The 285,771-nt window shown below is 48.1% G+C and overlaps 15 protein-coding genes and 1 pseudogene across 22 annotated transcripts; 1 reads left to right on the top strand and 15 right to left on the bottom strand.

Annotated features, from left to right (window-relative positions):
* Positions 1-14,651: 14,651 nt before the first annotated feature.
* LOC149443130 (uncharacterized) lies at positions 14,652-16,503 on the bottom strand. The gene has a single exon (XM_089655888.1). The coding sequence runs from the start codon at positions 16,080-16,082 to the stop codon at positions 14,934-14,936; it is 1,149 nt and encodes a 382-aa protein (XP_089512014.1). The 5' UTR covers positions 16,083-16,503; the 3' UTR covers positions 14,652-14,933.
* Positions 16,504-16,588: 85 nt separating this feature from the next.
* LOC149443129 (oocyte zinc finger protein XlCOF29-like) lies at positions 16,589-18,336 on the bottom strand. The gene is made up of 3 exons (XM_089655906.1): positions 18,265-18,336; positions 17,633-17,747; positions 16,589-16,992 (listed from the first exon to the last, which is right to left on the bottom strand). Exons 2-3 carry the CDS (start codon positions 17,726-17,728, stop codon positions 16,729-16,731), a joined length of 360 nt encoding a protein of 119 aa, XP_089512032.1. The 5' UTR covers positions 17,729-17,747; positions 18,265-18,336; the 3' UTR covers positions 16,589-16,728.
* An 8,797-nt stretch (positions 18,337-27,133) lies between these two features.
* LOC149443128 (uncharacterized) lies at positions 27,134-29,206 on the bottom strand. Its single transcript, XM_089655890.1, has one exon. It carries the CDS (start codon positions 28,813-28,815, stop codon positions 27,598-27,600), a length of 1,218 nt encoding a protein of 405 aa, XP_089512016.1. The 5' UTR covers positions 28,816-29,206; the 3' UTR covers positions 27,134-27,597.
* A 44,733-nt stretch (positions 29,207-73,939) lies between these two features.
* LOC149443119 (uncharacterized) lies at positions 73,940-244,257 on the bottom strand. The gene is made up of 6 exons (XM_089655820.1): positions 243,285-244,257; positions 242,848-242,982; positions 242,638-242,761; positions 77,946-78,043; positions 77,729-77,864; positions 73,940-76,906 (listed from the first exon to the last, which is right to left on the bottom strand). Exons 1-6 carry the CDS (start codon positions 243,366-243,368, stop codon positions 74,679-74,681), a joined length of 2,805 nt encoding a protein of 934 aa, XP_089511946.1. The 5' UTR covers positions 243,369-244,257; the 3' UTR covers positions 73,940-74,678.
* LOC149443127 (uncharacterized) lies at positions 78,562-83,915 on the bottom strand. The gene is made up of 3 exons (XM_089655905.1): positions 83,690-83,915; positions 78,860-79,027; positions 78,562-78,773 (listed from the first exon to the last, which is right to left on the bottom strand). The coding sequence occupies exons 1-3, from the start codon at positions 83,735-83,737 to the stop codon at positions 78,582-78,584; spliced, it is 408 nt and encodes a 135-aa protein (XP_089512031.1). The 5' UTR covers positions 83,738-83,915; the 3' UTR covers positions 78,562-78,581.
* On the bottom strand, positions 99,253-141,147 carry LOC149443124 (uncharacterized). Its single transcript, XM_089655910.1, has 8 exons — positions 140,095-141,147; positions 139,189-139,304; positions 138,783-138,917; positions 138,582-138,651; positions 138,101-138,465; positions 137,873-138,011; positions 136,809-137,386; positions 99,253-101,102 (listed from the first exon to the last, which is right to left on the bottom strand). The coding sequence occupies exons 2-8, from the start codon at positions 139,270-139,272 to the stop codon at positions 99,990-99,992; spliced, it is 2,484 nt and encodes an 827-aa protein (XP_089512036.1). The 5' UTR covers positions 139,273-139,304; positions 140,095-141,147; the 3' UTR covers positions 99,253-99,989.
* On the bottom strand, positions 101,386-103,132 carry LOC149443126 (uncharacterized). The gene is made up of 3 exons (XM_089655900.1): positions 102,791-103,132; positions 102,403-102,711; positions 101,386-102,321 (listed from the first exon to the last, which is right to left on the bottom strand). Exons 2-3 carry the CDS (start codon positions 102,637-102,639, stop codon positions 102,034-102,036), a joined length of 525 nt encoding a protein of 174 aa, XP_089512026.1. The 5' UTR covers positions 102,640-102,711; positions 102,791-103,132; the 3' UTR covers positions 101,386-102,033.
* LOC149443125 (oocyte zinc finger protein XlCOF29-like) lies at positions 103,119-130,813 on the bottom strand. The gene is made up of 3 exons (XM_089655798.1): positions 130,582-130,813; positions 103,997-104,111; positions 103,119-103,382 (listed from the first exon to the last, which is right to left on the bottom strand). Exons 1-3 carry the CDS (start codon positions 130,596-130,598, stop codon positions 103,119-103,121), a joined length of 396 nt encoding a protein of 131 aa, XP_089511924.1. The 5' UTR covers positions 130,599-130,813.
* LOC149443122 (uncharacterized) lies at positions 145,714-170,968 on the bottom strand. Its single transcript, XM_089655911.1, has 6 exons — positions 170,798-170,968; positions 170,482-170,681; positions 170,196-170,402; positions 169,931-170,072; positions 168,610-169,732; positions 145,714-150,411 (listed from the first exon to the last, which is right to left on the bottom strand). Exons 1-6 carry the CDS (start codon positions 170,880-170,882, stop codon positions 149,643-149,645), a joined length of 2,526 nt encoding a protein of 841 aa, XP_089512037.1. The 5' UTR covers positions 170,883-170,968; the 3' UTR covers positions 145,714-149,642.
* Positions 150,686-155,065, bottom strand: LOC149443123 (uncharacterized). 2 transcript variants are annotated; one of them, XM_089655891.1, is made up of 7 exons: positions 153,373-155,065; positions 152,311-152,434; positions 151,941-152,108; positions 151,731-151,854; positions 151,415-151,614; positions 151,099-151,326; positions 150,686-151,003 (listed from the first exon to the last, which is right to left on the bottom strand). In XM_089655891.1, the coding sequence occupies exons 2-7, from the start codon at positions 152,392-152,394 to the stop codon at positions 150,851-150,853; spliced, it is 957 nt and encodes a 318-aa protein (XP_089512017.1). In that variant the 5' UTR covers positions 152,395-152,434; positions 153,373-155,065; the 3' UTR covers positions 150,686-150,850. The 2 variants fall into 2 exon arrangements, with proteins under 2 accessions (XP_089512017.1, XP_089512018.1); XM_089655892.1 differs by having other exon boundaries at positions 150,875-151,003; positions 151,095-151,326.
* LOC149443121 (oocyte zinc finger protein XlCOF29-like) lies at positions 170,912-172,074 on the bottom strand. The gene is made up of 2 exons (XM_089655907.1): positions 171,678-172,074; positions 170,912-171,175 (listed from the first exon to the last, which is right to left on the bottom strand). The coding sequence occupies exons 1-2, from the start codon at positions 171,771-171,773 to the stop codon at positions 170,912-170,914; spliced, it is 360 nt and encodes a 119-aa protein (XP_089512033.1). The 5' UTR covers positions 171,774-172,074.
* LOC149443120 (uncharacterized) lies at positions 206,493-219,924 on the bottom strand (annotated as a pseudogene). The gene is made up of 13 exons (XR_016306692.1): positions 219,845-219,924; positions 217,899-218,014; positions 217,392-217,769; positions 217,076-217,275; positions 216,790-216,996; positions 216,520-216,666; positions 215,253-216,359; positions 209,609-209,759; positions 209,395-209,492; positions 209,106-209,306; positions 208,820-209,026; positions 208,555-208,693; positions 206,493-208,363 (listed from the first exon to the last, which is right to left on the bottom strand). The product of XR_016306692.1 is annotated as an uncharacterized LOC149443120 (transcript).
* On the bottom strand, positions 238,648-245,261 carry LOC149443118 (uncharacterized). Its single transcript, XM_089655895.1, has 4 exons — positions 245,196-245,261; positions 242,179-242,369; positions 241,892-242,030; positions 238,648-241,700 (listed from the first exon to the last, which is right to left on the bottom strand). Exons 3-4 carry the CDS (start codon positions 241,953-241,955, stop codon positions 240,958-240,960), a joined length of 807 nt encoding a protein of 268 aa, XP_089512021.1. The 5' UTR covers positions 241,956-242,030; positions 242,179-242,369; positions 245,196-245,261; the 3' UTR covers positions 238,648-240,957.
* Positions 245,262-248,077: 2,816 nt separating this feature from the next.
* On the bottom strand, positions 248,078-251,891 carry LOC149443117 (uncharacterized). Its single transcript, XM_089655894.1, has one exon. The coding sequence runs from the start codon at positions 251,769-251,771 to the stop codon at positions 250,956-250,958; it is 816 nt and encodes a 271-aa protein (XP_089512020.1). The 5' UTR covers positions 251,772-251,891; the 3' UTR covers positions 248,078-250,955.
* A 12-nt stretch (positions 251,892-251,903) lies between these two features.
* On the bottom strand, positions 251,904-254,582 carry LOC149443116 (uncharacterized). The gene is made up of 6 exons (XM_089655893.1): positions 254,404-254,582; positions 253,319-253,434; positions 252,984-253,118; positions 252,661-252,897; positions 252,375-252,581; positions 251,904-252,251 (listed from the first exon to the last, which is right to left on the bottom strand). The coding sequence occupies exons 2-6, from the start codon at positions 253,400-253,402 to the stop codon at positions 252,099-252,101; spliced, it is 816 nt and encodes a 271-aa protein (XP_089512019.1). The 5' UTR covers positions 253,403-253,434; positions 254,404-254,582; the 3' UTR covers positions 251,904-252,098.
* Positions 254,504-276,389, top strand: LOC149443115 (uncharacterized). 6 transcript variants are annotated; one of them, XM_089655834.1, is made up of 7 exons: positions 254,504-254,603; positions 272,871-273,052; positions 273,169-273,368; positions 273,448-273,858; positions 273,939-274,145; positions 274,239-274,380; positions 274,607-276,389. In XM_089655834.1, the coding sequence occupies exons 2-7, from the start codon at positions 272,887-272,889 to the stop codon at positions 275,851-275,853; spliced, it is 2,373 nt and encodes a 790-aa protein (XP_089511960.1). In that variant the 5' UTR covers positions 254,504-254,603; positions 272,871-272,886; the 3' UTR covers positions 275,854-276,389. The 6 variants fall into 6 exon arrangements, with proteins under 6 accessions (XP_089511960.1, XP_089511962.1, XP_089511963.1 ...); XM_089655836.1 differs by lacking the exon at positions 254,504-254,603 and adding an exon at positions 264,361-265,342; XM_089655837.1 differs by lacking the exon at positions 254,504-254,603 and adding an exon at positions 270,589-271,282 and having other exon boundaries at positions 273,169-273,266.
* Positions 276,390-285,771: the final 9,382 nt, after the last annotated feature.

The following is a 285,771-nucleotide window of genomic DNA, read 5'->3' as shown; positions in this document are numbered from 1 at the left end:
TGCTTGGATACGAAGGTAGGAAGTTACACAGCCATTATCAGTTATACCTTCATTCGCCTTCATGTGGGGACAGAACAGTCAAAAACTGCCTTAAAGTCCATACCCCGCTACAGATTCCCTCAGAGTCCAGTACCACACTCAGGAATCTCCCTAGCAACAGGCCCACTTGCAGCATATCTGCCCGGCTACAGTGCATGTTCCACAAGCCTATGCGGAAGCACTGCGCATACGCAGTATCTATACTCTCACCTGGAAGTCCTCCACAACTCGCCAAGCCATTCTTTACATCCTATATTAACCTTTCCTTGCATAATAGAAGTACTGTTTATGCACGTTCCTTACACTGCCGTGGCCGCCGCAAAACCCCGCAATTCATTCTAAATATCTTAGAAATTTTGTCAAGGTGCCCTATCGGAGCTGTACGGCGATTTTCAGCGTCCAATTCAAAAGTTCATTTTCTTAAAGAGACAGCGCACCTTAAGTCAAAATGGCCGAAAAGGACTTTGCACAGTTCCCCAGTGATGAAATAAAGCAAATGCAACCTGATACTGATCATTATGAAGGGCAGGGAACAGAATCCACACTTCCAGCAGAACAAGTCGTGCGACCAAGACGCTCAAACCAACGGTAAAGGTCATCGAAAATTATCACACCACGAAAAATGAGCTACGTGATAACCTGGAGGAACAATGGGAATGAGTTTCCTCCCTCATGTCCGGACTTAAATCCTCCTCAGGTGATGCCACAAGCTTACAAGTTGCCATCGGGCGGCTGGACACAGCTCAAGAAAGATACAAGAGACTGTCCACAAGGTATATAACCTTTCTAAAAGACTCTAATATCGATGAAGCCCTATCAGAACTGAGCAAGGCAGAATCAATAGCCAGACAAAGAGACGTCATGGTGCTGGATGTTAAAGGTAAAGCGGAACTCCGTATCTCGCATTTGCAAGAAACTAGATCACACAGATCAAATTCATCTAAACATTCCTCTCGGTCATACAAATCATCGTGCTCAAGAAGCTCAGCCTTGAGCGACAGATTACTAGAGGCCCGCATAAACGCAGAGCAATCCAAAGCGAGACGCTCCTTCACAGAAAAAGAAGCTCTTGCAAGGGCAGAAGCAGAGGCCAAGAGGGCAGAGGCAGAGGCCAAGAGGGCAGAAGCAGAGGCAGAGGCCAAGAGGGCAGAAGCGGAAGCAGAGGCAGAGGCCAAGAGGGCAGAGGCAGAAGCAGAGGCCAAGAAGGCAGAAGCGGAAGCAGAGGCTCGAATAAAGATTTTCGAATCAGAGATGCAGGAGGAAATTGCGTTAGCTAAAGTAAGACTACTTGAGCAAGCATTGAGCCAAGGTCTTGATCCAGTCTGCTCGCTACCACAGGAGATAGATGATCCAGTTGATCGCACCAGTGACTATGTACTGAATCAGGTATCTGCGCCACCCCCAGTTTGCAGTACCGTCCAAGCCAACAACACTGAAACCTCCAAGTCAGCTCTGCCTGCGGTACCAGTGCCACCCACAGCACCCGAGCAACCTAATAACCGTTACCCGGATGTGCCCTCTCAAGGACAGTTGTTACAGCAAGATCGCTATCAGGCGTTTTCTGGCCTACCTCCACAGCTCAAGCAGCAGTCATCACAATCCACAGAGGCTAAACTAAAGCTTAACCCTGCAGCTACATCATTCTACCCAGAAGCATCTCGCCCTTTCACGCCAGGCAGCTCATACGCCCCAGGGGCATCACAAGTCGTCATGGCCACAAGCAGTGAGAAATCAGATATGTCTGAGTTTGCCAGGTTTATGGTGAGCAGAGAGCTAATCAACACCAGTCTCTCAAAATTTGATGACCGTGCAGAGAGCTACAGAGCTTGGAAGGCAACCTTCAAGGCCGCCATCGCTAACCTCAACCTAACCGCAGAGCAGGAGTTTGACCTCTTGATCAAATGGCTGGGCCCAGGCTCCACAAATCGTGTCAAGAGCCTCAGAACTGTCTACGTGGGACAAGCAGAAGCAGGTCTCGCTGCCGCCTGGCAGAGACTCGAACGTACCTTCGGCAGTGCAGAAGCAATAGAGAAGGCCCTTTTCAAGAGACTGCAGAATGTTCCAAGGATCAATCTCAAGGATGTCCAGAAGCTTCAGGATTTAAGTGATCTGCTCATGGAACTGGAGCTTGCCAAGGGTGACCCTCGTCTGTCCGGGCTGTGCTACCTGGATACAGCTCACGGAGTGAACCCAATTGTCATGAAGCTACCATACAGTCTGCAAGAAAAGTGGGCGGCATCAGTCTCAAGGTACAAAAGAGAGCATGACATCACCTTTCCCCCATTTATTCACTTCTGTAGGTTTATTGATGAACAGTCCCAGATGAGGAATGACACCAGCCTCGACTTCCTGGAGTTCAACACTACAGCTTCAGCAACAACATCATCAAGGTATGAAAGCATCATGCATAAACACAGAGACTTCAAGAGCAGCGTGAATGTTAAAAAGACTAACCTACCATATCCTGCAGTACCCACGGGTAAACAGTACACTACCTCATCAGGAGATAAGACCTTCAATCGTGAATGTCCCATTCATAAAAAACCACACTCTCTGAACAAATGTAGAGGGTTTAGATCCAAAACCATACAGGAGCGCAAGAAAATCCTCACCGAACTCGGGGTATGTTTCAGATACTGCGCTTCATTGGAGCACATGGCTAAGGACTGTAAATCTGTCATCGAATGTGAGGAGTGTCATAGTGAAAGACATGCCTCAGCTATGCACCCAATCCCACTCTCCAGAGATTCACCCACTGCCGTCACCACCAGTCCTGCTCCAAGTCATGGCGGGGAGCCCCAAAATTATGCTAACGCAGCGACTGCTGTTTCCTGCTCATGCTTGGATGTATGTGGGGAGGGCCAGTGTGAGAAATGTTGTGCCCGAATATGCTTAATCAAGGTCTACCCAGAGGGACTACCAGAAAAGGCAGTAAAAATGTACGCTATCATCGATGACCAAAGCAACCGGTCCCTAGCAGGTCCTAAATTCTTTGAAGCCTTTGGAATAAAGGGACCATCCGAACCCTATACCTTAAACACCTGCTCGGGCTGCATAGAGACTAGCGGCAGAAGAGCACAAGGATTCATCGCTTCTCCTGTCAGTGGGGATACGGAAATACCCTTACCGACGCTGATCGAATGTGATCAAATACCCAACCATAGGGATGAGATTCCTACCCCAGAAGCTGCATTTCACCAACCTCACCTAAGGCACCTAGTCAACGTTATCCCACCTATGGACATCAACGCCGAGATTCTATTCCTGCTCGGCAGAGACAATCTAAGGGTACACAAGGTGCGTCAACAGTGTAATGGTCCTGACTATGCACCATACGCCCAGAAACTGGACTTGGGATGGGTAATCATAGGAAATGTATGCTTAAATCAACCAAAAATTGACTCCTTCAAAACGTACGTGCGTGCAGATGGACGCACAACTTGCATTAAGCCATGTCCTCATCACTATGAGGTGAAAGAGAAGTCTCTAGGCCTCGTACAACTACCTGACGTCATTACTCCCCTCTTTGCAGACAACTTGGGGAGATCAGTCTTTCATACAACCAAGGACGACGATAAAGTAGCCTTGTCAGTAGAGGACAGAGAATTTGTCGAGATAATGGACAGTGAGTTCTTTAAAGATGAAACCAATCACTGGGTTTCTCCATTACCCTTCCGAGCTAACAGGGTAAGACTCCCGAACAACCGGGAACAAGCTCTGTCTAGATTTAACTCTCTTCAGCGTACCATGAATAGCAAGCCTGAAATGAGAGAACACATCGTCGCCTTTATGGATAAAATATTCCGTAACAACCATGCAGAACCAGCTCCATCCTTAAGGAAGAACGATGAGTGCTGGTACTTGCCTTCATTCGGAGTATATCATGCCACTAGACCTATGTCTGTAGGTTCCTTTACTAACTCTACTTGGCTTACAGGTCAGGAGTTTCTGCTAAGACAGGCGGACGAATGTGTACAGGAAGTTTTCAGCATCCAGGATCCGGATAATGATCCAGAAATCCGCGCTGAAGTCAGTGTATTGGTCACTGGAACAAAGCAAAGCTCCAGCCTCGGTTGCCAGCGCTTTGAACGTTTCTCCAGTTGGATGAGACTCATCAGGACTATCGCAAGGTTAGTGCACATTGCGAAATGTTATCACAATACTCACGAAGATAAGGATTGTCACGGTTGGCACGTCTGCCATAAACCCTTCTCTGTGGAGAACATCTCTCATAGTGAGTCCCTCATAATACGTCACGTCCAACAAGGGGAATTCAATGTAGAATGGAAGTGCTTGTACAACAAACAGCAGATTCCAATAAAAAGCCCTCTTGCCAACTTAAATCCAGTTATTGACAGTTTTGGCTTGCTCAGAGTTGGTGGTCGTTTGAATCAAGCCCACCTAAGAGTTGCAGAACAAAATCCTCTCATCATTCCCAGCAAACACCATATCACCGTCTTGCTGATCCGACACTACCACAAAAAGACTGAACACCAGGGCAGGCAAATCACTGAGGGCAAGTTACGGTCTGCTGGCCTTTGGATTATAGGTATGAAAAGACGTGTGGCCCAAGTATTGCATGACTGTGTTCACTGTTGCAAAGCTAGAGGAAAACAACTACACCAACAAATGGCTGATTTGCCTGCGGACAGACTATGTACAGAGCCGCCTTTCACCTACGTTGGCCTAGATGTCTTCGAGCCATGGATGGTGTCCGCACGCAGGACCTGTGGCGGTCACGCAAACAGTAAGCGTTGGGCTGTACTATTTACTTGCATGAGTGTGCGAGCCGTTCACTTAGAGGTCATAGAATCCATGGACACATCCAGCCTTATTGATGCCTTAAGACGGTTCTTCGCAATCAGAGGACCAGTGAAACAGTTGAGGTCTGACCGTGGAAGCAACTTCATTGGAGCCTGTAGAGAACTGAACATAGACACCAAATCCATTCAAGATCACTTGGCGGAAAAGGGTTGCACCTGGATTTTCAATCCTCCTCATAGTTCCCACATGGGGGGCTCCTGGGAGAGAATGATCGGGATCTCACGCAACATCTTGAATTCTATGTTGATGGATGTAAACTCTTCAAGACTCACACATGAGACTCTAGTCACCCTTCTCTCTGAAGTTTCAGCTATCATCAATTCTAGACCCCTCATGCCAGTATCTATGGATCCTGAAACACCAGCCGTACTGACTCCAGCTATCCTACTTACCCAAAAAACTGAAATTACGCTAATGCCTAGTGGAGAATTTACTCATGCGAATATCTACCAAAACCACTGGAAACGTGTACAATACCTAGCTGATTACTTCTGGAACAGGTGGCGAAAGGAGTATCTCAATATTCTTCAAGGAAGAAGAAAGTGGCAACACCACAAACCAAACCTAAAAGAAGGTGACCTCGTGTTAATGAAGGAGCAACATACCGCACGGATTGACTGGCCTATGGGACTAATTACAAAGGTTCTTCCTAGCAAGGATGGCAAGGTCCGTAAAGTGGAGTTGAAGATCTTCAGAAAGGGTGAGCTTAAAATGTTCGCAAGGCCAATTAACGAACTCATTTTGATACTACCCATTGAGAACATTCCTGCTGGATGAACTCTCCTGAACTTGAACTTTGTGGTTCTTCTCTATCCCAACTCGGAATCTACTATATTGTTATGTTTATTGCATTCTAACATGTTCTTTGTTACAGGTTGTTTTATATTTTATGGACATTCGTCATAGTGAAATCCCTTATGGAATTTCAGACGGGGAGTGTGCTGTTCCCCTCATATTTGTTATTTAACTGTGCATTGTATTACCAATTCTTATTTCACCATGTTTGTTTCTATGTCTTGATCTGTTGCTGCCATCTGCTGGCCAGAATTTGCATGCTGCATGCCTTTGTTATAGCTAGTAAGTGTTTTCTCTGCTGGGTGTGGTTTTAGGCAAGCCTTGTTCCTGGTCACTTCCTGCAGCCATTTTTTATGTGCTGTATAGCTGTGTGACAGGACATTCAATACCCTGGGCTTGTGAAGGCATCAGTTTTTGACCAGCAGTTAGCCTCAGGAAAGATATCACAGGACAGCATCAATACCTCTACTACCTTACAGTATTGTATCACTGTTTGTCGCTGTATTTTGGACCAAATAAACCCACGCTGATTTCATTCTCGTGTATACGTTTGGATCCATCTAACCTGAACATCTGCCGGTCCGGTCTGCTCCACTGCTTGGATACGAAGGTAGGAAGTTACACAGCCATTATCAGTTATACCTTCATTCGCCTTCATGTGGGGACAGAACACATTTTGAATGTTTTCTTGTCCTACTTGCCCTTAAATATCCTTTGTGAGGAAGGTGAAGGCATGGGGCATCCAACCTGAAACATCTGCCTTCCACACCTACACCTCCTCCCTCCACACAGCCAAACAAGCCTACTTCCTGACCCTCATCAAGGCCCTCTTCTCCACCTTCAACTCTCTACTCTCGCCACCCCCACCTCCACCCAGCACCTCACTCACTGCCCTTGAGATTGCCAATCACTTCATAAACAAGATTGACACAATTCGCAAGGACATCGCCGCAACTCACACGCCCTCTCAACCCGTCCCCTCTCACACAGCTACCCCCTCATCCCCCCTCTCCCTCGACATAACTCGCAGGGACTTCGTCTCTGCTCAAACTCCCTCCAACCCTGTTCCCCCTCACTCAGCTACCCCCTCATCACCCCTCTCCCACGGCCCCACCACTGCTCTGACCCCCACTTTCACCCCATTCCTCATACTGAAGCCCCCCCAACACTCCGCACCTTTGACCTTACTACCATCGAGGAAGTCTCCAAGATCCTCTCTGATGCCCACCTCACCACCTGCCCCCTTGACCCTATCCCCTCACAACTCCTACGACCTCCCTCCCCCTCCATCCTACGCTCCCTCACCCACATCTTTAATCTCTCCCTCTCCTCCGGCACTTTCCCCTCCCCTCTGAAACATGCACACATCACCCCCATACTTAAAAAGCCCTCCCTGGACCCCAATGACTCGAACAACCTCAGACCCATCTCCCTGCTCCCATTTACATCTAAACTCCTCGAGCGTCTAGTCTACACCCGCCTAAACTCTCACCTCAATGACAACAACCTCCTCGATCCCCTACAGTCCGGCTTCCGTCCCCTACACTCCACCGAAACTGCCTTACTCAAACTCTCCAACGACCTGCTAACCGCCAAAGCTAATGGCCACTATTCAGTGCTCCTACTCCTTGACCTCTCTGCGGCCTTCGACACAGTCGACCACCCCCTCCTCCTCAAAAAACTACACTCCCTCGATCTCAGAGATTCTGTTCTCTCCTGGCTCTCCTACCTGTCACAACGCTCTTTCAGCGTTACCTATAATGCTACCACCTCCCCCTCACTCCCCCTCTCTGTTGGGGTCCCTCAAGGCTCTGTCCTCGGGCCCCTTCTCTTCTCCATCTACACCTCCTCCCTTGGCCAACTCATACACTCTCACGACTTCAACTACCACCTCTATGCCGACGACACACAAATCTATCTCTCAACCCCCCACCTCACCCCCTCGGTCTCTGCCCGAATCACACACCTACTGAGCGACATATCAGACTGGATGTCGCTCCACTTCCTTAAACTGAACCTCTCCAAAACCGAGTTTCTTGTCTTCCCCCCAGCCCGGACACCACCCCCTATTGACTTCTCCATCACATCCAACAACGCCACCATCAAACCGGCCCGCAGGCCAGAGTACTTGGTGTCATTCTGGACTCCAACCTATCCTTCCAGCCCCAAGTCCAATCTTTAACAAACTCGTGCAGACTCCACCTCCGCAACATCGCCAAAATCCGCACGTTCCTAACCCCAGAAACCACTAAACAGCTCATCCACTCCCTCATCATATCACGACTCGACTACTGCAACTCCCTCCTTACTGGCCTGCCTCGCCGCTGGCTATCCCCGCTTCAGTCGGTCCTGAATACGGCTGCCAGACTCATTCACCTTTCCAACCGCTCCATCTCCGCCACCCCCCTCTGCCAATCCCTCCACTGGCTTCCGATTGCGCAACGGATCAAATTCAAAATCCTAACACTGACGTACAAAGCTGTCCACCATACTGCCCCAAACTACATCACTGACCTAATATCCAAGTACCGCCCAGCACGCACACTCCGCTCCTCACAAGACCTCCTTCTCTCTAGTTCCCTGGTCTCCTCCTCCCATGCCCGCCTCCAGGACTTCTCCAGGGTGTCACCCATCCTCTGGAACTCCCTGCCCCAACCCATCAGATTATCACCTACTCTCCTCTCCTTTAGGCGCACCGTGAAAACCCATCTCTTTAGGGAAGCCAACCCAATCCCCTGCTAACTTGCCGACCTCCTCCACTCTTCCTACCACTCCATCCCCCACAGCTATCTCCTCCTGTGCCACCATCCCCTCCCTCCTAGATTGTAAGCTCGAAAGAGCAGGGTCCTCGATCCCCTCATGTTTTGCATTGTATTGGTATTGTTCTGTCACATGTTCTGTCCCCCTTTCTAATGTACAGCGCTGAGCGAACCATTGGCGCTTTATAAATACTGTATAACAATATTAATAATAATAATAATAATAATAATAATATGGTGCCATTTGGGATATACAATCCTCCATAAATTAGCAGCAATATTCCAAAGTTTATAAATTTCCGAGGGCCCGGCGTCCTCTAGTGGGCCCTGTGCTCACTGCACCATAGAGCTGGATTGGCATTTGCCATTGAACCCCTGAATTGTCAGGTTCACCACTGGCGCCCTGTGCTTTTCACAGATGAGAGCAGGTTCCCCCTGAGCATATGTGACAGACGTGAAAGGGTCTGGAGAAGCCGTGGAGAACGTTCTGCTGCCTGTAACATGGTTCAGCATGACCGTTTTGGTGGTGGGTCAGTGATAGTCTGGGGGGGCCTATCCATGGAGGGACATACAGACCTCTACAGGCTAGACAATGGCACCCTGACTGGCATTAGGTATGGGGATGAAATCCTTAGACCCATTGTCAGACCCTACATTGGTGCAGTGGGTCCTGGGTTCTTCCTGGTGCAGGGGGTCCTGGGTTCCTCCTGGTGCGGGGGGTCCTGGGATCCTCCTGGTGCAGGGGGTCCTGGGATCCTCCTGGAGCAGGGGGTTCTGGGTTTCTCCTGGTGCAGGGGGTCCTGGGTTCTTCCTGGTGGAGTGGGTCCTGGGTTTCTCCTGGTGCAATGGGTCCTGGGTTCCTCCTGGTGCAGTGGGTCCTGGGTTCCTCCTGGTGCAGTGGGTCCTGGGTTTCAACTGGTGCAGTGGGTCATGGGTTCCTCCTGATGCAGCGGATCCTGGGTTCCTCCTGGTGCAGCGGGTCCTGGGTTTCTCCCGATGCAGCGGGTCCTGGGTTCCTCCTGGTGCAGTGGGTCATGGGTTTCTCCCAGTGTGGTTAGTCCTGGGTTCCTCCCGGTGCACTGGGTCCTGGGTTCCTTCTGGTGCAGCGGGTCCTGGGTTCCGTCTGGTGCGGGGGGTCCTGGGTTCCTCCTGGTGCGGGGGGTCCTGGGTTCCTCCTGGTGCGGGGGGTCCTGGGTTCCTCCTGGTGCGGGGGGTCCTGGGTTCCTCCTGGTGCGGGGGGTCCTGGGTTCCTCCTGGTGCGGGGGGTCCTGGGTTCCTTCTGGTGCAGCGGGTCCTGGGTTCCTTCTGGTGCAGGGGTCCTGGGTTCCTCCTGGTGCATTGGGTCCTTGATTCCTCCTGGTGCGGGGGGTCCTGGGTTCCTCCTGGTGCAGTGGGTCCTGGGTTCCTCCTGGTGCAGTGGGTCCTGGGTTCTTCCTGGTGCAGACAATGCCCAGCCTCGTGGGGAGAGTATGCAGGCAGTTCCTGGAGGATGAAGGAATTAATACCATTGCATGGCCCCCACGCTCGCCTGACATAAATCCAATAGAACACCTCTGGGATGTCATGTGTAGGTCCATCCGACACCACCAGGTTGTACCTCAGACTGTCCAGGAGCTCAGTGATGCCCTGGTCCAGATCTGAGAGGAAATCCCCCAGGACACCATCTGTGGTCTCATTAGGACTCTCCCCCGACATTGTCAGGCATGCATACAAGCACGTGGGGGCCACACAGACTACTGAGGACCATTCTGAGTTGCTGCAATGACATTTCACCGACATGGACTCTCCTGCTGCATCATTTCTTCACTTGATTTTTGGGGTGTCTTTGATTTCAGTCCTCTGCAGGTCGATCATTTACATTTCCATCAAACGATGGGGCGTCCTTACATTCCTCACCCATCCCCCGTCAATGTCAGTATAGAGATCCAGCAGGAGATTCCTCCCCATTGAGATCTGATGGGTTCTCAGAGTCTTCCTCTCATTTTTCTGAGCCGTGTCCATACATCAGAGGCTTCAAAATAAGAAGTTGGTTTTCATATCTGACAAGCATCAACATAAAGTATACAATTACTAAAATAATCGTTCCATATAATAGTTCAAAGAACACGTCTGAAAAAAAAAGGGAGATTTACATCCTATAACTCAACGCGTTTCGCATACATTATCTTCACATCCTCAGGTGTAGATGCCTTCCACATATTGTCTGTAAACTACAAAATGGCGAAAATAAATTCTTTTTATATACGTGTAGCACTACCCCCTTAGGATTCGCCAAGTCCTGGGTCCCCCTATGGATCTGCACAACCAGGCAACCCACATTTTCCTCCACACTTGCATTCAGGAGACAGTCCTTGAGCTTGTTCTTGTGATTCCACTAAGGGGTATTTAACTAGGATGGGGTTGAGTAGTGTGAGATGCCCAGGGAACTGCAAATATCTCCTTAGCAACCATGTACAGGTCCATAGACAAACGCTCTTCTGGAAGAGCTCTCCAGCCCTTCTGGTGCACCACCCCAGATGAATTCTCCTGTCCACCCAGCTGCCTGAGGGAATCCCTGAGCAATGGGTCCACTGTAAATCAACAGTCCCAGCTGGGGGCTAGTCAGTTTTCCCACCCTCCCCTTATCTGGCCAAGGGGGTGTAGGATTACTTACTCAGTCCTCTCTCGTGAGCTTGGTGGCTGCCTTCAGGCCTTACGTTGGGCTGTCTCCTTCCCTGCTTCCCTATTGGTCACCCAAGTAAGGGACCGCTACACTGACCACTGATATAAGAGGGTCCCTCTCCCATTGTCACTAATGTAAAGGACCACTACACTGACCACTGATATAGGGGGAACCTTCTCCCATTGGTCACCAAAGTAAGGGACCGCTATGCTGACCACTGATATAAGAGAGTCCTTCTCCCATCGGTCACCAATGTAAGGGACCACTACACTGACCACTGATATAAGGGGGGGCCTTCTCCCATTGGTCATCAATACAAGGGACCACTACACTGACCACTGGTATAAGGGGACCCTTCTCCCATTGGTCACCAATGTAATGGACCGCTACACTGACCACTGATATAAGGGGGTCCTTCTGCCATCGGTCACCAATGTAAGGGCCCGCTACACTTACCACTGATATAAGGGGGTCCTTCTCCCATCTGTCACCAATGTAAGGGACCGCTACACTGACCACTAATATAAGGGGGTCCTTCTCCCATCGGTCACCAATGTAAGGACCTCTACACTGACCACTGATATAAGGGGGTCCTTCTCCCATCGGTCACCAATGTAAGGGACCGCCACACTGACCACTGATATAAGGGGGTCCTTCTCCCATTGATCACCAATGTAAGGGGCCACTACACTAACCACTGATATGAGGGTCTTTCTCCCATCGGTCACCAATGTAAGGGACCGCTACACTAACCACTGATATAAGAGGGTCCTTCTCCATTGGAACCATTACACTGACCACTAGGCATGAGCTCTGGGTTTTAGAGAGTAGGAATAAGCTAATCATATGACCCAAACTTTGGCAGTGCCACCCTCCACTGCTTCCTTAGCAATCAGAGATAGTGACCACTGCACTCTGTACACTGGGCTGTATATGACTTATTTCTGGCCACTGCTCTGTGTATGCTGCTGTTTATGATGTTCTTCTGATTACTGGCATTCTGTATGGTGGGCTGTATATGATATACTCCTGACCACTGCACTCTATACACAGGGCTGTATATGATATATGCCTGACCACTACACTCTATACACAGGGCTGTATATGATATACGCCTGACCCCTGCACTCTATACACAGGGCTGTATATGATATACTCCTGACCCCTGCACTCTGTATTCTGGGCTGTATATGATATACTCCTGACCACTGCACTCTGTACCCTAGGCTGTATATGATATACTCCTGACCACTGCACTCTGTACATGATATACTCCTGACCACTACAATCTGTACCCTGGGCTGTATATGATATACTCCTGACCACTGCACTCTGTATGCTGGGCTGCATATAATATACTCCTGACCCCTGCAACCAGGTCAGCATTCCTGGTTAACTGTAAACAGATGACCTGTAAATCTCACCTACCACCCATCTTTGGATATCCGTTTGCCGTCATCGCACCCACACTCACTATTTATTGTTCATTCAATAAAGTTTTTATTAGAATTTTACTTTGGACAAGATTGCAGTCATAGAATCAGGAGATAGTGAAGGCAGAAATCCGATTGGTCGGGAAGATCCCATGTCTGGAATGTGGAGGCGGAGTCAATATTGATTGGCGTACAATACACAACGTGTTCCATTGTTATAACAAAGTATTGTAGAAAAGATCCCAACAGACAATGGGGAGTGAAGGGGGGTGGGGACATTGGTTTGACATGGCTTGAGTGCTCTGGATTGTCATGTCATACACCTGGTGAGAGACCACCCGTACAAAGGCTGCTGAGGGCAAACTGGTAGCCTAGGGGAGCACCATAACCATGTCAAACCAAAGGAGAGAAGCCATGACCCTTCCCCATGATTTGAGGAAGGGGCAAGTCCCTGAAACATGTTCTCATGATGACTAGCTTCTCTCCTTTGGTTTGACATGGTTTGAGTGCTCCCCTAGGCTTCCAGTTTGCCCTCACCAGCCCTTGTACGGGAGTCTCTCACCAGGTGTATGACATGACAATCCAGAGCACTCAAGCCATGTCAAACCAATGAAGAGAAGCCAGTCATCATGAGAGTGTTTCAGGGACTTGCCCCTTCCTCAGATCATAAGGAAGGGTCAAGGCTTCTCTCCTTCGGTTTGACATGGTTATGGTGCTCCCCTAGGCTTCCAGTATGCCTTCACCAGCCCTTGTTCGGGAGGTCTTTCACCAGGTGAATGACATGACAATCCAGAGCACTCAAGCCATCTCAAACCAATGGAGAGAAGTCAGTCATCATAACGTGTTTTAGGGACTTGCCCCTTCTTCAGACCATGATGGCTTGAGTGCTCTGGATTGTCATGTCATACACCTGGTGAAAGACCTCTTGAACAAGGGCTGCTGAAGACAAATTGGAAGCCTAGGGAAGCACCATAACCATGTCAAACCAAAGGAGAGAAGCCTTGACCCTTCCTCAGATCCCTGAAACATTCTCATGATGACCGGCTTCCCTCCATTGGTTTGACATGGCTTGAGTGCTCTGGATTGTCATGTCATTCACCTGGTGAGAGACCACCCAAACAAGGGCTGGTGAGGGCAAACTAGAAGCCTAGGGGAGCACTCAAGACATGTCAAACCAAAGGAGAGAAGCCGGTCATCCTGATAGCATGTTTCAGGGACTTGCCCCTTCCTCAGATCATGATGGCTTGAGTGCTCTGGATTGTCATGTCATACACCTGATGAGAAAGCATGACATGTAGGAGCACCCAGACTGACACATCACCAAGCCAGCAGGGAGGAGGAACGCATTCCCAGAAGCTGGAGGACACATGATCCTGGACCCAACATTAGGTTGCTCAGCCTAGGAGCCTCAGGACAGTGGGAAGGGTGTGTGGATGGCAGCCGCTGGAATCACTAAGAGGGTGTGTCCTCCGGAAGTCACATGTCCCAGATCCGGTGGTCTCTGGTGAGAGATCGCCCAAACAAGGGGTGCTGAGGGCAAACTGGAAGCCTAGGGGAGCACCATAACCATGTCACACCAAAAGAGAGAAGCCTTGACCCTTCCTCATGATCTGAGAAAAGGGCAAGTCCCTGAAACATGTACTCATGATGACCGGCTTGGCATAACATGGTTTGAGTGCTCCCCTAGGCTTCCAGTTTGCCCTCACCAGCCCTTGTTTGGGAGGTCTCTCACCAGAGACCACCGGATCTGGGACATGTGAATGACATGACAATCCAAAGCACTCAAGCCATGTCATACCAATGGAGAAAAGACGGTTATCATGAGAACATGTTTCAGGGACTGGCCCCTTCCTCAGATCATGAGGAAGGGTCAAGGCTTCTCTTCTTTGGTGTGACATGGTTATGGTGCTCCCCTAAGCTTCCAGTTTGCCCTCAGCAGCCCTTGTTCAGGCGATCTCTCACCAGAGAGCACCGGATCTGGGACATGTGACTTCCAGAGGACACACCCTCTTAGTGATTCCAGCGGCTGCCATCCACACACCCTTCCCACTGTCCTGAGGCTCCTGAGCTGAGCAACCTACTGTTGGGTCCAAGAGCACATGTCCTCCTCCAGCTTCCTGGAATGTGTTCCTCCTCCCCGCTGGCTTGGTGACGTGTCAGTCTGGGCACTCCTACATGTCATGCTTTCTAACCCAACATTAAAGTGAATTTCAGCTCTTCCTGGGATTGTGACTCTATTGACTTTCACAGGGTTGGGAGCGCTCCTTTGTTTGTCGGGTTTTTTTTCCCCCACGAGAACTGGGATGTCCAGCAACATTCATATAGAAGACATTTCCCGCACTCAAGACACTAATACACCTTGAGGATTGTGTGGGGCCCCTGCTGAGCAGGAAGACAGGACTTCAGTGAGGTACATTTCCCTCACTCAGGACAGGAACGTGGCTTCTCCCCTGTGTGAGATCTCTGATGTCTGTAAAGATAGGACTTCCTTGAAAAACATTTCCCACACGCAGGACAGGAATATGGCCTCTCGAACGTGTGAGATCTCTGATGTTCAAAAAGATTGGGCTTAGTTGAAAAACAATTTCCACACTCAGGACAGGAATACGGCTTCTCTTCTGTGTGAGATATCTGATGTCTGCAAAGACTGGACTTCACTGAAAAACATTTCCTGCACTCAGGACAGGAATACGGCTTTTGTCCTGTGTGAGATCTCTGATGTCTGCAAAGACTGGACTTCACTGAAAAACATTTCCCGCACTCAGAACAGGAATACGGCTTCTCCCCTGTGTGACATCTCTGATGTCTGTAAAGATGGGGCTTCTGTGAAAAACATTTCCCGCACTCAGGACATGAATATGATTTTTCCCTCGTGTGAAACGTCTGATGTTTGATAACATCTGATTTATGTCCAAAACGTTTCCCGCACTCAGCACAGGAATATGGCTTTTCCCCTGTGTGAGACCTCTGATGTGTGGCAAGTTGTGATTTAAGTGAAAAATATTTCCCACACTCAGCACAGGAATATGGCTTCTCACCTGTGTGAGTCCTCTGATGAGTATAAAAATTGGACTTCCCTGAGAAACATTTCCCGCACTCAGCACAGGAATATGGTTTCTCACCTGTGTGAGTCCTCTGATGAGAATAAAAATCGGACTTATCTGAAAAACATTTCCCGCACTCAGGACAGGAATGTGGCTTCTCCCCCGTGTGCAATCTCTGATGTTTGTAAAGATTGGACTTCACTGAAAAACATTTCCCGCACTCAGGACAGGAATGTGGCTTCTCACCTGTGTGGGTTCTTTTATGCACTTTAAGATGAGATTTAAAATGGAAACATTTCCCGCACTCAGTACAGGAATGCCTCTTCTCTGTTGGAGGGCCGGCCCAGTCCTGCACAGTCTGAGGGTCCTCAGGATACGAGGAATCCGATGGTCCATCTACACTGGGTGGTCCTGGATGGACATTGGAGGGAGCCGGGTTTTCTCCTGGACTATACTGTGTGATGTCCTCATCTTCTACTTTCCAGTCTGGAGACAAAGTGAGACAATCCTCGGAGGTTTTCCTCATCTCCCGGCCATAGACTAAAATACAAAGACAAAGAGGATTACTACACAGGAGCCCCACCAGAGGTCAGAGAGTGAGGATGGGGGGAGGGGGACCAAGAGGGAGACTGGACTGGTCCTGAACACCACCATCATTGGGATATTGGCTCCTCCCCCATCCTGATGCTGAAGACCACCTATATTGGGTTATTGACTCCTCCCCCATCCTGACCCTGAAGACCACCATCATTGGTGTATTGGCTCCTCCCCCATCCTGAAAACCACCATCATTGGGTATTGGCTCCTCCCTCATTGTCACTTTCTGGTTGGAGAATGGGATCACATTATTATCACCATGTAACAGTCTGTTCTCCAATCACATCATCTAATATAAAATGTCCAGCTGGTAGGAAATGGGGGGAACAGAGAAGACATATTATGTGTATTATGTGTATATATAGCAGTGGGGGGAGGGGGGGAGAGCAGAAGTCAGGAGTATGTAATGTACAACATGGAGTATACAGTGCTCTCTCCTTTCCAATAAAGTCTCCTCTTACCCGGTGATGTGAGGGGCGGCTGATTGTCCATCATGACGTCCTTGTAGAGGTCCTTGTGTCCTTCTAAATACTCCCACTCCTCCATGGAGAAATAGACAGTGACACCCTGACACCTTATAGGAACCTGACACACACAATGATACAGTCACCATCCAGACACATCCCTTGTCTGTTACTGGAGAATGTCCCAGAATTCCCGGCACCGCTCACCTCTCCTGTCAGCAGATGAACCATCATGGTGGTCAGTTCCAGGATTTTCTGCTCTTTGTTCCTCTCAGGTATGGGAGAACGAGGGGGAGGCACCATGGTGGGGCTCTGGGTCCTGCTCCATCCTCCTGAGATTGGCTCCCCACTAGACTTCTTCACTACAACATAATCCTACAGATCAGGAGAAAGACAAACCGATATCAATCATCTGACATCATCTACATGTCTACAAGAAGAACATGGTCTATTGGCCAGATTAGACCAGAGTGATGTCATGTGACCTCCCAGAATCCTCCTCCCCTCTCCAGTCAGGTCTGTGTTTTATTAATAAAGATGAGTGATGTCATGTGACCTCCCAGAATCCCCCTCACCTCTCCGGTCTGTGTGATGTCATGTGACCTCCCACAATCCTCACCTCTCTGGTCAGGTCTGTGTGATGTCATGCGACCTCCCAGAATCCTCCTCACCTCTCTGGTCAGGTCTGTGTATTATTAATAGAGATGAGAGTGATGTCATGTGACCTCTCAGAATCCTCCTCACCTCTCCGGTCAGGTCTGTGTATTATTAATAGAGATGAGAGTGATGTCATGTGACCTCCCAGAATCCTCCTCACCTCTCCCGTCAGGTCTGTGTTTTATTAATAGAGATGAGAGTGATGTCATGTGACCTCCCAGAATCCTCCTCACCTCTCCGGTCAGGTCTGTGTGATGTCCTGTGACCTCCCAAAATCCTCCTCACCTCTCCGGTCAGTTCTGTGTTTTATTAATAGAGATGAGAGTGATGTCATGTGACCTCCCAAAATCCTCCTCACCTCTCTGGTCAGCAGGTAGATGATCTCCAAGGTGAGGTTTAGTATCCTTTCAGTCATGTGACTCCGGTCTTCCTCCATCCTCATTGGTGTGGTCATGTGATCTATGCGGGTTTCTCTGTAGATGGATAGCAGATGTACTTAGTGTACACTCACACAATCATGGCAACTAACCAGGGCGTGGCCCTAGTCTTGGAGTAAAGAGAGAATACTTTGAACAATACTGACTGACCATGATAACCTTTCACAACCCGCACTACCTCTGGCCACCACTAGAGGGAGACTCCATCCCAATCTAGCTGGCTGACCACACACACAGGCAGATACAAATCTTACATACAATCTGGTGCACTCTAACTGACAAGGGAAGAAGAGGATGGACATGACAAATGACGATGGCGATAGAGGACATACGTGACAATGGAGGAAGAGGACAAACATGACAATGGAGGAAGAGGCCAAACGTGACAATGGAGGAAGAGGACAGACGTGATGGTTGAGGAAGAGGACAGGCGTGACGATGGAGGAAGAGGACGGGCGTGACGGTGGAGGAAGAGGACGGGCGTGACGGTGGAGGAAGAGGATGGACATGACAGCGCGTTACTGGGTATAAATAGAAAATAAAATCTTATTACCTCCTCTACTGCCACTTCCAGCAATGTCTCCTCTATTTTGTGCCTCATGAAACTTCCTGTCTTTGACCAACATCACTTCCTGTCTGTAGCAGACATTACTTCCTGTCTGTGGCCTAAATCACTTCCTGTCTGTGACCATCACTTCCTGTCTGTAGCTGACATCACTTCCTCTCTTCCATAGAGACTTATTTTGATCTTTGTGAAGCTCAGAAGAAATGACCCCCCCCCCAAGAAATGTCTCGTAGTGTGAACACGGCATTGGGTTACGCTTTTGGCATTTTGAATTTTTTCTTGTCCTATTTGCCCTTAAATATCCTTTGTGGGGAAGGTGAAGGCATGGGGCATCCAACCTGATCCATATGGTGCCGTTTGGGATATACAATCCTCCATAAATTAGCAGCAATTTTTCAACGTCTCAAGAGCATGGAGGAGATTCCAAGAGATAGGCAGTTACTCTAGGAGAGCTGGACAGGGCCGTAGAAGGTCCTTAACCCATCAGCAGGACCGATATCTGCTCCTTTGTGCAAGGAGGAACTGGATGAGCCCTGCCAGAGCCCTACAAAATGACCTCCAGCAGGCCACTGGTGTGAATGTCTCTGACCAATCAGAAACAGACTTCATGAGGGTGGCCTGAGGGCCTGACGTCCTCTAGTGGGCCCCGTGCTCACTGCCCGGCACCATAGAGATGGATTGGCATTTGCCATTGGCCCCCAGAATTTGCAGGTCCACCACTGGCACCCTGTGCTTTTCACAGATGAGAGCAGGTTCCCCCTGAGCACATGTGACAGATGTGAAAGGGTCTGGAGAAGTCGTGGAGAGCGTTCTGCTGCCTGTAACATGGTACAGCATGACCGTTCTGGTGGTGGGTCAGTGATGGTCTGGGGAGGCATATCCATGGAGGGACGCACAGACCTCTACAGGCTAGACAATGGCACCCTGACTGGCATTAGGTATTGGGATGAAATCCTTGGACCCATTGTCAGACTCTACGCTGGTGCAGGGGGTCTTGGGTTCCTACTGGTGCAGTGGGTCCTGGGTTCCTCCTGGTGCAGTGGGACCTGGGTTCCTCCTGGTGCAGACAATACCTGGCCTCATGCGGGGAGAGTATGCAGACAGTTCCTGGAGGATGAAGGAATTGATACCATTGAATGGCCCCCACACTCGCCTGACCTAAATCCAATAGAACACCTCTGGGATGTCATGTTTCAGTCCATCCGACGTTGCCAGGTTGCACCTCAGACTGTCCAGGAGCTCAGTGATGCCCTGGTCCAGATCTGGAAGGACATCCCCCAGGACACCATTCTTGGTCTCATTAGGAGCCTCCCCCGACGTCAGGCATGCATACAAGCACGTGGGGGCCACACAGACTACTGAGGACCATTGTTAGGGATCCGGGTATGACCAGAAATGTGTGGACTGACACAGGGAAACGCAGGCTTCAGGTATAGTGTAAATAAGACAATTTATTAAGACTAAACAACACAAACGCAGTGCAAGGTAAACATAACACAGTGCAAACAACCCAAACTCCAACAGATAACCATATATACAAATCAACGTAGTCGGGCAGGCCGGGTCGGTAGCAAACGATACCAGGAGAGAGCGGAAGAGTGGTCAGGAATAGCCGAGGTCAGGACAGGCGGAGTTCACTCAGAGTCAGGATCAAGCAGGAAGCAGACAGGATGCAGGTACAGGGGCTCATGGGAAACATTACACCAAGGCCCTGATCACAGGCCTGGCCATTCCTTAAATACACCTGCTGCAATCAGCCTCAGGTGATGGCTCATTGCAGGAGTCAGCCTCTGGTTGCTGAGAGCACCCGCTGGCCAGCCCTGATACTGTATCCCACAAGGCAGGTGAGTCCCACCACCACTGGCAAGTCCATTCCTGACAGTCCCCCCCCCCCTCAAGGAGCGGCCTCAGGACGCTCCAAACAGTCCGTAATGGCCCAAATGTTCCGGCAACTGGCTGGACATCCCACTGCTGGAATCAAGCGATTGGCTGGGTCTCCTGCTGATAGGCCTATCTTTTTGCAGGAGACTACAGGAAGGCAGATTGCTGGACACAGGATTTCCAGAAGCAGGCTGGGCATCAGGAGCTGGTACGTCAGGCTGGGCAGCAGGCAGAGGCACGTCAGGCTAAACAGCAGGCAGAGGCACGTCAGGCTGGGCAGCAGGCAGAGGCACGTCAGGCTGGGCAGCAGGCAGAGGCACGTCAGGCGGGACAGCAGGCAGAGGCATGTTAGGCTGGGCAGCAGGCAGAGGCACATCAGGCTGGGTAGCAGGCAGAGGCACGTCAGGCTGGGCAGCAGGCACCGGGCCATCAGGCGGAGCAGCAGGCAAGGCAGAGGGCACTGGGCCATCAGGCGGAGCAGCGGGCACCGTGCCATCAGGCGGAGCAGCAGGCAAGGCAGCGGGCCATCAGGCGGAGCAGCGGGTACCGGGCCATCAGGCGGAGCAGAGGGCATCGGGCCATCAGGCGGTGCAGCGGGCACCGGGCCATAAGGCGGAGCAGCGGGCACCGGGCCATCAGGTGGAGCAGCAGGCAAGGCAGCGGGCACCGGGCCATCAGGCGGAGCAGCGGGCACCGGGCCATCAGGCGGAGCAGCGGGAGAGGCAGTGGGCACCGGGCCATCAGGCGGAGCAGCGGTTATCAGGCGGAGCAGTGGGCACCGGGCCATCAGGCGGAGCAGCGGGTACCAGGCCATCAGGCGGAGCAGTGGGCAGCGGGCCATCAGGTGGAGCAGCAGGCAAGGCAGCGGGCACCGGGCCATCAGGCGGAGCACCGGGCCAGCAGGCAAGGCAGCGGACACCGGGCCATCAGGCGGAGCAGCGGGTACCGGGCCATCAGGCGGAACAGCGGGCACCGGGCCATCAGGCGGAGCAGCGGGTACCGAGCCATCAGGTGGAGCAGCGGGTACCGGGCCATCAGGCGGAGCAGCGGGCACCAGGCCATCAGGTGGAGCAGCAGGCAAGGCAGCGGGCACCGGGCCATCAGGCGGAGCAGTGGGTAGCGGGCCATCAGGCGGAGCAGCGGGCACCGGGCCATCAGGCGGAGCAGCAGGCAAGGCAGCGCGCACCGGGCCATCAGGCGGAGCAGCGGGTCCCGGGCCATCAGGCGGTGCAGCGGGTACCGGGCCATCAGGCGGAGCAGTGGGCACCGGGCCATCAGGCGGAGCAGCAGGCAAGGCAGCGGGTACCGGGCCATCAGGCGGAGCAGCGGGCACCGAGTCATCGAGCAGAACCGCGGGCACTGGGTCACCAAGCTCGACAGCGGGCACCGAGTCATCTGGCATGAAAGCGGGCACCGAGTCATCTGGCATGAAAGCGGGCACCGAGTCATCTGGCACGATAGCGGGGACAGAGCCATCTGGCACGACAATGGGCACCGAGCCATCTAGCAGAACCGCGGACACTGGGTCACCAAGGTCGACAGCGGGCACCGAGTCATCTAGCAGAACCGCGGGCACTGTGTCACCAAGCTCGACAGCGGGCACCGAGTCATCTGGCACGACAGCGGGCACCGAGTCATCTGGCACAACAGTGGGTACCGAGTCATCTGGCACGACAGCGGGTACCGAGTCATCTGGCACGACAGCGGGCCCCGAGCGATTTAGCAGAACCACGGGCACCGGGTCACCAAGCTCGACAGCGGGCACCAAGTCATCTGGCAGGGCAGCGGGCACCAAGTCATCTGGCACGACAGCGGGTACCGAATCGTCTGGCACGACAGCGGGTACCGAGTCATCTGGCACGACAGCGGGCCCCGAGCCATTTAGCAGAACCACGGGCACCGGGTCACCAAGCTCGACAGCGGGCACCAAGTCATCTGGCAGGGCAGCGGGCACCAAGTCATCTGGCATGACAGCGGGTACCGAATCGTCTGGCACGACAGCGGGCACCGAGTCATCTGGCAGAACCACGGGCACTGGGTCACCAAGCTCGACAGCGGGCACCAAGTCATCTGGCTGGATCGGGACATCAGGATGGATCGGGTCATCAGGCCGGATCGGGTACACTGAGTCATCAGGCATCCGGGCATCAGGCTGAACAGCGGGCACCAGGCTGGATAACAGAAGGCAGGTTCTCAGACAGCAGGCTTACCGATTTGGATACTGGTAAGATGGTACTGGTTGGAAAGAATTTTCACTTCTTCTTGGGTTTAGTTACTGGAGCACTGTAAGTAAACGCAGGTCTGTAAACGGATGGAGCAGCTGAAGACAGGGTAGAGCCGGAGGATGGAACAAAGGAGGGAGCAGTTGCTACAGAGGGCTTCCTTACAGGGTAAAAGGCAGGATAGGTGCAGCGAGTGGGAGCAGGGGACTGACATGTGGTAGCTAGCAGGGTATACTGGGCTGTCATTGGAGGTGCTGTCGGGAGTGCAGGAAGAGAGCTTTGAGCAGAGGAATGATGAGAAGCAGGACTGGTTTGTTGCAAGCTGACTGAGGCTGGGTGTAACAAGTCTGCCCAGGACTGTAGTATGGGTTGAAAACAACTCCGCTTACACATAGCCTGTCTGACCAAAGACTGCACTGCGTCTATACACTCCACTAGCACATGAGATGGACAAGCTGCATAATGCTCATGGAAGCAATCTGGATCCTCCTCCAACAACCATACCAGCGATTCCACTTGATCTGCACTGAATGGGGAAAAAAGTCATCCCTGCTTGCAGGGGTACTAGCTGAAGCCAACTCCACACACAAGCCTGAATTAATGGTTGCACCTCAGAGAACTCTGTGCCCTGATCTACCAGGGAATGCGCGACCCCTATGCATTCTAGCAGCTGATCCTTGGTATACTCCTGCAGAGTCTCATAGGCATATTCTTTGTCATCAAAGACTAGCAGACACAAGTATATAACCTCCTCCGGATGCATCCTTCACAACAATAAGCCAAGATGGCTTCCCTGTGCAGCCACTTCTGGTCAGGAATGGCCTTGGTGTTCTGTTAGGGATCCGGGTATGACCAGAAATGTGTGGACTGACACAGGGAAACGCAGGCTTCAGGCATAGTGTAAATAAGACAATTTATTAAGACTAAACAACACAAACGCAGTGCAAGGTAAACATAACACAGTGCAAACAACCCAAACTCCAACAGATAACCATATATACAAATCAACGTAGTCGGGCAGGCCGGGTCGGTAGCAAACGGGCAAACAGGGTACCAGGAGAGAGCGGAAGAGGGGTCAGGATTAGCCGAGGTCAGGACAGGCAGAGTTCATTCAGAGTCAGGATCAAGCAGAATCAGGAAGCAGACAGGATGCAGGTACAGGGGCTCATGGGAAACATTACACCAAGGCCCTGATCACAGGCCTGGCCATTCCTTAAATACACCTGCTGCAATCAGCCTCAGGTGATGGCTCATTGCAGGAGTCAGCCTCTGGTTGCTGAGAGCACCTGCTGGCCAGCCCTGGTACTGCAGCCCACAAGGCAGGTGAGTCCCACCACCACTGGCAAGTCCATTCCTGACAACCATTCTGAGCTGCTGCAATGACATTTCAGCACAATGGACTCGCCTGCTGCATCATTTCTTCACTTTGATTTTCTGTATGTCTTTGAATTCAGTCCTCTGTAGGTCGATCATTTTCATTTCCATCAAACAATGTGGCGTCCTTACATTCCTCACCCATCCCCCATCCATATCAGTATAGAGATCCAGCAGGAGATTCCTCCCCATTGGGATCTGATGGGTATTCAGAGTCTTCCTCTCATTTTTCTAAACCGTGTCCATACATCAGAGGCTTCAACATACCAAGTTAGTTCTCATATTTGACAAGCATCAACATAAAGTATACAATTCTTAAAATAATCGTTCATAATATTTTAAAGAACATGTCTGATAAAAAATGGAGATATACATCCTATAACTCAACGCGTTTCGTATATATTATGTTCACATCCTCAGGTGTAGATGCCTTCCACATATTGTCTGTAAACTACAAAATGGCGAAAATAAATTATTTTTATATACGTGTAGCACTACCCCCTTAGGATTCGCCAAGTCCTGGGTCCCCCTATGGATCTGCACAACCAGGCAACTCACATTTTCCTCCACACTTGCACTCCAGAGACAGTCCTCGAGCTTGTTCTTGTGATTCCACTAAGGGGTATTGAACTAGGATGGGGTTGAGTAGTGTATGGGATGCCCAGGGAACTACAAATATCTCCTTAGCAACCAAACTGTCTCTTCTTGAAGAACTCTCCAGCCCTTCTGGTGCACCACCCCAGACCCCAGATGAATTCTCCTGTCCACCCAGCTGCCTGAGGGAATCCCTGGAATGGTGACAGGTCTGAGGGCTATAAACCCTGAAATTGTGAAAGGTCTGAGGGATAAACCCTTCGATGAAAGATCTGAGGAATAAAACTCTGGAATGATGAAATGTCTAAAGGATATAAACCCTGGAATGGTGAAAGGGACCCACTGTAAATCAACAGTCCCAGATGGGGGCTAGCCAGTTTTCCCACCCTCCCCTTATCTGGCCCAGGGGGTGAAGGATCACTTACTCAGTCCTCTCCCGTGATCTTGATGGCTGCCTTAAGGTCTGACGCTGGGCTGGCTCCTTCCCTGCTTCCCATGCTGTCCTCTCTCAGGTGATGGTTGAGGCTGAAAGATCCTCCTTCCCAGTACCTGCCTGCAGGTAGGCCCTTCCCTGGGCCCCCTCCCAGCCTCCAGTATCCACTCCATCCCCCACCCGACAATACTCCCCTGCTGTTCAGGTTCTCTCATATTCAAGGACTATCCTGGCCCCATGCCAAGCCACTTACTTGGTGATTGGCCAAGATCCCATAAGTATGCAGATCAGACTCCTCACCCCCACCCACTGCCTTTTGGAAACGTCTCAAGTTTCTAGAGCAGGAACTGACCTGCAGAGCCCTCAGCCCTGGCATAAAGAGAACCTGCTTGACTCATCCCATGCTGACTCACACCAGGCTGCCATCCAGCCTTTAGCTGCAAACCTGTCTAGCTCCCCTAGCTAACTAGAGGGGCACTACATGCGCTGTTATATAATACTCCCAATGTAAGAGACCACTACACTGACCACTGATATAGGGGGTCCTTCTCCCATCGGTCACCAATGTAAGGGATCACTACACTGACCACTGATATAAGGGAGTCCTTCTCCCATCGGTCACCAATGTCAGGGACCACCACACTGACCACTGATATAGGGGGTCCTTCTCCCATCGGTCACCAATGTAAAGGACCGCTACACTGACCACTGATATAAGGGGGTCCTTCTCCCATCGGTCACCAATGTAAGGGACCGCTACACTGACCACTGATATAAGGGGGTCCTTCTCCCATCGGTCACCAATGTAAGGGACTGCTACACTGACCACTGATATAAGGGGGTCCTTCTCCCATCGGTCACCAATGTAAGGGACCGCTACACTGACCACTAGGGATGAGCTCTGCGTTTTAGAGAGTAGGAATAAGCTAATCGTGTGACCCAAACTTTGGCAGTGCCACCCTCCACTGCAATCAGAGATAGTGACCACTGCACTCTGTACACTGGGCTGTATATGACTTGTTTCTGGCCACTGCTCTGTGTATGAGGCGGTTTATGATGTTCTTCTAATTACTGGCATTCTGTACGATGGGCTGAATATGATATACTTCTGACCACTGAACTCTATACATAGGGCTTTGAATGATATACTGCTGACCCCTGCACTATATACACAGGGCTGTATATGATATACCCCTGACCTCCGCACTATATACACAGGGCTGTATATGATATACTCCTTACCCCTGCACTCTATACACAGGGCTGTATATGATATACTCCTGACCCCTGCACCTGGTCTGTATATGATACTCCTGCCCCCTGCACTCTATACACAGGTCTGTATTTGATATACTCCTGACCCCAGCACTGCATACACAGGGCTGTATATGATATACTCCTGACCCCTGAACTCTATACACAAGGCTGTATATGATATACTCCTGACCACTGCACTCTGTACCCTGGGCTGTATATGATATACTCCTGACCCCTGCACTCTGTACCCTGGGCTGTATATGATATACTCCTGACCCCTGCACCTGGGCTGTATACGATATACTCCTGACCCCTGCACCTGGGCCAGCATTCCTGGTTAACTGTACACAGATGACTTGTACAGCGTTACCTACCAGCCATCTTTGGATACCCGTTTGCCGTCATCGCACAGACACTCACTATTTATTGTTCATTCATTACATATTTTATTAGAATTTTACTTTGTACAAAGATTACAGTCATAGAATCGGGACAGTAAAGGCAGAAATCCGATTGGTCGGGAAGATCCCTTGTCTGGAATGTGGAGGCGGAGTCAATATTGATTGGCGTACAATACACAACGTGTTCCATTGTTATAACAAAGTGTGGTAGGAAAGATCCCGACATAGACAATGGGGGGAGGGGACATTGGTATGACATGGCTTAAGTGCTCTGGATTGTCATACACCTGGTGAGAGACCACCAGAACAAGGGCTGGTGAGGGCAAACTGAAAGCCTAGGGGAGCACCATAACCATGTCATACCAATGGTGAGAAGCCTTGACCCTTCCTCATGATCTAAGGAAGGGGCAAGTCCCTGAAACATGTTCTCATGATGACCGGCTTCTCTCTTTTGGTATGACATGGCTTGAGTGCTCCCCTAGGCTTCCAGTTTGCCCTCACCAGCCATTGCTTGGATGGTCTCTCACCAGGTGAATGACATGACAATCCAGAGCACTCAAGCCATGTCAAACCAATGGAGAAAAGCCGGTCATCATGAGAACATGTTTCAGGGACTGGCCCCTTCCTCAGATCATGAGGAAGGGTCAAGGCTTCTCTGCTTTGGTATGACATGGTTATGGTGCTCCCCTAGGCTTCCAGTTTGCCCTCAGAAGCCCTTGTTCAGGCGATCTCTCACCAGAGACCACCGGATCTGGGACATGTGACGTCCGGAGGACACGTCATCTTAGTGACTCCAGCGGCTGCCATCCACACACCCTTCCCACTGTCCTGAGGCTCCTGGGTCCTCCTCCAGCTTCTGCGAATGTGTTCCTCCTCCCCGCTGGCTTGGTGACGTGTCAGTCTGGGCGCTCCTACATGTCATGCTTTCTAACACAACATTAACACAATCCAGCTCTTCCTGGGATTGTGACTCTATTGACTTCCACGGGGTTGGGAGCGCTCCTTTGTTTGTTGGGTTTCTTTCCCCCCACGAGAGCTGGGATGTCCAGCAAAATTCATATAGAAGACATTTCCCGCACTCAAGACACTAATACACCTTGAGGATTGTGTGGGACCCCTGCTGAGCAGGAAGGCAGGACTTCAGTGAGGAACATTTCCCTCACTCAGGACAGGAACGTGGCTTCTCCCCCGTGTGAGATCTCTGATGTCTGTAAAGACTGAACCTCCTTGAAAAACATTTCCCACATGCAGGACAGGAATATGATCTCTCTTCTGTGTGACATCTCTGATGTTCAGAAAGACTGGGCTTAGTCGAAAAACATTTCCAGCACTCAGGACAGGAATACGGCTTCTCCCCTGTGTGAGATCTCTGATGTGCAGAAAGACTGGACTTATCTGCAAAACATTTCCCGCACTCAGGACAGGAATAAGGCTTCTCCCCTGTGTGAGATCTCTGATGTCTGTAAAGATGGGGCTTCTGTGAAAAACATTTCCCACACTCAGGACAGAAATACGGCTTTTGTTCTGTGTGAGATCTCTGATGTCTGCAAAGACTGGACTTCACTGAAAAACATTTCCCGCACTCAGAACAGGAATACGGCTTCTCCCCTGTGTGACATCTCTGATGTCTGTAAAGAAGGGACTTCTGTGAAAAACATTTCCCGCACTCAGGACATGAATATGATTTTTCCCCCGTGTGAATCATCTGATGTCTGATAACATCTGATTTATGACAAAAACGTTTCCCGCACTCAGCACAGGAATATGGCTTTTCCCCTGTGTGAGACCTCTGATGTTTGGCAAGTCGTGATTTATGTGAAAAATATTTCCCACATTCAGCACAGGAATACAGCTTCTTACCTGTGTGAGTCCTCTGATGAGTATAAAGATCGGAATTCCATGAAAAACATTTCCCGCACTCAGCACAGGAATATGGTCTCTCACCTGTGTGAGTCCTCTGATGAGTATAAAGATTGGACTTCCGTGAAAAACATTTCCCGCACTCAGCACAGGAATATGGTCTCTCCCCTGTGTGAGATCTCTGATGTGCAGAAAGACTGGACTTATCTGCAAAACATTTCCCGCACTCAGGACAGGAATAAGGCTTCTCCCCTGTGTGAGATCTCTGATGTCTGCAAAGACTGGACTTATCTGCAAAACATTTCCCACACTCAGGACAGAAATACGGCTTTTGTTCTGTGTGAGATCTCTGATGTCTGCAAAGACTGGACTTCACTGAAAAACATTTCCCGCACTCAGAACAGGAATACGGCTTCTCCCCTGTGTGACATCTCTGATGTCCGTAAAGATGGGACTTCTGTGAAAAACATTTCCTGCACTCAGGACATGAATATGATTTTTCCCCCGTGTGAATCATCTGATGTTTGATAACATCTGATTTATGACAAAAACGTTTCCCGCACTCAGCACAGGAATATGGCTTTTCCCCTGTGTGAGACCTCTGATGTTTGGCAAGTTGTGATTTATGTGAAAAATATTTCCCACATTCAGCACAGGAATACAGCTTCTTACCTGTGTGAGTCCTCTGATGAGTATAAAGATTGGACTTCCATGAAAAACATTTCCCGCACTCAGCACAGGAATATGGTCTCTCACCTGTGTGAGTCCTCTGATGAGAATAAAAATCGGACTTATCTGAAAAAAATTTCCCGCACTCAGTACAGGAATACAGCTTCTCCCCTGTGTGCAATCTCTGATGTTTGTAAAGATTGGATTTCAATGAAAAACATTTCCCGCACTCGGGACAGGAATGTGGCTTCTCACCTGTGTGAGTTCTGTTATGCACAATAAGACGGGATTTAAAACGGAAACATTTCCCGCACTCAGGACAGGAATGTGGCTTCTTACTCATTTGAGATCTTTTATGCAGAATAAGACCGGATTTATAGGAATACGACTTCTCCCCCACGTGAGACCTTTTATGCCTAATGAGATGGGATGTAAAACGGAAACAATTCCCGCACTCAGGACAGGAATACAGTTTCTCTCCTGTGTGAGATTTTTTATGCACAATAAGACGGGATTTAAAACGGAAACATTTCCCGCACTCAGGACAGGAATGTGGCTTCTTACTCATGTGAGATCTTTTATGCAGAATAAGACCGGATTTATAACGGAAACCCTTCCCGCACTCAGTACAGGAGAACCTCTTCTCTGTTGGAAGGACGGCCCGGTTCCGCACAGTCTGAGGTTCCTCAGGATATGAGGAATCCGATGGTTCATCTACACTGGGTGGTGCCGGATGGACATTGGAGGGAGCCGGGTTTTCTCCTGGACTATACTGTGTGATGTCCTCATCTTCTACTTTCCAGTTTGGAGACAAAGTGAGACAATCCTCGGAGGTTTTCCTCATCTCCCGGCCAAATACAAAGACAAAGAGGATTACTACACAGGGGCCCCACCAGAGATCAGAGAGTGAGGATGGGGGGAGGGGGACCAAAAGGGAGACTGGACTGGTCCTGAAGACCACCATCATTGGGATATTGGCTCCTCCCCCATCCTGAAGACCACCTTCATTGGGGTGTTGGCTCCTCCCCCATCCTGAACACCACCATCATTGGTGTATTGGCTCCTCCTCCATCCTGACCCATAAGACCACCATCATTGGCTCCTCCCCCATCCTGAAGACCACCATCATTGGGTATTGGCTCCTCCCCATCCTGAAGACCACCATCATTGGGGTATTGGCTCCTCCCCCATTATAACTTTCTGGTTGGAAGATGTGATCACATTATTATCACCATGTAACAGTCTGTGCTCCAATCACATCATCCAATATAAAATGTCCAGCTGGTAGGAAATGGGGGGAACAGAGGAGAAGACATATTATGTGTATATATAGCAGTGGGGGAGAGCAGAAGTCAGGAGTATGTAATGTACAACATGGAGTGTATAGTGCAGGGGTCAGGAGTATGTAATGTACAACATGGAGTATATAGTGCAGGGGTCAGGAGTATGTAATGTACAACATGGAGTATATAGTGCAGGGGTCAGGGGTATGTAATGTACAACATGGAGTATATAGTGCAGGGGTCAGGAGTATGTAATGTACAACATGGAGTATATAGTGCAAGGATCAGGAGTATGTAATGTACAACATAGAGTATATAGTGCAGGGGTCAGGAGTATGTAATTTACAACAGAGTATATAGTGCTCTCTCCTTTCCAATAAAGTCTCCTCTTACCCGGTGATGTGAGGGGCGGCTGATTGTCCATCATGACGTCCTTGTAGAGGTCCTTCTGTCCCTTAGAAAGAATCATCCCTCCATACTCATCATCCTCTTCTTTAACAACAATATTATAATCTTCGACGTTTTCACTCTAAATATATAATAAAATGTACATTATAACAAGAAAGCTTGAGGAACAATCACTGATAGTTGTGATTTGTACATCATCTACCTGATGATGGTGAGGGATGGTGTGACCTTCCTGTGTGGAATCCCAGGAATACAGAGGACAAGGACATCTCTCTGGTGGGTTCCCATGACTGGATCCATCTACTTGATGATGGTGAGGGATGGTGGGATCTTACTGTGTGGAATCCCAGGAATACAGAGGACGAGGACATCTCTCTGGTGGGTTCCCATGACTGGATCCATCTACCTGATGATGGTGAGGGATGGTGTGACCTTCCTGTGTGGAATCCCAGGAATACAGAGGACGGGGACATCTCTCTGGTGGGTTCCTGGTATTAGGTGGCTCCATCACATCCTTGTGTCCTTCTGAAAACTCCACCATCACTCCATACTCCTCATCCTCCTCTTTATACTCTTCTTTTCCAACAAAGTTATACTCTTTGAAGTTTCCAATCTGAATAGATAATAAAAAAATCATTGTAACAAGTATGCTGTGTATAAATCAGAACAACCAATACTCGTTCCTCATCTACCGGATGATGGTGAGGGATGGTGTGACCTTCCTGTGTGGAATCCCGGGAATACAGAGGACGGGGACATCTCTCTGGTGGGTTCCCATGACTGGATCCATCTACCTGATGATGGTGAGGGATGGTGTGACCTTCCTGTGTGGAATCCCAGGAATACAGAGGACGGGGACATCTCTCTGGTGGGTTCCCATGACTGGATCCATCTGTAGGAAACACATACACTGACTGAATCCATTGTTTCTATGTGTTTATCAGATGATGGGGGATCTAGGTGGATCCTCCGTACTGTTCTCTCCTTTCCAATAAAGTCTCCTCTTACCCGGTGATGTGAGGGGCGGCTGATTGTCCATCATGACGTCCTTGTAGAGGTCCTTGTGTCCTTCTAAATACTCCCACTCCTCCATGGAGAAATAGACAGTGACACCCTGACACCTTATAGGAACCTGACACACACAATGATACAGTCACCATTCAGACACATCCCTTGTCTGTTACTGGAGAATGTCCCAGAATTCCCCTCACCTCTCCTGTCAGCAGATGGACCATCATGGTGGTCAGTTCCAGGATCTTCTGCTCTTTGTTCCTCTCAGGTATGGGAGAACGAGGGGGAGGCACCATGGTGGGGCTCTGGGTCCTGCTCCATCCTCCTGAGATTGGCTCCCCACTAGACTTCTTCACTACAACATAATCCTACAGATCAGGAGAAAGAGAAACCAATATCAATCATCTGACATCATCTACATGTCTACAAGAAGAACATGGTCTATTGGCCAGACTAGACCAGAGTGATGTCATGTGACCTCCCAGAATCCTCCTCACCTCTCTGGTCAGGTCTGTGTGATGTCATGTGACCTCCCAGAATCCTCCTCACCTCTCCGGTCAGGTCTGTGTTTTATTAATAGAGATGAGTGATGTCATGTGACCAGGGGCAGATTGACAATTCTTGGGGCCCCCGGGCAATAGGGGATCATGGGGCCCCTGTGTCCTTGCCCAAACTCAAAAAAGCCTATGAAAAAGGTACCAGGGTCTCTCTTGGGGCCCCCTACTGACCCCCGGCCCTCGGGCAGTGCCCGAGTTTCCAAATATTCAGTCCGCCCCTGCATGTGACCTCCCAGAATCCTCCTCACCTCTCCAGTCAGATCTGTGTTTTATTAATAAAGATGAGAGTGATGTCATGTGACCTCCCAGAATCCTCCTCACCTCTCCGGTCAGCAGGTAGATGATCTTCAGGGTGAGGTTTAGTATCCTCTCAGTCATGTGACTCTGGTCCTCCTCCATCCTCATTCGTGTGGTTATGTGATCTATGCAGGTTTCTTTGTAGATGGATAGCAGATGTACTTAGTGTACACTCACACAATCATGGCAACTAACTGGGGCGTGGCCCTAGTCTTGGGGTAAAGAGGGAATGAGGGGGACTTACTTAGAACAATAATGACTGGCCAGGATACCCTTTCACAGTCCGCACTACCTCTGGCCACCACTAGAGGAAGATTCCATTCCAATCTAGCTGGCTGACCACACACAGGCAGATAGGAATCTTTCATACAATCTGGTGCACTCTAAGGGTTGGGGAGCAGTCTAGCAATTGGCACACCCTTGTAGGATTCTTCCAGTTATTATGGGGGAACAGACTGAACCTTGTGAAGCGGGATGTGACTTATCGATCCAGGCGGGAGGGTGGCCTAGGTATGGTCAACCCAGTTGTTTTCTTCTCTCTGATGTTTATTAAACATAATCTTGGTAGCATTTTAAAAGAGAGACCGCCTGCATGGGTAGGCCTTTTCCAAGTCTGGTTTAAGCCTTTTCTGAACTGCTGGGAGAGAGGCGGGCCAGTGAGAAGCTTGAGAGTCAGGCATGGTAAGCTCCCGGCTTATGTCGCTCCGTGCTTGAAGATACTGAGGCGGTGGTGTGTGACTGCGGAAGAGGTCAGATCGCTCCCTGGGAGACTCCTGAGGGAGAGGGTCGTGGCCTCTGCGTTTCATGCACATTGGCCTTGAAGGATTGCCCAGGCCACGTTTGATAAATATGGAAAGGATTCCCTTGAAGTTTAGGGACCAGGCCTGGCTTGCGTTCCACGGCAGGCTCTATGTGAGGGGAAACTTGAAGTACCGTTCTCTGGATAACTGTGGTTGTCCGAGGACGGAGTGTGGGGGCGAGGTGGAATCTATGGACCACTTCTTGCTTCAGTGTCCCTTCAACATAGAGGTGTGGAGGGCTCTAGACATCCCCTTCCTGCACTGCATGTCTTATGCAGAGTGGTTATATGGGGCATTGGAAAGTCATAATGGTTTTGATTTGAACACTCTTTTTCTAGTTTGTCTAGTGACCCGTTACTACACATGGAATACACGGTGTCAGGTTTCCATTCGGCAGAAGGTCCTTCCTGTTCAGGTGGTGGTGTGTGACATCCTTGGTGAGGTTGGGAAAATTCGGGGTCTAGAGAAAGACAGGTTGCTGCGAAAGGCCTGGATAGAGGCGTGGAGGAACATCAGGCCTGTAGCTGCAATCTGTTGATCTCTTGGTGAGGTTGCTTTCCTGTTTTTCCTCTTCATTCATTCCCCTAGATTTTGGTAAGAAGTCTTTTTGAAGAAAGGCTATGTCAGGGCCTGGACTTGAACCTGGGACTTCTACTGTGTCAGACAGTAACTCTACTCACTGAGCTACCTGGGATGCTGCACAACACTTTGCCTCATCTATTGGATAATCCTGCCTTGTGCCTTGTTTGCTCTTGAACCTTGAACTCCTTGCTCCTCCCATGAACTTCCTATATAAGCCATGTCCTTGGACTTCCTCCTTGCCAGATTATTGTGCCTTTCCAGCCAATATCCTGCTACTGTTCCTGCTGCTGTCTACACCTCCGCTACTGACCTTTGGCTTGTTCCTGACCACGATTGATCTGCTACCATTTGTGACCGACCCTTGGCTTGTGACCGACTCTGCTTTCGTCTGATCCCTAACCTGTTGATCCGCTATTGGTTCCCAGTCTGCTCATTCCCTGGTGGGGTGATCCTGAGATCTGCGACCTGATATTAACACGCAGCCCAATCCATCTCCACCATTAGGAGCTCTGGTGAATACCGGTTAATACTTAGACCCCGCACCTCAGGTAATCCTGCGTCATTCCCAGGGGGATCCGCTGGTGTACCTATCCTGCTGGTTCCAGGTAAGCCTTTTACTGCTATAGCAACTGGTCTCTGAACCTGACCTTACACCGTGACAGAATAATCTGGCCCACACATGGAGGCCGCTATAGCAAATGCCATGGCTCCTGTCAGGCAGCAAATTTCAGAGCTACAAGAGTTTGGTGTTACCTACCAAAAGAAATTTGCTGAACTGCAAAGTGTAGTAGAGGGGCAACAGAAAGAGATCCATGCTCTGCAGACACGATTGCTGGACATGTGCTCCCGCGATGTTGCTAATACACGCATGCCTCTGCCACTCAAGTTCAATGGAGACCGCCGCCACTACAGGGGTTTCCTTAACCAATGCCGCATTTATTTCCAGATGCAACCTGCTGCATTTAATACTGAGAGGCAGAAGGTATTGTTTGTTATAAACCTCCTGACTGAGGAAGCCCTAGCTTGGGCCTCTCCCTATATAGAGCAAAACAATGCAATGTTAAACAGTTTTGCGACTTTTGTGACTGCAATGAACCAGGTCTTTGATGATCCCAACCGCTGCGCTACCGCTGAAGCCAAGCTGCATAGTTTGAGGCAGGGTAGACGCCCTGTTGCGGAGTATACAACTGAATTTCGACGCTGGATCTCAGACACCACCTGGAACCCAGCAGCGCAAAAGAGTCAGTTCCGGCAGGGGCTCTCTGAACAGGTGAAGGATGAGCTCGCCAGAGGAGAGACTCCTAACGATCTTGAGGAGTTCATCCAATTATGCATTCGGATTGACCAAAGACTGACAGAAAGGAGAGATTGGGAAGTAATGGTGGCATGCGTTTTTCTGCTAATCAGTTCAGTCAGAAGGATTTAAACATTTCTTCAGATTATAACACACCTGAACCTATGCAAGTAGATACTGTTAAAAGATTAATTTCTACTCAAGAGAAGGAGAGAAGACGTTTGGAGAATTTATGTTTATACTGTGGGGACTCTGGGCATTACGCAGTCAATTGTCCTAATAAAGCCAAAAGAACAATTGCTGCGACTGATGTTATCCTGCCTGAACGCATAAATTCAATTACCCAGTCTATCTCCCCATTGATCGATGAAGAAAATAAAGTTGGCCCTAAACAGTCTCATTTTGTTGTCCCTATCAAACTTTTTACTGAGGGCCATGAAATTCCTTGTTCTGCTATGCTGGACTCTGGGGCTGGGGGAAACTTTATGGACATAGAGTTTGCCCACAATAATAATATTCTCAGGAGAAACAAATCTGCCCCTATTGATATGGAGACAGTTGATGGTTCACCTTTATCATCAGGACCAGTTACTCATGAAACAGTTCCTCTAGCACTCCAATTTCAGGCTGACCATTTTGAGACCATCAGCTTTCAGCTGATTACATCACCTAAATTTCCTGTCATCCTGGGCATCCCTTGGTTTACTACCCATAATCCCTTCATCAACTGGGGAGCACGGACCATAAATTTTACATCCCCCCCATTGTGAGGAACATTGTAGGAAACCATGTGCTACAAGTTGTCTACCAATCAGGAAATCACAGGCTGATATGGTAACTACACAGTCATATGACAATCTGCCTCCACAATACCATGAGTTTCGAGACGTCTGTGATAAGAAAAATGTGGATCAACTACCTCCTCATCGTCCATATGATTGTCCCATTGAACTGCTTCCAGGAGCAGAAATACCATTCAGCCGCATTTTCAATTTATCAGAACCTGAGTTAAAGGTGCTAAGGGAGTGGCTTGATGAGAATTTGGAGAAGGGCTTTATCAGACCCTCAACATCTCCTGCAGGAGCAGCCCTGTTCTTTGTTGAGAAAAAGGACTCCACCTTGCGTCCATGCATTGATTTTAGGGGCTTGAATAAAATCACTGTTAAAAACCGTTACCCACTCCCTTTAATCGCAGAGATGTTGGAAAGACTCCGCTCTGCCAAAGTCTTCACAAAACTTGACTTACGGGGGGCATATAACCTGGTACGCATGCGTCAAGGCGACGAATGGAAGACTGCCTTTAGAACCAGATATGGACACTTTGGCCCTGATTCACTAAGATGTGAGTCTATCAGCAGAGTCTGACCATTCAGGCAGACTCCGGTCAATCAATCAGTCGTCTGACCAGCGTCTAGCAAGCTCATTAACGAGCGTCTACTGACTACTTTGCCATTAGTGAATGAGGTATCCCGTCTGGCACATCTTTAGGTGCAATACCGGATATATTCGCTAGATGGCGCATAAGCGCGGGCTTTATTAACATTGGCGTTTTCCTGATAGAAAATTCTAATACAGCTGTACTATTACTAGAGATGAGCGAAGAAATGAAAAATTCGATTCGACTGATTCGGCGAATTCGTGGACAATATTCGATTCGAGTCGAATAAATTCGCTGTGAATTTAACTTAAAAAAGGGTGTTTCTAGGCTTCAGAGAGACTTAATATTAGTGCAGAACACTGTACCTTTAATTTAAATGCCCTTGGAGTCTGCTGGGGAAGAGAAATAATACTGTCAGTCAGTATGACATGCAGATGAGTGCCGTCGATCTTAGAATCACCGCACACTTCACTCATTTGGGCAGTCACGGGGCCAAAACCAGAGTGTGGAGCCACAGTGTGGCGGTGGAGGCAGCAGCAATGGGAGGCCATACAGCACCCTATGACAAAAATGGAAACCACCAGCAGTGTGAGGAGACCTGAAAGTGGCACATGGCAGAGTGTGGCGATAGAGACAGCAGCAATGGGAGGCCGTACAGGGACCCATGACACACTCTGGACCTGGCAGCAGCATGAGGAGGCGGTACAGGGGCCCATGACAGATTACGGGCCTGGCAGCAGCATGAGGAGTCGGTACAGGGGCCCATGGCAGATTACGGGCCTGGCAGCAGCAATGGGAGGCCGTACAGGGACCCATGACACACTCTGGACCTGGCAGCAGCATGGGGAGGCGGTACAGGGGCCCATGACAGATTACGGGCCTGGCAGCAGCATGAGGAGTCGGTACGGGGGCCCATGACACACTCTGGACCTGGCAGCAGCATGAGGAGGCGGTACAGGGGCGCATGACAGATTACGAGCCTGGCAGCAGCAACTTGGACAGGAGGACGTTCAGCTTCTGCACCGTCGGGTGCGTGCTCGCAAACTGTTGTCTCTTGGAAACGGATTCCAAGAAAGACTGCTGACGGAATCCGTGAAGAGGAGTAGCAGGAGAAGGAGCATCTGAACGAGCGGAATATGCCAACAAGCGACAACAGTGGCCCATGACAGATTACGGGCCTGGCAGCAGCATGAGGAGTCGGTACGGGGGCCCATGGCAGATTACGGGCCTGGCAGCAGCTATGGGAGGCCCGTAATCTGCCAGCACCCTATGACAAAAAATGGAACCCACCAGCAGTGTGAGGAGACCTGAAAGTGGCACATGGCAGAGTGTGGCGATGGAGACAGCAGCAATGGGAGGCCGTACAGGGACCCATGAGAGACTCTGGACCTGGCAGCAGCATGAGGAGGCGGTATAGGGGCCCATGGCAGATTAGGGGCCTGGCAGCAGCTATGGGAGGCCCGTAATCTGCCAGCACCCTATGACAAAAAATGGAACACACCAGCAGTGTGAGGAGACCTGAAAGTGGCACATGGCAGAGTGTGGCGATGGAGGCAGCAGCAATGGGAGGCCGTACAGGGACCCATGAGAGACTCTGGACTTGGCAGCAGCATGAGGAGGCGGTATAGGGGCCCATGGCAGATTAGGGGCCTGGCAGCAGCTATGGGAGGCCCGTAATCTGCCAGCACCCTATGACAAAAAATGGAACACACCAGCAGTGTGAGGAGACCTGAAAGTGGCACATGTTTGGGGCATGATTCATGGCGGATTTAGTCAGTTGTGTCAGGAACTGGTGGTTTGAAATCCAGACTAATCCACGCCTGATTCATTTTCACAAACGTCAGTCTCTCCACACTTTGGGTGGACAGTCGTGTCCTCCGCGGAGTTGCAATACCTCCTGCCGCACTAAACACGCGCTCCGATGCCACGCTACTGGCCGGGCATGACAGCCTTTCAAGGGCAAATTCAGCTAGTTGGGGCCAAAGGTCAAGTTTCGTTGCCCAGTAGTCAAGGGGATTGTCTACCTCGGTTGGCAGGGTGCTGTCCAAGTAGGCCCAAGCCTGTTGTTTGAGCTCCTGCTCCAGGTCCACCTGATGCTGCTGCTGCTGCTGCGGCTGGTTAGTAGTTTCCTCACTGCGCTGGTGAAGAAAGCTACTCATCATCGACTGCAGACTGAGGCAGCCGCTGCTGGTGGAGCTGCCACTGCTCCTACCACCCCACCCCTCCCCTGCTGCCATGCCAGCGGAACGCGAGCGCACAGGGCCCACAGTGTCTGAGGATGGACGTTGGCGCACAAAGGCAGAGACCAACTGACTACATAGGTGGTTTTTATAGTACGTAATTTTGGCCTCCCTCTCAGCAGGTGTGAAAAAGGCCACCATTTTGGACCGGTAGCGAGGGTCCAACAAGGTGGACAGCCAAAAGTCATCCCTCTGTCTGATGGTTATTATTCGGCTGTCGCTACGCAAGCAACCGAGCATGCTATGGGCCATTTGTGCCAAGGAATGCGAGGGACTCCCTGCCTCCATCTCCACAGCATACTGCCACGGTGCGTCTGGGTCCTCTGTCTCCTCCTCCTCCTCCTCCTCTACCAGATGCTCCTGCTCCTCCACTCCTGTCCGCTGAGTGGAAAAACCACCCATTTCACTCAATAATTCCTGAGCACAAATGTCCTCCTCTACCTCCTCCTCTTCTTCCTGTCCTGCCCCCACAGGGGTCATGTGGCGTTGAGATCTGTGCGCCACGTCTACCGCACCCTGACCAGCCATTGTTAACAGCATTTGTTCCAGGACGTGCAACAGAGGAATGACGTCGTTCATCCCATAGTCCTGCCGACTCACGAATAGCGTGGCCTCCTCAAAGGGCCTGAGCAAGCGGCAGGTGTCACGCATGAGCTGCCAATGGCTGACATCTAAGTTACACAGGGGAGTACCTTTATCCGCTTGTAACATCAGGAAATCGGTGATGGCCTTTCGCTGCTCGTAAAGGCGGTCTAACATGTGTAGGGTTGAATTCCACCTTGTTGCAACGTCGCAGATCAGGCGATGCTGTGGAATTCCGTTCTGCCGCTGCAGCTCAATGAGGGTGTTCTTTGCGGTGTAGGAATGGCTGAAATGCATGCACAGTTTACGTGACATTTTAAGGATGTCTTGCAGTGGGATGGTGGATTTTAGGAACCGCTTGACAACCAGATTGAACACGTGAGCCATGCATGGCGCATGGCACAACCTTCCTTGACGCAGAGCAGACACCATGTTCTTTCCGTTGTCAGTCAACATGGTTCCGATTTTTAGTTTGCGCGGAGACAGCCATCTGTCGATTTCTCTGTTCATTACACTCAGCAGTTCCTCCCCTGTGTGACTACGTTCGCCAAGGCATACCAGGTGCAGCACAGCGTGACACCGTTGCGCCCTGCACATGTGATATGCCGGTCGGGTAATGGGACTTGGCACGGGGGTGGCGGCTGAGGACACGGCGGAAAAAGAGGTGGTAGAGGCGGACATGCTTGCTGGACCAAGGACGTGCAAACGTGGAGGCAAAAGCGTCGTGACCTGTCCAAGTTGCTGGTGCGGCTGTGCCGGCACCACGTTCACCCAGTGGGCCGTAAATGACATGTACTGTCCCTGACCGTAGTTACAGCTCCACACGTCGGCGCTGCCGTGCACTTTGGCAGAGACCGACATGCTCAAAGACTGGCCCACCATCTCTTCTACATGTGAATGCAGGGCTGGCACTGCCTTTTGGGCAAAGAAATGACGGCTTGGCACTCTCCACCGCGGCGCGGCACAAGCCATCATTTCTCGGAAAGGTGCTGAGTCCACCAGTTGGAAAGGGAGGGACTGCAGCACCAGCAACTTGGACAGGAGGACGTTCAGCTTTTGCACCGTCGGGTGCGTGCTCGCAAACTGTTGTCTCTTGGATACGGATTCCAAGAAAGACTGTTGACGGAATCCGAGAAGAGGAGTAGCAGGAGAAGGAGCATCTGAACGAGCGGAAGATGCCAATGAGCGACAACTCCCCTCAGCAGAGGTGTTGGAGCCTTGACTGGCTGATAGAGGGCGATTGACGACGTCGGGTGACGGAGCAAGTAACGGAGCGGGTGATGGAGCGGGGGCTGGGGCAGGCAGAACCGCCGTATGTTTATCACGGTTTTCCCAGGCCACCGAATGGTGACGCTGCATATGCTGACGCAACGCTGTAGTCCCAACATGGGCCCCCTGGCCACGCTTGCATTTCTGGCCACATAGTCGACATACGGCTACGTTTACTTCCTCGGGCGGCTTGAGGAAAAATTGCCACACCACCGAGTAGGAAACTTTGCCCCCGCTACTCTTCACTGGCTGACTGCTACTTCCTCCGTGCGCACCGGCACCACTACTGGCCGTGGTGGTAGGCTGCAGTGGAGCTGGTGCTCTACTCCGTGGACGTTTGGCTCCACTGACACTGATGCGACCCTGCTGCTGTCTCCTGGGCAACCCACCGACTGTTTTGCTCGCTGCCAAGCTGCCACCCTCTTCTCCTGATGATGCGGAAGAAATTGCCTGATGACGACGAGGCTGCCAAGTGCGATCAACCTCCTCATCATCAAGTAGGGTCTCCGCCTCACTACTAGCCCCCTCGGCTGCGTCTGGGTCAGGAGACAGACCTGTCTCTAGACCGGCTACCGAGCCACTCTCCTCGCCAGTACTTGTTCGCTTGGCTGCTGAAAAGGCCGATGTCTCCCCCCGTTCCTGACCGCCCTCTGTTAGCTCTTCCTCACTGTACAGTGGGGCTGAGCCCACAGCATGCGATACTTCGCTTGGTGAGGGAACAGCAAAGGACAGGGGCAGGTAGAGGACACGTGATTTCAGTGGGCTTGGTCCCGGGCCATGCCAACTAACGGTTGTGTCTGACGTACCCACCGACCGTTGGCTGTAGGTGTCAGAGGTGACCTGGGAAGAGGAAGACGACCGAGCCAACCAATCAATGACGGCAGGGTTGTCGGTGGAGACACGACCGCTGGATGACACCGGGAGCACTGGCCTCTGGCTGCGAATACTGCTGCCTCGACCCCTTCCTCTGCTGCCACGTCTGCTCGCTCCTAAAACATTGCCTCCTCTGCCACTCCTCTGCATGTTGTCTGACATACTATTTAATTCAACGATTAGGTGTCCCTGAGTAACAATTCTCTGGCACTCAGTAACAATTCTGTCTGTCCCTGAGTATGAATTCTGTGGCCCTGAGTAACAATTGTGTGTCTGTGCAAGTAACAATTCTGTGTCTGTGCAAGTAACAATTTTGTGTCTGTGAGAGTAACAATTCTCTGGCACTCAGTAACAATTCTGTCTGTCCCTGAGTAACAATTCTCTGGCACTCAGTAACAATTCTGTCTGTCCCTGAGTAACAATTCTGTCTGTCCCTGAGTATGAATTCTGTGGCCCTGAGTAAGAATTCTCTGGCACTCAGTAACAATTCTGTCTGTCCCTGAGTATGAATTCTGTGGCCCTGAGTAACAATTGTGTGTCTGTGCAAGTAACAATTCTGTGTCTGTGCAAGTAACAATTTTGTGTCTGTGAGAGTAACAATTCTCTGGCACTCAGTAACAATTCTGTCTGTCCCTGAGTAACAATTCTCTGGCACTCAGTAACAATTCTGTCTGTCCCTGAGTATGAATTCTGTGGCCCTGAGTAACAATTCTGTCTCTGTGCGAGTAACAATTCTGTGTCTGTGCAAGTAACAATTTTGTGTCTGTGAGAGTAACAATTCTCTGGCACTCAGTAACAATTCTGTCTGTCCCTGAGTAACAATTCTCTGGCACTCAGTAACAATTCTGTCTGTCCCTGAGTAACAATTCTCTGGCACTCAGTAACAATTCTGTCTGTCCCTGAGTAACAATTCTCTGGCACTCAGTAACAATTGTGTGTCTGTGCAAGTAACAATTCTGTGTCTGTGCAAGTAACAATTTTGTGTCTGTGAGAGTAACAATTCTCTGGCACTCAGTAACAATTCTGTCTGTCCCTGAGTAACAATTCTCTGGCACTCAGTAACAATTCTGTCTGTCCCTGAGTATGAATTCTGTGGCCCTGAGTAACAATTCTGTCTCTGTGCGAGTAACAATTCTGTGTCTGTGCAAGTAACAATTTTGTGTCTGTGAGAGTAACAATTCTCTGGCACTCAGTAACAATTCTGTCTGTCCCTGAGTAACAATTCTATGGCACTCAGTAACAATTCTGTCTTCCCTGAGTAACAATTCTCTGGCACTCAGTAACAATTCTGTCTGTCCCTGAGTATGAATTCTGTGGCCCTGAGTAACAATTCTGTCTCTGTGCGAGTAACAATTCTGTGTCTGTGCAAGTAACAATTTTGTGTCTGTGAGAGTAACAATTCTCTGGCACTCAGTAACAATTCTGTCTGTCCCTGAGTAACAATTCTCTGGCACTCAGTAACAATTCTGTCTGTCCCTGAGTAACAATTCTCTGGCACTCAGTAACAATTGTGTGTCTGTGCAAGTAACAATTCTGTGTCTGTGCAAGTAACAATTTTGTGTCTGTGAGAGTAACAATTCTCTGGCACTCAGTAACAATTCTGTCTGTCCCTGAGTAACAATTCTCTGGCACTCAGTAACAATTCTGTCTGTCCCTGAGTATGAATTCTGTGGCCCTGAGTAACAATTCTGTCTCTGTGCGAGTAACAATTCTGTGTCTGTGCAAGTAACAATTTTGTGTCTGTGAGAGTAACAATTCTCTGGCACTCAGTAACAATTCTGTCTGTCCCTGAGTAACAATTCTCTGGCACTCAGTAACAATTCTGTCTGTCCCTGAGTAACAATTCTCTGGCACTCAGTAACAATTCTGTCTGTCCCTGAGTAACAATTCTCTGGCACTCAGTAACAATTGTGTGTCTGTGCAAGTAACAATTCTGTGTCTGTGCAAGTAACAATTTTGTGTCTGTGAGAGTAACAATTCTCTGGCACTCAGTAACAATTCTGTCTGTCCCTGAGTAACAATTCTCTGGCACTCAGTAACAATTCTGTCTGTCCCTGAGTATGAATTCTGTGGCCCTGAGTAACAATTCTGTCTCTGTGCGAGTAACAATTCTGTGTCTGTGCAAGTAACAATTTTGTGTCTGTGAGAGTAACAATTCTCTGGCACTCAGTAACAATTCTGTCTGTCCCTGAGTAACAATTCTATGGCACTCAGTAACAATTCTGTCTTCCCTGAGTAACAATTCTCTGGCACTCAGTAACAATTCTGTCTGTCCCTGAGTATGAATTCTGTGGCCCTGAGTAACAATTCTGTCTCTGTGCGAGTAACAATTCTGTGTCTGTGCAAGTAACAATTTTGTGTCTGTGAGAGTAACAATTCTCTGGCACTCAGTAACAATTCTGTCTGTCCCTGAGTAACAATTCTCTGGCACTCAGTAACAATTCTGTCTGTCCCTGAGTATGAATTCTGTGGCCCTGAGTAACAATTGTGTGTCTGTGCAAGTAACAATTCTGTGTCTGTGCAAGTAACAATTTTGTGTCTGTGAGAGTAACAATTCTCTGGCACTCAGTAACAATTCTGTCTGTCCCTGAGTAACAATTCTCTGGCACTCAGTAACAATTCTGTCTGTCCCTGAGTAACAATTCTGTCTGTCCCTGAGTATGAATTCTGTGGCCCTGAGTAAGAATTCTCTGGCACTCAGTAACAATTCTGTCTGTCCCTGAGTATGAATTCTGTGGCCCTGAGTAACAATTGTGTGTCTGTGCAAGTAACAATTCTGTGTCTGTGCAAGTAACAATTTTGTGTCTGTGAGAGTAACAATTCTCTGGCACTCAGTAACAATTCTGTCTGTCCCTGAGTAACAATTCTCTGGCACTCAGTAACAATTCTGTCTGTCCCTGAGTAACAATTCTCTGGCACTCAGTAACAATTCTGTCTGTCCCTGAGTAACAATTCTGTCTGTCCCTGAGAATGAATTCTGTGGCCCTGAGTAAGAATTCTCTGGCACTCAGTAACAATTCTGTCTGTCCCTGAGTAACAATTCTCTGGCACTCAGTAACAATTCTGTCTGTCCCTGAGTAAAAATTCTGTGGCCCTAATAACGTTTCTGTGGCCCTAAGTAACAATTCTCTGGCACTGAGTAACAATTCTGTCTGTCCCTGAGTATGAATTCTGTGGCCCTAACTAGCGTTTCTTTGTCCCTAAATAACGATTCTGTGGCCCTCATTAACAAGTCTGTGTCCCTGAGTAATGGTTCTCTGTCCCTAAGTAACTTCTCTCTGTCCCCAATTCTCGTTTCTGTGGCCCTAACTCTGTCCCTGTCCCTAGTACAGAGCGGTCTGCCTCTGTTCAATGACTGCAGGCAAATGAAGATTTCCAAAATGGCCGCTATATATACCTCGACCATTACACAGTGCTGGCTGGCTGGCTGCTGATTGGCTGATGCGATCACATGTCGTTGAGGAATGCATTATGGGGCAGCGCGCCTTGTCTGCGCGCCTTCCCCGACATCCCCGCTCCGTCGCCGCACATGTCAGCCGCCATTTTCGGAAAAATTTCGATTCGCGCGTCCGAATTAGGCTGTTTTTCGGATTCGGCACGAATCGAAATTTTTCCGAAATTCGACTCGAATTCCACTTCGGATACTTCGATTCGCTCATCTCTAACTATTACATTCTGAAAATTCTCTTTTGCTATTTTTTTTTTTTTTTTGCTGTTTCTCCAAAATGATCAGGAAAGTATTGCATTTACTAATGAATGTCATACATTCTATATTCAAATGTTAAACATTTTCACACTTATATCTCAAATAATTTATATACTTCTAATTTCCCAATATAGTTATATATCTTCATTCTCTTTAATCACATAACTATTCTATGTTAAAGACAAGTGCAGCGCTATAAATGCATGTGATCAATAATGAACGCATGTAAAAACCAAAAAGTGCAAAGAATTGCAATAATGATGTAAACTGGTAAATCGTGCTAAAATAAGTTCATAGAATCATTCCTGAATAATGGAATGTCCTTCGTGTGAGAGTACCAACTCAGAGAGTGCCTATGAATGGCACGTGTGGTCTCTCCGTGACGGACAGTAGTGCATGAACTCGTGAAAGGTAAACCACCCTTGGGACTGGTCTACACTCACCAGAAAAAAAGTATTAATGTGCATGGGTTATACACATCGCACATCTGGGGGTGCAGCGGTATGCTGGCAGCTATGGGTTAGTCATCCAGCTCCATCCATCCATCCATCAGGGTGGGTGCCCAAATGGTCCTGGGGAGGAATTAGCTCAGCCACAGGAGCCAGAAAGGTGCTCAATAGTGTAGTACACTGTCACAGGGGTGGATGACCTTTCACGAGTTCATGCACTACTGTTCGTGGTTATATTTATCTTGTGTAATACCATTTTACTAGTCTATATCATTTGACCAGCGCTCGCTTTATCATTTTTAAACAATGTAACTATTCTACATTATAGCTCAAACTGTGTTTCCCACAGTGGTTTAGTGGTTAGAGCTCAGAACTTACAGCACTTGGGTCATGGGTTCTAATCCCAGTCTTAGCAACATCCCAAAAAAATGGAGATCAATTTTCTGGGTTGTGGCAGGAATATTGATCAATCAATTATGATTTTGCCTAGTGACTAGAAAGTGGATGAATGTTACTTGCGTACTGTTCTTCTGCCAATTAGGTCATGTGCAAGTTTCATGCCGTGTATATTTCATTGTAACTTTTTTCTCTTTTAAATCTGTCTCCTTATACAACTTGACCCCCTCCCCCACCCCATCATCACCTGTCCCATATGCAAATCTATGGATCACCGCCCCACTCTTTAACTATCTATTTACTGATCAAGTGAATGTGTCTCATTTTCTATCAGCTACAGCTCAGATCTCACATTATTATACAATTGCTGATTGTATCTCACCACTAGTCTGATTGAATTCACAATTCCTGGTCAGTCCTGTTCCCTGACCTCTAATAACCTTTAGGGCCAGTTCACACTACATGTGTTTCAGTTGCTTTTTTAGCATCACAAACGCACAGAAAGAAGGTTATATGGTTGTCAATGTCATAGTTCACATCAGCGCTGCATTGTTTCTGCACAGAACTGTACTGGAACACATTGAAACGTCCTTGAATGTACTAAAACGCACATGTCCCTAACTACATTGAATACAAAGAAAATAGAAAAAAATAAGTGGAAGGGATACAAAAATGCAATGTAAACATGTCCAAAACGCATCCAAAATGTACTGGAACATACTAAACATGCATGCCAAAAGGGCATGAAAAAACCCCATCAGGAACACATCTAGACTGTTTCTATAGTGTGAACCAGCCCTTAGGACTTGTTCACACCATTGGTGGTGCAGAAACGCATGCAAGAACACACATTTTCCAGCACAGCAAAGAAATGCAATGCCCTATGTAGATGTGCGCAGGTACCATGATGAAAACGTTGTTGCACCTACACACGTCTATTAAAAACAGCCCCATTCACAGCCACAAATACGCATGGCACCACACTATTGTGCGGTTAGGTGCGACACACTTGGAAAATAACATAAAAATAAGCCAACATGGCTAAAACATATCTTGAAAATATGGGGACTCTGATATCCGGCGACAGTCCGTTCACGAACGAGAAGCAATTCTGCACCCTAAAACCAACATAGAGGAAAGGAATGGTCAAATTGCTGTGCTGCTTCCAAACCACCTCTGGCATGCCAGGGTCATTATGCAGGTCCTCTATGCCAGTTCTTGCCTGCGGCCACAAAATATCCACTGGCCACAAGTGAAGGTGAGTGGAGGACGTGAAGGTGGATTTCTACCAGCTTCAACCGCAAGCAGTACCACTCCTGAAAAATGAGAGCAAATAATCATTGACACGTCATCATGACAGTCAATTCTCAGTGCAGGCTATCTAGAGTGTCTTTCCTTTTTAACCATTTCAAGAGTTCAAGGAAACATTCTTGGAGCATCTACTGTGTTTGGAAAGGCCAAAGGCCCCCCCCTCCCCCAGGCACACTAATGCTTATGCAGGCCATAGACGGGGAGAAAAACAGCCGATTTTTCTTTTAAAAAATGAAAAATCGGTTGTTCAAGCGGCCGACGTTACCAGCAATGGTAAAAAAAAAATCGGCCGATTTTCATCCCGTCTACAGCCGGCAAAAAGTGTCCCTGCAGAGAGCTCCGCTATTTCTTTGACAGTTCCTTGACATTTACAACGGTTGCAACATTGTATCTATTTGTTTCCGAATAAAAACATCTGTATCCGAAATGGATACAAATACATTGTTGCAACCGCTATAAATGTCAATGTATTTGTATCCATTTCGGATACAGATGTTTTTATTCGGAAACAAATAGATACAATGTTGCAACCGTTGTAAATGTCAAGGAACTGTCAAAGAAATAGCGGAGCTCTCTGCAGGGACACTTTTTGCCATACTGGAATTCCTTTCATTTTTCATCCTTCTTCTTCCTCTTCTTCTTCCTCTTCTTCTTCATCATCATCCTCTTCTTCCTCTTCATCATCTTCTTCTTCATCATCATCATCCTCTTCTTCTTTTTCTTCTTTTTGTCTTCCTCTTGCAGGTCACTGCTCATGTGCAGATTTTTTATCAGTAAAAAAATCGGCCGATTTGCCCATCATTGCCGCGAAAATCGGCCGATCGGCAAATTCGGCCGTTTTTTTCCAACTTTACCAAAAAAAAAAATCTGCCAAAATACCGAAAAACGGCCGAACAAATAGCCCACTAACGATCCGAAAATCGGCCGATTTTATTTTCGGCCGAAAAATCGGCCGATTTTCGACCCATCTATGGCCTGCATAAGATATGGTGTGGCCCTAGGGTCAATGTGTGTTTAGAATACTTCCAAAATTCACATACAAAAACACTACATCCAAATGCATGTTGCATTTCTATAGCATGTTAAACAGAAGAATAACGCACTTCCATAATGTTAACATGCGCAAGTAAAAATAGACAAAATCCACATCCTTTTATTCTGGCTTCACATACATGCATTGTGGTCTAACACCGCACTCCTGGGCAAATCACATGCAATTTGTGTGCGTTGCAATTAGAGACAAACATTTTGCACACCTCAAATTGCACCGCATCCGGGCCAAAAATGTGCAGGACCCTTTTTCAGGGTATGCACATGGGTGTGAATAGGCATGCCATCCAATTTGGCAAATCGCAATACGCTTTGTGTACCAATATTGGTGTGTTGGTAACTTCACCTAGAAAGCCGCAGCAGGTGGCATGAAGGGGTTGCGGTTGTGATGCGGTGCAGCGCTTGCACAGAAAACACTGCAAATTTCACATCGCATCTGTGTGACACCAGAATGTGCCAATATGTGGCTTGACAAAGCACAGTGGTCAGTGCAGATTATTTTCAATCCATGTTTTTTTACACTTTTCATTCACTGGTTTAACTCAGGTGATCATTAATCACAATTATCTCCGGAGATCACATGCAGCCCCTCAACCATCTACACATATCTCTGGAAATCTATACAGATCTCCTTGAAAAAATGTCTCCTCTCCTCTTCGGAAAACAATTGTCCTCCACCTCATAAACAGGGGGACAGAGAAGACTTCTCCTTGATAACTAAAATCAGATGAATTATCTGTGCTTAATAAACATACACCAATACTGCAAATGCATTGTACTGTCCAAGGCATTGCACACGAACGCATTGCACACTAGAAATGTCAAATGCGTTAGTGTGTACAGTGCATGAGTGTAAAATGCTTTAGTGCACACTGCAGTGTACAACGCATTGCACACTGTAATACACTGTACAATGTAATACCGTGTACACCCACACATTGTAGACTGTAATGCACTGTACTCTGTCATGCAGGATGGAGCAACGCATTGCACACTGTGATACCGTGTACACCCACACATTGTAGACTGTAATGCACTGTACACTGTCATGCAGGCTGGAGCTACGCATTGCACACTGTGATACGCTGTCCACTGTCATGCAGAATCCAGCAACGCATTGCACACTGTTATACCATGTACACCAACACATTGTAGAATGTAATGCATTATACGCAGTATACATGTCCAGATATTCAAAGATTAGCCATGAAGGCCTAGCTGGTTACCTATTTGGCGACCGCAGATAGCCGAATAACGCTACACTGCATCCAGGCAGCTCTGGGAGGGTGTCATATGACATCCTGGCAGAACGCGCTCTCCATGATTGCTGTGTCCTAAGGACACAGCTGATCACGTGATGTGGTAAAGACCAATCACAGCGGCTTTTTACCATGTGATCAGCCATGTCCAATGACACGCTGATCACCGGGAAATGCATTTGCCGGGTCTTGGCTTCACTTTCATCACGCTGTCAGAATGTGTGGAAAGTACTGCCGAGAACCAGCAGTTATCAAAGCAGGGGTCGGCCCCGATGATCAGTGCCCACCAGTGCCACCCAACAGTTCTGCCCACCTGTGGCCAGCAGTGCCGCCTCATCAACGCACATCAGTGTTGCTAAATTACCAGTTTACCAAATGTTATAATATAAACAGACTTTTATTCATTATGAGCTATTTTGTGGTTTATCGAGCAAAAAGTGAAACTCACAGCAGCAAGTTAATACCACCCAAAGAAAGCTCTATTTGTCTGAAAAAACTGATACAAATTTAAGATGGGTACAATGTGGCATGACCGCACAATTGTCATTCAAAGGGTAACAGTGCAGAAAGATGAAAATTGGCCAGGACAGGAAGGGGGTAGGAGTACCCAGTAGGCAAGTGGTTAATATAATTGACCCATCAATACCCAGGAGCTAATGTACAGATAAGTAGCATGTGCACCAAGTGAGATTCTGCTAGGCCCCACCCACAAAATTACAATTACCTGTCCCTCACATGTTATAAACATATTTGCAATGGCCACAGTTACTTTACATATAAGGATCATCTCCTCAGTTGAGAACTGTGCTCTCGCCATGTCCAAATGCCAATAAAGTTATCAAAATTTTCAACCAACACAAAACCTCCAACCACTTCTCATCCACTTACACTCCCCACAACCACTTCCGGGTGCGCGCGCACCAGATGACGGACTTCCAGGAGGATAGCTGCTCGTGCTCCATGGGGGACACCTGTTTGGCGTTTATTTGTGCACGATCGCGCATATCTATGCACGATCGCTCATTTCTATGCACGGCTATGATAGCTTTCGCGAATGTGTGTTTTAGTGATTTTTTTCTTTTTAAACCTTGGCTAATATATATTTGTTGCCAAAGGCCAAAAATCAACATACAGTGGGGACTATTTTATTACTGTAAATCAAATTGTAGAAAACCTGTAGCTGGCTGCACAGTGAATGTGACATATTCATTAGTACATAACAATATTGTGGTGCAAGCAGGTTTTTTATTTTTTTGTTTGGTTTTGAAAAAGCCAGTTTGCACCCACTTGCATATTCACGCTCTTACAAGCTACATTTGAGCAGATTATATAAGTATACAAAGTAACTATTAAGGTTGTTCATATATTGAACATAAAATAAAACACAAAAACATCGGTGAAACATTTATTGATCAAATATATCTTCATTTATTTGGTCAGCAGGAACAAGTAGGTACAGTCAATATCTTGGTGAGTCACAAAAATAGGATTGATGTGGCAAAAATAAAACACTCCTGCTCATAAGAGCTTACAATCTAAAGATACTTCTAATGAACCGTGTGTGCTCAGGTTATAGCAGGAAACAAAGGGGAAGATGAATCAAGTAACATTTTCGTGCACATAAGGTTTACTTACACAATCATTTTAGTATAAAGATCCATTCACAAAAAAAGTCTACACATCAAAATATAAAGAAAACAAGACATATGTGAAAAACCCCTCCCACCTCTACAAACCCCCTACACATACATTTGTCAGCAGGTTTGTAAGAAAAAATGCATTTGAGTCTAAATAAGCAAGCAAAATTAAAACAAGAGCAGATTTTAAACAAAACGATTGACATGTGTGAGGCTTTCAATGCAAAGAGAAAAAAACACAATCATTGTGCAATAACACACAAACACACTTTACAAGGCCAAAAATATGCAAACATTTCCAGCCCACTTCCAAACACAGCCTGAGTGGTGTCTGGGGCAATTCAGCACAAAATCTCTTCCTCCCCCAAACCACTGCAAGCAAGGACTTAGTCACAAACCACCCGGCCTAGTAACAGGCCAAATCACTCCCTACTGCACATCTTTATATAAGCTAGGTTGTATTTGGAGCACGCCAAACAAGGCCCCACACCCAATGAAGCCACACCCACCACTGACCTTAGTTTGGTCAGTGAAAGTGTTTTCACCTGATGAATCCGCTTCCTACCTGCATTAACCCTTGGTATACAGGCCCCACAAATCAGAAAGATATATACAGTGAAATGTACGTGTGCAGCATACAACAGAACATTGAGCAGGGATGTGAAAGGGAACCCCAATTGGAACCTTTATTGCTACTATGGTCACAATTCCCTCCAGATTCTCGCATGAGTTAAGACAGTCACATGACCACATCTTGTATGCAATACTGAAAATGACAAATCGATTTGACTAGTATGGTGAATTTCCCATCAATTGGTAAAACACTCCAGAAATCAAACATCACCAAACATTACACTCTGGGCAAAGCTGATTTACAAATCATGCAACTTACAGTAAAGTTGACCATTTCAATGCAATTTTCAAGACATCTGACACAGATCTCTATGCAAATTGCCACTAAAGTAGTACATGTACTACTATAGAAATCAGTGTTTGAAACGCACCCATGTGGTCACTCTAATAGCAGACAATAGGGTGCGACTTTGCAGATGATTTACAGCTTGCATGTTGTGCAAATCACATGCCAAGTCCCACTCAATGAGCACGCTATTGGAGCGTTCATATTGTTGTGGTTCAAACTTGGTAGGAGCCGCAAGTAATAATAGAGTAATGAATACACTACTTTTCATGCAATTTGCTGAGAGATCGATGTCGAATGTCTTGCAAATTGCACTTGAAATCACCATGTACCCCGACTTTGAAATCATGCAACTTCTATGCAAGTCACATGATGTGACTGTGGTGTCAATAACACCACTTAGAAATCTGCTTTAATGTGACCGGGTAGCCCCCAGTAACATTGTTTGCGATTGCCATGCAATTGGCATGACAGGCGACTTGCAAATCGTAGACCAAGTCGCACCCTATTGGCCACTGTAGGCTCTGTTCACATCCAATTGGATTGTGAACTCGTGCAACTTCACTGTAAGTTGGACAATTGCCGCATCGGATTAGATGTGACAGTGGTGTTGGCCCCCAGTAACATTGGGTGCAATTTGCCATGCAAAGAGCAAGCTGCTGGCCATGCCAATCACATGACAAGTCACATCCAGGGTGTGCAATTTCAGGTGCGATTTGTGCATTGACATCGTACCTGATATTGGATATAATGAATGTGAGTGTATTAACATACACCATTTGTTGCAGCGAGAGTTCAAAGGTATTTGAGAATTGTGGCCATTTATTAGCAATTTAACATCTAGACTCAAATAGAAATCGCAATGCTACACACAATTGAAAACACAACTAGTTAGTAATTCTCTAGAAAACACAGTAAAATTGGCAACTTAAAGAGTAATTTTCAATTGCATATAGTGTGAGCGAAGCAGGAAAATCAACAAAGGAAATAAATCTTTGAAGGCGTGCGGTACCTGCCTGCTGGGATAAGGGTCTGCTATGCATTTGGGGGAAAAATGCACGCCAGGATTTGTGACAAGTTTGATGTGTGGATTCACCAACCGAGTCTTTTCTCTCTCGCTCACTCTTCTGAATGTCTCTCTTTATCACTCCTCAGTATGTATCTCTCGCTCACTCTTCTTCGTCTCACTGGCTCGCTCTTCTTCGTCTCACTGGCTCGCTCTTCTCTCTCGCTCACTCTTCTGAATGTCTCTCTTTATCACTCTTCATATGTATCTCTCGCTCACTCTTCTTCGTCTCACTCTTCTCTCTCTCTGTCAGCTCTTTGCTTGCCAAATCCTTCACAAAAGTGGGTGGAGTGTAAACCATCATTATCAAATCTATTAGTGATTCAGGCCCTTATCTTATACCATTGTATGACATTCACATAAGGTGCAGCTTTGAAGGTGTTTCAACAGACAAGGCCTCATTCTAATTCACATTTTAGGGATCATTTAGACAGAATGCAAAGATGTTGCCAGAACATGTATGTGAAGACAGCCACACACGGAGATCATGCTACTACCTCGCCGGGGTTGGGATTCGAACCGACAACCCTAGAGTTGTAAGGCTGCAGTGCTAACCACTAACCCACGGAGCTACATTGCTAACCCAGCCTGTATTTCTGTTCTGTGAATCAATCCTAGGTCCCTGGGCATGGTCAGTTTAACTAGCCAGATATCTCCAATGTGACACAAATGTTGTGCTATGTTGCCAATTCACATGTATGATGGTTCTATGTATCCCAATACAAAGGATTGCAATACTAATACAGGCGTACCTCGGTTTACCAACGCCTCAGGGAACGTCATATTTGGGGTACAAATGCCAAACCATTTCAGTTAATTGGTCTGTTTACAAATGTTTGAATAATTTGGTATGGGCATGTGGCCTGGTATGGTTCAGGAGGGGGGGAGGCGCTCGCTCGCCCCCCCCCCCTTTCCTGACCTGCCGGGCTGCATGCTCGGATAAGTATGTGTTATGGATTTTGGGGGGTACCCCATGCTGTTTTTTATTTAATTTCAGCGTGGAGGTACCCCTTAACATCCATACGAGACCCGAAGGGCTTAGTATGGATGGGAGGGGGGACCCCACGCCAGTTATTTAAAGAACTGTTTCTAAATCCCTGCAATACTTTGACATCCAACTGTCAGTGGGGAAATCCGCCGACAGCTGAAACATGAGCGCTGCATTGGTTTTCACTACTAAAACGCCGCATGAGTTGATAACATAACTCATGCGGGATTGTAGGAGCGACAGCCATGAGTTAATGTTTCATCTGTCAGCGGGGTTCCCCACTGACAGCTGAATGTAAAATAATTCCCTTTATTGCATAAATAATAGAAAAAAAGCGTGGGTCCCCCCTCCCATCTGTACCAAGCCCTTCGGATCTAGTATGGATATTAAGGGGGAACTCCACGTCGAAATGTAAAAAAAAAAACAGCGTGGGTCCCCTCAATATCCATACCAGACCCTTATCCAAGCATGCAGCCCGGCAGGTCAGGGAAGGGGGGGGGGGGACGAGCGAGCACCCCCCCTCCTGAACCATACCAGGCCACATGCCCTCAACATGGGGGGGTGCTTTGGGGCAGGGGGGGCTCCCCCCCCAAAGCACCTTGTCCCCATGTTGATGAGGACAAGGGCCTCTTCCCCACAACCCTGGCCGGTGGTTGTGGGGGTCTGCGGGCGGGGGGCTTATCAGAATCTGGAAGCCCCCTTTAACAAGGGGGGCCCCCAGATCCCGCCCCCCCCCCCCCCCCTACGTGAATGATTCTGCGGTACACGGTCCGCAGACTCATTCACAAAAAAACTAAGTGTGGTGTAAAAAAAACACAGTACAGGGTCTTTGACAAGTCCTTTATTAAAACAATGTCCCCCGAAGTAGATCCAACGTCAATCGCGGCAGCGGCAGGGACCCGAAAAAAAAAATAAAAGTTCCGCTCCCGTCGGAGGCTTCCAGCCTAGTGAAGAAGAGGCTAGCTGACAGTTCTTATATAGGTATGGGGCGGGGCCAGCCGGGGACATCATCTGAGTGACCCGCCCCATGTCACATGCTTGCTGTTCCCGGCTGGCCCCGCCCCATACCTATATAAGAAATGTCAGACTGTCTCCTGCATTCAGCTAGTTAGCCTCAGTGGAGAGACAGGGTGACATTTCTCAAATAGGTAAGGGGCGGGGATGATGTGCCCGGCTGGCCCCGCCCCATACCTATATAAGAACTGTCAGCTAGCCTCTTCTTCACTAGGCTGGAAGCCTCGGACTGGAGCGGAACCTTTTTTTTTTTTTCTTTTTTCGGGTCCCTGCCGCCGCCGCCGTGATTGACGTTGGATCTACTTCGGGGGACATTGTTTTAATAAAGGACTTGTCAAAGACCCTGTACTGTGTTTTTTTTACACCACACTTAGTTTTTTTGTGAATGAGTCTGCGGACCGTGTACCACAGAATCATTCACGTAGGGGGGGGGGGTGGGATCTGGGGGCCCCCTTGTTAAAGGGGGCTTCCAGATTCTGATAAGCCCCCCGCCCGCAGACCCCCACAACCACCGGCCAGGGTTGTGGGGAAGAGGCCCTTGTCCTCATCAACATGGGGACAAGGTGCTTTGGGGGGGGGAGCCCCCCTGCCCCAAAGCACCCCCCCCATGTTGAGGGCATGTGGCCTGGTATGGTTCAGGAGGGGGGGGGCGCTCGCTCGTCCCCCCCCCCCCCCCCCCCTTTCCTGACCTGCCGGGCTGCATGCTCGGATAAAGGTCTGGTATGGATATTGAGGGGGACCCACGCTGTTTTTTTTTTTTTAAATTTCAGCATGGAGTTCCCCCTTGATATCCATACCAGACCCGAAGGGCTTGGTATGGATGAGAGGGGGGACCCACGCTGTTATTTTTATTTTATTTTTTTTTATTGCGGACCTTTATTTTTACATTCAGCTTTCAAAATAAATTTTATCTAGACCTTCAAAATAAGTAAAATCATAACAGAAATAATTATAAAGGATAAGAAACAAAAATATAATCACTAAAACGAAGGAAATCTAATTAGATTACATGAAGATATGCTTAATGCTGTTTATTAAACACAGTAGTCGCGACCGAGTGCCGGCTGTCAGAGGAATCCACAATCAGATTCACTATTAGTCAGTGGCTAAAAAGCAAACGCCCATGGCAGAGGACTAAAATGTGTTCTGCACATGCTCAGTTCTATCTGCCAAAGACACTGCACGGGCATCTAGATTTTTACTGTGTCGATTTCCTTGAGAAAAACGTTTTTTAACACATTCTTAATTTTTTTGGAAATAGCAGATATTGTTTAAAGTGAAGTCCTGATATTTGGCAAAGCAAATTTCTAAGTGAACATGTCTCTACAGTGATTTTTCATGGTGTTAGACGTGCTTCTTAGCAAGTCTGCTTTTGTGAGTCTGATTCCGGGCGTGTGTCTTTTTGTGAATTAAATTGGGCGTCTGCTTATGGGCTCTGCTCAATAGTGAATTAGGTTGCAGGGTCAAAAATGGACGGACGCCCATGAAAATTGGGCTTAAGCCCATAAATATGCGCCCACGCCCAATAGTGAATCAGGGCCTTTGAGTCCCTAGTTATGCCTTTTGGCCTATGTAATGCTCCCGCGACTTTTCAGCACTTCATAAATGATGTGTTTCGAGATTTGTTGGACCAGTTTGTTATTGCTTATCTGGACGATATCCTCATCTTTTCGGACAACCTGGTGGAGCATCGCAAGCATGTCTGCACTGTATTCAAAAGGTTAAGGATGAACCGACTCTACATCAAACTGGAGAAGTGTGAGTTTGAACGAGCCCAGATCCAGTTCTTGGGATATATCGTTTCTTCAGAAGGAGTGAGCATGGATCCTGAAAAGATCAAGGCAGTGGTGGATTGGACTGCCCCTGGAAACGTTAAGGAAATACAACGATTTATTGGATTTGCAAACTTTTACAGGAAATTCATAAGAAACTTCTCTAAGGTAATAGCACCAATTACACAGCTGACAAAGAAAGGAGTGCCCTTTGCATGGTCAACTGAGGCACAAACTGCTTTTAGTAAGCTAAAGACTCTCTTCACATCTGCACCAATATTGGTACATCCTGATCCTGAGCTACCTTTTATTGTGGAAGTGGATGCCTCAGACTCCGCCGTGGGAGCTATCATTTCTCAGCGACGAGGAGAAAAAATGCAGCTTCATCCCTGTGCTTATTTTTCTCGTTTGATGTCATCTGCTGAAAGGAATTATGACATTGGGAATAAGGAGTTGCTGGCAATTAGGGAAGCCTTTTCTGAATGGAGGCATCTGTTGGAAGAGGCTAAGCATCCTGTGACTGTCTTCACGGATCATAAAAATCTAGAATTCATCCGTTCTGCCAAGAGATTGTCTTCTAGACAAGCACGTTGGTCACTGTTCTTTTCCAGGTTCAATGTTATTATCTCATATCGACCTGGGTCAAGAAACGGAAAGGCTGATGCCTTATCACGAATGTCGTCTGGGCCTCTCCAGGAGGACACTTCTGAATGCACAATCCTGCCTCAAAAGAACTTTCTAGGGGCCACAAGTCCTAAGGCATTCTTGAATCTTCTTAAAGAGGGGTATGAGAATGACCCACTTCTCAATCATCCACCTACGGACATTAACCTGACTTATAAGAATGGCTTTTGGATTCAAGGACATCATCTTTATGTACCTGAATCTGTTCGGGTGGAAGCTCTCAAGTTGGTTCATGATTCCAAACTTGCTGGGCATTTTGGAGTCGCTAAGACCGAAGAACTATTATCACGTTCCTTTTGGTGGCCGGGGTACAAGAAAGATGTCAAACGCTATGTGACCTCATGCTTGACCTGTGCACGCAATAAGATTCCCCCGAGCCTCCCCTTTGGGGTTGCTTCAGCCACTCCCTGTTCCATCAAGACCATGAGGGTCTATTTCTATGGATTTTGTGGTGGATTTACCTCCCTCAAAAGGAATGACCACCATTTTGGTAGTGGTTGACCGTCTCACTAAAATGGCCCATTTTGTTCCAGTTAAGGGGGTGCCCACTGCTGAACAGACTGCTGAATTGATGGTTCGAGAAATTTTTAAACTGCATGGAATCCCTGATGATGTGGTGTCTGACAGAGGTGTGCAGTTTACTTCGAAATTCTGCAGAAGTTTTTGCTCTGCCTTTAGGTATTACAATTAATCTGTCCTCTGCTTTTCATCCCCAGTCTAATGGTCAGACTGAGAGAACTAATCAAACAATGGAACAGTATCTTCGATGCTTTGTCACTTATCTTCAGGATGACTGGGTGGACTGTCTTCCCACTGCAGAGTTTGCATACAACAATTCTAAACATAGTTCCACCTCTCAAAGTCCTTTTTACTTAAACGCCGGTTACCATCCAGTTTTTATTCCTGATCTCCCTATCACAACTCCAATCCCTGCTGTTACCGATAGACTAACTACATTGCAGGAGATTCAAGAGAAATTGATTGAGACTTTGAGGGAAGCTCAGGAGTATTACAAAAAGTCTGCAGACAGACACCGGAGAACACTTCCTACGTTTCATGTGGGTGAAAAAGTTTGGTTATCAACAAAGAATTTGAAGGTCAAATGCCATCTGCTAAGTTGGGTCAAAAGTTTGTGGGTCCTTTTCAGATTTCTGCCCAAATCAACCCAGTCACCTTTCGCTTACAGCTTCCGGATAGTATGAGGATTCACCCTGTTTTTCATATATCACTACTCAAACCGTTTCAGGAAAATCCTTTCCCTGGAAGAATTTTTTCACCTCCTCCACTTGTTGAGGTACAGGGTGAAGAAGAATTTGTGGTGGAGAAAATTCTTGATTCCAGGATCTTTAGGAATACAGTTGCAAGAAAAAGTATGTGAACCCCTTGGGATTACGTGGAGTTTTGCATGAATTGGGCATAAAATGTGCTCTGAACGTCATCTAAGTCACAACAATAGAAGAGCACAGTCTGCTGAACATAATACTACACAAACATTAGATGTTGCCATGGTTTAATTGCACATAACATGTAAACATTCACAGTGCAGGGAGGAAAAAGTATGTGAGGCCCTAGCTTAATGACTTCTCCCAGAGCTAATTGGAGCCAGGAGTGAGCCAACCTTGACTCCAATCAGTGTGATGATATTGGATGTGTTGCTGACACCTGTTTTGGGTTTACTGGTTTCAAGAAGCACTGTCTGATGTGAACCATGCCTCGCAGGAAAGAGCTCTCAGAAGACCTACCATCAAGAATTGTTGACTTGCATGAAGCTGGAAGGGGTTACAAAAGTATCTCCTTGAGCCTTGATGTTCATGTGTCCACGGTGAGACAGACTGTCTACAAATGGAGAAAGTTTAGCACTGTTGCTACTCTCCCTAGGCGCGGTCGTCCTGTAAAAATGACTGCAAGAGCACAGCGCAGAATGCTGCATGAGGTAAAGAAGAATCCCAGAGTGTCAGCTAAAGACCTACAGAAATCTCTGGCACATGCTAACATTTTTGTTGACACATCTACAATAAGGAAAACATGAAACAAGAATTGAGTACATGGGAGGACACCACGGAGGAAGCCATTGCTGTCCAAAAAGAAGATTGCACCACGTTTGAAGTTTGCAAAAGAGCACCTGGATGTTCCACAGCACTACTGGCAGAATATACTGTGGACAGATGAAACCAAGATTAAGTTGTTTGGGAAGAACACACAACACTATGTTTGTCTGCAGAGCCGACTTGAAAGCCGAAGGTATCTTTTAATAAGTCCCACCGTAGGCCCAGACTTCTCTGTACAGGTGGCATGTCCATCCCAAGATTTAAATCTTTGAACCCAGTGGCATGATCGCCAGGTTGAAAGGCTTTCATAACAGCGACACTATTCGAGGCAATCTTGTGTAGTCTGAGGTTAGCCTCGGAAAGCATACCTTGTGTCCTTTTGAGCAGGTCTATGGCTTCTTCATCTGTAGGTAAAGACTTAAGTCCATCGTCAACATAAAAGTTTCTCTCAACGAAGTGTCGAGCATCCACACCATACTCCTTTTCTCCATCACGGGCAGTCCTTCGTAAACCATATGTCGCGACAGCGGGTGAGGGACTATTTCCAAAAACATGTACCTTCATGAGGTATTCAATTATCTCATTGTCCATGTTGTTGTTACGGTGCCACAGAAACCTTAGGAGGTTCCTATGGTCTTCACGTACAATGAAGCAATGAAACATTTGCTCAATATCAGCAGTTATGGCAACTGGTTCTCTTCTAAATCTCATAAGTATACCTGCAAGGTTGTTGGTTAGATTCGGGCCAGTGAGAAGAACATCGTTCAGGGATACGCCTTGATGCTTGGCACTGGAGTCAAATACTACCCTGATTTGTTTTGGCTTACGTGGATGATACACTCCAAAGAAAGGCAGGTACCAGCACTCATCGTGTCTTTGAAGTGGTGGCGCTGGTTCAGCATGATCATTGTCAAAGATCCGTTTCATAAAAGCGATGAAATGTTCCTTTATTTCAGGCCTGTTCTTTAGTGTTCGTTGAAGTGAGTTGAATCTGGATAGAACCTGTTCACGATTGGTTGGGAGTGTGGCCCTTGCAGCACGAAGAGGTAATGGTGCGATCCAGCTGTTAGACTCATCCTGGAAGAATTCTTTGTCCATTATTTTGATGAACTCTCTATCTTCGACTGACAAGGCTATTTTGTTGTCATCACTTGTAGTACAAAACACTGTGGTACCTAGGTTGTCATCACAAAGAACAGAAGTAACATCAGGTACTTGGATGATGTCAAGAGGCTTCTCCTTTACTTCATAATGGTGAGGGCACTGTTTGAAGTGGGATGCACGTCCATTTCCCAACATGTAAGTTTTGAAGGAGTGGATCTCAGATAACGTTCTGTCCAGGCATACATCGCCCACTATTACCCAGCCTAGGTCAAGTCTTTGTGCATAAGGGGCATTGTTAGGTCCATCGCATTGGTCGCGTACTTTATGTACTCTGAGAATGTCTCTTCCTAGCAGGACCAAGATTTCAGCACTCTTGTCCATCGCAGGAATCTCATCAGCAAGGTGCCTTAAGTGAGGATGATGATATGCAGCTTCTGGAGTAGGAATCTCTCCTCTTTCGTCTGGTATCTGATCACACTCAACTAATGTTGGGAGGGGTATGCCTTCTCCATCCTTGATATGAGAGACCATGAATCCATCGACCCTTCTGCCAAAGGTCTCTACACGACCAGAACAGGTTCTGAGAGTATACGGTGTGGCGTGACCTTCTAAGCCAAAGATCTCAAAGACTTTAGGCTTAACCAGGGATCTGTTGCTCTGTTCATCTATTATGGCATACATCCTAGCAGCTTCCTCAGGATGATCCTTTGGGTATATCTTGACTAGGCATATCTTGGCACAGCATTTGTGATCCAGTCCCTCTCCACAGACTTCTGTGCATGAAGAAGAAACATTACTTTTGGCTAGAGCATGACTTTGTTGCTCCCCGCCATAATTTGAGACAGGGGTTGAGGTAGGTAGCTGCTGCGGGTTGTCTGGAAGTGGAGTAGGATGCATGGCTGTAACATGTCTGTCGCTACCGCATTCTGTGCACTTGATGACAACTTTACAGTCTTTAGCAAAGTGGTTATAAGAAGCACAGCACTTGTAGCATATTCCAAGTTTCTGGAGAATCTCCCTGCGCTCTTGTAAAGTCTTTGCCCTAAGCCCACGACATTTCTTAAGAGGGTGAGGCTTCTTGTGAATAGGACACTGACGATTAGGGTCTTTATCTCTGGCATCCACAATGCCTTGGTCAGTAGGCGAGGTTGTGGAGGGTGAGATGTCTGTCCTTTTAACAGATATTGCTCTAGTACAGTCTCTACGTTTTAGCTGCTGTGTTATCATACCTTGATGAGGATGAGGATGAAGCAGGCAAGTTTGGTTCACTGAAGCTGAAGCTGGGATCGTTTCTTGTCCAGGCTTGATCACTAATGAACCTGCAAAAGTATGAGAATGTAGGAAAGGATACATTATAATCTCTTTTGTACCTTGAGCCCTGTTGTGCCCATTTCTCTTGCAGGCCGTATGGCAGTTTAGACACCACTGGGTTGACACCATGAGCGGTGTCCAGGAAGCTTAGTCCAGATAGACGTGGGTCTGTCTTTGCCAACTCTAGCTCCATGAGGAGGTCACTTAGATCTTGGAGCCTGCGATAGTCTTTGTTTCCTATTTTTGGGAAGTTTTGCAGTCTCTTGAATAGAGCGCTCTCTATGGCTTCAGAGCTACCATAGGCTTGCTCAAGTCTTGCCCATGCAGCAACAAGACCTGCGTCTGGGTGGTCAACATGTACTGTTCTCAGTCTTTTAACACGATCTGCAGATTCTGGTCCCAGCCACTTTATGAGCAGATCAAGTTCTTCCTTAGTAGTAAGTAGAGATGAGCGAATCGAAGTAGGCGAAGTGGAATTCGCTTCGAATATTAGAAAAATCGAAATGCGCGAATCAAAATTTTTCCTAAAATGGCGGCGACATGTGCGGCGACGGAGCGGGGATGTCTGGGAAGGCGCGCAGACCCATAATGCATTCATTCATGACATGTGATCGCATTAGCCAATCAGCAGCCAGCCAGCCAGCACTGTGTAATGGTCGAGCTATAAATGGCGGCCATTTTAGAATTCTCCATTTGCCTCCAGTCATTCAACAGAGGCAGACCTGGCTGTATTCAGGGAGAGAGTTAGGGACACAGAAACGTTACTTAGGGACACAGAAACGTTACTTAGGGACATAGAAACGTTAGTTAGGGACACAGAAACGTTACTTAGGGCCACAGAAACGTTACTTAGGGCCACAGAAACGTTACTTAGGGACAGACACAGAATTGTTACTGAGGGACACAGAATTGTTACTGAGGGCCACAGAACTGTTACTTAGGGCCACAGAAACGTTACTTAGGGACAGACACAGAATTGTTACTGAGGGACACAGAATTGTTACTTAGGGCCACAGAATTGTTACTTAGGGCCACAGAATCGTTACTTAGGGCCACAGAATCGTTACTTAGGGCCACAGAATCGTTACTTAGGGCCACAGAACTGTTACTTAGGGACAGACACAGAATTGTTACTTAGGGACACAGATTTGTTACTGAGGGCCACAGAAACGTTACTTAGGGCCACAGAAACGTTACTTAGGGACACAGAAACGTTACTTAGGGACACAGAATTGTTACTCAGGGACAGACACAGAATTGTTACTTAGGGACACAGAATTGTTACTCAGGGACAGACACAGAATTGTTACTGAGGGACACAGAATTGTTACTGAGGGACACAGAATTGCTACTCAGGGACAGCCACAGAATTGTTACTGAGGGACACAGAATTGTTACTGAGGGACACAGAATTGTTACTGAGGGACACAGAATTGTTACTGAGGGACACAGAATTGTTACTGAGGGACACAGAATTGTTACTCAGCGACAGACACAGAATTGTTACTCAGGGACAGACCCAGAATTGTTACTGAGGGACCCAGAATTGTTACTGAGGGACACAGAATTGTTACTGAGGGACACAGAATTGTTACTCAGCGACAGACCCAGAATTGTTACTCAGGGACAGACCCAGAATTGTTACTCAGGGACAGACACAGAATTGTTACTGAGGGACACAGAATTGTTACTGAGGGACACAGAATTGTTACTGAGGGACACAGAATTGTTACTGAGGGACACAGAATTGTTACTCAGGGACAGACACAGAATTGTTACTCAGGGACAGACACAGAATTGTTACTCAGGGACAGACACAGAATTGTTACTCAGGGACAGACACAGAATTGTTACTGAGGGCCACAGAATTGTTACTGAGGGCCACAGAATTGTTACTGAGGGACAGACACAGAATTGTTACTGAGGGACACAGAATTGTTACTGAGGGACACAGAATTGTTACTGAGGGACACAGAATTGTTACTGAGGGACAGACACAGAATTGTTACTCAGGGACACAGAATTGTTACTGAGGGACACAGAATTGTTACTCAGCGACAGACACAGAATTGTTACTCAGCGACAGACACAGAATTGTTACTGAGGGACACAGAATTGTTACTGAGGGACACAGAATTGTTACTGAGGGACACAGAATTGTTACTGAGGGACACAGAATTGTTACTGAGGGACAGACACAGAATTGCTACTGAGGGACAGACACAGAATTGCTACTGAGGGACAGACACAGAATTGCTACTGAGGGACAGACACAGAATTGTTACTCCGGGACAGACACAGAATTGTTACTCCGGGACAGACACAGAATTGTTACTCCGGGACAGACACAGAATTGTTACTCCGGGACAGACACAGAATTGTTACTCCGGGACAGACACAGAATTGTTACTCCGGGACAGACACAGAATTCTTACTCCGGGACAGACACAGAATTGTTACTGAGGGACACAGAATTGTTACTGAGGGACACAGAATTGTTACTGAGGGACACAGAATTGTTACTGAGGGACACAGAATTGTTACTGAGGGACACAGAATTGTTACTGAGGGACACAGAATTGTTACTGAGGGACAGACACAGAATTGTTACTCAGGGACACAGAATTGTTACTGAGGGACACAGAATTGTTACTCAGCGACAGACACAGAATTGTTACTCAGCGACAGACACAGAATTGTTACTGAGGGACACAGAATTGTTACTGAGGGACACAGAATTGTTACTGAGGGACACAGAATTGTTACTGAGGGACACAGAATTGTTACTGAGGGACACAGAATTGTTACTGAGGGACACAGAATTGTTACTCCGGGACAGACACAGAATTGTTACTGAGGGACACAGAATTGTTACTCCGGGACAGACACAGAATTCTTACTCCGGGACAGACACAGAATTGTTACTCCGGGACAGACACAGAATTGTTACTGAGGGACACAGAATTGTTACTCAGGGACAGACACAGAATTGTTACTCAGGGACAGACACAGAATTGTTACTGAGGGACACAGAATTGTTACTGAGGGACACAGAATTGGTACTCAGGGACACAGAATTGGTACTCAGGGACACAGAATTGTTACTCAGGGACAGACACAGAATTGTTACTCAGGGACAGACACAGAATTGTTACTCAGGGACAGACACAGAATTGTTACTCAGGGACACAGAATCGTTTAATTAAAGAGTATGTCAGACAACATGCATAGGAGTGGCAGAGGAGGCAATGTTTTAGGAGCGAGCAGACGTGGCAGCAGAGGAAGGGGTCGAGGCAGCACTAGTCGCAGCCAGAGGCCAGTGCTCCCGGTGTCATCCAGCGGTCGTGTCTCCACCGACAACCCTGCCGTCATCGATTGGTTGGCTCGGTCATCTTCCTCTTCCCAGGTCACCTCTGACACCTACAGCCAACGGTCGGTGGGTACGTCAGACACAACCGTTAGTTGGCATGGCCCGGGAGCAAGCCCACTGAAATCACGTGTCCTCGACCTGCCCCTGTCCTTTGGTGTTCCCTCACCAAGCGAAGTATCGTATGCTGTGGGCTCAGCCCCACTGTACAGTGAGGAAGAGCTAACAGAGGGCGGTCAGGAACGGGGGGAGACATCCGCCTCTTCAGCAGCCAGGCGAAGAAGTAGTGGCGAGGAGAGTGGCTCGGTAGCCGGTCTAGAGACAGGTCTGTCTCCTGACCCACACGCAGCCGAGGGGGCTAGTAGTGAGGCGGAGACCCTAATTGATGATGATGAGGCTGATCGCACTTGGCAGCCTCGTCGTCATCAGGCTATTGCTTCCGCATCATCAGGAGAAGAGGGTGGCAGCTTGGCAGCGAGCAAAACAGTCGGTGGGTTGCCCAGGAGGCAGCAGGGTCGCAGCAGTGTCAGTGGAGGCAAACGGCCACGGAGTAGAGCACCAGCTCCACTGCTGGTGGGTTCCATTTTGTCATAGGGTGCTGGCAGATTACGGGCCTCCCATTGCTGCTGCCAGGCCCGTAATCTGCCATGGGCCCCTGTACCGCCTCCTCATGCTGCTGCCAGGTCCAGAGTGTCTCATGGGTCCCTGTACGGCCTCCCATTGCTGCTGTCTCCATCGCCACACTCTGCCATGTGCCACTTTCAGGTTTCCTCACACTGCTGGTGTGTTCCATTTTTTGTCATAGGGTGCTGGCAGATTATGGGCCTCCCATAGCTGCTGCCAGGCCCCTAATCTGCCATGGGCCCCTATACCGCCTCCTCCTGCTGCTGCCAGGTCCAGAGTCTCTCATGGGTCCCTGTACGGCCTCCCATTGCTGCTGTCTCCATCGCCACACTTTGCCATGTGCCACTTTCAGATCTCCTCACACTGCTGGTGTGTTCCATTTTTTGTCATAGGGTGCTGGCAGATTACGGGCCTCCCATAGCTGCTGCCAGGCCCCTAATCTGCCATGGGCCCCTGTACCGCCTCCTCATGCTGCTGCCAGGTCCACAGTGTCTCATGCCATGTGCCACTTTCAGGTCTCCTCACACTGCTGGTGTGTTCCATTTTTTGTCATAGGGTGCTGGCAGATTACGGGCCTCCCATAGCTGCTGCCAGGCCCCTAATCTGCCATGGGCCCCTATACCGCCTCCTCATGCTGCTGCCAGGTCCAGAGTGTCTCATGGGTCCCTGTACGGCCTCCCATTGCTGCTGTCTCCATCGCCACACTCTGCCATGTGCCACTTTCAGATCTCCTCACACTGCTGGTGTGTTCCATTTTTTGTCATAGGGTGCTGGCAGATTACGGGCCTCCCATAGCTGCTGCCAGGCCCCTAATCTGCCATGGGCCCCTGTACCGCCTCCTCATGCTGCTGCCAGGTCCAGAGTCTCTCATGGGTCCCTGTACGGCCTCCCATTGCTGCTGTCTCCATCGCCACACTCTGCCATGTGCCACTTTCAGGTCTCCTCACACACTGCTGGTGTGTTCCATTTTTTGTCATAGGGTGCTGGCAGATTACGGGCCTCCCATTGCTGCTGCCAGGCCCGTAATCTGCCATGGGCCCCCGTACCGACTCCTCATGCTGCTGCCAGGCCCGTAATCTGTCATGGGCCCCTGTTGTCGCTTGTTGGCATATTCCGCTCGTTCAGATGCTCCTTCTCCTGCTACTCCTCTTCACGGATTCCGTCAGCAGTCTTTCTTGGAATCCGTTTACAAGAGACAACAGTTTGCGAGCACGCACCCGACGGTGCAGAAGCTGAACGTCCTCCTGTCCAAGTTGCTGCTGCCAGGCTCGTAATCTGTCATGCGCCCCTGTACCACCTCCTCATGCTGCTGCCAGGTCCAGAGTGTGTCATGGGCCCCCGTACCGACTCCTCATGCTGCTGCCAGGCCCGTAATCTGTCATGGGCCCCTGTACCGCCTCCTCATGCTGCTGCCAGGTCCAGAGTGTGTCATGGGTCCCTGTACGGCCTCCCATTGCTGCTGCCAGGCCCGTAATCTGCCATGGGCCCCCGTACCAACTCCTCATGCTGCTGCCAGGCCCGTAATCTGTCATGGGCCCCTGTACCGCCTCCTCATGCTGCTGCCAGGTCCAGAGTGTGTCATGGTTCCCTGTACGGCCTCCCATTGCTGCTGTCTCCATCGCCACACTCTGCCATGTGCCACTTTCAGGTCTCCTCACACTGCTGGTGGTTTCCATTTTTGTCATAGGGTGCTGTATGGCCTCCCATTGCTGCTGCCTCCACCGCCACACTGTGGCTCCACACTCTGGTTTTGGCCCCGTGAGTGCCCAAATGAGTGAAGTGTGCGGTGATTCTAAGATCGACGGCACTCATCTGCATGTCATACTGACTGACAGTATTATTTCTCTTCCCCAGCAGACTCCAAGGGCATTTATATTAAAGGTACAGTGTTCTGCACTAATATAAAGGCTCTCTGAAGCCTAGAAACACCCTTTTATAAGTTAAATTCGCAGCGAATATATTCGACTCGAATCGAAATTTTTTCACGAATTCGCCGAATCAGTCGAATCGAATTTTTGAATAATTCGCTCATCTCTAGTAGTAAGGTTGAGATCAGCAATAGCAGCCTTGAAGGTTGATCTCCAGGCCCTGTAGCTCTCTGGACAGTCGTCAAACCTTGAGAGGCTGGTGTTAATGAGCTCACGGCGAATCATATATCTGGCAAAGTCATTCAAGTCTGACCTCTCACTCTTTGGTGCCAAAGTAACTTGTGCAACCCCTTGGGTGTGAAAGTTCTCTGGTGATGTAGGGTGAGGTTTACCAGGGTAAAATGATGTTGCATGAGCGTTTAACTGTGGTGTAGTCTCTAAGGCTTGTGCTGGCTGTGGCTTGAGCTGCGACTTGTCACTGGAAGTCACCTTGTTGTTGGCAGGAGTTGACGTGGTTTGCTGCATAGATGTACTTGTGTTGTAGATTTGAAGAGGCTTAGGCATATGGAGCTGAGAGGTCTCTGTATTGAGAGTCAGAACAGTGTTGTTAGGAGGTACAGGAGATGACTCTGTATCTTTGCAAATGTTATGCTTTAATACGTATTCGCTGGTGCGTTCAACTGAATCTTCCAGTTCTGCTGGGATAAGGCAGTCTGAATTAGTACTTTGTCCCATTGCTTGTTCGAGGACTTTCAGCCTTGCTAGGGAAGCTGCTTCCTCCCCTTCCATCTGCAGAATCTTTATTTGGGAATCTGCCTCTGCTTGTTGAGAAGCCATTTGTGCTTGGAGAGTTTTGCTTTTAGCTTCCATCTCTGCTTGCTGAGTTATCATCTCTGCTTGCTGAGCTTTGCTTTTAGCTTCCATCTCTGCTTGCTGAGTTATCATCTCTGCTTGCTGAGCTTTGCTTTTAGCTTCCATCTCTGCATGCTGAGCTATCATCTCTGCTTGTTGAGCTATCTTGCGTGCTTCTACCTCTGCTTCCTTTCTGGTAAAAGAGCTTTGCGCCTTTTTTGATTCAGCATCAGCACGGGCCTCTATTAGCTTATCGCTTAATGTCGAACTTCTGGAGCGAGAGGATCTAGAAGAAAGTGCAGTGCGCTTGGTTAAGGTGGATCTGTGAGATCTGGTCTCCTGCAGTTGAGTAATGCGGAGTTCTGCTTTAAACTTAGCATTTTGCACTGCAAGATCCCTTTGTTGGTTTAGTGCATCAGTCCTGGTCAGTTCTGCTGAAGAATCCTCTATATTAGAGTCCTGCAAGAAAGCTGAGTATTTTACAGACAGCCGCTGGTAGCGTTCATACGCAGCAGATAGGTGATTTATAGAGTCTCTTAATTCAGCTGGTTGATCATTAAAGTGTGACAAAACTGACATGCATTGTGAAGTTCGGTCCCAGAGTTCTGACAGATTACTGAAGAACTCATCTCTAGTGGCTTCATAGTTTTCCCTGAGTTTCTGTGTCGGTTTTATTGTACGTTTGGGTTTTACGCTCTGTTTGGGAATGTCTGCAGAATCTGCTCCCCGTACGTCTGCTGGTTCAGGGGAATGATGTATCTGCGTTGGTTCGGCCATAAAGGAGTGTTCAGAGCCTTGTCTAGACATTTTTTACTATTCTGCAAAAATTGGTACTGTCTCTTTATGAAGACGAACAGCAGCTTAGACAGGTGGGGTAACACAGTTCAATGCAGAGAAACAGTTTTCAACATTCACATGAAGTGCAGTAAGTTTGTGCGACCATGTGCTTTGCAAGATGGCGGATGGCACTGAGCTTGATTGCAGATTAGGCACACACATATACACAGCAGGCTGGAGGGATTCTATGCATCTTTTGACTATTCTGACTCAGATTGTTGTGATAGCAATTTATCCCTTGTGAGACCTCTCTGCCTAGCCTGTATAAGCAGATATAATCACTGTGGACAATCCTTATCAGATAGCTTGAACTCACCAATACTGTGTTCATCCAGAAGTTGCTTTATTCTGTACATGTGAAACAGGATACAGCAGAATGAATGGTTTCCAGTATTATGCGGTCAAAAGATGATACTTTCTGTAGCGTACTATGCAGAATACATGTGTCCCTGTTACATGTGGTCTGTTAGCTGCCTCCATGACACAGGAAGTACTGTACTCAAGAAGAAGGGAGGAGCTTCATATGCACAGGAATTGTGTCATAGATCTCAGGGAGGCAACATGAAAAACAAATAAGACCACCTGATGGCAGCATATAACTAACTATAGAAATATCCATAGGAAATGGTACAAAGAATAAACTATATGAATTCTCATGTACATTAACATAAATATTAGCTGTGTAACAGCATAAGCGGGCACCGGGCCATCAGGTGGAGCAGCAGGCAAGGCACCGGGCCATCAGGCGGAGCAGCGGGCACCGGGCCATCAGGCGGAGCAGCGGGTACTGAGCCATCAGGCGGAGCAGCGGGTACTGGGCCATCAGGCGGAGCAGCGGGCACCGGGCCATCAGGTGGAGCAGCAGGCAAGGCAGCGGGCACCGGGCCATCAGGCGGAGCAGCGGGTACCGGGCCATCAGGCGGAGCACCGGGCCATAAGGCGGAGCAGCAGGCACCAGGCCATCAGGCGGAGCAGCAGGCAAGGCAGCGGGTACCGGGCCATCAGGCGGAGTAGCGGGCACCGGGCCATTAGGCGGAGCAGTGGGCACCGAGTCATCTAGCAGAACCGCGGGCACCGGGTCACCAAGCTCGACAGCGGGCACCGAGTCATCTGGCACGACAGCGGGCACCGAGTCATCTGGCATGTCAGCGGGTACCGAGTCATCTGGCATGTCAGCGGGTACCGAGTCATCTGGCACGACAGCAGGCCCGAGCCATTTAGCAGAACCACGGGCACCGGGTCACCAAGCTCAACAGCGGGCACCAAGTCATCTGGCAGGGCAGCGGGCACCAAGTCATCTGGCACGACAGCGGGCACCGAATCGTCTGGCACGACAGCGGGCACCGAGTCATCTGGCAGAACCACGGGCACTGGGTCACCAAGCTCGAGAGCGGGCACTGAGTCATCTGGCTGGATCGGGTCATCAGGATGGATCGGGTCATCAGGCCGGATCGGGTACACAGGCATCCGGGCATCAGGCTGAACAGCGGGCACCAGGCTGGATAACAGAAGGCAGGTTCTCAGACAGCAGGCTGACCGATTTGGATACTGGTAGGATGGTACTGGTTGGAAAGAATTTTCACTTCTTCTTGGGTTTAGTTACTGGAGCATTGTAAGTAAACGCAGGTCTGTAAACGGATGGAGCAGCTGAAGACAGGATAGAGCCGGAGGATGGAACAAAGGAGGGAGCAGTTGCTACAGAGGGCTTCCTTACAGGGTAAAAGGCAGGATAGATGCAGCGAGTGGGAGCAGGGGACTGACGTGGTAGCTAGCAGGGTATACTGGGCTGTCATTGGGGGTGCTGTCGGGAGTGCAGGAAGAGAGCTTTGAGCAGAGGAATGATGAGAAGCAGGACTGGTTTGTTGCAAGCTGACTGAGGCTGGGTGTAACAAGTCTGCCCAGGACTGTAGTATGGGTTGAAAACAACTCCGCTTACACATAGCCTGTCTGACCAAAGACTGCACTGCGTCTATACACTCCACTAGCACATGAGATGGACAAGCTGCATAATGCTCATGGAAGCAATCTGGATCCTCCTCCAACAACCATACCAGCGATTCCACTTGATCTGCACTGAATGGGGGAAAAAAGTCATCCCTGCTTTCAGGGGTACTAGCTGAAGCCAACTCCACACACAAGCCTGAATTAATGGTTGCACCTCAGAGAACTCTGTGCCCTGATCTACCAGGGAATGCGCGACCCGTATGCATTCTAGCAGCTGATCCCTGGTATATTCCTGCAGAGTCTCATAGGCATATTCTTTGTCATCAAAGACTAGTAGACACAAGTATATAACCTCCTCCGGATGCATCCTTCACAACAATAAGCCAAGATGGCTTCCCTGTGCAGCCACTTCTGGTCAGGAATGGCCTTGGTGTTCTGTTAGGGATCCGGGTATGACCAGAAATGTGTGGACTGACACAGGGAAACGCAGGCTTCAGGCATAGTGTAAATAAGACAATTTATTAAGACTAAACAACACAAAACGCAGTGCAAGGTAAACATAACACAGTGCAAACAACCCAAACTCCAACAGATAACCATATATACAAATCAACGTAGTCGGGCAGGCCGGGTCGGTAGCAAACGGGCAAACAGGGTACCAGGAGAGAGCGGAAGAGGGGTCAGGAATAGCCGAGGTCAGGACAGGCAGAGTTCACTCAGAGTCAGGATCAAGCAGAATCAGGAAGCAGACAGGATGCAGGTACAGGGGCTCATGGGAAACATTACACCAAGGCCCTGATCACAGGCCTGGCCATTCCTTAAATACACCTGCTGCAATCAGCCTCAGGTGATGGCTCATTGCAGGAGTCAGCCTCTGGTTGCTGAGAGCACCCGCTGGCCAGCCCTGGTACTGCAGCCCACAAGGCAGGTGAGTCCCACCACCACTGGCAAGTCCATTCCTGACAACCATTCTGAGTTGCTGCAATGACTTTTCAGCACAATGGACTCGCCTGCTGCATCATTTCTTCACTTTGATTTTCGGTATGTCTTTGAATTCAGTCCTCTGTAGGTCGATCATTTTCATTTCCATCAAACAATGTGGCGTCCTTACATTCCTCACCCATCCCCCGTCCATATCAGTATAGAGATCCAGCAGGAGATTCCTCCCCATTGGGATCTGATGGGTATTCAGAGTCTTCCTCTCATTTTTCTAAACCGTGTCCATACATCAGAGGATTCAAAATACCAAGTTAGTTCTCATATCTGACAAGCATCAACATAAAGTATACAATTCTTAAAATAATCGTTCATAATATTTTAAAGAACACGTCTGATAAAAAATGGAGATATACATCCTATAACTCAACGCGTTTCGTATATATTATGTTCACATCCTCAGGTGTAGATGCCTTCCACATATTGTCTGTAAACTACAAAATGGCGAAAATAAATTATTTTTTATATACGTGTAGCACTACCCCCTTAGGATTCGCCAAGTCCTGGGTCCCCCTATGGATCTGCACAACCAGGCAACTCACATTTTCCTCCACACTTGCACTCCAGAGACGGTCCTCGAGCTTGTTCTTGTGATTCCACTAAGGGGTATTGAACTAGGATGGGGTTGAGTAGTGTATGGGATGCCCAGGGAACTACAAATATCTCCTTAGCAACCAAACTGTCTCTTCTTGAAGAACTCTCCAGCCCTTCTGGTGCACCACCCCAGACCCCAGATGAATTCTCCTGCTCCCTGCACTCAATACACAGGTCTGTATTTGATATACTCCTGACCCCTGCACTGCATACACAGGGCTGTATATGATATACTCCTGACCCCTGAACTCTATACACAAGGCTGTATATGATATACTCCTGACCACTGCACTCTGTTCCCTGGGCTGCATATGATATACTCCTGACCCCTGAACTCTATACACAGGGCTGTATATGATATACTCCTGACCACTGCACTCTGTACCCTGGGCTGTATATGATATATTCCAGACCCCTGCACTCTGTACCCTGGGCTGTATATGATATACTCCTGACCCCTGCACCTGGGCTGTATACGATATACTCCTGACCCCTGCACCTGGGCCAGCATTCCTGGTTAACTGTACACAGATGACCTGTACAGCGTTACCTACCAGCCATCTTTGGATACCCGTTTGCCGTCATCGCACAGACACTCACTATTTATTGTTCATTCATTACATATTTTATTAGAATTTTACTTTGTACAAAGATTACAGTCATAGAATCAGGGGACAGTAAAGGCAGAAATCCGATTGGTCGGGAAGATCCCTTGTCTGGAATGTGGAGGCGGAGTCAATATTGATTGGCGTACAATACACAACGTGTTCCATTGTTATAACAAAGTGTGGTAGGAAAGATCCCGACATAGACAATGGGGGGAGGGGACATTGGTATGACATGGCTTAAGTGCTCTGGATTGTCATACACCTGGTGAGAGACCACCAGAACAAGGGCTGGTGAGGGCAAACTGAAAGCCTAGGGGAGCACCATAACCATGTCATACCAATGGTGAGAAGCCTTGACCCTTCCTCATGATCTAAGGAAGGGGCAAGTCCCTGAAACATGTTATTATGATTGGCTTCTCTCTTTTGGTATGACATGGCTTGAGTGCTCCCCTAGGCTTCCAGTTTGCCCTCACCAGCCCTTGTTTGGGTGGTCTCTCACCAGGTGGATGACATGACAATCCAGAGCACTCAAGCCATGTCAAACCAATGGAGAAAAGCCGGTCATCATGAGAACATGTTTCAGGGACTGGCCCCTTCCTCAGATCATGAGCTGGGATACCCAGCAAAATTCATATAGAAGACATTTCCTGCACTCAAGACACTAATACACCTTGAGGATTGTGTGGGACCCCTGCTGAGCAGGAAGGCAGGACTTCAGTGAGGAACATTTCCCTCACTCAGGACAGGAACGTGGCTTCTCCCCCGTGTGAGATCTCTGATGTCTGTAAAGATTGAACCTCCTTGAAAAACATTTCCCACATGCAGGACAGGAATATGACCTCTCTTCTGTGTGACATCTCTGATGTTCAGAAAGACTGGGCTTAGTTGAAAAACATTTCCAGCACTCAGGACAGGAATACGGCTTCTCCCCTGTGTGAGATCTCTGATGTGCAGAAAGACTGGACTTATCTGCAAAACATTTCCTGCACTCAGGACAGGAATAAGGCTTCTCCCCTGTGTGAGATCTCTGATGTCTGTAAAGATGGGGCTTCTGTGAAAAACATTTCCCACACTCAGGACAGAAATACGGCTTTTGTTCTGTGTGAGATCTCTGATGTCTGCAAAGACTGGACTTCACTGAAAAACATTTCCCGCACTCAGAACAGGAATACGGCTTCTCCCCTGTGTGACATCTCTGATGTCTGTAAAGATGGGACTTCTGTGAAAAACATTTCCCGCACTCAGGACATGAATATGATTTTTCCCCCGTGTGAATCATCTGATGTTTGATAACATCTGATTTATGACAAAAACGTTTCCCGCACTCAGCACAGGAATATGGCTTTTCCCCTGTGTGAGACCTCTGATGTTTGGCAAGTCGTGATTTATGTGAAAAATATTTCCCACATTCAGCACAGGAATACAGCTTCTTACCTGTGTGAGTCCTCTGATGAGTATAAAGATCGGAATTCCATGAAAAACATTTCCCGCACTCAGCACAGGAATATGGTCTCTCACCTGTGTGAGTCCTCTGATGAGTATAAAGATTGGACTTCCGTGAAAAACATTTCCCGCACTCAGCACAGGAATATGGGCTCTCCCCTGTGTGAGATCTCTGATGTGCAGAAAGACTGGACTTATCTGCAAAACATTTCCCGCACTCAGGACAGGAATAAGGCTTCTCCCCTGTGTGAGATCTCTGATGTCTGCAAAGACTGGACTTATCTGCAAAACATTTCCCACACTCAGGACAGAAATACGGCTTTTGTTCTGTGTGAGATCTCTGATGTCTGCAAAGACTGGACTTCACTGAAAAACATTTCCCGCACTCAGAACAGGAATACGGCTTCTCCCCTGTGTGACATCTCTGATGTCCGTAAAGATGGGACTTCCGTGAAAAACATTTCCTGCACTCAGGACATGAATATGATTTTTCCCCCGTGTGAATCATCTGATGTTTGATAACATCTGATTTATGACAAAAACATTTCCCGCACTCAGCACAGGAATATGGCTTTTCCCCTGTGTGAGACCTCTGATGTTTGGCAAGTTGTGATTTATGTGAAAAATATTTCCCACATTCAGCACAGGAATACAGCTTCTTACCTGTGTGAGTCCTCTGATGAGTATAAAGATTGGACTTCCATGAAAAACATTTCCCGCACTCAGCACAGGAATATGGTCTCTCACCTGTGTGAGTCCTCTGATGAGAATAAAAATCGGACTTATCTGAAAAAAATTTCCCGCACTCAGTACAGGAATACAGCTTCTCCCCTGTGTGCAATCTCTGATGTTTGTAAAGATTGGATTTCAATGAAAAACATTTCCCGCACTCGGGACAGGAATGTGGCTTCTCACCTGTGTGAGTTCTGTTATGCACAATAAGACAGGATTTAAAACGGAAACATTTCCCGCACTCAGGACAGGAATGTGGCTTCTTACTCATTTGAGATCTTTTATGCAGAATAAGACCGGATTTATAGGAATACGACTTCTCCCCCACGTGAGACCTTTTATGCCTAATGAGATGGGATTTAAAACGGAAACAATTTCCGCACTCAGGACAGGAATACGGTTTCTCTCCTGTGTGAGATTTTTTATGCACAATAAGACGGGATTTAAAACGGAAACATTTCCCGCACTCAGGACAGGAATGTGGCTTCTTACTCATGTGAGATCTTTTATGCAGAATAAGACCGGATTTATAACGGAAACCCTTCCCGCACTCAGTACAGGAGAACCTCTTCTCTGTTGGAAGGACGGCCCGGTTCCGCACAGTCTGAGGTTCCTCAGGATATGAGGAATCCGATGGTTCATCTACACTGGGTGGTGCCGGATGGACATTGGATGGAGCCGGGTTTTCTCCTGGACTATACTGTGTGATGTCCTCATCTTCTACTTTCCAGTCTGGAGACAAAGTGAGACAATCCTTGGAGGTTTTCCTCATCTCCCGGCCATGGACTAAAAGACAAAGAGGATTACTACACAGGGGCCCCACCAGAGGTCAGAGAGTGAGGATGGGGGGAGGGGGACCAAAAGGGAGACTGGACTGGTCCTGAAGACCACCATCATTGGGATATTGGCTCCTCCCCCATCCTGAAGGCCACCTTCATTGGGGTGTTGGCTCCTCCCCCATCCTGAACACCACCATCATTGGTGTATTGGCTCCTCCTCCATCCTGACCCTGAAGACCACCATCATTGGCTCCTCCCCCATCCTGAAGACCACCATCATTGGGTATTGGCTCCTCCCCATCCTGAAGACCACCATCATTGGGGTATTGGCTCCTCCCCCATTATAACTTTCTGGTTGGAAGATGTGATCACATTATTATCACCATGTAACAGTCTGTGCTCCAATCACATCATCCAATATAAAATGTCCAGCTGGTAGGAAATGGGGGGGAACAGAGGAGAAGACATATTATGTGTATATATAGCAGTTGGGGGAGAGCAGAAGTCAGGAGTATGTAATGTACAACATGGAGTGTATAGTGCAGGGGTCAGGAGTATGTAATGTACAACATGCAGTATATAGTGCAGGGGTCAGGAGTATGTAATGTACAACATGGAGTATATAGTGCAGGGGTCAGGAGTATGTAATGTACAACATGGAGTATATAGTGCAAGGATCAGGAGTATGTAATGTACAACATGCAGTATATAGTGCAGGGGTCAGGAGTATGTAATGTACAACATAGAGTATATAGTGCAGGGGTCAGGAGTATGTAATTTACAACAGAGTATATAGTGCTCTCTCCTTTCCAATAAAGTCTCCTCTTACCCGGTGATGTGAGGGGCGGCTGATTGTCCATCATGACGTCCTTGTAGAGGTCCTTCTGTCCCTTAGAAAGAATCATCCCTCCATACTCATCATCCTCTTCTTTAACAACAATATTATAATCTTCAAGGTTTTCACTCTAAATATATAATAAAATGTACATTATAACAAGAAAGCTTGAGGAACAATCACTGATAGTTGTGATTTGTACATCATCTACCTGATGATGGTGAGGGATGGTGTGACCTTCCTGTGTGGAATCCCAGGAATACAGAGGACGAGGACATCTCTCTGGTGGGTTCCCATGACTGGATCCATCTACTTGATGATAGTGAGGGATGGTGGGATCTTCCTGTGTGGAATCCCGGGAATACAGAGGACAGGGACATCTCTCTGGTGGGTTCCTGGTATTAGGTGGCTCCATCACATCCTTGTGTCCTTCTGAAAACTCCACCATCACTCCATACTCCTCATCCTCCTCTTTATACTCTTCTTTTCCAACAAAGTTATACTCTTTGAAGTTTCCAATCTGAATAGATAATAAAAAAATCATTGTAACAAGTATGCTGTGTATAAATCAGAACAACCAATACTCGTTCCTCATCTACCGGATGATGGTGAGGGATGGTGTGACCTTCCTGTGTGGAATCCCGGGAATACAGAGGACGGGAACATCTCTCTGGTGGGTTCCCATGACTGGATCCATCTACCTGATGATGGTGAGGGATGGTGTGACCTTCCTGTGTGGAATCCCAGGAATACAGAGGACGGGGACATCTCTCTGGTGGGTTCCCATGACTGGATCCATCTGTAGGAAACACATACACTGACTGAATCCATTGTTTCTATGTGTTTATCAGATGATGGGGGATCTAGGTGGAGCCTCCGTACTGTTCTCTCCTTTCCAATAAAGTCTCCTCTTACCCGGTGATGTGAGGGGCGGCTGATTGTCCATCATGACGTCCTTGTAGAGGTCCTTGTGTCCTTCTAAATACTCCCACTCCTCCATGGAGAAATAGACAGTGACACCCTGACACCTTATAGGAACCTGACACACACAATGATACAGTCACCATTCAGACACATCCCTTGTCTGTTACTGGAGAATGTCCCAGAATTCCCGGCACCGCTCACCTCTCCTGTCAGCAGATGGACCATCAAGGTGGTCAGTTCCAGGATCTTCTGCTCTTTGTTCCTCTCAGGTATGGGAGAACGAGGGGGAGGCACCATGGTGGGGCTCTGGGTCCTGCTCCATCCTCCTGAGATTGGCTCCCCACTAGACTTCTTCACTACAACATAATCCTACAGATCAGGAGAAAGAGAAACCGATATCAATCATCTGACATCATCTACATGTCTACAAGAAGAACATGGTCTATTGGCCAGACTAGACCAGAGTGATGTCATGTGACCTCCCAGAATCCTCCTCACCTCTCCGGTCAGGTCTATGTGATGCCGTGTGACCTCCCAGAATCCACCTCACCTCTCTGGTCAGGTCTGTGTGATGTCATGTGACCCTCCAGAATCCTCCTCACCTCTCCGGTCAGGTCTGTGTTTTATTAATAGAGATGAGTGATGTCATGTGACCAGGGGCGGATTGACAAGTCTTGGGGCCCCCGGGCAATAGGGAATCATGGGGCCCCTGTGTCCTTGCCCAAACTCAAAAAAGCCTATGAAAAAGGTACCAGGGTCTCTCATGGGGCCCCCTACTGATCCCCAGCCCTCGGGCAGTGCCCGAGTTTCCAAATATTCAGTCCGCCCCTGCATGTGACCTCCCAGAATCCTCCTCACCTCTCCAGTCAGGTCTGTGTTTTATTAATAAAGATGAGAGTGATGTCATGTGACCTCCCAGAATCCTCCTCACCTCTCCGGTCAGCAGGTAGATGATCTTCAAGGTGAGGTTTAGTATCCTCTCAGTCATGTGACTCTGGTCCTCCTCCATCCTCATTCGTGTGGTTATGTGATCTATGCAGGTTTCTTTGTAGATGGATAGCAGATGTACTTAGTGTACACTCACACAATCATGGCAACTAACTGGGGCGTGGCCCTAGTCTTGGGGTAAAGAGGGAATGAGGGGGACTTACTTAGAACAATAATGACTGGCCAGGATACCCTTTCACAGTTCGCACTACCTCTGGCCACCACTAGAGGGAGATTCCATTCTAATCTAGCTGGCTGACCACACACAGGCAGATAGGAATCTTTCATACAATCTGGTGCACTCTAAGGGTTGGGGAGCAGTCTAGCAATTGGCACACCCTTGTAGGATTCTTCCAGCTATTATGGGGGAACAGACTGAACCTTGTGAAGCGGAATGTGACTTATCGATCCAGGCGGGAGGGTGGCCTAGGTAAGGTCAACCCAGTTGTTTTCTTCTCTCTGATGTTTATTAAACATAATCTTGGTAGCATGTTAAAAGAGAGACCGCCTGCATGGGTAGGCCTTTTCCAAGTCTGGTTTAAGCCTTTTCTGAACTGCTGGGAGAGAGGCGGGCCAGTGAGAAGCTTGAGAGTCAGGCATGGTAAGCTATGTCGCTCTGTGCTTGAAGATACTGAGGCGGTGGTGTGTGACTGCGGAAGAGGACAGATCGCTCCCTGGGAGACTCCTGAGGGAGAGGGTCGTGGCCTCTGCGTTTCATGCACCATTGGCCTTGAAGGATTGCCCAGGCCATATTTTGCGGGAGGGGCTATGTTTGATAAATATGGAAAGGATTCCCTAGAAGTTTAGGGACCAGGCCTGGCTTGCGTTCCACGGCAGGCTCTATGTGAGGGGAAACTTGAAGTACCGTTCTCTGGATAACCGTGGTTGTCCGAGGACGGAGTGTGGGGGCGAAGTGGAATCTATGGACCACTTCTTGCTTCAGTGTCCCTTCAACATAGAGGTGTATAAAGAGGTGTGGAGGGCTCTAGACATCCCCTTCCTGCACTGCATGTCTTATGCAGAGTGGGTATATGGGGCATTGGAAAGTCATACTGGTTTTGATTTGAACACTCTTTTTTTAGTTTGTCTAGTGACCCGTTACTACACATGGAATGCACAGTGTCAGGTTTCCATTTGGCAGAAGGTCCTTCCTGTTCAGGTGGTGGTGTGTGACATCCTTGGTGAGGTTGGGAAAATTCGGGGTCTAGAGAAAGACAGGTTGCTGCGAAAGGCCTGGATGGAGGCGTGGAGGAACATCAGGCCTGTAGCTGCAATCTGTTGATCTCTTGGTGAGGTTGCTTTCCTGTTTTTCCTCTTCATTCATTCCCCTAGATTTTGGTAAGAAGTCTTTTTGAAGAAAGGCTATGTGCACCTGAAGGTCTAGGTTCCTTAGCTTTGGTTGAGTAGACAAGTAGTGTTTTTTAAAGCCATAAAGGCTGTTGTTGTTTAGTGGAAGTTGCTTCCCCTACAAGGGGAGGATAAATTTAATGCTTGATAAGTAGGCCATAAGGGTCTTGGTGATGTTTTTTTACTTTTTTTCTGCTTCTTACCTGCCCAGTTAGTAAAGCCATAAAGGCTGTTATTATTCAGTGGAAAGTATATATCTGATTTAGGGAGATGTGTCCTGTTCTTGTTTTTGTTTATGTTTCCAGTTTATTGAATACTGTATGTATTTATTTTTTGTATTTTTGTATAAAATGAAAGCTGGTTGCAAGATTTTATTTCAATAAAATATTTCCAGCTATCCTACAAACGCGAACTCCAGGGATGATCAATCTTCCACTGTCCACACCCCCCCCCCCCCCACACCAGACACAACAAATGGTAGATTGCCAACAGTTTGTCTGCAGACTGCTGGGCCACCACACACACACAGATATCTGTCTGGCAGATCTGCTAGTTTACAATCTGCATGCAATCTGCCAGCACACAATTGCATACAGATTGGCAATGAACTTAGACCGAGCACATAGACACTACAAAACAATGATCTCTCCGGAGATCTAAGCCTGAGCTTAGTACACAGAAGTCAATTATTCATTTTAAATTTTAATATCCCAAAAGTGGGCGGAGCATAAAAAATGAAGTGCCCAATCTCAAATGGGCCAGGAACGGTTTAGACCGCTGGGTCGGGGATAGAAAGAGGATGTGACGGTGGAAGAAGACGGACGTGACGGTGGGAAAAGAAGAAGACGTACGTGAGGGTGGAAAAAGAAGAAGACGTACGTGAGGGTGGAAAAAGAAGAAGACGTACATGACGGTGGAAAAAGAAGAAGACGTACGTGACGGTGGAGGAAGAAGACGGACGTGACAGTGGAAAAAGAAGAAAGACACGACGGCGGAAAAAGAAGATGGACGTGATGGTGGAAAAAGAAGACGGACGTGACGGTGGAAAAAGAAGACGGGCGTGACAGTGGAAAAAGAAGACGGACATGAGGATGTAGGAAGAAGACAGACGTGACGGTGGAAAAAGAAGACGACGGACGTGACGTTGGAAGAAGAAGATGGACATGACGGTGGAAAAAGAAAAAGACGGACGCGACGGTGGAAAAAGAAGACGGACGCAACGGTGCATAAAGAAGACGGACGTGACGGTGGAAGAAAAAGACGGATGTGATGGTGGAAGAAGACGGATGTGACGGTGGAAGAAGACGGACGCGACGGTGGAAAAAGAAGACGGACGTGACGGTGGAAGAAGTAGAAGACGGACATGACGGTGGAGGAAGAAGACGGACGTGACGGTGGAAAAGGAAGAAAGACACGTCGGCGGAAAAAGAAGATGGACGTGATGGTGGAAAAAGAAGACGGACGTGACGGTGAAAAAAGAAGACAGGCGTGACGGTGGAAAAAGAAGACTGACATGAGGATGTAGGAAGAAGACAGACGTGACGGTGGAAAAAGAAGACGACGGACGTGACGGTGGAAGAAGAAGACGGACGTGACGGTGGAAAAAGAAAAAAACGGACGCGACGGTGGAAAAGGAAGATGGACGTGACGGTGGAAGAAGAAGACAAACGCGACGGTGGAAAAAGAAGACGGACGTGACGGTGCAAGAAAAAGACGGATGTGATGGTGGAACAAGGTGGATGTGACGGTGGAAGAAGACGGAAGCGACGGTGGAAAAAGAAGACGGACGTGACGGTAGAAACAGAATACGTACGTCACGGTGGAAACAGAAGACGGACGTGACGGTGGAAACAGAAGACGGACGTGACGGTGGAAGAAGAAGACGGACGTGACGGTGGAAGAAGAAGACGGACGTGACGGTGGAAGAAGAAGAAGACGGACGTGAAGGTGGAGGAAGTGGACAGACGTGACGGTGGAGCAGAAGACGGACGTGACGGTGGAAACAGAAGACGGACGTGACGGTGGAAGAAGAAGACGGACGTGACGGTGGAAGAAGAAGAAGACGGACGTGACGGTGGAAGAAGAAGAAGACGGACGTGACGGTGGAAGAAGAAGAAGACGGACGTGACGGTGGAAGAAGAAGAAGACGGACGTGACGGTGGAAGAAGAAGAAGACGGACGTGACGGTGGAAGAAGAAGAAGACGGACGTGACGGTGGAAGAAGAAGAAGACGGACGTGACGGTGGAAGAAGAAGAAGACGGACGTGACGGTGGAAGAAGAAGAAGACGGACGTGACGGTGGAAGAAGAAGAAGACGGACGTGACGGTGGAAGAACAAGAAGACGGACGTGACGGAAGAAGAGGACGTACGTGACGGTGGAGGAAGAGGATGGGAGTGAAGGTGGAAGAAATGGACAGACGTGACAGTGGAGGAAGAGGACGGACGTGAAGGTGGAGGAAGTGGACAGACGTGACGGTGGAGCAGAAGACGGACGTGACGGTGAAAGATGGACGTGACGGTGGAAGCAGAAGACGAACGTGACGGTGGAAGAAGACGGACGTGACGATGGAAAATGCAGACGGACGTGACGGTGGAAGAAGACGGACGTGGAGGAAGAGGATGGATGTAATGATAGAGTAAGAGGACGGACATGATGGGGGGTTACTGGGTGTAAATGGCAAATATGATCTTAGTACCTCCTCTGCTGCCTCATCCAGCAATGTCTCCTCTTCTTTGTGCCTCATGAAACTTCCTGTCTGTAGCCAACATCACTTCCTGTCTGTGGCCAACATTACTTCCTGTCTGTGGCCAACATCACTTCCTGTCTTCTATAGAGACTTCTTAGTTTGCCCTTTGTGAAGCTCAGAAGAAATGACACCCGAGAAGCATCTCGTAGTGTGCAGATGGCATTGGGTTACGCTTTTGGCATTTTGAATGTTTTCTTGTCCTATTTGCCCTTTAATATCCTTTGTGGGGAAGGTGAAGGCATGGGGCATCCAACCTGATCCATATGGTGCCGTTTTGGATATACAATCCTCCATAAATTAGCAGCAAATTTTCAACATCTCAAGAGCATGGAGGAGATTCCAAGAGACAGGCAGTTACTCTAGGAGAGCTGGAGAGGGCTGTAGAAGGTCCTTAACCCATCAGCAGGACCGGTATCTGCTCCTTTGTGCAAGGAGGAACTGGATGAGCCCTGCCAGAGCCCTACAAAATGACCTCCAGCAGGCCAATGGTGTGAATGTCTCTGACCAATCAGAAATAGACTTCATGAGGGTGGCCTGAGGGCCCGACGTCCTCTAGTGGGCCCCATGCTCACTGCCCGGCACCATAGAGATGGATTGGCATTTGCCATTGGCCCCCAGAATTGGCAGGTCCACCACTGGCACCCTGTGCTTTTCACAGATGAGAGCAGGTTCCCCCTGAGCACATGTGACAGATGTGAAAAGGGTCTGGAGAAGCCGTGGAGAGCGTTCTGCTGCCTGTAACATGGTACAGAATGACCGTTCTGGTGGTGGGTCAGTGATGGTCTGGGGAGGCATATCCATGGAGGGACGCACAGACCTCTACAGGCTAGACAATGGCACCCTGACTGGCATTAGGTATGGGGATGAAATCCTTGGACCCATTGTCAGACCCTACGCTGGTGCAGGGGGTCTTGGGTTCCTACTGGTGCAGTGGGTCCTGGGTTTCTCCTGGTGTGGTGGGTCCTAGGTTCCTCCTGGTGCAGTGGGACCTGGGTTCCTCCTGGTGCAGACAATACCCGGCCTCATGCGGGGAGAGTATGCAGGCAGTTCCTGGAGGATGAAGGAATTGATACCATTGAATGGCCCCCACGCTCGCCTGACCTAAATCCAATAGAACACCTCTGGGATGTCATGTTTCGGTCCATCCGACATTGCCAGGTTGCACCTCAGACTGTCCAGGAGCTCAGTGATGCCCTGGTCCAGATCTGGAAGGACATCCCCCAGGACACCAGCCTTGGTCTCATTAGGAGCCTCCCCCGATGTCAGGCATGCATACAAGCACGTGGGGGCAACACAGACTACTGAGGACCATTGTTAGGGATCCGGGTATGACCAGAAATGTGTGGACTGACACAGGGAAATGCAGGCTTCAGGTATAGTGTAAATAAGACAATTTATTAAGACTAAACAACACAAACGCAGTGCAAGGTAAACATAACACAGTGCAAACAACCCAAACTCCAACAGATAACCATATATACAAATCAACGTAGTCGGGCAGGCCGGGTCGGTAGCAAACGGGCAAACGTTACCAAGAGAGAGCGGAAGAGTGGTCAGGAATAGCCGAGGTCAGGACAGGCGGAGTTCACTCAGAGTCAGGATCAAGCAGGAAGCAGACAGGATGCAGCTACAGGGGCTCATGGGAAACATTACACCAAGGCCCTGATCACAGGCCTGGCCATTCCTTAAATACACCTGGTGCAATCAGCCTCAGGTGATGGCTCATTGCAGGAGTCAGCCTCTGGTTGCTGAGAGCACCCGCTGGCCAGCCCTGGTACTGTATCCCACAAGGCAGGTGAGTCCCACCACCACTGGCAAGTCCATTCCTGACATTCCCCCCCCCCCCCAAGGAGCGGCCTCAGGACGCTCCAAACAGTCCGTAATGGCCCAAATGTTCCGGCAACTGGCTGGACATCCCACTGCTGGAATCAAGCGATTGGCTGGGTCTCCTGCTGATAGGCCTATCTTTTTGCAGGAGACTGCAGGAAGGCAGATTGCTGGACACAGGATTTCCAGAAGCAGGCTGGGCATCAGGAGCTGGTACGTCAGGCTGGGCAGAAGGCAGAGGCACGTCAGGCTGGGCAGCAGTCAGAGGCACGTCAGGCTGGGCAGCAGGCAGAGGCACGTCAGGCGGGACAGCAGGCAGAGGCACGTCAGGCAAGGCAGCGGGCACCGGGCCATCAGGCGGAGAAGCGGGTACCAGGCCATCAGGCGGAGCAGTGGGCACCGGGCCATCAGGTGGAGCAGAAGGCAAGGCAGCGGGCACCGGGCCATAAGGCGGAGCAGCGGGCACCGGCCCATCAGGCAGAGCAGCGGGCACCGGGCCATCAGGCGGAGCAGCAGGCAAGGCAGCGGGCACCGGGCCATCAGGCGGAGCAGCGGGTACCGGGCCATCAGGCGGAGCAGCGGGTACCGGGCCATCAGTCGGAGCAGCGGGCACCGGGCCATCAGGTGGAGCAGCAGGCAAGGCAGCGGGCACCGGGCCATCAGGTGGAGCAGCGGGCACCGGGCCATCAGGCGGAGCAGCAGGCACCGGGCCATCAGGCGGAGCAGCAGGCAAGGCAGCGGGTACCGGGCCATCAGGCGGAGTAGCGGGCACCGGGCCATTAGGCGGAGCAGTGGGCACCGAGTCATCTAGCAGAACCGCGGGCACTGGGTCACCAAGCTCGACAGCGGGCACCGAGTCATCTGGCATGAAAGCGGGCACCGAGTCATCTGGCATGAAAGCGGGCACCGAGTCATCTGGCACGACAGCGGGGACAGAGCCATCTGGCACGACAGCGGGCACCGAGCCATCTAGCAGAACCGCGAACACTGGGTCACCAAGGTCGACAGCGGGCACCGAGTCATCTAGCAGAACCGCGGGCACCGGGTCACCAAGCTCGACAGCAGGCACCGAGTCATCTGGCACGACAGCGGGTACCGAGTCATCTGGCACGACAGCGGGTACCGAGTCATCTGGCATGACAGCAGGCCCCGAGCCATTTAGCAGAACCACGGGCACCGGGTCACCAAGCTCGACAGCGGGCACCAACTCATCTGGCAGGGCAGCGGGCACCAAGTCATCTGGCACGACAGCGGGCAACGAATCGTCTGGCACGACAGCGGGCACCGAGTCATCTGGCAGAACCACGGGCACTGGGTCACCAAGCTCGAGAGCGGGCACTGAGTCATCTGGCTGGATCGGGTCATCAGGATGGATCGGGTCATCAGGCCGGATCGGGTACACTGAGTCATCAGGCATCCGGGCATCAGGCTGAACAGCGGGCACCAGGCTGGATAACAGAAGGCAGGTTCTCAGACAGCAGGCTGACCGATTTGGATACTGGTAGGATGGTACTGGTTGGAAAGAATTTTCACTTCTTCTTGGGTTTAGTTACTGGAGCATTGTAAGTAAACGCAGGTCTGTAAACGGATGGAGCAGCTGAAGACAGGGTAGAGCCGGAGGATGGAACAAAGGAGGGAGCAGTTGCTACAGAGGGCTTCCTTACAGGGTAAAAGGCAGGATAGATGCAGCGAGTGGGAGCAGGGGACTGACATGTGGTAGCTAGCAGGGTATACTGGGCTGTCATTAGGGGTGCTGTCGGGAGTGCAGGAAGAGAGCTTTGAGCAGAGGAATGATGAGAAGCAGGACTGGTTTGTTGCAAGCTGACTGAGGCTGGGTGTAACAAGTCTGCCCAGGACTGTAGTATGGGTTGAAAACAACTCCGCTTACACATAGCCTGTCTGACCAAAGACTGCACTGCGTCTATACACTCCACTAGCACATGAGATGGACAAGCTGCATAATGCTCATGGAAGCAATCTGGATCCTCCTCCAACAACCATACCAGCGATTCCACTTGATCTGCACTGAATGGGGGAAAAAAGTCATCCCTGCTTTCAGGGGTAATAGCTGAAGCCAACTCCACACACAAGCCTGAATTAATGGTTGCACCTCAGAGAACTGTGTGTCCTGATCTACCAGGGAATGCGCGACCCGTATGCATTCTAGCAGCTGATCCCTGGTATATTCCTGCAGAGTCTCATAGGCATATTCTTTGTCATCAAAGACTAGTAGACACAAGTATATAACCTCCTCCGGATGCATCCTTCACAACAATAAGCCAAGATGGCTTCCCTGTGCAGCCACTTCTGGTCAGGAATGGCCTTGGTGTTCTGTTAGGGATCCGGGTATGACCAGAAATGTGTGGACTGACACAGGGAAATGCAGGCTTCAGGCATAGTGTAAATAAGACAATTTATTAAGACTAAACAACACAAAACGCAGTGCAAGGTAAACATAACACAGTGCAAACAACCCAAACTCCAACAGATAACCATATATACAAATCAACGTAGTCGGGCAGGCCGGGTCGGTAGCAAACGGGCAAACAGGGTACCAGGAGAGAGCGGAAGAGGGGTCACGAATAGCCAAGGTCAGGACAGGCAGAGTTCACTCAGAGTCAGGATCAAGCAGAATCAGGAAGCAGACAGGATGCAGGTACAGGGGCGCATGGGAAACATTACACCAAGGCCCTGATCACAGGCCTGGCCATTCCTTAAATACACCTGCTGGAATCAGCCTCAGGTGATGGCTCATTGCAGGAGTCAGCCTCTGGTTGCTGAGAGCACCCGCTGGCCAGCCCTGGTACTGCAGCCCACAAGGCAGGTGAGTCGCACCACCACTGGCAAGTCCATTCCTGACAACCATTCTGAGTTGCTGCAATGACATTTCAGCACAATGGACTCGCCTGCTGCATCATTTCTTCACTTTGATTTTCGGTATGTCTTTGAATTCAGTCCTCTGTAGGTCGATCATTTTCATTTCCATCAAACAATGTGGCGTCCTTATGTTCCTCACCCATCCTCCGTCCATATCAGTATAGAGATCCAGCAGGAGATTCCTCCCCATTGGGATCTGATGGGTATTCAGAGTCTTCCTCTCATTTTTCTAAACCGTGTCCATACATCAGAGGATTCAAAATACCAAGTTAGTTCTCATATCTGACAAGCATCAACATAAAGTATACAATTCTTAAAATAATCGTTCATAATATTTTAAAGAACACGTCTGATAAAAAATGGAGATATACACCCTATAACTCAACGCGTTTCGTATATATTATGTTCACATCCTCAGGTGTAGATGCCTTCCACATATTGTCTGTAAACTACAAAATGGCGAAAATAAATTATTTTTATATACGTGTAGCACTACCCCCCTAGGATTCGCCAAGTCCTGGGTCCCCCTATGGATCTGCACAACCAGGCAACTCACATTTTCCTCCACACTTGCACTCCAGAGACGGTCCTCGAGCTTGTTCTTGTGATTCCACTAAGGGGTATTGAACTAGGATGGGGTTGAGTAGTGTATGGGATGCCCAGGGAACTACAAATATCTCCTTAGCAACCAAACTGTCTCTTCTTGAAGAACTCTCCAGCCCTTCTGGTGCACCACCCCAGACCCTGAAAGGATCTAGATAACTTCCATTTTGTATTATGTACACCATTTTAAGTATTAAGTTAGCTTTTTGCAGATATATTAGAAGTTTAATTAAACTGTTTTAGTTGTTCAAGGATGTAGCAACAGAAGCTAACATGACCCTGACAATGTTTCTGTCTGGTTGTTTTTCAGAAAGTTAGCCAAAACAATTTGTACCAAGAAATGTATATTGCATGTTTCATGTAGTTAGCTCATGATGGAAAGTTACAAGTTACAGTTTTGAAACTCGCTCCCCCCTCCCTTATTATTATCTGTAGTCTATATAATCTTATTAATGCCTAATAAACTTTGAACATCTCTGAACATAAGCTGCCGTTATTCCCGTGTTCAAGGGGTGTTCCCAGAATTCTGCTGATAAACCAGGAATCTCTCCACAGACCGGGGGTCTCTGAGGGGAAAAGAAAATCATTCCTTTCAGCTGGGGGCTCAGCCCGGGATGACCACCCACCTCACTTGGTAAGTAAACCTTTTGTCTTTTTATGACTAAAAGCTCTTTCTTGCCCTGTGTTGAGGGAAGGTCTTGAATCATTCTGTATTGTCTATATAGACCTGTGATAACCTGTAGCTGCTTTTGGTAAGCAGACTTAACTCTTTGGTAGAGTTACAAAATAGTGCACTATACAAAAGGTGTTTTTGGTAAACACAGATTGTTCTTTGGTAGAACACACTGTTTTTTGGTAAAACAGTGAAGAGATAACTTTTGGGAAGTTATCAAAAGGTTAATAAGTCTGTGGAGCAGATTCTGGTTTATCTGTCTTTTGCTTTTTCTTTCTGTTGCGTAGAAGTATAAGATAATTTGTTGTGTGGAACAAAATAAGATTTTAAGGTAAAATTGTCTTATCCACTGTCTAAATATGGGTCAAGGAGGTAGTTACCCACCAGGTCCCCCAGAAAAGGGAGAAAATTGTAAGGATTATGTTGCTAGAGTTTGTGGAACGGACTATTATTTAATAAATCCCTGGGTGGATTGTATGGCAGGCTGGACAGAAGCTATGGGGAGTACAGACCCATTCCCAAGAAAGGGGGCAAATGATCCTTTTCATACAGACATGGTTAAGGGATTATGTTTGGGGGACAAACAAGCCTTTCCTTGGTATGAGGGGGACCCACAATGGGACCAAGTTTATATGAAGAAAGGGGGAGAAAACTGGTTGAAATGGTCACCGTATTGGGTTGATAATAGCAAGGGAAAGTTCAATTTGATTTTCTCTTTAAAACAAAAGAGGAAGTTGAAATTGGATACATTAAAAATATGCCAGGAAAAGCATCAATCTGAAAAGACATGCAGACCCAAGATTGGACTGAAAACAGTTCAGACACCAATCCCACCCCCTCCGTATAATATATATCCTTCATTAAGTGGTTTTAAAAATGCTGCTGATGATGATTTTTTGATCAGTTTGGGGATGACTACTCCCCAGCCTAATGCCCCTCCAGCCCCTGCCCCTGCTCCTGCCCCTCCAGTCCCTGCCCCTGTCCCTGCGCCACTTCCCGTCCCGAATCCACAACCAATACAGCCAGGCCCCTCCACTAGACCCAAACAGATTATTAGTATAAAATCACCAGACAAAGAGGGTAGCCAAGTTCAAGGCATCCTTACGGAAAATAATGACAACGAAGGAGAGTTGGAATACGAAGAACAGGGACAGGTAAATATAATAAAATTACAGAAAAAGGATGGTCAATGGAGAAGAAGTGACACCAGTCATAGAAAGGGCAGAGATGTGGAGGAATTTAGAATGCAGCTTAGATCCATGGATAAAAAACTAGAGGGAAAAAGAGAAGATGAGGGGGCCGTAGGAGGAAAGGAGTTGGCTATATTGACACTACCTTTTCTCACAGCAGGAGAACTAATTCTAAAAAAACCCATAGAATTAGAAGATATTAATAAGATTGTTAAACATTGTCCCAAGCCTACAGTATCTCCTGGAGGTACACTTGCTTATTTAAAAAAGGCATGTTTAGGAAGAAATTACACACAGGAAGATATGAGATTGATCATTGATGGTATTCTGGGAAATAATCCAGCTTGGGATTGGATAAATGTAAAAAGCATTAGTCACATAGAACCAAGTAATACACAGGCTACTGCCTATAAACTAAATACCACAGAAGGGAGAGAAACTATGTGGGAGGAGCTTGACACAGAATTAAAAAGGGTTTTCAGGAATAAGGCTTCCCTCCCTATTGCTACAGCATGTAAACAGAAGGTAGGAGAAACTGTATTAGAATTTTGGAAAAGGTTCAAGGATGTCTGGACACAAGAAGCAGGACTGGCTCTAACTGGAGAGTTAAGTCCATTGATGATTCAGACATTCATAACAGGTCTTATGCCAGAAGCAGGATTAGCCGTGAAGCAGCAGGTCTCTGACTGGGCAACTAAAACTGTTGTTGAGTTTCAGACCTCTCTTCACGAGAAGGAGGCAGTGGGATGTTTAGATATTGTAAGAAAAGAGAAGGTTAATAGTAGTAATTTCCAGGATGGCTCTTACAGGTTTGTACAAGATTTGAGGGCCATAATTTGGTGGTTCCATTAGCCCCAATAGTGCCTGATGTGCCATCACTCCTCACCTCCATTCCATCCGATGCAGAATATTTTACAGTGATTGATTTAACAAATGCATTTTTTTCGGTTCCTGTGGACCACCAGATGAGGGCGCTATTTGCATTTACGTTCCGTAACCGCCAGATGACCTGGTGTAGAATGCCCCAGGGCTATGTAGATTCGCCTGCAGTCTACTCACTTGCCCTCCAGACCACACTGAGGTCCTGGACCCCTCCCAATGTTTCGGTCCTCATTATATATGTGGATGACCTATTGATTTGTAGTCCAAGTCAGGCGGCAATCAGGAGGATAGTTGGTCTCTGTTAGAATGGTTGTCAGGGAATGGTCACAAAGCATCTAAAAAGAAATTGCAATGGTGCCAAAAACAGGTTGAATACCTTGGTTTTATTCTAAGTCATGGTGAGAGGAATGTCAGTCACAAAAGAGCTGCGGCTCTCGTGGGTCTGCCCCGCCCACAAACAAAAAAGGACATGCTAACTTTTCTTGGTATGATTGGTTACTGCCGCCAATGGATACCTGATTGTTCATTCTATGATCACACTCTGAGGTCTGCCACACTTTCAGAATCACCTGACATTCTCACATGGTCAAATGAAATGGTTGATGCCTTTGTGTACCTGAAGAATGCTATGGTAACGGCCCCTGGTCTTGGACTACCTGATTATAAGAAAATGTTTCATCTGTATGCTAGGGAAAATTGTACAACCATGGCGGGGGTCCTGGCTCAGGAACATGGAGGCAAGCTCCGCCCTGTAGCTTTTTTTTCCAAAGTAGTGCCAATTCAGGTTCAGGGCATGCCTGCTTGTCTGAGAGCTGTTGCATCGTGCGCGATTCTGGTGGAGATGGCTGTTTCTTTCACATTGGGACATGAAACTACCCTACACACCACACATCAAGTGTCCTTACTACTGAAAAACATACACACTCAACACATGTCAGCACAAAGGTTGAGCGGATATGAAGTGATTCTTCTATCTGATCCCAACTTGATTATTAAATATTCTTCAGCAAATTCAGGTCCTACTCCAATTTTGAATGCCCTACTGGGGCTAAAGGGGGAACAGGATAAAGTGGCACCAGAACACAATTGTATAACCCACATACAGCAAGACACTTCCCCTAGGTCCGACATGTCAGCTGTGGCTCTTGATGGGGCCCCAGATGTGTTTGTAGATGGCTCATGTTCTAGGCCAAATGATAGTACTTACCATGCAGGATACGGCATTGTGCAACTTCCTGACAAAATACTCAAGGCAAAGCCAATTCCATATCAGTCAGCCCAAGCAGCTGAACTGATTGCCCTTACAAGAGCATGTCAATTATTTGCAGGACAGGATGTCAACATTTACACAAACTCCAAGTACGCCCATTGTGCTGTACACGATTTTGGGGTCATTTGGGAGAGAAGAGGATTCATTGCTGCTGATGGCAAAACCATATCTCACTCTTCCTTGATATCTGATCTACTCAAAGCCATACAGTTACCAAAAACATTAGCCATTCTACATTGCAGGGCACATACAAATCGCAGAGATTATATTGCTAAAGGAAATGCATTAGCAGATAAGGTAGCAAAGGAAGCCGCATTACAACAGGTGGCCAGTGAGCAGATGCCTTTGCTCACTTCAGGAGTCACAACTACCCCACATGACCAGATGTATGCAGATTTACAAAAATTTGCTACAAAAATCGATTTAGCAGACTGGAATGGTTCTGGAGCACAACTAGATCCAGCTTCTGGTCTAGTGTGCTTAGAGGGGAAACCATGCATTCCCATGTCAAGTGCCCCATTGTTCATTGCACAGTACCATGGTCTAGGACATAGAGGATGGAAAAAGACATGTGAAACATTATTGCAGGATTTTTACATTACAGGCTTATCTAGGTTGGTGAAAGAATATGTTTCTAGGTGCATTACATGTATAAGGAACAATTCACAGAACCCAAAGAAATCACAACACCAGCATCTAGTGTACCCAACTACACCTTTCACCCATTTACAAATAGATTTTACCCACATGCCAAAAACAGGACAGAGGCAAGAGTTTTTGTTGGTAATGGTGGATATGTTTAGCAGATGGGTGGAAGCATTTGTCACTAATAAAGAAGATGCACAAACTGTAGTCAGAATTCTTACACAGGAGATAATACCCAGATGGGGATGTCCGCTGCAGATAAATTCTGATAACGGACCAGCTTTTGTGGCCAAGGTATGTCAAGATTTGGTAAAAGTACTTAAGATAGATTGGAAATTTCATATTCCCTATCATCCTCAAAGTTCGGGTATAGTAGAAAGGATGAACAGGACAATTAAGGATAAGTTGAGGAAGGCCACTGGAGGAACCTATACCCACTGGAAGAAGATGTTACCTGCAATTCTAGCAGAGGTAAGAATGACACCTAATAAGACTACAGGGTTATCTCCTTTTGAAATATTAATGGGAAGACCGTTCCCCACTCCTTGGGCTAGACAGCCACTTATGTTAGAAAGAGGGGACCTTGACCTGGTACAACAAGAATATGTGAGAAAATTGATTCAGACTTTAGATCAGATTGAAAGAAATGTTGCTCGCACCTCTGCTTTATCTTTTCAGGAACCAACACACCTTTTCCAAGTGGGAGATGTCGTAGTGGTCCGCCAACTCGCTAAAGACAAGAAGCAAGGCTACCCCTTTGGACCACCTACTACGGTGATAGCGGTTACCAGAACGGCTGTTCTGGTGGAGAATTCCCAGTCCTGGATCCATGCTAGTCGAGTGAAGAAGGTGAACCAAACACCTGAGAAATACGAGAAGGAAAATGGAGGTGAAGGACAAGTAGAAAATCCTCGAAGAGCGGGTGAAGTCGGTGAGAAAGACCCTGAAGATGACATTCCTTACTGCCCTCATGGTGCTTTGAAGCTCTGGGTCCTATTGGGCACACTGACTGTGCTCTTTTTCCTGCCAGTATGGATCCTAACTAACTGTATTTATCACCCTGAGGACTTGGGTCTAATAAAAGGTATCTGTGGTCAAGGACTAGTTTTAAATGAGACCCAGATAACCAAAAGTGAAAGAAAGTCAAAAAGAAGTTTTGAAGAGAACAATCCTTTTTCAGGAAAAATGTTGATGATGCAGTTTAAATCTGCTTATGCTCAAAAGTCAGGTTATGATAAATGTTGGATATGTAGTAAGTTACATCCTAGCACATATGAAATTCCTCTTCTGGCCGCTCCAGTCAAAATATTTTTGTTAATAAAAGGGAATGTAAGTATTGGTTTGACCAATATTACTTCTAATGCCACCATATCTTTTCCAACTCTGGGAGTCACTCAACTCCCCGATTGGTGTTTTAGACTGGGGAATACTTCCCACAAGGGAAAGGGAATGTGCTCTCAGTCTATATTAAACATATCTGATCCTGGAAGGAGGGATGGAACTTCTTCTGTGAAACTCTGGCAAGTAAATGGTAAAACCCTGAATGAAAGTTTAGAAGGGATACAAGATAATGTGGGGAAAACTATGTTTGGAAAACTTCTTTTTTATTTTACACTTGTTGTCACCCCTGAATTTCGCTCTGCAACACAAAAATTGCCGATCTCCTTGGGAAACAATACCTATATCTGTTGTGGTAAGATCTGTTAACCTTGGATACCGAGTAATGTCCAGGGCTGGTGCTATGTAGCCCAATTAGTGCCAATTATGGCAGCTATAGACCAAAAGGAACACCAGGTAAAAGCCAGTACATACCCAAAACACCAACTAACTCTGAGACAGAGAAGGGAAACCAAACAAGAAAAGGTAGATCTATTCTCTACAGGCGATAAGGTTTGGTCATGGTTCCCTACCTACACGGGATGGGGAATAACACTTATGAACAAAATAAATAATTACACAAACATTATTGATGACATACTGGAGAGGAACTCTAAGGACATGGGGTTGCTAAATACTGAGACCAGAGCTATTAGAAAACAGCTGGAGATGCAAGAATTAGCTATTGAAAGCATGAGTGCTGCTCTGACAGGTTTGTGTGAGATGACAGAGGATTATGAATGTTGTACTTGGATATATAATACCACAATGATTGTTCCAGATTATTATGAAATAATAAAGCAATACAGGGAACAGGTAGATTGTTTGATGGAAGAAGTTAGAGCTATAGGAAAAGATGGATGGACTCCTTTTGATTGGTTAGGATCAGGATTTGGTTCCGTCTTTTCATGGATGAAAGGTATCGCTGTATGCATAGTCATGATATTGTTTTTTGTTTTATCTTTATATCTATGTTTTAAATGCTCATTATATTGCATTGCTAGAGCTACCAAGCCGCAAAATACAAATGAAGGTTATCTGGCTATGTACAAAAAGATGAATGAAGTAAAGAATTGAGATCATGTTCATGATCTCAGAGGGGATTGAAAGGATCTAGATAACTTCCATTTTGTATTATGTACACCATTTTAAGTATTAAGTTAGCTTTTTGCAGATATATTAGAAGTTTAATTAAACTGTTTTAGTTGTTCAAGGATGTATCAACAGAAGCTAACATGACCCTGACAATGTTTCTGTCTGGTTGTTTTTCAGAAAGTTAGCCAAAACAATTTGTACCAAGAAATGTATATGTCATGTTTCATGTAGTTAGCTCATGATGGAAATTTACAAGTTACAGTTTTGAAACTCGCTCCCCCCTCCCTTATTATTATCTGTAGTCTATATAATCTTATTAATGCCTCATAAACTTTGAACATCTCTGAACATAAGCTGCCGTTATTCCCGTGTTCAAGGGGTGTTCCCAGAATTCTGCTGATAAACCAGGAATCTCTCCACAGACCGGGGGTCTCTGAGGGGAAAAGAAAATCATTCCTTTCAGACCCCAGATGAATTCTCCTGTCCACCCAGCTGCCTGAGGGAATCCCTGGAATGGTGACAGGTCTGAGGGCTATAAACCCTGAAATTGTGAAAGGTATGAGGGATAAACCCTTCGATGAAAGATCTGAGGGATAAAACCCTGGAATGATGAAATGTCTAAAGGATATAAACCCTGGAATGGGGAAAGGGACCCACTGTAAATCAACAGTCCCAGATGGGGGCTAGCCAGTTTTCCCACCCTCCCCTTATCTGGCCCAGGGGGTGAAGGATCACTTACTCAGTCCTCTCCCGTGATCTTGATGGCTGCCTTAAGGTCTGACGCTGGGCTGGCTCATTCCCTGCTTCCCAGGCTGTCCTCTCTCAGGTGATGGTTGAGGCTGAAAGATCCTCCTTCCCAGTACCTGCCTGCAGGTAGGCCCTTCCCTGGGCCCCCTCCCAGCCTCCGGTATCCACTCCATCCCCCACCCGACACTACTCCCCTGCTGTTCAGGTTCTCTCATATTCAAGGACTATCCTGGCCCCATGCCAAGCCACTTACTTGGGGATTGGCCAAGATCCCATAAGTATGCAGATCAGACTCCTCACCCCCACCCACTGCCTTTTGGAAACGTCTCAAGTTTCTAGAGCAGGAACTGACCTGCAGAGCCCTCAGCCCTGGCATAAAGAGAACCTGCTTGACTCATCCCATGCTGACTCACACCAGGCTGCCATCCAGCCTTTAGCTGAAAACCTGTCTAGCTCCCCCTAGTTAACTAAAGGGGCACTACATGCGCTGTTATATAATACCCCCCTACAATAAAGGGGAGGTCACTGAAATTTCAGCTGTTGTCGGTGGGTAATAAAATAATACAACCCAGCTTGATAATTGGTATAAAAACATCGGTGTAACGCCCCCAAATGAGAGCGGCCACAGGGTGTCTGGCCCTGTGCCAAAAATAAAAATAACTGTTTTCTTGCTATTTATCACCTTATAAAATACCTTAATTTAGATAGTAGGTTCAAAACTGCAAAAAAAAAATGTTCTGTGTGTCGGTGTAACGATGACAACATCTAAATGTTTCTCATAGGTGACACTTCAAAAGCCTTTAGAGGTAATAATACTGGCCCAGACTGCAGTGGTCAGGTGGATGCCATATAGGACCCAGGATGCAAAGTGCAGTGGTCAGGAGTATATCATATACAGCACAGAGTTCAGAGTGCACTACCCTGACCACTGATATAAGGGGGTCCTTCTCTCATCGGTCACCAATGTAAGGGACCACCACACTGACCACTGATATAAGGGGGTCCTTCTCCCATCGGTCACCAATGTCAGGGACCACCACACTGACCACTGATATAAGGGAGTTCTTCTCCCATCGGTCACCAATGTCAGGGACCACTACACTGACCAATGAAATAAGGGGTCCTTCTCCCATCGGTCACCAATGTAAGAGACCGCTACACTGATCACTGATATAGGGGGTCCTTCTCCCATCGGTCACCAATGTAAAGGACCGTTACACTGACCACTGATATAAGGGGGTCCTTCTCCCATCGGTCACCAATGTAATGGACCGCTACACTGACCACTGATATAAGGGGGTCCTTCTCCCATCGGTCACCAATGTAAGGGACCGCTACACTGACCACTGATATAAGGGGGTCCTTCTCCCATCGGTCACCAATGTAAGGGACCGCTACACTGACCACTGATATAAGGGGGTCCTTCTCCTATCGGTCACCAATGTAAGGGACCGCTACACTGACCACTGATATAAGGGGGTCCTTCTCCCATCGGTCACCAATGTAAGGGACCGCTACACTGACCACTAGGGATGAGCTCTGGGTTTTAGAGAGTAGGAATAAGCTAATCGTGTGACCCAAACTTTGGCAGTGCCACCCTCCACTGCTTCCTTAGCAATCAGAGATAGTGACCACTGCACTCTGTACACTGGGCTGTATATGACTTGTTTCTGGCCACTGCTCTGTGTATGAGGCGGTTTATGATGTTCTTCTGATTACTGGCATTCTGTACGATGGGCTGTATATGATATACTTCTGACCACTGAACTCTATACACAGGGCTGTATATGATATACTCCTGACCCCTGCACCTGGTCTGTATATGATACTCCTGCCCCCTGCACTCTATACACAGCTCTGTATTTGATATACTCCTGACCCCTGCACTGCATACACAGGGCTGTATATGATATACTCCTGACCCCTGAACTCTATACACAAGGCTGTATATGATATACTCCTGACCACTGCACTCTGTACCCATGGCTGTATATGATATACTCCTGACCCCTGCACTCTATACACAGGGCTGTATATGATATATTCCTGACCCCTGAACTCTATACACAAGGCTGTATATGATATACTCCTGACCACTGCACTCTGTATCCTGGGCTGTATATGATATACTCCTGACCCCTGCACTCTATACACAGGGCTGTATATGATATACTCCTGACCCCTGCACCTGGGCTGTATACGATATACTCCTGACCCCTGCACCTGGGCCAGCATTCCTGGTTAACTGTACACAGATGACCTGTACAGCGTTACCTACCAGCCATCTTTGGATACCCGTTTGCCGTCATCGCACAGACACTCACTATTTATTGTTCATTCATTATATATTTTATTAGAATTTTACTTTGTACAAAGATTACAGTCATAGAATCGGGACAGTAAAGGCAGAAATCCGATTGGTCGGGAAGATCCCTTGTCTGGAATGTGGAGGCGGAGTCATTATTGATTGGCGTACAATACACAACGTGTTCCATTGTTATAACAAAGTGTGGTAGGAAAGATCCCGACATAGACAATGGGGGGAGGGGACATTGGTATGACATGGCTTAAGTGCTCTGGATTGTCATACACCTGGTGAGAGACCACCAGAACAAGGGCTGGTGAGGGCAAACTGAAAGCCTAGGGGAGCACCATAACCATGTCATACCAATGGTGAGAAGCCTTGACCCTTCCTCATGATCTAAGGAAGGGGCAAGTCCCTGAAACATGTTATCATGATTGGCTTCTCTCTTTTGGTATGACATGGCTTGAGTGCTCCCCTAGGCTTCCAGTTTGCCCTCACCAGCCCTTGTTTGGGTGGTCTCTCACCAGGTGGATGACATGACAATCCAGAGCACTCAAGCCATGTCAAACCAATGGAGAAAAGCCGGTCATCATGAGAACATGTTTCAGGGACTGGCCCCTTCCTCAGATCATGAGCTGGGATACCCAGCAAAATTCATATAGAAGACATTTCCCGCACTCAAGACACTAATACACCTTGAGGATTGTGTGGGACCCCTGCTGAGCAGGAAGGCAGGACTTCAGTGAGGAACATTTCCCTCACTCAGGACAGGAACGTGGCTTCTCCCCCGTGTGAGATCTCTGATGTCTGTAAAGATTGAACCTCCTTGAAAAACATTTCCCACATGCAGGACAGGAATATGACCTCTCTTCTGTGTGACATCTCTGATGTTCAGAAAGACTGGGCTTAGTTGAAAAACATTTCCAGCACTCAGGACAGGAATACGGCTTCTCCCCTGTGTGAGATCTCTGATGTCTGCAAAGACTGGACTTATCTGCAAAACATTTCCCGCACTCAGCACAGGAATATGGCTTTTCCCCTGTGTGAGACCTCTGATGTTTGGCAAGTCGTGATTTATGTGAAAAACATTTCCCACATTCAGCACAGGAATACAGCTTCTTACCTGTGTGAGTCCTCTGATGAGTATAAAGATCGGACTTCCGTGAAAAACATTTCCCGCACTCAGCACAGGAATATGGTCTCTCACCTCTGTGAGTCCTCTGATGAGTATAAAGATCGTACTTCCGTGAAAAACATTTCCCGCACTCAGCACAGGAATATGGTCTCTCCCCTGTGTGAGATCTCTGATGTGCAGAAAGACTGGACTTATCTGCAAAACATTTCCCGCACTCAGGACAGGAATAAGGCTTCTCCCCTGTGTGAGATCTCTGATGTCTGTAAAGATGGGGCTTCTGTGAAAAACATTTCCCACACTCAGGACAGAAATACGGCTTTTGTTCTGTGTGAGATCTCTGATGTCTGCAAAGACTAAACTTCACTGAAAAACATTTCCCGCACTCAGCACAGGAATATGGTCTCTCACCTGTGTGAGTCCTCTGATGAGAATAAAAATCAAACTTATCTGAAAAACATTTCCCGCACTCAGGACAGGAATACAGCTTCTCCCCTATGTGCAATCTCTGATGTTTGGAAAGATTGGATTTCAATGAAAAACATTTCCCGCACTCGGGACAGGAATGTGGCTTCTCACCTGTGTGAGTTCTTTTATGCACAACAAGATGGGAATTAAAACGAAAACATTTCCCGCACTCAGGACAGGAAGGTGGCTTCTTACTCATGTGAGATCTTTCATGCACAATAAGACGGGATTTAAAACGGAAACATTTCCCGCACTCAGGACAGGAATGTGGCTTACTAATGTGAGTTCTTTTATGCAGAATAAGACCGGATTTATAACGGAAACCCCTCCCGCACTCAGTACAGGAGAAGCTCTTCCCTGTTGGAAGGCCGGCCCGGTCCCGCACAGTCTGAGGTTCCTCAGGATATGAGGAATCCGATGGTTCATCTACACTGGGTGGTGCCAGATGGACATTGGAGGGAGCCGGGTTTTCTCCTGGACCATACTGTGTGATGTCCTCATCTTCTACTTTCCAGTCTGGAGACAAAGTGAGACAATCCTCGGAGGTTTTCCTCATCTCCCGGCCATGGACTAAAATACAAAGACAAAGAGGATTACTACACAGGAGCCCCACCAGAGGTCAGAGAGTGAGGATGGGGGGAGGGGGACCAAGAGGGAGACTGGACTGGTCCTGAAGACCACCATCATTGGGATATTGTCTCCTCCCCCATCCTGAAGACCACCTTCATTGGGGTGTTGGCTCCTCCCCCATCCTGAACATCACCATCATTGGTGTATTGGCTCCTCCTCCATCCTGACCCTGAAGACCACCATCATTGGCTCCTCCCCCATCCTGAAGACCACCATCATTGGGTATTGGCTCCTCCCCATCCTGAAGACCACCATCATTGGGGTATTGGCTCCTCCCCCATTATAACTTTCTGGTTGGAAGATGTGATCACATTATTATCACCATGTAACAGTCTGTGCTCCAATCACATCATCCAATATAAAATGTCCAGCTGGTAGGAAATGGGGGGAACAGAGGAGAAAACATATTATGTGTATATATAGCAGTTGGGGGAGAGCAGAAGTCAGGAGTATGTAATGTACAACATGGAGTGTATAGTGCAGGGGTCAGGAGTATGTTATGTACAACATGGAGTATATAGTACAGGGGTCAGGAGTATGTAATGTACAACATGGAGTATATAGTGCAGGGGTCAGAAGTATGTAATGTACAACATAGAGTATATAGTGCAGGGGTCAGGAGTATGTAATGTACAACATGGAGTATATAGTGCAGGGGTCAGGAGTATGTAATTTACAACAGAGTATATAGTGCTCTCTCCTTTCCAATAAAGTCTCCTCTTACCCGGTGATGTGAGGGGCGGCTGATTGTCCATCATGACGTCCTTGTAGAGGTCCTTGTGTCCCTTAGAAAGAATCATCCCTCCATACTCATCATCCTCTTCTTTAACAACAATATTATAATCTCTGAGGTTTTCACTCTAAATATATAATAAAATGTACATTATAACAAGAAAGCTTGAGGAACAATCACTGATAGTTGTGATTTGTACATCATCTACCTGATGATGGTGAGGGATGGTGTGACCTTCCTGTGTGGAATCCCAGGAATACAGAGGAAGGGGACATCTCTCTGGTGGGTTCCCATGATTGGATCCATCTACCTGATGATGGTGAGGGATGGTGGGATCTTCCTGTGTGGAATCCCGGGAATACAGAGGACAGGGACATCTCTCTGGTGGGTTCCTGGTATTAGGTGGCTCCATCACATCCTTGTGTCTTTCTGAAAACTCCACCATCACTCCATACTCCTCATCCTCCTCTTTATACTCTTCTTTTCCAACAAAGTTATACTCTTTGAAGTTTCCAATCTGAATAGATAATAAAAAAATCATTGTAACAAGTATGCTGTGTTTAAATCAGAACAACCAATACTTGTTCCTCATCTACCGGATGATGGTGAGGGATGGTGTGACCTTCCTGTGTGGAATCCCAGGAATACAGAGGACGGGGACATCTCTCTGGTGGGTTCCCATGACTGGATCCATCTGTAGGAAACACACACACTGACTGAATCCATTGTTTCTATGTGTTTATCAGATGATGGGGGATCTAGGTGGATCCTCCGTACTGCTCTCTCCTTTCCAATAAAGTCTCCTCTTACCCGGTGATGTGAGGGGCGGCTGATTGTCCATCATGACGTCCTTGTAGAGGTCCTTGTGTCCTTCTAAATACTCCCACTCCTCCATGGAGAAATAGACAGTGACACCCTGACACCTTATAGGAACCTGATACACACAATGATATAGTCACCATCCAGACACATCCCTTGTCTGTTACTGGAGAATGTCCCAGAATTCCCGGCACCGCTCACCTCTCCTGTCAGCAGATGGACCATCATGGTGGTCAGTTCCAGGATCTTCTGCTCTTTGTTCCTCTCAGGTATGGGAGAACGAGGGGGAGGAATCATGGTGGGGCTCTGGGTCCTGCTCCATCCTCCTGAGATTGGCTCCCCACTAGACTTCTTCACTACAACATAATCCTACAGATCAGGAGAAAGAGAAACCGATATCAATCATCTGACATCATCTACATGTCTACAAGAAGAACATGGTCTATTGGCCAGACTAGACCAGAGTGATGTCATGTGACCTCCCAGAATCCTCCTCACCTCTCCGGTCAGGTCTGTGTGATGTCATGTGACCTCCCAGAATCCTCCTCACCTCTCCGGACAGGTCTATGTGATGCCGTGTGACCTCCCAGAATCCACCTCACCTCTCTGGTCAGGTCTGTGTGATGTCATGTGACCTCCCAGAATCCTCCTCACCTCTCCGGTCAGGTCTGTGTTTTATTAATAGAAGTGAGTGATGTCATGTGACCAGGGGCGGACTTACAACTCATGGGGCCCCCGGGCAATAGGGGATCATGGGGCCCCTGTGTCCTTGCCCAAACTCAAAAAAGCCTATGAAAAAGGTACCAGGGTCTCTCATGGGGCCCCCTACTGACCCCCGGCCCTCGAGCAGTGCCCGAGTTTCCAAATGGTCAGTCCGCCCCTGCATGTGACCTCCCAGAATCCTCCTCACCTCTCCAGTCAAGTCTGTGTTTCATTAATAAAGATGAGAGTGATGTCATGTGACCTCCCAGAATCCTCCTCACCTCTCCGGTCAGCAGGTAGATGATCTTCAGGGTGAGGTTTAGTATCCTCTCAGTCATGTGACTCTGGTCCTCCTCCATTCTCATTCGTGTGGTCATGTGATCTATGCAGGTTTCTCTGTAGATGGATAGCAGATGTACTTAGTGTACACTCACACAATCATGGCAACTAACTGGGGCGTGGCCCTAGTCTTGGGGTAAAGAGGGAATGAGGGGGACTTACTTAGAACAATAATGACCGTCCAGGATACCCTTTCACAGTCCGCACTACCTCTGGCCACCACTAGAGGGAGATTCCATTCCAATCTAGCTGGCTGACCACACACAGGCAGATAGGAATCTTTCATACAATCTGGTGCACTCTAAGGGTTGGGGAGCAGTCTAGCAATTGGCACACCCTTCTAGGATTCCTACAGCTATCCTACAAACGCGAACTCCAGGGTTGATCAATCGTCTACTGTCCACACCCCCCCCCCCCCACACCAGACACAACAAATGGACTGCTGGGCCACCACACACACACAGATATCTGTCTGGCAGATCTGCTAGCTTACAGTCTGCATGCAATCTGCCAGCACACAGTGCAATTGCATACAGATTGGCAATGAACTTAGACCGAGTACATAGACACTACAAAACAATGATCTCTCCGGAGATCTAAGCCCAAGCTTAGTACACAGAAGTCAATTATTCATTTTAAATTTTAATATCCCAAAAGTGGGCGGAGCATAAAAAATGAAGTGCCCAATCTTAAATGGGCCAGGAACGATTTAGACCGCTGGGTCGGGGATAGAAAGAGGATGTGACGGTGGAAGAAGAAGACGGACGTGACGGTTTAAAAAGAAGAAGAGGGACGTGACGGTGGAAGAAGAAGACGAACGTGACGATGGAAAAAGAAGACGGGCGTGACGGTGGAGAAAGAAGACGGGCGTGACGGTGGAAAAAGAAGACGGACATGAGGATGTAGGAAGAAGACAGACGTGACGGTGGAAAAAGAAGACGACGGACGAGACGGTGGAAGAAGACAACGGACGTGACGGTGGAAGAAGACGACGGACGTAACGGTGGAAAAAGAAAAAGACGGACGCGACGGAGGAAAAAGAAGACGGACGTGACGGTAGAAGAAGACGGACGCGATGGTGGAAAAAGAAGACGGACGTGAAGGTGGAAGAAAAAGACGGACGCAACGGTGGAAAAAGAAGACGGATGTGACGGTGGAAGAAGACGGACGCGACGGTGGAAAAAGAAGACGGACGTGATGGTGGAAGAAGACGGACGTGACGGTGGAAACAGAAGACGTACGTGACGGTGGAAGAAGAAGACGGACGTGACGGTGGAAGAAGACGACGGACGTGACGGTGGAAGAAGAAGAAGACAGACGTGACGGTGGAAGAAGAAGAAGACAGACGTGATGGTGGAAGAAGAAGAAGACAGACGTGATGGTGGAAGAAGAAGAAGAAAAGAGATGTGACGCTGGAAAAAGAAGACGGACATAATGATGGAAGAGGAAGACGGACGTGACAGTGAAAGAAGAAGACAGACGTGACAGTGGAAAAAGAGGAAGAAGGACGTGACAGAGGAAGAAGTAGAAGACAGACGTGACGGTGGAAGAAGTAGAAGACAGACGTGACGGTGGAAGAAGAAGAAGACAGACGTGACGGTGGAAGAAGAAGAAGACAGACGTGACGGTGGAAGAGGAAGACGAACGTGACGGTGGAAGAGGAAGACGGACGTGACGGTGGAAGACGAAGAAAACAGACGTGATGGTGGAAAAAGAAGAAGACGGACGTGACAGTGGAAAAAGAAGAAGACGGACGTGACGGTGGAAGAAGACAAACGTGACGGTGGAAGAAGAAGACAGACGTGACGGTAGAAGAAGAAGACGGATGTGACGGTGGAAGAAGCAGACGGTGGAAACAGAAGACGATGGATGTGACGGTGAAAACAGAAGACGACGTGACGGTGGAAAAAGAAGACGGGCGTGACGGTGGAAAAAGAAGACGGACATGAGGATGTAGAAGGAAGACAGACGTGACGGTGGAAAAAGAAGAATACGGACATGACGGTGGAAGAAGAAGACGGACGTGACGGTGGAAAAAGAAGAAGACGGACGTGACGGTGGAAAAAGAAGAAGACGGACGTGACGGTGGAAGAAGACAAACGTGACGGTGGAAGAAGAAGACAGATGTGACGGTGGAAGAAGAAGACGATGGATGTGACAGTGAAAACAGAAGACGGACATGACGGTGGAAAAAGAAGACGGGCGTGACGGTGGAAAAAGAAGAAGACGGACGTGATGGTGGAAGAAGAAGGACAAGACGGTGGAAAAAGACGACGGACGTGACGGTGGAACAAGAAGATGGACGCGACGGTGGAAGAAAAAGACGGATGTGATGGTGGAAGAAGACGGAAGTGACGGTGGAAGAAGACGGACGCAACGGTGGAAAAAGAAGACGGACGTGACGGTGGAAGAAGATGGACGTGACGGTGGAAACAGTAGACGGATGTGAGGGTGGAAGAAGAAGACGGACATGAGGATGTAGGAAAAAGAAGAAGACGGACATGACGGTGGAAAAAGAAGATGGACGTGACGGTGTAAGAAGAAGTTGGACGTAACGGTGGAAGAAGACAGACATGACGGTGGAAGAAGAAGACGGACGTGACGGTGGAAAAAGAAGAAGACGGACGTGACGGTGGTAAGAAGACAGACGTGACGGTGGAAGAAGAAGACGGACGTGACGGTGGAAGAAGAAGACGGACGTGACGGTGGAAGAAGAAGACAGACGTGACAGTGGAAAAAGAGGAAGAAGGACGTGACAGAGGAAGAAGTAGAAGACAGATGTGACGGTGGAAGAATTAGAAGACAGACGTGACGGTGGAAGAAGAAGAAGACAGACGTGACGGTGGAAGAGGAAGACGAACGTGACGGTGGAAGAGGAAGACGGACGTGACGGTGGAAGACGAAGAAAACAGACGTGATGGTGGAAAAAGAAGAAGACGGACGTGACAGTGGAAAAAGAAGAAGACGGACGTGACGGTGGAAGAAGACAAACGTGACGGTGGAAGAAGAAGACAGACGTGACGGTAGAAGAAGAAGACGGATGTGACGGTGGAAGAAGCAGACGGTGGAAACAGAAGACGATGGATGTGACGGTGAAAACAGAAGAAGACGGTGGAAGAAGACGGACGCAACGGTGGAAAAAGAAGACGGATGTGACGGTGGAAGAAGACGGACGCGACGGTGGAAAAAGAAGACGGACGTGATGGTGGAAGAAGACGGACGTGACGGTGGAAACAGAAGACGTACGTGACGGTGGAAGAAGAAGACGGACGTGACGGTGGAAGAAGACGACGGACGTGACGGTGGAAGAAGAAGAAGACAGACGTGACGGTGGAAGAAGAAGAAGACAGACGTGATGGTGGAAGAAGAAGAAGACAGACGTGATGGTGGAAGAAGAAGAAGAAAAGAGATGTGACGCTGGAAAAAGAAGACGGACATAATGATGGAAGAGGAAGACGGACGTGACAGTGAAAGAAGAAGACAGACGTGACAGTGGAAAAAGAGGAAGAAGGACGTGACAGAGGAAGAAGTAGAAGACAGACGTGACGGTGGAAGAAGTAGAAGACAGACGTGACGGTGGAAGAAGAAGAAGACAGACGTGACGGTGGAAGAGGAAGACGAACGTGACGGTGGAAGAGGAAGACGGACGTGACGGTGGAAGACGAAGAAAACAGACGTGATGGTGGAAAAAGAAGAAGACGGACGTGACAGTGGAAAAAGAAGAAGACGGACGTGACGGTGGAAGAAGACAAACGTGACGGTGGAAGAAGAAGACAGACGTGACGGTAGAAGAAGAAGACGGATGTGACGGTGGAAGAAGCAGACGGTGGAAACAGAAGACGATGGATGTGACGGTGAAAACAGAAGATGACGTGACGGTGGAAAAAGAAGACGGGCGTGACGGTGGAAAAAGAAGACGGACATGAGGATGTAGAAGGAAGACAGACGTGACGGTGGAAAAAGAAGAATACGGACATGACGGTGGAAGAAGAAGACGGACGTGACGGTGGAAAAAGAAGAAGACGGACGTGACGGTGGAAAAAGAAGAAGACGGACGTGACGGTGGAAGAAGACAAACGTGACGGTGGAAGAAGAAGACAGATGTGACGGTGGAAGAAGAAGACGATGGATGTGACAGTGAAAACAGAAGACGGACGTGACGGTGGAAAAAGAAGACGGGCGTGACGGTGGAAAAAGAAGAAGACGGACGTGATGGTGGAAGAAGAAGGACAAGACGGTGGAAAAAGACGACGGACGTGACGGTGGAACAAGAAGATGGACGCGACGGTGGAAGAAAAAGACGGATGTGATGGTGGAAGAAGACGGAAGTGACGGTGGAAGAAGACGGACGCAACGGTGGAAAAAGAAGACGGACGTGACGGTGGAAGAAGATGGACGTGACGGTGGAAACAGTAGACGGATGTGAGGGTGGAAGAAGAAGACGGACATGAGGATGTAGGAAAAAGAAGAAGACGGACATGACGGTGGAAAAAGAAGATGGACGTGACGGTGTAAGAAGAAGTTGGACGTAACGGTGGAAGAAGACAGACATGACGGTGGAAGAAGAAGACGGACGTGACGGTGGAAAAAGAAGAAGACGGACGTGACGGTGGTAAGAAGACAGACGTGACGGTGGAAGAAGAAGACGGACGTGACGGTGGAAGAAGAAGACGGACGTGACGGTGGAAGAAGAAGACGGACGTGACGGTGGAAGAAGAAGAAGACGGACGTGACGGTGGAAACAGAAGACGATGGATGTGACGGTGAAAACAGAAGACGGACGTGACTGTGGAAAAAAAAGACGGGCATGACGGTGCAAAAAGAAGACGGACATGAGGATGTAGGAAGAAGACAGACGTGACGGTGGAAATAGAAAAAGACGGACGTGACGGTGGAAAAAGAAGACGGACGTGACGGAGAAAAAAGAAAAAAACGGACGCGACGGTGGAAAAAGAAGACGGACGTGACAGTGGAAGAAGAAGATGGACACCACGGTGGAAAAAGAAGACGGACGTGACGGTGGAAGAAAAAGACGGATGTGATGGTGGAAGAAGACGGATGTGACGGTGGAAGAAGATGGACGCAACGGTGGAAGAAGATGGACGTGACGGTGGAAACAGAAGACGGACGTGACGGTGGAAGAAGAAGACGGACATGAGGATGTAGGAAGAAGACAGACGTGACGGTGGAAAAAGAAGAAGACGGACATGATGGTGGAAGAAGAAGACGGACTTGACGGTGGAAGAAGAAGTTGGACGTAACGGTGGAAGAAAACAGACATGACGGTGGAAGAAGAAGACGGACGTGACGGTGGAAAAAGAAGAAGACCGACGTGACGGTGTAAGAAGAAGTTGGACGTGACGGTGGAAGAAGACAGACATGACGGTGGAAGAAGAAGACGGACGTGACGATGGAAAAAGAAGAAGACGGACGTGACGGTGGTAAGAAGACAGACGTGACGGTGGAAGAAGAAGACGGACGTGACGGTGGAAGAAGAAGACGGACGTGACGGTGGAAGAAGAAGAAGACGGACGTGACGGTGGAAACAGAAGACGATGGACGTGACGGTGGAAACAGAAGACGGACGTGACGGTGGAAGAAGAAGACGGACATGAGGATGTAGGAAGAAGACAGACGTGACGGTGGAAAAAGAAGAAGACGGACGTGACGGTGGAAGAAGAAGACGGACGCGACGGAGAAAAAAGAAAAAAACGGACGCGACGGTGGAAAAAGAAGACGAACGTGACAGTGGAAGAAGAAGATGGACACCACGGTGGAAAAAGAAGACGGACGTGACGGTGGAAGAAAAAGACGGATGTGATGGTGGAAGAAGACGGATGTGACGGTGGAAGAAGACGGACGCAACGGTGGAAAAAGAAGACGGACTTGACGGTGGAAGAAGAAGATGGACGCGACGGTGGAAAAAGAAGACGGATGTGACGGTGGAAGAAAAAGACGGATGTGATGGTGGAAGAAGACGGATGTGACGGTGGAAGAAGACGGACGCAACGGTGGAAAAAGAAGACGGATGTGACGGTGGAAGAAGATGGACGTGACGGTGGAAACAGAAGACGGACGTGACGGTGGAAGAAGAAGACGGACATGAGGATGTAGGAAGAAGACAGACGTGACGGTGGAAAAAGAAGAAGACGGACATGATGATGGAAGAAGAAGACGGACTTGACGGTGGAAGAAGAAGACGGATGTGACGGTGGAAGAAGACAGACGTGACGGTGGAAGAAGAAGACGACGTGACCGTGGAAGAAGAAGACAGACGTGACCGGGGAAGAAGACAGACGTGACGGTGGAAGAAGAAGACGGACGTGACGGTGGAAAAAAAAGACGGGCATGACGGTGGAAAAAGAAGACGGACATGAGGATGTAGGAAGAAGACAGACGTGACCGTGGAAGAAGAAGACAGACGTGACCGGGGAAGAAGACAGACGTGACGGTGGAAGAAGAAGACGGACGTGACGGTAGAAGAAGAAGACAGACGTGATGGTGGAAGAAGAAGAAGACAAACGTGACGGTGGAAGAAGAGGAAGACAGATGTGAAGGTGGAAGAAGAAGACGACAGACGTGATGGTGGAAGAAGAAGAAAACAGACGTGACGGTGGAAAAAGAAGATGGACGTAATGATGGAAGAGGAAGACGTGACAGTGAAAGAAGAAGACAGACGTGACAGTGGAAAAAGAGGAAGATGGACGTGATAGTGGAAAAAGAAAAAGACGGACGTGACGGTGGAAGAAGAAAAAGACGGACGTGACAGTGGAAATAGAAGACGGATGTGACGGTGGAAAAAGAAGATGGACATGAGGATGTAGGAAGAAGACAGACGTGACGGTGGAAAAAGAAGTAGACGGATGTGACGGTGGAAGAAGAAGACGGACGTGACGGTGGAAAAAGAAAAAGACGGACTTGACGATGGAAAAAGAAGACGGACGTGACGGTGGAAGAAGAGGAAGACAGACGTGATGGTGGAAGAAGAAGACGGATGTGACGGTGGAAGAAGAAGACAAACGTGATGGTGGAAGAAGAAGAAGACAGACGTGACGGTGGAAAAAGAAGAAGACAGATGTGACGGTAGAAGAAGAAGAAGACAGACATGACGGTGGAAGAAGAAGACGGACGTGACGGTGGAAGAAGAAGACGGACGTGACGGTGGAAGAGGAAGATGGACGTGATGGTGGAAGATGAAGAAGACAGACGTGACGGTGGAAAAAGAAGATGGACGTAATGATGGAAGAGGAAGACGGATGTGACAGTGAAAGAAGAAGACAGACGTGACAGTGGAAAAAGAGGAAGATGGACGTGATAGTGGAAAAAGAAAAAGACGGACGTGACGGTGGAAGAAGAAAAAGACGGACGTGACAGTGGAAATAGAAGACGGACGTGACGGTGGAAAAAGAAGATGGACATGAGGATGTAGGAAGAAGACAGACGTGACGGTGGAAAAAGAAGTAGACGGATGTGACGGTGGAAGAAGAAGACGGACGTGACGGTGGAAAAAGAAAAAGACGGACTTGACGATGGAAAAAGAAGACGGACGTGACGGTGGAAGAAGAGGAAGACAGACGTGATGGTGGAAGAAGAAGACGGATGTGACGGTGGAAGAAGAAGACAAATGTGATGGTGGAAGAAGAAGAAGACAGACGTGACGGTGGAAGAAGAAGAAGACAGATGTGACGGTAGAAGAAGAAGAAGAAGAAGACAGACATGACGGTGGAAGAAGAAGACGGACGTGACGGTGGAAGAGGAAGATGGACGTGATGGTGGAAGATGAAGAAGACAGACGTGATGGTGGAAAAAGAAGAAGATGGACGTGACGGTGGAAGAAGCAGAAGATGGACGTGACGGTGGAAAAAAAAGACGGACGTGACGGTGGAAAAAGAAGAAGACGGACATGATGATGGAAGAAGAAGACGGACTTGACGGTGGAAGAAGAAGACGGATGTGACGGTGGAAGAAGACAGACGTGACGGTGGAAGAAGAAGACGACGTGATCGTGGAAGAAGAAGACAGACGTGACCGGGGAAGAAGACAGACGTGACGGTGGAAGAAGACAGACGTGACGGTGGAAAAAAAAGACGGGCATGACGGTGAAAAAAGAAGACGGACATGAGGATGTAGGAAGAAGACAGACGTGACCGTGGAAGAAGAAGACTGACGTGACCGGGGAAGAAGACAGACGTGACGGTGGAAGAAGAAGACGGACGTGACGGTGGAAGAAGAAGACAGACGTGATGGTGGAAGAAGAAGAAGACAAATGTGACGCTGGAAGAAGAGGAAGACAGATGTGAAGGTGGAAGAAGAAAACGACAGACGTGATGGTGGAAGAAGAAGAAAACAGACGTGACGGTGGAAAAAGAAGATGGACGTAATGATGGAAGAGGAAGACGGATGTGACAGTGAAAGAAGAAGACAGACGTGACAGTGGAAAAAGAGGAAGATGGACGTGATAGTGGAAAAAGAAAAAAACGGACGTGACGGTGGAAGAAGAAAAAGACGGACGTGACAGTGGAAATAGAAGACGGACGTGACGGTGGAAAAAGAAGATGGACATGAGGATGTAGGAAGAAGACAGACGTGACGGTGGAAAAAGAAGTAGACGGATGTGACGGTGGAAGAAGAAGACGGACGTGACGGTGGAAAAAGAAAAAGACGGACTTGACGATGGAAAAAGAAGACGGACGTGACGGTGGAAGAAGAGGAAGACGGATGTGACGGTGGAAGAAGAAGACGGATGTGACGGTGGAAGAAGAAGACAAACGTGATGGTGGAAGAAGAAGAAGACAGACGTGACGGCGGAAAAAGAAGAAGACAGATGTGACGGTAGAAGAAGAAGAAGAAGAAGACAGACATGATGGTGGAAGAAGAAGACGGACGTGACGGTGGAAGAGGAAGATGGACGTGATGGTGGAAGATGAAGAAGACAGACGTGATGGTGGAAAAAGAAGAAGATGGACGTGACGGTGGAAGAAGCAGAAGACGGACGTGACGGTGGAAAAAGAAGACGGACGTGACGGTGGAAAAAGAAGAAGATGGACATGACAGTGGAAGAAGAAGACTGACGTGATGGTGGAAGAAGAAGAAGACGGACATGACGGTGGAAGAAGAAGACGGACGTGATGGTGGAAGATGAAGAAGACAGACGTGATGGTGGAAAAAGAAGACGGACGTGACGGTGGAAGAGGAAGACGGACGTGACGGTGGAAGAGGAAGACGGACGTGACGGTGGAAGAAGAAGACGATGGACGTGACAGTGGAAAAAGAAGACGGACGTGACGGAGGAAAAAGAAGAAGATGGACGTGACAGTGGAAGAAGAAGACTGACGTGATGGTGGAAGAAGAAGAAGACGGACGTGACGGTGGAAGAAGAAGACGGACGTGACGGTGGAAACAGAAGAAGACGGACATGATGGTGGAAGAAGAAGACGGACTTGACGGTGGAAGAAGAAGACGGATGTGACGGTGGAAGAAGACAGACGTGACGGTGGAAGAAGATGACAGACGTGACCGTGGAAGAAGAAGACAGACGTGACCGGGGAAGAAGAAGACAGACGTGATGGTGGAAGAAGAAGAAGACAAACGTGACGGTGGAAGAAGAGGAAGACAGACGTGAAGGTGGAAGAAGAAGACGACAGACATGATGGTGGAAGAAAAAGAAAACAGACGTGACGGTGGAAAGAGAAGATGGACGTAATGATGGAAGAGGAAGACGGATGTGACAGTGAAAGAAGAAGACAAACGTGACAGTGGGAAAAGAGGAAGATGGACGTGATAGTGGAAAAAGAAAAAGACGGACGTGACGGTGGAAGAAGAAAAAGACGGACGTGACAGTGGAAATAGAAGACGGACGTGACGGTGGAAAAAGAAGATGGACATGGGGATGTAGGAAGAAGACAGACGTGACGGTGGAAAAAAAAGTAGACGGATGTGACGGTGGAAGAAGAAGACGGACGTGACGGTGGAAGAGGAAGACGGACGTGATGGTGGAAGATGAAGAAGACAGACGTGATGGTGGAAAAAGAAGAAGACGGACGTGACGGTGGAAGAAGAAGAAGACGGACGTGACGGTGGAAAAAGAAGACGGACGTGACGGAGGAAAAAGAAGAAGATGGACGTGACAGTGGAAGAAGAAGACTGATGTGATGGTGGAAGAAGAAGAAGACGGACGTGACGGTGGAAGAAGAAGACGGACGTGACGGTGGAAGAAGAAGAAGACGGACGTGACGGTGGAAACAGAAGACGATGGATGTGACGGTGAAAACAGAAGACGAACGTGACGGTGGAAAAAAAAGACGGGCGTGACGGTGGAAAAAGAAGACGGACATGAGGATGTAGGAAGAAGACAGACGTGACGGTGGAAAAAGAAGAAGACGGACGTGACGGTGGAAGGAGAAGACGGACATGACGGTGGAAAAAGAAAAAGACGGACGTGACGGTGGAAGAAGAAGAAGACAGACGTGACAGTGGAAGAAGACGGACGTGACGGTGGAAGAAGACGGACGTGACGGTGGAAGAAGAAGAGAGACGTGACGGTGGAAGACGACAGACGTGACGGTGGAAAAAGAAGACGGACATGAGGATGTAGGAAGAAGACAGACGTGACGGTGGAAAAAGAAGAAGACGGACGTGACGGTGGAAGGAGAAGACGGACATGACGGTGGAAAAAGAAAAAGACGGACGTGACGGTGGAAGAAGAAGAAGAGCGACGTGATGGTGGAAGAAGAAGAAGACAGACGTGACGGTGGAAGAAGCAGAAGACAAACGTGACGGTGGAAGAAGAAGAAGACAGACGTGACGGTGGAAGAAGAAGAAGACAGACGTGATGGTGGAAGAAGGAGAAAACAGACGTGACGGTGGAAAAAGAAGACAGACGTCATGATAGAAGAGGAAGACGGACATGACAGTGAAAGAAGAAGACAGACGTGACCGTGGACAGAGGAAGACGGACGTGATAGTGGAAAAAGAAAAAGACGGACGTGACGGTGGAAGAAGAAAAAGACGGACGTGACTGTGGAAAAAGAAGATGGACATGAGGATGTAGGAAGAAGACAGACGTGACGGTGGAAAAAGAAGTAGACGGATGTGACGGTGGAAGAAGAAGACGGACGTGACGGTGGAAAAAGAAAAAGACGGACTTGACGATGGAAAAAGAAGACGGACGTGACGGTGGAAGAAGAGGAAGACAGACGTGATGGTGGAAGAAGAAGACGGATGTGACGGTGGAAGAAGAAGACAAACGTGATGGTGGAAGAAGAAGAAGACAGACGTGACGGTGGAAAAAGAAGAAGACAGATGTGACGGTAGAAGAAGAAGAAGAAGAAGACAGACATGACGGTGGAAGAAGAAGACGGACGTGACGGTGGAAGAGGAAGATGGACGTGATGGTGGAAGATGAAGAAGACAGACGTGATGGTGGAAAAAGAAGAAGATGGACGTGACGGTGGAAAAAAAAGACGGACGTGACGGTGGAAAAAGAAGAAGACGGACATGACGGTGGAAAAAGAAGAAGAAGACAGACGTGACAGTGGAAAAAGAAGAAGACGGATGTGATGGTGGAAGAAGAAGACGGACGTGACGGTGGAAAAGGAAGAAGACGGACGTGACGGTGGAAGAAGAAGACAAACGTGACGGTGGAAGAAGAAGACAGACGTGACGGTGGAAGAAGAAGACGGACGTGACGGTGGAAGAAGAAGAAGACGGAAGTGACGGTGGAAGAAGAAGAAGACGGATGTGACGGTGGAAACAGAAGACGATGGATGTGACGATGAAAATAGAAGATGGACGTGACGGTGGAAAAAGAAGACGGGCGTGACGGTGGAAAAAGAAGACGGACATGAGGATGTAGGAAGAAGACAGACATGACGGTGGAAAAAGAATAAGACGGACATGACGGTGGAAGAAGAAGATGGACGTGACGGTGGAAAAAGAAAAAGACGGACTTGACGGTGGAAAAAGAAGACGGACGTGACGGTGTAAGAAGAAGTTGGACGTGACGGTGGAAGAAAACAGACGTGACGGTGGAAGAAGAAGACAGACGTGACCGGGGAAGAAGAAGACGGACGTGACGGTGGAAGAAGAAGACAGACGTGATGGTGGAAGAAGAAGACGACAAACGTGACGGTGGAAGAAGAGGAAGACAGACGTGAAGATGGAAGAAGAAGAAAACAGACGTGACGGTGGAAAAAGAAGAAGACGGACGTGATAGTGGAAAATGAAAAAGACAGACGTGACGGTGGAAGAAGAAGACGGACGTGCCGGTGGAAGAGGAAGAATGATGTGACGGTGGAAGATGAAGAAGACAGACGTGATGGTGGAAAAAGAAGAAGACGGACGTGACAGTGGAAGAAGAAGAAGACGGACGTGACGGTAGAAAAAGAAGACGGACGTGACGGTGGAAAAAGAAGAAGATGGACGTGACGGTGGAAAAAGAAGAAGACGGACGTGACGGTGGAAGAAGACAAATGTGACGGTGGAAGAAGAAGACAGACGTGACGGTGGAAGAAAAAGATGGACGGGACGGTGGAAAAAGAAGAAGACGGACGAGACGGTGGAAGAAGACAAACGTGACAGTGGTAAGAAGACAGACGTGACGGTGGAAGAAGAAGACGGACGTGACGGTGGAAGAAGAAGACGGACGTGACGGTGGAAGAAGAAGAAGACGGATGTGACGGTGGAAACAGAAGACGATGGATGTGACTGTGAAAACAGAAGATGGATGTGACGGTGAAAACAGAAGACGGACGTGACGGTGGAAAAAGAAGACGGGCGTGACGGTGGAAAAAGAAGACGGACATGAGGATGTAGGAAGAAGACAGACGTGACGGTGGAAAAAGAAGAAGACGGACGTGACGGTGGAAGAAGAAGACGGACGTGACGGAGAAAAAAGAAAAAGACGGACGCGACGGTGGAAAAAGAAGACGGACGTGACGGTGGAAGAAGAAAATGGACACCACGGTGGAAAAAGAAGACGGACGTGACGGTGGAAGAAAAAGACGGATGTGATGGTGGAAGAAGACGGACGCGACGGTGGAAAAAGAAGACGGACGCGACGGTGGAAGAAGAAGACAGGCGCGACGGTGGAAGAAGAAGATGGACGCGACGGTGGAAAAAGAAGACGGATGTGACGGTGGAAGAAAAAGACGGATGTGATGGTGGAAGAAGACAGATATGACGGTGGAAGAAGATGGACGTGACGGTGGAAACAGAAGACGGACGTGACGGTGGAAGAAGAAGACGGTCATGAGGATGTAGGAAGAAGACAGACGTGACGGTGGAAAAAGAAAAAGACGGACATGATGGTGGAAGAAGAAGACGGATGTGACGGTGGAAGAAGACAGACGTGACGGTGGAAGAAGAAGACAGACGTGACAGTGGAAAAAGAGGAAGACGGACGTGATAGTGGAAAAAGAAAAAGACGGACGTGACGGTGGAAGAAGAAAAAGACGGACGTGACGGTGGAAAAAGAAGACGGATGTGACGGTGGAAAAAGAAGAAGACAGACGTGACGGTGGAAAAAGAAGAAGACGGACGTGACGGTGGAAGAAGAAGACGGACGTGACGGTGGAAAAGGAAGAAGACAAACGTGACAGTGGTAAGAAGACAGACGTGACGGTGGAAGAAGAAGACGGACGTGACGGTGGAAGAAGAAGAAGACGGACGTGACGGTGGAAACAGAAGATGATGGATGTGACGGTGAAAACAGAAGATGGATGTGACGGTGATAACAGAAGACGGACGTGACGGTGGAAAAAGAAGACGGGCGTGACGGTGGAAAAAGAAGACGGACATGAGGATGTAGGAAGAAGACAGACGTGACGGTGGAAAAAGAAGAAGACGGACGTGACGGTGGAAGAAGAAGACGGTCATGAGGATGTAGGAAGAAGACAGACGTGACGGTGGAAAAAGAAAAAGACGGACATGATGGTGGAAGAAGAAGACGGATGTGACGGTGGAAGAAGACAGACGTGACGGTGGAAGAAGAAGACAGACGTGACAGTGGAAAAAGAGGAAGACGGACGTGATAGTGGAAAAAGAAAAAGACGGACGTGACGGTGGAAGAAGAAAAAGACGGACGTGACGGTGGAAAAAGAAGACGGATGTGACGGTGGAAAAAGAAGAAGACAGACGTGACGGTGGAAAAAGAAGAAGACGGACGTGACGGTGGAAGAAGAAGACGGACGTGACGGTGGAAAAGGAAGAAGACAAACGTGACAGTGGTAAGAAGACAGACGTGACGGTGGAAGAAGAAGACGGACGTGACGGTGGAAGAAGAAGAAGACGGACGTGACGGTGGAAACAGAAGATGATGGATGTGACGGTGAAAACAGAAGATGGATGTGACGGTGATAACAGAAGACGGACGTGACGGTGGAAAAAGAAGACGGGCGTGACGGTGGAAAAAGAAGACGGACATGAGGATGTAGGAAGAAGACAGACGTGACGGTGGAAAAAGAAGAAGACGGACGTGACGGTGGAAGAAGAAGACGGACGTGACGGTGGAAAAAGAAAAAGACGGACTTGACGATGGAATAAGAAGACGGACGTGACGGTGGAAGAAGAGGAAGACAGACGTGATGGTGGAAGAAGAAGACGGATGTGACGGTGGAAGAAGAAGACAAACGTGATGGTGGAAGAAGAAGAAGACAGACGTGACGGCGGAAAAAGAAGAAGACAGATGTGACGGTAGAAGAAGAAGAAGAAGAAGACAGACATGACGGTGGAAGAAGAAGACGGACGTGACGGTGGAAGAGGAAGATGGACGTGATGGTGGAAGATGTAGAAGACAGACGTGATGGTGGAAAAAGAAGAAGAAGATGGACGTGACGGTGGAAGAAGCAGAAGACGGACGTGACGGTGGAAAAAGAAGAAGATGGACATGACAGTGGAAGAAGAAAACTGACGTGATGGTGGAAGAAGAAGAAGACGGACATGACGGTGGAAGAAGAAGACGGACGTGATGGTGGAAGATGAAGAAGACAGACGTGATGGTGGAAAAAGAAGACGGACGTGACGGTGGAAGAGGAAGACGGACGTGACGGTGGAAGAAGAAGACGACGGACGTGACGGTGGAAAAAGAAGACGGACGTGACGGTGGAAAAAGAAGACGGACGTGACGGAGGAAAAAGAAGAAGATGGACGTGACAGTGGAAGAAGAAGACTGACGTGATGGTGGAAGAAGAAGAAGACGGACGTGACGGTGGAAGAAGAAGACGGACGTGACGGTGGAAACAGAAGAAGACGGACATGATGGTGGAAGAAGAAGACGGACTTGACGGTGGAAGAAGAAGACGAATGTGACGGTGGAAGAAGACAGACGTGACGGTGGAAGAAGATGACAGACGTGACCGTGGAAGAAGAAGACAGACGTGACCGGGGAAGAAGAAGACAGACGTGATGGTGGAAGAAGAAGAAGACAAACGTGACGGTGGAAGAAGAGGAAAACAGACGTGAAGGTGGAAGAAGAAGACGACAGACATGATGGTGGAAGAAAAAGAAAACAGACGTGACGGTGGAAAGAGAAGATGGACGTAATGATGGAAGAGGAAGACGGATGTGACAGTGAAAGAAGAAGACAAACGTGACAGTGGGAAAAGAGGAAGATGGACGTGATAGTGGAAAAAGAAAAAGACGGACGTGACGGTGGAAGAAGAAAAAGACGGACGTGACAGTGGAAATAGAAGACGGACGTGACGGTGGAAAAAGAAGATGGACATGGGGATGTAGGAAGAAGACAGACGTGACGGTGGAAAAAAAAGTAGACGGATGTGACGGTGGAAGAAGAAGACGGACGTGACGGTGGAAGAGGAAGACAGACGTGATGGTGGAAGATGAAGAAGACAGACGTGATGGTGGAAAAAGAAGAAGACGGACGTGACGGTGGAAGAAGAAGAAGACGGACGTGACGATGGAAAAAGAAGACGGACGTGACGGAGGAAAAAGAAGAAGATGGACGTGACAGTGGAAGAAGAAGACTGACGTGATGGTGGAAGAAGAAGAAGACGGACGTGACGGTGGAAGAAGAAGACGGACGTGACGGTGGAAGAAGAAGAAGATGGACGTGACGGTGGAAACAGAAGACGATGGATGTGACGGTGAAAACAGAAGACGAACGTGACGGTGGAAAAAAAAGACGGGCGTGACGGTGGAAAAAGAAGACGGACATGAGGATGTAGGAAGAAGACAGACGTGACGGTGGAAAAAGAAGAAGACGGACGTGACGGTGGAAGGAGAAGACAGACATGACGGTGGAAAAAGAAAAAGACAGACGTGACGGTGGAAGAAGAAGAAGACAGACGTGACAGTGGAAGAAGACGGACGTGACGGTGGAAGAAGAAGAGAGACATGACGGTGGAAGACGACAGACGTGACGGTGGAAAAAGAAGACGGACATGAGGATGTAGGAAGAAGACAGACGTGACGGTGGAAAAAGAAGAAGACGGACGTGACGGTGGAAGGAGAAGACGGACATGACGGTGGAAAAAGAAAAAGACGGACGTGACGGTGGAAGAAGAAGAAGAGAGACGTGATGGTGGAAGAAGAAGAAGACAGACGTGACGGTGGAAGAAGCAGAAGACAAACGTGACGGTGGAAGAAGAAGAAGACAGACGTGACGGTGGAAGAAGAAGAAGACAGACGTGATGGTGGAAGAAGGAGAAAACAGACGTGACGGTGGAAAAAGAAGACAGACGTCATGATGGAAGAGGAAGACGGACATGACAGTGAAAGAAGAAGACAGACGTGACCGTGGAAAAAGAGGAAGACGGACGTGATAGTGGAAAAAGAAAAAGACGGACGTGACGGTGGAAGAAGAAAAAGACGGACGTGACTGTGGAAAAAGAAGACGGATATGACGGTGGAAAAAGAAGAAGACAGACATGACGGTGGAAAAAGAAGAAGAAGACAGACGTGACAGTGGAAAAAGAAGAAGACGGACGTGACGGTGGAAGAAGAAGACGGACGTGACGGTGGAAAAGGAAGAAGACGGACGTGACGGTGGAAAAGGAAGAAGACGGACGTGACGGTGGAAGAAGAAGACAAACGTGACGGTGGAAGAAGAAGACAGACGTGACGGTGGAAGAAGAAGACGGACGTGACGGTGGAAGAAGAAGAAGACGGAAGTGACGGTGGAAGAAGAAGAAGACGGACGTGACGGTGGAAACAGAAGACGATGGATGTGACGATGAAAATAGAAGATGGACGTGACGGTGGAAAAAGAAGACGGGCGTGACGGTGGAAAAAGAAGACGGACATGAGGATGTAGGAAGAAGACAGACATGACGGTGGAAAAAGAATAAGACGGACGTGACGGTGGAAGAAGAAGATGGACGTGACGGTGGAAAAAGAAAAAGACGGACTTGACGGTGGAAAAAGAAGACGGACGTGACGGTGTAAGAAGAAGTTGGACGTGACGGTGGAAGAAAACAGACGTGACGGTGGAAGAAGAAGACAGACGTTACCGGGGAAGAAGAAGACGGACGTGACGGTGGAAGAAGAAGACAGACGTGATGGTGGAAGAAGAAGACGACAAACGTGACGGTGGAAGAAGAGGAAGACAGACGTGAAGATGGAAGAAGAAGAAAACAGACGTGACGGTGGAAAAAGAAGAAGACGGACGTGATAGTGGAAAATGAAAAAGACGGACGTGATGGTGGAAGAAGAAAAAGACGTACGTGATGGTGAAAAAAGAAGACGACAGACGTGACGGTGGAAGAAGAAGACGGACGTGCCGGTGGAAGAGGAAGAATGATGTGACGGTGGAAGATGAAGAAGACAGACGTGATGGTGGAAAAAGAAGAAGACGGACGTGACAGTGGAAGAAGAAGAAGACGGACGTGACGGTAGAAAAAGAAGACGGACGTGACGGTGGAAAAAGAAGAAGACGGACGTGACGGTGGAAGAAGACAAATGTGACGGTGGAAGAAGAAGACAGACGTGACGGTGGAAGAAGAAGACGGACGGGACGGTGGAAAAAGAAGAAGACGGACAAGACGGTGGAAGAAGACAAACGTGACAGTGGTAAGAAGACAGACGTGATGGTGGAAGAAGAAGACGGACGTGACGGTGGAAGAAGAAGACGGACGTGACGGTGGAAGAAGAAGACAGACGTGACGGTGGAAGAAGAAGAAGACGGACGTGACGGTGGAAACAGAAGACGATGGATGTGACGGTGAAAACAGAAGATGGATGTGACGGTGAAAACAGAAGACGGACGTGACGGTGGAAAAAGAAGACGGGCGTGACGGTGGAAAAAGAAGACGGACATGAGGATGTAGGAAGAAGACAGACGTGACGGTGGAAAAAGAAGAAGACGGACGTGACGGTGGAAGAAGAAGACGGACGTGACGGAGAAAAAAGAAAAAGACGGACGCGACGGTGGAAAAAGAAGACGGACGTGACGGTGGAAGAAGAAAATGGACACCACGGTGGAAAAAGAAGACGGACGTGACGGTGGAAGAAAAAGACGGATGTGATGGTGGAAGAAGACGGACGCGACGGTGGAAAAAGAAGACGGACGCGACGGTGGAAGAAGAAGACAGGCGCGACGGTGGAAGAAGAAGATGGACGCGACGGTGGAAAAAGAAGACGGATGTGACGGTGGAAGAAAAAGACGGATGTGATGGTGGAAGAAGACAGATATGACGGTGGAAGAAGATGGACGTGACGGTGGAAACAGAAGACGGACGTGACGGTGGAAGAAGAAGACGGTCATGAGGATGTAGGAAGAAGACAGACGTGACGGTGGAAAAAGAAAAAGACGGACATGATGGTGGAAGAAGAAGACGGACTTGACGGTGGAAGAAGAAGACGGATGTGACGGTGGAAGAAGACAGACGTGATGGTGGAAGAAGAAGACAGACGTGACAGTGGAAAAAGAGGAAGACGGACGTGATAGTGGAAAAAGAAAAAGACGGACGTGACGGTGGAAGAAGAAAAAGACGGACGTGACGGTGGAAAAAGAAGACGGATGTGACGGTGGAAAAAGAAGAAGACAGACATGACGGTGGAAAAAGAAGAAGAAGACAGACGTGACGGTGGAAAAAGAAGAAGACGGACGTGACGGTGGAAGAAGAAGACGGACGTGACGGTGGAAAAGGAAGAAGACAAACGTGACAGTGGTAAGAAGACAGACGTGACGGTGGAAGAAGAAGACGGACGTGACGGTGGAAGAAGAAGAAGACGGACGTGACGGTGGAAACAGAAGACGATGGATGTGACGGTGAAAACAGAAGATGGATGTGACGGTGAAAACAGAAGACGTACGTGACGGTGAAAACAGAAGACGTACGTGACGGTGGAAAAATAAGACGGGTATGACGGTGGAAAAAGAAGACGGACATGAGGATGTAGGAAGAAGACAGACGTGACGGTGGAAAAAGAAGAAGACGGACGTGACGGTGGAAGAAGAAGACGGACGTGACGGAGAAAAAAGAAAAAGACGGACGCGACGGTGGAAAAAGAAGACGGACGTGACGGTGGAAGAAGAAGATGGACACCACGGTGGAAAAAGAAGACGGACGTGACGGTGGAAGAAAAAGACGGATGTGATGGTGGAAGAAGACGGACGCGACGGTGGAAAAAGAAGACGGACGCGACGGTGGAAGAAGAAGACAGGCGCGACGGTGGAAGAAGAAGATGGACGCGACGGTGGAAAAAGAAGAAGACGGACGTGACGGTGGAAGAAGTAGACGGGCGTGACAGTGGAAAAAGAAGACGGACATGAGGATGTAGGAAGAAGACAGACGTGACGGTGGAAAAAGAAGAAGACGGATGTGACGGTGGAAGAAGAAGACGGATGTGACGGTGGAAGAAGACAGACGTGATGGTGGAAAATGAAGAAGACAGACATGACGGTGGAAGAAGAAGACGGACGTGATGGTGGAAAAAGAAGAAGACGGACGTGACGGTGGAAGAAGACAAACGTGACAGTGGTAGAAGAAGACAGACTTGACGGTGGAAGAAGAGGACGGACGTGACGGTGGAAGAAGAAGAAGACGGACGTGATGGTGGAAACAGAAGACGATGGATGTGACGATGAAAACAGAAGACGGACGTGACGGTGGAAAAAGAAGACGGGCGTGACGGTGGAAAAAGAAGACGGAAATGAGGATGTAGGAAGAAGACAGACGTGACGGTGGAAAAAGAAGAAGACGGACATGGCGGTGGAAGAAGAAGACGGACGTCACGGTGGAAGAAGAAGACGGATGTGACGGTGGAAAAAGAAGAGAGACGTGATGGTGGAAGAAGAAGAAGACAGACGTGACGGTGGTAGAAGAAGAAGACAAACGTGATGGTGGAAGAAGAAGACATGACGGTGGAAAAAGAAAAAGACGGATGCGACGGTGGAAAAAGAAGACGGACGCGACAGTGGAAGAAGAAGATGGACACGACGGTGGAAGAAAAAGAAGGATGTGATGGTGGAAGAAGACGGATGTGACTGTGGAAGAAGACGGACGCGACGGTGGAAAAAGAAAACGGACGTGACGGTGGAAAAAGAAGACGGACGTGACGGTGGAAGAAGATGGACGTGACGGTGGAAGAAGATGGACGTGACGGTGGAAACAGAAGACGGACGTCACGGTGGAAGAAGAAGACGGACGTGACGGTGGAAGAAGACAGACGTGACGGTGGAAGAAGACAGACGTGACGGTGGAAGAAGAAGACAGACGTGACCGGGGAAGAAGAAGACAGACGTGACGGTGGAAGAAGAAGACGGACGTGACGGTGGAAGAAGAAAACAGACGTGACCGGGGCAGAAGACAGACGTGATGGTGGAAGTAGAAGACGGACGTGACGGTGGAAGAAGACAGACGTGACGGTGGAAGAAGAAGATGACAAACGTGACGGTGGAAGAAGAGGAAGACAGACGTGACGGTGGAAGAAGAAGAAGACAGACGTGATGGTGGAAGAAGAAGAAAACAGACGTGACGGTGGAAAAAGAAGACGGACATAATGATGGAAGAGGAAGACGGACGTGACAGTGAAAGAAGAAGACAGACGTGACAGTGGAAAAAGAGGAAGACGGACGTGATAGTGGAAAAAGAAAAAGACGGACGTGACGGTGGAAGAAGGAAAAGACGGACGTGACGGTGGAAAAAGAAGAAGACAGACGTGACGGTGGAAGAAGAAGAAGAAGACAGACGTGACGGTGGAAGAAGAAGACAGACGTGACGGTGGAAAAAGAAGAAGACGGACGTGACGGTGGAAGAAGACAAACGTGACAGTGGTAGAAGAAGACAGACTTGACGGTGGAAGAAGAGGACGGACGTGACGGTGGAAGAAGAAGACGGACGTGATGGTGGAAACAGAAGACGATGGATGTGACGGTGAAAACAGAAGACGGACGTGACGGTGGAAAAAGAAGACGGGCGTGACGGTGGAAAAAGAAGACGGACATGAGGATGTAGGAAGAAGACAGACGTGACGGTGGAAAAAGAAGAAGACGGACGTGGCAGTGGAAGAAGAAGTTGGACGTCACGGTGGAAGAAGAAGACGGATGTGACAGTGGAAGAAGAAGAGAGACGTGATGGTGGAAGAAGAAGAAGACAGACGTGACGGTGGTAGAAGAAGAAGACAAACGTGATGGTGGAAGAAGAGGAAGACATGATGGTGGAAAAAGAAGACGGACGTGACAGTGGAAAAAGAGGAAGACGGACGTGATAGTGGAAAAAGAAAAAGACGGACGTGACGGTGGAAGAAGAAAAAGACGGACGTGACGGTGGAAGAAGAAAAAGACGGACGTGACGGTGGAAGAAGAAAAAGACGGACGTGACGGTGGAAAAAGAAGACGGACTTGATGGTGGAAAAAGAAGAAGACAGATGTGACGGTGGAAGAAGAAGAAGACAGACGTGACGGTGGAAGAAGAAGAAGACAGACGTGACGGTGGAAGAAGAAGACAGAAGTGACGGTGGAAGAAGAAGAAGACAGACGTGACGGTGGAAGAGGAAGATGGACGTGACGGTGGAAGATGAAGATGGACGTGACGGTGGAAGATGAAGAAGACAGACGTGATGGTGGAAAAAGAAGAAGACGGACGTGACGGTGGAAGAAGAAGAAGATGGATGTGACGGTGGAAGAAGAAGAAGATGGATGTGACGGTGGAAGAAGAAGATGGATGTGACGGTGGAAAAAGAAGACGGACGTGACGGTGGAAGAAGACAAACGTGACGGTGGAAGAAGACAAACGTGACGGTGGAAGAAGACAGACGTGACGGTGGAAGAAGACGGACGTGACGGTGGAAGAAGAAGAAGACGGACGTGACAGTGGAAGAAGAAGAAGACAGACGTGACGGTGGAAAAAGAAGAAGACGGACGTGACGGTGGAAGAAGAAGACGGACGTGACGGTGGAAAAAGAAAAAGACAGACGCGACGGTGGAAAAAGAAGATAGACGTGACGGTGGAAGAAAAAGACGAATGTGATGGTGGAAGAAGACGGATGTGACGGTGGAAGAAGAAGGATGTGACGGTGGAAGAAGACGGACGTGACGGTGGAAGAAGACGGACGTGACGGTGGAAGAAGATGGACGTGACGGTGGAAACAGAAGACGGACGTGATGGTGGAAGAAGAAGACGGACATGAGGATGTAGGAAGAAGACAGACGTGACGGTGGAAAAAGAAGAAGACGGACATGACGGTGGAAGAAGAAGACGGACGTGACGGTGGAAGAAGACAGACGTGACGGTGGAAGAAGAAGACAGACGTGACCGGGGAAGAAGAAGACGGACGTGATGGTGGAAGAAGACAGACGTGCTGGTGGAAGAAGAAGAAGACAAACGTGACGGTGGAGGAAGAGGAAGACAGACGTGATGGTGGAAGAAAGAAGAAAACAGACGAGACGGTGGAAAAAGAAGACGGACGTAATGATGGAAGAGGAAGACAGACGTGACAGTGAAAGAAGAAGACAGACGTGACAGTGGAAAAAGAGGAAGACGGACGTGATAGTGGAAAAAGAAAAAGACGGACGTGACAGTGGAAGAAGAAGAAGACGGACGTGACGGTGGAAAAAGAAGACGGACGTGACGGTGGAAAAAGAAGAAGACGGACGTGACGGTGGATGAAGAGAAACGTGACGGTGGAAGAAGAAGACAGACGTGATGGTGGAAGAAGAAGACGGACGTGACGGTGGAAGAAGAAGAAGACGGACTTGACGGTGGAAACAGAAGACGATGGATGTGACGGTGAAAACATAAGACGGACGTGACGGTGGAAAAAGAAGACGGGCCTGATGGTGGAAAAAGAAGACGGACAAAACGGACGTGACGGTGGAAAAAGAAGACGGGCGTGATGGTGGAAAAAGAAGACGGACATGAGGATGTAGGAAGAAGGCAGACGTGACGGTGGAAAAAGAAGAAGACGGACGTGACGGTGGAAGAAAAAGACGGACGTGAAGGTGGAAAAAGAAAAAGACGGACGTGACGGTGGAAAAAGAAGACGGACGTGACGGTGGAAAAAGAAGACGGACATGACGGTGGAAAAAGAAGACGGACGTGCCGGTGGAAAAAGAAGACGGACGTGACGGTGGAAGAAGAAGAAGACGGACGTGACGGTGGAAGAAGAAGACGGACGTGACGGTGGAAGAAGAAGACGGACGTGACGGTGGAAGAAGAAGAAGACAGACGTGACGGTGGAAGAAGAAGACAAATGTGACGGTGGAAGAAGAAGAAGACAGACGTGACGGTGGAAGAAGAAAAAGACGGACGTGACGGTGGAAGAAGAAAAAGACGGACGTTACGGTGGAAAAAGAAGACGGACTTGATGGTGGAAAAAGAAGAAGACAGATGTGACGGTGGAAGAAGAAGAAGACAGACGTGACGGTGGAAGAAGAAGACAGAAGTGACGGTGGAAGAAGAAGAAGACAGACGTGACGGTGGAAGAGGAAGATGGACGTGACGGTGGAAGATGAAGATGGACGTGACGGTGGAAGATGAAGAAGACAGACGTGATGGTGGAAAAAGAAGAAGACGGACGTGACGGTGGAAGAAGAAGAAGATGGATGTGACGGTGGAAGAAGAAGATGGATGTGACGGTGGAAAAAGAAGACGGACGTGACGGTGGAAGAAGACAAACGTGACGGTGGAAGAAGACAAACGTGACGGTGGAAGAAGACAGACGTGACGGTGGAAGAAGACGGACGTGACGGTGGAAGAAGAAGAAGACGGACGTGACAGTGGAAGAAGAAGAAGACAGACGTGACGGTGGAAAAAGAAGAAGACAGACGTGACAGTGGAAAAAGAAGAAGACGGACGTGACGGTGGAAGAAGAAGACGGACGTGACGGTGGAAAAAGAAAAAGACAGACGCGACGGTGGAAAAAGAAGATAGACGTGACGGTGGAAGAAAAAGACGAATGTGATGGTGGAAGAAGACGGATGTGACGGTGGAAGAAGAAGGATGTGACGGTGGAAGAAGACGGACGTGACGGTGGAAGAAGACGGACGTGACGGTGGAAGAAGATGGACGTGACGGTGGAAACAGAAGACGGACGTGATGGTGGAAGAAGAAGACGGACATGAGGATGTAGGAAGAAGACAGACGTGACGGTGGAAAAAGAAGAAGACGGACATGACGGTGGAAGAAGAAGACGGACGTGACGGTGGAAGAAGACAGACGTGACAGTGGAAGAAGAAGACAGACGTGACCGGGGAAGAAGAAGACGGACGTGATGGTGGAAGAAGACAGACGTGCTGGTGGAAGAAGAAGAAGACAAACGTGACGGTGGAGGAAGAGGAAGACAGACGTGATGGTGGAAGAAAGAAGAAAACAGACGAGACGGTGGAAAAAGAAGACGGACGTAATGATGGAAGAGGAAGACAGACGTGACAGTGAAAGAAGAAGACAGACGTGACAGTGGAAAAAGAGGAAGACGGACGTGATAGTGGAAAAAGAAAAAGACGGACGTGACAGTGGAAGAAGAAGAAGACGGACGTGACGGTGGAAAAAGAAGACGGACGTGACGGTGGAAAAAGAAGAAGACGGACGTGACGGTGGATGAAGAGAAACGTGACGGTGGAAGAAGAAGACAGACGTGATGGTGGAAGAAGAAGACGGACGTGACGGTGGAAGAAGAAGAAGACGGACTTGACGGTGGAAACAGAAGACGATGGATGTGACGGTGAAAACATAAGACGGACGTGACGGTGGAAAAAGAAGACGGGCCTGATGGTGGAAAAAGAAGACGGACAAAACGGACGTGACGGTGGAAAAAGAAGACGGGCGTGACGGTGGAAAAAGAAGACGGACATGAGGATGTAGGAAGAAGGCAGACGTGACGGTGGAAAAAGAAGAAGACGGACGTGACGGTGGAAGAAAAAGACGGACGTGAAGGTGGAAAAAGAAAAAGACGGACGTGACGGTGGAAAAAGAAGACGGACGTGACGGTGGAAAAAGTAGACGGACGTGCCGGTGGAAAAAGAAGACGGACGTGACGGTGGAAGAAGAAGAAGACGGACGTGACGGTGGAAGAAGAAGACGGACGTGACGGTGGAAGAAGAAGACGGACGTGACGGTGGAAGAAGAAGAAGACAGACGTGACGGTGGAAGAAGAAGACAAATGTGACGGTGGAAGAAGAAGAAGACAGACGTGACGGTGGAAAAAGAAGAAGACAGACGTGACGGTTGAAGAAGAAGAAGACAGACGTGACGGTGGAAAAAGAAGACGGACGTAATGATGGAAGAGGAAGACGGACGTAATGATGGAAGAGGAAGACGCACGTAATGATGGAAGAGGAAGACGGATGTGACAGTGAAAGAGGAAGACAGACGTGACAGTGGAAAAAGAGGAAGACGGACGTGATAGTGGAAAAAGAAAAAGACGGACGTGACGGTGGAAAAAGAAAAAGACGGACGTGATGGTGGAAGAAGAAAAAGACGGATGTGACGGTGGAAAAGAAGACAGACGTGACGGTGGAAAAAGAAGACGGACGTGACAGTGGAAAAAGAAGAAGACAGACATGACGGTGGAAGAAGACGATGGATGTGACGGTGAAAACAGAAGACGGACATGACGGTGCAAAAAGAAGACGGGCGTGACGGTGGAAAAAGAAGACGGACATGAGGATGTAGGAAGAAGACAAACGTGATGGTGGAAAAAGAAGAAGACGGACGTGATGGTGGAAGAAGAAGACGGACGTGACGGTGGAAAAAGAACAAGACGGATGCGACGGTGGAAAAAGAAGACGGACGTGACGGTGGATAAAAAGACGGATGCGATGGTGGACAAAGACGGATGTGACGGTGGAAGAAGACGGACGCGACGGTGGAAAAAGAAGACGGACGTGACGGTGGAAGAAGATGGACGTGACGGTGGAAACAGAAGATGGACGTGACGGTGGAAACAGAAGACGGACATGAGGATGTAGGAAGAAGACAGACGTGATGGTGGAAAAAGAAGAAGACGGACATGATGGTGGAAGAAGAGGACGGACGTGACAGTGGAGGAAGAGGATGGATGTAATGATAGAGTAAGAGGTCGGACATGATGGGGGGTTACTGGGTGTAAATGGAAAATATGATCTTAGTACCTCCTCTGCTGCCTCATCCAGCAATGTCTCCTCTTCTTTGTGCCTCATGAAACTTCCTGTCTGTAGCCAACATCACTTCCTGTCTGTGGCCAACATTACTTCCTGTCTGTGGCCAACATCACTTCCTGTCTTCTATAGAGACTTCTTAATTTGCCCTTTGTGAAGTTCAGAAGAAATGACACCCGAGAAGCATCTCGTAGTGTGCGGACGGCATTGGGTTACGCTTTTGGCATTTTGAATGTTTTCTTGTCCTATTTGCCCTTAAATATCCTTTGTGGGGAAGGTGAAGGCATGGGGCATCCAACCTGATCCCTATGGTGCCGTTTGGGATACACAATCCTCCATAAATTAGCAGCAATTTTTAGAAGTTTATACATTTCTGAAGCATTTAAAAAAAAAGTGATTGTTTTCTATGTATAGAGCCATAACTGGACTGGGTGTTGACTCACCACATGAACGATTCTCATCTATAAGGCTTACTGTACACTATAGTTGAAATATATACATGGCTCAAAATAATGAAAGGACGACTATGTAATCCAAATCTAGCATCAAGTCCATGACCCTTCTGGGATATGGATCTGGTCAGGTAAGTTGCAGAGGGGGTTGTTCATCAGTTTCAGCTGCTTTGGTGTTCATGAAATTAACAACAGGTGCACTGGATGGGTAACAATGAGACGACCCCCAAAACAGGAATGGTTTTACAGGTGGAGGCCACTGACATTTTTTTCCCTACTTATCTTTTCTGTTTTTCACTAGTTTTGCATTTGGCTAGGGTTAGTGTCAGTACTGGTAGCATGAGTTCATACCTGGACCCTACAGAGGTTGTACAGGCAGTCCAACTCCTACAGGATGGCACATCAATATGTGTCATTGCCAGAAGGTTTGCTGTGTCTCCCAGCACAGTCTCAAGAGCATGGAGGAGATTCCAGGAGACAGGAAGTTACTCTAGGAGAGCTGGACAGGGCCGTAGAAGGTCCTTAACCCATCAGCAGGACCGGTATCTGCTCCTTTGTACAAGGAGGAACAGGATTAGCTCTGCCAGAGCCCTACAAAATGACCTCCAGCAGGCCACTGGTGTGAATGTATCTGACCAAACAATCAGAAAGAGGCTTCATGAGGGTGGCCTGAGGGCCCGACATCCTCTAGTGGGCCCTGTGCTCACTGCCCGGCACCATAGAGCTGCATTAACATTTGCCATTGAACACCAGAATTGGCAGGTCCACCACTGGCACCCTGTGCTTTTCACAGATGAGAGCAGGTTCCCCCTGAGCACATGTGACAGACGTGAAAGGGTCTGCTGCCTGTAACATGGTTCAGCATGACCATTTTGGTGGGGGGTCTGGGGAGGCATATCCATGGAGGGACGCACAGACCTCTACAGGCTAGACAATGGCACCGTGACTGCCATTAGGTATGGGGATGAAATCCTTGGACCCATTGTCAGACCCTACGCTGGTGCAGTGGGTCCTGGGTTCCTCCCTGGTGCAGAGGGCCCTGGGTTCCTCCCTGGTGCAGTGGGTCCTGGGTTCCTCCTGGTGCAGTGGGTCCTGGGTTCCTCCTGGTGCAGTGGGTCCTGGGTTCCTCCTGGTGCACGACAATGCCTGGCCTCATGTGGGGAGAGTATGCAGGCAGTTCCTGGAGAACGAAGGAATTAATACCATTGAATGGCCCCCACGCTCGCCTGACCTAAATCCAATAGAACCCCTCTGGGATGTCATGTGTCGGTCCACCCAACGCCACCAGGTTGCGCCTCAGACTGTTCAAGAGCTCAGTGATGCCCTGTCTAGATCTGGGAGGAAATCCCCCAGGACACCATCCGTGGTCTCATTAGGACCCTCACCCAACATTGTCAGGCATGCATACAAGCATGTGTGGGCCACACAGACTACTGAGGACCATTCTGAGTTGCTGCAATGACATTTCACCAACATGGACTCGCCTGCTGCATCATTTCTTCATTTTGATTTTCGTGGTGTCTTTGAATTCAGTCCTCTGTAGGTCGATCATTTTCATTTCCATCAAATTATGGGGTGTCCTTACGTTCCCCACCCATCCATGTCAGTTTAGAGATCCAGCAGGAAATTCCTCCCTATTGAGATCTGATGGGTTTTCAAAGTCTTCCTTTAAGTTTTTTGAGCTGAATCTATATGGCTTTGTTTCTCAGAAAATAGGTGCAGGACCGCAACCATGACAGCCCCCCCCCCCCTCCCCCCACACACCCTCCAAACCTCAACAGAGTCTGGGGGGGGAGGGGTGCATTAAATGTAAAGTTTGTGGGTGCACGATGTACATAGTGCAGAGTTCAGGGGTGTGCTGTATACAGAGTGCAGAGTTCAGGGGTGTGCTACACACAGAGTGCAGATTTTAGGGGTGTGCTGCATACAGAGTGCAGATTTCAGGGGTGTGCTGCACACACAGTGCTGAGTTCAGGGGTGTGCTGCATTCAGTGGTGCACTACACGCAGAGTTAAGGGGTGTGCTTCATTCAGAGTTCAGGGGTGCACTGCACACAGAGTGAAGAGTTCAAGGGTGAGTTACACAGAGTGCAGAGTTCAGGGGTGTGCTGCATTCAGAGTTCAGGGGTGCACTACAGAGTGCAGAGTTCAGGGGGACACTAAATGCAGAGTTCAGGGGGCACTAAATACAGAGTGTAGAATTCAGGGGTGCACTGCATACAGAGTGCAGATTTCAAGGGTGCGCTACACACAGTGCAGAGTTCAGGGGTGCACTGCATACAGAGTGCAGAGTTCAGGGGTGCCCTGCATAGAGTTCAGGGGTACACTGCATACAGAGTGCAGAGTTCACGGGTAAATTACACACATCCTCCTGACCACTGCACTCTGTATACTGAGCCATATATTATATACCCCTGACCACTGCACTGCAACCAGTGTTCATGGTTAACTGTGTAGCGCTACTGCCATAGGAGCCACTTTTATTATTGCCCAGGTCTCTCCTTGCTGCACTCCGCTGCCAGTCACAAAGTATTTTTCACAGCCAGGTGCACACACTTTCGCTCATTCTATCCAATGGCCAGTCTAGAGGATGTTTGGGGTTTTTGGAGTTTTATTGTAGGACTGGGGATAGGGATGGGGAATGTAGTAGGACACTCCAAGATCAGAATTCTTCACACTGAGGACATCTCGCTGATCTCCTAGTTGGGCGCTGGTGAAGTCCCTGTAGAAGTCCCGGTTGAAGCAGATAGCAGACTTCTCTTTAGATTGCAGCAACAAGTAGTTTAAGAGTGAGCCGAGTCCCTTTAGCAGTAGTAGTAGTTGCAGGGCTGAGCCCCTCAGGTACAGGCCTGTTATGGCAGACTGCGACAGTTCATAAAAACAGCAGAACTTGAGCAAAGTCCTTGGCAGTAGCAACACTTGGACAAGCTCTTCAGAACACCAGCCAGAGTTCCCTTTTCTCAAACCCATGCTGACTATCAAGCACCAGAGGAGTAGCAGAGCACACAGAGGCCCCGAGATCTCTGTGTCTGTACTCAAGGCTCAAGGACAGAATGGTTGCCTCCTTCCAATCTTCCAGGCGACTTTCTCCAGTGATACCAGACAGATCTTTGGCAGATGGCCCCCCTCATTCAGCATAATGTAGAACCAGGGTCACTCTTTGACTTCAGGTTCTCGGGTTGCCCACCTGAGGCCTGCATGGAAGCAAGTGCGACAGCCCAAAGGTGACATAGCTGAGCAAAGTCCTTGGCAGTAGCAACACTTGGACAAGCTCTTTAGAACACCAGCCAGAGTTCCCTTTTCTCAGACCCACGCTGACTATCAAGCACCAGAGGGGTAGCAAAGCACAGAGTCCCCAAGATCTCTGTGTCTGTACTCACAGGGCCCAAGGACAGAATGGCAGCCTCCCTCTAAACGACTCTCTCCGGTGATACCAGACAGATATTTGGCAGATGGCTCCCCTCAGTCAGCGTATTGTAGAACCAGGGCCACTCTCTTTGACTTCAGGCTCTTGGGCTGCCCACCTGAGGCCCGCATGACAGCAAGTGTGCCAGCCCAAAGGTGATGTAGCTGAGCAAAGTCCTTGGCAGTAGCAACACTTGGACAAACTCTTCAGAACACCAGCCAGAGTTCCCTTTTCTCAGACCCACACTGACTATCAAGCACCAGAGGGGTAGCAAAGCACACAGAGTCCCCAAGATCTCTCAGTGTTTGTACTCACAAGGCCCAAGGACAGAATAGTTGCCTCCTTCCAAGCGACTCTGTCCAGTGATACCAGACAGATCTTTGGCAGTCAGCTTAGTGTAGAACCAGGTAACTCTCTGACTTCAGGCCCTCAGGTCACCCACCTGAGGCCACATGGCACCAGGTGCCAGGCGAGACAAGCCTTCCACCAGCCTGGTTGGTGCAATCATCTCCAGGAAAGGGCCTGAGTTCATGTGCTCACAGAACATAAATACTTCTCCCAGCATGCAGTGGGGACACCTTCCCCCACAATTGGCTAGGTGCTGTATCCATATTCATGCTGATCATTTTCCTAGTCCCTACCCATGTTTTGGAAGGTTCTCTTAGCTTCCTGAAGGCAGGTGGAGCTCAAGGCAAACTCAAAAGCACAAGGGCACCATGAGCAGACCTGATATCAGGGTCCTGTCCACAGCAGAAGTTCTGGTGTTTCTGCCAGTACTCTGCATGGCCACAGAAGGACATATCAGCCTCAGTTTTCTGCCAGACGGCCTTTATAAGGAGGGTCATCACTTCCTCAAGTTGCTGGATGATCTCTAGCTCCCCGTGCCTTGTTCCTGTGACTTTGACCCGTGATTTCCTGTTACTGACTCGGCTTGCTCCTGGACCTGTCTACTCTGCCTTACCCCTGATCTGACCTCAGCTTGGCTTACGGATACTCTCTCTCTCGCTCCTCTGTGTATGACCTCGGCTATCCCATCTAACTATGTCTGCTCTGATTCCCACCTGGTACCTGACCTTGGCTTGAACCGATTACCCAGTAAACATCTAAATCCCAGAAGGGCTTGCATACCACGCACAGGCGCCTCCTGTCTGCAGACCTATCTCCATGCACCAGCTGTGCTTCTGAGTGGACCACCAACCAGCACTCCTACAGGCAACCTGTGCAACTTTGGGTCAGACTCTCGCTGTCCCACTCTCAGGGGAGTCCGGAGCCGCAAGGGAAGTCCTCTATCCATTGGCCTCCATCTCCAGGTACGTGATACATGACTAATCAACCCCAGCCCTCTGTGTATACCAGACTGAATTTACCCAACAGCCTCTCTGGTAAGCAGAGAAACACAGCTATCCTCATCCTCACTATACAGATCCTAAGGAGGGCGCCACAACCTGTAAAACCTTTTAAAGCATCACCTACCAGCCATGTTGGATATCCAAGTCTGCCATCATTGCACACACAAAATTTTATTTTTGGTCCACCATTTTTTTTTGTTACAATTTTACTTCGGACAAGGTTGCAGTCATAAAATCGGGAAATAGTAAAGGGAAAAAAATCCCTTGTTTGGAATGTGGAGGCGGAGTCATTATTGATTGGTGTACAATACACAACGTGTTCCATTATTATATCAAAGTATGGTAGAAAAGATCCCGACAATGGGGGGGAGGGGGAAATAATCCCGGGGAATTTGTGTACGAGGTGCACCTTCATAGTGACCACTATTTTATTCTCCGGGGCCTATTCCTTCAGAAAATACATGTTTGGGGGTGTTAACTAATCTTCAGGCCCAAAATCTGCAAAAGTGATGCAAAACCGGCTCCGGCAGTGAAAGGGTTAATGTGAACTAGGTGGGATCCCTCTGCTGGGGTCACACTCTAAACATTAGAGCGCCCCCTATCTGCAGCCTGGTGATAACATTGCTGGGAGGTCTGTAAATTTAGCCGCTATATGATGATAAGCCATGGAGTATATCTTAGGTGTACGTATATCAGAGGGTGCTTCTCCCCCACATGACAGCTGGGATGTCCAGCAACATTCATCTAGAAGACATTTCCCGCACTCAAGGCACTAATACAACTCCAGGGTTGTGTGGAACCAGGGGTGGACTGACCATTTGGAAACTCGGGCACTGCCTGAGGGCCCAGGGTCAATAGGGGGCCCCATGAGATGACCCTAGTACCTTTTTCATAGGCTTTTTTGAGTTTGGGCAAGGACACAGGGGCCCCATGATCCCCTATTGCCCGGGGGCCCCATGAATTGTCAGTCCGCCCCTGTGTGGAACCCCAGGAAGACAGAACTTCAATGACTAACAATTCCCTCAGTCAGAGGAAAGGACTTCTGCCTTGTGTGAGATCTCTGATGTCTGCGAAGGTTGGACCTCTGCGAAAAACATTTCCCGCACGCAGGACAGGAATACGGTTTTTCCCCCGTGTGAGACCTCTGATGTCTGACTATCTCTGATTTTTGTACAAAACATTTCCCACACACCGGACAGGAATACGGCCTCTCCCCCGTGTGAAACCTCAGATGTGTGATAAGATTGGACTTCCCTGAAAAACATTTCCCGCACTCAGGACAGCAATACGGCTTCTCCCCCGTGTGAGATCTCTGATGTGTGACAAGATTTGATTTTTGCCCAAAACTCTTCCCGCACTCAGCACAGGAGAACCTCTTCCCGGTTGGAAGGCGTGTCCGGTCCCGCACAGTCTGAGGTTCCTCAGGATACGAGGAATCCGATGGTCCATCTACACTGGGTGGTGCCGGATGGACATTGGAGGGAGCCGGGTTTTCTCCTGGACTATACTGTGTGATGTCCTCATCTTCTACTTTCCAGTCTGGAGACAAAGTGAGACAATCCTCGGAGGTTTTCCTCATCTCCCGGCCATGGACTAAAATACAAAGACAAAGAGGATTACTAGACAGGAGAAACATCAAAATCTGTACAAATGCACAACTAAAGTCCATGGAGCAAATAGTGAAACCACGCTTTTCTCGTGTTGGTTCAGTCCTTATATAGTGCACTCCACCCCTGGGGCCTCCATACTGCTGATCTTGGAACATTGACCACCATGTAAAAGTGAGGCCAAAAACATGTGTCCCCTCATGGGATCATACTAAGGTTAGGATACAAGCTGCAGGTGCCTAGGTTGAGAAATCAGCATTTTGCTGCCAGCTGAACCCCAGAATCTCCATAAATCCAGTCTAGAGACATCAATTGTGTCTGCAGCACAGAGAAGGAAGATTATCCGAGAGAAATTCAGAAATACAGGACGGGGAACACAGCTCAGGAAAGTGATATCACCCCGCCCCCGCCCTATTCTGCACCAATCAGTGAGCAGTTGGGGGGAGGAATGGATTTAGTGTTCATGACCCACCTGTGCTGATCTCTGTAGGAGTGTCCTCCTCTATAAATGTCCCCATTATTCCATCCTCCTCCATAGACTGCTGATCATCCCTCACATACGCCTCTTCTTCTAATTTCACCTCAACTTTAGAATCTCTCAGGTTTCCACTCTGAATATATAATAAAAATGACATCAATGGTAACAATGCAGATAATGTACAGATCCTAATGATACTATCAGTGATTGTTCCAAATCTACCTGATGATGGTGAGGGATGGTGTGACCTTCCTGTGTGGAATCCCGGGAATACAGAGGATGGGGACATTTTTCTGGTGGATTCCTGGTATTAGATGGCTCCATCATTTCCTTGTGTCCTTCTGAAAGCTCCTTCATCACTCCATACTCCTCATCCTCCTCTTTATACTCTTCTTTAACATGGATATTTTCATCCCTGAACATGGAATCCCGGGAATACAGAGGACGGGGACATCTCTCTGGTGGGTTCCCATGACTAGATCCATCTACCTGATGATGGTGAGGGATGGTGGGATCTTCCTGTGTAGAATCCCAGGAATACAGAGGACGGGGACATCTCTCTGGTGGGTTCCCATGACTGGATCCATCTGTAGGAAACACACACACTGACTGAATCCATTGTTTCTATGTGTTTATCAGATGATGGGGGATATAGGTGGATCCTCCGTACTGCTCTCTCCTTTCCAATAAAGTCTCCTCTTACCCAGTGATGTGAGGGGCGGCTGATTGTCCATCATGACGTCCTTGTAGAGGTGCTTGTGTCCTAAATACTCCTACATATAGAAATAGACAGTGACACCCTGACACCTTATAGGAACCTGACACACATAATGATACAGTCACCATCCAGAAACATCCCTTGTCTGTTACTGGAGAATGTCCCAGAATTCCCGGCACCGCTCACCTCTCCTGTCAGCAGCTCCATCATCTTCTTGGTGACTTCTAGAATCTTCTGCATGTTGTGTCTCTCAGGGTTTAGGAAGTCACATGGAGACACTGTGATGGTCATATGGTCACCTGACTTCAGAAGAGGAAATCTCTGTATTGAGGAACCAATAGGAACATCATGTTAGACTCCCAGAATCCTCCTCACCTCTCCAGTCAGGTCTGTGTTTTATTAATAGAGATGAGAGTGATGTCATGTGACCTCCCAGAATCCTCCTCACCTCTCCGGTCAGGTTTGTGTTTTATTAATAGAGATAAGCGATGGCATGCGACCTCCCAGAATACTCCTCACCTTTCCGGTCAGGTCTGTGTTTTATTAATAGAGAGGGGAGTGATGTCATGTGACCTCCCAGAATCCTCCTCACCTCTCCAGTCAGCAGGTAGATGATCTCCAGGGTGAGCTTTAGTATCCTTTCAGTCATGTGACTCTGGTCCTCCTCCATCCTCATTGGTCTATACAGGTCTCCTTGTAGATGGATAACTTTGGGAAATGAAAGTAAGAATGATATGGATGGTATTGGTCACACAATATTAGGATGTGGACGTGGGGGGGGGGGGGGAGAAATAATAGGAGGGTTGCTGTACATTTAAGAATTATGGCCCCCATGGGAACCCATTTAGTTTTGAATCTTTAGTGTTTGTTACATCTTGGGTGTCCTGGGACTCTCTTGGCCCACCGGGTCAGAAGTTCCTTTTTCTCTGTTGGGTTTGTTTGGTCTCTGAACTGGTTTTGATGAGTTTTAGATCTGCAGACAAGGAATGATAAATACGATCCTTGCTATGACTTGTTTGCTGGGAGGCAGTGCTGTGAGGACAATGTCGGGTCAGCATGATGTCCAGGAAGGGGAACTTGCTGACCTTTGGCCAAAGTTGCCAACCAATCAGTATAATTGGCAGATCTCCAGCTGTAAGGCTGCAATCTCCAGCAGCCTGCCTACTGACGGGAGTGATGTCACTGCAGTAAAAGAAGGGATTGGATTGGATAGCAGGAGGATGCTGCTGGAGCTGTGGGGGAGGAGTCTGTTCTCTTCCCTCCAATGGCAGCTCAGTAAGGGTAGTAAGGGGGTAGTAGGGGAAGGAGTTTGCTCTCTTGGTTGCCAAGTATACTGTAGTATTCAGGACATTGTACAGAGTGCTGGTGGGCTCCTGGGGCTCTGAATTCCGGCACTGGGCACTGCCAGAGCCTTTGTCATGGGAAGGTATTGGACTGTTCCCCAAAAACCACAACATAGACCCATGGCTACCTGTTAAGAGATGCAGCACAAACAGACCTCCTATAAGTATGAGTGCCACCAAGGGGTGAAGGACTTCCCTTCTTCATTCCACTTGGTATCCAGGAGATGGTAAGAAGGTGAAGGTTGCCTTCATTTCCTGGCAGGAAATCTGTAAGGAGGTAAGAAATGTAAGTGCAGGTGGGAGGAAGAGCATAGACTAGGAGCCCTCCTCCCTACCTTACAGTCACTTTGAGTCCTACAGCCTCCTCTTCCCACAGAGCACTGCAGCCTGCCAAACCTATCATGGACCCAGAGTCCTTCAGACCCACTACCCCCAAATGGGTCTCTAGAGTCCATCAGCTATCCATTATCTTTCACAACCCCTCAGCTCCTCTACATCCCTCAGACCCCTCAGCTCCTCTACTTCCGTCAGACCCCTCAGTATTTCCTCCCTCTGACACCAATGATGGTACATATTTTTCATGGCCGGCTGGGGGATGTTTTCTTCCACCTGACCAGCAATGTAAGGGTCTCTATGCTCCATACTCCTGACCAGCAATGTAAGGGTCTTTATGCTCCATACTCCTGACCCCGGCACTCCATCATTGTGCTGGCTGCATAGTGTATTGATTGCCCATTGGCTGCCTGTGTAGTGTAATCATCGCCCTCTGTAGGCCATGTATGGTCAGGAGGGTCATTGTCTTGTCTGTTTATTGTCAATGCTGCTTGTTAGAGGATCATATTACTAGACTGTGTCTCCACAATGAGGAGAATGTTCCAGCCCCGGAAGTGGGGGATGTTCTGCCCCTGAAGGGGTTAATCTGGGCTCCCACATTATATATGTGTGTATCATCATCTGCTGGAGATAAAAGACGTCATAGTTACTGTGGAGGGAGAGGACGGACGTGACGGTGGAGGGAGAGGAAGGACGTGACGGTGGAGGGAGAGGAAGGACGTGACGGTGGAGGGAGAGGAAGGACGTGACGGTGGAGGGAGAGGACGGACGTGACGGTGGAGGGAGAGGACGGACGTGACGGTGGAGGGAGAGGACGGACGTGACTATAGAGGAAGAGGACGAGTGCGACGGTGGAGGAAGAGGACGGGCGCGACGGTGGAGGAAGAGGACGGGCGCGACGGGGGGGGGGGGGATTTCTGGGTGTAAATATAAAATCAGACCTTATTACCTCCTCTGCTGCCACTTCCAGCAATGTCTCCTCTCTACTTCCTCACAACTCACCCGCTACTTCCTGTCTGTAGCTGACATCATTTCCTGTCTTCCATAGAGACTTCCTGTCTGGGTAGAAGTGAGATCCCCACCTTGTGGAGCTCAGAGGAATTGCAGCCCCAAGAACCATCTGGTAGTGTGACCCCGGCCTTGTGCTGGGTGTGTATGGACTGTATGTCCTCATAGAGGGGTCACCTCCACTCCCACCAAGGGGGACAGAAATATATGACTGCCTAGTCCAGCCTTTCTCAGCCAGGGATCCTCCAAAGGGTTCTAGGTGTTCCTGGAGCAATGAACCAATTCTGTCTCTCAGTAACAACTGACATCAATAATCTGTAAGGGGGCAGTCCTCCCACTGATGACCATGTAAGAATGTCTTTCTCCTATTGGACACCACTCATCAATATCAGGGGGTCCTTCTCCCATCGGTCACCAATGTAAAGGGCCACTACACTGACCACTGATATAAGGGGGTCCTTATCTCATCAGTCACCAATGTAAGGGACCACTACACTGACCACTTATAAAAGGGGGTCCTTCTCTCATCGGTCACCAATGTAAGGGACCGCTACACTGACCACTGATATAAGGGGGTCCTTCTCCCATCGGTCACCAATGTAAGGGGCCACTACACTGACCACTGATATAAGGGGGTCCTTATCCCATCGGTCACCAATGTAAGGGACCGCTACACTGACCACTGATATAAGGGGGTCCTTATCCCATCAGTCACCAATGTAAGGGACCGCTACACTGACCACTGATATAAGGGGGTCCTTATCCCATCAGTCACCAATGTAAGGGACTGCTACACTGACCACTGATATAAGGGACAATGTGAGGGAAATAAATCCTCCACACCTTCCTCCAGTACGGCCTCCATATTCTCTTCACTCCCTTCTGTTTCTGCATCCTCTAGGACCGGCATATCGGGATCTGACTCCAGTTGGGAACCTGGAGTGGGGGAAGAGGTAGGGCATTCTAAAGCTCTGGACAAAGATGGCTGTATTAAGGCCGTAATCTGTCCAAGGAACGGTGACAGAAAATTCTACTTTGGTCAGATTGGCCATATGTTGGGTGCCCGAGATAGACCTAGAACAGGATATGGACATTGGTGGTAAAACCAGGTCCTCCTCCGGTCCAAGGGACACATTGCCTCTCTGAGACTGAGCGAACCTTCGGAAGAGCAAATGTTCTCCTGTAATTTAGAATTGGTTCCCTTTCACCTGGTCTCCACCAAAGCTACAAGTGAGGGGATTCCCCTTTGAGGTCCTCCAAAGCTACAAGTGAGGGTATCCCCCTGTAGGGTGCAGGAGATAGGGTAAGCATGTCTGGAAGAATGTTGAGAGGCCTACGGCAGAGTGAATATTCTCCTATAATTTAGAAATGGTTCCTTTCACCTGGTCTCCTCCAAAGCTACAAGTGATCCCCCTGTGGGGTACTCATAGGATGCGGGAAATAGTGAAAATGTGTCTGGTAGGAGTGTGCGGTAACCCCGATGTAGACCATCCCACAATAAGTCCTTGGGGAACGGCAGCAACTTATAAGGGCTCTAGGTGGAAGTGGCATTAAAGGGTGTGACCAGTGGTGTCATAAAGCAGAGCAAATGTTCACCTGTGACTTAGAATTGGTTCCTATCACCTGGTCTCCACCAAAGCTACAAATGAGTATATTCCCCTGTAGGGTGCAGGACATAGGGTAAGGCTGTCTGGAAGAATGCTGAGAGGACCTTCGGCAGAGTGAATGTTCTCCTTTGATTTAGAATTGGTTACCTTTCACCTGGTCTCCACCAAAGCTACAAGTGAGGGGTATTCCCCTGTGGGGTCCACCAAAGCTACAAGTGAGGGTATTCCCCTGTGGGGTCCACCAAAGCTACAAGTGAGGGTATTTCCCTGTAGGGTACTCAAAGGATGCAGGAGATAGGAAAAGTGTCTGGAAGGAGTGTGCGGTAACCCCGGTGTAGACTGTCCCACAATAAGTCCTTGTGGAACAGCAGCAGCTTATAAGGGCTCTGGGTGGAAGTGGCATTAAAGGGTGTGACCAGTGGTGTCATAAAGCAGAAGGAATGTTCTGTAATTTAGAATTGGTTCCTTTCACCTGGTCTCCACCAAAGCTACAAGTGAGGATATTCCCCTGTAGGGTACTCATAGGGTGCAGGACATAGGGTAAGCATGTCTGGAAGAATGTTGAAAGGACCTTCGGCAGAGTGAATGTTCACCTGTAATTTAGAATTGGTTCCTATCACCTGGTCTCCACCATAGCTACAAGTGAGGGGTATTCCCCTGTGGGGTCCACCAAAGCTACAAGTGAGGGTATTCCCCTGTGGGGTACTCATAGGGTGCAGGACATAGGGTAAGCATGTCTGGAAGAATGTTGAGAGGACCTACGGCAGTGAATGTTCTCTTGTAATTTAGAATTGGTTCCTTTTCACCTGGTCTCCACCAAAGCTACAAGTGAGGGTATTCCCCTGTGAGGTACTCATAGGGTGCAGGAGTTAGGGCAGTGTTTCTCAACTCCAGTCCTCATGGACCCCCAACAGGTCATGTTTTCAGGATTTCCATTATTTTGCACAGGTGATTTGATCAGTTTCACTGCCTTAGTAATTACCACAGCTGTTTCATCTGAGGGAAATCCTGAAAACATGACCTGTTGGGGGTCCATGAGGACTGGAGTTGAGAAACACTGAGTTAGGGAAAGCATGTCTGGAAGAATGTTGAGAGGACCTACGGCAGTGTGAATGTTCCACTGTCATTTAGAATTGGTTCCTTTCACCTGGTCTCCACCAAAGCTACAAGTGAGGGTATTCCCCTGTAGGGTGCAGGAGATAGGGTAAGCATGTCTGGAAGAATGATGAGAGGACCTACGGCAGAGCGAATGTTCTCCTGAGTTTTAGAGTTGGCTCCTATTTGCCTGGTCTCCATGATAACTACAAGTGAGGGGTAATCCCCTGTTGGGTACTCATGGAGTAGGGTGTGAGAGATAGGTGTGTCTGGAAGGTGTACATCACGGGTGTCAAACTGGCGGCCCTCCAACTGTTGCCAAACTACAAGTCCCATGAGGCATTGCAAGATTGACAGTTACAAGCATGGCTCCCAAAGGTGGAGGCATGATGGGACTTGTAGTTTTGCAACAGCTGGAGGGCCACCAGTTGGACACCCCTGGTGTACATGGTAACCCAGGTGTAGACAGTCCTGCAATGAATGGTAAAAGGACAGCAGGCAGCACCTCTGCACCCTATAAGGGCTCTAGCTGGAAGTGGCAGTAAAGTGAGTGGCCAATGGTGTGATGTAACTCCTGGTCATCTACCTGAGGGCTCTGAGTGGTTGAATTTTAGCTCCAAGTTTGCCGTAAGGTGAATACACAGCAATGTTGTATACAGTGATGGTCGGAAGCCTACAAGGTGACCCTATCTTATCTTTTTGTATACAAAGTCCATACTGTACCCCTCATGGTAAAGAAGGCATCTTCAGGGACTCTGTTCCTCAGCGATGGACCACCACCCTGGACCTGGCTAACTCAACACCTTGCACCAAGTGCCATAATAAGCGTCTCATGCTGGATCTAATGCCTGATGCAACATTACAGGGCACTCCCGGAGAGTGGGGGTCTGGGTACGGCCCCCAAGGTTTTACCAAAGTTGCACCCTTCCCCATACACTGCTGCTGTGTAGACCAGGGGTGTCAAACTGGCGGCCCTCCAGCTGTTGTGAAACTACAAGGTCCATCATGCTTTGAACTTTGGGAGTCATGCTTGTAACAGTTAATATTGCAATGCCTCATGGGACTTGTAGCTCTACAACAGCTGGAGGGCCACAGTTGCCCACCCCTGCCATAAGGGAAGCTGATCTGGATGGAGGACACCCAGTCCTCCTGTATATGCTAAGGCCAGGTGGAACACCTCATTGGTTGCTAGGACACTGGCAGTCCTAGAAACCAACCACAACAGAGGGAATCTGTCGGTGAATGCACAGGTCTCTGTATTATGACGCATGGACCGGCACGCGTATGTCCAGCCAGCAAAAGGATCTTCACATTTGCTGTGGAACAGAGAAAATCTTCTAGTGAGCCAGATGTAGCCTGAAAGTCGTAGTTTGGAGACCTCTTGCTTTAAACCAGGGGTGTCAAACTGGTGGCCCTCCAGCTGTTGTGACACTACAAGGCCCGTCATGCTTAGAACTGTGGGAGTCATGCTTGTAACTGTCAATCTTGCAATGCCTCATGGGATTTGTAGTTTGGCAACAGCTGGAGGGGCCACCAGTTTGGCACCTGTGGTGTAGACAGTAGAAGACCATGAAGGTTGATTGGAGAATCAGGAGATAAAATAGTAAACTAGTGAAGAAAAACCCACCAATATATACAGCTCTAGGCCGGTCCACATCATTCTGCCCACACAGTCGGTGCAAGTCCTGCCAGTCCCTGAGACGTCCAAGAGGACCATGAATAGACGACGCATTCCAGGAAAATATCCTTTATTATAATGAATCCGGAAATGGCAGGAGAGAGGAGACTACGCATTTCATCCTACATCCACCCGGTCATAGCATACCCGCCATACTGCTTTCTCTCCATTTACACATATATCAATTAACACATTAAATTACCAAGCTGAACATCATGGGGGTGGGGCATCTTATCCCAAATCTAACATACAACCATAAAATATGGACAAGACTGATCACTGAGAGGGAAACTTCATCACATCCAATAAATGTACAATGTATACATCCACAGATATATATATATATATATATATATATATATATATATATATATATATATATATATATATATATATATATATATATATATATATATGTTTGTGATTTGTATTTCGGGTGGGGGCACACACTGCCCTCCACGCACCGCTATGGATGTCAAACAACGGGTCCCAGCTGGTGATTCCCGGCAGGCGATCGTCGGGTAAAGCCGACAGGGGAGAGGTCTGTATGGAAACAACACGGGTCTTTCTCCCTCCAGCGAAGACATGCTGCTTTGTATCTCTGTGCACAGCATGTCTCCCTAGTAACACAGTTAACCCTTTGATCCCCCCTCATGTTAACCCCTTCCTGCCCAGTGCCATTAGTAGTGTCAGGGCTTTGTTTTAGCACTGATTACTGTATTGGTGTCACTGGGGATGTCAGTGACACCAAGTCAGTTCCCTCCCCCCAGTGTCAGAATGCCCACCGCAGTATCGCTATAAGTTGTTGATTGCCTCCATGACTAGTAAAAATTTAAAAATCCCAGTATCGATCCCGCCATTTGTAAACACTATAACGTTCACGTAAACCAATTCATTGGGATTTTTTTTCGCAAATACATTTTGGCCGAAAATGACGAAATTTGATTTTTAACATTTTTTTTATTGGATGTTTTATAGCGGTCAAAAATAGTTTAGTTTTTCTCCGAAATTGTTGTGTTTTTTCATTTATAGCGCAAAAAATAAAAACCGCACAGGCAATCAAATACAACCGAAAGAAATCTCAATGTCTGGGGAAAAAAGGGCGTAAATTTCATTTATGAATAGCGTTGCATGACCGCGCAATTGTCAGTTAAAATAACGCAGCACCGTATTAAAAAAACAGGCCAATTAAGTTACTCGTATTGGGATTTTTTTTCAGCGAAGACACGGAGCAGAATACATTTTGGCCAAAATTTATAACAAAATTTTATTTTTAACATTTTTTCATTGGATGTTTTATAGCGAACAGTCAAAAATATTGTTCAGTTTTTCTCCAAAATTGTTGTTTTTTTCGTTTATAGCGCAAAAAATAAGAAACGCCCAGGGGATCAAACACCAGTGAAAGAAAGCTCAATGTGTGGGGAAAAAAGGGCGTAAATTTCATTTATGAACAGCGCTGCATGACTGCACAATTGTAAGTTAAAGTAAAGCAGCGCCGTATTGCAAAAAATGGCCAATTAATTTACCCGCTTTGGGATTTTTCTTTTAGCTAAGACACAGAGCAGAAAACATTTTGGCCGAAATTTATAACAAAATTTGATTTTTTACATTTTTTTTTATTTGACATGTCATATAGCAAAAAGTAAAAAATATTGTTTAGTTTTTCTCCGAAAATTGTCGTTTTTTCGTGTACAGCGCAAAAAATAAAAAATGCACAGAGAATCAAATACCACCAAAAAAAAGCTTAATGTGTGGGGAAAAAAGGACGTAAATTTCATTTATGAACAGTGCTGCATCACCGCGCAACTGTCAGTATTGAAAAAAAATGGGCAATTAATTTACACGTATTGGGATTTTTTTTTAGCAAAGACATATTGGCTGAAATTTATGACAATTTTTTTTTTTTTATTGGATGTTTTATAGCAGTCAAAAATTTTGTTTTTTTCCCGAAATTGTCGTTTTTTTTTGTTTATAGCGCAAAAAAAAAAGCACAGGGGATCAAACACCACCAAAAGAAAGCTCAATGTGAGGGGAAAAAAAGGACGTAAATTTCATTTATGAACAGCGCTGCATGACCGTGCAATTGTCAGTTAAAGTAACGCAGCGCCGTATCGCAAAAAATGGGCAATTCATTTACCTGTATTGGGTTCTTTTTCAGCAAAGACACGTAGCAGAATACATTTTGGCCGAAATTTACGACGAGATTTGATTTTTAAAATTTTTTTTATTGGATCTGTTTTAGAGCAAAAAGTCAACAATATTTTTTTTTCTTTAAATTGTCAGCTTTTTCGTTTAGAGCACAAAAAATAAAAACCGCACAGGAGATCAAATACCATCAAAAGAAAGCTCAATGTGTGGGGAAAAAGGACGTAAATTTAATTTATGAACAGCATTGCATGACCGCACAATTGCTAGTTAAAGGAACGCAGTGCCGTATTTCAAAAAATGGCCAATTCATTTATGCATATTGGGATTTTTTTAATCAAAGACACGGAGCAGAATATATTTTGGCCAAAATTTATAACAAAATTTGATTAACATTTTTTTTTATTGGATGTTTTATAGCGAACAGTCAAAAATATTGTTTAGTTTTTCTCCGAAATTGTCGGTTCTTTTGTTTATAGCGCAAAAAAAAAAAAAAATGCACAGGGGATCAAACACCAGCAAAAGAATGTTCAATGTGTGGGGGGAAAAAAAAAAGGACATAAATTCCATTTATGTGCAGAGTTGCATGACCGCACAATTGTCAGTATTGCAAAAAATTGGGCAATTAATTTACACGTATTGGGATTTTTTTTCAGCAAAGACATATTGGCCGAAATTTATGAAAAAACTTTTTTTATTTTTTTTATTGGATGTTTTATAACAAACAGTCAAAAATATTGTTTTTTTTCCCCGAATTGTCGTTTTTTTCATTTATAGCGCAAATAATAAAAAGTGCACAGGGGATCAAACACCACCAAAAGAAAGCTTAATGCATGGGAAAAAAATTTCATTTATGAACAGCATTGCATGACCGCGCAATTGTCAGTTAAAACAACGCAGCGCCGTATTGCAAAAAATGGCCAATTAATTTACTCGTATTGGGATTTTTTTTAGCAAAGACACGGAGCAGAATACATTTCAGCCGAAATTTATGACGAAAGTTGATTTTGCACATTTTTTTTACTGGATCTGTTTTATATCAGTCAAAAATATTTATATATTAAATATTTATAGCCCAAAAAAATTAAAAACCGCACAGCCAAATACCAGCAAAAGAAAGCTCAATGTGCGGGGAAAAAAAGGACGTAAATTTAATTTGGGTGCAGCGTTGCATGACTGCACATTTAGTTGAAATTTGACAAAATTTGATTTTTTTTTTTTTAAATGGTAAACAGTCAAAAATATAGTTTTTTTACCGAAATTGTTGCTTTTTTTGTTTATAGCGCAAAAATTTAAAAACCGCACAGGAGATCAAATACAAGCGAAAGAAAGCTCAATGTGTGGGGAAAAAAGGATGTAAATTTAATTTATGAACAGCGCTGCATGACCGCGCAATTGTCATTTAAAATAACGCAGTGCCGTATTGCAAAAAATGGCCAATTAATTGTCGCTTTTTTTGTTTATAGCGCAAAGAATACAAAATGCATAGGGGATCAAATACCACCGAAAGAAAGCTCAATGTGAGGGGAAAAAAGGATGTAAATTTCATTTATGAACAGCGTTGCATGAGCAGAATACATTTTGGCCGAAATTTATGATGAAATTTGATTTTTTTTATTGGATCTGTTTTATATCAAAAAGTCAAAAATATAGTTTTTTTTTTCCTGAAATTGTAGGTCTTTTTTTGTTTACAGTGAAAAAAATGTAAAAAAAAACACACTGGAGATCAAATACCACCGAAAGAAAGCTCTATGTGTGGGGGGGGGGGGGGGAAGGAAGCAAATTTAATTTGGGTGCAGGGTTGCATGACCGCGCAATTGTCAGTTAAAGTAACGCGTCACGTGTGCAATCTCTGGTGTCTGTAAAGATTGGACTTATCTGAAAAACATTTCCCGCACTTAGGACAGGAATACGGCTTCTCCCCCGTGTGAGACCTTTGATGTGTGACAAGGTTTAATTTGTGTACAAAACATTTCCCGCACTCGGCACAGGAATACGGCTTCTCCCCCGTGTGCGATCTCCAATGTCTGTAAAGAAAAAACTTCTGTGAAAAACATTTCCCGCACTCAGGACAGGAATGAGGCTTCTCCCTCGTGTGCGATTTCTGATGTTTGGCAAGTTTGGACTGATCGGAAAAACATTTCCGGCACTCGGGACAGGAATTTGGCTTCTCCCCCGTGTGTGATCTCTGATGTTTGTCAAGTTTGGACTGGTGTGGAAAGCATTTCCCGCACTCAGGACAGGAGAACTGCTTCTCCACTGTGTGAGATTTCTGATGGCTGTTTAGATGAGACTTCTGTGAAAAACATTTCCCGCACTCAGGACAGGAATACGGCTTTTCCCCCGTGTGCAATCTCTGATGTGCATAAAGGCTGGAGTTGTGTGAAAAACATTTCCCGCACTCAGGACAGGAATACGGCTTCTCCCCCGTGTGAGACCTTTGATGCCTGTTAAGACTAAAGCTCCCTGAAAAACATTTCCCGCACTCAGGACAGGAATATGGCTTTTCCCCCGTGTGAGAAATTTGATGTGTGACAAGTTGTGATTTTCTTGCAAAACATTTCCTGCAGTCAGTACAGGAATACGGCTTCTCCCCCGTGTGCGTTCTTTTATGCTCATTAAGATTGGATTTAGAATGGAAACATTTCCCATACCCAATACAGGAGAAGCTCTTCCCTGTTGGAAGGCCGGCCCGGTCCCGCACAGTCTGAGGTTCCTCAGGATACGAGGAATCCGATGGTCCATCTACACTGGGTGGTGCCAGATGGACATTGGAGGGAGCCGGGTTTTCTCCTGGACTATACTGTTTGATGTCCTCATCTTCTACTTTCCAGTCTGGAGACAAAATGAGACAATCCTTGGAGGTTTTCCTCATCTCCCGGCCATGGACTAAAATACAAAGACAAAGGATTACTAGACAGAAGCTGATTGGTTCCCCCAAACCAGGACTCCGCCCACATCAGGCAGCTTTGTCTCTGAGGAGCTTCCAATTCCACCTTCAAGGGAACTAGGAAATGGGTCAGTGACCAATCTAGGATTTAGTGTTCATGACCCACCTGTGCTGATCTCTGTAGGAGTGTCCTCCTCTATAAATGTCCCTGTTATTCCATCCTCCTCCATAGACTGCTGATCATCCCTCACATACGCCTCTTCTTCTTCTGATTTCACCTCAACTTTTATGTCTAGAAGATCTTTACCCTAAACCAAGAGAAGGAGAGAAAATAAAATATTGTAAGGTCTACAGATCTTCTCCATGATCTCACTCCATGTTCTAGATGCTCCGTCCCACCTACGTGATGATGGTGAGGGATGGTGTGACCTTCCCGTGTGGAATCCCGGGAATACAGAGGACGGGGACATCTCTCTGGTGGGTTCCTGTAGCGGGATGACTCCACCATGGTGTCCTGGTACAGATCTTTGTGTTCTTCTGGAATCTCTGACTCCTCCATCCCCCCATCCTCATCCTCCTCCTCTTTTATCTCTTCTTTAACCTCAACAGTAGAATCTCTCAGGTTTGCACTCTGAATATATAATAAAATGACATCAATGGTAACAATGCAGATAATGTACAGATCCTAATGATACTATCAGTGATTGTTCCTCATCTACCTGATGATGGTGAGGGATGGTGTGACCTTCCTGTGTGGAATCCCGGGAATACAGAGGACGGGGACATCTCTCTGGTGGGTTCCCATGACTGGATCCATCTACCTGATGATGGTGAGGGATGGTGTGACCTTGCTGTGTGGAATCTCGGGAATACAGAGGACGGGGACATCTCTCTGGTGGGTTCCCATGACTGGATCCATCTGTAGGAAACACACACACTGACTGAATCCATTGTTTCTATGTGTTTATCAGATAATGGGGGATCTAGGTGGAGCCTCCGTACTGCTCTCTCCTTTCCAATAAAGTCTCCTCTTACCCGGTGATGTGAGGGGCGGCTGATTGTCCATCATGACGTCCTTGTAGAGGTCCTTGTGTCCTTCTAAATACTCCCACTCCTCCATGGAGAAATAGACAGTGACACCCTGACACCTTATAGGAACCTGACACACACAATGATACAGTCACCATCCAAACACATCCCTTGTCTGTTACTGGAGAATGTCCCAGAATTCCCGGCACCGCTCACCTCTCCTGTCATTAAATGGACCATCATGGTGGTCAGTTCCAGGATCTTCTGCTCTTTGCTCCTCTCAGGTATCGGAGAACGAGGGGGAGGCACCATGGTGGGGCTCTGGGTCCTGCTCCATCCTCCTGAGATTGGCTCCCCACTAGACTTCTTCACTACAACATAATCCTACAGATCAGGAGAAAGAGAAACCGATATCAATCATCTGACATCATCTACATGTCTACAAGAAGAACATGGTCTATTGGCCAGACTAGACCAGAGTGATGTCATGTGACCTCCCAGAATCCTCCTCACCTCTCTGGTCAGGTCTGTGTTTTATTAATAGAGATGAGAGTGATGTCATGTGACCTCCCAGAATCCTCCTCACCTCTCCGGTCAGCAGGTAGATGATCTCCAGGGTGAGGTTTAGTATCCTCTCAGTCATGTGACTCCGGTCCTCCTCCATCCTCATTGGTCATGTGATCTATACAGGTCTTCTTGTAGATGGATAGCTTTGGAAAATGAAAGTAAGAATTATTTGGATGGTATCGGTCACACAATAATAGGAAGTAGTGCACAGAGTGCTGAAGTCAGAAGTAATACGCAGAGCACAGTGATCAGAAGTAATATGCAGAGTGCAGAGGTTAGAAGTAATACGCAGAGCACAGAGATCAGCAGTAATACGCAGAGCGCAGAGGTCAGAAGTAATACGCAGAGCGCAGAGGTCAGAAGTAATACGCAGAGCACAGAGGTCAGAAGTAATACGCAGAGCGCAGAGGTCAGAAGTAATACGCAGAGCGCAGAGGTCAGAAGTAATACGCAGAGTGCAGAGGTCAGAAGTAAAACGCAAAGTGCAGCGTTAAGAAGTAATACGCACAGTGCAGAGGTCAGAAGTAAAACGCAGAGGTCAAAAGTAATACGCAGAGCGCAAAGGTCACAAGTAATACGCAGAGCGCAAAGGTCACAAGTAATACGCAGAGCGCAGAGGTCAGAAGTGATACGCAGAGGTCAGAAGTAATACGCAGAGCGCAGAGGTCAGAAGTAATACGCAGAGGTCAGAAGTAATACGCAGAGCGCAGAGGTCAGAAGTAATACGCAGAGCGCAGAGGTCAGTAATACGCAGAGCGCAGAGGTCAGAAGTAATACGCACAGTGCAGAGGTCAGAAGTAATACGCACAGCACAGAGGTCAGAAGTATTACGCACAGTGCAGAGTTCAGAATTAATACACTGAGTGCAGAGGTCAGAAGTAATACGCAGAGGTCAGAAGTAATACACACAGCGCAGAGGTCAGAAGTAATATATACAGAGCAGAGGTCAGAAGTAATACACAGAGTGCAGAATTAATACACTGAGTGCAGAGGTCAGAAGTAATACGCAGAGTGCAGAGGTCAGAAGTAATACGCAGAGGTCAGAAGTAAGTAATGCACAGAGTTCGGGGTCAGGACTCACCACATGGTGTTGGTGACAGGTCTGAGATTTGGGCAGATTCTGGCAGGATGCAGGCCTGGCTGTAGGTACAGGATGCAGATGCAGGCCTGGCTGTGGGTACAGGATGCAGTGGTGGTCCCTTGGACGGCACAGGGAACCTTCCAGGAAAAGGAATGGGTAACTTGGATGAAGGTGGGAGCCATTGTCAGTGAGACAGGAAAACAGGGCAAGGAGCAAATCAGCGTGGCCATTAAGGCTGGGGAAATGTTGATTGGTCTTGACCAATGGAATGTCAATCAAAGTCAAGGACACCCGGTATTTCTTTAGCCTAGCTATTCTTTTTCCATGGGGGCTTCACAGACTAATATTTTAGGCCCCTCCATGGGGGAACCATACAATGAGAGAACACAACTCTTCAGAGCTGGGCCATGGCAGTGGGCTGATCTTCCCTGGTCATATCTGGGTTCTAGGTCTGAGGGAACAACTGAAGGACATTATGAGTGGTGGGATATGAAGGAGACTCAGTACGATGTTCTGGTGACCTCCTACCCAGATTCTATGTCACCAGATCCACAAGTGTGGCAAAGCAATGAAAAGAACCATAATAATGACTTGATATTAGGGAGGAACTACAAGCAAGCCAATACCAGTAATAAACAGGGATGACACTCTGGTCCGGGCCAAACTTTGGCTGTCTGGCCAATGGGCAAACCAACTGGAGTGTTCACCGGTCCGCCCAGCTGAACCTCCGCCTGCAGCAGGAAGTTATACATTTAGTAGCAGTATTACCACCACTGCGAAATGGGACAGAGTCTTCCTCAGGGCTTCTGGTTGCTAGGAAGCCAGTGGCCGCCTACGTCCTAGCAACCATTGACACTTCCCTGGCTCTATTCAACAGTCAGGAGATGCCCAATGGGCATGGAAGAGAAGGCATTCTGGCTGACATCATTGACCGAATTTTACGTTGGCGGTATTCGGTCATGGACGTCAGCCAGTATTCCCGCCGTTCGTTTGCAGTCAAGCTGTTGGACTGAAAATCCAGCAGTTGTGGCTGAGCGTGCAATGGAACGAATGTAAGCGTTTCTGTTCTGGTGGCTTGGTGGGCATTGTTCATCATGAGTGATAGAACACTGGATGATGCAATTGATGGATTTACACCACAGGACTTTTTTGGGGGGGAGGGGTTTTGTTTTTTTAATAAAGGACATAAAAACGTGTGAGTGTGTTTTATATACAGTACACTGTCATTATTTGTGAATGAGTAAGGGGTACTATGCCAGTCCCTCACTCCCCAGGAACCCCATTTCTGACTGGGAAGAGGCCTTTGTCCTCATCAACACAGAGATGAGATTTTCTGCCAGGGCCCCCCCCTCATGGGGTACCCTACTATGTTGAGTTAATGCGGCCTGGTATGGTGGAGGAAAAGGACAGGCGTGACCCTGGAGGAAGAGGACAGACATGACGGTGGAGGGAGAGGACGGGCGCGACGGTGGAGGGAGAGGACGGGCGCGACGGTGGAGGGAGAGGACGGGCGCGACGGTGGAGGGAGAGGACGGGCGCGACAGTGGAATAAAATGGGCGCGACGGTGGAAGAGGACGGACGCGAAGTTGGAGGAAGAGGACGGGCATGACGGGGGATTACTGGGTGTAAAAATAAAATCAAATCTTATTACCTCCTCTGCTGCCACTTCCAGCAATGTCTCCTCTCTGTCTCCTCCCAACTCACCTCTCACCCGGAAATTCCTATTTATTCCTGACATCACTTCCTGTGTTCCATAGAGACTTTCTGTCTGGGTAGAAGTGAGATCCCCACCTTGTGGAGCTCAGAGGAACTGCAGCCCCTAGAACCGTCTGGTAGTGTGACCCCGGCCTTGTGCTGGGTGTGTATGGACTGTATGTCCTCATAGAGGGGTCACCTCCACTCCCACCAAGGGAGACAGAAATATATGACTGCCTAGTCCAGCCTTTGTCAGCCAGGGGTTCTCCGAAGGGTTCTAGGGGTTCCTTGAGCTATGAACAATTTCTGTCTCTCAGTAACAACTGACATCAATGATATGTAAGAGGGACAGTCTTCCCACTGATGACCATGTTAGAATGTCCTTCCCCCACTGACCACTGATATAAGGGGGTCCTTCTCCCATCGGTCACCAATGTAAGGGACCACTACACTGACCACTGATATAAGGGGGTCCTTCTCCCATCGGTCACCAATGTAAGGGAACACTACACTGACCACTGATATAAGGGGGTCCTTCTCCCATCTGTCACCAATGTAAGGGACCTCTACACTGACCACTGATATAAGGGGGTCCTTCTCCCATCGGTCACCAATGTAAGGGACCTCTACACTGACCACTGATATAAGGGGGTCCTTCTCTTATTGGTCACCAATGTAAGGGACCGCTACACTGACCACTGATATAAGGGGGTCCTTCTCCCTTTGGTCACCAATGTAAGGGACCACTACACTGACCACTGATATAAGGGGGTCCTTCTCCCCTTGACCACTGATATAAGGGGGTCCTTCTGCCATCGGTCACCAATGTAAGGGAACACTACACTGACCACTGTTATAAGGGGGTCCTTCTCCCATCGGTCACCAATGTAAGGGACCGCTATACTGAGCACTGATATAAGGGGGTCCTTCTCCCCTTGACCACTGATATAAGGGGATCCTTCTCCCATCGGTCACCAATTTAAAGGACCACTACACTGACCACTGATATAAGGGGGTCCTTCTCCCATCGGTCACCAATGTAAGGGACCACTACACTGACCACTGATATAAGGGGGTCCTTCTCCCATTGGTCACCAATGTAAGGGACCACTACACTGACCACTGATATAAGGGGGTCCTTCTCTCATCGGTCACCAATGTAAGGGACCACTACACTGACCACTGATATAAGGCGGTCCTTCTCCCATTGGTCACCAATGTAAGGGACCACTGATATAAGGGGGTCCTTCTCCCATCGGTCACCAATGTAAGGGACCGCTACACTGACCACTGATATAATGGGGTCCTTCTCCCCTTGACCACTGATATAAGGGGGATCCTTCTCCGATTGGACACCAATGTAAGGGACCACTACACTGACCACTGATATAAGGGGGTCCTTCTCCCATTGGTCACCAATGTAAGGGACCACTACACTGACCACTGATATAAGGGGGTCCTTCTCCCATTGGTCACCAATAAGTGACTACTTGGAATGTGCTCTGGGTTTGCACTGAACCCATGTTGGTACAGAATTTGGTTTGTTGGGGGGGGGGGGGGGTCAGTGAACAATTGAACTAAATAGGTATTCAGCCAAGCAAAAAAAAAAAATGCTGGGTACCCCATAAATCCATACTGGAACCTCATCTGAGCATGCAGCCTGGCTGCCCATGAAGGGGTGAGGGGGGGGGGGCAGTGAGCATGTCACCTCCTGAGCCGTACTAGGCCACATTCCCTCAACATGGGGAGAGTATCTTGCCAAGTCCATTTGTGCTGTTCCCCTCATATTTGTTATTTAACTGTGCATTGTATCACCAATTCTTATTTCACCATGTTGTTTCTATGTCTTGATCTGTTGCTGCCATCTGCTGGCCAGAATTTGCATGCTGCATGCCTTTGTTATAGCTAGTAAGTGTTTTCTCTGCTGGGCGTGGTTTTAGGCAAGCCTTGGTTCTGGTCACTTCCTGCAGCCATTTTATCTGCTATATAGCTGTGTGACAGGACATTCATTACCCTGGGCTTGTGAAGGCATCAGTTTTTGACCAGCAGTTAGCCTCAGGAAAGATATCACAGGACAGCATCAATACCTCTACTACCTTACAGTATTGTATCACTGTTTGTCGCTGTATTTTGGACCAAATAAACCCACGCTGATTTCATTCCCGTGTATACGTTTGGATCCATCTAACCTGAACATCTGCCGGTCCGGTCTGCTCCACTGCTTGGATACGAAGGTAGGAAGTTACACAGCCATTATCAGATATACCTTCATTCGCCTTCATGTGGGGACAGAACAGTCAAAAACTGCCTTAAAGTCCAGTACCACACTCAGGAATCTCCCTAGCAACAGGCCCACTTGCAGCAAATCTGCCCGGCTACAGTGCACGTTCCACAAGCCTATGCGGAAGCACTGCGCATACGCAGTATCTATAGTCTCGCCTGGAAGTCCTCCACAACTCGCCAAGCCATTCCTAAAGTCCTATATTAACTTTTCCTCGCATAATAGAAGTACTGTTTATGCACGCTCCTTACATTGCTGTGGCCCGCAAAACCCCACAATTCACTTTAAACATCTTAGAAATTTTGTCAAGGTGCCCTATCGGAGCCGTGCTGCGATTTTCAGCGCCCAATTCAAAACTTCATTTTCTTAAAGGGACAGCGCACCTTAAGTCAAAATGGCCGAAAAGGACTTTGCACAGTTCCCCAGTGATGAACTAAAGCAAATACAACCTGATACTGATCGTTATGAAGGGCAAGGAACAGAATCCACACTTCCAGCAGAACAAGTCGTACGACCAAGACGCTCTCTGAAACCGACAGTAAAAGTCATTGAAAATTATCACACCACGAAAGATGAACTATGTGATAACCTGGAGGAGCAATGGGAACGAGTTTCCTCCCTCATGTCCGGACTTAAATCCTCCTCAGGTGATGCCACAAGCTTACAAGTTGCCATCGGGCGGCTGGACACAGCTCAAGAAAGATACAATAGACTGTCCACAAGGTATATAACCTTTCTAAAAGACTCTAATATCGATGAAGCCCTATCAGAACTGAGCAAGGCAGAATCAATAGCCAGACAAAGAGACGTCATGGTGCTGGATGTTAAAGGTAAAGCGGAACTCCGTATCTCGCATTTGCAAGAAACTAAATCACACAGATCAAATTCATCTAAACATTCCTCTCGGTCATACAGATCATCGTGCTCAAGAAGCTCAGCCTTGAGCGACAGATTACTAGAGGCCCGCATAAACGCAGAGCAATCCAAAGCGAGACGCTCCTTCACAGAAAAAGAAGCTCTTGCAAGGGCAGAGGCCAAGAGGGCAGAAGCAGAGGCAGAGGCCAAGAGGGCAGAGGCAGAAGCAGAGGCCAAGAGGGCAGAAGCAGAGGCCAAGAGGGCAGAGGCCAAGGGGGCAGAAGCAGAGGCTCGAATAAAGATTTTCGAATCAGAGATGCAGGAGGAAATTGCATTAGCTAAAGTAAGACTACTTGAGCAAGCATTGAGCCAAGGTCTTGATCCAGTCTGCTCGCTACCACAGGAGATAGATGATCCAGTTGATTGCACCAGTGACTATGTACTGAATCAGTTATCTGCGCCACCCCCAGTTTGCAGTACCGTCCAAGCCGAGAACACTGAAACCTCCAAGTCAGCTCTACCTGCAGTACCAGTGCCACCCACAGCACCCGAGCAACCTAATAACCGTTACCCGGAAGTGCCCTCTCAAGGACGGTTGTTACAGAAAGATCGCTATCAGGCGTTTTCTGGCCTACCTCCACAGCTCAAGCAGCAGTCATCACAATATACAGAGGCTAAACGAAAGCTTAACCCTGCAGCTACATCATTCTACCCGGAAGCATCTCACCCCTTCACGCCAGGCAGCCAATACGCCCCAGGGGCATCACAAGTCGTCATGGCAACAAGCAGTGAGAAATCAGATATGTCTGAGTTTGCCAGGTTTATGGTGAGCAGAGAGCTAATCAACACCAGTCTCTCAAAATTTGATGACCGTGCAGAGAGCTACAGAGCTTGGAAGGCAACCTTCAAGGCCGCTATCGCTAACCTCAACCTAACCGCAGAGCAGGAGTTTGACCTCTTGATCAAATGGCTGGGCCCAGGCTCCACAAATCGTGTCAAGAGCCTCAGAACTGTCTATGTGGGACAAGCAGAAGCAGGTCTTGCTGTCGCCTGGCAGAGACTCGAACGTACCTTCGGCAGTGCAGAAGCAATAGAGAAGGCCCTATTCAAGAGACTGCAGAACGTTCCAAGGATCAATCTCAAGGATGTCCAGAAGCTTCAGGATTTAAGTGATCTGCTCATGGAACTGGAGCTTGCCAAGGGTGACCCTCGTCTGTCTGGGCTGTGCTACCTGGATACAGCTCATGGAGTGAACCCAATTGTCATGAAGCTACCATACAGTCTGCAAGAAAAGTGGGCGGCATCAGTCTCAAGGTACAAAAGAGAGCATGACATCACCTTTCCCCCATTTATTCACTTCTGTAGATTTATCGATGAACAGTCCCAGATGAGGAAAGGAATGACCCCAGCCTCGACTTCTTGGAGTTCAACACTACAGCTTCAGCAACATCATCAAGGTATGAAAGCATCACGCATAAACACAGAGACTTTAAGAGCAGCGTGAGTGTTAGAAAGACTAACCTACCATCTCCTGCAGTACCCACGGGTAAACAGTACACTACCTCATCAGGAGATAAGACCTTCAATCGTGAATGTCCCATTCATAAAAAACCACACTCTCTGAACAAATGTAGAGGGTTTAGATTCAAAACCATACTGGAGCGCAAGAAAATCCTCACCGAGCTCGGGGTATGTTTCAGATGCTGCGCTTCATTGGAGCACATGGCTAAGGACTGTAAATCTGTCATCAAGTGTGAGGAGTGTCATAGTGAAAGACATGCCTCAGCTATGCACCCAATCCCACTCTCCAGAGATTCACCCACTGCCGTCACCACCAGTCCTGCTCCAAGTCATGGCGGGGAGCCCCAAAATTACGCTAATGCAGCGACTGCTGTTTCCTGCTCATGCTTGGATGTATGTGGGGAGGGCCAGTGCGAGAAATGTTGTGCCCGAATATGCCTGATCAAGGTCTACCCAGAGGGACTACCAGAAAAGGCAGTAAAAATGTATGCCATCATTGATGACCAAAGCAACCGGTCCCTAGCAGGTCCTAAATTCTTTGAAGCCTTTGGAATAAAGGGACCATCCGAACCCTATACCTTAAACACCTGCTCGGGCCGCATAGAGACTAGCGGCAGAAGGGCACAAGGATTCATCGCTTCTCCTGTCAGTGGGGATACGGAAATACCCTTACCGACGCTGATCGAATGTGATCATATACCCAACCATAGAGATGAGATTCCTACCCCAGAAGCTGCATTTCACCAACCTCACCTAAGGCACCTAGCCAACGTTATCCCACCTATGGACATCAACGCCGAGATTCTACTCCTGCTCGGCAGAGACAATCTAAGGGTACACAAGGTGCGTCAACAGTGTAATGGTCCTGACTATGCGCCATATGCCCAGAGACTGGACTTGGGATGGGTAATCATAGGAAATGTATGCTTAGATCAACCAGGAATTGACTCCTTCAAAACGTACGTGCGTGCAGATGGACGCACAACTTGCATTAAGCCGTGTCCTCATCACTATGAGGTGAAGGAGAAGTCTCCAGGCCTCATACAACCACCTGACGTCATTACTCCCCTCTTTGCCGACAACTTGGGGAGATCAGTGTTTCAAACAACCAAGGACGACGATAAAGTAGCCTTGTCAGTAGAGGACAGAAAATTTGTCAAGATAATGGACAGTGAGTTCTTTAAAGACAAAACCAATCACTGGGTTTCTCCGTTACCCTTCCGAGCTAACAGGGTAAGACTCCCGAACAACCGAGAACAAGCTCTGTCTAGATTTAACTCTCTTCAGTGTACCATGAACAGCAAGCCTGAAATGAGAGAACACATCGTTGCCTTTATGGATAAAATATTCCGTAACAACCATGCAGAACCAGCTCCATCCTTAAAGAAGAACGACAAGTGCTGCTACTTGCCTTCATTCGGAGTATATCATGCCACTAGACCTATGTCTGTAGGTTCCTTTACTAACTCTACTTGGCTTACAGGTCCGGAGTTTCTGCTAAAACAGGCAGACGAATGTGTACAGGAAGTTTTCAGCATCCAGGATCCGGATAATGATCCAGAAATCCGCGCTGAAGTCAGTGTATTGGTCACTGGAACAAAGCAAATCTCCAGCCTCGGTAGCCAGCGCTTTGAACGTTTCTCCAGTTGGATGAGACTTGTCAGGACTATCGCAAGGTTAGTGCACATTGCGAAATGTTATCACAATACTCACAAAGATAAGGATTGTCACGGTTGGCACGTCTGCCATAAACCCTTCTCTGCGGAGAACATCTCTCATAGTGAGTCCCTCATAATACGTCACGTCCAACAAGAGGAATTCAATGTAGAATGGAAGTGCTTGTACAACAAACAGCAGATTCCAATAAAAAGCCCTCTTGCCAACTTAAATCCAGTTATTGACAGTTTTGGCTTGCTCAGAGTTGGTGGTCGTTTGAATCAAGCCCACCTAAGAGTTGCAGATCAAAATCCTCTCATCATTCCCAGCAAACACCATATCACCGTCTTGCTGATCCGACACTACCACAAAAAGACTGAACACCAGGGCAGGCAAATCACTGAGGGCAAGTTACGGTCTGCTGGCCTTTGGATTATAGGTATGAAAAGACGTGTGGCCCAAGTACTGCATGACTGTGTTCACTGTCGCAAAGCTAGAGGAAAACAACTACACCAACAAATGGCTGATTTGCCTGCGGACAGACTATGTACAGAGCCGCCTTTCACCTACGTTGGCCTAGACGTCTTCGGGCCATGGATGGTGTCCGCACGCAGGACCCGTGGCGGTCACGCAAACAGTAAGCGTTGGGCTGTACTATTTACTTGCATGAGTGTGCGAGCCGTTCACTTAGAGGTCATAGAATCCATGGACACATCCAGCCTTATTAATGCCTTAAGACGGTTCTTAGCAATCAGAGGACCAGTGAAACAGTTGAGGTCTGACCGTGGAAGCAACTTCATTGGAGCCTGTAGAGAAATGAACATAGACACCAAATCCATTCAAGATCACTTGGAGGAAAAGGGTTGCACCTGGATTTTCAATCCTCCTCATAGTTCCCACATGGGGGGCTCCTGGGAGAGAATGATCGGGATCTCACGCAACATCTTGAATTCTATGTTGATGGATGTAAACTCTTCAAGACTTACACGAGACTCTAGTCACCCTTCTCGCTGAAGTTTCAGCCATCATCAATTCTAGACCCCTCGTGCCAGTATCTATGGATCCTGAAACACCAGCCGTACTGACTCCAGCTATCCTACTTACCCAAAAAACTGAGATTACGCTATTGCCTAGTGGAGAATTTACTCATGCGAATATCTACCAAAAACACTGGAAACGTGTACAATACCTAGCTGATTACTTCTGGAACAGGTGGCGAAAGGAGTATCTCAATATTCTTCAAGGAAGAAGAAAGTGGCAACACCACAAACCAAACCTAAAAGAAGGCGACCTCGTGTTAATGAAGGAGCAACATACCGTACGGATTGACTGGCCTATGGGACTAATTACAAAGGTTCTTCCTAGCAAGGATGGCAAGGTCCGTAAAGTGGAGTTGAAGATCTTCAGAAAGGGTGAGCTTAAAATGTTCGCAAGGCCAATTAACGAACTCATTTTGATACTACCCATCGAGAACATTCCTGCTGGGTGAACTCTACTGAACTTGAACTTTGTGGTTCTTCTCTATTCCAACTCGGAATCTACTATATTGTTATGTTTATTGCATTCTAACATGTTCTTTGTTACAGGTTGTTTTATATTTTATGGACATTCGTCATAGTGAAATCCCTTATGGAATTTCAGACGGGGAGTGTGCTGTTCCCCTCATATTTGTTATTTAACTGTGCATTGTATCACCAATTCTTATTTCACCACGTTTGTTTCTATGTCTTGATCTGTTGCTGCCATCTGCTGGCCAGAATTTGCATGCTGCATGCCTTTGTTATAGCTAGTAAGTGTTTTCTCTGCTGGGTGTGGTTTTAGGCAAGCCTTGGTTCTGGTCACTTCCTGCAGCCATTTTATCTGCTATATAGCTGTGTGACAGGACATTCATTACCCTGGGCTTGTGAAGGCATCAGTTTTTGACCAGCAGTTAGCCTCAGGAAAGATATCACAGGACAGCATCAATACCTCTACTACCTTACAGTATTGTATCACTGTTTGTCGCTGTATTTTGGACCAAATAAACCCACGCTGATTTCATTCCCGTGTATACGTTTGGATCCATCTAACCTGAACATCTGCCGGTCCGGTCTGCTCCACTGCTTGGATACGAAGGTAGGAAGTTACACAGCCATTATCAGATATACCTTCATTCGCCTTCATGTGGGGACAGAACACCATTCACTCCTGGTTAGAAGGTTGGACAAGTCCAATGTATGAGCCGGTATCAGGAAACACGAGGAATCTGTAGAACATGAGGCATCGGGAAATGTCTATCTGTCTGCAGGACACCGGGGAGATACTGGAACTCTTAATTCATGGGTACTAGCTATGAGCCGACCCATCCTGGGTTTGGTTTGATGTTGAACCCCAACCTTGTTAAAATCAATGGGAGCCGAATCTGTCAAATTACAAATGGCCATTTTCTGGGCTAATAAGGCAAGGAGTGTTGGGGGTCGTCACTGCCCTGGAAAAATATTTTTTTTTTTAATTCCATGCGACCGGGAGCATCGATATTTATTTAGCACCGACAAAAGGAAACTAGAGGTTAAATTGCTGCCAAATGATCTTTCCCTCCCGGCTTCTTTTTTTAAGAGCAGCAAAAACTGGCACACAGAACCCACCGATCTTCAGCCATAACCCCAGTAAACCACTCGCTAATCACAATGTACACTATGTTGCCCCAAGTATTGGGCAGCCACCTTTTCCACACCCATGACCTTAAATGGCCCCCCAGTCTTAGTCCGTAGGGTTCAATATTGAGTTGGCCCCGCCCTTTCCACGTACATGACCTTTAATGGCCCCCCCAGTCTTAGTCTGTAGGGTTCAATATTGAGTTGGCTCCGCCCTTTCCACGTACATGACCTTTCATGGCCCCCCAGTCTTAGTCCATAGGGTTCAATATTGAGTTGGCTCTGCCCTTTCCACGCACATGACCTTTAATGGCCTCCCAATCTTAGTCCATAGGGTTCAATATTGAGTTGGCTCTGCCGTTCCCACGCACATGACCTTTAATGGCCCCCCAGTCTTAGTCCGTAGGGTTCAATATTGAGTTGGCCCCGCCCTTTGCAGCTATAACAACTTCAACTCTTCTGGGAAGGCCATCCACAAGGTTTAGGAGGGTGTCTATGGGAAGGTTGGACCATTCTTCCAGAAGCACATTTGTCAGGTCTGGTACTGATGTCGGGGGAAGAGGCCTGGCTCGCAGTCTCCGCTCTAATTCATCCAAAAGGTGTTCTATGGGGTTGAGGTCAGGATTCTGTGCAGGCCAGTCAAGTTCCTCCACCCCAAACTGGCTCCTTGATGTCTTTATGGACCTTGATTTGTGCACTGGTGGGCAGTCATGTTGGAACAGGAAGGGGCCATCCCCAAACTCTTCCCACAAAGTTAGGAGCATGAAATTGTCCAAAATGTCGCCTTAAGAGTTCCCTTCACTGGAACTAGGGGGCCAAGCCCAACTCCTGAAAAACACCCCCACACCATAATCCCCCCTCCACCAAACTTTACACTTGGCACAATGCAGTCAGGCAAGTACCGTTCTCCTGGCAACCGCCAAACCCAGACACGTCCATCGGATTGTCAGAGAAGCGTGATTGGTCACTCCAGAGAACACGCCTCCACTGCTCTAGAGTCCAGTGGCGGTGTGCTTTACACCACGGCATCTGACGCTTTGCATTGCATTTGGTGATGGAAGGCTTGGATGCAGCTGCTCGGCCATGGAAACCCATTCCATTGAGCTCTCTACACACTGTTTTTGGGCTCATCTGAAGGCCACACCAAGTCTGGAGGTCTTTAGCTATTGACTCTGCAGTTGGCGACTTCTGGGCACTGTGTGCTTCAGCATGCGCTGACCCCACCCTGTCATGTGACATGGCCTACCACTTGGTGGCTGAGTTGCTGTTGTTCCCAGTTGCTTCCACTTTGTTATAATCCCACTAACAGTTGAGCGTGGAATATTTAGTAGCCAGGAAATGTCACGGATGGACTTATTGCACAGGTGGCCACCTATCACGGGACCACGCTTGGAGTCACTGAGCTCCTGAGAGCGATCCATTCTTTCACCAATGTTTGTAGAAGCAGTCTGCATGCCTAGGGGCGTGATTGTATACACCTGTGTCCATGGAGGGGATTGGAACACCTGAATCACATCATATGGAGGGGATTGGAACACCTGAATCACATGATATGGAGGGGATTGGAACACCTGAATCACATCATTGGGAGGGGATTGGAACACCTGAATCACATTATTGGAAGGGGATTGGAACAACTGAATCATATGATTGGCAGGGGATTTGAGCACCTGAATCATATGATTTGGAAGGGATTGGAACACCTGAATCACATGACATGGAGGGGATTGGAACACCTGACTCACAATATGGAGGGGATTGGAACACCTGAATCACATGATATGGAGGGGTTTGGAACACCTGAATCACATGATTTGGAGGGCGGGGACAATACTTTGGGCAATATCGTGTAGGATGCAGTTCTGGAATATGGCGGCACTGGAGGATGATGGGTTCCTGGTGGCTTCACATTTCGATTCTTCTCTTTGACACCCGTGATTTTAGTAATTTACATCTATTTTTGACCGATTTTCTCTAAGGAAAAGAAGCTGCCTAATAATTATGCACGCCTTAATATAGGGTGCTGACCTCCTTAGGCCACGTCCTCCCTCATTACACATCACCTGATAGGCTTATGTCTAATAAGCATTCACGTTTCTACGGCTCGGAGTTGGACAATATGCAGAGAAATGACAATTTTGTCAAAATACTCCCCTGCCTAATTGTGTCCTATGGTAACCTGTAATATGTAGAATGTAATGCCCAGCCCTCCACACGTGCTCGATTGTAAAGCATGTCATGTTTGGTATCTATGTACTCGGTGTAAACTCGTCTTTTATATTTCACCAAAAAAATTGGGTATTACGTTGTGTTTGTGTGCACTAACATTTATTAACCACTTCCTGTCTGGCCCATGTACAGAAACAGCCGGACAGGAGCAGTGCCGGAGCGGGTGGCCGTTTATAAACAGCCACTGCATTCATAGACTGTTCGCGCTCTCTGGGAAAAATGGCCTGGACTGGAAGGAGGTGAAAGTGTCCGGACTGGAAGGGGGTGAAAGTGTCCGGACTGGAAGGGGGTGAAAGCGTCCGGACTGGAAGGGGGGGAAAGCGTCCGGACTGGAAGGGGGGAAAGCGTCCGGACTGGAAGGGGGTGAAAGCGTCCGGACTGGAAGGGGGGGAAAGCGTCCGGACTGGAAGGGGGGGAAAGCGTCCGGACTGGAAGGGGGGGAAAGCGTCCGGACTGGAAGGGGGGGAAAGCGTCCGGACTGGAAGGGGGGGAAAGCGTCCGGACTGGAAGGGGGGGAAAGCGTCCGGACTGGAAGGGGGGGGGGGGGGGGGAAAGCGTCCGGACTGGAAGGGAGGGGAAAGCGTCCGGACTGGAAGGGGGTGAAAATGTCCAGACTGGGAGAGGTTAAAGTGTTTTTTTTCCCAAAAAAAATTGGCGTTTAAAAAACCTCTTGCCAAATACCACGTCATCAAAACAATTGCAACACCCACCATTTTATTCACTAGGGCCTGTGCTTCAAAATTTAAAAAAAAAAATAGATGTTTGGGGGGTTTAAAGTAATTTTCTAGCAATAAAATTTTTTTTTTTTTTCCAGGGGGGGGGTCAGAATCAGTCGGGACTTAAAGTAATTAAAGCCCCACCTAGGAGCAATGTTGGAATACTGAAGTTCGTCCTCATGACACCGACACCCACCATTGTTATTTTTTTTTTTCAATGTTTTATTCCCATTTTCCTTTTAACAAGTTTGCAGTCGAAAAAAAATGAAACTGTAAAAAAGGTAGAAACCCAACTGGTTAGGAAAATCGCTTGTCTGGAATGTGGAGGCGGAGTCTTGGACCCAAACCCATCCTCTATGGCAGCTTACCGATTGTTAGATGCAGCGGCTGCATTCGTTTTAGGCTTTTTCCCCCTGGTGATCTGGCAGGAGGAAGGAGCACAGGAGGGCATCTTTGTACAGCAGCATTGCAAGTCTAGGGGGGAGGGGAGGGGAGTGTTAGGTGGACTAGCAGATTTAGCCACACTAACAAACTGAAGCCAAGCTCATGATTTGTAATCAGTTACAGCCCATGGTTTGGTTTCTTTTTGGGATAAAGGTTGTTCTGTCCTCACCACGCCTTTCTCTGGGTGCAACTCGGCATGCGGCTAAACCCTCCTATTCTGCAACAAGCCAGACTGGACGGAAACTTGAAGCTTTATTAACAAAAACAGGGCGGGGTGAAACGATCAGGAAAACACAGATGAGAAATCCATACAATTGGTGTGAGAACATACACAAATCACAACGAATAGTTAGGCTATAGATGGCGATACGCAATGCTTCCTTTCGGTGATGCTAAAAGATGCACGTTTTCATCCAACGCAGGCTCTGATAGCCGGTTCCTTCTCTCCCAGTTCCTGAGATGGAGTCTGAGCTCCCAGGATGCATCTCTTTCTTTTCTCTCAGAATGATGGGAACTGGTTGAAAACCGCTGTAAGATCTCCCGGACTCATAAATGCACAATTATAATATCTCACTCGGGGGTCTGCTCATAAAACATTTGTTGGATAAATGTGATGAGTATTCGTCCAGCCGTGATAAATCGTGGCCACAATTTAACACACAGATTTTCTATGATCATCAGCGCCATCTAGTGGCTATGTTGTGGTATTTTATTGAAATACTGAAAAAGCGGAGCAAAATCGCATCATGGTCACTAGATGTAGCGGATGATTTCAAGAATTCACTGTGAAAATTAAAACATGAATGTTTGCACCACAAAATGCACTCAGCCAATGACAGGTGAGGACGCCATCTTTATTCTTTTCCTGCCATCAATGGCCAACCCGGTCCCACACTTCATCCACGTTTTTGGGGACCTCTAACCTCCTTATGAACGGTTCCTTCCATTATGAAGATCAGCCATGGAGTATATCTGAGGTGCATATCAGGGTGTGCTTCTTCCCCACATGAGAGCTGGGATGTCCAGCAACATTCATCTAGAAGACATTTCCCGCACTCAAGGCACTAATACACCTCCAGGATTGTGTGGGACCCCTGATGTACAGGAAGACAGGACTTCAGTGAGGAGCAATTCCCACATGGAGGACAGAGGGAGGAACATTTCCCTCACTCAGGACAGGAACGTGATTTCTCCACCATGTGAGACCTCTGATGACTGAAAAGAAGAGACTTCCGTGAAAAACATTTCCCGCACTCAGGACAAGCATACGGCTGCTCCCCCGTGTGAGATCTCTGATGTGTGTAAAGATTAGACTTCTGTGAAAAACATTTTCCGCACTCTGGACAGGAATACGGTTTCTCCCCCGTGTGCAATCTCTGATGTTGGGAAAGACGGGACTTTACTGAAAAACATTTCTCGCACTCAGTACAGGAATACGGCTTTTCTCCTGTGTGAGATCTCTGATGTGCGATAAGATTGTACTTCAATGAAAAGCATTTCCCGCACTCAGAGCAGAAATACGGCTTCTCCCCTGTGTGCAATCTTCGATGCTTGTAAAGATCGGACTTCTGTGTAAAACATTTCCCGCACTCAGGACATAAATATGGTTTTTCCCCCGTGTGAGTCCTCTGATGTGTGACCAGATCTGATTTTTGTACAAACCATTTCCCGCACTCAAAACAGGAATGCAGATTTTCACCCGTGTGCAATCTCTGATGTCTGTAAATATGTGACTTAGCTGAAAAACATTTCCCGCACTCAGGACAGGAATACGGCTTCTCACCTGTGTGAGATCTCTGATGTGCGTGAAGTTTGGACATCTGTGAAAAACATTTCCCGCAATCAGAACAGGAGTACGGCTTCTCCCCCGTGTGCAATCTCTGATGTGTGCAAAGACTGGATTTCTGTGCAAAACATTTCCCACACTCAGGACAGGAATATTGTTTCTCCCCTGTGTGCAATCTCTGATGTATAGAAAGATTGGCCTTCTGTGAAAAACATTTCCCACACTCAGGACAGGCATACGGCTTCTCTCCTGTGTGAGATCTCTTATGCTCATCAAGTTTGGATTTAAAACGGAAACATTTCCCGCACTCAGTACAGGGAAACCTCCTATCTTTTGGAAGGCCGGCCCGGTCCCGCACAGTCTGAGGTTCCTCAGGATACGAGGAATCCGATGGTCCATCTACACTGGGTAGTGCCGGATGGACATTGGAGGGAGCCGGGTTTTCTCCTGGACTATACTGTGTGATGTCCTCATCTTCTACTTTCCAGTCTGGAGACAAAGTGAGACAATCCTCGGAGGTTTTCCTCATCTCCCGGCCATGGACTAAAATACAAAGACAAAGAGGATTACTAGACAGGAGCTGATTGGTTCCCCCAAACCAGGACTCTGCCCACATCTGGCAGCTTGGTCTCTGAGGAGCTTACAATTCCACCCTCAAGGGAACTAGGAAATGGGTCAGTGACCAATCAGTGAGCAGTATGGGTGGAGGAATGGATTTAGTATTTAGTATTCATGACCCACCTGTGCTGATCGCTGTAGGAGTGTCCTCCTCTATAAATGTCCCCGTTATTCCATCCTCCTCCATAGACTGCTGATCATCCCTCACATACGCCTCTTCTTCTTCTGATTTCACCTCAAATTCTATATCGATTGGATCTCCACTCTACATCAAGAGAAGGAGAGAAAATATCATCTGTAAGATAGAAGATTTATTATTGTGACATCACATAGAAAATCCGCACATCGTCTCCATGAGTCCATGTTCTAGATTCTCCGTCCCACCAACCTTGTAATAGTGAGGGATGGTGAGATCCCCCTGTGTGGAATCCCGGGAATACAGAGGACGGGGACATCTCTCTAGTGGGTTCCTGGTATTAGGTGGCTCCATAATATCCTTGTGTCCTTCTGAAAGTTCCTCCATCACTCTATACTCCTCATCCTCCTCTTTATACTCTTCTTTGACATCAATATTATCATCCCGGAGGATTCCACTCTGAATATATAATAAAACATTCATTGTAACAAACATGCTGTGTATAAATCATAACTATCAGTGATTGTTCCTCATCTACCTGATGATGGTGAGGGATGGTGTGACCTTCCTGTGTGGAATCCCGGGAATACAGAGGATGCGGACATCTCTCTGGTAGGTTCCCATGACTGGATCCATCTACCTGATGATGGTGAGGGATGGTGTGACCTTCCTGTGTGGAATCCCGGAAATACAGAGGACGGGGACATCTCTCTGGTGGGTTCCCATGACTGGATCCATCTGTAGGAAACACACACACTGACTGAATCCATTGTTTCTATGTGTTTATCAGATGATGGGGGATCTAGGTGGAGCCTCCGTACTGCTCTCTCCTTTCCAATAAAGTGTCCTCTTACCCGGTGATGTGAGGGGCGGCTGATTGTCCATCATGACGTCCTTGTAGAGGTCCTTGTGTCCTTCTAAATACTCCCACTCCTCCATGGAGAAATAGACAGTGACACCCTGACACCTTATAGGAACCTGACACACACAATGATACAGTCACCATCCAGACACATCCCTTGTCTGTTACTGGAGAATGTCCCAGAATTCCTGGCACCGCTCACCTCTCCTGTCAGCAGATGGACCATCATGGTGGTCAGTTCCAGGATCTTCTGCTCTTTGTTCCTCTCAGGTATCGGAGAATGAGGGGGAGGCACCATGGTAGGGCTCTGGGTCCTGCTCCATCCTCCTGAGATTGGCTCCCCACTAGACTTCTTCACTACAACATAATCCTACAGATCAGGAGAAAGAGAAACCGATATCAATCATCTGACATCATCTACATGTCTACAAGAAGAACATGGTCTATTGGCCAGACTAGACCAGAGTGATGTCATGTGACCTCCCAGAATCCTCCTCACCTCTCCAGTCAGATCAGAGTGATGTCATTTGACCTCTCAGAATCCCCCTCACCTCTCCGGTCAGGTCTGTGTGATGTCATGTGACCTCCCAGAATCCTCCTCACCTCTCCAGTAAGGTCTGTGTTTTATTAATAGAGATAAGAGTGATGTCATGTGACCTCCCAGAATCCTCCTCACCTCTCCGGTCAGGTCTGTGTTTTATTAATAGATAAGAGTGATGTCATGTGACCTCCCAGAATCCCTCTCACCTCTCCGGTCAGGTCTGTGTGATGTCATGTGACCTCCCAGAATCCCCCTCACCCCTCCGGTCAGGTCTGTGTTTTATTAATAGAGATGAGAGTGATGTCATGTGACCTCCCAGAATCCTCCTCACCTCTCTGGTCAGCAGGTAGATGATCTCCAGGGTGAGGTTTAGTATCCTCTCAGTCATGTGACTCCGGTCCTCTTCCATCCTCATTGGTGTGGTCATGTGATCTATTCAAAATTCTGCCAGGACAGGAAGAATAATAGCTGATAATGAGTATATGTATGTCTGTGTGGGGAAATGTTCTGCCCCTGAAGGGGTTATTCTAGGCTTCCACACTATATATGTGTGTATCATCATGGACGCAGCGATGGAGGAAGAGGACGGACGTGACGGTGGAGGAAGAGGACGGACGTGACGGTGGAGGAAGAGGACGGACGTGACGGCGGGTTACTGGGTATTAATATAAAATCAGATCTTATTACCTCCTCTGCTGCCACTTCCAGCAATGTCTCCTCTCTACTTCCTCCCAACTCACCTCTCACCCGGAACTTCCTGTCTTCCATAGAAACTTCCTGTCTGGGTAGAAGTGAGATCTCCATCTTGTGGAGCTCAGAGGAACTGCAGCCCCGAGAAGAGTCTGGTAGTGTGACCCCGGCCTTGTGCTGGGTATGTATGGACTGTATGTCCTCATAGAGGGGTCGCCTCCACTCCCACCAAGGGGGACAGAAATATATGACTGCCTAGTCCAGCCTTTCTCAGCCAGGGGTCCTCCAAAGGGTTCTAGGGGTTCCTCCAAAAGGTTCTAGGGGTTCCTCCAAAGGGTTCTAGGGGTTCCTCGAGCACTGAACAATTTCTGTATTTCCTCATAGATGGGTCACCTGTTCGCAATGAAAAGTCATTTTCTGGCAATGGTAAACCCATCTTTCTCGGCGAATGTTGGTGACGCAGCACTTTTTGGATGTCACAGAGATGCCCCTATTTAAAGGAATTGGACGTTTTTCACTGAAGCCATTCAAATATCCACTGCTCCTGGCCAAATAGAATTTTTAAAATCTTTTTTGCCTTAGTATTTGTTCTCAAGGGCAGACCCCCCCCCCCCCTTCCCTTCCCATCCGTGTTTTTTGACACCCCATTGCTTATTAGCTCAGAAAAATTTGACAGACTCAGATCGATAGGGTTCACGTTTGGTAACTGAGGTTCTTTGATGTTAGCCAAACCCCATTCAAACCAAACCCTGGGTGGGTCAGCTCATCCCTACTGGAGAATCAGTGGTCACAGGCATCCTGAGAACCAGTGACCCATCCTCACCCGTCCAATTCAGCCGGTCATTCAGGGCTCACACCTGAATGTAAACAAATGGATGTGAAGCCAACACTTTCAGGAGTGACCCAATCCTCACAGATGGCACAGTCTATCAGTTCATGGACAAGGAATGTTTGATAAGTCTTTGCCGGTCTCTTGGTACCCAAAAAGTGACGGTGAAATGGAGGAGAGCCAAGTGGAATAATGCCGAGGATTTTGGGGAGAAGCAATGAGCTTTTCAGTGTTAGCAAGCATGTTGTGTGAAGCTCCTTCTTCATCATAATGACAATGTGGGGGAGAGAAATCCTCCGCACCTTCCTCCAGTATGGCCTCCTATCAAAGATGGCTGTGTAATCTGTCCAATTAATGGTGACAGAAAATTCTGCTTTGGTCAGGTAGGCCATATGCTGTGTGCCCGAGATAGAGCTAGAACCGGATACGGACATTGGTGGTAAAACCAGGTCCTGCACTGGTAGAAAGGAACACATTGTCACTCTGAGGCTGAGCAGACCTTCGGGCAGAGCGAATGTTCACCTCTGTAGCATCCTCCTAGTTAGCCAGGGGGAGCTAGTTAATTATTTTTTAGCAGGAGGCGGAGAAGAAGCCGGTAAGGATAGTCAGAGGGGTCAAATTTGGGTCAGGGCTGGGAGGCTCTGCAGATCAGCTCTCTGATACCTCCCTCTGACCTAGAGGCTTGGAGAAGTCTCTAGAACTCAGTGGGTGTGGATGAGGAAGAAGACTGAGATGCAGGAGTCTGGGAGGGGGACCAGTGGGAAGGGGTGTTACTACAGGCTTGGGACCTTGACAGGAGGATCACTCAGCCTCACCAGTCCTCGGAGGGACGACTACCTGGGGAGCCAGCCCAACAGAAGTCCTGAAGGCAGCCACCTACCTACACCAGCTCACAGGAAGAAGAGTAATCCTACACCTCCTAGGCCAGTTAAGGGGAAAAGAGCACTCTGGTGGGAAACCTGATTAGCTCCTTACCCAGGACTGTTTCAAATTAAAGTGGCAGGCTCTGGATCCCCTTGCCCAGGAATTCCTTCAGACAGATGGATAGAGGAGAACTATTTGGAGTTTGGGGTGGTACACAAGGAGAGGCTGGAGAGCTCTTCAAGAAGAGAAACACTTCTATGGACTTATACATAGTTGCTAAGGAGTTTGTCCTCAGTTTACTGTTCCTTGGGCATCCCAAACACCCCTAACCCCCATCCAAGTTAAAAAAAAATAAGTTCAAGGACTGTCTCAGTAACACAAGTCTGAGAAAATGCACGATAGGGGATCACAAATCTTCTGCAACTCCTAGGGGGGTAGTTCTTCATGTGATTTAGAATTGGCTCCGTTCCACCTAGTCGCCTCCATAGCCACAAGTTAGGGTATTCTCCTGCGGGATACTCATGGAGTAGGGTGCAGGAGATAGAGTAGGTGTGTCTGGAAGGAGTACATAGTAACCCAGGTGTAGACTGTCCAAAAAATCCTTGCAGCACAAGGACAGTAGGAAGCTCCTGAGTACGTTATGAGGTCTCTAGATGGAAGTGGTGGTAAAAGGTGTGGCCAATGGTGTGATGCAACTCGTGGTCATCCGTCTGAGTGGTTGAATTTGAGTTTGAAAAAAAGGCGCTGTGGAAAATGCTCTCAGACAAGCACCTTAGTGGAGGTGCATCTTTATTGGGTGAGATAAAGTAGCAAGTATAATAAAATTAACCAGCCTGAAGTGGACAGTGTGATTCCAATGGACGGCCCGTCTGCTCTGAGGGGAGCTGAGATCAAAGAATGCTCCTGTCGGCTTCAAATCACGTGGTGTCAGCGTACCAGCGTCCTGGGTGGTGTCACCATGGCAAACGAAGGCAGTGTCCGGCGTTGGCTTCAGCTGGGAGCATATGTGGGGTTACCAAGACGACATTAATCATCCAACAAAGGGAACGCAAACTAAAACTGGCAGAAACCAAAATTAAGGAAAAAGAAAATAAAATTCAAGAGTTCAGCTCCTCATGTCTTTACCAAAAATGGAGAAAAACATTAGATACCAATATTCTTAAAAATGAGGATGACATAGTATCCAAAAAACTAGGAAAATTAGATAGAGATATCGAAGACTACAAGCTAGGTCACATCTTTACATGGAACAGAAAACAAAGTAAGATCAATATTCCCTCTGTTACAAAGTTTCCCCCCACAGAGATTCCCAAAAAATTTAACAAACATAAACGACCTCATAATTACTTAAAACCCCTTCCCCCTTCCTCCTCCATCCAACATACACCCAGCACGACCTTTCCAACACCATCATCATCCATTGAATCTACATCTATTAATCTATTAATTCAACATTCCGATGCCATTGGTGTTTCCCTGCCTAACCCTCCCCCTCCCAACAATGTCACAACCTCCAGTAATAATCTTTCCAATCCCATCTCATCCATTAGCACAGATTTACCACTAAACAATTCTTTTTCAATTCCTACTCCAAACCGTTATGGTCCTTTATCTCAGGACCTAAATTCCTTCATCACAGGATATTCTATACCCCCTTCCCGACTACCATCAGAAAGTGATCCCAGCTCCCTTTCACAAGTTTTTTTAGAGACCCTCCCAATGGGGACAGTAAAAGAAAAAAGAAAACTAGAAGAGGCAGACGTGGTGGAAAGAGATTCCAGGCTAAAAAAGAAAGAGAAACTAGACTCACCGAGCACAATAGTACAGTAAAGATTTTTAATCTCTCCTCACACATACTATCTAATGATGAGCTATCTTTACTCCAGAAAGGACTCAGTTTCTCCCCTGCATCTGGCCCTAACAAATTTTACCTATTTCAAGACCTAAATCGTTTTGTTCGGTCTTTAACTATCAAAAGACATTTTTCTAATATCTCCCCATCTGACACTGATCCCCAAACTATTAGTATTGATTCTCATACTATCAATACAGACACTTCTCTTCAAGAAGATGATAGAATATTAGTCCAGATGCTAGAGGATCTATGGATGGAAAGCCATCCTTCTAACATGCAAACACCTAAGATTTCCTTAGACCCAGATATCATTCACACCAGTTTTAAATCCAAATCCAATTTCTTTCCAGTACAGTCCAAGGGACCATACATTGAGACCTTCTACCAGGCAGCTTATAAAGATCTTCTCAGCTTGTGCAATAAGCCACCTATCAGTTATAACATGAGCAATTCTGAAGCACAAGCCCTAAAAGACTTAGAGAACAATAAAAACATTGTCATCAAGCAAGCTGATAAAGGAGGAAGTCTTGTTGTACAACACACCAGTGATTACATCAATGAGTCCATTCGTCTCCTTTCCGATATCGATACATATCAGTTACTAAAGGCAGATCCCTTACCAGTATATCAAATAGCCCTCAAATTACTCATTGACAAAGCCTATAATGATAGCGTAATTAATAAGAGAGAAAAGTCTTTTCTCCTTCCCCCTATTTGTAGTACCCCATATTTTTATCATTTGCCAAAAATACACAAATCTACTACACATCCCCCTGGCCGCCCTATTATTGCAAGCACCAATAGTTTTACTAATGGCCTTTCTAAATACATCGACCATTTTCTCCAACCATTAGTTGTACAATTGCCGTCATACATCAGAGACTCCAGTCATGTGATAGAAATCCTCAGCCATTATCAGTGGAAACATGGGTATCATTGGGCATCACTTGATGTAACTTCCTTATACACATCAATCCCCCACCACATAGGCCTACAGGCTCTTCAATATTTCTTATCTTCTGAAAGTTCTATCAACTCCACCCAAGCCAAATTTATTATTGAATGTACAGAATTTTGTCTTACCCATAATTATTTTACATTCCAATTTTACTTGCAAACTAAAGGGACTGCGATGGGAGCGAATTTCGCCCCTTGTTACGCCAATCTCACAATGGGCTTTTGGGAGAAACAATATATACAAATAAACAACCCCTTTGCCAAATATATCATTTTTTTTGGGCGCTATATTGATGACATTTTATTAATCTGGGATGGTGATTTGAACGAATTTTTATCTTTTGTCGCATATTGCAATTCAAACTACCTTGGACTTTCTTTTACTCATGTTTTTAACTCTCAAGATATAATCTTTTTAGACTTGGTTTTGTCAGTCACAGATAATGAAATTTGTAGTACAAATTACACCAAACCCACTAGTGGGAACCCATATCTACACTATTCTAGCTGTCACCATCCAGCCTGGAAAAATAATATTCCCAGTGGCCAATTCCAAAGACTAAGGAAGAACTGTTCAAAATTATGTGATTACCAAGAACAAGGTTCTCTCCTTTCAAAAAAGTTTTCTGAGAAAGGCTATCCCCCTTCCCTTATAAAAAACGCATATACCAAACATAGCGTATTGATAGACCGAACATACACTCAGGCCCGTGACCAGTCTAACTCGGTTAGGTTCATTACTGGTTTCAACACATCACATCGTGATATTACAAACATCATTCGCAAACACTGGCACATTTTACAATTAGATCCTAGATTAGCACCTAATCTCCCACGCGCCCCACAAGTAACTTTCAAGAGAGCCCGTTCTTTGAAAAACATTCTAGCCCCAAGCAAAATGTCACTGTCCACCTACATAGACAACGGCCCCCTTCCTACATTTGACGACAGAATTGGTATTTACAGATGCAACAAAAGAGGTTGTCTCACCTGTCAGTCCATCACCCATGGCAGATCACAGTTTTTGGACTCCCAGGGCAACAGCTACCACATTCGTCAGTTTATAACGTGTGCAACTGACCACGTCATATACGTTCTCACATGCCCGTGTAAGCTCCTACAGTCATGGCCGAAATTGTTGGCACCCTTGATATTTCTCCAGGAAATCATGTATTTCTCACGAAACGTATTGCATTAACACATGTTTTGCTATACACATGTTTATTCCCTTTGTGTGTATTGGGACAAAACAAAAAAAGGGAGGAAAGAAAGCAAATTCGACATAATGTCACACAAACCTCCAAAAATGGGCTGGACAAAAGTATTGGCACCCTTTCACAACTGCGGATAAATAAGAATGTTACAAGCATGTGATGCTCCTGTAAACTCACCTGGGGCAAGTAACAGGTGTGGGCAATATAGAAATCACACCTGAAAGCAGATAAAAAGGAGAGACGTTCACTTAACCTTTGCATTGTGTGTCTGTCTGTGCCACACTAAGCATGGACAACAGAAAGAGGAGACGAGAACTGTCTGAGGACCTGAGAACCAAAATTGTGGCAAAATATCAACAATCTCAAGGTTACAAGTCCATCTCCAGAGAACTAGATTTGCCTTTGTCCACAGTGCGCAACATTATCAAGAAGTTTGCAACCCATGGCACTGTAGCTAATCTCCCTGGTCGTGGACGGATGAGGAAAATTGATGAAAGATTGCAACGCAGAATAGTCCGGATGGTGGATAAGCAGCCCCAAACATGTTCCAAAGACATTCAAGCTGTCCTGCAGGCTCAGGGAGCATCAGTGTCAGCGCGAACTATCCGTCGACATTTAAATGAAATGAAACGCTATGGCAGGAGACCCAGGAGGACCCCACTGCTGACACAGAGACATAAAAAAGCAAGACTACAGTTTGCCAAAATGTACTTGAGTAAGCCAAAAGCCTTCTGGGAAAACGTCTTGTGGACAGATGAGACCAAGATAGAGCTTTTCGGTAAAGCACATCATTCTACTGTTTACCGAAAACGGAATGAGGCCTACAAAGAACAAAACACAGTACCTACGGTAAAATATGGTGGAGGTTCAATGATGTTTTGGGGTTGTTTTGCTGCCTCTGGCACTGGGTGCCTTGACTGTGTGCAAGGCATCATGAAATCTGAGGATTACCAAAGGATTTTGGGTCGCACTGTAGGGCCCAGTGTCAGAAAGCTGGGTTTGCGTCCAAGATCCTGGGTCTTCCAGCAGGACAATGACCCCAAACATACGTCAAAAAGCACTCAGAAATGGATGGCAAAGAAGCGCTGGAGAGTTCTGAAGTGGCCAGCAATGAGCCCAGATCTAAATCCCATTGAACACCTGTGGAGAGATCTTAAAATTGCTGTTGGGAAAAGGTGTCCTTCCAATAAGAGAGACCTGGAGCTGTTTGCAAAGGAAGAGTGGTCCAAAATTCCGGGTGAGAGGTGTCAGAAGCTTATTGATGGTTATAGGAAGCGACTGATTTCAGTTATGTTTTCCAAAGGGTGTGCAACCAAATATTAAGTTAAGGGTGCCAATACTTTTGTCCAGCCCATTTTTGGGGTTTTGTGTGACATTATGTCATATTTGCTTTTCTGCCTCTGTTTTATATTTGTTCCAATACATACAAAGGGAATAAACATGTGTATAGCAAAACATGTGTTAATGCAATACCTTTTTTGTGTGAAATACTTGATTTTCAGGAAAAATATCAAGGGTGCCAACAATTTCGGCCATGACTGTATATGTAGGCCGAACCACACGCCCTCTACGCAAACGCATAGGGGAGCACAGAAGACTTATAAGAGATGGATGCGATAAGCATAGTGTCCCTAGGCACTTTTTGCAATCCCATCAAAATAATTTCAGTCTTCTTGAGGTCTTAGCAATCGAACATATTCCAAAGGGTACATTTACTGACAATGAAAGACTAGCCCGTTTGTGTAAGAGAGAGACGTTCTGGATCTACAAATTAGGTTCTATGACCCCCAATGGTCTTAATGAGGATCTTGAAATCCATAGCATTATTTAACAAGTTTGACTTCTAGTCGCCGGAACTAGGATCCTCCAGTGTGTTTTTTTATTACATACAGTATTGTCTTCTTTTAATCCTTGTTTTTTAATCTGCACTGTCACCATGTATATATTCTGTGCACTCAATTACGAATACATGTTATTACGCATCTATTATATTTATTTAATTATGAACATATGAGCTACCTAATTTGATACCAGGATTGATTTTATTATATTCCTTTTAGTCATACCTTTTATATAGTCATTTTCATATACCTTTGATACAGTCATTTTCATATGCCTAGCATTCACTTCTCCCTACTCCCTTCTTTGCCCATATACCCATAATTACCTCACTGTAAACGCAATTTTTGACATAGCTTCCATGAACCAGCGATGTCATTTTTAACTTGTGTGGGGTTTTTTTTTTTTTTTTTTTTTTTTTGTTATTGTATTACCTTTATTTCACTAAAGATGAAAGTATATCATGCTTTCCAATGCTATTGTTTTTATACATATCATTTTTTATAACTTGCAATCTGTACCTTTAAATTTGTATTCAGCATTGCTTCAGGACGAGCCGTCCGCTCTGATTGACACCCCATCCCCTGCTAATTACACTCAGCCAGCCTTCCCTTTAATGGTCTTCTATATAATGGCCGCCGGCCATGGTTACCAGAGACTTGACAAAGCGCAACTGCGCGAAACATGTCGTCTTGGTAACCCCACATATGCTCCCAGCTGAAGCCAACGCCGGACACTGCCTTCGTTTGCCATGGTGACACCACCCAGGACGCTGGTACGCTGACACCACGTGATTTGAAGCCGACAGGAGCATTCTTTGATCTCAGCTCCCCTCAGAGCGGACGGGCCGTCCATTGGAATCACACTGTCCACTTCAGGCTGGTTAATTTTATTATACTTGCTACTTTATCTCACCCAATAAAGATGCACCTCCACTAAGGTGCTTGTCTGAGAGCATTTTCCACAGCGCCTTTTTTTCCAGTTCTCTTCATCATGCATATGATTAACAAGGCAGCAGTGGTGAGCTCATGATTAACTGTTCACATGTTTCCACCTGGAGTGGCCTCTCTGCGCTCATTTGTATGAGTTTTCCTTTGAATTTGAGTTTGCTCTGTGAAGTGAACGCATTCCAACATAGTCCTGTGTATACAGTAATGGTCAGAGGTACAGGGGGACCCTGTCTTACCCGTTCAGGACATGGGACTATATATAAAGTCCATGCTTTGCCTGTCACATTGGGCATTGCCCCCATAGGGGTCTTCAGGACCTAAGTTCAATAGTGATTGACCACCACCCTGGACCTGTATGGTACCCTATAGATAACTCAGTGAGGTACACCCAGTACCAACATGAGTGCCCCATGCAAGATCCAGTGCCTGAAACAACATTACAGCCATCTTCATAGAATGAGGTCCAGGTACGGCTTCCAAGGTTTGACCGAGATTTCTCCGATCCGGACACATTGGCCCTGATTTACTAAGACGTGAGTCTACTAGCAGACTCTGACCATTCAGGCAGACTCAATTAAATCAATCAAGACCTGTCAATCTTCTGAGCGGCGTCTAGCAATCTCATTGACGAACGTCTACTTTGCTATTAGTAAATGTGGAATCGCGTCTGGCACATTTTTAGGTGCAATAACGGATATGTTCGCTAGATGGCGAACAAGCGTGGGCTTTATAGCAATGGTGTTTTTGTGTTAGCAAAAGAGAATATTTAGAATGTAACAAATAGTACACCTATATTAGAATTATTTTTTTATTTTTATATATATATAAAATATATATATATATATATTTTTTTTTGCTGTTTCTCCAAAATGATCAGGAAACTAATGCATTTACTAATGAATGTCATACATTCTATTTTCAAATGTTAAACATTTTCACACTTATATCTCAAATCCCAATATAATTATATATCTTCATTCTCTTTAATCACGTAACTATTCTATGTTAAAGACAAGTGCAGCGCTATAAATGCATGTGATCAATAATGAACGCATGTAAAAACCAAAAAGTGCAAAGAATTGCAATAATGATGTAAAATGGTAAATGGTGCTAAAATAAGTTCATATAATCATTCCTGAATAATGGAATGTCCTTCATGTGAGAGTACCAACTCAGAGAGTGCCTATGAATGGCACGTGTGGTCTCTCCGTGACGGACAGTAGTGCATGAACTCGTGAAAGGTAAACCACCCTTGGGACTGGTCTACACTCACCAGAACAAAAGTATTAATGCGCATGGGTTATACACATCACACATCTGGGGGTGCAGCGGTATGCTGGCAGCTATGGGTTAGTCATCCAGCTCCATCCATCCATCCATCCATCCATCCATCAGGGTGGGTGCCCAAATGGTCCTGGGGAGGAATTAGCTCAGCCACAGGAGCCAGAAAGGTGCTTAATAGTGTAGTACACTGTCACAAGGGTGGATGACCTTCCACGAGTTCATGCACTACTGTTCGTGGTTATATTTATCTTGTGTAATACCATTTTAGTAGTCTATATAATTTGACCAGTGCTCACTTTATCATTTTTAAACAATGTAACTATTCTGCATTGTATCTCAAACTGTGTCTCCCACAGCGGTTTAGTGGTTAGAGCTCAGAACTTACAGCACTTGGGCCATGGGTTCAAATCCCAGTCATGGCTACATCCCAGTTTGCATGCTTTCCCTGTATGGATGTGTTTCTGTCAACACTTAAAAGACATGCTGTTAGGTTCATTGGACCTAGTTACATGGCTGAGTTTCTGCCCTTAGATTATAAACTCCTTGACATCTATGAATGTTAAAAAAATGGAGATCAATTTTCTGGGTTGTGTCAGTGCCAGGAATATTGATCAATCAATTATGATTTTGCCTAATGACTAGAAAGTGGATGAATGTTACCTGCGTCCTGTTCTTCTGCCAATTAGGAAATGTGCAAGTTTCATGCTGTGTATAATTAATTGTAACTTTTTTCTCTTCTTTTAAATCTGTCTCCTTATACAACTTGACCCCCTCCCCCACCCCATCATCACCTGTCCCATATGCCAATCTATGGATCACCGCCCCACTCTTTTTAACTATTTACTGATCAAGTGAATGTGTCTTATTTTCTATCAGCTACAGCTCAGATCTCACATTATTATACGATTGCTGATTGTATATCACCACTAGTCTGATTGAATTCACAATCCCTGGTCAGTCCCGTTCCCTTACCTCTAATAATCTTTAGGACCAGTTCACACTACATGTGTTTCAGTTGCTTTTTCGGCATCACACAGAAAGAAGGTTATATGGTTGTCAATGCCATAGTTCACATCAGTGCTTGCATTTTCAGTGCATTGCAGGTGCTGTAAACAAAGTTGACCACGCTGCATTGTTTCTGCACAGAACTGTACTGGAACACATTGAAACGTCCTTGAATGTACTAAAACGCACATGTCCCTAATTAAATTGAATAAAAAGAAAGCAGAAAAAACTAACTGGAAGGGATACAAAAATGCAATGCAACGTGTCCAAAACGCATCCAAAATGTACTGGAACACACTAAAACATGCATGCCAAAAGGGCATGCAAAAACGGATCAGGAACACATCTAGACAGTTTCTATAGTGTGAACTGGCCCTTAAGACTTGTTCACACCATTGGTGGTGCAGAAACGCATGCAAGAACACACATTTTCCAGCACAGCAAGGAAATGCAATGCCCTTTGCAGATGTGCACGGTTAGGTGCAACACACTTTTAAAATAATATGCCTGCAGTATTTTTGCATGTTCCCACACATTAGGCAGGCCATTGAAATTAACGAGCTGAGGAAAAAAAAAAGTAAAAAATGCCCCATTCACACAGGTCCTCTGGCCTGTACAGCATGAATGAGTGGGTTGTTTATGTGGCTAGAGCCACCTGTTACACTATGGGGACACAGCAGTTGTATGAACACAGGTTTTAATCTGACAGGTGTGAAGGCGTGGGAAAGTGGCCCTGAATGCTCACTGTCTGTGTTCAGGGCTGTACACCTGCACCCATATGCTTGTCAAATTATGACCTGCAGCATTTCCATAGTGTAACATAGGTTACCTGCAAACGGCGATAGCCACAAAAACAAACCACTGATTCCCACTCTACAGGCCACAGCACCCATGAGCCCCAAAACCTCAATTACACCTCAATTACACACACAGCTTTATTGATGAACAGTACAGTTTTATCATTTAGATTTCACAGGAATATGGTTGGGTTTATGTCCATTAATAATGGTTTTAGTGTATTTTTACCATAAATATAATTTGGATATTTTCTCTGGCGGTGGGGGGCTGTCAGGTATGCTGTACGGGGCCCCATGATATCTAACAGTGGCCCTGGGTGTATGCTTGTGTCTGTGCCACCTGTATAGTTAGGAAGAACCTTGAACCTCTGCTATGTACCTCAATGGATCTAGGAATTGGACATGTTTTCAACTGAAAATACAACAATTATTAGTAATGTTTCCCCAGCAAATGAGGATCAGCTCCTCGGTGGAGAACAGCGATCTCGCCATGTCCAGATGTGGTCTGGAATTCCACAAAAGAACAATTCACAAAACTAAAAAATAGACTTGCAAATTACCACTAAACTCTCCTAACTACACTCCCATCCACTCACACTTCCGGGTGTGTGCAAACGTCCTTCCGCAAACGTCATGATTAGAGATGAGCGAATCGAAGTATCCGAAGTGGAATTCGAGTCGAATATCGGAAAAATTTCGATTCGTGCCGAATCCGAAAAACAGCCTAATTCGGACGCGCGAATCGAAATTTTTCCGAAAATGGCGGCTGACATGTGCGGCGACGGAGCGGGGATGTCGGGGAAGGCGCGCAGACAAGGCGCGCTGCCCCATAATGCATTCCTCAACGACATGTGATCGCATCAGCCAATCAGCAGCCAGCCAGCCAGCACTGTGTAATGGTCGAGGTATATATAGCGGCCATTTTGGAAATCTTCATTTGCCTGCAGTCATTGAACAGAGGCAGACCGCTCTGTACTAGGGACAGGGACAGAGTTAGGGCCACAGAAACGAGAATTGGGGACAGAGAGAAGTTACTTAGGGACAGAGAACCATTACTCAGGGACACAGACTTGTTAATGAGGGCCACAGAATCGTTATTTAGGGACAAAGAAACGCTAGTTAGGGCCACAGAATTCATACTCAGGGACAGACAGAATTGTTACTCAGTGCCAGAGAATTGTTACTTAGGGCCACAGAAACGTTATTAGGGCCACAGAATTTTTACTCAGGGACAGACAGAATTGTTACTGAGTGCCAGAGAATTGTTACTCAGGGACAGACAGAATTGTTACTGAGTGCCAGAGAATTCTTACTCAGGGCCACAGAATTCATTCTCAGGGACAGACAGAATTGTTACTCAGGGACAGACAGAATTGTTACTGAGTGCCAGAGAATTGTTACTCAGGGACAGACAGAATTGTTACTGAGTGCCAGAGAATTGTTACTCAGGGACAGACAGAATTGTTACTGAGTGCCAGAGAATTGTTACTCAGGGACAGACAGAATTGTTACTGAGTGCCAGAGAATTGTTACTCAGGGACAGACAGAATTGTTACTGAGTGCCAGAGAATTGTTACTCGCACAGACACAAAATTGTTACTTGCACAGACACAGAATTGTTACTCGCACAGACACAGAATTGTTACTCAGGGCCACAGAATTCATACTCAGGGACAGACAGAATTGTTACTGAGTGCCAGAGAATTGTTACTCAGGGACAGACAGAATTGTTACTGAGTGCCAGAGAATTGTTACTCAGGGACAGACAGAATTGTTACTGAGTGCCAGAGAATTGTTACTCGCACAGACACAAAATTGTTACTTGCACAGACACAGAATTGTTACTCGCACAGACACAGAATTGTTACTCAGGGCCACAGAATTCATACTCAGGGACAGACAGAATTGTTACTGAGTGCCAGAGAATTGTTACTCAGGGACAGACAGAATTGTTACTGAGTGCCAGAGAATTGTTACTCAGGGACAGACAGAATTGTTACTGAGTGCCAGAGAATTGTTACTCAGGGACAGACAGAATTGTTACTGAGTGCCAGAGAATTGTTACTCAGGGACAGACAGAATTGTTACTGAGTGCCAGAGAATTGTTACTCGCACAGACACAAAATTGTTACTTGCACAGACACAGAATTGTTACTCGCACAGACACAGAATTGTTACTCAGGGCCACAGAATTCATACTCAGGGATAGACAGAATTGTTACTGAGTGCCAGAGAATTGTTACTCAGGGACAGACAGAATTGTTACTGAGTGCCAGAGAATTGTTACTCAGGGACAGACAGAATTGTTACTGAGTGCCAGAGAATTGTTACTCGCACAGACACAAAATTGTTACTTGCACAGACACAGAATTGTTACTCGCACAGACACAGAATTGTTACTCAGGGCCACAGAATTCATACTCAGGGACAGACAGAATTGTTACTGAGTGCCAGAGAATTGTTACTTAGGGACAGACAGAATTGTTACTGAGTGCCAGAGAATTGTTACTCAGGGACAGACAGAATTGTTACTGAGTGCCAGAGAATTGTTACTCGCACAGACACAAAATTGTTACTTGCACAGACACAGAATTGTTACTCGCACAGACACAGAATTGTTACTCAGGGCCACAGAATTCATACTCAGGGACAGACAGAATTGTTACTGAGTGCCAGAGAATTGTTACTCAGGGACAGACAGAATTGTTACTGAGTGCCAGAGAATTGTTACTCAGGGACAGACAGAATTGTTACTGAGTGCCAGAGAATTGTTACTCAGGGACAGACAGAATTGTTACTGAGTGCCAGAGAATTGTTACTCGCACAGACACAAAATTGTTACTTGCACAGACACAGAATTGTTACTCGCACAGACACAGAATTGTTACTGAGTGCCAGAGAATTGTTACTCAGGGACAGACAGAATTGTTACTGAGTGCCAGAGAATTGTTACTCAGGGACAGACAGAATTGTTACTGAGTGCCAGAGAATTGTTACTCAGGGACAGACAGAATTGTTACTGAGTGCCAGAGAATTGTTACTCAGGGACAGACAGAATTGTTACTGAGTGCCAGAGAATTGTTACTCAGGGACAGACAGAATTGTTACTGAGTGCCAGAGAATTGTTACTCGCACAGACACAAAATTGTTACTTGCACAGACACAGAATTGTTACTCGCACAGACACAGAATTGTTACTCAGGGCCACAGAATTCATACTCAGGGACAGACAGAATTGTTACTGAGTGCCAGAGAATTGTTACTCAGGGACAGACAGAATTGTTACTGAGTGCCAGAGAATTGTTACTCAGGGACAGACAGAATTGTTACTGAGTGCCAGAGAATTGTTACTCGCACAGACACAAAATTGTTACTTGCACAGACACAGAATTGTTACTCGCACAGACACAGAATTGTTACTCGCACAGACACAGAATTGTTACTCAGGGCCACAGAATTCATACTCAGGGACAGACAGAATTGTTACTGAGTGCCAGAGAATTGTTACTCAGGGACACCTAATCGTTGAATTAAATAGTATGTCAGACAACATGCAGAGGAGTGGCAGAGGAGGCAATGTTTTAGGAGCGAGCAGACGTGGCAGCAGAGGAAGGGGTCGAGGCAGCAGTATTCGCAGCCAGAGGCCAGTGCTCCCGGTGTCATCCAGCGGTCGTGTCTCCACCGACAACCCTGCCGTCATTGATTGGTTGGCTCGGTCGTCTTCCTCTTCCCAGGTCACCTCTGACACCTACAGCCAACGGTCGGTGGGTACGTCAGACACAACCGTTAGTTGGCATGGCCCGGGACCAAGCCCACTGAAATCACGTGTCCTCTACCTGCCCCTGTCCTTTGCTGTTCCCTCACCAAGCGAAGTATCGCATGCTGTGGGCTCAGCCCCACTGTACAGTGAGGAAGAGCTAACAGAGGGCGGTCAGGAACGGGGGGAGACATCGGCCTTTTCAGCAGCCAAGCGAACAAGTACTGGCGAGGAGAGTGGCTCGGTAGCCGGTCTAGAGACAGGTCTGTCTCCTGACCCAGACGCAGCCGAGGGGGCTAGTAGTGAGGCGGAGACCCTACTTGATGATGAGGAGGTTGATCGCACTTGGCAGCCTCGTCGTCATCAGGCAATTTCTTCCGCATCATCAGGAGAAGAGGGTGGCAGCTTGGCAGCGAGCAAAACAGTCGGTGGGTTGCCCAGGAGACAGCAGCAGGGTCGCATCAGTGTCAGTGGAGCCAAACGTCCACGGAGTAGAGCACCAGCTCCACTGCAGCCTACCACCACGGCCAGTAGTGGTGCCGGTGCGCACGGAGGAAGTAGCAGTCAGCCAGTGAAGAGTAGCGGGGGCAAAGTTTCCTACTCGGTGGTGTGGCAATTTTTCCTCAAGCCGCCCGAGGAAGTAAACGTAGCCGTATGTCGACTATGTGGCCAGAAATGCAAGCGTGGCCAGGGGGCCCATGTTGGGACTACAGCGTTGCGTCAGCATATGCAGCGTCACCATTCGGTGGCCTGGGAAAACCGTGATAAACATACGGCGGTTCTGCCTGCCCCAGCCCCCGCTCCATCACCCGCTCCGTTACTTGCTCCGTCACCCGACGTCGTCAATCGCCCTCTATCAGCCAGTCAAGGCTCCAACACCTCTGCTGAGGGGAGTTGTCGCTCATTGGCATCTTCCGCTCGTTCAGATGCTCCTTCTCCTGCTACTCCTCTTCTCGGATTCCGTCAACAGTCTTTCTTGGAATCCGTATCCAAGAGACAACAGTTTGCGAGCACGCACCCGACGGTGCAAAAGCTGAACGTCCTCCTGTCCAAGTTGCTGGTGCTGCAGTCCCTCCCTTTCCAACTGGTGGACTCAGCACCTTTCCGAGAAATGATGGCTTGTGCCGCGCCGCGGTGGAGAGTGCCAAGCCGTCATTTCTTTGCCCAAAAGGCAGTGCCAGCCCTGCATTCACATGTAGAAGAGATGGTGGGCCAGTCTTTGAGCATGTCGGTCTCTGCCAAAGTGCACGGCAGCGCCGACGTGTGGAGCTGTAACTACGGTCAGGGACAGTACATGTCATTTACGGCCCACTGGGTGAACGTGGTGCCGGCACAGCCGCACCAGCAACTTGGACAGGTCACGACGCTTTTGCCTCCACGTTTGCACGTCCTTGGTCCAGCAAGCATGTCCGCCTCTACCACCTCTTTTTCCGCCGTGTCCTCAGCCGCCACCCCCGTGCCAAGTCCCATTACCCGACCGGCATATCACATGTGCAGGGCGCAACGGTGTCACGCTGTGCTGCACCTGGTATGCCTTGGCGAACGTAGTCACACAGGGGAGGAACTGCTGAGTGTAATGAACAGAGAAATCGACAGATGGCTGTCTCCGCGCAAACTAAAAATCGGAACCATGTTGACTGACAACGGAAAGAACATGGTGTCTGCTCTGCGTCAAGGAAGGTTGTGCCATGCGCCATGCATGGCTCACGTGTTCAATCTGGTTGTCAAGCGGTTCCTAAAATCCACCATCCCACTGCAAGACATCCTTAAAATGTCACGTAAACTGTGCATGCATTTCAGCCATTCCTACACCGCAAAGAACACCCTCATTGAGCTGCAGCGGCAGAACGGAATTCCACAGCATCGCCTGATCTGCGACGTTGCAACAAGGTGGAATTCAACCCTACACATGTTAGACCGCCTTTACGAGCAGCGAAAGGCCATCACCGATTTCCTGATGTTACAAGCGGATAAAGGTACTCCCCTGTGTAACTTAGATGTCAGCCATTGGCAGCTCATGCGTGACACCTGCCGCTTGCTCAGGCCCTTTGAGGAGGCCACGCTATTCGTGAGTCGGCAGGACTATGGGATGAACGACGTCATTCCTCTGTTGCACGTCCTGGAACAAATGCTGTTAACAATGGCTGGTCAGGGTGCGGTAGACGTGGCGCACAGATGTCAACGCCACATGACCCCTGTGGGGGCAGGACAGGAAGAAGAGGAGGAGGTAGAGGAGGACATTTGTGCTCAGGAATTATTGAGTGAAATGGGTGGTTTTTCCACTCAGCGGACAGGAGTGGAGGAGCAGGAGCATCTGGTAGAGGAGGAGGAGGAGGAGACAGAGGACCCAGACGCACCGTGGCAGTATGCTGTGGAGATGGAGGCAGGGAGTCCCTCGCATTCCTTGGCACAAATGGCCCATAGCATGCTCGGTTGCTTGCGTAGCGACAGCCGAATAATAACCATCAGACAGAGGGATGACTTTTGGCTGTCCACCTTGTTGGACCCTCGCTACCGGTCCAAAATGGTGGCCTTTTTCACACCTGCTGAGAGGGAGGCCAAAATTACGTACTATAAAAACCACCTATGTAGTCAGTTGGTCTCTGCCTTTGTGCGCCAACGTCCATCCTCAGACACTGTGGGCCCTGTGCGCTCGCGTTCCGCTGGCATGGCAGCAGGGGAGGGGTGGGGTGGTAGGAGCAGTGGCAGCTCCACCAGCAGTGGCTGCCTCAGTCTGCAGTCGATGATGAGTAGCTTTCTTCACCAGCGCAGTGAGGAAACTACTAACCAGCCGCAGCAGCAGCAGCAGCATCAGGTGGACCTGGAGCAGGAGCTCAAACAACAGGCTTGGGCCTACTTGGACAGCACCCTGCCAACCGAGGTAGACAATCCCCTTGACTACTGGGCAACGAAACTTGACCTTTGGCCCCAACTAGCTGAATTTGCCCTTGAAAGGCTGTCATGCCCGGCCAGTAGCGTGGCATCGGAGCGCGTGTTTAGTGCGGCAGGAGGTATTGTAACTCCGCGGAGGACACGACTGTCCACCCAAAGTGTGGAGAGACTCACGTTTGTGAAAATGAATCAGGCGTGGATTAGTCTGGATTTCAAACCACCAGTTCCTGACACAACTGACTAAATCCGCCATGAATCATGCCTCAAACATGTGCCACTTTGAGGTCTCCTCACACACTGCTGGTGTGTTAAATTTTTTGACATAGGGTGCAGGCAGATTACGGGCCTCACATAGCTGCTGCCAGGCCCCTAATCTGCCATGGGCCCCTATATACCGCCTCCTCATGCTGCTGCCAAGTCCAGAGTCTCTCATGGGTCCCTGTACGGCCTCCCATTGCTGCTGTCTCCATCGCCACACTCTGCTGCCATGTGCCACTTTCAGGTCTCTTCACACTGCTGGTGTGTTTAATTTTTTGACATAGGGTGCAGGCAGATTACGGGCCTCACATAGCTGCTGCCAGGCCCCTAATCTGCCATGGGCCCCTATATACCGCCTCCTCATGCTGCTGCCAAGTCCAGAGTCTGTCATGGGTCCCTGTACGGCCTCCCATTGCTGCTGTCTCCATCGCCACACTCTGCTGCCATGTGCCACTTTCAGGTCTCTTCACACTGCTGGTGTGTTAAATTTGTTGACATAGGGTGCAGGCAGATTACGGGCCTCACATAGCTGCTGCCAGGCCCCTAATCTGCCATGGGCCCCTATATACCGCCTCCTCATGCTGCTGCCAAGTCCAGAGTCTGTCATGGGTCCCTGTACGGCCTCCCATTGCTGCTGTCTCCATCGCCACACTCTGCTGCCATGTGCCACTTTCAGGTCTCTTCACACTGCTGGTGTGTTAAATTTTTTGACATAGGGTGCAGGCAGATTACGGGCCTCACATAGCTGCTGCCAGGCCCCTAATCTGCCATGGGCCCCTATATACCGCCTCCTCATGCTGCTGCCAAGTCTAGAGTCTCTCATGGGTCCCTGTACGGCCTCCCATTGCTGCTGTCTCCATCGCCACACTCTGCCATGTGCCACTTTCAGGTCTCTTCACACTGCTGGTGTGTTTAATTTTTTGACATAGGGTGCAGGCAGATTACGGGCCTCACATAGCTGCTGCCAGGCCCCTAATCTGCCATGGGCCCCTATATACCGCCTCCTCATGCTGCTGCCAAGTCTAGAGTCTGTCATGGGTCCCTGTACGGCCTCCCATTGCTGCTGTCTCCATCGCCACACTCTGCCATGTGCCACTTTCAGGTCTCTTCACACTGCTGGTGTGTTTAATTTTTTGACATAGGGTGCAGGCAGATTACGGGCCTCACATAGCTGCTGCCAGGCCCCTAATCTGCCATGGGCCCCTATATACCGCCTCCTCATGCTGCTGCCAAGTCCAGAGTCTCTCATGGGTCCCTGTACGGCCTCCCATTGCTGCTGTCTCCATCGCCACACTCTGCTGCCATGTGCCACTTTCAGGTCTCTTCACACTGCTGGTGTGTTTAATTTTTTGACATAGGGTGCAGGCAGATTACGGGCCTCACATAGCTGCTTCCAGGCCCCTAATCTGCCATGGGCCCCTATATACCGCCTCCTCATGCTGCTGCCAAGTCCAGAGTCTCTCATGGGTCCCTGTACGGCCTCCCATTGCTGCTGTCTCCATCGCCACACTCTGCTGCCATGTGCCACTTTCAGGTCTCTTCACACTGCTGGTGTGTTAAATTTTTTGACATAGGGTGCAGGCAGATTACGGGCCTCACATAGCTGCTGCCAGGCCCCTAATCTGCCATGGGCCCCTATATACCGCCTCCTCATGCTGCTGCCAAGTCCAGAGTCTGTCATGGGTCCCTGTACGGCCTCCCATTGCTGCTGTCTCCATCGCCACACTCTGCTGCCATGTGCCACTTTCAGGTCTCTTCACACTGCTGGTGTGTTAAATTTTTTGACATAGGGTGCAGGCAGATTACGGGCCTCACATAGCTGCTGCCAGGCCCCTAATCTGCCATGGGCCCCTATATACCGCCTCCTCATGCTGCTGCCAAGTCCAGAGTCTGTCATGGGTCCCTGTACGGCCTCCCATTGCTGCTGTCTCCATCGCCACACTCTGCTGCCATGTGCCACTTTCAGGTCTCTTCACACTGCTGGTGTGTTAAATTTGTTGACATAGGGTGCAGGCAGATTACGGGCCTCACATAGCTGCTGCCAGGCCCCTAATCTGCCATGGGCCCCTATATACCGCCTCCTCATGCTGCTGCCAAGTCCAGAGTCTGTCATGGGTCCCTGTACGGCCTCCCATTGCTGCTGTCTCCATCGCCACACTCTGCTGCCATGTGCCACTTTCAGGTCTCTTCACACTGCTGGTGTGTTAAATTTTTTGACATAGGGTGCAGGCAGATTACGGGCCTCACATAGCTGCTGCCAGGCCCCTAATCTGCCATGGGCCCCTATATACCGCCTCCTCATGCTGCTGCCAAGTCTAGAGTCTCTCATGGGTCCCTGTACGGCCTCCCATTGCTGCTGTCTCCATCGCCACACTCTGCCATGTGCCACTTTCAGGTCTCTTCACACTGCTGGTGTGTTTAATTTTTTGACATAGGGTGCAGGCAGATTACGGGCCTCACATAGCTGCTGCCAGGCCCCTAATCTGCCATGGGCCCCTATATACCGCCTCCTCATGCTGCTGCCAAGTCTAGAGTCTGTCATGGGTCCCTGTACGGCCTCCCATTGCTGCTGTCTCCATCGCCACACTCTGCCATGTGCCACTTTCAGGTCTCTTCACACTGCTGGTGTGTTTAATTTTTTGACATAGGGTGCAGGCAGATTACGGGCCTCACATAGCTGCTGCCAGGCCCCTAATCTGCCATGGGCCCCTATATACCGCCTCCTCATGCTGCTGCCAAGTCCAGAGTCTCTCATGGGTCCCTGTACGGCCTCCCATTGCTGCTGTCTCCATCGCCACACTCTGCTGCCATGTGCCACTTTCAGGTCTCTTCACACTGCTGGTGTGTTAAATTTTTTGACATAGGGTGCAGGCAGATTACGGGCCTCACATAGCTGCTGCCAGGCCCCTAATCTGCCATGGGCCCCTATATACCGCCTCCTCATGCTGCTGCCAAGTCTAGAGTCTCTCATGGGTCCCTGTACGGCCTCCCATTGCTGCTGTCTCCATCGCCACACTCTGCTGCCATGTGCCACTTTCAGGTCTCTTCACACTGCTGGTGTGTTTAATTTTTTGACATAGGGTGCAGGCAGATTACGGGCCTCACATAGCTGCTGCCAGGCCCCTAATCTGCCATGGGCCCCTATATACCGCCTCCTCATGCTGCTGCCAAGTCCAGAGTCTCTCATGGGTCCCTGTACGGCCTCCCATTGCTGCTGTCTCCATCGCCACACTCTGCTGCCATGTGCCACTTTCAGGTCTCTTCACACTGCTGGTGTGTTAAATTTTTTGACATAGGGTGCTGGCAGATTACGGGCCTCCCATTGCTGCTGCCAGACATGTAATCTGCCATGGGCCCCCGTACCGACTCCTCATGCTGTGACGTTGCAACAAGGTGTAATTCAACCCTACATATGTTAGACCGCCTTTACGAACAGCTAAAGGCCATCACAGATTTCCTGATGTTAAAAGCGGATAAAGGTACTCCCTGTGTAACTTAGATGTCAGCCATTGTCAGCTCATGTGTGACACCTGCGCTTGCTCAGGCCCTTTGAGGAGGCCACGCTATTCGTGAGTCGGCAGGACTATGGGATGAATGAGGTCAAATCGGCCATGGGCCCCCGTACCGCCTGTTCACGCTGATGCTGGTCCCACAGTGTGACCTGGGTCCCTGTACGGCCTCCCATTGCTTCCACTCTGCCATGTGCCACTTTGAAATCTCCTCACACTCCTGCGGTTGTCCATTTTGTCATAGGTTGCTGGCAGATTACAGGCCTTCCATAGGTGCCACCAAGCCCCATATCGGCCATGGGCCCCCGTACCGCCTGGTCACGCTGCTGCTGGGCCCACAGTGTGACCTGGGTCCCTGTACCGCCTCCCATTGCTCCCACTCTGCCATGTGCCACTTTCAGGTCTCCTCACGCTCCTGCTGGTTTCCATTTTGTCATAGGTTGCTGTATGGCCTCCCATTGCTGCTGCCTCCACCGCCACACTGTGGCTCCAAACACTGGTTTTGGCCCCGTGACTGGCCAAAGGAGTGAAGTGTGCAGTGATTCTAAGATCGACGGCACTCATCTGCATGTCATACTGACAGACAGTATTATTTCTCTTCCCCAGCAGACTCCAAGGGCATTTAAATTAAAGGTACAGTGTTCTGCACTAATATTAAGTCTCTCTGAAGCCTAGAAACACCCTTTTTTAAGTTAAATTCACAGCGAATTTATTCGACTCGAATCGAATATTGTCCACGAATTCGCCGAATCAGTCGAATCGAATTTTTCATTTCTTCGCTCATCTCTAGTCATGATGTATTTCCGGTATGACAGCTGCTCTACCGCCTCCTCCAACAGCCGTCTTGGTGTTTATTTGTGCACCATAGCAATTTTACATGCGGCTCTATTGTGTATATGACATTCGCAAATATATGTTTGCAGTTCTATTGTAGATTTGGCATTGGTGAATGTATGCTTGCAGCTATACTGTGTGTATATGACATTGGTGAATGTATATTTGCCAGTAAAGGCCCAAAGTCAACATAAATTGGGGGCCCAATTTATTACTGTTAAGAGGATTGTAGAAAAAGAATAGCTAGCTGCACATTGAACATGACCTATTCATTGGTACATAACATGGTCTTGTCGTGCAATAGGGGTCTTTTGTTTTATTATTTTGGACATACTTGCACATGTGCGCTCTAACAAGGAAGATTTGGGCATATTATATAGCTAGCAAAAATAAGTGTTAGGACTGCTAGCACATTTCAGATACTTATATAGCGCTGTTAATTTACGCAGCGCTTTACATATAGATATGGTAAATTCACATCAGTCCCTAACCCTCAAGGGGAGTGTGGGAGGAAACCGGACTACCCGGAGGAAACAGGCACAGGGAGAACATGCAACCTCCAGGCAGGAGGTTCAAACCAACGACCCTAGTACTGCCAGGTGGAAGTGCTAACTATTTAGCCACTGTGCAGCATACAACTAGACCATGAAATAATCCCCCCAAAAAATACATAGTACAAATGTTTATTGATCAAATACACATTCCACATTTATTTGGACAGCAACAAAAAGCTACATTCAATATCTTGGTGTGAAAAAAAAAAAAAAAGCAGGATTGAGGTTGCTAAAATAGAACGGTTCTGCTCATAAGAGCTTACAATCTAAAAGATTATACTTCTAATGAACTGTGCTTTCACAGATTACAGCAGGAAACAAACGGTTAATATGAATCACTTGGGCTTATTCACAGAAGCTGCAGATGAAAATATCAATATAAAAATACATACATGCCAAAATATAAACACCTCCCCCCTCCCCAAATCCCCCACACATACATTTCTCACCATGTTTGTCTGAAAACTGCATTTCATTCTAAATAAAGCAAACTTGGAAGAGCAGAGCAATGGACATGTGTTAGGATTACAATGCAAAGGTAATAAACACAGTTATTGTACAATAACACACAAACACCTTAGAAGGAAAAACATGCAAAACATTTACAGACCACATCAAAACACAGCGTGAGTGTGGCCTGGGGGCAATTCACCACAATATCTCTTCCTCCCCAAACCACCACAGACAAGGACTTGCAGTAATAATGTGGCCTATACCAGGCAAAAATCAGCCACAACTGCATCTCTATATATAAGGTAGGCCACACCCACCACTGTCATTCATTTGGTCAGAGAAAGTGTTTGCACCTGATGAATCCTCTTCCCACCTGCATTAACCCTTGGTATACAGGCCCCACAAATCAGAGTCAGAAAGAAAGCCACAGTGAACTGTACCTGTGCACCATACAACAGAACATTGAACAGGGATGTGAAAGGGAACCCTATTGGCAATATTTCTTGGCCCTATGGGCACAATTCACTCCAGATTATCGCATGAGTTAAGGCAGTCACATGACCACATCTCGTATGCAATACTGAAAATGTCAATTCACTTTTGCTAGTATGCGGTATTTCCCATAAATCGGAAAAACACTCAGGAAATCAAACATAAAAAGGCCTTACACCGCGGTCACATCAAAGCCGATTTAGAAATTGTGCGACGTACAGTGAAGATGCGGATTTCCTTACGATTTGCAAGACATCTGACACAGATATCTATGCAAATCGTCACAAAAGTAGTACATGTACTACTTTAGAAATCAGCATCGGAAACACACCCATGTGACTGCTCTAATAGCAGACAATAGGGTGCGACTTGGCATACAATTTGCAAGTCGCATACTATGCAAATCGCATGCCAAGTCGCACCCAGGGTGCACGATTTCAGGTGCGATTTGGGAATTGAAATTGTACCTGATATCCGATCTAATGAATGTGGATGTGAGTGTCTTAACGTAAGCGATTTGCTGCAGCACAATTTCAAAAGTAGTTCTTGTCTAACTTTTTCAGCATTTTGTAGCGATTTCACATATAGACTACAATAGAAATTGCAATGCAAAACACAATTGAAAACGCAATAGCTCATTGGTAAATCTACAGAAAACACAGTGAAATTGCCAACAAAAAGCACAATTTTAAATCACATCTAGTGTGAACCAAGCAGGCAATTCAACAAAGGAAATAAATCTTTGAAGGCATGCGATATCTGCATGCTCGGATAAGGGTCTGTTATGGATTTGGGGGGGGACTCCATGCCATTATTTATTTATTTTTTAATCCATCTCTTTCGCTCACTCTTCTCATGGTTTGACAAACTTTCCCAAAGGATGTGGAGTGCAGACCAGCATTATCCAATCAATCATTAGTCCAGGCCCTTATCTCATCCCATCGTTTGACATTCACATAAGGTGCTACTTTAAAGGTGTTTGAACAGACAAGGCCTCATTCTAATTCACATTCTAGGGATCATTTAAACAGAAAGCAAAGATGCTGCCACCAGCACATGTATGTTAGGGTAGTCATACAGAGATCATGCAAATTCATTGCTGTGGTTGGGATTAAAACCAACAACCCTAGCATTGTGAGACAGTAGTGCTAACCACTAATCCATGGAGCTGTTGAACACTAAACCTGCCTGTATTTCTGTGGTGTGAATCAATCCTAGGTCCCTGGGCAAGGTCAGTGTAACTAGCCAGATATCTCAAATGCGACACAAATGTTGTGCTATGTTGCCAATTCAAATGTATGTTGGTTCTATGTATCCCAATACAAAGGATTGTAATACTAATACAGGCATACCTCGGTTTACCAACGCCTCGGTTAATGGAATTTTTGGTTTACGAATGAGAATCCATTGAAAACAATGCCTCGGTTTACACAATTGTTAATAATTTTTTTTGCAATACAAAGTGTATGTCGGCACCGATTTTCAAACGCAAATGCCAGCCTTTTTTTTTCTTCACTATAGTTCACAAGCTTAGAAGTCACTTTCCCCGAAATTACAGAAAACTTTGTATATTTTAATAAACTCAAAGTAAACATTGTTTCCTTTAGGGATATAAATTCCAAGAAAACTTTCTCTTTTAGCTGGGGAAGTGACAGGTGAATTTCTGAGCTATAGTGAAGAAAAAAAAGGGAGAATTACATTTAAAAACCAGCACCATAAAAAATAAAAAACGGCATGGGGTCCCCCCTCCCATCCACACCAAGCCCTTCGGGTCTGGTATGGATATTAACCTCCCTGGCGGTATTCCCGAGTGTAGCTCGGGGTAGAGTTTTAGTACCAAAAGCGGTAACCCCGAGCTACACTCGGGCTTACCATGCGGCGCTGCATAGGGAGTCCCTGCAGCACTTACCTTGTCCTTCGCTCCCACGATGTGTCCCCTGAAGCATCCCCGGCCATCTCCTCCGGCTGATGCCGGCATCCGGCTTCTGTGTTCCGGTCCCCGTGACGTCGGGACGTACGGGCGGTGGCGGCGGCGGGAAATTTGAAAATTTTAAAAAATGTAATTTTTTTCAAAACACATTTTTCACAGTAAAACATTGCTGTTTCAACCCATTTCACATACATATTGTCCCTAGTGCTTTGTCCTGTGCCCTGCCTACATTTTGTCTGTCTTTCTGCCTGGAAACTTAGAAAAATCCATGGCCTCCAAAAAGTGTCCCTTTAGGTCAAAAGCGGGTTTAGACCAGCTAGAGAACAGCGATAGTAAATCAGAACCACTTGCAGAATTGAGTGATAATGATTCGTGGGGGAAATTCGTCATCAGACACTGAAAACGATTTTGCGACTTTGCTCAGCAATGTACGAACTTGGTGCTATATTTCAAATTTCAGTGTTTTCGGTTTGATTATATTATTGAATTAAATGTATTATTATTATATTATTATTTTTTATGATTATTTATTAAGTTATAATTTATGATTTCGTGTTTCAAATTTTATCATACCCGGGATGTTTAATAGACTCTTGTTAGGACAGATTTCAGTGAGTTATCCCTAAAAATTACAGCCTACAATAAAAAAACTACATATTTCCATGCAAAATAATGGTACCGCTTTCAGCACCAAAAATCTGAAATAATCATACCGCCAGGGAGGTTAAGGGGTAACTCCACGCCGAAATTAAATAAAAAACAGCTTGGGGATCCCCCCAAAATCCATACCAGACCCTTATCCGAGCATGCAGCCCGGCAGGTCAGGAAAGGGGGGGTGGACAAGCGAGCGCCCCCCCTCCTGAACCATACCAGGCCACATGCCCTCAACATGGGGGGGTGCTTTGGGGCAGGGGGGCTCCCCCCCAAAGCACCTTGTCCCCATGTTAATGGGGACAAGGGCCTCTTCCGTTAGTGGGATAATTGGTCGGCCATTTTTTGGGATTTTAGCATATTTTGTTTATCAGTAAAGTTGGAATTTTTTTTTACCTTGGAAGTTGGAATTTTTTTTTCCAACTTTACTGATAAAAAAAATGTGCCAAAATCCCGAAAAACAGCTGACCAATTAACCCACTAACGGCCCGAAAATCGTTCATTTTTTTTTTTCGGCAGAAAAATCGGCCGATTTTAGACCCATCTATGGCCTGCTTTAGATGGGTCTAAAATCGTCCGAAAAAAAAAATCGGCTGATTTTCGGGCCGTTAGTGGGTTAATTGGTCAGCCATTTTTGGGGATTTTGCCACTTTTTTTAATTGGTAAATTTGGATAAAAATCGGCCAATTTTGCAGATCGGCCGATTTTAGCTGCAATGATCTGCAAATTGGCTGATCTTTAAACAGATAAAAAATCTGCACATGAGCCATGACCTGCAAGAAAAAGAGAAGGAAAATGAAAAAGAAGAAAAAAAAAAGAAGAAAAAGAAGAAAAAGAAAAATGCAGGCCATAGATGGGGCAAAAACTGACCGTTTTTTTAAAAAAAAAAAAATGAAAAATTGGTTGTTCAATGGGCCGACGTTACCACCAGTGGTAAAAAAAATTGTCAGATTTTCGCCCCGTCTGTGGCCGGCAAATATAATAGCGAAATAATTACTTCTGGTCTGCAGAGAGCTGCGCTATTATATTTGACATTAAAAAGTATAAAGGTTGCAACATTGTATCTATATGTATCTGAATAAAAACATCTATATCCGGAATGGATACAAATAGATACAATGTTGCAGTCTCTATACTTTTTAATGTCAAATATAATAGCGGAGCTCTCTGCAGGGACAGAAGGAATGTTTCAGCTGTCATCGGGGTTTCCCACTGACAGCTGAATTTTAAATTATTTCTGTGAATTAAATAAATAATAAATAAAACAGCGTGGGTCCCCCCTCCCATCCATACCAAGCCCTTCAGGTCTGGTATGGATATTAAGGGGGAACTCCACGCCAAAATTAAAAAAAAAAAACAGCGTGGGGACCCCCTCAATATCCATACCAGACCCTTATCCGAGCATAAAGCCCGGCAGGTCAGGAAAGGGGGGGACGAACGAGCGCCCCCCCTCCTGAACCATACCAGGCCACATGCCCTCAACATGGGGGGGATGCTTTGGGGAAGAGGGGGCTCCCCCCCAAAGCACCTTGTCCCCATGTCGATGAGGACAAGGGACTCTTCCCCACAACCCTGGCCGGTGGTTGTGGGGGTCTGCGGGTGGGGGGCTTATCAGAATCTGGAAGCCTCCTTTAACAAGGGGGCCCCCAGATCCCGGCCGCCCCCCCCTACGTGAATGAGTCTGCGGTACATGGTCCTGCAACTCATTCACAAAAAAACAAAGTGTGGTGTAAAAAAAAACACAGTACAGGGTCTTTGACAAGTCCTTTATTAAAAAAATGTCCCCCCGAAGTAGATCCAACGTCAATCACAGCGGCCACGGCGGCGACCCGAAAAAAGAAAAAAAAAGTTCTGCTCCCGTTGGAGGCTTCCAGCCTTGTGAAAAAAAGGCTAGCTGACAGTTCTTAAATAGGTTAGGGGCGGGGCCAGCCGGGGACATCATCCCCGCCCCTTACCTATTTAAGAACTGTCACCCTGTCTCTCCACTGAGGCTAACTAGCTGAATGCAGGAGACAGTCTGACAGTTCTTATATAGGTATGGGGCGGGGCTCGTCCCCCCCCCTTTCCTGACCTGCCGGGCTGCATGCTCAGATAAGTGTGTGGTATGGATATTGAGGGGCTCCCCACGCTGGTTTTTTTTTTTTTAAATTTCAGCGTGGAGTTCCCCCTTAATATCCATACCATGGATGGATATTAAGGGGGTATGGATGAGAAGGGGGACTCACGCTGTTTTGTTTTTTTTTTTATTGCGGACCTTTATTTTTACATTCAGCTGTCAAAATAAATATTATCTAGACCTTCGAAATAAGTAAAATCATTACAGAAATAATTATAAAGGATAAGAAACAAAAATAAAATCACTAGAACTAAGGAAATCAAATTAGAATACATAAAGATATGCCTAGTGCTGTTTATTAAAAACAGACACGACGGAGTGCCGGCTGTCAGAGGAATCCACACTGAGATTTACTATTAAGCAGCGCCCAGAGAGGACGTCTAAAATGTGTTCTGCACATGCGCATTTATATCGGCCAAAGACACTGCACGGGCATCTAGTTTTTTACTGTGTTGATTTGCTTTAAAAAAACTATTTTTAACACATTCTTAATTTTTTTTGGAAATAGCAGATATTGTTTAAAGTGAAGTCCTGATATTTGGCAAAGCAAATTTCTAAGTGAACATGTCTCTGCAGTGATTTTTCATGGTGTTAGACGTGCCTCTTAGCAAGTCTGCTTTGTGAGTCTGATTCCGGGCGTGTGTCTCGTTAGTAAATTCGATTGGGCGTCTACTTATGGACGCTGCTCAATAGAAAAATCTCATTCTGGGGTAAAAGTAGACGGCCGCTCATAAAAATTAGACGTTCGCCCACGGAAATGCACCCAGGCACAATAGTAAATCAGGGCCATTGCTTCTCTATAGGTGTTAGAAGACCACGAGGTGTTCACTGAAGATCTCAACTAAAATGAATGAGAAACTAGTGAAGAGATAAGAGGATGGACGCCTCTCTACCCCAGGGGCGGACTGATCATTTGGGAGCTCGAGCACTACCCGAGGGCCCGGGGTCAGTAGAGGGCCCCATGAGATGCCCCTGGTACCTTTCATAGGCTTTTTTGGGTGTGGTTTGAGTGTGGGCAAGGACACAGGGGCCCCATAATCCCCTATTGCCCGGGGGCCCCATGAGTTGTCAGTCCGCCCCTGCTCTACCCTGTCCCTGGAGTCCAGTATGGACAGGATGGCCTCAGCTGCTGCTCTAACCACGTGCTCTGATGCGTCACGTCCTGTGATCAAGCTGCCAGTGGGCACGCTGAAATGCATTAGAGCAGCGGCTGAGGCCCTCCTATCCAATCTAGGCTCCAGGGAGAGGGTAGAACGGCATCCATCCTCTTACCCCGCAGTGTCTGGAACAACTTGTGAATGCTGCTCCCATTTCCTTCGTCTTTCTGGCTTGGAGCGGTGCCATAAGCCTCTACATAGGGTTTGAAGAAACTAGTGAAGCTGATGTCTCTGGAAGGAGAAGAGGCCCATCATCCTCGGACACTAGAAAAAAAAAAGAGGACTCACTGAGCGGGGGAGGATTATAAGGGAGGTGCTCAAGGAGGGTGTGTCCTTAAATGTCCAGCATCCAGTCACCTGAATGTATGTGCCTATAACCCCAAGGTGTATGTTGCCTGTATCCTGTTCAATTAGGATATTAATGTTACCCCAAAGCATGTAACCCTCAAAATCTTTGAGCCCCCATGTACACGCACACATGGAGGTGAACCAGGGACAGACTGACCATTTGGAAATTCGGGCACTGCCTGAGGGCCCGGGGTCAGTAGGGGGCCCGCTGTCCAGTTCTACCTGCTACGTCAGGAGAACATACGCCTGCTGTCCAGTTCTGCCTGCTACGTTTGGAGAACATACGCCCGCTGTCCAGTTCTGCCTGCTACATCTGGAGGACATACGCCCGCTGTCCAGTTCTGCCTGCTACGTCTGGAGAACATCTGCCCGCTTTCCAGTTCTGCCTGCTACGTCTGGAGAACATCTGCCCGCTGTCCAGTTCTGCCTGCTACGTCTGGAGAACATCTGCCCGCTGTCCAGTTCTGCCTGCTACGTCTGGAGAACAGCTGTCTGCTGTCCAGTTCTGCCTGCCATGTCTGGAGAACATCTGTCTGCTGTCCAGTTCTGCCTGCCACGTCTGGAGAACATCTGCCTGCTGCCAGGTTCTGCCTGCTAAGTCTGGAGAACATACGCTTGCGGTCCAGTTCTGCCTGCTATGTCTGGAGGACAAACGCCTGCTGTCCAGTTCTGCCTGCTACGTCTGGAGAACATCTGCCTGCTGTCCAGTTCTGCCTGCTACGTCTGGAGAACATACGTCTGCTGTCCAGTTGTGCCTGCTACGTCTGGAGAACATACACCCGCTGTCCATTTCTGCCTGCTACGTCTGGAGAACATATGCCTGCTGTCCAGTTCTGCCTGCTATGTCTGGAGGACATTTGCCTGCTGCCCAGTTCTGCCTGTTACTTCTGGAGAACATCAGCTCTGCAGTTACTCCTGCTGATCCGGATATCCTCAGGTGATCATCATCTCAGCTCTTCAGGCTCCGACAGATGGCAACCTGTGCTTCTCTGGGCCAAGCATCTCCAGTTCCTACCTTCAGGGGTGTTCTTCACTCAGCTGCAAGGGAGGCCCTTTCAGCACTCCGGCCTCCGACCAGGTACATGATACCTGTTTATAAAGCAATGGTCAGAGATACAGGGTGACCTTGTTTTACCTGTCCATGATGCAGGACTCCAAGCTTCTCCTGTCATAGTGAGCAAACGCCTCCACGGGGGTCTTTAGGGACTGGGTTCCATAGTGATTGACCACCACCCTACAGATAATTCAATGAGTTACACCAAAAGCCAGTGTGAGCGCCCCCCGCAGGATCCAGTTCCAAAGCAACAACACAGGCCATCTTAATAACATAGGTCCAGGTACGGCTCCCAAGGTTTTGCTGGGATTGCTCCGATCTGGACACCCTGCTTCTCTATAAGTGTTAGAAGACAGCGAGCTGTTGACTGAAGAATTCGAAAAAAATTAAAAATAAGAAACTAATGAAGCCGATTCCTCCGAGAAGGAGAAGTCCATCGCCTTCAGACAAGAGTATAAAAATGAGGACTCATTGAGTGGGGGAGGGTTATAGGGAAGGTGCTTTGGGGGGTGTCCTCAAACGCTTACCAGCATTTAATCAACTGAATGTATCTACCTAGAAACCCATGGTGAAGGTGAACACCCAAGTTGAGGGCGCCTACCTACATTGCGCTACACACATAACCTATCGCCGTGCACTCCGGAGTGACACCTGTTTATAAAGTGACCTTGTCATACCTGTCCATGATGTGGGACTCCGGGCTTCTCCTGTCATAGTGAGTAAACACCCCCATGGAAGTCTTCAGGGACTCTGTTCCATAGTGATTGACCACCACCCTACAGATGACTCAATGAGTTACACCAAAAACCCATGTGAGCGCCCCACGCAGGTACGTGCCTATAAACCCATGGTGGAGGTGAACACCCACGTTGCGGCGCCTACCTACATTGCGCTACACACATAAGCTATCGCCACGCACTCCAGAGTGAGAGCGATCGTTCTCTGCCCATTATTCCCGATGACCTCTAAACTGATGAGCTGTAGGGGCTCTGGAAGCGTCACCTGGGGGCCATTTTTTGGAGCCTGAAGTCTGTCATCATTGCGCCGACACACAGCATTTTATGTCCATAAATTCTTTATTCCAGAGAAAAGAACATTCCAGAAGGTATACAGAGAAAGTGCATCGCCATCATAGGAGGCATCAATATAGAGAAGGGTCCATGGGACAGAAGTACGGCCACCCTTCCCCTCTAATATCCTTTCCATCATTGTAGAGGTCCACAACGTACTTCTGGAGAGAAAACAAAGCAATAGTAGGAGGAGGAGTTGGGGGGAGGGGAGTGGGATCACACACAGTTTTATGGCCTGACGTGTTGGGTATCTCTTTACTCGGCACAACCCCATCGGTTATATTTTAGCAGAAAAATTGGGTCTTATATTGTGTTTGTGTGCACTTAACATGCATTTTGTGAACTCTTTACTCATATTTACCCTCGAAGAACCATCATATGGTGTATATCAGGGGGTGCTTCTTCCCCCCATGACTGCTACCAATGGCCAATCCGGTTCCACACTTCATCTAAGTCTTTGGTGACCTCTGACCTCCTTATGAACGGTTTCTTCCATGATGAAGATCAGCCATGGAGTATATCTGAGGTGTATATCAGGGGGTGCTTCTTCCCCACATGAGAGCTGGGATGTTCACCAACATTCATCTACAGGTGAAACTCAAAAAATTAGAATATCGTGCAAAAGTTTGTTTATTTCAGTAATGCAACGTAAAAGGTGAAACTAATATATGAGATAGACTCATTACATGCAAAGCAAGAAAGTTCAAGCCGTGATTTGTCATAACTGTGATGATTATGGCTTACAGCTCATGAAAACCCCAAATCCACAATCTCAGAGAATTAGAATATTGTGAAAAGGTGAGATATTCTAGGCTCAAAGTGTCCCACTCTAATCAGCTAATTAAGCCATAAAGGGTTCCTGAGCCTTTAAATGGTCTCTCAGTCTGGTTCAGTAGGAATCACAATCATGGGAAAGACTGCTGACCTGACAGTTGTGCAGAAAACCATCCTTGACACCCTCCATAAGGAGGGAAAGCCTCAAAAGGTAATTGCAAAAGAAGTTGGATGTTCCCAAAGTGCTGTATCAAAGCCTCCAAAGTCCTCTTTTCTGATGAGAGCAACTTTTGCATCTCATTTGGAAACCAAGGACCCAGAGTATGGAGGAAGAATGGAGAGGCACATACTGCAAAGATGCTTGAAGTACAGTGTGAAGTTTCCACAGTCTGTGTTGATTTGGGGAGCCATGTCATCTGATGGTGTTGGTCCACTGTGCTTCATTAAGTCCAGGGTCAATGCAGCCGTCTACCAGATTTTGGAGCACTTCATTCTTCCTTCCACAGACAAGCTTTATGGGGATGCTGACTTCATTTTCCTGCCCACACTGCCAAAAGCACCAAAACCTGGTTCAATGACCGTGGGATTACTGTGCTTGATTGGCCAGCAAACTCGGCTGACCTGAACCCCATAATCTATGGGGCATTGCCAAGAGAAAGATGAGACATGAGACCGAACAATGCAGAAGAGCAGAAGGCCGCTATTGAAGCATCCTGGTCTTCCATAACACCTCAGCAGTGCCACAGGCTGATAGCTTCCATGCCTTGCCGCATTGAGACAGTAATTGCTGCAAAAGGGGCCCAAACCAAGTACTGAGTACATATGCATGCTTCTACTTTTCAGAGGTCCGATATTGTTCTATGTATAATCCTTGTTTTATTGATTGCATGTAATATTTTAATTTTCTGAGATTGTGGATTTGAGGTTTTCATGAGCTGTAAGCCGTAATCATCACAATTATGACAAATCACGGCTTGAACTATCTTGCTTTGCATGTAATGAGTCTCATACAGTATATTAGTTTCACCTTTTAAGTTGCATTACTGAAATAAATTAATTTTTGCACCATATTCTAATTTTTCAAGTTTCACCTGTAATTATCCCATATTCTTTGGAGCTCCTCGTAGAGGAACAGAAGGAGTGTTGTTGTTCCTGGGCTGAGGAGCATGAAATTATGAGGGACGTTCAGAGGGACTGAGTGTGCTCCAGGCTGCTAGCAGAACATTCACCACCTCATTTGATAAGGAGAGAAGAGCAAGACATCCTGAAACACTGGAGAATGCAACAGATGACAGAACCAGCTGCCTGGTCAAGAGGAAGGACAACGCAGGTAATGACAGGTTGCCCTGCCAACAGGAAACAGATCGGGGACCACCTGCCATCACAGGAGTTGGCAGGAGGCCGCTGGCCAAACCCCACTACACTGTGCTAAATGTGGAACTGTGTTGCCGGCAGGTACTGCACTGTATGGACCACCTATGTATTTATAGGAGATGAGCCCCAATGAGATGGCCAGCAGAATAGTATACTACAGACTGCTAAAGTTATATGGTGGCGTAGTTCTCCTTAGTTATCATTGCCCCAGGACAGGGTTTAGGAGGGGTTGCTTTCTATGCCAATATCAATTTTTTGAGTTTCACCTGTAGAAGACATTTCCCGCACTCAAGACACTAATACACCTCCAGGGTTGTGTGGGACCCCTGATGTACAGGAAGATAGGACTTCAGTGAGGAACATTTCCCTTACTCAGGACAGGAACGTGGCATCTCATCCTTATGCAACCTCTGATGTCTGCGAAGATTGGACTTTAGTGAAAAACATTTCCCGCATTTAGGGCAGGAAAGTGGCTTCTCCCCTGTGTGAGATCTCTGATGTCTGCAAAGACTGGACTTCTGTGAAAAACATTTCCCACACTCAGAACAAGAATACGGCCTCTCTCCTGTGTGACTCCTCTGATGTTTGACAAGATCCGATCTTTGTAAAAAACATTTCCCACACTCAGGACAGAAATGGGGCTTCTCACCTGTGTGGTATTTCTGATGTGTGTAAAGATGGGACTTAAGTGAAAAACATTTCCCGCACTCAGGACAGAAATAAGGCTTCTCCCCCGTGTGCAATCTCTGATGTCTGCAAAGAAGAGATTTCCGTGAAAAACATTTCCCACACTCAGAACAGGAATACGGCTTCTCACCCGTGTGACTCCTCTGATGTTTGACAAGATCTGTTTTTTGTGAAAAACATTTCCCACACTCAGTACAGGAATACGGCCTCTCTCCTGTGTGACTCCTCTGATGTTTGACAAGATCTGATTTTTGTAAAAAACATTTCCCACACTCAGCACAGCAATGAGGCTTCTCTCCCGTGTGAGATCTTTTATGATCACCAAGTTTGGATTTAAAACGGAAACATTTCCCACAATCAGGACAAGAAAACCTCTTATCTGTTGGAAGGACGGCAGCATCCCTCACAGTCTGAGGTTCCTCAGGACAGGAATTCAGCTTCCCACCCGTGTGAGATCTTTGATGTCGGGAAAGATGGGACTTTACTAAAAAACATTTCCCGCACTCAGGACAGGAATACGGCTTCTCCCCCGTGTGAGATCTTTAATGCACATTAAGTTTAGATTTAAAATGGAAACATTTCCTGCACACAGTACAGGAGAACCTCTTCTCTGTTGGAAGGCCGGCCTGGTCCCGCACAGTCTGAGGTTCCTCAGGATACGAGGAAAGCGATCGTCCATCTACACTGGGTGGTGCTGGATGGACATTGGAGGGAGCCGAGTTTTCTCCTGGACTATACTGTGTGATGTCCTCATCTTCTACTTTCCAGTCTGGAGACAAAATGAGACAATCCTCGGAGGTTTTCCTCATCTCCCGGCCATGGACTAAAATACAAAGACAAAGAGGATTACTAGCCAGGAGCTGATTGGATCCCCCAAACCAGGACTCCGCCCACATCAGGCAGCTTGTTCTCTGAGGAGCTTACAATTCCACCCCCAAGGGAACTAGGAAATGGGTCAGTGACCAATCAGTGAGCGGTATGGGTGGAGGAATGGATTTAGTGTTCCTGACCCACCTGTGCTGATCTCTGTAGGAGTGTCCTCCTCTATAAATGTCCCCGTTATTCCATCCTCCTCCATAGACTGCTGATCATCCCTCACATACACTTCTTCTTCTGATTTCACCTCAACTTTTATATCTATCAGACCTTCACCCTAAACCAAGAGAAGGAGAGAAAATATCATCTGTAAAGTATAAGCTTTAATATTACAAGATCATATTAAAAAAAATCTGCACATCATCTCCACAAGTCCATGTTCTAGATGCTCCATTCCACCAACCTTGTAACAGTGAGGGATGGTGTGACCTTCCTGTGTAGAATCCTGGGAATACAGAGGACGGGGACATCTCTCTGGTGGGTTCCTGGTATTAGGTGGCTCCATCATATCCTTGTGTCCTTCTGAAAACTCCTCCATCACTCCATACTCCTCATCCTCCTCTTTATACTCTTCTTTACCAACAAAGTTATACTCTTTGAAGTTTTCACTCTGAATAGATAATTAAAAAATCATTGTAACAAGCATGCTGTGTATAAATCATAACTGCCAATAATTGTTCCTCATCTACCTGATAATGGTGAGGGATGGTGTGACTTTCCTGTGTGGAATCCCGGGAATACAGAGGACAGGGACATCTCTCTGGCGGGTTCCTGGTATTAGGTGGCTCCATCATATCCTTGTGTCCTTCAGAAAGATCCTCCATCATTCCATACTCCTCATCCTCCTTTTTACACTCTTCTTTAAGAATATTATCCCTGAGGTTTCCACTCTGAATATATATATATATATTAAGATATTCATTGTAACACATATTCTTGTCTATAAATCATAATAAACAGTGATTGTTCCTCATCTACCTGATGATGGTGAGGGATGGTGTGACCTTCCTGTGTGGAATCCTGGGAACACAGAGGACAGGGACATCTCTCTGGTGGGTTGCCATGACTGGATCCATCTGTAGGAAACACACACACTGACTGAATCCATTGTTTCTATGTGTTTATCAGATGATGGGGGATCTAGGTGGATCCTCCGTACTGCTCTCTCCTTTCCAATAAAGTCTCCTCTTACCCAGTGATGTAAGGGGCGGCTGATTGTCCATCATGACATCCTTGTAGAGGTCCTTGTGTGCTTCTAAATACTCCCACTCCTCCATGGACTGGAATGGCCGGTACGTGTTCTTTAGATGTGTTGCTTTTCCACCAATCACCTTTTTGACTTTTTAGTCTTTATTAATGCATAATAGAACTTCTATTAGGTGCGGGGGATGGGGGGGTTCAAGTAGATTTGGATACATTTGTCTTTATCATACGAACTTTGAATGAGATACAAAAAAAAATCTATTCCTCTATATATGTGTGTACCATCATCTGCTGGAGATAAAAGATGTCACAGTGACTATGGAGGAAGAGTATGGACGTGACGGTGGAGGAAGAGGAAGGACGTGACGATGGAAGAAGAGGACGGATATGACGGTGGAGGAAGAGGACAGACATTACAGGGGGGTTACTGGGTGTAAATATAAAATCAGATCTTATTACCTCCTCTGCTGCCACTTCCAGCAATGTCTCCTCTCTACTTCCTCCCAACTTACCTATTTCCTATTTATACCTGACATCACTTCCTGTCTGTAGCTGACATCACTTCCTGTCTTCCATAGAGACTTCCTGTCTGGGTAGAAGTGAGACCCCCACCTTGTGGAGCTCAGAGGAACTGCAGCCCCGAGAACCATCTAGTAGTGTGACCCCGCCCTTGTGCTGGGTGTGTATGGACAGAAATATATGACTGCCTGGTCCAGCCTTTCTCAGCTAGGGGTCCTCCAAAGGGTTTTAGGGGTTCCTCCAAAGGGTTCTAGGGGTTCCTCGAGCAATAAACAATTTCTGTCTGTCAGTAACAACTTTTAAGAAGGGCAGTCTTCCCACCAAAGATGACGTAAGAATGTCCCTTTCCCACTGATATAAGGGGGTCCTTCTCCCATTGGTCACCAAGGTAAGGGCCCACTACAATGACCACTGATATAAGGGGATCCTTCTTCTGTTGGTCACCAATGTAAGGGATCACTACACTGATATACGGGGGTCTTTCTTCTGTTGGTCACCAACGTAAGGGACCACTACACTGACCACAGATATAAGGAGGTCCTTCTCCCATCGGTCACCAATGTAAGAGACCACTACACTGACCACTGATAAAAGGGGGTCCTTCTCCCATTGGTCACCAATGTAGGGGCCACTACAATTGACCACTGATATAAGGGGGTCCTTCTCCCATCGGTCACCAATGTAGGGCCCACTACACTGACCACTGATATAAGGGGGTCCTTCACCGATTGGTGATCAATGTAGGGGACCACTACACTGACCACTTGGGAAGAGTTCTGGGTTTAGTTATTGAAGAGTAGGGATGAGCTGATCATTCAAACCAAACTTTGGCTGTCCCCGTTCCGTTTGGCAGGAGCTGAGCATGACATATAGAAGAGACATCTCTACAACGTCTATATATAGTAGCTGATGTCATTGGGGGTCTCTGCCATGTAAGGAAGGTGGTGGGGATTGCAGTGACATCACTGAACAAATATGGCCACTGGTCACATATGGGTAAGAGGGTCACCACCATCTCCGTCCCTTCACATAGATGATGACAGTATAGAGTTCTACTGTCCAGTACTATGTACCCCAAACTCTTCCATGTGGGGGAAGGTATGAGCCCCCCTTATTATTAAAGGGGGTTTCCAGAATCCAGTTTGACCCCCGCCCACAGATCCCCAAAGCCACCAGCCAAGGGTGGATAAGAGGGTCACCACCATCTCCGCCCCTTTACTTATGATGAGTATAGGGAGCTGTCATTCGGCTACTGCCCAATACTATGTACCCCATAATCATTCACATGGGGGAATGTACATGGGCCCCCCTTATTATTAAAGGGGGTTTCCAGAATCCAATATGACCCCCGCTCACAGATAGCCACCAGCCAAGGTGCAGTGTCCAGGAAAATCCCCCCTGGTACAGTGACCCTCCATGTTGTGGGCATGTGGCCTGGAATCATTCAAGAGGAAGGGCTCACACTACAGACCACCTCTGCACTTTTTATGGTGGGCTGTATATGATAAACTCTTTATTGTCGCTCTCCAGGCCAATATTCAAGGTTGTGAAGGCTTTTCATGCGTCACCTACAGTAGGGAAAAGATTTAATCCCCTGCAGATTGTGTAGGTTCACCCACTTACAAAGAAATGAAGGGTCTATAATTGTTATCATCGGTGTATATAAATGATATAGACAGAATATCAACCAAAAATCCAGAAACAACACGATACAAATGTTATAAATGGAGTTGCAGTTCAGGGAGTAAAATAAGTATTTGATCCCCAAGCAAAACATGACTTAGTACTTGATGGAGGAACCCTTGTTGGTGAGCACAGAGGTGAGACGTTCCTTGTAGTTGTTGGAGGAACCCTTGTTGGCCAGGACAGAGCTGAGACGTTCCTTGTAGTTGGTAGAGGAACCCTTGTTGGTGAGCACAGAGGTGAGACGTTCCTTGTAGTTGGTGGAGGAACCCTTGTTGGAGAGCACAGAGGTGAGACGTTCCTTGTAGTTGGTGGAGGTACCCTTGTTGGAGAGCACAGAGGTGAGACGTTCCTTGTAGTTGGTGGAGGAACCCTTGTTGGCGAGCACAGAGGTGAGACATTCCTTGTAGTTGGTGGAGGTACCCTTGTTGGAGAGCACAGAGGTGAGACGTTCCTGTAGTTGGTGGAGGTACCCTTGTTGGCGAGCACAGAGGTGAGACGTTCCTTGTAGTTGGTGGAGGAACCCTTGTTGGCGAGCACAGAGGCGAGACGTTCCTTGTAGTTGGTGGAGGAACCCTTGTTGGCCAGCACAGAGGCGAGACGTTTCTTGTAGTTGGTGGAGGAACCCTTGTTGGCCAGCACAGAGGCGAGACGTTTCTTGTAGTTGGTGGAGGAACCCTTGTTGGCCAGCACAGAGGCGAGACGTTTCTTGTAGTTGGTGGAGGAACCCTTGTTGGCCAGCACAGAGGCGAGACGTTTCTTGTAGTTGGTGGAGGAACCCTTGTTGGCGAGCACAGAGGCAAGACGTTTCTTGTAGTTGGTGGAGAAACCCTTGTTGGCGAGCGCAGAGGCGAGACATTCCTTGTAGTTGGTGGAGGAACCCTTTGGCGAGCACAGAGGTGAGACATTTCCTGTAGTTGGTGGAGGAACCCTTGTTGGCGAGCACAGAGGTGAGACGTCTCTTGTAGCTGGTGGAGGAACCCTTGTTGGCGAGCACAGAGGTGAGACGTTTCTTGTAGTTGGTGGAGGAACCCTTGTTGACCAGCACAGAGGCGAGACGTTTCTTGTAGTTGGTGGAGGAACCCATGTTGGTGAGCACAGAGGTGAGACGTCTCTTTTAGTTGGTGGAGAAGCCCTTGTTGGCCAGGACAGAGCTGAGACGTTCCTTGTAGTTGGTAGAGGAACCCTTGTTGGTGAGCACAGAGGTGAGACGTTCCTTGTAGTTGGTGGAGGAACCCTTGTTGGAGAGCACAGACGTGAGACGTTCCTTGTAGTTGGTGGAGGTACCCTTGTTGGAGAGCACAGAGGTGAGACGTTCCTTGTAGTTGGTGGAGGAACCCTTGTTGGAGAGCACAGAGGTGAGACGTTCCTTGTAGTTGGTGGAGGTACCCTTGTTGGAGAGCACAGAGGTGAGACGTTCCTTGTAGTTGGTGGAGGAACCCTTGTTGGCCAGCACGGAGGCGAGACGTTTCTTGTAGTTGGTGGAGGAACCCTTGTTGGCCAGCAGAGAGGTGAGATGTTCCTTGTAGTTGGTGGAGGAACCCTTGTTGGCGAGTGCAGAGGTGAGACGTTCCTTGTACTTGGTGGAGGAACCCTTGTTGGCGAGTGCAGAGGTGAGACGTTCCTTGTACTTGGTGGAGGAACCCTTGTTGGCAATCACAGAGGTGAGACGTTTCTTGTAGTTGGTGGAGGAACCCTTGTTGGTGAGCACAGAGGTGAGACGTCTCTTTTAGTTGGTGTAGGAAACCTTGTTGGTGAGCACAGAGGTGAGACGTTCCTTGTAGTCAGTTCCCAGGTTTGCAGACATCTCAGGAGGGATTTTGGTCCACTCTTTTTTACAGATCTTCTGTAAATCTTTAAGATTTCCTGACTGTTGCTTGGCAACTCAAAGTTTCAGCCCCCTGCATAAAATTTCTATAGGATCAAGGTCTGGAGACTGGCTAGTCCACTCCATGACCTTAATGTGCTTCATCTTGAGCCACTCTTTTGTTATCTTGGCGGTATGTTTTGGGTCATTGTCATGCTGTAAGACACATTTTCAGTGTTCTGGCTGAGGGAAGAAAGTTCTCACCCAAGATTTTACAATACATGGCCTTGTCCATTGGCCCCTCAATGTGGCAAAGTTGGCCTGTACCTTTAGCAGAGAAACAGCTCCAAAGCATATTGTTTCCACCTCTGTGCTTGACTGTAGGGATGGTGTTCTTGGGGTCATAGTCAGCATTTTTCTTCCTCCAAACACAGTGAGTTGAGTTGATACCAAAGAGCTCAATTTTGGTCTCATATGACCACAGCACTTTCTCCCAATCCTTCTCTGAATCATTTAGATGTTCGTTGGCAAACTTCAGATGGGCCTGGACATGTGCCGTCCTGAAGAGGGGAACCTTGCGGGTGCTGTAGGATTCCAATCCATGGGGGCGTATTGTGTTGCCAATGGTTTGTTTGGTGACTGTGGTCCCAGCTGCCTGGAGATCCTTCACAAGCTCCTCCCGTGTAGTTCTGGGCTGATCCCTCACTTTTCTCATGATCATCCTTACCCCATGAGGAGAAATCTTGCATGGAGCTCCACACTGAGGAGGGCGATTGATGGGTATTTTGTATTTCTTCCAATTGGGAATAATCGTTCCATCAGATCCATCTCCTTTTCACCAAGTTTCTCGCTGATGGTCTTGTAGCCCATTCCAGCCTTGTGCAGGTCTACAGTCTTGTTCCTGATGTCCTTTGACAGCTCTTTGGTCTTGCCCATGGTGGTGGTGAGGTTTCAATGGAAGAAAAAAATTCTGAGGACAGGTGTCTTTTATACACATAACGAGTTGTCGGTAGGAGGACCTTCTTACATTGACAGGACTGATCTGTGTACCACATGAGCACATCGCCAGTCTGTGGGAGCCAGAATCATTGTTGGTTGGTAGGGGGATCAAACACATATCGTACTCCCTGAACTGCGACTCCATTTATAACATTTGTATGGTGTTGTTTCTGGATTTTTGGTTGATATTCTGTCTCTATCATTTATATACACCGATGATAACAATTCTAGACCGATCATTTCTGTGTAAGTGGGCGAACCTACACCATCTGCCAGGGATCAAATCATTGTTTTCCCCCTCTGTATGAGCAGTGTATAGATATCAAAGTTTGTCGCCATCGCACCGATACACACCATTTTATAGCGTTCAATAAACCTTTTATAATAATTTTACATTTACAAAGATTGCAGTCATAAAATCAAGAAATATTAAAGGCAAAAATCCGATTGGTCAGGAAAATCACTTGTTCAGAATGTGGAGGCGGAGTCGTTATTGATTTGTGTACAATATACAACGTGTTCCATTATTAGCAACATTCATCTAGAAGACATTTCCCGCACTCAAGGCACTAATTCACCTCCAGGGTTGTGTGGGACACCTGATGTACGGGAAGACAGGACTTCAGTGAGGAACTTTTCCCGCACTCAGGACAGGAAAGTGGCTTTTCCCCGTGTGAGATCTCTGATGTCTGGAAAAACTGGATTTCTGTGAATAACATTTCCCGCACTCAGGACAGAAATATGACCTTTTCCCCCCCGTGTGCAATCTCTGATGAATGTTAAGACTGAACTTCTCTAAAAAACATTTCCCACACTTAGGACAGGAATATGGCTTCTCCCCTGTGTGAGACCTATAATGTGCAACAAGTTCTGTTTTTGTAGAAAACATTTCCCCCATTCAGGACAGGAATATGGCCTCTCCCTCGTGTGCGATCTCTGATGTGGACTTCTCTGAAAAACATTTTCCACACTCAGGATAGGAAGATGGCTTGTCCACTGTGTGAGTACTTTGATGTGAGATAAGATGTGATTTCCGTGCAAAATATTTCCCGCACTTAGGACAGGAATACGGTTTCTCACCTGTGTGAGTTTTTTTATGCACATTAAGAGTGTGTTTTGAAGTGAAGCACTTTCCACACTCTGCACAGGAATACGGCTTCTCTCCAGTGTGAGACCTTTGATGTATGGTAAGATAGGATTTCTGTGAAAAACATTTCCCGCAATAAGGACAGGAATATGACTTCTCCCCCCTGTGCAATCGCCAATGTACGTTAAGACTGGACTTCTGAGAAAAACATTTCCCGCACTCAGTACAGGAATATGGCTTTTCTCCTGTGTGAGATCTTTTATGCTCATTAAGACCAGATTTGAAACGGAAACATTTCCCGCACTCAGGGCAGGAATACGGCTTCTCCCCCGGGTGAGTTCTTTTATGCTCATTAAGATCGGATTTAGAATGGAAACATTTCCCATACCCAATACAGGAGAAACTCTTCCCTGTTGGAAGAGTGGCCCGGTCCCGCACAGTCTGAGGTTCCTCAGGATACGAGGAATCCGATGGTCCATCTACACTGGGTGGTGCCGGATGGACATTGGAGGGAGCCGGGTTTTCTCCTGGACTATACTGTGTGATGTCCTCATCTTCTACTTTCCAGTCTGGAGACAAAGTGAGACAATCCTCAGAGGTTTTCCTCATCTCCCGGCCATGGACTAAAAGACAAAGACAAAGAGACTAGCCAGGAGCTGATTGGATCCCCCAAACCAGGACTCCGCCCACATCAGGCAGCTTGGTCTCTGAGACGCTTCTAATTCCACCCTCAAGGGAACTAGGAAATGGGTCAGTGACCAATCAGTGAGCAGTATGGGTGGAGGAATGGATTTAGTGTTCATGACCCACCTGTGCTGATCTCTGTAGGAGTGTCCTCCTCTATAAATGTCCCCGTTATTCCATCCTCCTCCATAGACTGCTGATCATCCCTCACATACGCCTCTTCTTCTTCTGATTTCACCTCAAATTCTATATCGATTGGATCTCCACTCTACACCAAGAGAAGGAGAGAAAATATCATCTGTAAGATAGAAGATTTATTATTGTGACATCACATAGAAAATCCACACATCGTCTCCATGAGACCATGTTCTAGACTCTCCGTCCCACCAACCTTGTAATAGTGAGGGATGGTGTGACCTTCCTGTGTGGAATCCCGGGAATACAGAGAACGGGGACATCTCTCTGGTGGGTTCCTGGAATTAGGTGGCTCCATCATATCCTTGTGTCCTTCTGAAAACTCCTCCATCACTCCATACTCCTCATCCTCCTCTTTATACTCTTCTTTCACATCAATATTATCATCCCCGAGGATTCCACTCTGAATATATAATAAAACATTCATTGTAACAAACATTCTGTGTATAAATCAAAACTATCAGTGATTGTTCCTCAGCTACCTGATGATGGTGAGGGATGGTGTGACCTTCCTGTGTGGAATCCCGGGAATACAGAGGACGGGGACAGCTCTCTGGTGGGTTCCCATGACTGGATCCATCTACCGGATGATGGTGAGGGATGGTGTGACCTTCCTGTGTGGAATCCCGGGAATACAGAGGACGGGGACATCTCTCTGGTGGGTTCCCATGACTGGATCCATCTGTAGGAAACACACACACTGACTGAATCCATTGTTTCTATGTGTTTATCAGATGATGGGGGATCTAGGTGGATCCTCCGTACTGCTCTCTCCTTTACAATAAAGTCTCCTCTTACCCGGTGATGTAAGGGGCAGCTGATTGTCCATCATGACGTCCTTGTAGAGGTCCTTGTGTCCTTCTAAATACTCCCACTCCTCCATGGAGAAATAGACAGTGACACCCTGACACCTTATAGGAACCTGACACACACAATGATACAGTCACCATCCAGACACATCCCTTGTCTGTTACTGGAGAATGTCCCAGAATTCCCGGCACCGCTCACCTCTCCTGTCAGCAGATGGACCATCATGGTGGTCAGTTCCAGGATCTTCTGCTCTTTGTTCCTCTCAGGTATCCGAGAACGAGGGGGAGGCACCATGGTGGGGCTCTGGGTCCTGCTCCATCCTCCTGAGATTGGCTCCCCACTAGACTTCTTCACTACAACATAATCCTACAGATCAGGAGAAAGAGAAACCGATATCAATCATCTGACATCATCTACATGTCTACAAGAAGAACATGGTCTATTGGCCAGACTAGACCAGAGTGATGTCATGTGACCTCCCAGGATCCTCCTCACCTCTCCGGTCAGCAGGTAGATGATCTCCAGGGTGAGGTTTATTATCCTCTTAGTCATGTGACTCCGGTCCACCTCCATCCTCATTGGTCTATACAGGTCTCCTTGTAGACGGATCACTTTGGGAAATGAAAGTAAGAATGATTTGGATGGTATTGGTCACACAATAATAGGATGTGGATGGGGGGGTAATAGGATGTGGATGGGGGGGGTAATAGGAGGGTTGAAGGACATTGAAGAACTACAACCCCCATGGGAACAAATTTAGTTTGGACAGTTTAGTGTTTGTTACATCTTGGAGGTCCCGGGACCCTCTTAGTCTGCCGGATCAGAAATTCCGTTTTCTCTGTTGGGTTTGCAGCTGAAACAAAACTCATCTCAGAACAAACGCTCACCAATGAGTGATGGAATGTCCTTCTTCATGTTACTAGATATTCCAGAACAAATCACATGATCAGAGAGACGGTCACATGGTTAAGGTTGTCAGTAAGGTCTTAAAATAAAAGTGCAGGTGGGGTGGGAGGGCGTCATGGTCCCAGAGACCCCCCCCCCCCCCCCCCCGCTTTCCTCAGGGTCCCAAGGAGTCCTCCAGCCCCTATTTCCTCAGAGTCCTGCAGCCTGATTGCCCCCTCAAGGGTCCCAGAATCCTTCAGCTACTCTACCCCTTCTGAGGTCCCTAAAGTCCTTCAGCTTTATTAAATCCTCACAACCCCTCAGCTCCTCTACTTCCCTCAGACCCCTCAGCTCCTCTACTTCCCTTAGACCCCTCAGCTCCTCTACTTCCCTCAGACCCTCTACTTCCCTCAGACCCCTCAGCTCCTCTACTTTCCTCAGACCCCTCAGCTCCCTCAGCTACTCTACTTTCCTTAGACCCCTCAGCTCCTCTACTTCCCTCAGACTCCTCTACTTCCCTTAGATCCCTCAGCTCCTCTACTTCCCTCAGAACCCTCAGCTCCCCTTCTTCCCTCAGACCCCTCAGCTCCTCTACTTCCCTCAGCTTCTTTACTTCCCTTAGATCCCTCAGCTCCTCTACTTCCCTCAGCTTCTTTACTTCCCTTAGATCCCTCAGCTCCTCTACTTCCCTCAGACGCCTCAGCTCCTCTACTTCCCTCAGCTCCTCTACTTCCCTCCGCTCCTCTACTTCCCACAGACCCCTCAGCTCCTCTACTTCCCTCAGACCCCTCAGCTCCCCTTCTTCCCTCAGACCCCTCAGCTCCCCTTCTTCCCTCAGACCCCTCAGCTCCTCTATTTCCCTTAGATCCCTCAGCTCCTCTACTTCCCTCAGACCCCTCAGCTCCCCTTCTTCCCTCAGACCCCTCAGTATTTCCTCCCTCTGACACCAATGATGGAACAAATTCTTCATGGCTGGCTGGGGGATGTTTTCTTCCTCCTGACCAGCAATGTAAGGGGCTCTATGCTACATACTCCTGACCAGCAATGTAAGGGTCTCTATGCTCCATACTCCTGACCCCGGCACTCCATCATTGTGTTGGCTGCATAGTGTAATGATTGCCCATTGGCTGCCTGTGTCGTGTAATCATCGCCCTCTGTAGGCCATGTATGGTCAGGATGGTCATTGTCTTGTCTGTTTAACGTCAATGCTGCTGGTTAGAGGATCATATTACTAGAATGTATCTCCACAATGAGGAGAATGTTCCGGCCCCGGAAGTGGGGGAATGTTCTGCCCCTGAAGGGGTTAATCTGGGTTCCCACATTATATATGTGTGTATCATCATCTGCTGGAGATAAAAGACATCATAGTGACTATGGAGGAAGAGGACGGACATGACTGTGGAGGAAGAGAACGGACGTGACGGTGGAGGAAGAGGACGGACGTGACGGTGGAGGAAGAGGACGGACGTGACGGTGGAGGAAGAGGACAGACGTGGAGGAAGAGGACGGACGTGACGGGGGTTACTGGGTGTAAATATAAAATCAGATCTTATTACCTCCTCTGCTGCCACTTCCAGCAATGTGTCCTCTCTACTCCCTGCCTCATGGAATGTCTTCTGTCCCTGACATAATTTCCTGTCTGTCTTCTATAGAGACTTCCTGTCTGTAGGTGACATCACTTCCTGTCTTCCATAGAGACTTCCTGTCTGCATAGATGTGAGATCCCCACCTTGTGGAGCTCAGAGGAACTGCAGCCCCGAGAACCGTCTGGTAGTGTGACCCCGGCCTCATAGAGGGGTCACCTCCACTCCCACCAAGGGGGACAGAAATATATGACTGCCTAGTCCAGTCTTCCCACCAATGACGATATAGGAATGTTCTTCTCCCATTGGTCAGCAATGTAAGAGGCCGCTACACAGAAGTTTTGGGTCCTCCTATAGTCCTGCACAGTCAGGCAAAACAAATTTTCCCATAGACACATCCACGAGTCAGTAAGCAGTCCTTGAGCTTTGTCTTTGTGATCTTATTAGGGGTTTCTACCTTGGATGGGGGGGAGGGGTGTACGGGACGCCCATTGGAACTGTAACTGAGGACAATCTTCCTGAAGTATGTACAAGTCTTTACACAAAACCTTCTTGGAGAGCTAGCCAGGATCTCCTGTGATGACTTTTGGACCGTTTATTAAGAAAAATTATATTATCCCAAGTTAGGAAGTTCTAAGCTGACTGTGATGGGTTAACATCCTTAGTTGATTTCAGGTGGCCTTCCAGGGAGCTATCCTAAACAATGAGTGGAAGAGACTTGTTTAAAAGACAATAGGATTAAACACCACTATTTGAATTTCTGCAGGCGATCAAACACAGTACTATAAATTACAATGGTGGGATCTGACTTTGGTTATTCCAAGACTTTGCAGATGTGTGTCATCTAAACAAGCACCATTGTCTATGGAAAGCCAGGAGATACTTCAGTTGCAGGAAACTGAATTATAGTGAGTAGAACATCTCACTAAACTCCAACTGGATGTGTACTCTAATTATCGCACAATAGTGCTAGTAACAAGAGGCAATCTTTCCTTGATCTGTGCATTCAGCAAAAGGTGAAACCTGGGTGATTTAAGATACAAAGAAGTGTGGCATATATCAACAGAAATATTATCAACGGTATATTCCCACACACCAAAATCTATTCAATAAGGTTGGGTATTGCATCCCACTCAACTGAAGTTTGAAGTGATGAAATATAAGATGGTTTGTGAATTGGGAAATTTCTATATTTCCAAAGGAAATCAGCCATTCCAATATTATTATTATTATTATTATACAGTATTTATATAGTGCCAAAGGGTATGCTCAGCGCTGTACATTACAAAGGGGGACAGAACATGAGACAAGACAGTAACAATACAATACACAAGGGGTTCGAGGGCCCTGCTCTTTTGAGCTTACAATCTAGGAGGGAGGGGAGGGTGGCACAGGAGGAGATGATTGTGGGGGATGGAATGGTGGGTGGAATGAAGGAGGTTGGTTGCGAGGTGAGGTTGGGTGTTAGGAGAGGTTGGGGTAGGCTTACCTGAAGAGGAGGGTTTTCAGGGTGCGCCTGAAGGTGAGGAGGGTAGGTGACATTCTGATGGATTGGGGTAGGGAGTTCCAGAGGATGGGGGAAGTCCTAGAGAAGTCCTGCAATCGGGTGTGGGAGGAGGAGACCAGGGAGCTAGAGAGCAGGAGGTCCTGTGAGGAGCGGAGGGCACGGGTAGGGTAGTATCTGGGTATCAGGTCAGTTATGTAGTTCGGGGAGGTATTGTGAATGGCTTTGTAGGTCAGGGTTAGCAGCTTGAACTTGATGCGTTGGGCAATCGGGAACCAGTGAAGGGAGTGGCAGAGGGGGGAGGCAGATGTGGAGCGCTTGGTGAGGTGGATGAGTCTGGCCGCTGAGTTTAGAAGACAATCTTCTAAAATCTTCTACGAACTTTAACTTTAATCTTCTGACAACTTCTAAGACTTCTACTACTCCTTTACTACCACTATATACTGCACTATACTCACTTGCCACCTGCGGCCATTTTGCTGAGAACTTCCAGCTGCCATTTTGAAGAAAAAGATTTTCACCAGAGACGCTGATGCTCATTTAAATTCTGGTGCCTGACTGCCCAATACAGTTCATATATCAGAAAAATGAGAAACCAAATGTATTTACATCTTTCTATGGTCCTTATCCAAGAGTTAGTGGTGAAATCATCTATACTTGAATAGGACATATATTTGATCCACAAGAACATTCTGCTTATATAAAGGAGTGAGTCATCATTAAGACCACCAATTCATTTGTAATACCTGACTGTCCCCAGTGGACAGGTTAGGAACATCTCTAGGTCTGCAAACTGTTCAACTGTCCAATCAACAAGCCTGTTGGGAGGTCCCTCGGAACAAAGGACTTGTATGGTTTAAAAGGCCAGACACCTCAAAGTGAAAGACAATCTTCTAAAATCTTCCACGAACTTTAACTTTAATCTTCTGATCTTCTGACAACTTCTACTACTTCTTTACTACCCTACTACCACTATATACTGCACTATACTCACTTGCCACCTGCGGCCATTTTGCTGAGAACTTCCAGCTGCCATTTTGAAGAAAAAGATTTTCACCAGAGACGCTGATGCTCATTTAAATTCTGGTGCCTGACTGCCCAGAAACATTTCTTTTCCAATTGCATCCCACTGGGGAGACCTCAAAATCGAGATTCTGGGAGTGGTGAGACTGTGCCAAAATATTGTAATTTTCTTTTATATTTCCAACTTTCTAAGATTTATAACATTGTATTGTGTGGTTAGGAATGTATTAAGGTCCTCTGAATTATTATTAACAAAATTGAGTATTGGTATTGAGATCATATACTGCATACTAACTAATTTGTAGTGTTGTTGTGGTGCTAATTATCAGAGATATTTTCTTATTTCCCTATGGCCACGAGAAATAATATCTGAAGCACTATAGGTTGCAACTAACCTCCCAAAAGTTTGTTTTTTCTTTATTTGAAAATCATATCTTGTATAGAGATTAGCATATTATATCTTTTATTGTGTGTACGAATATATATTCATCACCAGTATTTTGCATTTGTATTAATATATATATAAATGTTGGACATAAATAAATTTATTTATTTATAAAAAAGGCAAATTTCCTGTATATGGTACGAAATCATATTGGTAAAAGAACTCAAGGTACAGTGGGGCAAAAAAGTATTTAGTCAGCCACCAATTGTGCAAGTTCTCCCACTTAAAAAGATGAGAGAGGCCTGTAATTGGCATCATAGGTAGACCTCAACTATCAGAGACAAAATGAGAATAAAAATCCAGACAATCACATTGGCTGATTTGGAAAGAATTTATTTGCAAATTATGGTGGAAAATAAGTATTTGGTTACCTACAAACAAGCAAGATTTCTGGCTCTCACAGACCTGTACCTTCTTCTTTAAGAGGCTCCTCTGTCCTGCACTCATTACCTGTATCAATGGCACCTGTTTGAACTTGTTATCAGTATAAAAGACACCTGTCCACAACTTCAAACAGTCACACTCCAAACTCCACTATGGTGAAGACCAAGAGCTGTCAAAGAACAAAAAAAAACTAAATTGTAGACCTGAACCAGGCTGGGAAGACTGAATCTGCAATAGGCAAGCAGCTTGGTGTGAACAAATCAACTGTGGGGGCAATAATTAGAAAATGGAAGACATACAAGACCACTGATAATCTCCCTCGATATGGGGCTCCACGAAAGATCTCACCCCGTGGGGTCAAAATGATCACATGAACTGTGAGCAAAAATCCCAGGACCACACGGGGGGACCTAGTGAATGACCTGCAGAGAGCTGGGACCAACGTAACAAAGGCTACCATCAGTAACACACTACGCTGCCAGGGACTCAGATCCTGAAGTGCCAGACGTGTCCCCCTGCTTAAGCCAGTACATGTCCGGGCCCGTCTGAAGTTTGCTAGAGAGCATTTGGATGATCCAGAAGAGGATTGGGAGAATGTGATATGGTCAGATGAAACCAAAATAGAACTGTTTGGTAGAAACACAACTCGTCGTGTTTGGAGGAGAGAGAATGCTGAGTTGCATCCAAAGAACACCATACCTACTGTGAAGCATGGGGGTGGCAACATCATGCTTTGGGGCTGTTTCTCCACAAAGGGACCAGGATGACTGATCCATGTACAGGACAGAATGAATGGGGCCATGTATCGTGAGATTTTAAGTGCAAACCTCCTTCCATCAGCAAGGGCATTGAAGATGAAACATGGCTGGGTCTTCCAACATGACAATGATCCCAAACATACCACCCGGGCAACGAAGGAGTGGATTCATAAGAAGCATTTCAAGGTCCTGGAGTGGCCTAGCCAGTCTCCAGATCTCAACCCCATAGAAAAACTTTGGAGGGAGTTGAAAGTCCGTGTTGCCCAGCGACAGCCCCAAAACATCACTGCTCTAGAGGAGATCTGCATGGAGGAATGGGCCAACATACCAGCAACAGTGTGTGCCAACCTTGTGAAGACTTACAGGAAACCTTTGACCTCTGTCATTGCCAACAAAGGATATATAACAAAGTATTGAGATGAACTTTTGATATTGACCAAATACTTATTTTCCACCATAATTTGCAAATAAATTCTTTCCAAATCAGCCAATGTGATTGTCTGGATTTTTTTTTCTCATTTTGTCTCTGATAGTTGAGGTCTACCTATGATGCCAATTACAGGCCTCTCTCATCTTTTTAAGTGGGAGAACTTGCACAATTGGTGGCTGACTAAATACTTTTTTGCCCCACTGTATATTGTTAAATGGTGATCAAATTATTAAGGTGTCCAAATTATTGGTTCATTAAATATTTGCCGTATTTTAACGGTTGGAGGCACTGCAAGTTTGTTAAAGGGAGAGGACACCACCCTACGTATTTAGAATAAATTATTACATAAACCACCACACTCTGCTTGTACCACCCCAGACCCTCCTAATCCAGCAGTTCTGGGTGAATCTCTGAGCAGGGGATCCCGTGCTTGTCACTTTAAAAGAAGACAGTACCGGGTAGATGCTAATCCAGTGTTCCCCCAGAGTGCTCCTTCCCCTATCTGGCCCCGGGGGGTGCAGATCTTCTCACTCAGTCCTTCTCCCGTGCTGCTGGTGGGTCGGTGACAGCTACCAGGCCTTCTAGCTGGTCTGCTCCTTCCCTGCTGCACAGGTGGTCCTCGCTCTGGGGGCCAGTGAAGTCCCGAGCTTTCCTTCATCCAAGCTCCTCCATCTGTAGGTGAGACCCTCTCCATCTGGAACCCCTCCCAGGCACCTCTCTCCAGACTCGCTCCCTCTCCATCTGGGCCCCCTCCCAGGCACCTCTCTCCAGACTTGCTCCCTCTCCATCTGGGCCTCCTCCTAGGCACCTCTCTCCAGACTCGCTCCCTCTCCATCTGGACCCCCTCCCAGGCACCTCTCTCCAGACTCGCTCCCTCTCCATTTGGGCCCCATCCTCCCGGGCTCCTCTCTCCAGCCTCCCTCTGCATCCGAGCCCCATCCCGGGCTCCTCTCTCCAGCCTCGCTCCCTCTCCATCCGAGCCCCCTCCCGGGCTCCTCTCTCCAGCCTCGCTCCCTCTCCATCCGGGCCCCCTCCCGGGCTCTTCTCTCCAGCCTCGCTCCCTCTCCATCTGGGCCCCCTCCCGGGCTCCTCTCTCAGGCTCGCTCCCTCTCTATCCAGGACCCCTCTCAGGCTCTTCTCTCCAGCCTCACTGCCTCTCCGTCTGGGCCCCCTTCCAGGCTCCTCTCTCCAGCCTCACTCCCTCTCAGTCTTGGCCCCCTCCTCGGCTCCTCTCTCCAGCCTCACTCCCTCTCCGTCTACTGGACCTCCTCCCAGGCTCCTCTCTCCAGCCTCACTTCCTTTCCATCTTCCACCCCAACTCTCCTGCTGCTGGGCAGGCTCTGTCATTATTAAGGGCTGTCCTGACCCCATGCCATGCCAAGCCTCCTATTGGGGACCGGCCAGTGTGATGGAACATGGCACCTGACCCCCGCCCCTCTCACCAACTCGTGACTGAAGGACCAGCCAATCTTACACCGCACTGACACTTGTGCAACAATGCCACTCTCAGCTGCGTCCTGCACAAAGATTTTCCAGCACGCAGGACCATAATCTATGTGCCAGCAGCCTGATAGCGATTGTTACTGGGCCAGGATTATTATGCAATTAACCCTTCACACTGCCACCACTGACTTCTAATAGAGGAGTGTTGGATTTTAGACACATATAATACTTCTTCTAGTGTCTTGAGGCGATTATGAATGAAAGAGCCATTGAAATAAAAAATGAAGTGTGATTTTATTCTATCACACAATGGTGTAAAATTACAATGTAAAGCGTTTTATGAACAGTTCCATGTAGATAAAACTACTGTAAAAATAGCAAGCAAAAGTTTAAAGATAAAGTCACCATTATTTGTCATGTGATGTTCTGTCCTTCATGCTCTACTTGTCCTTCGAGAAGAAGCCGGAAATAGACGGACGTGACGATATTGTAGCATGCACCTGTTGCAGCTTCTCAGACATGTATGTATGTGTATGCAAGTGTCAGTGTTAGCGTGTGAGAGTCCCTCTTGTCCGTTGTCTCATGATCTTTTATGAGGCAAATTTACGTCATAGTTTGTGATCTTAATACCTTCTATGGAAATTATCACTGCTTAGCAAAGCCATTTCATAAAAGGAAGGGGATGCTGTACATATGATGTTTGATGGACAGGAACATATGTATGCTGATGTAAATAATATTATAAGCTAATGATGTAACCCTCAGCTATATATTTAAAGAATAATATAGCTTAAGAACATATCAATGTATAATCACTAAACTATATATGTATCAATGTTAGAAACGTATACTAAATACATACAGATACTATTAAAATACGTAATGTAATAGTAAGTCACTTCTAATAACCTTGACATATACTACCAGAGACATTTATGCCTAAATATAGTATACTCAGCCTTCAGCTAGTTTAGGTAGTTCAGCTTAACTCCTGTTTTTTACTGTCTCAGCTTAATTTATTCATATTTACGGTCTCAGCTATAATTGAAGAATTATAATACTACCATTTGTCAAAAGACCATTCACACATATTAATATTAATTATGACTAATCATAAAAACCAAATATTTTGCAAGCTTGCCATCAATATAAGTGCCGAATCATAATTTTGATTTATTAACAAGGAGGAAACTCACCAATCTTAGCAATGCGTCTGCAACACACACTGTCACCACAGACAGGGAGATCAGAGGATTATATACAGGAACACTCTTCCAGGGACGGGGAGATCAGAGGATTATATATACAGGATCACTCTTCCAGGGACGGGGATATCAGATTATACATACAGGAACACTCTTCCAGGGACGGGGATATCAGAGGATTATATATACAGGAACACTCTTCCAGGGACGGGGATATAAGAGGATTATACATACAGGAACACTCTTCCAGGGACGGGGATATCAGAGGATTATACATACAGGAACACTCTTCCAGGGACGGGGATATCAGAGGATAATACATACAGGAACATTCTTCCAGGGACGGGGATATCAGAGGATTATACATGCAGGAACGGGGATATCAGAGGATTATACATACAGGAACACTTTTCCAGGGACGGGGATATCAGAGGATTATACATACAGGAACACTCTTCCAGGGACGGGGATATCAGAGGATAATACATACAGGAACACTCTTCCAGGGACGGGGATATCAGAGGATTATACATACAGGAACACTCTTCCAGGGACGGGGATATCAGAGGATTATACATACAGGAACACTCTTCCAGGGACGGGGATATCGGAGGATTATATACAGGAACACTCTTCCAGGGACGGGGATATCAGAGGATTATACATAAAGGAACACTCTTCAAGGGACAGGGATATCAGAGGATTATGCATACAGGAATACTCTTCCAGGGACGGGGATATCAGAGGATTATATACAGGAACACTCTTCCAGGGACGGGGATATCAGAGGATTATACATACAGGAACACTCTTCCAGGGACGGGAATATCAGGGGATTATATATACAGGAACACTCTTCCAGGGACGGGGAGATCAGAGGATTATATATACAGGAACATTCTTCCAGGGACATCAGAGGATTATACATACGGGAACACTCTTCCAGGGACAGGGATATCAGAGGATTATACATACAGGAACACTCTTCCAGGGACGGGGATATCAGAGGATTATACATACAGGAACACTCTTCCAGGGACGGGGATATCAGAGGATTATACATACAGGAACACTCTTCCAGGGACGGGGATATCAGGGGATTATATATACAGGAACACTCTTCCAGGGACAGGGAGATCAGAGGATTATATCTACAGGAACATTCTTCCAGGGACATCAGAGGATTATATATACAGGAACATTCTTCCAGGGACAGGGATATCAGAGGATTTTACATACAGGAACACTCTTCCAGGGACGGGGATATCAGAGAATTATACATACAGGAACACTCTTCCAGGGACGGGGATATCGGAGGATTATACATAAAGGAACACTCTTCCAGGGACGGGGATATCAGAGGATTATACATAAAGGAACACTCTTCAAGGGACAGGGATATCAGAGGATTATAAATACAGGAACACTCTTCCAGGGACGGGGATATCAGAAGATTATATACAGGAACACTCTTCCAGGGACGGGGATATCAGAGGATTATACATACAGGAACACTCTTCCAGGGACGGGAATATCAGGGGATTATATATACAGTGTAACAGGGTTAGCTCGGCAGCGGGTGTGTGTGACCCCCTGGATGGGTGCACAACACAAAAAGATAGGCACAGCACAACAATAGTGGAGGTGAAAACAAACAGGTGCAATTTATTTACAATATTTACAGAAAAAATGATAAACCAAAAAGAAACATCAAAATAAATCCTGGCCAACTTGGCTACTTACTGCAACAACAGCTTTTCCCTAGCTACCCACTAGGTACAGCCTGCTGCTATACCTAGTTGCTAGTACTGGGAGGTTAGCCACACAGGCTTTGGTCTCTCTGCACACAGATAACAGGTCAGCTCCCCAGACAGTTCAGGCACAGATCTGGTTCCGGGGTGGAGCAACTCCCTAAGCACTCTGGGAAGCTTTATACAGGTGTTAATGAGCCCACTACCTTCAGCTGGGCTCATTATCTCAGTGCTGAAGGACTCAGCACTTCCCTCTAGTGCAGTGGTTCTCAACCTGTGGGTCGCGACCCCTTTGGGGGTCGAACAACCCTTTCACAGGGGTCACCTAAGACCATCGGAAAACACGTATTTCCAATGTGTAAAGAGCAGCTACTGTGTAGAAAGCAGCTACTGTGTTGAAAGCAGCTACTGTGTTGAAAGCAGCAGTATTGGAGGTAAAACGACACTTCATGAATTATAATTACTGGGTAAATAATTTTATGGTTGGGGGTCACCACAACATGAGGAACTGTATTAAAGGGTCACGGCATTAGGAAGGTTGAGAACCACTGCTCTAGTGGTACAAATCCCCATAAACCCTGAACCTCGGACAAATATATCGTCCATCCAGGACGCAACCAGGTGATTTCACCTGCCTACTGTCACATACCCCCCCTCTTGTTTCAACCTTGGGGTTGTAACACCAGTAGCCAGGCAGGCATGTACCCGGGATAAAGCATCCACATTTCCCATCTGAACACCAGGGCGATGCTTCACCGTGAAGGTAAATTCCTGTAGGGCCAGAAACCACCTATTTACCCTTCTATTGGTCTCCTTATTTTGAGCCATCCATTTCAAGGGAGCGTGATCTGTGATCAGGTCAAAATGTCTGCCCAGCAGATAGTACCGAAGGGAATCTAGGGCCCACTTTACCGCTAAACACTCCTTCTCAATCGTGGCGTAATTTTCCTCGTGAGACTTTAGCTTTCGGCTGAGATAGATTACTGGGTGCTCCTCCCCCTGCCAAACCTGGGACAGCCCTGCTCCTAAGCCAACATTGGATGCATCCGTCTGGACCACAAAGTCTTTTGAGAAGTCTGGTGAGTATAGGACTGGCTGGCTACATAAGGCCCTTTTTAAAGACAGGAAGGCTGCTTCAGCATCAGGGGACCACTTAACCATGACAGACTCCTTCCCTTTTGTCAGGTTGGTTAGGGGTACTGCCATAGAAGCAAAATGGGGAATGAATCGCCGATAGTAGCCAGCAATTCCTAGAAAAGCCCGTACCTGCTTTTTGTTATTTGGGCGTGGCCAATTCTGTATTGCTTCCACTTTGTTTATCTGAGGTTTTATTACCCCTCTCCCAATAGTGTACCCCAGGTACTTGGCCTCCTCCTGTCCAATCGTACACTTCTTTGGGTTGGCCGTAAACCCAGCTTTCCGTATTGAGTCTAGCACAGCCTGAACTTTTGGCAAATGTGAGGCCCAGTCTGCGCTATGGATAATCACATCGTCCAAGTACGCTGCAGCATACTTCTGATGGGGACGAAGAATCTGATCCATTTTTCGCTGAAAGGTGGCCGGTGCATTCTGTAACCCGAACGGCATTCTTTTATACTGGAATGACCCTTCTGGGGTTACAAATGCAGTCTTCTCCTTTGCCGACTTAGCTAGGGGAATTTGCCAATAATCTTTCGTCAAGTCTAGTGTTGTCATGTACCGGGCTGCTCCCAGTCGGTCGATTAGTTCATCTATCCTTGGCATGGGGTAGGTGTCAAATTTTGTAACTTTATTCAACTGTCGAAAGTCATTACAAAATCGCCAGCTCCCATCTGGTTTGGGCACCAACACTATGGGGCTGGACCAGTCACTTTGGGACTCCTCTATCACCCCCAAATCTAGCATTCTCTGTACTTCCCCACGTATTGCCTCCCGTCGAGCCTCTGGGATTCTATAGGGTTTCAGTTTTACTCTTTCACCCGGTGGGGTGATAATGTCATGCTCCACCCCCGAGGTTTGTCCCGGCAGCTCAGAAAAAACCTCTGTGTTGCGGAGCACAAACTCTTTAGCCTCCTGTTTTTGAATTGTAGACAACGTGACTGCTATTCCAACCTCCGGAACCAAGCAGTTAGATGGCGCTGGTGACAAACCCTCAGCAACTAGGGATTCCCTGTCCCTCCAGGCCTTTAGCAGATTAATGTGGTAGATCTGCTCCGGTTTCCGCCTTCCTGGTTGTCTGACCCTGTAATTCACCTCACTCACTTTCTCAATCACCTCGTATGGGCCATGCCATTTGGCCAGGAATTTGCTTTCAACCATAGGGATTAGCACTAGCACTCTATCTCCTTCAGCAAACGACCTGGTCTGGGCCCCCCGATTGTACACCCTCTGCTGCGCTAACTGTGCTTGGGACAAATGTTCCTTTACGATAGGCATGACCTGGGCAATTCTATCTTGCATTTGGGCGACGTGCTCAATCACACTCCGGTGGGGAGAACTCTCACTTTCCCAAGTTTCCTTGGCGATATCTAACAGCCCCCTTGGGTGTCTCCCATAGAGCAACTCAAATGGCGAAAACCCTGTGGAGGACTGGGGTACCTCCCGGATGGCAAACATCAAATAGGGTACTAAATAATCCCAACCCTTTCCATCCTTATCTACCACCTTCCTTAGCATTTGTTTCAGGGTTTTGTTGAACCTTTCCACCAACCCGACAGTTTGGGGATGATACACAGAGGTGCGCAACTGTTTTACCTTGAACAGTTTGCACAGCTCTTTCATCACCCGGGACATAAAGGGGGTTCCCTGGTCCGTCAGCAGTTCCTTTGAAATACCCACTCGGCTGAAAACGAGGAATAGCTCCTTAGCTATTGTCTTGGCAGAGGTATTTCGGAGTGGAATTGCTTCTGGATAGCGGGTGGCATAGTCGAGTATGACCAACAGGTACTGATGCCCCCTAGCGGATTTCACCAGCGGACCTACCAAATCCATGGCAATCCTTTCAAAGGGGACCTCAATGATGGGAAGAGGTACCAGTGGACTACAGAAATGGGGCATAGGGACCGACTTCTGACACACAGGGCAAGAGGAACAGTAATTTTCCACCTCCTTAATGACCCCAGGCCAATAGAACCGCTGCAGTACTCTTTCCCGTGTTTTCTCCGCCCCCAAATGACCCCCAAGGATGTGTCCATGGGCCAACTCCAACACCAACTTCCTGTAAGGTCTGGGCACCACCAGTTGCTCAATGGTTTCTTCTGCCCCCTGAGCAACTCGATAGAGTAGGTCCCTTTCCACAAGGAAGTATGGATAAGCAGCAGTTTTCTCAGGACTCACTAGTTGGCCATCTACTTTTACTACATTTTCCCGGGCTTTTATCAGCGTGGGGTCTTTCAGCTGTTCGGTGGCAAAATTTTCCCTATGCACCTCTAAGTCCGAGAAATCCACAACCGGCAGATTTTCATCTGAGGAGGCGGGCTCCTCCCCAGTTCCTTGGGTCTCCCCAGCTAGTACCGACAAGGGGAACTTGGGAGAGACCTCACCACACTCAGACGCTTTCTGGGATTCACCTTCCTGGTCTGCAGGGGAGACAGTGGGGGGGTCAGAACAATCCCAGAGTTCCCAGAATTTTGGAAAATCCCTCCCCACAATGGCATCATGTGGTAAATGAGGTACCAATCCTACCTGATGAGACAGGTTACCTTTGGGGGTCTCAAAAAACACAGTAGCCACGGGATACTCCCTAGTGTCCCCATGCACACAAATCATTGCCACCTTTTTATGCCCAGAGACCTTTGTGGTGACCATCTCCTCTCTTATCAAGGTTATCAGGCTACCTGAATCCAGCAACCCCACAATATTATTTCCATTAACAGTCATTTTGCACAAATGTTTCTCAGTGCCCGGGCTGGCCGTGCATACCACTGTCGCAAACAGCGACTGACGTCTATTGCTCAGAAAGTCACACTGCATAGGCTCATCCACCACTGGGCAATTGGCTGCAATGTGTCCCTCTTGCCGGCAGCGGTAACAAATAATTTTTTTCACCGCTTCTTGCGGCCTTGGCCTTCCTGGCCGCTCTTGCCAGACACTGGGTAATACTCCCACCCTCTCACTCTCTCCACCCTCACCCCTTGTAGTCATCTTACCCGCCGCTGGGGATGGTCTGGTCTTAGGGTGGAAAGTCCGTGAGTCTCTGGAAGAGGAGGTCAGGTTCTCAGTAGCCAAGTATCTCTCCACTAGATCCACCAGCTTGTCTGCAGTTTCTGGGTCTCCATGGCTGACCCACTTTTGAATAGTATTAGGCAGAGACCTTAGGAACCGATCCATGACGACACGTTCCACAATTTTTGGGGCGGTCAAAGTCTCTGGCTGCAGCCACTTCCTGCTCAGGTGAATGAGATCATACATCTGTGACCTGGGAGGTTTCCCAAGCCGAAAAGTCCAATTATGTACCCGCTGAGCACGGACAGCGAGGGTAACACCCAACCGGGCCAAAATTTCCACTTTTAGCACATCATAGTTTTTGGCTTGGTCCGGCTCCAGGTCATAGTAAGCTTTTTGCGACTCTCCAGTTAATAATGGGGCCATCAATCCAGCCCACTGTTCTTTAGGCCACTTTTCCCTTTCAGCAGTCCTTTCAAAGGTGGTTAGAAACACCTCCGGATCATCCTCTCCAGTCATTTTTGGCAATAAACGGCCCACAGAAAATGATGGTGTATTACCAGAATCATTACCAGCCTCAGTCTGTTGCCTCTGCTGGAGCTGCTTCAAAACAGCCTCAATTTGTTTCTGGTGTTTCTGGTCCTGTTGCACCAGCAATTCCCTATGGCGGACTTCTGCTTGTTCCAAGGCCTTCTGCTGGGCTGCAATGCTCTGCTGGAAACTTGCATTTGCCTGCTGTTGATTGGCATTTGCCTGTTGTTGATTGGCATTTGCCAGAGCCAACTGTCTGATTATCTCCTCCATGCTGGCCTTTAGTTACCACAACTGCCCGCATCCTCCACCATATGTAACAGGGTTAGCTCGGCAGCAGGTGTGTGTGACCCCCTGGATGGGTGCACAACACAAAAAGATAGGCACAGCACAACAATAGTGGAGGTGAAAACAAACAGGTGCAATTTATTTACAATATTTACAGAAAAAATGATAAACCAAAAAGAAACATCAAAATAAATCCTGGCCAACTTGGCTACTTACTGCAACAACAGCTTTTCCCTAGCTACCCACTAGGTACAGCCTGCTGCTATACCTAGTTGCTAGTACTGGGAGGTTAGCCACACAGGCTTTGGTCTCTCTGCACACAGATAACAGGTCAGCTCCCCAGACAGTTCAGGCACAGATCTGGTTCCAGGGTGGAGCAACTCCCTAAGCACTCTGGGAAGCTTTATACAGGTGTTAATGAGCCCACTACCTTCAGCTGGGCTCATTATCTCAGTGCTGAAGGACTCAGCACTTCCCTCTAGTGCAGTGGTTCTCAACCTTTCTAACGCCGCGACCCCTTAATACAGTTCCTCATGTTGTGGTGACCCCCAACCATAAAATTATTTTCGTTGCTACTTCAGAACTGTAATTTTGCAGTGGGAGGAATAGTGCCCCGTCATTGGTATCAGTGGGAGGACTAGCGCCCCATCATTGGTATCAGTGGGAGGAATAGTGCCCCATCATTGGTATCAGTGGGAGGACTAGCGCCCCATCATTGGTATCAGTGGGAGGAATAGTGTCCCATCGTTGGTATCAGTGGGAGGAATAGTGCCCCATCATTGGTATCAGTGGGAGGACTAGCGCCCCATCATTGGTATCAGTGGGAGGAATAGTGTCCCATCGTTGGTATCAGTGGGAGGAATAGTGCCCCATCATTGGTATCAGTGGGAGGACTAGCGCCCCATCACTGATGTCAGTGGGAGGAATAGTGTCCCATCGTTGGTATCAGTGGGAGGAATAGTGTCCCATCATTGGTATCAGTGGGAGGAATAGTGTCCCGCCATTGGTGTCAGTGGGAGGAATAGTGCCCCATCATTGGTATCAGTGGGAGGAATAGTGCCCCATCATTGGTATCAGTGGGAGGACTAGCGCCCCATCACTGATGTCAGTGGGAGGAATAGTGTCCCATCGTTGGTATCAGTGGGAGGAATAGTGCCCCATCGTTGGTATCAGTGGGAGGAATAGTGCCCCATCGTTGGTGTCAGTGAGAGGAATAGTGCTCCATCATCGGTATCAGTGGGAGGAATAGTGCCCCATCATCGGTGTCAGTGGGAGGAATAGTGTCCCATCATTGGTATCAGTGGGAGGAATAGTGCCCCATCATTGGTGTCAGTGGGAGGAATAGTGCCCCATCATTGGTGTCAGTGGGGGGAATAGTGCTCCATCATTGGTGTCAGTGGGAGGAATAGTGTCCCATCATTGGTGTCAGTGGGAGGAATAGTGCCCCATCATTGGTATCAGTGGGAGGAATAGTGTCCCACCATTGGTGTCAGTGGGAGGAATAGTGCCCCATCATTGGTGTCAGTGGGAGGAATAGTGCCCCATCATTGGTGTCAGTGGGAGGAATAGTGCCCCATCATTGGTATCAGTGGGAGGAATAGTGCCCCATCATTGGTGTCAGTGGGGGGAGGAATAGTGCCTATCGTTGGTGTCAGTGGGGGGAGGAATAGTGCCTATCATTGGTGCCAGTGGGAGGAATAGTGCCCCATCGTTGGTGTCAGTGGGAGGAATAGTGCCGCACCGTTGGTGTCAGTGGGAGGAATAGTGCCCCATCGTTGGTGTCAGTGGGGGGAGGAATAGTGCCTATCATTGGTGTCAGTGGGGGGAGGAATAGTGCCCCATCGTTGGTGTCAGTGGGGGGAGGAATAGTGCCTATCATTGGTGTCAGTGGGGGGAGGAATAGTGCCCCATCGTTGGTGTCAGTGGGGGGAGGAATAGTGCCCCATCGTTGGTGTCAGTGGGGGGAGGAATAGTGCCCCATCGTTGGTGTCAGTGGGGGGAGGAATAGTGCCCCATCGTTGGTGTCAGTGGGGGGAGGAATAGTGCCCCATCGTTGGTGTCAGTGGGGGGAGGAATAGTGCCCCATCGTTGGTGTCAGTGGGAGGAATAGTGCCCCATCGTTGGTGTCAGTGGGAGGAATAGTGCCCCATCGTTGGTGTCAGTGGGGGGAGGAATAGTGCCTATCATTGGTGTCAGTGGGGGGAGGAATAGTGCCCCATCGTTGGTGTCAGTGGGGGGAGGAATAGTGCCCCATCGTGGGTGTCAGTGGGAGGAATAGTGCCCCATCGTTAGTGTCAGTGGGAGGAATAGTGCCCCATTGTTGGTGTCAGTGGGAGGAATAGTGCCCCATCGTTGGTGTCAGTGGGGGGAGGAATAGTGCCTATCATTGGTGTCAGTGGGGGGAGGAATAGTGCCCCATCGTTGGTATTAGTGACACAAATGATGGGGCACTATTCCTCCCACTGACACCAATGATACTTACCTTGCTGACCCCTGCTCCAGCCTGGGCTCGCTCTCTCCCTCTCCCATCTACAGCCTGCAGAAGCAAAATTTGCACTTACCTGTCAGCTGTCTTCCTTCTCTGGCCTCTCTCCTCTTCACTCGGTCCTGCAGCTCCCTCGATCTTCTTCGATCTGCGCGCTCTGCCGCTCGGCTCCTCCTCTCCAAGCTCCACCTCCTCGCCGGTGATTGGCCGCCTATGTGCCTCTCCTGAGCTACAGTTCCGGTGGCCAATCAGCGGCGAGGAGGCGGAGCTGTTGAGTGATCCCGGAGGTGTGGCCAGGTTACAGGGGCAGCATATCATCCTGCCCACAGATCGCGAGACAGAGCAGCGGTGTCTCGGTTCCTAAGACCATCGGAAATATGTGTTTTCCGATGGTCTTAGGCGACCCCTGGGAAATGGTCGTTCGACCCCCAAAGGGGTCGCGACCCCCAGGTTGAGAACCGCTGCTCTAGTGGTACAAATCCCCATAAACCCTGAACCTCGGACAAATATATCGTCCATCCAGGACGCAACCAGGTGATTTCACCTGCCTACTGTCACAACAGGAACACTCTTCCAGGGACGGGGAGATCAGAGGATTATATATACAGGAACATTCTTCCAGGGACATCAGAGGATTAGACATACGGGAACACTCTTCCAGGGACAGGGATATCAGAGGATTATACATACAGGAACACTCTTCCAGGGACGGGGATATCAGGGGATTATATATACAGGAACACTCTTCCAGGGACAGGGAGATCAGAGGATTATATCTACAGGAACGTTCTTCCAGGGACATCAGAGGATATATACAGGAACATTCTTCCAGGGACAGGGATATCAGAGGATTTTACATACAGGAACACTCTTCCAGGGACGGGGATATCAGAGGATTATATACGGGAACACTCTTCCAGGGACAGGGATATCAGAGGATTATATACGGGAACACTCTTCCAGGGATAGGGATATCAGAGGATTATACATATGGGAACACTCTTCCAGGGACAGGGATATCAGAGGATTATACATACGGGAACACTCTTCCAGGGACGGGGATATCAGAGGATTATACATACAGGAACACTCTTCCAGGGACGGGGATATCAGGGGATTATATATACAGGAACACTCTTCCAGGGACGGGGAGATCAGAGGATTATACATACAGGAACACTCTTCCAGGGACGGGGATATCAGGGGATTATATATACAGGAACACTCTTCCAGGGACGGGGAGATCAGAGGATTATATCTACAGGAACATTCTTCCAGGGACATCAGAGGATTATATATACAGGAACATTCTTCCAGGGACAGGGATATCAGAGGATTTTACTAACAGGAACACTCTTCCAGGGACAGGGATATCAGAGGATTATACATACAGGAACACTTTTCCAGGGACGGGGAGATCAGAGGATTATACATACAGGAACACTCTTCCAGGGACGGGGAGATCAGAGGATTATACAAACAGGAACACTCTTCCAGGGACGGGGAGATCAGTGGATTATACATACAGGAACACTCTTCCAAGGACGGGGAGATCAGAGGATTATACATACAGGAACACTCTTCCAGGGACGGGGAGATCAGTGGATTATACATACAGGAACACTCTTCCAAGGACGGGGAGATCAGAGGATTATACATACAGGAACACTCTTCCAAGGACGGGGAGATCAGAGGATTATACATACGGGAACACTCTTCCAGGGACGGGGAGATCAGAGGATTATACATACGGGATCACTCTTCCAGGGACGGGGATATCAGAGGATTATATACGGGAACACTCTTCCGGGGACAGGGATATCAGAGGATTATATACGGGAACACTCTTCCAGGGACAGGGATATCAGAGAATTATACATACGGGAACACTCTTCCAGGGACAGGGATATCAGAGGATTATACATACGGGAACACTCTTCCAGGGACAGGGATATCAGAGGATTATACATACGGGAACACTCTTCCAGGGACAGGGATATCAGAGGATTATACATACAGGAACACAATTCCAGGGACGGGGAGATCAGAGGATTATACATACGGGAACACTCTTCCAGGGACGGGGATATCAGAGGATTATATACGGGAACACTCTTCCGGGAACAGGGATATCAGAGGATTATATACGGGAACACTCTTCCAGGGACAGGGATATCAGAGAATTATACATACGGGAACACTCTTCCAGGGACAGGGATATCAGAGGATTATACATACGGGAACACTCTTCCAGGGACAGGGATATCAGAGGATTATACATACGGGAACACTCTTCCAGGGACAGGGATATCAGAGGATTATACATACAGGAACACAATTCCAGGGACAGGGATTCTTTAGTTTGCAGCAAAAGCTTTAAAGACAGTTTCAACACTTATAAAAATAGGATTTATTAGTAAAAAGGTCAAAACGGTGCAATTAATATATTTACAGAAGAGATGTAACAAATATATAAAGAGAACAATAAAACAATAGAGAGATAAAAGAAAGGAGTTCAGAAGGCAGAATACTTGCAATGTCCTTGGATTAAGAGTCCAATTGTCCGAACACAAAGATTGCCTTGGCTCTCACATCCATTAGATGTTTCCTGATTGATGTTAAATGAGAGCTCTCTTCTCCAGCCTGTCAGTCCTTTTCTATGATACTAAAGGGGTGTGGCCTGAGAACAAATGACCAATCATCCAGTTTGGGGATGGGTGTTAGGCAGGGACCCAGGTTATGACCAAATCCCCATAGTAAGGTCATAAACCTCCAATAGGTACAGGTAGCATCCTAGCAACTGGCAGATTCATATTCAGAATTATATTTCGAACCAAGGAATACCAAACACAGCGCACCCTTGTCACGTAGGAGGGAAGAGACTGCTTTCTTCTCTCGTCTAGGTGCCAATACAGTCATTTAAGACCTTGTTTGACTCGGATTAAAATGATCTATCCAAATATATACCTAATATTAATATTATGAATTGTTACATGTGGAATGGACATTTTATGGCTCTTTATCCTAGAGCCCTAATGGCCCAACAGGTCATGACTGAGTTATTGTTTTATTATTGGGCAGAGGAAAGTGGCTTTCAAAGCAGACCTCCTGCAACAGACTAATTAGCAGTTTACAGCCATGAAGCTCATCTGTGTTTTATTTAGGATGAGGCCCTTTTGATGTCCCTTTAACTTCCAGCTACAAATTTAATTTCAAGAGGGAGGAGAGGAGAGACAACAAGGCTGATTCCTAACAAGATGGCAGTCACGTACAGCATCCATGTCTCTACTGCGCACAATCGTCACAGCCGCTAGGTTGAACTGAAGTTCATCTCAAATCACCGTACGCCATGATTGGCTGAATGTTTGTCACATATGATGAACAATTTTATCTAAGTGTTTGTGAAATCTCCCACCACAAAATGTCCTCAGCCAATGACAGGTGAGGATGCCATTTTTATTCTTCTCCTGCTACCAATGGCCAACCCGGTCCCACACTTCATCCACGTCTTTGGTGACCTCTGATCTCCTTATGGACTGTTCCTTCCATGATGAAGATCAGCCATGGAGTATATCTGAGGTGTATATCAGGGGGTGCTTCTTCCCCACATGAGAGCTGGGATGGCTACCAACATTCATCTAGAAGACATTTCCCGCACTCAAGGCACTAATACACCTCCAGGGTTGTGTGGGACTGTTAAATCTAAATTATGATTCGGCACTTATATTGATGGCAAGCTTGCAAAATATTTGGTTTTTATGATTAGTCATAATTAATATTAATATGTGTAAGTGGTCTTTGACAAATGGTAGTATTTACTATTCTTCAATTATAGTTGAGACCAAAAGATATACCAGTTGAAGGTTGAGTATGCTATATTTAGGCATAAAAGTATTTGGTAGTTATGTCAAGGTTATTAGAAGGGACTTACTATTACATTACGTATTTTAATGGTATTTGTGTGTATTTAGTATACGTTTCTAACATTGATACATATATACATTGATATGTTCTTAAGCTATACTATACTTTAAATATAACTGAGGGTTACGTCATTAGCTTATAATATTATTTACATCAGCATACATATGTTCCTGTCCATCAAACATCATATGTATAGCATCTTTTCCTTATATGAAATGGCTTTGCTAAGCAGTAATACTTTCCATAGAAGGTATTAAGATCACTAACTATGACGTACATTTGCCTCTTAAAAGTCCATGAGACGACGGACATGACACACTCACTCACACACTCTCTCTCACACACACACGTTACATGACTCTTGCATACACACGTCTGAGAAGCTGCAACAGGTGCATACTGAGATCACTTCCAGCTACAATTTAGTCACATCCGGCTTCTCCTTCTTAACAAAGTCATTGGGAAGGACAGCATGGAGTATCGCACATGGCAAAGACAGAACAGCCATGACAGATAATGGTGACTTTGTTTTAAACGTTTGCTTGTCATTTTTACAGTAGTTGTATCTACATGGAACTGTTCATAATACGCTTTACATTGTTTATTTGACACCATTGTGTGATAGAATAAAATCACACTTCATTTTTTTATTTCAATGGCTCTTTCATTCATAATCGCCTCAAGACACTAGAAGAAGTATTATATGTGTCTAAAAATCTAACAGGGACCCCTGATGTACAGGAAGACAGGACTTCAGTGAGGAACATTTCCCTCACTCAGGACAGAATTGTGGCTTCTCCAACGTGTGAGATCTCTGATGTTTGAAAAGATCAGATTTCATTGAAAAATATTTCCCGCACTCAGGACAGGAAAATTGCTTTCCCCCCATGTGAGATCTCTGATGTGTGACAAGTACTGATTTTGTTACAAAACATTTCCCGCACTCAGAACAGGAATACGGCTTCTCCCCCGTGTGCAATCTCTGATGTCTGTAAAGATGGGACTTCTGTGAAAAACATTTCCCGCACTCAGGACAGCAAACTGGCTTCTCCCCCGTGTGAGATCTCTGATGTCTGGAAAGATGGGACTTCTGTGAAAAACATTTCCCGCACTCAGGACAGCAAACTGGCTTCTCCCCCGTGTGAGATCTCTGATGTCTGGAAAGATGGGTCTTCTGTGAAAAACATTTCCCACACTCAGGACAGGAATACGGTTTGTCACCTGTGTGCGACCTTTGATGCTCAGTAAGAGTGTATTTTAAACGGAAACTCTTCCCGCACACAGTACAGGGAAACCTCTTCTCTGTGTGAAGGCCGGCCCAGTCCCACACAGTCTGAGGTTCCTCAGGATGCGAGGAATCCGATGGTCCATCTACACTGGGTGGTGCCGGATGGACATTGGAGGGAGCCGGGTTTTCTCCTGGACTATCTTGTGTGATGTCCTCATCTTCTACTTTCCACTCTGGAGACAAAGTGAGACAATCCTCGGAGGTTTTCCTCATCTCCCAGCCATGGACTAAAATACAAAGACAAAGAGGATTACTAGCCAGGAGCTGATTGGTTCCCCCAAACCAGGACTCCGCCCACATCAGGCAGCTTGGTCTCTGAGGAGCTTCCAATTCCACCCTCAAGGGAACTAGGAAATGGGTCAGTGACCAATCAGTGAGCAGTATGGGTGGAGGAATGGATTTAGTGTTCATGACCCACCTGTGCTGATCTCTGTAGGAGTGTCCTCCTCTATAAATGTCCTCGTTATTCCATCCTCCTCCATAGACTGTTGATCATCCCTCACATACGCCTCTTCTTCTTCTTTCACCTCAAATTCTATATCTGTCAGATCTTCACCCTAAACCAAGATAAGGAGAGAGAATATCATCTGTAAAGAATACTGTCAGCTCCAATGATGAGAGACCACATAGAAAATAACATCTTGTAGGGTCCACACATCATTTCTACAAGTTATTTTCATGTTATAGATACACCATCCCACCAACCTGTCCATATCTGTGACCTTCCTGTGTGGAATCCCAGGAATACAGAGGATGGGGACATCTCTCTGGTGGGTTCCCATGACTGGATCCATCTACCTGATGATAGTGAGGGATGGTGTGACTTTCCTGTGTGGAATCCCAGGAATACAGAGGACGGGGACATCTCTCTGGTGGGTTCCCATGACTGGATCCATCTGTAGGAAACACACACACTGACTGAATCCATTGTTTCTATGTGTTTATCAGATGATGGGGGATCTAGGTGGAGCCTCCGTACTGCTCTCTCCTTTCCAATTATTATTACTATACAGTATTTATAAAGCGCCAATAGTTCGCTCCGTGCTGTACATTACAAAGGGGGACAGAACATGTGACAGAACAATACCAATACAATGCAAAACATGAGGGGATCGAGGGCGCTGCTCTTTCGAGCTTACAATCTAGGATAAAGTCTCCTCTTACCCGGTGATGTGAGAGGCGGCTGATTGTCCATCATGACGTCCTTGTAGAGGTCCTTGTGTCCTTCTAAATACTCCCACTCCTCCATGGAGAAATAGACAGTGACACCCTGACACCTTATAGGAACCTGACACACACAATGATACAGTCACCATCCAGACACATCCCTTGTCTGTTACTGGAGAATGTCCCAGAATTCCCGGCACCGCTCACCTCTCCTGTCAGCAGCTCCATCATCTTCTTGGTGACTTCTAGAATCTTCTGCATGTTGTGTCTCTCAGGGTTTAGGGAGTCACATGGAGGCACTGTGATGGTCATATGATCACCTGACTTCAGAAGAGGAAATCTCTGTATTGAGGAACCAATAGGAACATCATGTTAGACTCCCAGAATCCTCCTCACCTCTCTGGTCAGGTCTTGGGTTTATTAATAGAGATAGGAGTGATGTCATGTGACCTCTCAGAATCCTCCTCATCTCTCCGGTCAGGTCTGTGTGATGTCATGTGACCTCCCAGAATCCTCCTCACCTCTCCGGTCAGGTCTGTGTGATGTCATGTAACCTCCCAGAATCCTCCTCACCTCTCTGGTCAGGTCTGTGTTTTATTAATAGAGATGAGTGATGTCATGTGACTTCCCAGAATCCTCCTCACCTCTTCGGTCAGCAGGTAGATGATCTCCAGGGTGAGGTTTAGTATCCTCTCAGTCATGAGACTCCGGTCCTCCTCCATCCTCATTGGTCAATACAGGTCTCCTTGTAGACGGATCCATTTGGGAAATGACAGTAAGAATGATTTGGATGTATCGGTTACACAATAATAGAATGTAGATGGGGGGGGCAATAGGAGGGATAGTGGACATTGAAGAACTACAACCCCCATGGGAACAAATTTAGTTTGGACAGTTTAGTGTTTGTTACATCTTGGAGGTCCCAGTACCCTCTTAGTCTGCCGGATCAGAAATTCCCTTTTCTCTGTTGGGTTTGTAGCTGAAACAGAACTCATCTCAGAACAAACGCTCACCAATGAGTGATGAAATGTCCTTCTTAATCTTACGTGATATTCCAGAACAAATCACATGACCAGAGAGACGGTCACATGGTTAAGGTTCTCAGTAAGGTCTTAAAATAAAAGTGTGGGTGGGGTGGGAGGGCTGTCACAGACCCAGAGACCCCCCTGCTTTCCTCAGGGTCCCCCAGAGCCCTCCAGCCCCTATTTCCTCAGAGTCCTGCAGCCTGATTGCCCCCTCAAGGGTCCCAGAATCCTTTAGCTACTCTACCCCTTCAGAGGCCCCTAAAGTCTTTCAGCTTTATTAAATCCTCCCAACCCCTCAGCTCCCCTTCTTCCCTCAGACCCCTCAGCTCCTCTTCTTCCCTCAGCTCCTCTACTTCCCTCTGACCCATCAGCTCCCCTTCTTCCCTCAGACCCCACAGCTCCTCTACTGCACTCAGATCCCTCAGCTCCTCTACCGCACTCAGCTCCTCTACTTCCCTCAGACCCCTCAGCTCCTCTACTTCCCTGAGAACCCTCAGCTCCTCTACTTCCCTCAGACCCTCTTCTTCCCTCAGACCCCTCAGCTCCTCTACGACACCTCAGCTCCTCTACTTCCCTCAGCTCCTCTACTTCCCTCAGCTCCCCTTCTTCCCTCAGACCCCTCAGCTCCTCTACTTCCCTCAGACCCCTCAGCTCCCCTTCTTCCCTCAGACCCCTCAGCTCCCCTTCTTCCCTCAGACCCCTCAGCTCCTCTTCTTCCCTCAGACCCCTCAGCTCCTCTTCTTCCCTCAGACCCCTCAGCTCCTCTTCTTCCCTCAGACCCCTCAGCTCCTCTACTTCCATCAGACCCCTCAGCTCCTCTACTTTCCTCAGAGCCCTCAGTATTTCCTCCCTGACACCAATGATGGAACATATTCTTCATGGCTGGCTGGGGGATGTTTTCTTCCTCCTGACCAGCAATGTAAGGGGCACTATGCTCCATACTCCTGACCAGCAATGTAAGGGTCTCTATGCTACATACTCCTGACCAGCAATGTAAGGGTCTCTATGCACCATACTCCTGACCCCGGCACTGCATCATTGTGTTGGCTGCATAGTGTAATGATTGCCCATTGGCTACCTGTGTAGTGTAATCATCGCCCTCTGTAGGCCATGTATGGTCAGGATGGTCATTGTCTTGTCTGTTTATTGTCAGTGCTGCTTGTTAGAGGATCATATTACTAGACTGTGTCTCCACAATGAGGAGAATGTTCCGGCCCCAGAAGTGGGGGAATGTTCTGCCCCTGAAGGGGTTAATCTGGGTTCCCACACTATATATGTGTGTATCATCATCTGCTGGAGATAAAAGATGTCACAGTGACTATGGAGGAAGAGGACGGACATGACAATGGAGGAAGAGGACGGGCGTGACTGTGGAGGAAGAGGACGGGCGTGACGGTGGAGGAAGAGGACGGGCGTGACGGTGGAAGAGGACGGACGCGACGGTGGAGGAAGAGGACGGGCGCGACGGTGGAGGAAGAGCATGACGGGGGGGGGGTTACTCGGTGTAAATATAAAATAAGATCTTATTACCTCCTCTGCTGTCACTTCCAGCAATGTCTCCTCTCTACTTCATACTACAAAGACCTTCCCGTTTACCTGACATCACTTCCTGTCTTCCATAGAGACTTCCTTTCTGGGTAGAAGTGAGATCACCACCTTGTGGAGCTCAGAGGAACTGCAGCCCCGAGAACCGTCTGGTAGTGTGACCCCGGCCTTGTGCTGGGTGTGTATGGACTGTATGTCCTCATAGAGGGGTCACCTCCACTCCCACCAAGGGGGACAGAAATATATGACTGCCTAGTCCATCCTTTCTCAGCCAGGGGTTCCTCCAAAGGGTTCTAGGGGTTCCTTCAGCAATGAACAATTTCTGTCTCTCAGCTGACATCAATGATCTGTAAGGGGGGCAGTCTTCCCACCGATGACCATGTAAGAATGTCCTTCTCCCATTGACCACTGATATAAGGGAGTCCTTCTCCCATCGGTCACCAATGTAAGGGACCACTACACTGACCACTGATATGAGGGGGTCCTTCTCCCATTGGTCACCAATGTAAGGGACCACTACACTGACCACTGATATGAGGGGGTCCTTCTCCCATCGGTCACCAATGTAAGGGACCGCTACACTGACAACTGATATACGGGGTCCTTCTCCCATCGGTCACCAATGTAAGGGACCACTACACTGACCAGTGATATAAGGGGGTCCTTCTCCCATCGCTCACCAATGTAAGGGAGCGCTACATTGACCACTGATATAAGAGGGTCCTTCTCCCATCGCTCACCAATGTAAGGGACCACTACACTGACCACTGATATAAGGGGGTCCTTCTCCCATCGGTCACCAATGTAGGGACCACTACACTGACCACTAATATAAGGGGGTCCTTTTTCCCATCGGTCACCAATGTAAGGGACTGTTACACTGACCACTGATATAAGGGGGTCCTTCTCCCATCGGTCACCAATGTAAGGGACCGCTACACTGATCACTGATATAAGGGGGTCCTTCTCCCATTAGTCACCAATGTAAGGGGCCGCTACACTGACCACTGATATAAGGGGGTCCTTCTCCCATCGCTCACCAATGTAAGGGACCGCTACACTGATCACTGATATAAGGGGGTCCTTCTCCCATCGGTCACCAATGTAAGGGACCGCTACACTGATCACTGATATAAGGGGGTCCTTCTCCCATCGGTCACCAATGTAGGGACCACTACACTGACCACTGATATAAGGGGGTCCTTCTCCCATCGGTCACCAATGTAAGGGACGACTACACTGACCACTGATATAAGGGAGTCCTTCTCCCATCAGTCACCAATGTAAGGGGCCACTACACTGACCACTACTATAAGGGGGTCCTTCTCCCATTGGCCACCAATGTAGGGACCACTACACTGACCAATGATATAAGGGGGTCCTTCTCCCATCAGTCACCAATGTAAGGGACCACTACACTGACCACTGATATAAGGGAGTCCTCCCATCGGTCACCAATGTAAGGGACCACTACACTGACCACTGATATAAGGGGGTCCTTCTTCTATCGGTCACCAATGTAAGGGACCACTACACTGACCACTGATATAAGGGGGTCCTTCTCCCATCGGTCACCAATGTAAGGGACCACTACACTGACCACTGATATAAGGGGGTCCTTCTCCCATCGGTCAACAATGTAAGGGACCACTACACTGACCACTGATATAAGGGAGTCCTTCTCCCATCAGTCACCAATGTAAGGGACCACTACACTGACCACTACTATAAGGGGGTCCTTCTCCCATCGGTCACCAATGTAAGGGACCACTACACTGACCACTGATATAAGGGGGTCCTTCTCCCATCGGTCACCAATGTAAGGGACCACTACACTGACCACTGATATAAGGGGGTCCTTCTCCCATCGGTCACCAATGTAAGGGACCACTACACTGACCACTGATATAAGGGGGTCCTTCTCCCATCGGTCACCAATGTAAGGGACCACTACACTGACCACTGATATAAGGGGGTCCTTCTCCCATCGGTCACCAATGTAAGGAACCTCTACACTGACCACTGATATAAGGGGGTCCTTCTCCCATCGGTCACCAATGTAAGGGACCGCTACACTGACCACTGATATAAGGGGGTCCTTCTCCCATCGGTCACCAATGTATGGAACCACTACACTGACCACTAGAGAAAAGTTCTGGGTTTGGTTGCCGGGATGAGCGGACAGTTTGCACCAATCCTTGGCTGTCCCTGTTCCCTGTTTGTCAGGAGCCGATCATCACATATAGAAGAGACATTTCCACGTCTATAGATAGCAGCTTCCCGCTGTCCCTGGTGCCTGAGGAAGCCATGGATGCTTGCAGTGACCACATCCCCAGGAATCAGTGATGTCATTGGGGGTCTATGCCATGTAAGGAAGGGGGTGGGGACAGCAGTGACATCACTGACCAAATATGGCCACTGGTCACATTTGGATAAGAGGGTCACCACCATCTCCGTCCGTTCACATAGAGGATGACAGTATAGACGTCTACTGTCCAGTACTATGTACCCCAAACTCTTTCACGTGGGGGAAGGTATATGAGACCCCCTAATTATTAAAGGGGGCTTCAAGAATCCAGTATGACCCCCGCCCACAGATCCCCAAAGCCACCAGCCAAGGTGCTTTCTCCAGGAAAACCCCTCCCTGATAAGGTGACCCTCCCATGTTGTGGGCATGTGGCCTGGTATGGTTCAGGGGTGGGGGCACACTACATCCCACCTCTGCACCCCGTATGGTGGGCTGTACACCATAGACTCCAGATTGACGCACTCCGGGCCAATATTCAAGGTTGTGAAAGCTTTTCACGGGTCACCTAGGAGCAACGTCTGGACATCGAAGTTCATTGCCATCGCACTGACACACACCATTTATATCGTTCAATAAACTTTTTATTATAATTTTACTTTTAACAAAACTGCAAATTAAAGAATCAGGAAATAGTAAAGGCAGTAATCGGATTGGTCGGGAAGATCCCGTCTGGAATGTGGAGGCGTAGTCATCTAGTCATCATTGATTGGTGTACAATACACAGAAGTTTTGGGTCCCCCTATAGTCCTGCACAGCCAGGCAACACAAATTTTCCCATAGACGTATCCAGGAGTCAGTAAGCAGTCTTTGAGCTTTGTGTTTGTGATTTTATTAGGGGATTGTACCTTGGATGGGGGAAGGGGTGTACGGGACGCCCAATAGAACAGTAACTGAGGACAATCTTCCTGAACTATGTACAAGTCTTTGCACAAAAACCTTCTTGGAGAGCTAGCCAGGATCTCCGCTTGTACCACCCCAGACCCCAGATCCTCCTAATCCAGCAGTTTTGGGTGAATCCCTGAGCAGGAGATCCCGTGCTTGTCACTTTAAAAGAAGACAGTCCTGGGTAGATGCTAATCCAGTTTCCCCCCAGATTGCTCCTTCCCCTATCTGGCCCCGGGGGGTGCAGGTCTACTCGCTCAGTCCTTCTCCTGTGCTGCTGGTGGGTTGGTGATGGCTACCAGGCCTTCAAGCTGGGCCGCTCCTTCCCTGCTGCACAGGTGGTCCTCGCTCTGGGGGCCGGTGAATCCCAAGCTTTCCTTCTTCCAAGCTCCTCCACCTGTAGGTGAACTCCTCTTCATCTGGGCCCCTTCCCAGGTTCCTCTCTCCAGCCTCAGTCCTTCTCCATCTGGGTCCCCTCCCAGGCTCCTTTCTTCATCCTCACTGCCTTTCCATCTGGGCCCTCTCCCAGGCTCCTCTCTTCAGCCTCACTTGCTCTCCATCCGGGCCCCCTCCCAGGCTCCTCTCTCCAGCCTCACTTGCTCTCCATCCGGGCCCCCTCCCAGGCACCTCTCTCCAGCCTCACTTGCTCTCCATCCGGGCCCCCTTCCAGGCTCCTCTCTCCAGCCTCACTTGCTCTCCATCTGGGCCCCCTCCCAGGCTCCTCTCTCCAGCCTCACTTGCTCTCCATCTGGGCCCGCTCCCAGGCTCCTCTCTCCAGCCTCACTTGCTCTCCATCCAGGCCCCCTCCCAGGCTCCTCTCTCCAGCCTCACTTGCCGCTCCTTCCCTGCTGCACAGGTGGTCCTCACTTTGGGGGCCGATGAATCCCGAGCTTTCCTTCTTCCAAGCTCCTCCACCTGTAGGTGAACTCCTCTCCATCTGGGCCCCCTCCCAGGTTCCTCTCTCCATCCTCACTGCCTTTCCATCTGGGCCCTCTCCCAGGCTCCTCTCTCCAGCCTCGCTTGCTCTCCATCTGGGCCCCCTCCCGGGCTCCTCTCTCTAGCCTCACTTCCTCTCCATCCGGGCCCCCTCCCAGGCTCCTCTCTCCAGCCTCACTTGCTCTCCATCCGGGCCCCCTTCCAGGCTCCTCTCTCCAGCCTCACTTGCTCTCCATCCGGGCCCCCTACCAGGCTCCTCTCTCCAGCCTCACTTGCTCTCCATCTTGGCCCCCTCCCAGGCTCCTCTCTCCAGCCTCACTTGCTCTCCATCTGGGCCCCCTCCCAGGCTCCTCTCTCCAGCCTCACTTGCTCTCCATCCGGGCCCCCTCCCAGGCTCCTCTCTCCAGCCTCACTTGCTCTCCATCCGGGCCCCCTCCCAGGCTCCTCTCTCCAGCCTCACTGCCTCTCCATCCGGGTCCCCTCCCAGGCTCTTCTCTCCAGTCTCACTGCCTCTCCCTCTGGGTCCCCTCCCAGGCTCTTTTCTCCAGCTTCACTTCCTCTCCATCTGGGCCCCCTCCCAGGCTTCTCTCTCCTGCCTCACTTCCTCTCCATCTGGGCCCCCTGCCAGGCTCCTCTCTCCAGCCTGACTTCCTCTCCATCTGGGCCCCCTCAACAGGCTCCTCTCTCCAGCCTCACTTCCTCTTCCATTTCCTGCTGCTGGGCAGGCTCTGTCATTTTTACAGGCTGTCCTGACCCCATGCCAAGCCTCCTGTTGGGGATTTGCCAAGATCCATCAAAAGTACAGATCAGCCACTCCTCACCTCCGCCTACTGCTTCTAGAACTTTCTCCAAAGTCCTATGGTAGGGGGACATGTCAGAGAGAGGATCTGCAGAGTTTCTCAGCTCTGACCCGAATTCGACCTCCTTCTGGCTATTACCCACAGGCTGCTACTCAGCCTCTAACTAGAATTTAAACACTAGCTCCCCCTAGCTACCTAGGAGGGTGCTGCAAAAGTATTGTAGATAAAATCCCAGCATAGAAAATGGGGGGAAAAGAGAAATAAAACCTGGAATCTCCCTGCTGTGGTCACACTCTAAACATTAGAGCACCCCCTAGCTGCAGCCTGGTAATAACATCGCTGGGAAGTCCATTCATTGAGCTGCTCCATACTTCCTGTCTTTATATAAACGTCTGACATCTAGGGGTCTCTTCATAAATAATCTTCATAGCAAATCACCCAGAGAACGTGCATGTACATTCCTTCTGTGTGAATGGGGAGGTGTATATCAGGGTGTGCTTCTTCCCCACATGAGAGCTGGGAAGTCCAGCAACATTCATCTAGAAGACATTTCCCACACTCAAGGCACTAATACACCTCCAGGGTTGTGTGGGGTCCCTGGGGGTTTATTTACTAAAGCTGGAGAGTCCAAAATCAGACTCCCTTCTGCATAGAAACCAATCAGCTTCTAACCTCAGCTTGTTCAATGAAGCTTTGGCAATGAAACCTGGAAGCTGATTGGTTTCTATGCAGAAGGGAGTCTGATTTTGGACTCTCCAGCTTTAGTAAATAAACCCCCTGATGTCCAGGAAGACAGGATTTCAGTGACCAACAATTCCTTCACTCGGAAGACGAATGTGGCTTCTTCCTTGTGTGAGATCTCTGATGTCTGTAAAGATTGGACTTATCTGAAAAACATTTCCCGCACTCAGGACAGAAATTTAGCTTCTCCACCGTGTGAGATCTCTGATGTTTGGAAAGATCAGACTTCCTTGAAAAACATTTCCCGCACTCAGGACAGGAATACGGCTTCTCCCCTGTGTGAAATCTCTGATGTCTGTAAAGATGGGACTTCTGTGAAAAACATTTCCCGCACTCAAGACAGCAAAGTGGCTTCTCCCCCGTGTGAGATCTCTGATGTCTGTAAAGATGGGACTTCTGTGAAAAACATTTCCCGCACTCAGGACAGCAAAGTGGCTTCTCCCCAGTGTGAGATCTCTGATGTCTGGAAAGATTGGATTTCTGTGAAAAACATTTCCCGCACTCAGGACAGGAATATGGCTTGTCACCTGTGTGAGACCTTTGATGCTCAGTAAGAGTATATTTAAAACGGAAACATTTACCACACACAGTACAGGAGAACCTCTTGTCTATTGGAAGTCCAGCCCGGTCCCGCACAGTCTGAGGTTCCTCAGGATACGAGGAATCCGATGGTCCATCTATACTGGGTAGTGCTGGATGGACATTGGAGGGAGCCGGGTTTTCTCCTGGACTATACTGTGTGATGTCCTCATCTTCTACTTTCCAGTCTGGAGACAAAGTGAGACAATCCTCGGAGGTTTTCCTCATCTCCCAGCCATGGACTAAAATACAAAGACAAAGAGGATTACTAGACAGGAGCTGATTGGTTCCCCCAAACCAGGACTCCGCCCACATCAGGCAGCTTGGTCTCTGAGGAGCTTACAATTCCACCCTCAAGAGAACTAGGAAATGGCTCCTCTGATCTCCTACCAGGTCATTTCTTTATTCATGGACCTTAGTCAGAGAGTGAGGAAACAACCAGAACTGTCTTTTATAGGAGGGAGAGTGATGAGGGGATTATAGGACGAAAGGCCCCACATCAGGCAGCTTGGTCTCTGAGGAGCTTACAAGTTGAATGGTTCCTCTTGAGCTCCAGGCTTTTGTCAGACAGAGAGATCCAATGAGAACTTTATCATCTGGACCAATCAGTGAGTAGTATGGGTGGAGGAATTGATTTAGTGTTCATGACCCACCTGTGCTGATCTCTGTAGGAGTGTCCTCCTCTATAAATGTCCCCGTTATTCCATCCTCCTCCATAGACTGCTGATCATCCCTCACATACGCCTCTTCTTCTTCTGATTTCACCTCAAATTCTATATCGATTGGATCTCCACTCTACATCAAGAGAAGGAGAGCAAATATCATCTCTAAGATAGAAGATTTATTATTGTGACATCAAATAGAAAATCCGCACATCGTCTACATGAGTCCATGTTCTAGATTCTCCGTCCCACCAACCTTGTAATAGTGAGGGATGGTGTGACCTTCCTGTGTGGAATCCCGGGAATACAGAGGACGGGGACATCTCTCTGGTGGGTTCCTGGTATTAGGTGGCTCCATCATATCCTTGTGTACTTCTGAAAATTCCTCCATCACTCCATACTCCTCATCCTCCTCTTTATACTCTTCTTTAATAACAATATTATCATCCCCAAGGATTCCAGTCTGAATACATAATAAAACATTAATTGTAACAAACATTCTGTGTATAAATCATAACTACCAATAATTGTTCCTCATCTACCTGATGAGGGTGAGGGATGGTGTGACCTTCCTGTGTGGAATCCCGGGAATACAGAGGATGGGGACATCTCTCTATTGGGCTCCCATGACTGGATCCATCTCCTCTCCTCTTACCCAGTGATGTAAGGGGCGGCTGATTGTCCATCATGACTTCCTTGTAGAGGTCCTTGTGTCCTTCTAAATACTCCCACTCCTCCATGGAGAAATACACAGTGACACCCTGACACCTTATAGGAACCTGACACACAAAATGATACAGTCACCATCCAGACACATCCCTTGTCTGTTACTGGAGAATGTCCCAGAATTCCCGGCACCGCTCACCTCTCCTGTCAGCAGCTCCATCATCTTCTTGGTGACTTCTAGAATCTTCTCCATGTTGGGTCTCTCAGGGTTTACGGAGTCACATGGAGGCACTGTGATGGTCATATGATCACCTGACTTCAGAAGAGGAAATCTCTGTATTGGGGAACCAATAGGAATATCATGTTAGACTCCCAGAATCCTCCTCACCTCTCTGGTCAGGTCTGTGTTTTTTTAATAGAGATGAGAGTGATGTCATGTGACCTCCCACAATCCTCCTCACCTCTCTGGTCAGGTCTGTGTTTTATTAATAGAGATAAGAATGATGTCATGTGACCTCCCACAATCCTCCTCACCTCTTCGGTCAGCAGGTAGATGATCTCTAGGGTGAGGTTTAGTATCCTCTCAGTCATGTGACTCCGGTCCTCCTCCATCCTCATTGGTTTATACAGGTCTCCTTGTAGACTAATCACTTTGGGAAATGAAAGTAAGAATGATTTGGATGGTATTGGTCACACAATAATAGGATGTGGATTGGGGGGTAATAGGATGTGGATGGGGGGGGTAATAGGAGGGTTGGCGGACATTGAAGAACTACAACTCCCATGGGAACACATTTAGTTTGTACAGTTTAGTGTTTGTTACATCTTGGAGGTCCCAGGACCCTCTTCATCTGCTGGATCAGAAATTCCCTTTTCTCTGTTGGATTTGTAGCTGAAACAGAACTCCTCTCAGAACAAATACTCACCAATGAGTGATGGAATGTCCTTCTTCATCTTACGTGATATTCCAGAACACATCACATGATCAGTGAGACGGTCACATGGTTAGAGTAGTTAGTTCTGTAAGGTTTGAAATATAAGTGCGGGTAGGGTGGGAGGGCGTTCACAGACCCAGAGACCCCCCCTCCCTCCCTCAGAGTCCCTCTGAGCCCTCCAGCCCCCTATTCCCTGCAGCCTGATTGCCCCCTCAAGGGTCCCCGAATCCTTCAGCTATTCTACCCCTTCAGAGGCCCCTAACGTCCTAACGTTTCTCTGTAGGCCATGTATGGTCATTGTCTTGTCTGTTTATTGTCAGTGCTGCTTGTTGACGGGCGTGACGATGGAGGTAGAGGATGGGTGAGATTCTGGAGGAAAAGTACGGGCGCGACTATGGAGGAAGAGGACGGGCGCGACTATGGAGGAAGAGGACGGGCGCGACTATGGAGGAAGAAGACGGGCGCGACTATGAGGAAGAGGACGAGCAAGATTCTGGAGGAAGAGGACGGGAGCGACTATGGAACAAGAAGACAGGCGCGAGGATGGAGGAAGAGGACGGGCGCGACGGTGGAGGAAAAGGACAGATATGACGATGGAGGGAGAGGACGGATGTGACTATGGAGGAAGAGGACGGACATGACGGGGGAGTTACTGGGTGTAAATATAAAAAAAGATCTTATTACCTCCTCTGTTGCCACTTCCAGCAATGTCTCCTCTCCACTTCCTCCACCGTTCACCGGGAATGTCCTATTTATACCTGACATCACTTCCTGTCTTCCATAGAGACTTCCTGTCTGGGAAGAAGTGAGATCCCCACCTTGTAGAGCTCAGGGGAACTGCAGCCCCAAGAAATGTCTCGTAGAAGGAAGGCTCATTGATGGAGGTAGGGAGGCTCATTGATGGAGGCGGGGAGGGAAGGCTCATTGATGGAGGTGGGGGGAGGAAGGCCAATTGATGGAGATGTGGGGAGGAGAGAAGGGTCACTGATGGAGGTGGGGGGGAGAAGGGTCATTGATGGAGGTGGGGGAGAGAAGGGTCATTGATGGAGGTGGGGGAAAGGAAAGGGTCATTGATGGAGGTGGGGGGGGAGGGAAGGGTCATTGATGGAGGTGGGGGGGGAGGGAAGGGTCATTGATGGAGTGGGGGGGAGGGAAGGGTCATTGATGGAGGTGGGGGGAAGGGTCATTGATGGAGGTGGGGGGGGGGCTCATTGATGGAGGTGGGGGGGAAGGCTCATTGATGGAGGTGGGGAGGGAAGGCTCATTGATGGAGGTGGGAGGGAAGGCTCATTGATGGAGGTGGGGAGGGAAGGCTCATTGATGGAGGTGGGGAGGGAAGGCTCATTGATGGTGGTAGGGAGGGAAGGCTCATTGGTAAAGGTAGGGAGGGAAGGCTCATTGGTGGAGGTGGGGAGGGAAGGCTCATTGGTGGAGGTGGGGAGGGAAGGCTCATTGATGGTGGTAGGGAGGGAAGGCTCATTGGTGGAGGTAGGGAGGGAAGGCTCATTGGTGGAGGTAGGGAGGGAAGGCTCATTGGTGGAGGTAGGGAGGGAAGGCTCATTGGTGGAGGTAGGGAGGGAAGGCTCATTGGTGGAGGTGGGGAGGGAAGGATGATTTTTGGAAGTGAGGAGGGAAGGCTCATTGATGGATGTGGGGAGGGAAGGCTCATTGATGGAGGTGGGGAAGGAAGGCTGATTGTTGGAGGTGGGGAGGGAAGGCTGATTGTTGGAGGTGGGGAGGGAAGGCTGATTGTTGGAGGTGGGGAGGGAAGGCTGATTGATTGTTGGAGGTGGGGAGGGAAGGCTGATTGATTGTTGGAGGTGGGGAGGGAAGGCTCATTGATGGAGGTGGGGAGGAAAGGCTAATTGTTGGAGGTGGGGAGGGAAGGCTCATTGATGGAGGTGGGGAGGGAAGGCTCATTGATGGAGGTGGGGAGGGAAGGCTCATTGATGGAGGTGGGAGGGAAGGCTCAGTAATGGAGGTGGGAAGGGAAAGCTCAGTGACGGAGGTGGGAAGGGAAGGCTCATTGGTGGAGGTGGGGGGGCTGATTGATGGAGGTGGGGAGGGAAGGCTGATTGATATAGGTGGGGAGGGAAGGCTGATTGATGGAGGTGGGGAGGGAAGGCTGATTGATGGAGGTGGGAAGAGAAGGTTCATTGATGGAGGTGAGGGGAAAGCTCATTGACGGAGGTGGGGAGGTAAGGCTCATTGATGAAGGTGAGGAGGCTCATTGATGGAGGTGGGGAGGGAAGGCTCATTGATGGAAGTGGGGAGGGAAGCCTGATTGTTGGAGGTAGGGAGGGAAGCCTGATTGTTGGAGGTAGGGAGGGAAGGCTGATTGTTGGAGGTAGGGAGGGAAGGCTGATTGTTGGAGGTGGGGAGGGAAGGCTCCTTGTTGGAGGTGGGGGGAGGAAGGCCCATTAATAGAGATGTGGGGAGGAAGGCCCATTGATGGAGGTGGGGAGGAGAGAAGAGCCACTGATGGAGGTGGGGGGGGGGGAGAAGGGTGTCAGGGATCACCGCGACGCACGAGTCTGCACATGCGTAGGTGTCCGACAAGACATGCAGGCAAGCGGGCACTAGGACCCAGGCGCGCCTGTCACCTATGACGCCGCTGGCAGGCACTAGGACCCAGGCGCACCTGTCAGCGCCGGGTGGGCTATTTAAACCAGCCCTGCACAGACACAAGTTGCCGTTTGGTCTTATTGTCCTGTTCCTGTATTCTGATCCTGTGAAACTTCCTGTTGCCGACTTCTGCATTTGATCCTGACCCTGCTGATTGTCTCCTGCTTGACTCCTGGCTTGACCCAACCATTCTTCTGCCTGATCCTCTGTACCACGCTGCCCGTTAGTTGCTGAACCCGGCTCGTGACCCTGACCATTCTCTGCCTGCTCCTCTGGTACCTCACTGCCCGCACGTTGCTGACCTGGCCTGCGTGACTACTCCTTACGCTACCCTGACGATCCATCCATCCAACCCGCACGGATCTGTCCCTGTTACCAGGCCTGCCAGCCTCTTCACGTCAGGCTCTATTTCCCACACACCCCTGACTGTGCTCTCTACCACTGCCAGACGTACTCGGGGGTCGCGACCTGGTCTCAGTCTGCTCCAAGTCCATCCCCACCATCAGGGGCCCTGGTGAATAAGCAGATTGGGACTTAGACCCCGCGCCCTGAGGAACCCCGCGCTGTGGGTTGCTAGAGACTCCGCCAGGCGGTGCATGACAGTACCAAACAGCCAAATGTCGGAGCCTGGAAGAGGACCATCCCCGTTGGAGGACATATTCCAGCACTTGGCGGCACTGATCCAGGCAGTAAAGATGCTGCAGGAGGGATATACCCGTTTGGAAGGACTGATCCAGACGTTAACTACATCCACCCCTGCATCCCTGGACTCGGTTCCCTCATCGTCGGCATAAGACCCCCAGAAGCGCCTGCTGGAGCAGCGGCCTCTATGCCTTTACCGGAACCTCGTGTGCCGATACCAGAAGGGTTCAATGGGGACCGCACTAAATTCAGGGCCTTCCGCAATGCCTGCCAGCTATATTTCAGTTTGCAGCCATGGACATTTTCCACAGAATCCGTGAAGGTGGGATTCGTTATTTCGCTGCTGCTGGACGAACCCCAGGCCTGGGCCCACCGTTTACTGGAGACCCGTCAACCACAGTTGGAGTATTGACCTTCTTTGAAGCTTCTCTATGACGACCCACAACGGACAGCATCGGCCGAATCGGCCCTACAAACACTCCGGCAGGGTCGCAGGGCAGCTGAAGAATATGCTGCGGAATTCAGACGCTGGATGGGGGATACGCAGTGGAACGATGCGGCCCTGCGCCACCAGTTCCGCATAGGTTTTTCCGAGCCATTGAAGGATGAATTAGCCAGAGTGGGCATACCAGCCACATTGGAGGACCTCATCACTCTGGCTATCCAGATTAACCGATGGTTGCGGGAACGCAGGATGGAAAAGTCCGGCCAGGGTCAGAGACCTACGTGGGTGTTACCTCGCATCCCAGTCCACTCCGCTCTGCCGACTGGGAATCGATACCCGGAGATAGCAGACAAGCCTGAACACATGCAAGTGGGGTTAACTCGTCCCTCATTGACAGTCGAGGAACGCCAGAGATGCCGACTCAACAATCTTTGCCTGTACTGTGGGGAAGCGGGCCATATGGTACGTTCCTGCCCAGCGAAACTGGGTAAGTGTGCATCTGTGTTTTCTGCCGCATCTTTCACTTACGTTAATAGTTCTAACTACTTAGCAGTACCTATCTCTTTCCAACTTCCCGGAAGGACCGTATCAGCGACGGCAATCGTTGATTCCGGAGCCTGTAGCTGCTTTCTAGATCTAGGTTTTGCAGCACAGCATCAGATCCCCCTACAAACCAAAGAATGTGAATTGAACATCTTTTTGGCCGATGGGTCCCGAATCAAGTCAGGGGTGGTAGACCGGGAGACCCCACCTCTCTGTGCTACGGTGGCTGGTCACCATCAAGAGTTCCTTTGTTTGGATGCCATCGCATCCCCTCTGTTTCCAATTATTCTGGGGCTTCCTTGGCTACGGGCACACGACCCCCAGATTAATTGGAGAACCGGTACCCTTCAGTTCAGCTCCCCATACTGTCAGGAGCATTGCTGTCCTCAGGCTCCTTTAGCTCCACGCTCTCTGTTATGCTTGGACACTGACGCAGAACTGACGCAAATCATTCCCCCGGCCTACCACAGCTACCTCGACGTGTTCAGCAAACAAGGAGCAGACAACCTTCCCCCACATAGGACCTATGACTGCCCCATTGACCTGCTTCCAGGATCCGAGGTTCCCTTCAGGCGAATTTTTCCCCTATCAGAACGAGAGTTAGGGGTACTTAAGGAGTATATAGATGAGAATCTCCACAAGCGGTTCATCCGCCCTTCTACATCTCCGGCCGGGGCGAGAATTTTCTTCGTTGAGGAGAAGGATAAATCCCTAAGGCCCTGTGTGGACTACAGGGAACTAAATAAGATCACGGTAAAAAAACGTTACCCGCTTCCCTTGGTACCAGAATGATTTCAGAGGCTCCGGACAGCATCCATTTTTACAAAATTAGATCTAAGAGGGGCTTACAATTTGGTCCGTATTCGGGAGGGAGATGAGTGGAAGACAGCCTTCCGTACCAGGTTTGGGCATTTCGAGTATTTGGTCATGCCCTTCGGTCTGTGCAATGCCCCAGCCACATTTCAACACTTCATCAATGATGTGTTCAGAGATTTTTTGGACGTTTTCATGGTCATCTATTTAGATGACATCCTGATTTTCTCTGCGTCCCTGGAGGAGCATAGAGGTCATGTTAGAAGCATGTTGGGGCGGCTCTGTCAGCATGGGCTGTACGCAAAGGCAGAGAAATGCAGCTTTGAACAACGCTGCATCTCCTTCCTGGGACTAATCATCTCTACTACGGGAGTAGCCATGGACCCCCAAAAGATCTCTGCTATTTTGGAATGGCCGGTGCCGGCTGACAAGAAGGGTGTGCAGCGATTCATTGGCTTTGCCAATTTTTATAGAAAGTTTATCAAGAACTTTTCAGGCCTCGTGTCCCCCATCACCCAACTCACCAGACAAGGGGTGCGTTTTAGGTGGACACCTGAGGCACAGATGGCCTTCGAGTCCTTGAAGAGGCTGTTCACTGAGGCCCCCATACTGAGCCACCCGGATTTCTCGTTACCCTGCATTCTGGAAGTGGATGCGTCTGAGAACGCGGTAGGGGCTGTGCTTTCCCAGAGGAAGGGCGTCAAGGAACTGATGCACCCTGTGGCCTTCTTCTCCAGAAAACTCTCATCTGTGGAGAGGAATTATGATATTGGGGACCGGGAACTTCTGGCCATCAAGGCAGCATTAGAAGAGTGGAGGTACCTACTGGAAGGAGCCACACACCCAATCCTGATCTTCACTGACCACAAGAATCTGGAATATCTGAGGACGGCGAAGCGCTTGAGGCCACGTCAGGCTAGATGGGCACTCTTTTTCTGAAGGTTTGTGTTTCATATCACATACAGGCCTGGATCACAGAACACAAAACCCGACGCGCTCTCGCGTATGTTTGAAGACCCTGAAGAAACCCACAAACCAGACACCATCCTGTCTACAGGGAATTTCCTTGCTCTACAGACTGAGCTACGGTCCCAGCTACAGGCTGCGTCCGTAGGGATGCCAAGTCCACCCGGGGTTTCTTTACAAAGTAAGGAAGGACTTTTGTGGAAGGAGGGACGGATCATGGTGCCCGAAGAAACCCGTACCGCAGTCTTGGGCCACTGCCATGATCACCCTCTGGCTGGCCACTTAGGGGTACGGAAGACCTTGGAACTGGTGCAACGTGTGTTCTGGTGGCCAAGCATGATGAAAGATTGTGAAGCGTATGTGAAGACCTGTGCGATCTGCCAGAGGAACAAGCCCACCAGGAGCAAGGCCTGGGGTCTGCTACGACCCTTACCAGTACCTAACAGGCCATGGGAGATGATTTCCATCAACTTCATCGTGGAACTTCCACCATCCCAAGATCACAATGCAATTTTCGTGATTGTGGACCGCCTGTCCAAGATGGCCCACTTCCTGCCCCTGAGAAACACGCCATCGGCTGCGGAGACAGCACAAGTCTTCGTGAGGGAAGTGGTGAGACTTCATGGGGTCCCAAAGGACATTGTCTCAGATAGAAAGGTCCAGTTCACTTCTAAATTCTGGAGAGCACTGTGCAAGACCCTGGGAATCAAGCTGTCGTCATCATCGGCATATCATCCACAGACCAACGGGCAGATGGAATGCACAAACCAGACTCTGGAGCAGTATCTCAGGTGCTACACCTCTTTCCTTCAGGATGATTGGCCATCACAAAGGCCCAAGAAGATAATAAAAAGGCCTTCGACAAGAGGAGGAGAGGCGAACTCGTTCTGCACCCTGGGGACCAGGTCTGGCTAGCCACAACAAAACTGAAAATGTCTTGCCCATCAAGAAAATTAGGACCAAAATTCATGGGTCCATTCAGGGTGAAACGAAAGATTAACGAGGTGGCGTACGAACTCGTACTTCCCGAATCTTTTAGAATACACCCAGTCTTTCACGTGTCCTTGTTGAAACCCACAACACCGGATCCATTCCCAGACAGGAGGTTTAGACCCCCGGAGGAGATAACCATTGACGAGGAAGTAGAATTTGAAGTAGAGGCAATCATAGATTGCAGGAAAAGGGGCGGGCAGACACAATTCCTGATTAAGTGGAAGGGTTATGGTCCAGAAGAGAACTCATGGGAGCCAGCCCAAAACGTTCACGCCCCTAGACTTGTTTTTTCGCAGCCACCTACAGAGGAGAGATCGGTTGGGCAGCCGGAGGCTGCCCGTAGAGGGGCGGGGGCAATGTCAGGGATCACCGCGACGCACGAGTCTGCACATGCGTAGGTGTCCGACAAGACAGGCAGGCGGGCACTAGGACCCAGGCGCGCCTGTCACCTATGACGGCGCTGGCAGGCACTAGGACCCAGGCGCACCTGTCAGTGCCGGGTGGGCTATTTACACCAGCCCTGCACAGACACAAGTTGCCGTTTGGTCTTATTGTTCTGTTCCTGTATTCTGATCCTGTGAAGCTTCCTGTTGCCGACTTGTGCATTTGATCCTGACCCTGCTGATTGTCTCCTGCTTGACCCCTGGCTTGACCCGACCATTCTTCTGCCTGATCCTCTGTACCACACTGCCCGTTAGTTGCTGAACCCGGCTCGTGACCCTGACCATTCTCTGCCTGCTCCTCTGGTACCTCACTGCCCGCACGTTGCTGACCTGGCCTGCCTGACTACTCCTTACGCTACCCTGACAATCCATCCATCCATCCCGCACGGATCTGTCCCTGTTACCAGGCCTGCCAGCCTCTTCACGTCAGGCTCTATTTCCCACACACCCCTGACGGTGCTCTCTACCACTGCCGGACATACTCGGGGGTCGTGACCTGGTCTCAGTCTGTTCCAAGTCCATCCCCACCATCAGGGGCCCTGGTGAATAAGCAGATTGGGACTTAGACCCCGCGTTCTGAGGAACCCCGCGCTGTGGGTTGCTAGAGACTCCGCCAGGCGGTGCATGACAAAGGGTCATTGATGGAGGTGTGGGGAGGGAAGGGTCATTGATGGAGGTGGGGAGGGAAGGGTCATTGATGGAGGTGGGGAGGGAAGGGTCATTGATGGAAGTAGGGAGGGAAGGCTCATTGATGGTGGCAGGGAGGGAAGGCTGATTGTTGGAGGTGGGGAGGGAAGGCTGATTGTTGGAGGTGGGGAGGAAAGGCTCATTGTTGGAGGTAGGGAGGGAAGGCTCATTGATGGAGGTGGGGAGGGAAGGCTCAGTAATGGAGGTGGGAAGGGAAAGCTCAGTGACGGAGGTGGGAAGGGAAGGCTCATTGGTGGAGGTGGGGAGGCTGATTGATGGAGGTGGGGAGGGAAGGCTGATTGATGGAGGTGAGGGAAAGCTGATTGATGGAGGTGGGGAGGGAAAGCTGAATGATGGAGGTGGAGAGGGAAGGTTGATTGATGGAGGTGGGAAGAGAAGGTTAATTGATGGAGGTGAGGGGAAAGCTCATTGACGGAGGTGGGGAGGGAAGGCTCATTGTTAAAAGTGAGGAGGGAAGGCTCATTGATGCAGGTGAGGAGGCTTATTGATGGAGGTGGGGAGGGAAGGCTCATTGTTAGAAGTGGGGAGGGAGGCCTGATTGTTGGAGGTAGGGAGGGAAGGCTGATTGTTGGAGGTAGGGAGGGAAGGCTGATTGTTGGAGGTAGGCAGGGAAGGCTGATTGTTGGAGGTAGGGAGGGAAGGCTGATTGTTTGAGGTAGGGAGGGTAGGCTGATTGTTGGAGGTAGGGAGGGAAGGCTGATTGTTGGAGGTAGGGAGGGAAGGCTGATTGTTGGAGGTGGGGAGGGAAGGCTCCTTGTTGGAGGTGGGGGGAGGAAGGCCCATTAATAGAGATGTGGGGAGGAAGGCCCATTGATGGAGGTGGGGAGGAGAGAAGGGTCACTGATGGAGGTGGGGAGGAGAGAAGGGTCACTGATGGAGGTGGGGGGGGGGGGGAGAAGGGTCATTGATGGAGGTGGGGGGGGGGAGAAGGGTCATTGATGGAGGTGGGGGGAGGGAAGGGTCATTGATGGAGGTGGGGGGAGGGAAGGCTCATTGATGGAGGTGGGGAGGGAAGGCTCATTGATGGAGGTGGGGAGAGAAGGCTCATTGATGGAGGTGGGGAGGGAAGGCTCATTGATGGAAGTGGGGAGGGAAGGCTCATTGATGGAAGTAGGGAGGGAAGGCTCATTGATGGTGGTAGGGAGGGAAGGCTGATTGTTGGAGGTAGGGAGGGAAGGCTGATTGTTGGAGGTGGGGAGGGAAGGCTGATTGTTGGAGGTGGGGAGGGAAGGCTGATTGTTGGAGGTGGGGAGGAAAGGCTCATTATTGGAGGTGGGGAGGGAAGGCTCATTGATGGAGGTGGGGAGGGAAGGCTCATTGATGGAGGTGGGGAGGGAAGGCTCAGTAATGAAGGTGGGAAGGGAAAGCTCAGTGACGGAGGTGGGAAGGGAAGGCTCATTGGTGGAGGTGGGGAGGCTGATTGATGGAGGTGGGGAGGGAAGGCTGATTGATGGAGGTGAGGGAAAGCTGATTGATGGAGGTGGGTAGGGAAAGCTGAATGATGGAGGTGGGGAGGGAAGGTTGATTGATGGAGATGGGAAGAGAAGGTTCATTGATGGAGGTGAGGGGAAAGCTCATTGACGGAGGTGGGGAGGGAAGGCTCATTGTTAAAAGTGAGGAGGGAAGGCTCATTGATGGAGGTGAGGAGGCTCATTGATGGAGGTGGGGAGGGAAGGCTCATTGATGAAAGTGGGAAGGGAAGCCTGATTGTTGGAGGTAGGGAGGGAAGGCTGATTGTTGGAGGTGGGGAGGGAAGGCTCCTTGTTGGAGGTGGGGAGGGAAGGCTCATTAATGGAGGTGGGAAGGGAAAGCTCATTGTTGGATGTGGGGAGGGAAGGGTCATTGATGGAGGTGGGAAGGGAATGCTCATTGATGGAGGTGGGAAGGATCATTGAAGGAGGTGGAGAGTGAATGCTCATTGGTGGAGGTGGGGAGGGAAGACTGATTGTTGGAGGTAGGGAGGGAAGGTTGATTATTGGAGGTAGAGAGGGAAGGCTCCGTGTTGTAGGTAGGGAGGGAAAGCTCATTGATGGAGGTGGGGAGGGAAGGCTCATTGTTAAAGGTGAGGAAGGAAGGTTCATTGATAGAGGAGGGGAGGGAAGGCTTATTGATGGAGGAGGGGAGGGAAGGCTCATTGATGGAGGTGGGGAGGGAAGGCTCATTGATGGAGGTGGGGAGGGAAGGCTCATTGATGGAGGTGGGGAGGGAAGGCTCATTGATGGAGGTGGGGAGGGAAGGCTCATTGATGGAGGTGGGGAGGGAAGGCTCACTGATGGAGGTGGGGAGGGAAGGCTCACTGATGGAGGTGGGGAGGGAAGGCTCACTGATGGAGGTGGGGAGGGAAGGCTCACTGATGGAGGTGGGAGGGAAGGCTCATTGATGGAGGTGAGAGGGGGGGCTAATTTTAGTAGTACTGATGCACTGTGCGAGAATGCCTGTTTGAGTCTTTTGCAATTCCTGGCAGAACAGGGATGTAGGATCTCAAAAGAAAAGCTTCAATGGTGCCAGGAACAGTGATATCCCTGGGGCATTATATCTTTACCTGGGAGGGGTAAACATCTTACAACAGAGTGAAAAGCTGTGCTGAAGGCATACCCCCTGCCTCAAAATCAAAAGGCATTGAGGGCATTTTTGGGTCTTGTGGGCTATTGCAGAACTTGTCACAGATTGCTCAGCCTCTCTATGAAATATCCACCACGGTGAGACCGGTTGCATCACTCGGGACAGTCGATAACAAGGTGGATATGGATTTGGCACAATGGGAACGTCAATTTCAAGCATTTTGTTTATTGCTCTTAGGTCTTGAACCCTCCGGCACTTGACAGGGGCATTACGCTCTGATGGCTTTGGGCACAAGGAGAGTTCACTCTTTTCAGCACTCCCTTCTCCAGATACATCTTCATTTGTTCTCTGATGCCACCCTTCCCCTGGACAGAGAGAGGATATTGAGGCAACCTAGGCAGAGGACCTCCTGGCTTCACCCTCACACAGACTGGAGCCACATTTAACAAACTGATATCCTCCTTGGAGATCGCCAAGAGTGCCTCAGGCAGCTCCACGAGGACCGCTATGTGGCTTGTTTTCTGAGTTGCAGCCACCAGGATATGCAAGATGCCAAACATCTCTTCCTATATCAGTGGAGAAGAAGCAAAACCCCCCTCTGGTCTGTAGGCTATAGAACATTGCAACTTAGACAGAATGTCTCTCCCCAACAGGCACTGTACCTGACAAGAGAAAAGATGATTGGAAGGAGACATCACCCAACTTCACTTGAAAGGGAGGAGTCTCCTTCAGCATTACTGTGGAACCAATTGGTCCAATCACGAGTTTACTACATTATGTAGGCAAAGGTGGAACCGCCTGTGTGGACAGGACAGATTTTGAGGCCCCCGTCTCTATCAGGAGATCCAGTTCCTTTTCCTCAGAAAATGGGATCTCCTTTAAGGTGAATTTTACAAATTCTATCTGTTTACCGTCTGTCTCTGAAATTACTGACGGTTCTCTGGCCTGATCCAGTCAATTGCTGCTCGCCCATGGCCTCCTGCCAGGTTTCTTGGGAGTCCATCAGTCCCGTGCCACTTGGCCAGGTTTGTAACAAGTCAGTGTAGGACGGCTTGTCCTCTCTTTATCTCACTGGACCCTTGTGGGGTCTCCCAACCTAACATTACCCATTTGTGGCTTCTTTGCCTCCATGTCATCCATATTCTTTTGTATATTGGAAGCCACGGAGGCCAAAGCCTGCAGAATCGTAGTTTTCCACTCTGGATAATGGACAGTTAACGTGTCCTGAATGGCTTTTCTGAGTCACGCTCCCCATATTGTGACTAATGTGGGAAGCAGGGCAGCACAATCTGGATCCAGCCATTGTGGACCTATCTGTATATTCATGTACATCTTCCTTGGCTCCCTGTGCCACTGAACTTACCTTTGTCCAAGAGGCTGCTGGGAAAATACATCCTATGGCAGCCTTCAGCTTCTCAAACTGTGACACAGGGACGTCTGGAGAATCTTGTAGGCCAAGCCTTGTAGAATCCTGACTCTCGTATCCCTAACTCAAAATCACTTCTGCCTGCTACTCCTTTCATTATTCTCAACGTATCTTCCCAGTTGGCCCTGTAGCTGCTGAGCAAACAAGCGAGGGCTGTGCCTAGGCTTCGGCAAGGTGTTCATCTCACCTGGAGTCCAACGCACATGACGAGTTATTGGTCCTTTCATTATATTCTCTGTTCTCTCTCTGGGTACAGCCTTTCCTTCTTCTATGACTACAGTATAATGAGGTCCCCTTGCCCCATCCATAGTGGTGTCCGGAGTGTCCTCCTTATCCCAGTCATCATCACGAGCCAACGGGGGCTACTATAGAGGTGATGCTTCCACTGGGGGGCTACTCTGCATACTTACCCCCTTAGGTGATCCTCTACTGGAGCTTTCTGACCTCCAGTCCATCGTGGAATCAGTACCCGAGGAGAAGTAAACTCTTTCAGCGGTGCTGACGCTTTTGGTGGTTGGACATATGAGGACAAAGTTCCATCAGATGTTGGAGGTTGAGGTCCTACACTGCTAGACACCCCATCTTCTGTCATGGGCCTACTAGGATCTCTTAAGAGTGTCTTTGCCAACAGGTGAGTGCTCATAATCATTTCCTCTGACATTTCACCTTCTTCCTCTGACTCCTTGGGCTGCCATAAGGATTTTAGATGGTTTCAGGTAGGCCTCATTGGCCCATCTTGCCCAAGCCGCTAATTCATTTGGTTCAGTCATTTGACTCCTAAAATCGTGGTCCAGACTGTGACATCATAAGTCCCCTGTATGGGCATCAGTGACAGTTGCGAGTCTGTGCCATTTTTTAAGGTACTTAGTCACCCATTTACCATATCGAGCCCTCAATTCCTGGCGAAGGGGCCGAAGGGGGTCCTTTATCTTTACTGACTCCACCTAACTCATTCCCCATAACGACAATCCTGGATTTTCTATCTTCCCATTATCTGAGGTTGGCCAAAGATTCTGCTTTCTATTTTACACCCTTCTAAAAAAAAAAAGGGGTTTCCCTTCTGCCCCAAGGACACAACACACAACTTCCCTTGTACCTCATTCCCACTAGAAAAACGCACTTGCCCACTCCACCATTGTAGTATGTAAGGTGTACCCATTTCCCTCTCTGTGTCTCAGCGGATCTCCTCCATCCTATTAGTTCCCATTTCCCTCTGTATGTCTCAGCGGATCTTCTCCATCCTATTAGTTCCCATTTCCCTCTGTATGTCTCAGCGGATCTCCTCCATCCTATTAGTTCCCATTTCCCTCTGTATGTCTCAGCACATTTCCTCCATCCTATTAGTTCCCATTTCCCTCTCTATGTCTTAGCAGATCTCCTCCATCCTATTAGCTCCCATTTCCCTCTCTATGTCTCAGCGGATTTCCTCCATCGTATTGGCTCCCATTTCCCTCTCTATGTCTCTGCGGATTTCCTCCATCTTATTAGCTCCCATTTCCCTCTATATGTCTCGGCGGTTCGCCTCCATCCTATTAGCTCCCATTTCCCTCTCTGTGTCTCAGCGGATCTCCTCCATCCTATTAGCTCCCATTTCCCTCTCTATGTCTCAGCAGATCTCCTCCATCCTATTAGCTCCCATTTCCCTCTCTGTGTCTCAGCAGATCTTCTCCATCCTATTAGCTCCCATTTCCCTCAACTATGTCTCAGCGGATCTCCTCCATCTTATTAGCTCCCATTTCCCGCTCTATGTCTCAGTGGATCTCCTCCATCCTATTAGCTCCCATTTCCCTCTCTGTGTCTCAGCAGTTCTCCTCCATCCTATTAGCTCCCACTTCCCTCTCTGTGTCTGAGCAGTTCTCCTCCATCCTATTAGCTCCTATTTCCCTCTCTGTGTCTCAGCAGTTCTCCTCCATCCTATTACCTCCCATTTCCCTATATCTCAGCGGATCTCCTTCATCCTATTAGCTCCCATTTCCCTCTCTATGTCTCAGCAGATCTCCTCCATCCTATTAGCTCCCATTTCCCTCTCTGTGTCTCAGTGGATCTCATTCATCCTATTAGCTCCCATTTCCCTCTCTATGTCTCAGCGGATCTCTCACATCCTCCTCGGCCGACTGCTGCACTGAAGGGGCAACGGCCACACTGTTACAGCTCTGTAGCGGTGGTGGACATGGCTGTCTTTTTGCTGGACGGGTTGTCTCTTTGCTGTATGGGAGGTCTCTTTGCTGAATGGCTGTCTCTTTTCTGGTTTAGCTGCCACTTTGCTGGATGGGGCTGTCTTTTTGCTGGATGGGGCTGTTTCTTTACTGGATGAGCTGTCTGTTTGCTGGTTGAGCTGTCTCTTTGCTGGACGAGCTGTCTCTTTGCTAGGTAGGATGTCTCTTTGCTGGGCGAGCTGTCTGTTTGCTGGACGGGCTGTCTCTTTGCTGGATGGCTGTCTTCTTGCTGGTTGAGCTCTCTATGCTGGATGAGCTGTCTTTTTGCTGGACGGCTGTCTCTTTGCTGGATGATCTGTCTCTTTGCTGGATTAGCTGTCTCTTTGCTGGATGGGACTGTCTCTTTGCTGGATGAGCTGTCTCTTTGCTGGATGGGGCTATCTCTTTGCTAGAAGGCTGTCTCTTTGCTGGACCAGCTGTCTCTTTGTTAGATGGGGCTGTCTCTTTGCTGGATGAGCTGTCTCTTTGCTGGATGAGCTGTCTCTTTGCTGGACGGGCTGTCTCTTTGCTGGATGGGCTGTCTCTTTGCTGGATGGGGCTGTCTCTTTGCTGGATGGCTGCCTCTTTGCTGGACTGGGTTGTCTGTTTTCTGGGCGAGGCTGTCTCTTTGCTGGACTGGGCTATCTCTTTGCTGGACGAGCTGTCTCTTTGCTGGACGAGCTGTCTCTTTGCTAGGCAGGATGTCTCTTTGCTAGGCAGGCTATTTCTTTACTGGGCAGGATGTCTCTTTGCTTGGCAGGCTGTCTCTGCTGGCCGAGCTGTCTCTTTGCTGGCTGAACTATTTGCTGAATAGCTGCCTCTTTGCTGGACAAGCTGTCTCTTTGCTAGGCAGGATGTCTCTTTGCTAGGCAGGATGTTTCTTTACTGGGCAGGCTGTCTCTTTGCTGCACAGCGATGTCTCTTTGCTGGACGGCAATGTTTCTTTTCTGGATTAGGCTGTCTGTTTGCCCAGTTGAGTCCAGCAAAGAGACATCCCAATCCAGCAAAGAGACAGCCCAGTCCAGCAAAGAGACATCCTGTCTCTTTGTGGATTGGGATGTCTCTTTGCTATATAGGGCTGTCTCTTTGCTGGACTGGGCTGTCTCTTTGCTATATGATGATGTCTGTTTGCTGGATTGGGCCATCTATTTGAATATATAGGGGGCACTGTGATTAGATCTCTAGCGGCACGGTGATATAAAGGGGACTGCACTGTAATCAATACAGTGCCCCTCTACAGTGCAGTCCCCTTTATATTACAGAGCGGAGGACCGACTCCGTGAACATTCCATCGCCAACTGCCCCCGCGAATGCAAATAATCCCCCCCCCCGGAATTGGCTGCTCTGTCTAAAATGCCCTTTTCGGGCCTGTCAGTGTCAGTGCGAAAAACAAAAAAAAATGCTGCTTCTGGAATTTTACAACCATATTTTTAGGATTGGCCAATGTACCCCAGGGCAGCCCCCCCCCCCCCCCCATCACCCCCCTTCCTTGCCTATTGGCCTAGAAAGTGTTCATTTGTGACTTGACAGATTCGCCTCCCACTGATCTCTACGGGGATCGGGTTCAACACATCAAACCCAACCCAACCCGGGGCAATGAGACTGTCCACAGGTGACCATGAATTAGAGTTCCAGTATCTCCCCGGTGTCCTGCAGACAGATAGACATTTCCCGATGCCTCATGTTGTACAGATTCCTTGTGTTCCCGATACCGGCTCATACATTGGATTTGTCCAGCCTTCCAACCAGGAGTGAATGGACTTGGCAAGGTCCTCTCCTTCTGGTGGGATATGTGGTCTGGTATGGTTCATGAGGGGACATGCTCACTCCCAACCCTTCCCTCAACAGCCAGGGTGCATTGTGGGATGAGGGTCTGGTATGGTCTTGGCAGGAACCCCACAGTTTTGTTGTTTGTAGGCTTCACCACTAAAATCAATACCTGAAAGACCTAATGTGAACTTCTTGGAGCATCATATATTTTTATTACATTCACTCATCAGCCATTCTCCAACCCCTCCCACCCCCCATACAAACCAAATCCTGTCTAAATATAGGCTCAGTCCAAGTGGTATCTTTATTGCTCCCTTACATTGGTGACCGATGGGAGAAGGACCCCCTTATATCAGTGGTCAGTGTAGAGGTCCCTTAGATTGGTGACCGATGGGAGAAGGCCCCCCTTACATCAGTGGTCAGTGTAGTGGTCCATTACATTGGTGACCGATGGGAGAAGGACCCCCTTATATCAGTGGTCAGTGTAGAGGTCCCTTACATTGGTGACCGATGGGAGAAGGCTCCCCCTTATATCCCCCCTTATATCAGTGGTCAGTGTAGTGGTCCATTACATTGGTGACCGATGGGAGAAGGACCCCCTTATATCAGTGGTCAGTGTAGCGGTCCCTTACATTGGTGACCGATGGGAGAAGGACCCCCTTATATCAGTGGTCAGTGTAGCGGTCCCTTACATTGGTGCCCGATGGGAGAAGGACCCCCTTATATCAGTGGTCAGTGTAGCGGTCCCTTACATTGGTGCCCGATGGGAGAAGGACCCCCTTATATCAGTGGTCAGTGTAGCGGTCCCTTACATTGGTGCCCGATGGGAGAAGGACCCCCTTATATCAGTGGTCAGTGTAGCGGTCCCTTACATTGGTGACCGATGGGAGGACCCCCTTATATCAGTGGTCAGTGTAGCGGTCCCTTACATTGGTGACCGATGGGAGAAGGACCCCCTTATATCAGTGGTCAGTGTAGCGGTCCCTTACTTTGGTGACCGATGGGAGAAGGACCCCCTTATATCAGTGGTCAGTGGAAGGACATTCTTACATCATCATGAAATCATTGTCCCTGAGAGCCAGAAATTGTTCATTGCTGAAGGAACCCCTAGAACCCTTTGGAGGACCCCTGGCTGAGAAAGGCTGGACTAGGCAGTCATATATTTCTGTCCCCCTTGGTGGGAGTGGAGGTGACCCCTCTATGAGGACATACAGTCCATACACACCCAGCACAAGGCCGGGGTCACACGACCAGACGGTTCTCGGGGCTGCAGTTCCTCTGAGCTCCACAAGGTAGGGATCTCACTTCTACCCAGACAGGAAGTCTCCATGGTAAACAGGAAGTGATGTCAGGGACAGACAGGAAGTAACGGGTGAGAGGTGAGACGAGAAGAAGTAGAGAGGAGACATTGCTGGAAGTGGCAGCAGAGGAGGTAATAAGATCTGATTTTCTATTTACAACCAGTAACCCACCCACCCCCCCGTCACGCCCGTCCTCTTCCTCCACTGTCACGCCCGTCCTCTTCCTCCGTCACGCTCGTCCTCTTCCTCCATCGTCATGTTCGTCCTCTTCCTCCATAGTCACTGTGATGTCTTTTATCTCCAGCAGATGATGATACACACATATATAGTGTGGGAACCCAGATTAACCCCTTCAGGGGCAGAACATTCCCCCACTTCCGGGGCCGGAACATTCTCCTCAGTGTGGAGATGTCACCTTTCCCTCCAATCACCTTCTCAGTCTATATCGGGGTAATGAATTAAAATTCATGGAGATCCATTCACTAAAATTTTCTTCCAGCCGAGGCCTGAACTGTATATTTGTGCAATGACTCCGGTCCTTCACATCACAGCCTCCTCCCTCTAGTATCACAACCACCCCTCCCCACACCGATTTCCTCCGTCAACCTCTTCATACCACTCCTCCACAGCAATGTCCTCCTCCACTTCCCCCCATAGCTCTGTTCTTCACACCCCCCTGTAGATCTGCCCCCACTTCACACCCCCCTGTAGATCTGCCCCCCACTTCACACCCCCCTGTAGATCTGCCCTCCACTTCACACCCCCCTGTAGATCTGCCCTCCACTTCACACCCCCCTGTAGATCCGCCCCCCACTTCACACCCCCCTGTAGATCTGCCCCCCACTTTGCACCCCCTGTAGATCTGCCCCCCACTTCGCACCCCCCTGCAGATCTGTTCCCACTTCACAGCCCCCTGTAGATCTGCCCCCCCACTTCACACCCCCTGTAGATCTGCCCCCCACTTCACACCCCCTGTAGATCTGCCCCCCACTTCACAGACCCCTGTAGATCTGCACCCCACTTCACACCCCCTGTAGATCTGCCCCTCATTTCACATCCCACTGTAGATCTGCCCCTCATTTCACCCCCCCCCTGTAGATCTGCCCCCCACTTCACACCCCCCTGTAGATCTGCCCCCCACTTCACACCCCCCTGTAGATCTGCCCCCCACTTCACAACCCCCTGTAGATCTGCCCCCTACTTCACACGACAGCTCCCCCATAGCTCTGCCCCCTCACTCTCCTGCCTTTGCACACAAGTACAGGAGAGAGGAGAGCTGGAGGCAGGACAGCTCTGGACAGAGGGTGGGAGCTGCAGCCGGAATTAACTTTTTCCTGATGATTGGTTGCTTGAACTGCCCGGCATCCTAGCAACCAATCACTGGCTGGTTAACTTGAAATGTCAACTCCAGCAGCTCCCCCTCTCTGTTCACAACTGCTCTGCTTCCAGCTCTCCGCTTTGCTTTGGTAATGACTGCACCAAGTGGTTGGGGGTAAAAGCAGCTGCTAAATGGTTGTCCGGACGGGACAACGACCTGTTCCAGATCCGGACTTTGGTCCGCCATTTAGTGATGCCTGGTCTATACGAATGGATTATACAATGATCTGAGATGTGGGGAGTAGGGTGGACTTATAATGCTCCTATTACTATTCCTGAGGTCTGTGGAGGTTCAACCCAAGGGATGTTTCTGGATGGTGACTGTATCATTGTGTGTGTCAGGTTCCTATAAGGTGTCATGATGGAGGACCACCAGAAAGGACACAAGGATCTCTACAAGGATGTCATGATGGAGGACCACCAGATAGGACACAAGGACGTCATGATGGAGGACCACCAGAAAGGACACAAGGACCTCTACAAGGATGTCATGATGGACAATCAGCCACCCCTCACATCACCGGGTAAGAGGAGACTTTATTGGAAAGGAGAGAGCAGTACAGAGGATCCACCTAGATCCCCCATCATCTGATAAACACATAGAAACAATGGATTCAGTCAGTGTGTGTGTTTCCTACAGATGGATCCAGTCATGGGAGCCCACCAGAGAGATGTCCCCGTCCTCTGTATTCCCAGGATTCCACACAGGAAGGTCACACCATCCCTTACCATCATCAGGTAGACGGATCCAGTCATGGGAACCCACCAGAGAGATGTCCCCGTCCTCTGTATTCCCGTAATTCCACACAGGAAGGCCATACCATCCCTCACCATCATCAGGTAGGTGTGGAACAATCACTGATAGTTCTGATTTATACACAGCATGTTTGTTACAATTAATGTTTTATTATATATTCAGAGTGGAATCCTCGGGGATGATAATATTGGTATTAAAGAAGAGTATAAAGAGGAGGATGAGGAGTATGGAGTGATGGAGGAGTTTTCAGAAGGACACAAGGATATGATGGAGCCACCTAATACCAGGAACCCACCAGAGAGATGTCCCTATCCTCTGTATTCCCGGGATTCCACACAGGAAGGTCACACCATCCCTCACCATCATCAGGTAGGTGGATCCAGTCATGGGAACCCACCAGAGAGATGTCCCCGTTCTCTGTATTCCCGGGACTCCACAGAGGAAGATCACACCATCCCTCACCATCATCAAGTAGATGGATCCAGTCATGGGAACCCACCAGAGAGATGTCCCCGTTCTCTGTATTCCCGGGACTCCACACAGGAAGGTCACACCATCCCTCACCATCATCCGGTAGATGTTTGACCATTATTGGTAGTTATGATTTATGCACAGCATGTTTATTACAATGAATGTTTTATTTCATCTTTCAGAGTGGAAACCTTGAGAATGATAATATTGTTGTTAAAGAAGAGTATAAAGAGGAGGATGAGGAGTATGGAGTGATGGAGGTGTTTTCAGACGGACAGAAAGATATGATGGAGCCATCTAATACCAGGAACCCACCAGAGAGATGTCCCCGTCCTCTGTATTCCCGGGACTCCACACAAGAAGATCACACCATCCCTCACCATCATCAGGTAGGTGGGATGGAGCATCTAGTAGATAAGTGGCTCTTGTAGATGATCTATGGACCTTCCAAGATTATATTTTCTCTCCTTCTCTTGGTTTAGGGTGAAGATCTGACAGATATAAAAGTTGAGGTGAAATCAGAAGAAGAAGAGGCGTATGTGAGGGATGATCAGCAGTCTATGGAGGAGGATGGAATAACGGGGACATTTATAGAGGAGGACACTCCTACAGAGATCAGCACAGGTGGGTCATGAACACTAAATCCATTCCTCCACCCATACTGCTCACTGATTGGTCCAGATGATAAGGTTCTGATTGGATTTCTCTGTCTGACAAGAGCCTGGAGTTCAAGAGGAACCATTCACCTTGTAAGCTTCTCAGAGACCAAGCTGCCTGATGTGGGCAGAGTCCTGGTTTGGGGGAACCAATCAGCTCCTGTCTAGTAATCCTCTTTGTCTTTGTATTTTAGTCCATGGCCGGGAGGTGAGGAAAACCTCTGAGGATTGTCTCACTCTGTCTCTAGACTGGAAAGTAGAAGATGAGGACATCACACAGTATAGTCCAGGAGAAAACCCGGCTCCCTCCAATGTCCATCCGGCACCACCCAGTGTAGATGGACCATCGGATTCCTCGTATCCTGAGGAACCTCAGACTGTGCGGGACCGGGCTGCCCTTCCAACAGAGAAGAGGTTCTCCTGTACTGAGTGCGGGAAATGTTTCCGTTGTAAATTCAAACTTAAGGTGCATAAAAGATCCCACACAGGAGAGAAGCCACATTCCTGTCCTGAGTGCGGGAAATGTTTTTCAGATAATTCCAGTCTTTACAGACATAAGAGACTGCACACGGGGGAGAAGCCGTATTCCTGCCCTGAGTGCGGGAAATGTTTTGCACACAAATCCAGTCTTTGTACACATCAGAGATTGCACACAGGGACAAAGCCGTTTTCCTGTCCTGAGTGTGGGGAACGTTTTTCACGGATGTACAATCTTCACACACATCAGAGATCTCACACGGGGGAGAAGCCGTACTCCTGTCCTGAGTGCGGGAAATGTTTTTCAGCTAAGTCCCATATTTACAGACATCAGAGAGTGCACACAGGTGAAAATCTGCATTCCTGTTTTGTGTGTGGAAAATGGTTTGTACAAAAATCAGATCTTGTCATACACCAGAGGTGTCACACGGGGGAGAAGCCGTATCCCTGCCCTGAGTGCGAGAAATGTTTTTCACATAAGTCCGATCTTTATAGACATCGAAGATTGCACACGGGGGAGAAGCCGTATTTCTGTTCTGAGTGCGGGAAATTTTTTTCAGTGAAGTACAATCTTATCGCACATCAGAGGTCTCACACAGGAGAAAAGCCGTATGCCTGTGCTGAGTGTGGGAGATGTTTTTCAGTAAAGACCTACCTTTCCAAACATCAGAGATGTCATACGGGGGAGAAGCCGTTTCCCTGTCCTGAGTGCGGGAAATGTTTTTCACAAAAGTCTTATCTTTACACACATCAGAGATGTCACACGGAGGAGAAGCCGTATACATGTCCTGAGTGCGGGAAATGTTTTACACGGAAGTCCAGCCTTTTCAGACATCAGAGATCCCACACGGGGGAGAAGCCACTTTCCTGTCCCGAGTGCGGGAAATGTTTTACACGGAAATCCAGTCTTGACAAACATCAGAGATCTCACACGGTGGAGAAGCCACTTCCCTGTCCTGAGTGAGGGAAATGTTCCTCAGTGAAGTCCTGTCTTCCTGTACATCAGGGGTCCCACACAACCCTGGAGGTATATTAGTGCCATGAGTGCGGGAAATGTCTTCTAGATGAATGTTGCTAGATATCCCAGCTCTCGTGTGGAAGAAGCACCCCCTGATATACTTCAGGTATACTCCATGGCTGATCTTCATCATGATACATTTATAGTAACAGTAATACGTTTTTCAGAAGCTGGATCCTTTTTAATTAGATAGAATTTAAAAAAATGCCACACATCTGAGAAAAGAAAAGATGCATTCTGGGAGCTCAGACTCCATCATAGAAACAGAGAGAAGTAACCAGCTGTTGGAGCACATGTTGCAGACTAAAATTTGCATCCCCCTAAAGGCAGCATCGCTGGTGCGCATGGACTTTCTGCCATCTGTAGCCTAGGTACAGCGCGGTATTTTATTTTGTATATTTCATACATTGCATGTATTTCTCATCTGTTTACTTCATGGTTTCACCCCGCCCTGATTTTATGAATAAAGCTTTAAGATTCCATTCGGTCTGGCTTATTGCAGGATAGGAGGGTGTAGCTGCAGGTCGAACTGCACCCAGGAAACGTAGCAAGGACAGAGCAGTGACCTCTTGAAAGAGCGGCTACCCAGCAAGCGGGGTGCACAGTGCCTGCACAGAGGCCTGCTACATGGTCATACGGCAACACGGCGGTCTCTACACAGTCACCTCCACAGAGTCAGGCTTCTTCCCGTACAGCGAGGTCCCGAGTCTTTGGTTCCTCTGGACCCTCATCCACAATTCATGCACTCGCTATTGCTTGTGTAAAAGCTGAAGCCGCAAAAGCCAGAGCAACCTTTGCTGAGCAGGAAAGGCAGGGGGAAAAAAAGAGAGAGCACGATTAGAGGCCAAAAAGGTGCAGCAACAGGCATGGTTAGAGGCTGAGAAGGTGCAGCGACAGGCAACATTAGGGGCTGAGAAGGCGCAGCAACAGGCAAGATTAGGGGCTGAGAAGGTGCAGCAACAGGCACAATTGAAGGCTGAGAAGGTGCAGCAACAGGCAACATTAGGGACTGAGAAGGTACAGCAACAGGCAAGATTAGGGGCTGAGAAGGTGCAGCAATGGGCATGATTAGAGGCTGAGAAGGTACAGCAACAGGCAAGATTAGGGGCTGAGAAGGTGCACCAACAGGCACAATTGAAGGCTGAGAAGGTGCAGCAACAGGCAAGATTAGGGGCTGAGAAGGTGCAGCAACAGGCAAGATTAGGGGCTGAGAAGGCGCAGCAACAGGCACGATTAGAGGCTGAGAAGGTGCAGCAACAGGCAACATTAGGGGCTGAGAAGGTGCAGAAATAGGCATGGTTAGAGGCTGAGAAGGTGTAACAACAGGCACGATTAGAGGCTGAGAAGGTGCAGCAACAGGCAACATTAGGGGCTGAGAAGGTGCAGAAATAGGCATGGTTAGAGGCTGAGAAGGTGTAACAACAGGCACGATTAGGGGCTGAGAAGGTGCAGCAACAGGCAGGATTAGAGGTTGAGAAGGTGCAGCAACAGGCATGATTAGAGGCTGAGAAGGTGCAGCAACAGGCACGATTAGAGGCCAAAAAGGAGCAGCAACAGGCATGATTTGAGGCTGAGAAGGGGGAGCAACAGGCATGATTAGAGGCTGAGAAGGTGCAGCAACAGGCAAGATTAGAGGCCGAGAAGGTGCAGCAACAGGCACGATTAGGGGCTGAGATGGTGCAACAGGCACGATTAGGGGCTGAGATGGTGCAGCAACAGGCACGATTAGAAGTTGAGAAGGTGCAGCGACAGGCAAGATTAGAGGCTGAGAAGGTGCAGCAACATTAGAGGCTGAGAAGGTGCAGCAACAGGCAAGATTAGGGGTTCAGAAGGTGTAGCAACAGGCACGATTAGAGGCCAAGAAGGTGGAGCAACAGGCACGATTAGAGGCCAAAAAGGTGCAGCAACAGGCACGATTAGAGGCCAAAAAGTTGCAGCAACAGGCATGATTAGAGGTTGAGAAGGTGCAGCAACAGGCACGATTAGGGGTTAAGAAGGTGTAGTAACAGGCATGATTAGAGGCCAAAAAGGTGCAGCAACAGGCACGATTAGAAGCTGAGAAGGTGAAGGAACAGGCATGATTAGAGGCCAAAAGGGTGCAGCAACAGGCACGATTAGAGGCTGAGAAGGTGAAGGAACAGGCACGATTAGAGGCTGAGAAGGTCAAGGAACAGGCACGATTAGGGGTTGTAATAATAAATTAAAACTCATAAGTTTCCCACATGAAAAGTCAACCTTTCACCCTTGAAAGTGCATAAACCAATTACCTTTCCATAATCTACAAACATATACCATAATCTCATATAAACAACATAATGTCCATCAAAAGTCCCAAAAAAAAGTCCAAAAATTAAGGTCCAGAAATCTATAAAATAATAAATTGTGCAAATAACACTCCTCACTTCTTCAATCTTCCAACTGTGACAATGTCCAAATCTTCCCTTCAATCCAAAAAGTACCTCAAAAAAACAAACTAGATATGGTGCATTATCTTTAAAATCAATAAATGTGATAGCATGCAACACACTAGTGACATAACATCACACATGTGAAGTGAAAAAAACACACAACACACCACTTAGCTAGTGGTCCTGTGAAACCACCACTGCAAACGTGACAGTCTACAGAACACACTAAGTGATCAGTGACAAATGGTGTCAAATACGTGCCACTCCACGTGTAGGATAAATACAATTACCCCCTTGAACTTTGTGCCACATATAGTTGCCTTCACTGGGGGTATATCATCCTTGACAGTAGTAGACAAATAAGAACTTCCTCACACAATGACGGGCATCGGGATACCCGTTCCTCACAGGACAAATGGGAGCAGACTCAGTGGAGTAGTATAAATGGTAACATAATTTATTAATAACAGCTTACATGGTAAAATTGCCGTCCATCCTCGCTGGTCTCCGTACTCTGCTGAGACCTTCTCCAAAATGGCCGCTCTGCACCTTCCGGCCTAGCGTCTGACGTCACGACTCTGACGCGTTTCGTCACTTCCGACTTTTTCACAGGCAAGCTTGTGAAGGTGTAGCAACAGGCACGATTAGAGGCTGAGAAGGTGAAGGAACAGGCACGATTAGAGGCCGAGAAGGTCAAGGAACAGGCACAATTAGGGGTTGAGAAGGTGAAGCAACAGGCACAATTAGAGGCTGAGAAGCTGAAATGTGCAGCAAGAGGAGATGGAGAGAGTACAATACGAAGTGTCCTTGGAAATGCAGAAAGCCTCAATAGAAGACACTTAAAGAAGAGGTGTCCAGCCCATTGTACAACAGCTACCCTATAACATACAAGAGCAGTGGACCACACATGGCTCCAAATACATCATGTCCCTTCCAACCCTTTCTCTGTTCATGTGGACTTTGTAAGCCAGCAAGATAGAACAAGAACTGATCCTAGTTTTGCCTCCACAATGTCATGTCCTGCTCCTACAGGACAGAACCCTCACAAACCCCCAGTAGCAGTACCCAAGACTAACGTGACTCCTCCAGATTCCTTTCACAGGTCTACCAGCTCCTCCAACTCAGAGACAAAGGTCAAAGATCCTGGTAAGTAGTATACCTTGCACAGGAAGCCACATCCTCTTCTAAAATGCAGAGCCTTCAGAGAAACATCAACGGAGGATCACAAAGCCTTCCTGGAGGAGAACATCATCTGCTACAAGTGCTGCTCATCAACATCTCACTTTGCCCAGGACTGTAAGGTCAACGTAGAATGCACAGAATGTGACGGCTCAGATCACAACCCAGCTTTACACCCAGGGCCGGCCCCATGGACTGGGATCACTTCACAATGCACAGAGATCTGTAATGGAATCATAGGTGGTAGGCCCTGCTCCAAAATCTGTCCAGTCAGAGTTTACCCGGCAGGCCAAAGGAACAAAGCCATTAAGCTTCATACAATTTTTGATGATCAAAGTAAATCGTCTTTAGCTAGCTCAATCGTCTTTGGTATATTCGGAATTAAAGGTTCACACGTTCCCACCTCCTTTAGAAATTGCGCAGGGATGGTGGAGATGGCGAGGAGGAGAACATCTGGCCACGTAGTCAAGTCTATTGATGGACAAACATGACTGTCCTTAACAACACTTTTTGAATGCTGTCAGATCTCTGATCATAGGTCTGAAATTTATATGCCAGTTGTAGAGGTTCTTCACCCGCACTTGATACCAGAACTTGATCCTCAGGCTGAGATAGCCCTACTCCTTGGGAGAAATATGTTACAAGTCCATGATGCTAAAATCAGTGGTCCCCACAATACTCCCTATGCCTGGAAGTTAGACCTAGGATGGGTCATTATAGGAGATGTCTGCCTAGGAAACACACACACCTGTTACCAGCACGCTTGCAAGTACATTAGTGGACATCCCCTCTTTTTCCAGCCATGCCACAACCATTTCCTCAAAAAGGAATTTCCATACACTACCCACTTGCCTTGTCCCTTCCTAGGTCCCTCTAGTGACAACCTTGCCTGTGACAGTGACCAAGACCTTTTAGGGTGCACAGTCTTTCAAAGAACAAAAGAGGACAACCAAGTGGTAATATCTACTGAGGACAAACTCTTCTTGGAAGTAATGGAGCAGAGACTAGTCAAAGAAGATGGGTTGCACCTCTTCCCTTCAGAGGCAACGCTGACCTAATAACAGAGAACAAATACAAAGGCGTTTCTCTTCTCTTCAACGTAATTTATAAAGAATGCCGGAGGTGAGAGGCCATTTCTTTTCTTTCATGGAGAACATCTTTGAGAATGGTCAGAATGCAGAGATAGCCTTCACTCTTAAAGACTCTGAGGAGCGCTGGTACCTACCAATACACCTGGAGTATACCACCCCAGGAAGCCGGGTCAGATCAGAGTAGTGTTTGACTCTTGTGCCATATTCGAGGGCGTCTCCCTAAACAATGTCCTCCTGACAGTTCCAGACCTCCGTAACCAACTTTTGGGGGTGTTATTCCACTTTCACAGAGGCTCTCAAAGCTGAAATCCATCAGAAGTTCCATTGGTTCCTTGTCAGAGAGAAAGACAGAAACGTCTTGAGATAGCTTTGGTTCAGAGATAATGACCCCTCCAAAGACTCCATTGAGTACCGCATGAGAGTGCACATCAATGGCAACAGCCCTTCTCCTGTAGTTGCTATCTATGGATTCAGATGTTCTGCTCAGGAGGGTGAACCTGAGTATGGCTCAGATGCCAGACAAGTCATAGAAGAGGACTTTTATGTAGATGACTGTTTAATATTTCTACCTTCCAATGAGTCTACTAATAAGAGCACAGCAAAATGTTAGCCTGCTCCAACCTCAGGCTTCACAAGATTGCCTCCAACAGTAAAGAAGTAATAAAACCTTCCCTTCCCAAGATGACTATGATGGTCTAAGACGGGTAGGCACTCAGAGCCACAGGACTTCAAGTTCCATCATGCCTCTGCAAGTCATAGCTGTAACTGTCAGTTTTGTAATCTTTGCAATGCATCATGGGAAATGTAGTTCCACAACAGCTAGAGAGCCGCAGGTTGCCTACCCCTGGTCTAAGAGATAGGTCTCTTAGACCAGTGGTTGGCAAGCCGCGGCTCGCGAGCCACATGCGGCTCTTTATACTCTTTAATGGGGCTCTTCTGTGTGCCGGGCACCCGCTCCCCTCCCTCCTCTCGGGTGGCCGCCCCAAAAGTCAAGACTCTGCAGCTAGCCCAGCAATGGGCAAACTACGGCCCGGCGGACCTTTTAATCCGGCCCGCGGAGCGTGGCAAACATTGGCTGTCAGGATGTAGGCGGGGCAGCGTGACAAACTCCTCTCCTCTCACAGTCCGCCCTGAAGACCGGAACGGCGCGGGAACACGGCGAGAGGAACGCGTGGAGCAAAGGTAAGTGAATTGACACAATATGGGGAATTAATTACTATAGGGGGGATGAATTACTATAGGGGGGATGAATTACTATATGGGGGATTAATTACTATATGGGGGATGAATTACTATGGGGGATGAATTACTATATGGGGGATGAATTACTATATGGGGGATGAATTACTATGGGGGATGAATTACTATATGGGGGATTTATTTTCAGTTTTAAAAATGTGGCTCTCAAAATAAATTTCAATCGTGGTTTTGGCGAGATTTGGCTCAGTTAAAAAAAAAAGGTTGCCCACCACTGTCTTAGACCATCAGAGTGGTCTAGGGGACTTATCTTAGGGACAGGCTCTGTACCTGAACAACGCAGTCTTGGTCTGCTATGGGACTTGAAATCGGATTCCTTTACTAGACGTGTGCTGTTCATTTTGTTCCGGATCGAAATTTGGACGCATTTTCCGTTATTCGGAGATTCAAAAGTATCCAAATTCCAATGGTAATGAATTTAAATGAATCCGAAATAAAACAAAATTGGAATTGATTCGAATTCAAAAAACACATTCAAAAACAAATTTGAATTAAAAAATGAGAATAGACTAGAAAATCAAAGAATAGTATAGAAAATCAAAGAATAGAATAGAAAAACAATAGAACAGAATAAAATAGAATATAACTGTCTGGACCGTTCTATTCCTGAAAGCCGTCAGTTGTTGTGGATCAGTGGTAGCTGCCCTTTAGGGGCGAGGAACTCGCAGCCCCTCAAAAATCACTTCTCGTAGCTCCATGCAGAGATGTCTTCTCTCCCCCATAGAGCGGCTCCACAGCCTGCTAGCGCTACCATCCCTCCTGGCTTCTCTGAGGATCTCCCGGGACGAGGATAAAGGATTGAGTCCAGCGCTGTCCTCAGAAAGGTTTTACGCTTGGCAGTCTGTCCCCTTGTAGATCCCAGAGGGTGCTGCTGCACTCACACTGCCCTCCTTTCTCCCTGCTGCTCCAGTCCTTCATCCCCTAAGGCCAGCCCAAGTCCAGCCTGCAGGCTGCCCCCCTTCTCCAGACCTAGGGGGCCCCTCTTAGGCACCGACAGTCTCCTCAGCACTCCTCTGTCAGCCTGACTCCCATATTTATAGGCAAGTCCACCATTCTACCAAGGCCTGGGGATTAGCCAGACCTCCCATGAATATGCAGATTAGGCCTCCACCCCTTCCTGCTGGGATTAGCTGGACCTCCCATGAATATGCAGATTAGGCCTCCACCCCTTCCTGCTGGGATTAGCTGGACCTTCCATGAATATGCAGATTAGGCCTCCACCCCTTCCTGCAGGGATTAGCAAGACCTTCCATGAATATGCAGATTAGGCCTCCACCCCTTCCTGCTGGGATTAGCCGGTCCTCCTGTGAATATGCAGATTAGGCCTCCACCCCTTCCTGCTTACTGACTTCTGGAAGGTCCTATGGTCCTCCTGAGTCAGGAGGAGGCAATAGCACCACAACCTGTTGAGTCATCCAGCTGACCTGAGAAAACCCAACCTCAATCACATGACTCACCCAACTAGCACGAGTCTGAAACATGGATTTTACCTCTGATACACTACACCAGGGGTGTCAAACTGGTGGCCCTCCAGCTGGTGCCAAACTACAAGTCCCATCATGCCTCTGCCTTTGCGAGTCATGCTTGGAACTGTCAATTTTGCAATGCCTCATGGGACTTGTAGTTTGGCAACAGCTGAAGGTCCACCAGTTTGACACCCATGCACTACACTATTCTAGTAGCACACTACAGCAAAATAATAGAATAGAATAGAATAGAATACAAAGAATAAAAATTGTGAGCTGCTCTAGGGTGACGTGAGTAACGATCAACACATGCACTGTGAAAATTTCGCACAAAAATAAAAATTTCCAATCTGGTCACGCGACTATTCACACATCCCACATACCTCCCCAAACATGTATGGATCGTGGATTATGGATTATAACAATCGGAATATTGTTGAAGCCGTTTGAATTATTCCGTTCAAAACTTCTAATTCCATTTCTGAATAAACGAAAAAAAATCCGAAAACTAATATAATAAAATGGAATTAGGCAAATAATGAATTCACATTCAGACCGGAACTGATGTTTTCATGTCGAAAAAAATCCAGTTTTGATGCTTCATCCCCTCCAGTTTGGGTTTAGTTCAGGTTCTGTACCAAGGAACGTCCTTCCGGGGGGTTACTAGAGACCCTTCACTTGGAACGCATAGGTCAGAGCTTACCTGCTGAGGTCATGCCGCCGCTTCCGATCTGGAATGGTGGCCATACATGTAAGTTCGGCCACAAGTTTCTTGATCTGCTAGTCAGTGGTGACCTTTAGAAGTGCGACTTTTAGGGCTCGTTCACACTTGCATCAAAATGTGGCAATGGACGCTTTTTTAAAAGCACTCTGAACGCCGATCACAGCCTCTGTACTAAACAGAATGGTCACCTTACAGCCCTGTTCATCCCCCATGTCACTTCCTTGGTGTCTCTGAAGCCTCCATAGAAGTCGATGATAATGCTAGCGAACAGCACCTGCAGCATTGGAGGGGCTTTTATTCAGCTTGGCTTTGTTTTGGGGGTATTTCAGGAATGAGATATCCCAGGATGCAACGGGAAACCGGAAAGGCGTCATCAGCAGTCACTTTCGGTTCAAGTGTATATATACTGGGAGTGTCTGGTGCAGACGTCACATCTGGTGTGCAGTGTGGAGCAGCAGGAAGGTGAGTGGGGTCCTGACTGGAGCAGAGCAACTAGCAGGCGGCACACATGGTGTGCAATAGGGGAACACTATAGTGGATGGTGAACGGGACTGGAGAGTGAGGACTGAGTAGCAGAGGATCAGCACAGCTGAGGGACCAGAGCGGGAGAAACTAACAGATGTCACATGTGGTGAGCAGTGTGGTAGCAATATAGCAGTAGGTGAGTGGGGACTGGAGAGAGAGGATCAGCAGAGGTGGGGGTTACTACTGAGTGGGGAATCAGAAGAGCTGGGGGTTACTACAGAATAGGGAATCAGCAGAACTGGGAGTACTGCTGAGTGGGGCATGAGCAGAGCTACCAGGTACTAATGTGTGGGGGATCAGCAAAGCTGGGGGTTCTACTGAGTGGGACATCAGCAGAGCTAGTAGGTACTAATGTGTGGAGGGATCAGCAGAGCTGGGGGTACAACTGAGGTGGGAATCAGCAGAGCTACCAGGTACTAATGTGTGGGGATCAGCAGAGATGGGGGTACTACTGAGTGGGGAATTAGCAGAGCTAGCGGGTACTGTGTTGGGAATCAGCAAAGCTGGGGGTACAACTGAGGTGGGAATCAGCAGAGCTAGCAGGTACTAATGTGTGGGGGATCAGCAGAGCTGGGGGTACTACTGAGTGGGGAATCAGCAGAGCTAGCGGGTACTGTGTGGGGAATCAGCAGAGCTGGGGGTACGAGTGAGGTGGGAATCAGCAGAGCTTGCAGATACTAATGTGTGGGGGATCAGCAGAGCTAGCAGGTACTAATGTTTGGTGGATCAGCAAAGCTGGTGGTTACTACTGAGTGGGACATCAGCAGAGCTAGCAAGTACTAATGTGTGGGGGGATCAGCAGAGCTGGGGGTACAACTGACGTGCGAATCAGCAGAGCTAGCGGGTACTAATGTGTGGGGGATCAGCAAAGCTGGGGGTACTACTGAGTGGGGGATCAGCAGAGCTGGGGGTTACTACTGAGTGGGGAATCTTCTGAATGAGTACTAAGCTGGGGATCTGCTAAACAGAGGTACTAATGAGCTGGGGGTCTGCTGCATGGGGGTACTACTGAGCTGGTGGTACTACTAAGCTGGGGATCTACTGAACAAGGGTACTGATGAGCTGGGGATCTGCTGAACGGGGGTACAAATGAGCTGGGGGTCTGCTGCATGGGGGTACTACTGAGCTGGTGGTACTACCAAGTTGGGGATCTGCTGAACAGGCATACCAATGAGCTGGGGATCTGCTCAACAAGGGTACCGATGAGCTGGGGA

The sequence above is a fragment of the Staurois parvus genome, unplaced genomic scaffold, assembly GCF_062004578.1.
Source record: "Staurois parvus isolate SC_StPar_1 unplaced genomic scaffold, SC_StPar_1.0 ptg000874l, whole genome shotgun sequence".
NCBI lineage: Eukaryota > Metazoa > Chordata > Amphibia > Anura > Ranidae > Staurois > Staurois parvus.
Note: the sequence above shows the minus strand (reverse complement) of the source record. Positions and strands in the feature narration are given on the sequence as shown.

Coding starts and splice junctions, on each gene's coding strand:
- LOC149443119 (XM_089655820.1), bottom strand. CDS start 243,368: ATGAGGATGGAGGAGGACCGGAGTCTCATGACTGAGAGGATACTAAAC. Junction 242,983..243,284: donor TCTACCTGCTGACCGAAGAG/GTGAGGAGGATT, acceptor TCCTCAATACAG/AGATTTCCTCTTCTGAAGTC. Junction 242,762..242,847: donor TGGAGCTGCTGACAGGAGAG/GTGAGCGGTGCC, acceptor TGTGTGTGTCAG/GTTCCTATAAGGTGTCAGGG.
- LOC149443123 (XM_089655891.1), bottom strand. CDS start 152,394: ATGAGGATGGAGGAGGACCGGAGTCACATGACTGAGAGGATACTAAAC. Junction 152,109..152,310: donor TCTACCTGCTGACCGGAGAG/GTGAGGAGGATT, acceptor CCTGATCTGTAG/GATTATGTTGTAGTGAAGAA. Junction 151,004..151,098: donor CCATCCCTCACCATCATCAC/GTAGGTGGGACG, acceptor CTCTTGGTTTAG/GGTAAAGATCTTCTAGACAT.
- LOC149443129 (XM_089655906.1), bottom strand. CDS start 17,728: ATGACCACACCAATGAGGATGGAGGAAGACCGGAGTCACATGACTGAA. Junction 16,993..17,632: donor TCTACCTGCTGACCAGAGAG/GTGAGGAGGATT, acceptor CCTGATCTGTAG/GATTATGTTGTAGTGAAGAA.
- LOC149443124 (XM_089655910.1), bottom strand. CDS start 139,272: ATGAGGATGGAGGAGGACCAGAGTCACATGACTGAAAGGATACTAAAG. Junction 138,918..139,188: donor TCTACCTGCTGACTGGAGAG/GTGAGGAGGATT, acceptor TCCTCAATACAG/AGATTTCCTCTTCTGAAGTC. Junction 138,652..138,782: donor TGGAGCTGCTGACAGGAGAG/GTGAGCGGTGCC, acceptor TTCTATATGTAG/GAGTATTTAGGACACAAGCA.
- LOC149443130 (XM_089655888.1), bottom strand. CDS start 16,082: ATGAGGAAAACCTCCGAGGATTGTCTCACTTTGTCTCCAGACTGGAAA.
- LOC149443126 (XM_089655900.1), bottom strand. CDS start 102,639: ATGGTGGAGTTTTCAGAAAGACACAAGGATGTGATGGAGCCACCTAAT. Junction 102,322..102,402: donor CCATCCCTCACCATCATCAG/GTAGATGATGTA, acceptor TTATATATTTAG/AGTGAAAACCTCAGAGATTA.
- LOC149443127 (XM_089655905.1), bottom strand. CDS start 83,737: ATGAGGCACAAAGAAGAGGAGACATTGCTGGATGAGGCAGCAGAGGAG. Junction 79,028..83,689: donor TGGATGAGGCAGCAGAGGAG/GTACTAAGATCA, acceptor CCTGATCTGTAG/GATTATGTTGTAGTGAAGAA. Junction 78,774..78,859: donor TCCATCTGCTGACAGGAGAG/GTGAGCGGTGCC, acceptor TGTGTGTGTCAG/GTTCCTATAAGGTGTCAGGG.
- LOC149443116 (XM_089655893.1), bottom strand. CDS start 253,402: ATGAGGATGGAGGAGGACCGGAGTCACATGACTGAGAGGATACTAAAC. Junction 253,119..253,318: donor TCTACCTGCTGACCGAAGAG/GTGAGGAGGATT, acceptor TCCCCAATACAG/AGATTTCCTCTTCTGAAGTC. Junction 252,252..252,374: donor CCATCCCTCACTATTACAAG/GTTGGTGGGACG, acceptor CTCTTGATGTAG/AGTGGAGATCCAATCGATAT.
- LOC149443125 (XM_089655798.1), bottom strand. Junction 103,383..103,996: donor TCTACCTGCTGACCGGAGAG/GTGAGGAGGATT, acceptor CCTGATCTGTAG/GATTATGTTGTAGTGAAGAA.
- LOC149443122 (XM_089655911.1), bottom strand. CDS start 170,882: ATGGAGGAGTGGGAGTATTTAGAAGGACACAAGGACCTCTACAAGGAC. Junction 170,682..170,797: donor GCCGCCCCTCACATCACCGG/GTAAGAGGACAC, acceptor TGTTTCCTACAG/ATGGATCCAGTCATGGGAAC. Junction 170,073..170,195: donor CCATCCCTCACTATTACAAG/GTTGGTGGGACG, acceptor CTCTTGATGTAG/AGTGGAGATCCAATCGATAT.
- LOC149443121 (XM_089655907.1), bottom strand. CDS start 171,773: ATGACCACACCAATGAGGATGGAAGAGGACCGGAGTCACATGACTGAG. Junction 171,176..171,677: donor TCTACCTGCTGACCAGAGAG/GTGAGGAGGATT, acceptor CCTGATCTGTAG/GATTATGTTGTAGTGAAGAA.
- LOC149443117 (XM_089655894.1), bottom strand. CDS start 251,771: ATGTGGGCGGAGTCCTGGTTTGGGGGAACCAATCAGCTCCTGTCTAGT.
- LOC149443128 (XM_089655890.1), bottom strand. CDS start 28,815: ATGATTCACACGGGGGAAAAATCATATTCATGTCCTGAGTGCAGGAAA.
- LOC149443115 (XM_089655834.1), top strand. CDS start 272,887: ATGATGGAGGACCACCAGAAAGGACACAAGGATCTCTACAAGGATGTC. Junction 274,146..274,238: donor CCATCCCTCACCATCATCAG/GTAGGTGGGATG, acceptor CTCTTGGTTTAG/GGTGAAGATCTGACAGATAT. Junction 274,381..274,606: donor TCCTACAGAGATCAGCACAG/GTGGGTCATGAA, acceptor TTTGTATTTTAG/TCCATGGCCGGGAGGTGAGG.
- LOC149443118 (XM_089655895.1), bottom strand. CDS start 241,955: ATGGAGGAGGATGGAATAACGAGGACATTTATAGAGGAGGACACTCCT. Junction 241,701..241,891: donor TCCTACAGAGATCAGCACAG/GTGGGTCATGAA, acceptor TTTGTATTTTAG/TCCATGGCTGGGAGATGAGG.